Source organism: Saccostrea cucullata, unplaced genomic scaffold (genome assembly GCF_032062105.1).
Source record: "Saccostrea cucullata isolate Sc308-1 unplaced genomic scaffold, CSIRO_AGI_Scuc_v1 ctg171, whole genome shotgun sequence".
Classification (NCBI taxonomy): Eukaryota; Metazoa; Mollusca; class Bivalvia; order Ostreida; family Ostreidae; genus Saccostrea; species Saccostrea cuccullata.
The window spans coordinates 1,171-266,679 of NW_026926065.1; the positions used below are offsets into that span (position 1 = coordinate 1,171).

The window sequence follows — 265,509 nt, forward strand, 5'->3', positions numbered from 1 at the left end:
TATTGAAAGGTTAACGAGTACTTTTTCACTGTTTCACAATGCATTTTTAAGACTTTATTTTTATTATCATATGTAATTGTTTATTTGTCTGGATTATGGTTTCATAAATAGTTCTGAATCATGTTAAATGAACAAGTTTAATCGTGTATTTTTTTATTCAAAGTTGCGCAAAAATGGAATTTTAAGAGAAAAATGTTTGTATAGATTAATTAGGATGGTTGAAGAAAGGGAGAAATTTGAACACCCTAGAAAGTTTACAATTCTTTAATATTTTGGAAATTTATTAGTTGCATCATTTGCAACAAAAAAAAAACCTAAATATATACTAATCCAGGCACCCATTTTTTTTTAAATCGATCATCTATGTAATAGTGGCTGTGAAGAATTCAATATGACAAAGGTTCGATAACAATATAGAATTTTAATTTGGTTGGATTATTTTTGTATTTTGTCCCTATGTATAACCGAAGGAGACTTTCTCGCGTTTATGTTTCATCAGTTTAGTTGAAAAGAATTTAAGAATACATGCAGATATGGCGTGAAATAGTCTAAGCAGAAGACGGAAATGACCTTTGTGAAATTATATCGCAGAAAAACAACCAAGGAGAGAACTGTTTTAGAGAAAAATGATCTGAAAACGTTCAGGCAACAACAACAGAAAGCTTTTTTTAGCGTATATTAAGCTTTTGATTTTTGTTTCATATGAATACGAAAACTGTCTTTTAATAATGGGGCGCAATTGGTACCCAAGGGGATTTGAACAGATTGTTTGAAGACCTGGTCTCCAAAACCACATAGAAATTATTATTTTACAAAAAATTAAACTTCTATCATTTAGCATTATTAAAAAACTACATTGAATCTGAAGTACATTTTTTTTAAATTAAGATTATAAATCTATCGAAATGTGAAGCTTAACTTAATATTGCACAGAACGTGGATAAGCAAGACATAAGCATGATAAAATCTTGTAATTTTAACATTTCGTAAGAAGTAATGACTTTCTGCTCTTAATTTCACAAACTTTTTTTTTAACTTCCCAACATTGATTTTCATCAAGAATTGTGGCATCAACTTCAAAAGGCTGAGAAAAAACCCTGTCGGGACCTGTAACAAGAATAGAATTTTTTTAGTTTTTGGAACAATAAAAAAAATCCACATTGGGCTAACTCTGGGGAGTTTGGTGGGTGCACAGTAAGGTGTATATGTAATGTAAATAAAATTTAGTGTCATACCTATGAAGTATTGATAAGCAAATTCGTGTGCACATAAATGCTTATTTTGTTGGTTTTTTTTTTTTTGGGGGGGGGGGGGGCGGGGTCTTCGAATTATTTCTATGTATTTTCAAGATTGATTCAATAAGGTATTGGATTTAACATTGCACACGTGGATAAAAACTGGAAATAATACTTGAAACTCTAACTTTCTTCTTTTGGAGAGGCCAGATAATTCTACTTAAAATCTATTTTAACACTTCAAATGGCGTTTTTTCAATTAAGCTTTAAACTCTTTGGCAATGTGGGTCAAATATTGAAATATTTCCACGAGAAAAGTATTATTGAATCAACAACTTAATTTCTTCAATAAATAATAAAAACTGTATCCTAGCGAATAAGTTGAAATTTCGATCAGCATATACTGTTGATGCATCTTTGATACAACTTTAAAACTGTTCAAAGTACACAATTATCACATCATTTCAATTTGATCACGGAAAGAAAAAAGTATCTGTCACATTACCGACGTATGACATTTCTACAAGGATTGGTTGATTGATTGATTAATTGTATGTTGCTTAATGTTCCTCTCGAACTTTTTCACTCACATGACGCCACCACTTGGTGTTGGAGAACTGAAACTGTTATAAATATGTTTCTATAAATACGTATATATATATGCAAAAATAGGTCTCACATACCTAATATTTTACTGAGCGGGCATAAAAACATCGATGTTTGACCACTGAGTGAGATGTTGCGCCGATCGATGAGATGTTGGACCGCTAACGTCACATAATGGGTAGAGCTTAATCTCATTTGCATTCTTTGGTGTTCAACAGTGACAGACCTGATGTTACATCATAAAAAAAAGTCAAAGATACATGTATGTCAAAAAATAAAATTAAAGGTATAGGAAAACATTTTTTGACTGTGTTCGTGGACAAATGCGTTTTGTCAGACCCAAGAACCACACTGTTTGCCCTCGAGCCCATTTAATTAATGTATATTTTTGTCCTATACTCGGCTCTTACGACCAGTGAGCAGTGAGGGTTCTTTTTCGTGCCAGTATCTACTGCGACACAAAAACTCGGTTATACGGTCTCATTTGAAGGATCGATCTCCACGTCTCACAGTGGAATTCGAACGCGCGACGTAAGGATCAACTTCTTACTAATGCTACGTCCCCACTGTCGTGCGGTCAGTTACGCACGTCACGATAGATCAATCGTAGTTGATCGCAGAGTTTTTGTTGAATTTTATGCCAAGATACGAAGAGATGCGTATAGGTGCGTTTTCATACGTTTCGTTACGCTTTTATGCGCTATGGCCACGATGGATAAATTTCATGTGATGCGATCTCTGACGATCTGACTACCGTTCGGATAAGATGAATTACGTTCCAATAGGATTATCAAGATTTAGTCGAAAAAGGACCTCGATCTGTCACGAATATCATGATCCGAGTTCTCGAGTAGAAAGGATCTCCTACGTTTTAATACGTACTCTTACGATATAATACGTTCATCGCGCACTCTTGCGCTAATATACGATAAAATAACACGTTCATTGCAATGTCTTTCACGATCAGGATCAAGATAGAACATGCTTTGAGATACCATTGTACCCCGACAGACATTTAAAAATCTGACTATACTGAGTCCATTATATTTTATCCATTAAAAGTAAAGAAAACATAAGCATACAATCAATAATAATGGCAGAAGTGGAGGTTGATGACAACTTCATAAACGTGGTGTTTGTAGTGTAACTATGGTCATATGTTATTGCTGACAAAGTAGGGCAAAGGCAGCAGTACATGTATAACTGTTTTCTTATTTTACATAGCATTAGCGAGTCTAGAGCAGACTCTCTAACTACTGCGACACGTGGGCGACTATCTAGAAGGAAAAAAAAAACATTTAAATATTTTTAGTCATATTAATCTTGCATATACTTTTCAATTTTGATGCATTATTCAAAGGGAATTTGTTATATAAATTCATGTGCCTTGCAATTTTAACAACTACTTAATACAAGTAAATTGAGTATTTGACTATTTAATCTATGTCATGAATCATATATCTTGCGTGTAGCTTGTAAAATATATCGAGTTTTCATAGGTTCAGGAAATATTTTGAAAGATAACATTCTCATTTGTGTCCGTGTATAATTTCAAATATGTATCAAAACCTTATGACTAATACAAATATTAATGTTTCTAATAGATAGATATTTTCCCCGTTTAAATAAATATTTCTATATTTCCTTTTCAATATTTCCGTACACTTAATGATTAAAATTCGTATGTTAGGTAAGTTCTTACGAAACCCATGTATATAAAATAGACTTTTGTTATAGTGTTAGCTCGTACCGATCCCCTTTACATGTAGACGGAATATTCCTAAATCAAATTCAATATGTTAAAAATAAACGCATAACAATTGGAACGTATAATACGCAAATGCGAGCAAACGATAAGTAATTTATGCTTACAAGTAATCAAAACAATTATAACGAATGTAGAGATTACTAGTAGATGATTGGCACACGTTTACAGTCGCTATAAAACAGATTGTCCATCAGCAGTATCCCAATTAATTATTTATATGGAAAATAGAGACACATAATCATATTCAAGCTTAAAAGTACAATGACCTCAGAGCAAGTAATGTTTTGATTTTGGTAAAACGATGTAAAATACTGATTCTGTTCTCAATTTTGCACTTAGTCTATATTGTTTTATTAATCCTTGACGGAAATACAAATAGTTTTTTTGTTTTTTTATTTTCATTTTTGTTTTTATAATTAATTAACTTATTTAAAAGGTTTATTGGGTCAATCAGGACCTTTTCATTTGAATTGGTTACAATAAAAAAAGTATCAGCAATGTACATCGTTGTGACTGTAATCCTTCAATTCAAAAATATTTTTCTACAAATTAGAATATATAACACAGTACATGAATCTTTACTAAACGTAGGATATCTTACTGGTTCTGATATTTTACAACTAATAAAAATAATGAATTATTCTTAGAGACGGATCGTCCATTTGTGAGAAATAGAGTCTGTCTTCACTGTCAGTGGTGACGCTACACGGACTTTGAATTCCCTCATACGTCAGGAACCTTAGAAGACGGCCATCTTTGTTGATGACGTGAAATTTGTGGTTTGCATCGTCAGCAATAATCATATCACAATTAGAATTACAACAGATGTCCACTGGATGGAATAATTCATCTTTATGGGCATCGTATGAAAAGCGAAAATCGCCCTCACTATTCACCACAACCACTGATGAGGTTCCTTTTTCAAGACGTAAAAACGCCGGATTGGTCACGCAAATATCGCCATTGCCATTTATAGCAATATTGTCGGGAAATTGAAATACATGCCCACCAATACTGTTTCCTATTTCAAGAAGTTTCTCTCCCTTTATATTAAACTTGAATATTCTGGGAGGTGTGGTATTGCAGACGAATACCGTCTCTGGTTCGACAAATATTATGCCCCTGAGACTGCCTTCCAGAGGTAGTAAAAGTGTGTCTCCAACATCATTTACTTTCCTTATACCTTCTGAAGCTGTATATAAAAAGCCATCTTTAGTCGGAGTGAAAAACCTCACCATGTTTTTTGGTTTGTATATATCAAGGAGATGTCCTTCTGTGTCAAAAAGTTTCAGACGTTGGGCATCCTTTTCTGCTACATAAATGTTCTGCTTCTCACTGTATCTCACACATATCATATTATCTAGTCCACTTGGAATAATATCCGTTACTTCTGGGTCATGGATTGATTTTTCCACAATTTTGAATCTTTTGTTATACAAAACAATGACATGATCGACTTCGCTTATCTCAAAGTGTTGCAATAAGCATTCTTTACACAGTCTTTTTCCACACGGTTTGCAAAAGAACTGTACTTTCATATTACAAAACTGGCAGCTCAAAAAATCTTGCATTATATTGTCTGCCATTCTTGCACATAGCCTTACATAATTTGATCGGGTGTTCAATTCAGGAAAGACTATCTTGAACGGCTTTGAATAGAATTTAAATACCTGACTCAGATGACATAGATCGACAGGCATATGCGTGTCTTAGGTTCTTATTTGTAAACTTTTAAATGCTTCCCCTATGCAATATAATTGCATATAACTTATTTAGGTCAGGTTATTGAGTTGTTTAATATTTATTTGGGACTTCGGAAGGCAATGCAAAATATTTTTTTTGTGAATTGCAGTATTTTGCCACAATGCTATTTTGAAAAATTGCAAATATTCTTTATAGGTAAAAAAAGTATAAATGATTGTTATGTTTCGAACATATTTTATTAAATAAATAAAAAGGATTGCAATTAACTTTGAATTTATACGACTCCAATTGAATGCAAAATACCCGATAAGCCATGATATGCATGCATGAATGCAACTAATGCTCAAGAAGAGTTTAAAACATTTTAAAAAAGAGCTTAATCCATAAAACACGTTTGAGTCAAATATATGTATACAAGATTCACGAAATCTAGATCACCAAAAATGACTGACTTTCAATTTATGCAGACAATTATATGTATAGTAAAATGTTTTCTTTCTTTTTTAACCATGAACAAGCATTAGCTTTTCGGTAAAATTCTCTTCCTGCAACGTAGACACATTCTGTTGAACGCACACTCAGTTAAACTGGCTCTCAATTGTTTACTTGACTAATAAGGTTATATATGACATATTGTATAATTATACAGTCTGTATTGTTGAAATTTTCAGACTAACTAAAAAAAATTAAGGTGTTTAATCTACTTTTATTTTGTTTAATATGAAAATAGGACCAAGAAATTGTGCGATTAAAATTAATTGCATTTCAATTAAATTACTTAATTATTATTTTATTAAAACAATAAACCAGTTATTTCTCAACTCCCTATTTTAAGAGTCGAAGCATTTACATGTAAAGTCAATTTAAATAATCGAGATTTTTCTTTCAAGTTAAAAATCGTAAATGTTCATGTATATAACCTATTTTGTGTTGATCTTCACTCACTATCGTACTGTAACGTGTTTAGGGGTCGTACCTGGTTGATTCCAGGATCTCGGTAAAGATTGATATTTACAATAAATAATTTTCCTCTTAAAAATGATTAGATAAAATGATCGGCCTGCAAATATACACAAATATGGCCCTTCCCTTGCTTGGGGGAAAATCAAACTTGAATGTCAGCGTTATACATGTATTTACAAAAATCACGGGTTCACCCAATGGCACCAGACCAACACCAATATTGCCTTATTCAGGCTCGTAGTGTCAGTCACGACGCTAAGTCCAATCTCCCAGTGGTCAGCCTCTGACAACAGAAGATACTGAATTGTCCTTTTTCAGGACGCACAGTCATCCACTGCTATCAGAGACTTACACTATCTAGAGAGGTCACCAGAGACAAGCCTTTGAGGGTTGACTTCCCTCTGTGGTCGGCCTCTAGATGGTTAGTCACACAATACTAACTTCTTTATTGTGGCAAGCCTCCATCGTCAGGCAATCCACCTAGTATTGATAAAATATTGTGGTAAGCCTCAGTAGTACTAGGCCACCCACCCAACTAACCATATCGCCGAAATATGCCTCTTCTTCCGTCTGGCAATTGGACAAAAAGGAACCTCGCAGCTTAGCTGCGCTTGCTTGTATAGTGTCGTTAAAGGTCACATAATCAGCTTCAGCCAATCACAGATCATCAAAGGCCGACTTGTATAACTGGAATACATAAACCCATTAATTGTTACAGTACTATTTTTCAAATCTCAAATACACCATATATAGCATTAATTAATAAATAAATTTCATTGTGGTACATGTATACATATGGTTCATGTTTGTAATTAATTAATTTACACCACTTGATTAGCCTTTGAATCAAAAATGATTAATGAATACACATGTCACATGACCTTACCATAAAGTTCAATAAAAAATCAGCGGATGGGTGTTCCTCTAGTTTATCTTTCATTCAATATAAGAAGAAAAATGACAAAGAAGTCCCTTGCACTTTTATACATACACGTTACATATAATTATAAATACATGTATACATATATGATAAATAGTTTAACAAAATATTAATATGAATACATTATTATTATTTTCAAACAGTTAAAGCAGTAACATTTGAGTTGTTGAAGTATAAGGTTAGACTGATATAAAATTATTCAATGCTTATTTCAACAGGAAACTATGTTCTTTGAAGTCAGACTTTCCCACGATTATTAATAATGTAAAACAAGGCAATTTGAAAATGCATAACAGATGCTACAATATTACGCATTAATTTTGGTTTTAAAGCCGTGACTACAGACAATATGTTTCAAATTGGTGTATTTATATCTACCATTAGCCCGAAGTAAGATTGAATAATTCTGATGTGAAACAAAAACCTACAGCGTACAGACACTTTACTTCGTTGGAATTAAAACAGTGAAAGAGCTATCTGCATCATGAGCTTTACTTTGCTGTTGGATATTTGCCTTGTTGCCACAATTGTTTCTCTTTCAACAGGTAAAATTTCCTACTTTCTAGGAGCACTGTTTTGTTCAGATATATAATTCAGTTATAATCCGTTGTTTAAAAAATACATCTTTGAAGAGCATTTCCACATTTTCATTTTTTTTTTAATCACGATAGTTTATTTCATAGATATATAAATGCACCACAAAACATTTTTTTAAAAAGTTGCGTATAAATTCTGATAACCAAACGCTCCGAAAGTAACATCTAAAATAGTTTCTTTTTTCGTATATATAAAATAGTTTATATGAAATGTCTACCAAAATTCTGTATTTCTTTTCTTAAGAACAAGTGACTGAACATACGATCGTAGTATGCAACAACAGACCGACCACAATAAGCTGCCGGGAAAGAATTGTCGTACGTTCGGCTATCTTCGGACAACCAAAAGGGAACATATGCGGTGGAAGGAGGGTTTATGGTTGTCAGAGGAACGTCACTGATACAGTATCGGAGTTATGTAGCCATAAAGAAACCTGTCAGTTTACACCTGGGAGCATTTTGTTTGGCGATCATTGTCCAGGGACTGTGAAATATACAGAGATTGTATATCTGTGTCATTTCTGGCTATTCTAAATAAATTTACGTGCTTGGACTATGAATCCAAATATGTGAATTAAACAGTATCATGCAAGACAGTTTTTTGTAATTTATCATATATATTTCTGTTTTGTATTAAGGTCAGACGATACGTTCCTAATATACGAGGGCTGTTCAATAAATAATGTCCTCGGTGCTCAGAAAGAAGCAAAAGACGCTTTTCAATGATTTATTCTTAATGATTTTACTATAATTAATCTCTTTTAAGTAAAGTACATGTCCGTAACATTTTTTATCCATTTTCTGATCGTTTGAAGAACTCATTTTTGGGTATGACCCTTAGTAGACCGGAAAATGGCAGATCCAATGATTTCCCGGACTTGTTTCTTCCTTCTGAAAGGTGTTTTTTCTAAGTTTGGAAATAGAAACACTTTCTGTTTATCCCGAAAACCCCTTAACTCTTCAGGGCATGCGGGTTTGGACGCTGTCTTGAAGAAATTCAATGTAGTGGATTCCTGATTCTGGGTCCTTCCTCTAATAAACCTTTTGATTTTTTGGCCAAAAAAGTGCTTTCTAGACTCCTCCAGAAAGTAAACGCCTCTCCCAATACGATTTTGAACAACAATACCACTAATGTTTAAGAAAATTACATACAAATCTGTCTTTGTGCTCATGCATACCTCTGCACTTGACAGACATTCGCCGTTTTTATCAAGTACATCTTATGGTAAATTTTGTTTTTAGGGTTTTTAGCAATAGATACATGTTCAAATATCTGTTTGAAAATAAAACAAACGTGTATAACTACAAATACTGATATTTTGAAATAATTGTTAAGAATTTTGTACACGCTGTCATTTTCAGTCATTTTTCAAAATATAGGGTGACCTTTGAGTGTTAAGCTTTTTTACCGTCAAACATTTCTTAAATACAGTGTAAACTACCCCCGAAATGATGTCTAGCAAATTTGCTATGTGTCTTAATGTCAATCATACATCATCAAATATCATTTGTTGAAATTTGGCGAACAGTACATAAGTTTTTATAATTTTTGTTGGCAAGGAGGGTACCCATTTTTGATGCCCATTATATAATTTTTTATCATTGAAATCCACCTGCTCTCTTGTCTACAAAACAGGTATTGGTTGCTGTAAATGTCACATATTTCAGTAAATATTTCTTTGGGATTTTTAACAAGTTTTACGGCAGCTTTAATGAAGCTTTTATTTTCACTCTAGTTTACTGATTCTTTACCATTCATTTATAATGCAGTGTCTCAAAAAGCCCTTGTTTTCCAGCTTCTCACGATGAAACTATGTGTTGAAAAGTGGTCATATAAACTGTTATAAATTCATGAAAGATTCAATAATGAGAGAAAGTCAAGTTTAATGTCATATGATATCTGTAATGTATGTCATATAGTTCAGGACATTATTTATTGAACAGCCCTCGTATATGTTTTGTATCTCTTGGTATTATATCACAAATTATTCATATCTGTCATTCTCTTCTGATTTCTACATTGTTTTCAAAATGTTTTCAAATATAAGTGCACCAAAAATTGTGTTATAGGCCATTTAGAAGATAACCCATAAGGGATATATAAGAAATATGACCATATGGTATCTTGGCCAAATGCCTGGTAAGGTACCCTTATTTTTTGTGAGGAAACTTGTTTATGTACCTAATAGATACTTCAATGATAAATTCTTGGGAAAAATTATATATTTTTGAGGAACATGTCGTCTGATCTTAAGCATTGAAGATGAGTTTTGGAATAGTGCCACCAGTTTAAAATATATCCTTTGAAATAGATACATTTACAGAAGGAAAAAAACAAGTGTGTTATACATTCAAACCTTCATTGTCGAGATGTTTATTGTTAAAATTAGTATAAACGCAATGGCGTGATACATGGTTCTAATTAAACATTTAAACATGCCAGTAAAATGCAACCCATATTAGGTTGTTTTTACGAACTTCACAAAGATCGTGTAATTTGCAATACAACCGACAAACAATTTGAATATTTGGGTTAACGTACCTAAACTGGTTTTCTAAACTTTATTAAATATTACAAACGAAGACATGTAGCGCGTTCTAGTAAATATAATAATGTATAACATGGAGTAAAGAAAGGATATTTTAAGGGTAGTATATGAGAAAATTCACGAGTACGTATTTAGTCTTGATTCTACTTAAATTTATTTAGATAAAAAGTTAAATTAAAAACATTGTGTTGTACAACAGATAACGGATAATGTAAGAATACAATGGGATGTAACTTTTTTTCCCAAATCATTTTTTGTCTCTGGTAATTTATATTTGTGAGTAAATAAAATGTGTCACGCTCTAAAAGCAATTATAGATATAATCTTTCAATTGTAAAACTTTAAATTGTTTTACTGCATTCGATTTCATCTTTGTTACGTAGCAGGTGTTATTAATAGATATAAATTTCATTTAAATAGAAATTATAATTTTTTTTCAAGGTACTATACACTCTAGGATATAAAAGGTAAAATCTATAAGAAGAAAACGAAAATGATAAATTTGCTATTTTTCTTGTTTTATAAAATTGGTTCATCAAAATTATAACTAATTCCTTCTTTCTTATTTCACACTTTTATATAAACTGTTAACACAAGTTTGTGCTGTTGGAACTTTTTTAAAGGCAGTTTAGATCATAATGGTGATTTTTTGGATGCCACTTTGTCTGTCCTTGGCCTTCTTTTCTTGTCTTGGACACAATATTGAAGACGGTAAGTTTTGTTTTTCTAGATTGAATTTTTGTTCATTACATTGGTATATATAAGTAAAACTGGACTCTGGAATAAAAGAAAAAAAGTACTTTTCAGTAAGTGATGTAACGTGATTTTCCTTAGGCATTTCTTTTAACTTTTATTAAAGGAATAATAAGATTAAACATATAAAGCAAAACAACAATAAATCATTGAAATATATCAGCAAATTAGTCCTAGGCTTATTAAATCTTTATAGATGAATGCAAAGAAAGGCAACATGTGGTATCACAACATTATATAGTACTGATCAGATCTCGGGATCTGTAAATAAAATCATTATAGTTATTTTTTTGTTTGTTAATTTATTCATTCATTTTAATTTAATTTAGACAAATAAGGCTTTCAATATAATTTTATACGAAGGTACCATTGTAAGCAAATTATACAAAATAGACTTTTGTTCAAATTATGATATATGATAGGCAACACTATATTTAATATTATATCTAAGAAACATAAATTTTATCACCTTGATTCCAGAGGAGGCATCTCAAAATATCAAAATTAATTAAATTCCCCTATTTTCAGGACTATAACAAAAATATGACATATATAAAGGATTCATAAAAAAAATTATAAAATGATTAAAAGAATCTCAAATTACTTTTCATTTGTAAAACCTTTATAACCCCATCTTTAAGAGCTACAGGTTATCATAACGTCAAGAATACGCTTCTTTGACGTCACTGTATATATCAACCGAAAAATCATTTCAAAACGGTTTATGAAAAAGCGTAAACTGTTCCAACCCAGTTTATACCGTATAAAATGGGTAGCAATTAAATTAATTCCTTATAATTAAATTTTCATTCATTTTGTGCAAAAAAAAAGAGAATTGTTCTGATAAAATGACTTCAGTTTCTTCAAAATTTGAATGTAACGTCAGGCGGTTTGATACGTTTTTGACGCAAGTCAATGCATGGGACATAGGCATCCCATTCTATACGATATCAAGTATTTTTATCCTGTCAAATACAGTGTTACAACCAGAATTAAATCATATGAAATTCTAATTAAATTTTTCAACAACTGTTTTTTGTTTTTGTTTTGTTTTTTTTTTTTATTCAATTTTATAAATTACGTGAAAAGAAATGCATTGAAATAGAAAATATCCTCATATTTAGTATGATAAGCGTAGTACAGGGCAAAGGAAACCCCAGTTGGGCCCCTGAATCAAGAGAATTATCCCCATGATATTGCATATTTTTAAATCAGTCTAAGCATAATTCTCCAAGGAACTAACATGTGACCTTTTGACTCTCCAATTTAAGCCTGGACGCTGGTTTTCCATGCTATAAAAGGCAATGGATATGATGTCTATGCTGCATGGGACAATAGATCCCCATAACACTGCACACCAAAACGAGGCTGTATTCCCCGACAGTTTAAGCTTGAAAACTGGAGGTACAGCGGAAGGCATTTTCGAAGTCCACTTATTGATCATTGGAATTCCCTAGATATTGTTAAGGTTTATTTATATTCTTATACGTTTAAGTATTATTAGAAGCTGTTAATATTTGTTAGCGGCAAACATCATTATAGCAGTATTTCAAAAGCAATTGTTTTAGTCTGATTCTGCGTGTGGAAGTAAACTTATATTCGATATTTCAGCATGTGATACACTGTACTCAGGGTTCTCCATCGTTTGAAATTTTACTGTGTTGCAGAGTTTACGCGAAGCACTTAAAATTTCGGGGTATTTTTGCGATCAAATTCGCACCTGAATCACTTTTCATTATAATTACGAAGCAATATATGCACATATTTTTTTTTTTAAATCGCTAACTCGCTACACAAATAGTATGGTCGTACAAATTGGTGAAAGAAAAAACACATGTTCTGAAAAGCAGAGGAAAATCTGGAAACTACTAAACATTATTGAAAGTAAATTTACCGTGGTTATTTGTCAGTTTTCTTGATCAAATCACTGAATTACCAAAAAAGAACCTTTAGAATAGTAAAATACTTTTAAAAGTTCCTTGAACATATTGAAAATTTTAAGCAATTTATTTCCATCAGTTAAATTACTTCGGTACGATGTTATGTTTGACTTACAGTGCTAACATAATCCTAGAGCCGTGGCTCTATAGAGTTCGAAAAGACATACCAGTATTTAAATATATTTTTTTAAACATAATACAATTATTTTAATGCAACTACCAATTAACCGTTACATCGAAGTGTTGAAACAATCATTTGCCTTTGTTCCTTCATGCTTAAAGTCCGATGAAGGTCTAGGAGATGATTGATTGCGCAAGGTGAAGCCCTGGTAATTCAGTGCTTTTGCTTTTAGAATTGAAAGACGATAGACTTGTTTGCTTAAAGTTTCAGTTAGAGTGAATTCATATGTTTTGAGTTTCTACTTATCACAAATCCTACTGTGTCGGCAAAACTTTTACCGTGTCGCACGCATAAAATTTGAATCATTACTGTGTAGGGGAAAATTTTACTGTTTCGGGAGCAACACAGTAAAACAGCTCGTGGAGAACCCTGCTGTACTTCTTACAACCGATTCAATCCAAAATATCGGAAGGTCTAGGAGATGATTGATTGTGCAAGGTGAAGCCCTGGTAATTCAGTGCTCTTGCTTTTAGAATTGAAAGACGATAGACTTGTTTGCTTAAAGTTTCAGTTAGAGTGAATTCATATGTTTTGAGTTTCTACTTATCACAAATCCTACTGTGTCGGCAAAACTTTTACCGTGTCGCACGCATAAAATTTGAATCATTACTGTGTAGGGGAAAATTTTACTGTTTCGGGAGCAACACAGTAAAACAGCTCATGGAGAACCCTGCTGTACTTCTTACAACCGATTCAATCCAAAATAATTTTAGTAACCTCTCTTTTGATAAGCTTGTATCTGAACTCCTATATTAATTGTTAATTGCTTAAAAAATGTAAATAGGGAGAGAGAGACTGTGCTAGAGCATATAGAAGAGTTGTCAATCAGATATGTATTTTGAAAATACTAAAATTCAAATTATCTTTTTTTTCTGTACTATATACTATTTCTTGAGAATTTGAAAAAAACATGCTTTTGATAACTTCTTATTGATATCAAAGCTGTTTATAACTTGTTATTGTTAAACAATAGCATTTTCTCTAAATAATCAAACTGATTCTAAAATATGGTACCCTGAAGCAGATATTAAAGGTATGCAGGAGTTCACAGCATTTATATGGTCTTTAGAGACTTAGGCGTAGGCTATCATTTTTTAAAAACTCAATTTGACTATAAGGACTGCACATGTCTTGTCCACCTGATAATCACATGGGGGGTGGAATAATTACTCTCTCGTGCGCCCATGATACAGCATCTGGAATTTCCAGAGGTCCGTGCTTGATCCTCTTTGCATTGACTATAGATTTTATGAGATCGATCTCTCTAGGTTATCTTCATGTTGTTTCCATTTAACAAAGTAGAAAATAGTTGTTTTTTTTTTTTTACAATTCTGCCTGATATTACAAAAATGATTGTATGCATGTAGGTTAACATTATGTGCATTTATAATATTAAATCTACGATGGCCGATATCAGCCATGACAGTTTACATACAAATTTAAGGGTAGCGTGTCGGTGAATTGTTTCACATGACAGTCTAACCTTAAAGCAAAGTGGCAAAATGTACAAGCTGTCATTCCGTGATGTCAAGTTACTGTGGCATGATATACACTTTGCTTTTCGTAAAGTGTACAGCGTGTTCATACAACTTTGCTTGATGGCACTTTACCCTTAAGTGCAATTAAAATACTTTATCCAAAAAACAAATGAATGAATAAATAAAAAAAAAGATAAGATCAACCAACCAGCATGGAGGAACTATTAACATTGAGAAAGTTCGGTTTCTGAGACATTTATTTCGGTTGCGATCGGGGCCGATTTCAAACATATAATTATATTAACATATATAAACGTTAACTTTGTGTAAAACTATTAAATGATATTTTGTGAAAGTAAGGATATTTATAGTATATCACTCATGCCTCCCCCCAAAAGGTCCTTTGAAAAGCTACAAAAGTATGCGATCTGAATAATATCTTACACCTCTACCAAGTGAATGCCCCCTCACTCTAAAACAATTAAAGATTTTAAAATAAACAAAAATAACCAGTTTTCTAAACTTCTTTTAATATGGCAATGCTTTGCAGGTGTTATCTACCCTCTTAGTATTCTAAGGATTCATTTCGTCATCCATTTTTTTTTATCAAAACGTAACTTGAAATCTTTGTGAAAAAAATCTAAAAGGAATGAAATGATAATGTAAATAATTGAATGATTGATTTTATACTATCCATTCAAACATTTTTCACTCATATAATGAAGTCACAATATACCGGTGATGGGCTCCAAAAATTGACCTTTACTCGACACTCAGGACGATAGATTTGAACATATTTTATTATGTAATAAATACATAAATAGATTAGGCAGCAGGTATATAGCCACATGTTTAAGGTTAATTAAAATACATTATACTATATAGTTAAAGGTTTATACATGTATATCACCAATAAGTTTAATTTAAGTAACAAAATTGGATATACGCATATGTTAATAATCATTTTGGCCCCGATTGCGACCACAATAAAGTCTCAGAAACTGAACTTTCTCAATGTTAATAGTTCCCCCATGCTGGTTGGTTGATCTTATCTTTTTTTTATTTGTTCATTTATTTGTTTTTTGGATATGAAGTATTTTAATTGCACTTAAGGGTAAAGTGCCATCAAGCAAAGTTGTATGAACACGCTGTACACTTTACGAAAAGCAAAGTGTATATCATGCCACAGTAACTTGACATCACGGAATGACAGCTTGTACATTTTGCCACTTTGCTTTAAGGTTAGACTGTCATGTGAAACAATTCACTGACACGCTACCCTTAAATTTGTATGTAAACTGTCATGGCTGATATCGGCCATCGTATAAATCGTTCATACACTTAGCTTAAACAAACTCAATAAAGAAAGTTGTATTTGTGTTTTAAAAATAATTTCTTTTTCTTAAAATGTCCAAAAGTACTAATTTGATTTTGATTATCGGACAAAGCAGGTGTAAAAAAGTTTGTTTTTTTTTTAAAAGAGCCAAAACACACTAAAAAATGACCAGTCTCATAAATCTTGCAAAGAAATAAAACGAATGAACAGGACATAGAACAACAGACCAAAAATAGATTTTTTGTAGTTAAAGAATATTGAGAGACAACAAGATCTTGTCATGCCTGTAAAACAGTGATTAAATTTTAATGAATATGAATATTTGTATTGATAAAAAGTTCTTGAATTGATGGATAAATACAATAAATCTATAGATCAGGTGCAACAGTTAACCTTTATTTTAACAAATTGGGATAATGAACATTACATGTAGGTCCGGGTAGTGTTTGGAGAACACGGGAAAACACTTGCTTTTTTTGGAATTCGACGGGAGTGGCAGCAACAAGAACAACTGGTTCAGCAAATCCAGATTATTACACAGTAGCTGGTCCGATCTTAAGACTAGTACTCAGACTAATTTTTTCTCATTGAAAGGGTATACAAATTTTCATTACTGTGTAAGTCCATTTATACTCAACAAAAAAAGAAACGCATATTCAATTTAATATGAAAATCTAAGTTTTAAGTTTAAACCTTATTTTATTTAAGTAATTTTAGAGTTTGTTGTGATAAAATTTAAAAATGTCATATGTTGCAAATTGAATAGTCAGGTTGTTGCCATTTTCATTGCCCGAAAATTCAAGGGGCATAACAATATGTATTGTGCAACGTCTCAACGCCAAATTGATTCCAGTGTGCGGATGTCGGGTACGAATACCATCTCCTCTCAGTCCCTTGTGAACGATTTGTGCACTTTTATGCTGATGATTTCTTCAACCAGCAATTGTAGGAGCAGTTTGTGCAGCAATTATGAATTGATTGCTGAAAGGGGGGGTTGACGGTCCTTTCTGGGTACGATAACCCGTTTACGGCCAGTTTTTTGTCTGTTGTCCGTGTTCTTAGCTGGTGGAGACGTACGTTAAACTGCTGCAAAGCCGATTGGTGAACACTAAATGCAGTTGCAACCTCCTGTTGCGTAGCTCCGGTTATCGTCATAGTTAGCCCGTTTTCAGTTCATCTTTGTTAAGGCGTGAAATTGCAGCATTAGCATTGCTATCAAATCTTAAATATGTGTTTAATAGGAGCGTTTATTGTTTCTTTAAATCGAAAATATCAATGAAAATAGACCCCCGATTTACAAGAAATAATGAAAAACACTATTTTCATAAACATGATTATTCAAGGGAAATAATTCAACACTTGGGTTTTAAAATCCCCATGTTGTCCATTAAAATAGATCACAGGTATCCAATGGGAAAAGAAATTAGTCGTTCCATACACTTTTTCAAAATTTCTTTGATAAGTAAAAAATATGCGTTTCTTTTTTTGTTGAGTATATGATACACTGAATTGACGACGGATTTTCCGTTATTTTTCGATCATGACAAGGAGCACACGGCGGGTGTAAACGGTTGGCAGGGGATGTTAACGGCACCTGATCCCACATCTGATGTTTTGGAGGTCTGTGTTTGTTCTGCTCCTATTTTGTATTGTTTTATGGACTTTTGATCTTGAATACTGTTCGTTAATTTTCTCCACATGTGTCATTGTTTGAAAACATTTTGAACTTTTTATAGACATGATGCCCATATCAGAAGACATTTTATTACGGCGGATGCCCAAACGATATTTGTTGGTTAGTTGTTTTAGATAAGACAAATGAAGTGTGTCCCTGGGCGAACAAAGGGGATTTTCCACTTTTCCTGTACAGCAAGGGTTCTACGGCTTCCAACTGGAATCATAGTATGTTACTTTAAAAATTGCGCAAATACCAAATACACTTTGTTAGTTTAATTCATACATGTACCTCATTTGAGCACTATTGAAATATTATATCAACTTAGAATATTTTTATACAGATTTGTAAGTTTTTGAGGAAAAAATCTTCAAACTATTTGATAACTTGGGCGGACTTCTGTAATACAAGAATAATTACAAAAGTTAGTTAAGAAATATTGACTTGAAAGTAAAACATATATTGCATTGTTTTTCAATTTTCTTCATTCTTATATTTTGGTGACCTCAAGACAAAACAGAACAATTGTTCTTTTTCTTTTATCTCTTACGTATTTTTGTACTACTTATGTTTCACAATGAATTAATGTCTTACATTCTAGACCCAGGATTCGCTGATGTAATGAACGTCTACATCCTCAGAATCTAATTTAAAAAGTTGATGACATTAACAAAAGAGAAATATATCAAATTGTGTAAACATGAAATACAAAAGAATAAATAAAGCAACTCTAATGGAAAAATCTGTTTTGATTCTTGGTTTTTTTTTATTCAGCTTGCCTGAATATCATTCTTCATATGAGAAGAATGAAACTTAACAATGTTGTTGTGCGAAGAAATGAATACCCTAGAAGCTTTTTTAAAGAAGCTTCAAATAACATATACGAAAAATATGTTAGAATTTGCAAAGTAAAACAAACAATGGATCTGAAAAAAATACAAATAAAATATGCATGGCCACGCGATATTAAATTTATTTTTGTCTATTTATCTATGTTATCACTCTATTTATCATAATCAAATCAAATAAAGAGTGAGTTTGGAAACATTGAGGCAATACAATTAAACTCAAACTGTGTATGAAACTAAATATACAAATGTAGATACATTAGCATCTGCTAATAAACAAAAATCTATAAAGAAAGTTTTAGAACCCCAAACCATGTATTTAAATAATGAATTAGTTTCTTAATCCATGCATTACTTCCAAAATTCGCTCAAAACATTTTAGACAAATTTTGGCAAGATCAAGTGATAATAGCATGACTACATGTATAACTAAATCCTTATATAATATTTTTCTCTGCTGGCTACATCATTCCTAGAAAAGCTAAGCATGAAGCAAAAAATTAAAAGATATCCTTTTCATATCCATTCCTATATATTTTAAGAACTCATTTATATGGATATAACATATAAATAAGATAGAAAAACATAAGATAATATTTCTTTAAAGTCGGGTAAATCAAGAGAGAATGTTGAATTTTCTCGACTGCTACATATTATTATATGAAAAACTACAATCATGCAAATAAACAAGAAATTGTACTTTAAAATGTCACAATACGAAAAATCAACATAGTTAATGACATGACACTTTACTTAATCACAATAATACCAACATACATGTACCTAAATAAAATACTCCTTATATTTTTTGCGGTTTGTTTGGATTTGTTTTCATTGTTGAAGAAATGTACATAAATTGTACCTTTTATTTTGTGAAAGACATGAATTAGTGAGTTTCTTCATAGCATAAAAAAAATCAACTCCCAAGAAAATTAGTGATTTTACAGTATCCCAAAAAATTAAAGATTTGCATTCGATAAATACCCACAATTACTGAAAAACCTTGAGAGTGTTCACTTAGCTGACATGTGTTATTATTTAAAATAAGGATCATTATGTTGATTCAACTTAAATACATGAAGATGATCAAGAAGATGTCAACTTTTTTACGATTTTTCAGATATTCTCTGAAATTGTGCTACTAGAGATGACGAAATACTAAACAGCGTCTAAAAGCTTAATAATAGCAAAGTCTATAATGGTTCTTAATAATTTACTTAATGAAAATTTTGTGTCAACTGTGGAAAATGTTTTTACCTGTATGTAGGAAAACTGATAAACTTGATTGTTGATGTTCGTATCAACTCACAAAATTGAGTTAAAGAATAAATCTTGGAACACAAGTAGATGCAAGAAACCCGCCACTTCTTATAGGTGTGGTCAGATTTCAATGCAACATGTTACACTAATTGATAAAACATAGGATCAAATTCCATAAATAATGAATCTCAAAATATATGCACGATTACTCTAAATCTGAACTTGGTATCGGAATGAAATTATCCACTCTTCCCCTTTAGGTCATTTTTTTTAAATTTTACAAACGATCGAGTCAAATAAAGCGTGCAAAAAAAAACATTCAATTGATATCACATTTTTAGGACCTCGTGATATGCTGATGTTCTTGTTTGAAGACCATTTGATGATACCAGTCAGCTGTCACGTTTTCAAGGCATTGATTGAATAATCTTCCAAGTCTAATTTATTGTTCCATAGTATCAGATTATGATTTTGAATGCCATTATTTTGCATATTTAAACGTTTTTTTAATGTCAAAATTTACGGACAACTCCAGCATCCAAATACTAGTGTCTCAAAGAAATAATTTTTTGTAATTCCATAATGATAATATTATCCTTTCTGTTACATACGTAGGAGGTTAAGTGCATCTATACAGCTGTACTATACATATTTCTGTTCTGCATATAACCATACCTGAAGCATCGTCCATGCGTATAAATTGCAGACACGTTCCCTTTTAATCTATAAGATTGTTAGTACTAGTTTCAGATAAGTAGTATACTTTAATTATTTTTCTTTAAATAGTTTCCTCTAGAAATTCCAATTAGGGTTATTTGGTAGAGTGGAAAGGGTAAACTGTCATTTTCCCCTCCAATGTTCTTTTTAGTGCACTTGATGACCAGTTGACTTGGAGTTGGTTATCTTGTCCTTTTTAAGGCAGACTTTATTTTTCCAACCTCAAATGCATCGATTCCAGTCATTAACAGTGCTACACTACACCATATTGTTGTATTTTCCGAAAACTTAATACATGTATAAACTCTTTTAGATATAATTTATTAAGGCTCTGGATCATGACTTTATCTCAGCAACATATATGCATTTATTATCTGTCACATCTTATTCCACTTCTTGTTGCATGAGGCGTAAAATTTCAATTATGCATGTGTCATTATCTTCAATAATGTTATTTAGTGTGTAAATATATTTTTTCCACGAGGTGAAGAATGCCTGGCAATTCAAAGTGACTCAACGGCTCTTCAAATAATTTAATCAGTGAGTTAACTTCAAAAACAGATTTGTTTAAATTCCTTGGATGTTCATGAGTATTCAAATGCGTTCATTCCGTTCTTCGTATGCCCATCATCAACATGCAAGATATTTTCCCCACTTTTACATATTTTGGTTGTGAAATTATTAATTTCAATTATATAATTTGTATTTCTACAAAGCTTCTCAGTATTTCTACTAACTGGTCCTGTTAAAGGCTACAACTGGGGTGGAAAAGCTGGGCAGCAGCGAGGGCAACAGCCAAAGACAGAGGCAGGTAAAACCAGTGTAATAGGACCTTATGTGCCAGCAGGCACGAAGAGGATAGGTAAGGATAGGTGAGATCCTGTTGAAAGACCTCTGAACATTTACGATTCCTTTTGACTCAACTCTTCAAACCATTTTAGGCCAATTCTTGATTTCATTCGTGTCCTGGAGGGAATTTTTGATACAAGTATTCATAGCTCTTGAATGTTCCTCCGAGGGGTTTTCTTTTTTATTGAAAAAGTGTCTTTTTTGAATCAGATATGCACACATGTCAAAGCGCTCCGAAATATCCCGTCCATGTCCATATCGGTGAAAGATAACAGGTGATATCCATTATATAATAAGTATTGATACTTGTTATATGAGCTGACTGTACAGGTTTAGGGTTGTTAAGGAATTTCTCATGAGTGTGGAACAGATTATCTGATATGAATCCGATATGAATTTTTCTGTGTATTTTTGATCAGCATATATTCATTATCAATCTTTCAATTCATTTTCACTACTCATGATCAATCATTTCCATGAGGGAAAGGATGGAACTTTTATGCAAGGTTTCAAACTGAATCGCATTCATTTCTCATGTATTCATTTAAATTTCTGTCGGTGGTGGCATCTGCTATACAATAATACAAGAGGCACATAGGCCACATCGCTCACCTGAGCACTGTGGCTAGGAAAAAAAGCAGAAATAAAAGTGGTCCCAACCAATCCTTAAAGGGGAGGAGGTTATGATTTGAACAAACTTGAATCTACACTAAGGATGGTTGTATTTTTCTTTGACTAGCTCTTTAAATTTGAACTTATATTGTGCCCCTCCCCCCACCCCAACTAAAATATGACCAATCATGGCTTTGTTGTCCTTGAAATACGTTCCCTATATTTTCCTAAGTAAAATTGTCATTGTGGTCCCGCTCTATCCCCGGGGGTCATGATTTGAACAAACTTGAATCTCAACTACCTGAAAATGCTTCGAATTCCATATAAATATGACTAATCATGGCTTTGTTATTCTTCAGAAGAAAATTTTTAAAGAATTTTCCTATATACAGTGTATTTCTAAATAAACTTTAATTGGCCACTGTGACCCTGCCCTACCCCCAGGGGTCATGATTTGAACAAACTTGAATCTACACAACCTGAGGATGCTTCTATGTAAATATGACTTATCATGGCACATGGCAATGCTATTCTTCAGAAGAGGATTTTTAAATAATTTCCTATATATTTTTATGTAAATCTTTGATCGGCCATTATGGCCCCGCCCTACCTCCGGGGGTCATGATTTGAGCAAGCTTGAATCTACACTACCTGATGATATTTCCCAATAAGTTTCACTTTTCCTCTTGAGAAGAAGATTTTTAAAGTATTTCACCAAACATATACTATTTTTGAATTAGCTACTTTTGAATAAGGGCTTGGTCCTTCATTTGATTAAACTTGAATCCTTTTTACTCAAGGATGCTTTTTGGCAAGTTTAGTTGAAATTGGCCCAGTGATTCTAGAGAAAAAGTCGAAAATGTGCAAAAAATTACAGACAGACGGACAAACGGACGCCGGACAAAGTGTGATCAGAAAAGCTCATTTGAGCTTTCACCTCAGGTGAGCTAATAGAATTAGATATTTATATATAATTTAAAATTGTTTTATTCATTTTCAATTGCTGAGAAACATAAATATACCAATAAATTATTCACATAATTATCTAAAACAAATGCTTTCGTGTAATACTAGTGTTTAAATGTTTAGATTCAGGATAATCATTAAATGTGTAATCATAAGCACATGAGCAGATAAAGTAATTGTTTATAACAAGCATATTGATATCATATTCTTTCTTTTATATTTCATAAATGTTAAGCTAAATTTTTAAGCCAATTCGTAAATGATTAATACATGTATTATTTTTTATTATTTTTTTTATGAATTTTTATTTTCTCTCATTGCGGTTCAAACCTGTTAAAACATTTCTACATATTCTATGTGGTGTTTTGTTTATTTTGATAATTTACCTTCCTACCTACTAAAATTTATTCGTTGTAAATCATTAAACCATGTGAATAAAGTATATTTGCTCCTTATGGGAAACCAGATATATTTAAAAATTCGCATACCATTTAAAAAAGGATTTCTTTGGAATTGATCTCGTCCATTATCTGCATTCAGATGCATCCTTTTCTTATTTCTTAACAAAATATATGAAGAGATACCTGCATTTAGACAAACCACGACAAGAGTCAGAAATACGAAGAGCGTCAAGTTTATTCTGGAATGAAAAAACATGTATGATAATAAAGCTCTTTTGTTAGATTGTCAAAACTATATTTCTACAGATTCTATTTGGTAGATAGCACAAAAAAGCTGACACTTACATGTATACATGTAGTTAAAATAAAAATGATATAGTTAAAAAGATTTAATCATAAAGTGTTCTATCAATGTTATTTAATATTTTACTTATTAACTTTTTATTTTTGTTTTGTGACGTCAAAGTGCATGACATGTCCTAATATATTGATTGAAAAATCATAAATGGGAGTATAAGACATTAGATTGTCATCGAAATTAAACAAATTTGCATCATCGATCATTCTCAAAATTTGTTAAAATTCAAAGCAGGTATCGTTAAATTTTCATTGGCTTGTCGTCTCTCGTATAAATCCTTGAATTCCACGTAATTAAATTATAAAATGTAATTGAAAAAAGATGGTGTCTTTTTACGAAATGAAATTTAAAATTTTAATAAAATAGATACTAAGGAGACACAAACACAAAAAAATATTGATCATTATACAGAAACCTCTGACTATGTTAGCGCTATAACAGAGACGTTTTTTAAATACTGTAAAAAGCAATTTTAAAAAAAAAAATAAGAAAGCAATGGAGAAGAGATTCTATTCTTTATATTTTTTATCCCTGCAGGTATTTCTTATTTACCCTTTCACCCTAACAAGTTACTTAAGTCACGGAACCCATTGCCAGAATAACATCATTGAATCTTCTTTCGAAATGCTTCAAAAACATTGATGGATGTCACTACCCAGTGCAGATTTAATATTGAAACATACTTCATTGATAGTTTTCTTGAGACTTTTATCATGTTTTTTACAACTGTATGTTGAATTGAAGGTACAAGACCCCTTCTCCCCTAGGGAACGATATTTGGATTTTTTCACAAAAACCAAGGATTGTAGCGTACTCAATTTTTCAGTCACTCCTCACTAAAGTTTATCGGCACCCATCTGACAAAATACTTTTTTGCTCACCTAAGTCCCGATCTTTGGTGAGCTTTTCTGATCAAAGGGTACCCGGCGTCCGTCTGTTCGTCTGTAAACTTTTCACCTTTTTGACTGCTTCCCTAGGTCCACTTGGCCATTTGCAATCTAATTTGCCTAGCCACAAAGAATCCTTGGGTAACAGGAAATCAAATATGTTCAAATGAAGGGTACTAAAATCTTTCAAGGAAGATAAATAATATATATTATTAGTTAAAATTCAACAATCTCCAAAAATCTTCACGTCAAGATGTGTTGTGCCATAAAAAGGTAAAACGTATATGGAAGAAGGATATGGAGATAACGAACAGTATTCAATCTCAAAGCTTCTCCATGTCGTACTCAAATGGTAAACCCGGGGATAAGCGGCTTAAATCGACGATTAAAGATGAATCAAGATTTAATAACGCATATAAAGGGAAAATCATTAATTTTCAAATCTTCCAAAGACCAGCAAGAGCATGAATAAAGTTTTTTTTAAGGTTTAATAAGGAATATAAAGGGAAAAATCATTTAAAATCTTCGAAAGAACAGCAAAGCCATGACTAGTCATATTTATATGAAAGCTAGTTATTGTAGATGCAAATTTGTCGACATCGAGGAATTTAGGGGTTGAATGGGGTCAAATTTGGCGATCAGATTTGTCCTTTGCCATGTGCTCGGCACTATGAAGTGAAAGTAGCGGGTCCTTCGGATGAGACCGAGGCCCTGTGTCACGACAGGCGTTGGTATGATAAAATCCCCTCAGTGGCTCTGAGCTCCGAGTAAAGAACAAAATTTGAAGCTCTTCATCGGTATATGGTGACGTCTCTACGTGAGTGAAAAATTCTCGAATAGGACTTTAAAAGACATACAAACAATCAATCAAAATCATCGTTTGAATACCTACTCGTATCAGGAACTTACTTGATTTCTTCTCCAGTGTCTGTGCTTGGGATGTTGCATGCTGTAGCATTATTCTTGGTTATGTTTTTGCTCTGCTTGACAAAATTGTAACATTCTTGATCTACAAATGATGAAATAAAAATGATTACGATACAGAAAATCAGTTTAATATTACTATTAATACTAAGTGTGGTTCTCCAGCTGGTATCAATTTTGTAGATAGATATGTCCCTCGATAATTCATGTTTACCTGCTTGCTATTGTAAGAAAATGATCTATTTATCATTTCAGCATTACACATTTACAATTGTTCCAAAATGATTTCTAACTTAAAAACGTGAATTCTTTATATAATTTACTAGGCACTGTTTTTTCATGTATTGAAGAGCCACACCGTACCAATCTGTTTTTTCTAAATTTTATTTGTGAGGAAATTGTGATAATACGTATGTATTAAGCAAATAAAGAATAAATAATAAAAAAAAATGTGCATAAAACTTATTTTCTCGTATTGTATGTCATTACATTTATATGCCTCTGTTGATGGATATGCGGGAGGGCAGGGAATTCTATCCGTACCACAGCCTGCATCTAAACTCTCCTGAATTAAATTGCCACCAATGTTATACTCTGCACACATTTTGCCTGCATAAAAAAATATATACACCATGAATAATTTTTAAAAGTGTTTTTAGGGCTTAGCTAAAATTGGTGCATTCCACGTACCATATATTGGCTTTGCAGGAGCACAAACCTCGAGCAATTCGGTAAGCATTGTGTTTAAAACACAATGATAAACGAATTCATATGATTTAACACACGTTTGATTAATTGATGAACAATTGGCTTTCTCCGCTTCGATTATCCACTCCAGCTGATTTCTGGGGCATCTGTTCACCTTCTGTACTGTTATTCTTGATGTTGTGCAAGGCATAGACTCGTAATGAGGAATAAACTGCCATAAAAATGAATCATTTATACATCTAAATCGTTCATAACAAATTTTTAAAAAAAACTTTTAAAAAATATTATGAGCTACTACACTTAAATATTGATTAAAAATAAAGCAAAAACAAAGCAACAAAACACTTATATACAGCACTTTAAAGATCGCTGAATTTATTGATGACGAAATGATAACAATCTGGCTTTCAAAGTACACTGAGTAAAGATGAGCTGATAGTGATGATTCAAATCTACGCGCACTACTAGCAACACTTAAAACTTGAAAAAATCAAAGTTATGCAAAATTCTGTGTTCCGTTTACATTGAAAAGATGCTATCTACAATGTTAACCTCCCTTAACTTAATTAAAATCATTACAAGGAAAGACACAAATACATAAAATATAGTATGCTGTGAAGAAGAATTTTTAAGAGTACTGAACAGCAACATATTTGAAAAGTGGTGTAAATCACCTTTGGACCGGATACGTTAAAACTCCAAGAAACTTTGAGAATAATTGAAATTTGAAATCACCAAAATATTTCCTAAATCAGTAGCATCAAAATGTACGAGTTTTCAATATTGTATACCAGCAATATATACGATAAATTTTAGTCCAGAAATATTTTTTAGCTTCTTCTTCAATAAAAATGGAACTCAAAAATGAACTTACGTAGTCACTGGTTATTTACAACATTATAATTTGGTAACAAACACTGATTAAATACTCAAGGACCCAATTAAATCTTTATTTAAAAGATGCTTGAGTTTTTGAATGATAATATGTATGTCGTTTATGGAGACCAACAATTTGTCGGAATTTTCATTGGTATCAATTGTGTCCCATCATTAGCAGACCTATTTTTGTATTCAAATAAAGCAGAATATATTCAATTTATTTAAAATTTCATACACGACAACAAAGATAAAACATTTGCTGTAATCTTCACCACGACATTAAGATTAACTTTTTTCGTAATGGTTCTACTCCTGATTTGTATTGTTTGAATGGGTTTTTGAGCATGAATGTCGTTCTAACGTTATGTTCAAATAAACGTGGAAAAGCACCGTGTACCTGCAGACTTATTGTCCCCCGCTTTCGCGAAAGCGAGGGGACATTAAATCTCATTCGTCTGTCCGTCAGTCTGTCAGTCTGTCAGTCTGTCCGTCTGTCAGTCTGTCAGTCTGTCCGTCACAAAAACTTTAACCTTGCCCATAACTTTTGATTTAGTAGAGCTATGACTTTCATATTTCACATGTGTATTCCTTGTGACAAGACCTTTCTTTGGGTACCACCAAATTTGACCTTTTGACCTTGACCTTGGAGTTTGACCCACTTTTACACAGAAATTTCAACTTTTTACTTTGGCCATAACTTTTGAATGAAAGGTACAAGGACTTTCATATTTCACAAATGTCTTGTTTGTGACAAGACCTTTCATTGGATGCCAACAACCTTGACCTTTTGACCTTGACCTTGGAGATTTTCGTACTTATGAAAAAACGTTAACCTTGACCATAAGTTTTGAACGGTGAGGACTAAGGCTTTCGTACTTCACATATTTAATCCTTGTGAAAAGACCTTTTATTGGATACCAAGAACTTTTACCCTTTAACCTTGACATTGGAGTTTTAACTACTTTTTAAAAACTTTAACCTTGGTCACAACTTTTAAACAGTAGATACTAGGACTTTTATATTTCACATATGTATTCCTTGTTGCAAGACATTTCATTGGATACCAACAACCTTGACCTTTTGACCTTGACCTTGGAGATTTACATACTTATGAAAAAACTTTAACCTTGACCATAACTTTTGAACAGTAAGGGCTACGGCTTTCGTACTTCACATATGTAATCTTTTTGAGAAGACCTTTCATTGGATACCAACAACTTTTACCCTTTGACCTTGACATTGGAGTTTTAACTACTTTAAAAAAAAACTTTAACTTTGGTCACAACTTTTGAATGGTAGATACTAGGACTTTTATATTTCACGTATGTATTCTTTGTGGCAAGTCCTTTCATTGGATATCAACAACTTCGACCTTTTGACCTTGATGTTAAAGATTTATATACTTATGTAAAAACTTTAACCTTGACCACAACTTTTGAACGGTAAGGGCTAGGGCTTTCATACTTCACATATGTAATCCTTGTGAGAAAACCTTTCATCAACAACTTTGACCCTTTGATCTTGACCTTGGAGTTGACCTACTTTTAAAAAACGTTAACTTTGGCCATAACTTTTTAACGGTCAGGATAAGGGTTTTCATCCTTCAAAAAAATCAACTTCAATGATAATTTCTAAGAAATGACATATGATAGGATATTCATATTAGACACAATGTGTCATAAAAAATAACATCTCACCAACAAAGACACCGAAAGCGGGGGACCACAATTCTTTGAATTTGCTTGTTAACTTTTCATTCATCTCAACTATTTTGATTTCTTATAAATATATTTTTATCAATGGGCAAATATTTCTTACATGTACATAATTATTTGAAATTTATTTGATTGTGGACATAAGAGAAACTGGAACATTAAAAAAACGGGAAGTAGGTTGAAATTATTTTTGTATTCTTCTGTTATAAACGCAAAGTAATATTATAGTTACACATGAAAATAATTATCTTTTATAGGAAGAGCATTGTATTGAAAACAAATAAGTGTAGTGACCAATAGGTCAACAATCTAGATGCTCCTCTTCACTTTTGTATTTTTGTGGGTTTTTTTTCATTAACGCCGATGCTAATTATATATATACATATTCATATGTATACGTATATATTTTATACATATTGAGGTTTTGATATTACACTTTTATATTTTGCAAATTTGATTTACATGTACATGTACGTATGTATCAATTTTTCTTTCAAATATTTCATCTGCTTTATAAATCAGTTTGAATTAATTTTACATAAAAATTTTAATTTATTTTAGATGGCACTAATGGGCTTCTGTATGAAATAATGTAGTCCAAGAAAAAAAATTCTGTATGTGTTGAAATGTTCAGTTCTGAAAGACTTGTATGTGAAACAGTTTTTATAAACCTTTCAGAAATACTACATGACAAAGAAAACTGATAATAATACTGGAAAATAATTCTATTTAATGATATTCAGCATTTTGTCATTGAAATGATTTTTTCTGAGTTTACACATTTTTTAGATTGAAAGCAAGTTGATTCTGTTTCAATACTTACATTAGCATATAGTATGAGAAATTGTAACAGCGTAGCTTTATAACAGGTTGACATTTCATCTCATTGCGTTTATCATGTTTGTTACAAACATTTTAGTCTAAAAAAGAAATGAAAAATTATACATTTATTTGCATAAATATTCATAACTTAATATATGTATGTAACTTTTGTTACCATGTTCATGAAAGCATATAAATTTATAATGAGTTATAAAAATAGATTTTTTTTTTAAATCAAACGTGGCAATGCATAAAAAAGTAACTACGTAAATTCGTACCTGTCAATGTAGGCCATGTTTACAAACAAAGTACGGTCCATTTAAAACTTGGATTGGGATACAGACATGACTAGGTTTCGAAGGAACTTCCAACAGGAACAGCAGTAATGAGTTAAAGTTTTTTGCAATGTAGCGTGCGTGAGGGTGTGTGTATGAATGCGTATGTGAGCACTCATATCTAAATATACATTGTAAATACATGTATATACTCTGTTCATTGTATTGTAACCTTGACCTGTTGTATAGAGAGGGTATTTATATAGGCTCAAGCCTGTTTCCCAATCTATTCAGTTAACTGAATAAATATTGTTTAATTCAAAATGTAAAAAAAAAATAATAATTTTTCCATTGAAACTGTTTTTGATTCCTTTTTGATTTTTTGAAGTTAATATTGAAAATTTTGTATAATCTTTTATTTCTATGAGCAAATTTAGAAAATGTGAAGCTTGATATCAATATCTTATATGTTAAAAAACACAATGTCTAGCAAGTTTTTACGCTAATATGTTAAATTTGAAATCCTTTAATTGTTTTAATGATTATTAAATTCATTTCTTAATTTGCAAAATATTTGTAACAATCACTATTGCACTTGTGTATATAATTTGTATTTCCCGCGTATTGTCCCTATGCTTATTTTACCCATAAGTCCTTGCAAAATAGCTAAGCCGACCAGAACAATTGAGGTCTGGTCATTCCCAGTAGAGAAACGTAGCTGCAGACATGTTTTTAAGCAGCTAATATATGTACATAGCAGCAGTTAATGCAATATTTTGACACTGGCACGGAGACAGGTCCGTGGACAGTATTTACATATATATTATTCGCTTTGTTTATTATTTTTTAAGGAAAGTTCATTATTGAATACAATTTCGTTCTTATTATATTCTCCCTCACTTCGTTCGTCCGAATATAAATTAATTATACTCTTTATTCTGTATTGAAAGAATAATCAACTCATATGTATGGAATGCTGCTCGTCAGAACGGAATGCTGCTCGTCAGAACGTTTATTACAATTCTAACACATTTGTATTTATTTCAACACCCATTATTTTTAATCATTAAATAATATTGATAAATACATACATATATGTGTGTGTGTGCCTAATTTACTGGTTTCCATTCCTTACAACGTTCTGTACGAGCGGTAGAATAACTTTTAAAGCACGCACCTGCTATTTATATGACCATATCACGTGACATAAAAACCACACAGATCCACCACTCTGTTCACACAGGAAATACCCATAACGACAATAATAATAATTATATTCTCCCTCACTTCGTTCGTCCGAATATAAATTAATTATACTCTTTATTCTGTATTGAAAGAATAATCAACTCATATGTATGGAATGCTGCTCGTCAGAACGTAGAACAATCAAAGAGAAAATTGTAAAAAATAATAATACCTGTCTACACACACACTATATATATGCATATATATTTATTAATATATATTCATTTATATTTACACGAAAAAGACTATTAGACACTTTCAATTTGTTATCTATACAATCCTTAATATAATTGTCTCTGGAATAGTCAGATTTCCAACGTCCATATATTTTGATCAGACGCTCCGACACATTTTTCTCGGCTGCAGTTGTTGCCCCTCCACTTCGCAGACTGTGCAAACCAAAGCCTTTTGAATCTATTCCCACTTTTTCCAAAGCTTCTAACAATAACTCTCGGGCTCTTGTATATGAAATCGGCTTGTTAATACCGCACAACATATATTTTCCACATGACTTGTAAAATCTAATTGCTCTGAAAACATATTCCTCTGGTTTATCCTGAATTTCAGCTAGATTTAAATAATGCTTAATCCAAGATACAGGACACAGCTTCCCTCCTGCCTCTGCCAATGTCACTTCGTTACCACGCCTGTATACGTCAGTTTTGCTGGATTCGATGCAAACATTCATGTATAAATTCTTGAAAATTATATTTTTCACTTTAATATTAGATAATTCACTAAATCGCAAAAAACCTGCTCAACAACAACATAGCCACTGTTCTCACACTTCGTAAATCACAATTTTGCTCCCGTTCCCCATATACATTTATAATCTTCTCTAATACATCTGGCGAAATTGGTTCCTTCTTCTTTATGGGCTTTGATAAAATTCGTTTCCCCCCTCCATTAAACTATGAATAACACTGTCGTCACAAGGATTAGAAAACGCACAATGAAGATCATGATACCACTTTATACTATAGAAAAATGAACACAGAACTGCTTCAGAAACTCCTTGTTGAATTAATCCACTTAAGAAAATGGCAATCACACTAGATTTTGCGGGAAAACTTGCGACATCTTTGGAAATACACCACTGCGTAAATTTCTTGAAATACGTTTCATACTGCTTGACTGTGTTTTTACTTTTTGCACTTTTCATGATGTGGAATATTGAGGAATCTGCCGATTTAAACTGCTCTTTCGTTGACATGTCTTTAATTTCCGCCCAAGTATCATTAAAAATCTGTGAATAAACAGCAAAAATATAACAACACACACACTTACATATTTAAACTGCTATTATTATATTTTTCTGAAATCAATTCTAACAACCAAAACGTTGCTCAAAAACATATCTTGAGCAAATATACTCGACTTGTCTGATCCTGACATAAAAAATTTTCTTGGGTTCTTATATTCAACATATTCTTTTATATAAGATTTGTAAGATGTTGTACTTTTATCCCATATCATTGGCCAAAATAAAGCAGACAACCATTTAGGAATGATTAAAGTTCCATATGCATTACACAAACGCAAATGTTTTATCACTTTGCCTATAAGGAAAGGAGGAGGTACTATCCAACAATTTTCTCCTGACCAATCATAAGCGAAAGCGTCAACTCCTGTAGTGCCTGGATTCCAATATTTCGAATAAAACCTTTTAACTTTGTTATTCTTACAATTTGCAAAAAGATCAATTGTAAAAGGACCCCATATTCTATCAAAATATCGGAAAATGTGTTCAGACACACTCCAATCATCACTGTCAAACATACGACTGTAACTATCTGCATCCATGTTGAATTCTCTTGGTATCCACTGTACTTCAAGTAAAATACTGTATTGCACACAGACACCAAATATACTCAATGCCAGCTGATGCAGCTCGTCAACCATACTACCTTTACATGCGATGCGCACGACATTTTGATTATCTGTAAATATTTTCACAAACCTTCCACTCAACACATCTGCCAGACTTGTTAAAATTATTTGTACTGACTTTAATTCTCTCCAAGTTGAACTTTTACTTTTTTCACACTGATCCCACATGTAATGAACTATTTTCTTATTCCTTTCACATGTAAACCCTGCGCCTGCATGAGAACTTGCATCCGAAAAAATAATTTTCTCTGGTGTCTTATCAATACATGTAAAATATTTGCAAGGGAGCTTACTGATATTGTAATGCCAAAACTCCAACTCTTGAATATTCCCATTGTCTATATACAAAATTTCATCCCAGCCAGTTTTAGAGCAAATTGTAATACTGAGACGTCTAGTCATTAACTGACATATATTTCCCAAAGATGGTTTTAATGCGATAATTTTTCCCACAACAGAAGATAATTTTCTCGCCGAAATATTGTTTTTATTCTCTAAAAGTTCTTTTAATAAAGATTTAATATTACTAATTTTTTCCAAAGGAACTTCTAGCGTCCCGCTTTCCAAATTCCACAAAAACCCTAACCACACCATACTCTGAGTAGGCTCAAGTACTGACTTCTCTGTATTTATAACAAAACCTGATCTCTGTAACGTGTCTTGTATTATGTCTGATGCAGACTTGCACTTCTCGTACGTATCACAAACCCAACCATCGTCCAAGTATACTACCACAGGTATACCACATGATCTCCAATATTTCACTAAAACTCTCACTACTTTTGTAAAAACATGCCCTGCTGAAGATAAACCAAAAGGTAACACATTAAATTCGAAAAATCTGAATTTGTCACCATATTTCCAAGAAAAACCTAAATATTTGTGAAAATCTGGATGTATATCAATATGGTGATAACCTGATTTTAAATCAAACTTAATCATATGCATTCCCTGTTTTGCATATTGTAAAGCCTCACTCACCCCTTCAAACTTCACCTTTTGTTTTTCTACAAATTGATTTACATGTCGAAGATCTAACACCAACCTTTTCTTACCTGTGCTGTTCACTGAAACAGTAAGTGGATTAACAACATGTATTTTTTCTTCAGATATTTCGTGAATACAACCAGAATTTAAAAGATCATTGATGGCTGTACAAACAAAATCACTGTGAATATGAGCCGACTTATTATTTTTTAAAACGACCTTAGGCGGCAATTGAATAAATGGAATTACATAACCAAACTGAATAGTATTTTTAACAAATATGTTTGAAGACAATTCACTCTTCCAAAATTGTAAACAATTTTTTAACCGAAACTTTACTGAAATCTTCGAACACGTGTTTAACTCATATTCATAAGAATCACCCATACAGCCTTCATTTTCACTATACTCAACTTGTTCTCTACTACTGCTTGTTGGCGTTGTTGCTAGAGGCCGATGCGACCGTGGAAGCTGACACTGGAACTTGTTGTCCTCTGGCAAATGGGCAGTCCCTGACGTAATGTCCGACCTGTCTGCAGAAAAAGCACTTCCGTTCAAAGTTCTGTTGACCTGCGCCGTATTCGATTGGTTTGGCGAATTGCTTGTACCCCCCTGTAGCAAACGTTTGGCCGAAAGTGCGAAAAAAGTCGTTGGCAGCAAATGCATTCTGTCTACGGTTTTGCATGGGATATGTATATGGCTTCCCTCTGTAATTACGCTTACGAACAGCACGGGTAACAGCGCCCCGTAACTTAACAGCGTCGTCATTGTTGTCTGCTAATGGATCGTCTAAATATTCGTTGACAGTATCCCACCCGTGCCTGTCTGCTATTTTTAGAATCTTGTTTCGTTGTCGCAACTCGCCGATTTCTTTCTCAATTGTCAGTGCCGCATTCTCCAAATCTTTCTTCTCTATAAAGTTTTTTGTTTCAATCAACTTCTCTATTCTCTCTGTATTAAAGGTATGCTGAATGCGATGTCCCTCGTGTTTGAAATCGAATGAGTTATGTTTAGTATCCTCCCGTGCGCTATCCTCGTGCCCGGTATTCGTGGCGGGATTATTAGGTTTACTGTTAATTTGCTTCACAATAGAACTCACAATGACCTCATTCTGCTGTTGCAAAGCTTTTCTCAATGAACTATTAAATAAAGATACTGCATCCTCGTTAGACAATTGTTCACTAGTACTAGACTCGCCCAATAAAACTTCTTCAGAATAGTGCACATCTGAACTCGCTGTACTGGTTTCCATTCCTTACAACGTTCTGTACGAGCGGTAGAATAACTTTTAAAGCACGCACCTGCTATTTATATGACCATATCACGTGACATAAAAACCACACAGATCCACCACTCTGTTCACACAGGAAATACCCATAACGACAATAATAATAATTTCTGAACTTTGCCAGCTCTTACCATTTTACCTGTTGTTCACTCAGGTGTGACGGTTAGCGAGAGTGTTCGAGTGGCTGTTGTATTATATCGATAACGTTTAAAGGTACTTGGATACAGATTTGAAGTTATTATTTTCTCTATAATATTACGACTTATATATTTTAACAGCATTTCACACAAAAATTAATTAAAAATCTTATTTCGTTTAAAAGATATTGAAATTTCAAATTCTTCGGCGGGTTTGATTGACATATCCTTGCACTCTCACAAATTTAATTTTATTCTTAATCCTTAGGAAAAGTGGCAATCTCGTTTTGTATAAATGAAAAATATTAATACTATAATCCAGAAAATTTAGAGTAGACACGTTCGAAAGCAAAACAAACACACAATATATTGTCAGTCCGTGCAGTAGTGGTAAGCATACTGTGACGATTGAACGCACCCGGTGAATTCTAAATATAAACAATAACAGAACTCGAGCCCTGTTTACAAAAACTGTGTACATAACACGAGTGTGCTCGATTTGCTAAACTCATCTCTTAGTTCGGAATGACGATACTTGTGAAGGTGTTTTGCTTTCTAACATTTCTACTCTGAATAAAATTATTTTTCTTGATAAAAGTTTTAATATTTCTCATTAAAACACATCAAAATTGCCACTTTTCCTAAGGATTAAGAATAAAGTTAAAATTTGTGAAAGTGCAAGGATGTGTCAATCAAACCCGCCAAAAAATTTAAAGTTTTAATAACTTTTAAATGAAGTAAGATTTTTAATTAATTTTTGTGTGAAATGCTATTAAAATATATAATTCGTGATATTATACAAAAAAAATGAGAAAATATTAACTTCAAATCTGTGTCCAAGTACCTTTAAAGTTCGTATTGTTAAATGTTCGCTATTTTCTTGTACTCAGTTTTGTTACTTTGTGTAAAATATTTTGTCCATTTACATTTTGGTTTAAATGTCTGGGCGGACGTGAATGACCGGAAGTTGAAAGTAAGGTGCACCATATTGGCAACAATTTGTTTTGATTTATGTTAACTGGTAACCATTACACTTAATACTTTTTGATTATTTTATATTGAGAATGTATTGCCAAACATATGTAGTGAAATATGTGACTTATTGATATGCATTGTTGTAGCGTCAAGGATATTGGTAATGGATATTGGGTACATGCACTAAGCTGAAGGGATCGTCTGATCGTGGTGACACGGCGAAACATTGCAGGACTAAAGCCCGGAAGGATGCTGTGTGTGTGATTAAGACTCGCTGATGGTGGACAGACACAGATAAGTCAAACCACGTGTAACATTGTGATAGTTCGTTAGATGAACACTAGTGGGGCCAAAATGGCCGACCAAAGTTTTACATAGGAATATATAGGAAAAATCTTTAAAAATCTTCTTCTCAAGAACCACTGGGCCAGGAAAGATGAAACTCATGTGGAATCATCCTCAGGTAGTGTAGATTCAAGTTTGTTCAAATTATGACCCCCGGGGCAAGGGTGGGGCCAAAATGGCCGACCCAAGTTTTACATAGGAATATATAGGAAAAATCTTTAAAAAATATTCTTCTCCAGAACCACTAGGCCAGGAAAGATGAAACTCATGTGGAATCATCCTCAGGTAGTGTAGATTCAAGTTTGTTCAAATCATGACCCCCGGGGCAAGGGTGGGGCCAAAATGGCCGACCCAAGTTTTACATAGGAATATATAGGAAAAATCTTTTAAAAAATCTTCCTCTCAAGAACCACTGGGCCAGGAAAGATGAAACTCATGTGGAATCATCCTCAGGTAGTGTAGATTCAAGTTTGTTCAAATTATGACCCCCGGGGCAAGGGTGGGCCCAAAATGGCCGACCCAAGTTTTACATAGGAATATATAGGAAAAATCTTTTAAAAATATTCTTCTCCAGAACCACTGGGCCAGGAAAGATGAAACTCATGTGGAATCATCCTCAGGTAGTGTAGATTCAAGTTTGTTCAAATCATGACCCCCGGGGCAAGGGTGGGGCCAAAATGGCCGACCCAAGTTTTACATAGGAATATATAGGAAAAATCTTTTAAAAAATCTTCCTCTCAAGAACCACTGGGCCAGGAAAGATGAAACTCATGTGGAATCATCCTCAGGTAGTGTAGATTCAAGTTTGTTTAAATCATGACCCCCGGGGCCAGGGTGGGGCCAAAATGGCCGACCCAAGTTTTACATAGGAATATATAGGAAATATCTTTAAAAATCCTTCTCAAGAACCACTGGGCCATGAAGATGAAACTCATGTGGAATCATCCTCAGGTAGTGTAGATTCAATTTTGTTCAAATCATGATCCCCGGGGCTAGGATGGGGCCAAAATGGCCGACCCAAGTTTTACATAGGGATATATAGGGAGACCTTTTAAAATCTTCTTTTCAAGTACTTCAAAGCTATGATTAGTGATATTTATATGGAATCATCCTCAGGTAGTGTTGATTCTAGTTTGTTCAAATTATGAAAGCCTGGAAGGGGGGGGGGTTAAATTCAAGCCCGATGTGCTCAGGTGAGCGCTGTGGCCCCTGGGCCTCTTGTTCTATTTCTTACACCTTGGTTTTTATTCATTCTTGCACTGGTACCATTACGGAGATATTAAGAAGTTGAAGTACCCTACCAAAATAAAAAGTCGAAGAGGGCAACAATTTGCAGCTAGGCCTAGCCTGATGTAACTGGTGGCACAGAAAACGTTAACCTCTCATGTCAACTGATTCCACCTCTGATGCCCAAAGAAGCCCGTAGTTGCTCTGCTCTGGATTTGCATTATTCCAGCGGGTCTTTTAGTTAACATGGTTTCTGTTGAACTTTACATTTCATGCATTTATTGGGGAATTATTCGCAATTGATCATTGTAAATGAACAAAAAAGAACCTACACTTGTGTAATAAAATAAGTGTATATAACGAGCAGTGATCTATAAATTATATGAAAATCAATGCTCAGTTCAAAGGCGAGAGCTCAAGAGAATGACATAAAGAAGAATATCAGCAGTCTCGTTTAAAATCATCATTTCGTAAGTTTTATGGTCAATACAATGTCTTTGTCAGCAAATGCAATTTATCATAGATTCAAATGCTGAATGACGTTTTTCATACTAATTGTTAGACCTATTTTTACACTGAATTTACGACGGTGTTTTCCCTTTATTTCCCGCTCATGACAAGGAACATACAGCGGGTGTGACTGGTCGGTAGGAGATGCTCACTCCTCCATGGCACTTGATCCCACCTCTGATGTTTTGGAGGTCTGTGTTTGCACTGCTCCTATTTTGTATTGTTTTATGGACTTTGAGATTGAATACTGTTTGTTATCTCCATATCCTTTATGTAGATTTCATATTTTCATTTTTGATTCTCCGAAACTCGATCTAACCGAGGATGTGAATCCACTGGCAAAACCATGGTAAATATGAACTGGGGGCATTAACATATAAGCGTATATTGCACCTGCTGAATTCCGATGGAGCTTTTGTGTGACATAATAGCTAGCTCATACCTAGACTTCTAACTCATAATTTCAAAACATATATTGTAGAAATCTTTCAAATGTAGGAAACTAATGAACACAAATAATGTAGAAATACAAAAATCATTGTCAAAATTTATTTTACAGTATTTTCAAAACTGTCTGTCCCTCTTGAATCCTCTATTTCTTTTTCTTTATATCCTTGTCTTTTTTGTTTAATTTTGACTGTTATTCTTGTTTGTATATTTGTACATCTTGTACCAGTGATCTGGTTTTCAGAGAATCAAGTATTGAATAAATTGTGATTCACGTTTTGCAACATTTCTTAATTACGCAAATGGTTCTGTACAAGTAATTTAAATTTTGAAGTTTAAGGTCTGATTTCCCTTAATGTAAACTTAAATAAATTGACAAATCAATCTGTTGATGTCACTCAGTTCTCCGAATTCCTGCATTACCTGGATTTTTTTTCAGACGTTGTTGTAGGTTTTTCCACGACTTGAATGTACTATTAAATTTATGCTTGCAAAGCTCTCAATACTTCATTTTTAATTGATTTAAAAATATAAATAACCGGAAATCTATTTCCTAAATAAACAATGTATATTCTTCCTTGTTTTTTAATTGATATTTCGAATAAATACATCATTATTTGATTTGCAGAATGCATTGGCATTATGAACATGAGAATCTTTAACTTTATATGTGTTTTTCTTATTGGATCGGTCTATTCTACTATATGTACAAAGTAAGACATGAAAAATTTATTTTTAGTTCTCTTTAAGCATTAATTGTTTAAAAAAAAACTATACTTTGATTATGCTAGAGCTTAATCATTAAATTTTTTTTTCCTGGTCTTTCTGTCCGACCATCTGTCACACTTTCTTCTGCCTCTATATTTTCTTTTTCTTAAAGAAGAATCCAAGAATAAGTTATGGTTTTAACTTGTTAGTGCCCTAAAAATTCAGTGTTTTCAAAAAGTTTTGAAATTGGCTTAAATATTAGTCAAGTTAATGACTGTGATAGATCAGAAAAGAACATGGAATATAGGAATACCATATTGGAAATATGACGTCATTAATTTGATGCATTTCTCCACTTTAAACAGAAAAAGCCTGAAAATGACTCATTTCAAGGGTAATTTTCCTTCAGAACATAGTGTCCACGGCCGTCGCCCACTTCACTTTTTGGATATGTTATGCAAAATACAACGAAAAATCACATACATGTATCTCAAAATCTTTGTGGGCGATGCCTGTGTACATACTTATCTGAAAGGAAATCTATTGAAAATTGTTGTCTTCTGTCACTTTTTAAGAAAATACGGGAAAATGCACATGTTTATGACGTCACAATTAGAAAAATAATTTATAGGATTTTTCTACATTGAATTTCAATGATTCAGAAACCATTAATTTTCATCTTTTACTTAACTTTCATCTTTAATGAAATCACAGGTCAAGATTTGTATTGAAATTATACCTTGCTCTTTATCTTTTAGAATACAAAAATTGTTGTCCTATAGATATTAAGATTTTGGAATTTTTAATTTTACCCTTGTTGCAAAACGCGGGTAAATAAGACGATTTCTATTTTTAACTTTTAACCATGAACTCATCTTACATTTTACCCATAAGCCTAATCATGTTTTCAAGATACATTCTGTAGATGTCCCATACGGTTTTGCAATTTTTGGAACATCCTTAGAGTCGAATGAAGGTGAGGAAAGTGATATTTCTCAACGAAATTATCCTGGTTCTTAGAATCCTTTCGGAGTTCGATTTTGTACAATAGCCTATTCATCTTTTTTGGAGATTTGTCGGTGCTGTACATGTAGATGGTAAAAACGTTTTGGGATTTTCATTATCATTTTTGCGGGGCAAATGGGGTCAAAACATGTTTTTGTACAAAAATACCCTTGTACTTCTTACATTTTACCAAATAGGATAATCATCTCATTGAAAATGATTTTGTCCTGTAGATTTGCAATAAGGTGTCAGATTTTTTTTTTTTTAAGACTTCGGGTAAAATTGGGGGGGGGGGGGGGCTTGTCGCAGGAATGTCGTTTTTTTTTTTTTTTTTTTTTTTTTTTTTTTGTTTTTTTTTTTTTGCTACAAAAATTTGGCTAGATTACTCCTAGTACTAAAATGTCCTTTAGACTGATAATGGTTTCTTTTCGTTGAATAAAACATATGGAGATAACAAACAGTATTCAAGATCAGAAGTCAATAAAACAATACAAAATAGGAGCAGAGCAAACACGGACCCCCAAAACATCATGCAGAGGTGGGATCAGGTGCCTAGAGGAGTTAGCATCCCCTGCCCCCTTGATACCGGTCACACCCGCCGTGTGCTCCTTGCTCCTTGCTCGGGATATAATGGGAAAATCTGTCATCAATTCAGTGTATTAATAATGGCTTAACAATTAGTATGAAAAATGTCAGTCAGCACTTGACTCAATGATAATCTGTATCTGGTGACAAGGTCATTGTTTCGACCAAAGAACCTATAAAATGATGACTTTAAACGAGATTGCTGATATTCTTGTTTGTCAGTAATTTATCTCGTTTTAGAAATTGTTCAATGGGCCTTGACTTAAAATTATCGAGGAGTTAATGGCATACGAACGCCGTTTATAAAAATACAAAACAATATTTATATCCTTTTTCTGAACGATAATTTCAAAAAAAAACTTTGATTCTGATTTTTGATACTGATTACGTAAAATAAATATCGTATTGCTTAGTTTGGGATTCTTTTCTTTGGACCTTTTTATGTGTCAAAAAATATTTTTTTTTTTTTTTTTTTTTTTTATATGTTTCCATGTATTTTTTAAAATTAATTTTTTACTATATCATTTTCCCTTTTTTATATTTGAAGCATAGTTTATACACTCTTATATTCTCACTAAGCTCTATTCTTTCATTCTTTCACTGATCTGATATACAATTCATGTAAGTTAGCAAGTTAGTTTGTTTCTAGTGAGATAATAGATGATAGCATGCGATCCCATTTGTTACGTAAACGCACTCTTTTGTAGCAAAAAAGGTGAAAATTATTGCTGTTCTGGTTACATGTTGAACGTAGAATCAAACAAGTGTGAAAGTAAGTATTTCTTTTTATTACTATAATCCAATTTAAAAGATAAACTTTTGCAACCCCCGCTTATTGCTAGGAATTCTCCATGAACGGATTTCCCTCCGTGGTTAATACATTCGTTATATTGCCACCCCCGCTTATTGCCATCCGCCACTGGTTTGGGAAACAAAATGTGGAATTATATAAGGCAAAACCCTCGGTAACAATGCCAATTAACTAACGCGTGTCGGTAATTTTGACGTCACCCACCGTGCTTTGACAGTGTTTGCGGTGAAGCGTGACTGATTGAACTAAGGATTAAGATTAATTAAAGATAATCGTTTGAGAAAATTCAAAATAAGCAATCTCTTTGTTGTTGATTTTATAACATAGCAGTATTATTTCATCACAATAATAGAAAAGCAGGAAAGAGAAAAGTAATATTTAATTTAACTGATGAAAATCGCCGATTGCCTCTAAGAACGGATGATGCATCAAACCATAATTAGATGGGTTTTTAATCCCCTCTTGAAGCTATTCTACCGATCAAATGAAAACCCCATCTTTCTGTTTAGACTACTTTTTCTTCCGCATGTGAAAAATCATGAGATTTCGTACGTTACACATGATGCTGAAACAGTGCATCTAATATATTGTTGGTCACATAATGCATTGAGTGATAATTATCAAAACAAAAGAGAAAGTACTCTTGTTGTAGGAAGCATGAGAATAACGAGTTTTTGAAGATCTAGACCTGTACCCTGACAAGTGACTTTCCATTCATCAATTATGACTTAAACTACCGAACTTTTTAATTGATGCAGAAATTGGGGAATAATCTACTTTACCATTTAGCGTACATTGCCACTGTGTAACTTTAAAGTTTACAATTTTAAGATGTTAATTTTAAGTAACCTATTAACTAAAGACAACTATTCACGATGCACAGCTCTATTAAAAGAGAATCATTAGAGAATTCAAAGAAAGATATAATAAATTGGCATAAAATGAATGTTTTGATTTATAAATCAGAAATTCTTAATAAAAATTTCAATATTTTAAAGAATGTCCAAATGGATATACCGGAGCTGAATGCCTGTACAGATGTATTTATCCTGCCTTTGGAGAAGATTGTCTTCAAAAATGCAATTGTACCGAGGACATATGTGATTTTATCAATGGATGCCATTTTAAAAGTCTTCAACAAGGCAAATACATTTTTCCGATTTGATTTATCTACAATAATGAGCTACATATATTTATATCCAAATGTGAAAATTCTACCACGAATAGATGAAACTTTGAAAAATAAATATTTTATCCGTGAAAGAATATGTTTAAAATGTTACTTTATTTTTCTATACTTTCAAATTCTTAATTTAAGCTAACTATAGATTCATTATTTATATTCTGAAAATATGATTTGACTAATATTTATTATAGCTATTGTTTTTTTATAAGAAAAGTGAGTCAGTATAATATTCAACCAGTGAAGCATTATTCTAACTTGTTTTTGTTATCAATATAGAATTAACAACCAGAAGTCTAAGCACTGGCAATAAAATTTTGCGGGACATGCCCACCAGAGGAGAGAAACACATCTTTTCGAGCATTCCAAAGACAACAGCTGCTTCTATAAATACAAAGAAAATGGGTGGTAATACCATCGGTTCCTCGTCAAAATCGATTGTATTTTATACTACAATAGCGTTAATAATTACTTTTGTTATTGTTTTTCTATCCTATGGCATATTTCATTGTCGAAAGATTTCCCAGATAAGAAACAGGTTAGATGTACAATCATCATCGCCATACGAAAATTGATTCGTAGTCTTTAATTTCACCTCATGAATGAAAACGAGTTATTTCCCTTCTGCAGATCTTTATATCTACCTCAACGTCTACTTAGTTTACACAAATTGTCCGATGTTCGAATTAATGTTGCCATTGTATGATATACATGTATTTTAAAAAGTGACTGGGGGGACTGTTTGTATTAAAATAAAAAAATGTCGGGGAAAAAATTAGATCTTTAATTGATTTCTTCAAAGAGGTATTAAACATATTAATTTAGCATGCCTTATGTTAGTTAAGATGCATCATGCCATGTTCATATTAAACTGTTTAAATCTTCCGTCGAGGAGGTTCACGAGTAGATCTATAGCACAACCGGTTTGTGAAGCTCGTCGGGTCGACGTTTCATCTGTAGAAGAGTTGGAAAGTCTTCCCAGTGTATAAGGAAGAGGCGGAGTGTTTCACAACCTGTAAAATATTCTGCAGTAGTTGGGAAATTCTTTGAATCCATCGGACATGATAAAAAAAAACACACATTTTTATGGCAAAGTTTCTTAAAATCTTTCATCATTAAGTGTTTTAATTTTTGCAGTGATATTTAATGTTTGCTTTGTCAATAAACATGAAAAAACAAAACAATACTAATTGTTTTAATTCTTTTTTGTCTATTTTTTGTATTTAAATAAATTATACGAGGGTTGCTCGAAATGTTCGTGGAAGATGTCAATCTTCGTTATATTACTCGCTAGAAAATTTTAAAAAGCACAATATCATAGGCGAAAATATTTTATTTGTTGGTGTTTGAAGTTTCATTCCATTCGATTAAACAGAAATCAATTTACTTTATTTTAAAGTTCACATGTTATGTACCCGCGGAGCACACTCAGCGACAATGTAACGTCAAAACATAGCCTCAAGAATTTCTAAAAATACTATTTCCATACATTTTACACAATATAATCATATGCCTACTGTTCGTACTCCTATGGTTAATCACACTTAACCTCGGATAACGATCCAAATATTGTCGCAGCAAAAACACTTGCTAATGGGTTCACAATTTATTCAATAACAACAATATTGATGACGTAGTACACAGAATGACGTACAAGACAATATACGATATATCATAGAATTATCTTTCTTTGAATACAAATGTACATGAAATAAAGCCAATACACTACATCTACTCATTAAATCCTTTTTTCTAATACTTGGCATTTATTTTTAAGAGTTGCTCTCGTTGTATAATTTCCTTTGTTAAGCTTTTAATTCCTTTTATGACTTGACTCTGCTTTCACAGGATAAGCAACTTTGAAGCGTCTGTGTCTTTCTTTGACGTTCCAACTTTTTTTCAGATTTTTACAGTAACTGTTAAACCGTTTCTTCGGTTATAGTACTATAGTATAGTATTATAGCTTATAGTACTGAGGACAAAAGCATAGGCGAAATAATTTTTTAATCACGTTTACCACATGTTTAACTGCAAAGTGGACACCTGAATAGTCAGATTCTAGGGCAAGTGTCCGTTTATTTAACCCGCTGAAACACTTTTACTATATTTTTAGATATATTGATTAATAATTATATTTCAAACAGTTTGGCTCATTTATGTCTTTTTTCACACCTTATATTATTTAGTAAAAGTTACTTTCATGCATACGTCTAATCGAGTTATTCAATTGAACTTGAAAATAAAGGATCGTAATTCCAACTAGAATAAAATCACAGAACTACAGAAATGTTGTCAACAAAGAAACCTTTCAATATCAACGTCGGAGTACTTTTTTGTGAAAAATGTTAGATTTTCAACTATTTTGTTGATTATTAAATAACAAGATACGAAATATCTACCTTCAATTTTTATTAAAGAAGCTGTTTTTATGTCAGAAAACACTGTTTTTATAACTCGTGAAGAATGATTATATATGGTGTAGAAAATTAGCGCGTTTTTTCTTTCAGTAACTGAATGTAAGAAAATAACATTCTAAATTTTTAAACGGGTTCCATGGTTGATGAAAACCACATCTGCACAGCTTCTAAAATATTTTGTAACACATTGGTTCAAAAATTCTTTTCACAGGAGTTAACTGATAAACGTTTTAAACACTGAAATATGATTTTGAAGACTTTAATTTTTGAAAAATGAACTGAATGCACTGAAAAGATTTTTTTTTCTAAAATACATGACGTTATAATAATTATCTATTTCCCAAGCATGACAAGGAGCAAACGGCGGCAGGGGATGCTCACTCCTCCTGATCCCACCTCGGATGTTTTAGAGGTCCTTGTTTTCTCTGCTCCAATTATGTATTGTTTTATGGACTTTCGATATCGAATACTGATCGTTATCTTCATATGTTTCATCTTACAATTTTTTTTGTTTATGAATAAGTACACTTGTAGATTGACAAAACTGTGGGTAGGTGGAGGGGACACATTGTCACAATCTCAATATTTAATCACTATTTGCTATTCCTTCGGTCCCGCGGTTCAAAGGCGATAGCTCAAGGGAATTATATAAAGTATTATTTTAACTCCAAATAATGACGGATGCCAAGGCTTGATGTCTATTATCATATTTTTGTCTATGTTTCTTCTTCGAAGCTTAACTGCCAGAGGTTGTGAATCCACTGGCAAGCCAATGTAAATTTGAACAGGGGGTATTTACACGTAATATAAGCTTTAATTACTTACATAAATAGAAAGTAAAGAGGCTGAGTTAAAATATATCTCAAATTATTCCACATGCAAATATAGAGAAATTAAAAAATATTTTTCATCAACAAACTTTTCAGCATTGGAAAAAATATTTAAAAAAAATTTGTTGATTTCTAAACATATCAAAGATGGGAATAATGGACATGAATTATAATGATATTTTATACTTTTTATGATACACGAATCAAATTATTTTTCTATTTGTTTGTATTTTTCCCTACCTCTGTTATCAATGTTTGTACATCTATGAGAATTAAATCATTGTCAGTTCCAAAGAAGCTGCTGTATGACATAATAACTACATGTAGCTCATACTTGTAATTCATTTCATGCAAATTTTCTTAATTATGCAGATGGTTCTCTACATTTAATTCACAAATTCTGATTTAAAATGTGGTATTTTCTTTATTGTTAACTATTTAGAATTAACAAAGACTATCGCTATCAACCTTATGATGTCACTCTGTTCTCTGTAGTCCTGCATTGCACGAATTTATATCATACGTCAGTGGTGAAAGATTTTACCACCCTTTGAATCAATTATCAAAGTTTGCAAAGCTCTTAACACTACAAAGTTTTTTTATTGGGTTATAAACATTAATTACCGGAAATCCACTTCCTTAATCAAACATTTACATCCTTCCTTGCTTTTTAAATTTCTATTTCGATATTTTTTTCATTTAGTTAGTTTTCCTGTTTTATGAACATGAGTGTTTGCACTTTTATATGTGTATTTCTTTTTGGATCTGTGTATTCTAGTAGATGTTTAAAGTAAGATATGCAAAATTAAAATTTCTACTATTCACTTATTATTCTTTATTATGCCAAAAAATAGCAGTTATTCTATTTTTTTATTTTGATTGCAGCAGATTTTTCTAGAGAAAGGGGACATTGTTATCTTGGTCTGGTCGTCCGTCCAATACAAGTTTAAAAATTTTGGAAATTTCTATTTTACCCTGGGGCCAAAGGAAAATAAATCATTATGATGGATTTACTGTACAAAAATGTTCCCAGAATGGTTTTTTTTAACACTTTACGCAGGAGACAAATTGTCTTTTGAAAATTGATTGGTGATGTCTTGTTGGTCTAGATATGGTTTTGGAATTTTCATTTTTCATCCCGGTGGTCAACCTGGGGTCATAAAATGATGTTTTATTCAAAGAAAACTTAGTCCTTAGAATTTCTATTACATTTTTCAGTAAACGTTTTGAAAAAAATTGGAAAGAATAGATTATACGTAAAGGACAAAAGGTCAAATTTATTCGTGTGCAAAAATATGTGACATGAAATACATATAGAAACATAAAAATACAAGCTCTCTCTCCAAAAACATTTTGGCAAGCTTTTTGCGGATAAGATATACTTGTAAGCGAACACGCAGAATTCAATGCCCTGAATCTTTGAAATGAGGATATAAACCAATAAGTAATTTTTTTATTCTGATTACCTTTTTAAACTTAATAACTGTATCCCTTTTTTAACATAATTAAATGATGATGATGGTAAATTCTGTTGGAAAATTGCATTGTAAGCAGCACTTTCAAGGCTTACTATGAGAAATCAACAGAACTTAGACGTACAAAAACGTGAACTTTTTAAAACAGAATTTATTTTTTATAAAACTATTTAATTCTCAAATAACTTAAATACTTCTTAAAATAACATAATTTAACCCACTCTTTACTGAATAAAGTTCGATCCAATCGATGGACAGTCACGTGATAAATGTCAAGTTTGTGTATTATGCAGAATGTAGGTTATTAACAAATTTCAATATGGCAAGGGCGTAACCTAATTGAATTTTTAAAAAATTAAGCTTGGAATTGTTTCTGCATACTTTGTATTTTCTGGAAATTGCTGCTGCTTTAAATAGAATTCGTGTTTTATTAGTAAATATTTGAAGTAAATAGGTTAATGTTGAAACATATTTGACCGTTACCAAGTATTTTGTGTACTTGTAAAATCGCTGTTTCTATTTAAAGAAATCAGCAGCACATTTCAATTTAAGAAAAATATCCTTTATTTATTTTCAAAATTTTTTTAAGATCTACTGAGTGTATGCCCTTGCACAGGGGCGATTTAATAAGGCACCTCGATGCTAAACATGCCCAGTCTGTACTCATAAACACGGTATAATTAATTTTATCCTGTAACCACCCCTTGCATTGACCTAATAAAGGTAAACTAATAAACTAAAGCTTTATCTGGTCAGTGTCCTAATAAAGCCTCGTGTATGTATTCCGACGTTCTAAATGCATTGTGACGTCACGTATCTTACAATGTTAACGCTATGGCGTCTTAGTTTCCACTGCAGAGATGTGTCTAAATCGGGAAGAAAATAGTTCGTTTTGGAGGTCAGTTGAAAATATATTTTGCAGGATAAACAAAATATACATGGTTAAAGTCTTGAAATATAAGCGATATTGGGCTCGGGTCGAAAACGTGATGGAGATCTAGAGCTCGGCAAGCCTTGCCCTGTATCACGTTTTCTTAATACCCTCGCCCTAATATCGCTTATATTTCAAGACATAAACCATGTATTTTATATAAATATACTCTCTCACTAATTATTGAGTATTGAATAATTGTACTAAACAAACGTTTCATATTGGTATAAATAGTCTACCTAAAATCTGTAAGTAACATTCTGTTTATTAATGGAATGCATTTTTCACTTTGTCACTTTTACTTTGTCTACCTCTCACAGCACATGAAATACGTCATTTTTATGTTTTATGTTTATTCTTTGCGATCAGTGATTTGTTTATTACCTGTTATGTGGGATTTTCCCAGCTACTATTTTAAATGCATTGAAAAGTTTTAATGTTGTTAATTATGCTAATACAGTTTAAAGTTGCAAATTATTGCATTTCCCGCCAAAAAATCCCGGTATTATGAGGAAAACTATTTTGTATGATGTCGCAGTAATTTTTTCCCATATAGATTAGTCCCTTTTCCCTTTTTTCAGCCTTAACAGTGCTGCGTAATTGGTCATTTTAAAGGTAAACTAATAAACTAATAAAGGCGTAAGACGTAACTGGTAATTATGACGTTAAATTTTCAATCGTCAACTTCCCTTACTTATGCAGTAATATACCTTCATAACCTTAATACAGAGTTTATATCTCTCCGCTGATTCGATTTGCAAGAACATGCCCTACGTACGATTAATTTCTAAAACAAAATAGATTATTAACAAACAAGTTGATGAAAGATATGAAATATCAGCAGCCTCGTTTAAAGTCATCATTTCGTATGTTCTATGGTCGATACAATGACCTTATCAGCACATAAATATACTTTTTGTCACCCAAATTTTTCCCATAACTTGAAAACTTAAAATTTCATTCCATATTGTGTTTACATAAAATACCTTTTATTTGTCAACATGAGACAATCAGTTATGTTCTCCAGTGAGTCTGAGTTCATTTGCAATGAAAGACAGAACAACTTCTGTTTGTGAGAAAGGTCATTTATTCAATTTATCATAAAATATATTTGATCAAATGATGAAATTAATGTCAAACATTGATTAACCAAAATTAATTGAATAAATGACAATAAATTTGCAAAGGTGGGGTTAAAAAACCGCCAAACACAAGAAATACATGTACTAACATTATAACATAAGTAAAAAATAATGTAATACAATTATAATTTGAAACACGGGGTAAAAGATAAAATGATAAAAGTACAATTTGTAACACAGGTTTCATAGAATAACATATTCAAGTTGTGAAATGGAAAAAAAAATATAATAGTATACATGTAATCATAATAAATGTACAAGACAAAAACCCAAAAGGTATAAATTGTTTGTAATTTAGGACAACTGATTTTATATAGATAAATTTTTAGGGTGATGGTGGGTGGGTAAATTGAATTCTTGTAAAATTTTAGGTGCGTCCAGCAGCTCTTAAAACAAAAAAGTGAATAATTGAGATACCTTTGACCAAGATAAGATTTCAGTATAGGTTACTTCAATCTGATTGGATAATTAGTTAATTGTATTAATCACGATGGCTATTGCATACACAGTGTCCCTGCCATGCCAGGTTGCAAATTCCATCTGCTGACGCGTAATTATTCACCAGATGCCAATAATAAATGATACCCCCACCTACATGTCTGGTGGCTAATTTAAAGATCTTAATCATTTAGGTTATCAATGATGAGTATATAATTATAGCAACAGTATCTCATTACAAAATTTGCTGCCAAAAATGTTTTTATTTACAATAAAATAGGTTTTTTGTCACCCAAATTTTTCCCATAACTTGAAAACTTAAAATTTCATTCCATATTGTGTTTACATAAAATACCTTTTATTTGTCAACATGAGACAATCAGTTATGTTCTCCAGTGAGTCTGAGTTCATTTGCAATGAAAGACAGAACAACTTCTGTTTGTGAGAAAGGTCATTTATTCAATTTATCATAAAATATCTTTGATCAAATGATGAAATTAATGTCAAACATTGATTAACCAAAATTAATTGAATAAATGACAATAAATTTGCAAAGGTGGGGTTAAAAAACCGCCAAGACCGAAAGTGATAAACTTGAGAGACCCCACCCGAAGACTCAATGGAGATCAGGAACAAAAAGCAAAAATAAAAAAAAAAAATACAAAATAAAAATACACATGTGTAAATGACAAAAAATATACAATACACTACCTATTTAAATACAGAATTTTTTTATAAATGTGTAAGGCACGCAAAGTGATGGGCAGAATTTTTTGTAACTAACTTATTATTAAAAATAGAGCAAGCCTTGTTGACCTCTATTGTGATGACATTATACCCTAAGGAAAAGTCAGGCCACATAAAGTTATATTTTAAAATTTTGATAAAATATTAAAAGAAATCAATAGTAGTATATTTGTAGATATACAAAAGTATGTTTAGAGCAAGCTTTATTAACTTCTGTCTAGTATATAAAATTATGTACAAGTACAGTATAATGTACTGATGTATAGAGCAAGCCATGTTGACCTCTACCTAGTACATAAAAATATCTATAGAGCAAGCCTTGTTGTCCTCTATTTAGTAAAGAATAACATAAGTTTTAGAGCAAGCCATGTTGACCTCTACATCTTATAAAATATGTCAGAGCAATCCATGTTGACCTCTGACATGCCTATAACCAAACTAACTATGGATTATTTTTATTAGAAATTGTTCATTCGAATGTAGTTTTTGAATGCATTAGATTTCCATCTTCCCATTTGCTGAATGACAGGCAGGGCAGTGCCTTCAGCTGCAGCGCTTGTTGCTGCACCTATTCTGAAACTGTGACCTTTGTATAATTGTGCACTTAATCCTATGAAATTCAAAAGAGACTTGAGGGATGAAGTAAAATATGCATATGATACTGGAGTACCACATGTAAATTGGAACAAAGGTCCTGTATTGTGTTTTGCAATGTTTAAGTAATTAAGCATAGCGTTTACTGGACACATCTGATTGTTACAATTTTTGGGGATAAATATTGATTTAGTCTGAGAATTGCTGTGTTTGTAATATTGCATTTTTACTGTCATTCCTGTTGCAATTTGCATAGAATAATCAAACTGCAGATCTGACAACTGCAGAACCTTATTCCTATCAGAGCTAGATTTTAGTGCCATTTCCCCGACTCTTAAAAAACAGTAAAAAGCCAAAGACATCATTTACTTTAACAATAATTGATTGTACAGGCCATGAACGACAAACTCTGTTGCTGAGATAAGTTTGGAAAGTATTTCCTTTGTAATTGGCAATCGGCTATCACAGGATCCCCTGAGATTTTGTACTCCTTTTAAAACTTTTTTAATGAAGAATGAATCTGTTGGGTCCTGTTTGAAGTTAATTTTGTGCACGTAACTGATCGCTGACACGAAAGATGCAATTGTAGAGGGTTGATAATTTTTTATGAATAAGTAAGAGATAAAATGAGCAATCATAATGTGAGTAGAAGGCAGCACGGATGACTGTGGGAAATGTTCCTGACAGAATTGTTCATAGCAGTTGAGCATGCGTTGATAAGAAGCTCTTGTGGAGTTTGATAGTGATGCCTGCAGAAGCTTGTTTGTTACAGTGTCAAGAGATGTTGCGGAACCGTTACTGGATTTTTGTTTAACCAGGGAGCCATGCGATGTGCTTCCTGAAAGGAAAATCGAGAGAGAAGATCAGCTATAACATTTGTTTTCCCCGCAATATGCTTAGCTCTGAAATGAACATTAAATCTCATTGATGCTATGACTAATCTACGAACTAACTTCATCAATGTTTTGTCTTTGGAGGTGGTGGAATTAACGATTGCAGCTACTGCTTGATTATCAGTCATAAACAAAACTCTGTGATTTGACATAGCTGCTCCCCAAACTTCTAGTGCTAACACAATTGGGTATAATTCTTTTACAGTTATGTGTAAATCTTTCATATCAGTAGACCATTCACCAGTGAACCACCTACAACCAAACACTGCTGCATAACCCCCATGCACACCCGCTGAATCTGTGTATAATTTTATGACATCGGATGAAATCCATTTTGAATACAGAAAACAAGATTTTCCATTGTAGTTGCAGACAAACTCGTACCAGGCTTGCAAATCTGCCCTAGCTTCTGAATTTAGGGTAATCTTAAAATGAGGACAGTTGTGACCTATAGTAAGATCATACAATCTCCTTAAAAATGCCCTTCCTGGGATAATCACACTACAAGCGAAATTCAGTAAGCCTAGCAATTACTGCATTTCACGTAAAGTAACCTTTCTCCTGACCTTAAACTACTGAAGTAACTGTAATATTTTCTCTATCTTCTCATTGGGTAAGCATGCTTCCATGACATTTGAATCTATTTCAATTCCATAAATTACAATGCAAGTAGATGGTCTTTGTGTTTTTTTTCTCTTAGGGACCCCTAAAGCATCTGCTAAATTTAAGAATGTATTTAGTGCTGTTGAACATTCCACAGAATTAGCTCTCCCCACAAAGAAGAAATCATCTAACAAATGTGAAACACCTTGTATGTGAAATTTGTTATTTAAAATCCACTGAACTGCTGTTGAAAAACTCTCAAAAAGCTGACAAGATGCTGAGGCACCCATTGGTAAGGAAGCATCATAATAAAACTGATCCTCCCAACAAAAACCTAGCAAATGGTACTCTGATGGATGAATAGGAATCAGACGGAAAGCATCTTGTATGTCTGCTTTGCTCATTAAACAATTAACGCCACATTTTTGAACCAACTCTATGACTGTTTCTATATTTTGATATGAGACACTAGTGAATTCAGGAGGGGTCCAAGAATTAACTGAATCACCTTTAGGAAATGACAGATCGTGAATTAAACGAAAAGATCCAGCTTCTTTTTTAGGAATTACACCTAGAGGAGAGCATATAAAGTTTTTAAATGGTGGTTGACTAAATGGTCCCTTTATTCGGTTTTTATCAATTTCTTTTTGCAATTTTTCCCTAACAATTTCACAGTTTTCCCTAGCACTCCTATGATTTCTAGGATATTGTTGATTTTCTTTTACTATATTTGAATTGATTTTAAAGCCATATGTAAATCCTTGGATCAGTTTTGATTTTGCTAGAGTGTCATATCCTTTTAAGAATTGATCTAACTTATTTACTTTTATTGGAGTTGGGAGATTTTTGTTGCCAGTCTTTACAGTTTGCTGTTGCATGTTTTTTTCCACACTGGACACACTGATGTTTGTGTTTACATTGGGAGTTTGAGCAAGCCCCTGTTTTACAGTAGGTCCAGCAGAATCCTGAGGGGAACTGATGTTGGGGTTGCTTGACCCGTTTTTGAAAGGGATGTTTTGAGAGTTGGGATTGTTTACCTGACCTGAATGTGCTTTGTATATTGGTGCCCTGCCCTATGTTTACATGATCGTAAAAAGCCGACCTCCAAAGGTCTTCATTTACAACTGCCCAATCGAACAACATCACTTTGCGCACCTTACGGAAATTTTCGTCATAAGCCCTTGCCATAGAAAACCCAAATTGCTTAGACATGCATCTTATATTGTGGGCATATTTGATAAGACCTAATGCTGATTCAGAATGCTTTGAAATGTACACTGACATGAAAATATCAAATGCTTCAGACCATTGGTGAATTGATACTAACTGTTTGTTTTTTGCATATGTTGAGATTTTGAAACCCTTTGACTTAAACAAAATTTCGTCTTCTTGATTTTCATTAAAGCTAGGAACCAGATTTGGTAACTCAATATAATTGTCCTCCCAAATGTCTTTCTTTAGTTTTTGCTCCACATTAAACCCAAGTGGAAGTGAATTTTTTAAAACGTATGAAGCATTGTTTGAAATGTTACTCATGGTACCTAAGACTGACGAGGCTCCGTTTACCGATGAGGGTTGGGAAGAGGTTGCATCATCAACTGTCATGTGTTCGGCTTGGCCCTGTGTCACTTGTCCATCTGTGGATTGGTTCCCCCTCAATTGAGTTAGTAGGGATGACAGCGTTGTGTCCTGGCTCCTGCTCAGATTGGAAATTAATGCCGTAGCAATTTCATTAGCGGTTGGAATTTTGGGGGCCTCTACAGCTGGGCTCTCAACAGTGGGTGCTTTGGCTCTACTGGCATTCCTCGCCCTTCTTCCAGGAGCCACTGGTTCTGACACTTTGGTTGAACTTGTTTTCTTCTGTTTGGGCATCTTGAATACTTCTGAGATGATTCTAAATAATCCGTAAGAATTGAAGATAAACTGGCATCGGGTAAATTGAATTCTTGTAAAATTTTAGGTGCGTCCAGCAGCTCTTAAAACAAAAAAGTGAATAATTGAGATACCTTTGACCAAGATAAGATTTCAGTATAGGTTACTTCAATCTGATTGGATAATTAGTTAATTGTATTAATCACGATGGCTATTGCATACACAGTGTCCCTGCCATGCCAGGTTGCAAATTCCATCTGCTGACGCATAATTATTCACCAGATGCCAATAATAAATGATACCCCCCACCTACATGTCTGGTGGCTAATTTAAAGATCTTAATCATTTAGGTTATCAATGATGAGTATATAATTATAACAACAGTATCTCATTACAAAATTGGCTGCCAAAAATGTTTTTATTTACAATAAAATAGGTTATTTTATTATTGAGTCAAATGCTGACTGCATATTCATATTTAAATTGTTAGTCCATTATTTACACACTGAAATGACGAAGGAATTTTTTTCCATTATTTTAACGTTTCCAATCATGACAAGGAGCATGCTGCAGGTGTGGCCGATCGTCATGGGGTGATTACTCCTCCATGACACCTGATCCCATGTTTCGAAGGTCCGTGTTTGCTCGGCTACTAATATTTGTTTCATGGATTTTGAAATTTCATTTTCTTTAGTTTTCATGTATTTTTTATTCAATTAATTTTTTTTCAGTGTTGATTTTGTTTTCATATTTCATGCGAAATATGAATTTTATGTATTTCAATTTTATGTACTTTTAAGATCGAACATTCTTCTTCTCAAAGAATATAATGTCAGATGATAACACGCAAGCCATTCATTGTTTAGTAAATACATTCTTTTTTAGCAAACAAGGTGAGGAATATTGCTGTGCTGGTTATATATGGAATGTGAAATCAAACAAGTGTGAGAGTAAGTATTTCTATCAAATTTGTTTCGTTTTAATAATTCCAGGATTTACCGATGCCGTTTCTTCCTGTTTAATCACTATGTCATTAAAGAATTACACAGTGTTATCTTTTAATTATCAGGTGGTATTGTAGTAACTTCGTACTAACGACAATTCACTATGCACAATGTTGTTAACGAAGAATCAATAAATAAGTAAGGTAAATAAAATGAATTACATGTAGCAGCAAATTCATATTTTGATTTGTAAGTTGAATTATTTTAAAGAATGTCCAACTGGATATGTTGGAAGTAACTGCCGATACAGATGTGTTTTTCCTTACTTTGGGGAAAAATGTCTTCAGATATGCAATTGTACCGAGGACAAATGCGATTTTATAGATGGATGCCAGGTTCCAAATTACCAATCAGGCAAATATATTTTTCTAGTTTTGATTTATCCAAGATAATGTTTTTCAATTGTTTAATTTGGTTTTACAAAAAAAGAGTTTGAGGGTTTTAATTTTGAATTAATAAAAAGATCTTGAATTTAAAGACAGGTAATACAAACATTTTTTTTTCTCTGGAGGATACTTAATATCATCTCAGAGGTTTAGAAAAGTTGATAATTCTGGAATATGACATAGACTTGCATGAGAAATATTTCTTAATACTTCAAAACAAATACAAATATGAATAAATCACACTCCGTAAAGGTTTACAAGTAATAACGAATGTCAGAAAATGTTAGCTTAGTGCTATGTGGCAACGCACTTTGAAAAAATTACGCACTTTGAAAAAATTTTTCAAAGTGCGTTGAAATTGGGACAAAATTAACGCACTTTGAAAAATTTTATCAAAGTGCGTTAAATTTGGGACCAACTCAACGCACTTTGAAAAAATTTTTCAAAGTGGGTTAAGAGTCTACATCAATATATTTTACCATGGAGACAAATAACGCACTTTGAAAAAAAAAATCATATTTTAGTCATGGAAAGATTTTATTTGTTATTTATCTTTCAAAAAACTAAGCCTAACTTCCCATAAATACCATTGTCAAATTTTACTTATCAGTTCGGAGGCCCGACGCATTACTGGCCACTTCCGTCTGTATTCCCCGCTTGTATTTCTTGAATGTTAAAATTGTTGTCCATCATTTAATTACATGCACTTATTAATAAACTCGGAAACCAGGTTACTCGTTACTTTGGACCTTTATATGTGTTATCGGGAAGAGTCCTTGGAATACGGCTCTACTACTTCCGGCCAACGACGCCACTCACTTCCCCTGCCAACATTCCCTCTTGTCCGATCAACGACACATCTTTTAGACCCAAACTACGTGGTTATACTAGAATTAAAAAAAAAGAAGAAACGAATTAATGAACTTAAACAATCGTCACTCTTTTTTTCAAGACCCTTTAATTTTCCCTTAATTTATTTTATCAAAACCTTCAATATTTAAAACGTCAATATCTCAGGTCCTACAGTGACTTTATCATTAAAAAGTTATCAAACCAGGATATGTTATTTATCATACCGATTATTTGTAGGAATATTGATCAATCTTTACATTTTTTTCAAAGTGCGTTAATATGGTCGATATTAACGCACTTTGAAAAAAAAAAAAACATTTTTTTCAAAGTGCGTTAGCTTGGTCCCAAATTTTAATGAACTTTGAAAAAAATTTTCAAAGTGCGTAATTTTTCAAAGTGCGTTGTAACAGTGATAAAAGTGTAAGATAAACTTTTTAAAAATACACCAAGCCAGGTGAACTGTATAGGAGGGAACGCAAAATGGTGAAATTCATAAAAATGACATTAGGCTGATTTTAACATTTTGTGTTTCTTTATAAAATTCATGGCTTGGTATACTATTTTCACGAGTAGATCTATAGCGCAAGCGTTTTGTGAAGATCATCGGATCGATGTTACACTTGTAGAAGCGTAAGAAACATTTTTCAGTGTAAATACTCGTAGAATTAAGACGTGGAGTGTTACTTTCATTTTTTTGTTTCTGCATTTTTTGGAAATTCTATGAAGCCATCAGACATGATTAAAAACCTACACATGCATAGTGTAGTTTTTTGAATTTTTCATCATAGTAGTGATTTTTTACAGTGATGTTTTATCTAAGTTATGTCAATAAATGAAATCAATAATGATTGGGTTTTTTTCTCTAATCAATACTTTTGTTATGAAAAAAATCTTTAAAAATTTCAGCAGATAATAATTGTCGTCTTCAATCCTCATTTATATCTATCAAGAATGTATTCTCAATTAACAATAATTACTGTTATGCATATTATCGAACCGAAATATTCAAATGAACTTAAAATAAAAGATTGTAATTCCAGCAGTTTATAGACCTGGTCTACAAGGACTTCATAAATTTTGTCAACAAGGAAATCCAGCACATTTTGATTCAACGTCGAAATACTTTTTTGTAGAATGTTAGATTTATAACTATTGTAATATGCATGGGGGGTTGGACTTTAGAATATTGCATATTAATTAATCACAGGCTGATGGTGGAGTGTTTGTAAGTGAAGTAAAGTAGCATCCAGTTGTAAATCTATAAGAAATGTTTTATTGTTGATGTTATTAAGGTCTTCCGTTTCCAACGGAAGACCTTCTACTGATTCTGTTGGTAAAGATTATTATTCTTTTTTTTTTTCTTCTACTTCCTAGACGCCAACTTTGATGCCTCATATCTCACTCATTTCTCAACGGATTTCGCTCAAATTTTCAGAGGTTATAGACGTTTATAAATTCTATCAGAATAATGACTAAAATTTCAAAAAGTCACTTCCGGTTTTGAGTTATGCCCCTTTAAACGAAAAATCATAGGCTTTCGTTTCCGGATAAAGGCTCAGAGACCACAAAAGCTGGAGCAGAAGTTTTACTTGTTTTAGATAACAGAAGGATTGAAGTTGTGCACATCGGTTTTTGTTTTTCGATTTCTGCATTCAAAATGGCGCTATATAGGGGTCAAAAATTAGAACACCTAAAATAGCGAAAATTTACAGATATTTTCCTTTTTATCTTGAAAACTAAAAATATTTTGTTAAGACATGTTGAATGAAAGTTGTGCATAATTACAAGCGTTTTCATTTGAAATCAGTAAAAAGGGGCTGGCCCTTAAAACTAGGGATCTAGGGTCCTTGAAAGATTTTGTTTAATATCTCAAAAAAGTATTGAGAATTTATAATACATCAAATAAGCAAAGTTGTTCAAAATGTCAAGCTTTATCTAATGAGGTTGTCAAAATACGTCCGGGGACGTCACTTCCGGTCAAACCGGAAGTAGTCAAAAATTGCATATTTTTGTTGTTCTTGACAGGTTTTTGGATATCATATGTCACTGAAAGCTTAAATCTTAATTTTCCGTCCGTTGACGGTACTTCCGGTCAAACCGGAAGTTGCCAAAAATGGCTTGATTTTGCAAAAATGAACATAGATTGCGAGGATTAAGCCATTTTTCGACTTCATTATTTTTTTTTTCAAATGAAAGTAACTTCCGGTCAAACATGACGGAAGACCTACTCGTTGCTTTGTAACGAGCTCGGCTCTAGTTTCATTATCTTATTGTTTACTTGAATTATTGATGCAATACACATTGCACTTCGACATTGTATTAATGTAAACAAATGCTGTTTTTGTGTTACATGTACTAGACGATCTAGCGAGATATTGTTGAACAGACAGTAAGGGACAGTGATACTGAGATGTTGTATGTCAGTTTTTCATCATTATCTACCATGTTACGACTGTAATTTACTTACTTATTTCAGCATTATCACATGTGTTGTAAATTGGGCGCTTGCCATCTTTCTTACGAAGAAAATAGTCATGTGACATAAACATTGTTGTTTTACAATTGATAAGATCGAAATAACACTGTCCGTGTCCTCAAATATTCATAATTGATACTTAAATGTTATTTTATTGCAGTATTGTCATTTAATTATGCTGCATTTGACGAAATGTTTTGGAACTTGAATGTGTAGCGTAATACTTATGTGTTTGCATTATTGTTCGGTATTACTACGCCATGGATTGTGTGTGTCCGTTTTATTACAGATTGTTTGTTGAACTTGTTTTCTAATGTATATCGAATAGAATTTATAGCTCCCACTTTACATGTAGAAAGGACATTTTGAGCGATGTTATTTTCTTTGTATTACACAAAATGTATGTAAAGTAGTTCCGAGTTGCTCCAGAAAGGACAATTATTCATTGGTTGTTGTGATCACGTGACCATTTATGGAAGGTTATATATATGAGCAGCGAACGCCAGTTTCATCACGACGATCGTAACGATCAGATCATATTACGTCATCAACATCACTGACTGTAAATTACTAGTGACTTAGGTAAAAGAAAATAATGTAAACTAATACAAATTAAGTAGTGTATAATTTCTCCACCGCACGGACACCGCAGTCCACTGTGTTTTATTAGGCCAGAGATGTTAAGCTAGGACTTTATATACTCATAGATGTACTGACTGTTTTGTTATATTTCATTGAACTTTGAAGTCTTTATTAAATGAAATATTTGAAACAAAAAATGGAACTTGGTTATGATTTACAAGGATGTGAAGTAAATTATCAAGGGTGTTTAAATACATGTGACGGGCTGAGGATGCCCCCCCCTTTTTTTTTTTATATGTGGACGGATGTCATGAGTAGTCCTGATAAAGATATAATTTTATAATTTATTGAATTTACACGGGATGGAAACATTGTAAGCTGATTGGCATTTGACAGGGTGCTGAGGAAGCTTACAATTTTTGGTGTCAGAAGTGGGATGTCCTACCATATACGAGGACATCTAGGATACGAACCCGTACTTTAATACCTGTCAAGTACTGAAATAGAGTGGATTGCGGACTGTCGTGTGGTGGAGGGAAAAAAATCGATTTTTAAAATAGCGATGTACATATGTTCTTGTTACTGTTTTTATAGTTAAAAATGGAGGATGCTACTTCGCCGGATCCTGAAGTATTTATAAATGAACATAAGGAAAATGTTCAGTTAGGCCAAGGGGACGAAACAGATGTCTGTGGGAGGAACACAGATGACGAATATTTAATGGCAAATGAAAATCCTTTGGAAAGAGATGACAATGACGACGAAGGAGGGCATTTTTTCCGTCGGCGATCTGATTATCAGTTAGCTGACGACGCACAAAGTGATCACAATCGCATTTCTACACTTATGATCAAACCCGAACCCTACGATGGAAAAGAAAGTTGGGAGGAATACTTTTCTCACTTTCAAGACTGCGCTGAACTTAGCCACTGGGACGACAGGACTAAACCTCTTTTCTTAGCCGCTAGCTTACGTGGACAAGCCAGGACTTTCTACATGAGCCTAACACTTGAGGAAAGACGCACGTTTAAAATTCTTGTTCAGCGTATGGACCAGAGATTTGGTAGTTCAAAGCACAAAAATAGGTGGCTTTCAAAACTGGAAATGCGTAGGCGGATGCCTGGAGAAAATATTGCAGATGTTGGAGACGATATACGGCAATTATCACAAAAAGCTTACAGTAACTTGGACATTGACGCTCAGGAATCACTGGCCCTGAACCACCTTTACAAAATTATTCCCGTTGAAATGAAATGCCGTTGTATTGACAAGGAGTGTAGCACTGTTGCAGAAGCGGTAGACGTCATTGAGAGATACGAGTCAATAATGGGGGATGGGGATAAAAAGAAAATAAATGTTAGACATGTGGATGAAGAACAAGCAGTCAAACAGCCCACTGGAGAGCAAAAATCAAATAACTTAGAGGATACAATCAAGTCACTAATCAATAGATTAGAGAAACTGGAAAGTGCATAGAGAATGGAACCTCGGAAGGGCAATAACTCTTGGACTTGCTTCATCTGCAATTCACCAGATCATCTCATGAAGGACTGCCCAGACCGATGGACAAGAGGACAACAGATGACCCCGACCTCTAACCTGAATAAAAGACATGGCAGTGGAAACATGAGAGATAACAGATATCATTAAGTCAGGAGTCGGCACAAGAGGAATGTCTTTCTGTTGGAAATGAACATACTAGGAATGGCCACACAGGGGATATAACTCTCTTACGGGACAATGGATTTTATACAAAAGGAAACATATTTGACAAAACAATATATTTTCTAGGATAGAGGATCGACTGCATGGATTATTTAGTTAAAAATTTTACTAAACTCTCAAAGGAAACTAGCTCTAACATACGGCCTGCAACCTCTGACATTCAGGATGTAAATGGGAATTTAATAGAGAACATCAGGACCATCGTACTGGATGTATCTTTTGGGAAAGAAGCATTGCCACACGAATTTGTAATTTGCAAAATTTCACAAGATAGGATCCTTGGAAAGGACTTTCTTCTTAACTACATCACAAAGATAAATTGCCAAAGGATGGGTTTGCTGTATTAACTTCAAAATGAAAAGGACCTTGTAACAGGACAACTAGATGACTTGACTTAATTTATAGGATAGGTTGATGATATATCGAGGCATCAACTTGCAACCCTGGTTCAGGAAGTTCATACCACAAAACTAAATGATGTCGGACAGTAGTTTGATGATACCAGATTTTTTTTTGTTTTATTATATTGACACATGTCTAAGATGGATGTTGTCCTAGGTGGTGCACCACACTAGGTGAATGTGTAGATAGTGACTGGCCATAACTATTAGTGCACATTAGGACCTCAGTTGTCTAGGGCTGGGCCGGACTGTAGGTGGACCTCAGTTGTCTAGGGCTGGGCCGGACTGTAGGTGGAAAACAGTTGTCTAGGGCTGGGCCGGACTGATACTTTTGTTGGGATCAATCTACTTCTGGAATTAGAATTATAAATGGATAATTGATGTGACTTCCTGATCCTGGGAGGAATCTACAAAAACAATGAAGAATTAGACCCGACTGATTGATTGACTGCTTTCCATAGGAACCTACCTTTATCAACTACATACATTCAATTCTAACAAGAATTTCCAATCTTGTACTAGCTTATGCATAGGGAGCTGTATACTTTATACTTGGGGTGGATGGTGGATTTTCATGGTGGAGCCGAAGAGATGGAGAAAGAAGTAGCAGAGATGAGACGAAGAGATGGAGAAAGAAGTAGATGAAATGGTATCAGACGAGCAGGCAGATGTGTGAGAATTTCCGAAAGAAGCGGTTGAATGCAGGAAGAATAAAGATTTCATTGATGATGGAAGTAAGAAACTAGCAGAACCAGACGATTTTGATTAAGACTGTAAATTCAGGAGAATTTGACTTTTTAAGTGGGGGGAAGTGTAATATGCATGGGGGTTGGACTTTAGAATATTGCATATTAATTAATCACAGGCTGATGGTGGAGTGTTTGTAAGTGAAGTAAAGTAGCATCCAGTTGTAAATCTATAAGAAATGTTTTATTGTTGATGTTATTTCATTATCTTATTGTTTACTTGAATTATTGATGCAATACACATTGCACTTCGACATTGTATTAATGTAAACAAATGCTGTTTTTGTGTTACTAGACGATCTAGCGAGATATTGTTGAACAGACAGTAAGGGACAGTGATACTGAGATGTTGTATGTCAGTTTTTCATCATTATCTACCATGTTACGACTGTAATTTACTTACTTATTTCAGCATTATCACATGTGTTGTAAATTGGGCGCTTGCCATCTTTCTTACGAAGAAAATAGTCATGTGACATAAACATTGTTGTTTTACAATTGATAAGATCGAAATAACACTGTCCGTGTCCTCAAATATTCATAATTGATACTTAAATGTTATTTTATTGCAGTATTGTCATTTAATTATGCTGTATTTGACGAAATGTTTTGGAACTTGAATGTGTAGCGTAATACTTATGTGTTTGCATTATTGTTCGGTATTACTACGCCATGGATTGTGTGTGTCCGTTTTATTACAGATTGTTTGTTGAACTTGTTTTCTAATGTATATCGAATAGAATTTATAGCTCCCACTTTACATGTAGAAAGGACATTTTGAGCGATGTTATTTTCTTTGTATTACACAAAATGTATGTAAAGTAGTTCCGAGTTGCTCCAGAAAGGACAATTATTCATTGGTTGTTGTGATCACGTGACCATTTATGGAAGGTTATATATATGAGCAGCGAACGCCAGTTTCATCACGACGATCGTAACGATCAGATCATATTACGTCATCAACATCACTGACTGTAAATTACTAGTGACTTAGGTAAAAGAAAATAATGTAAACTAATACAAATTAAGTAGTGTATAATTTCTCCACCGCACGGACACCGCAATCCACTGTGTTTTATTAGGCCAGAGATGTTAAGCTAGGACTTTATATACTCATAGATGTACTGACTGTTTTGTTATATTTCATTGAACTTTGAAGTCTTTATTAAATGAAATATTTGAAACAAAAAATGGAACTTGGTTATGATTTACAAGGATGTGAAGTAAATTATCAAGGGTGTTTAAATACATGTGACGGGCTGAGGATGCCCCCCCCCTTTTTTTTTTATATGTGGACGGATGTCATGAGTAGTCCTGATAAAGATATAATTTTATAATTTATTGAATTTACACGGGATGGAAACATTGTAAGCTGATTGGCATTTGACAGGGTGCTGAGGAAGCTTACAATTTTTGGTGTCAGAAGTGGGATGTCCTACCATATACGAGGACATCTAGGATACGAACCCGTACTTTAATACCTGTCAAGTACTGAAATAGAGTGGATTGCGGACTGTCGTGTGGTGGAGGGAAAAAAATCGATTTTTAAAATAGCGATGTACATATGTTCTTGTTACTGTTTTTATAGTTAAAAATGGAGGATGCTACTTCGCCGGATCCTGAAGTATTTATAAATGAACATAAGGAAAATGTTCAGTTAGGCCAAGGGGACGAAACAGATGTCTGTGGGAGGAACACAGATGACGAATATTTAATGGCAAATGAAAATCCTTTGGAAAGAGATGACAATGACGACGAAGGAGGGCATTTTTTCCGTCGGCGATCTGATTATCAGTTAGCTGACGACGCACAAAGTGATCACAATCGCATTTCTACACTTATGATCAAACCCGAACCCTACGATGGAAAAGAAAGTTGGGAGGAATACTTTTCTCACTTTCAAGACTGCGCTGAACTTAGCCACTGGGACGACAGGACTAAACTTCTTTTCTTAGCCGCTAGCTTACGTGGACAAGCCAGGACTTTCTACATGAGCCTAACACTTGAGGAAAGACGCACGTTTAAAATTCTTGTTCAGCGTATGGACCAGAGATTTGGTAGTTCAAAGCACAAAAATAGGTGGCTTTCAAAACTGGAAATGCGTAGGCGGATGCCTGGAGAAAATATTGCAGATGTTGGAGACGATATACGGCAATTATCACAAAAAGCTTACAGTAACTTGGACATTGACGCTCAGGAATCACTGGCCCTGAACCACCTTTACAAAATTATTCCCGTTGAAATGAAATGCCGTTGTATTGACAAGGAGTGTAGCACTGTTGCAGAAGCGGTAGACGTCATTGAGAGATACGAGTCAATAATGGGGGATGGGGATAAAAAGAAAATAAATGTTAGACATGTGGATGAAGAACAAGCAGTCAAACAGCCCACTGGAGAGCAAAAATCAAATAACTTAGAGGATACAATCAAGTCACTAATCAATAGATTAGAGAAACTGGAAAGTGCATAGAGAATGGAACCTCGGAAGGGCAATAACTCTTGGACTTGCTTCATCTGCAATTCACCAGATCATCTCATGAAGGACTGCCCAGACCGATGGACAAGAGGACAACAGATGACCCCGACCTCTAACCTGAATAAAAGACATGGCAGTGGAAACATGAGAGATAACAGATATCATTAAGTCAGGAGTCGGCACAAGAGGAATGTCTTTCTGTTGGAAATGAACATACTAGGAATGGCCACACAGGGGATATAACTCTCTTACGGGACAATGGATTTTATACAAAAGGAAACATATTTGACAAAACAATATATTTTCTAGGATAGAGGATCGACTGCATGGATTATTTAGTTAAAAATTTTACTAAACTCTCAAAGGAAACTAGCTCTAACATACGGCCTGCAACCTCTGACATTCAGGATGTAAATGGGAGTTTAATAGAGAACATCAGGACCATCGTACTGGATGTATCTTTTGGGAAAGAAGCATTGCCACACGAATTTGTAATTTGCAAAATTTCACAAGATAGGATCCTTGGAAAGGACTTTCTTCTTAACTACATCACAAAGATAAATTGCCAAAGGATGGGTTTGCTGTATTAACTTCAAAATGAAAAGGACCTTGTAACAGGACAACTAGATGACTTGACTTAATTTATAGGATAGGTTGATGATATATCGAGGCATCAACTTGCAACCCTGGTTCAGGAAGTTCATACCACAAAACTAAATGATGTCGGACAGTAGTTTGATGATACCAGATTTTTTTTTGTTTTATTATATTGACACATGTCTAAGATGGATGTTGTCCTAGGTGGTGCACCACACTAGGTGAATGTGTAGATAGTGACTGGCCATAACTATTAGTGCACATTAGGACCTCAGTTGTCTAGGGCTGGGCCGGACTGTAGGTGGACCTCAGTTGTCTAGGGCTGGGCCGGACTGTAGGTGGAAAACAGTTGTCTAGGGCTGGGCCGGACTGATACTTTTGTTGGGATCAATCTACTTCTGGAATTAGAATTATAAATGGATAATTGATGTGACTTCCTGATCCTGGGAGGAATCTACAAAAACAATGAAGAATTAGACCCGACTGATTGATTGACTGCTTTCCATAGGAACCTACCTTTATCAACTACATACATTCAATTCTAACAAGAATTTCCAATCTTGTACTAGCTTATGCATAGGGAGCTGTATACTTTATACTTGGGGTGGATGGTGGATTTTAAAACAGATCTGTTTATTTGTAGCAAAGCTAAGAAAAGAAGAGATGGAGAAAGAAGTAGCAAAGAGAAGAGAGGAAGAAATGGAGAAAGAAGTAGATGAAATGGTATCAGACGCGCAGGCAGATGTGTGAGAATTTCCGAAAGAAGCGGTTGAATGCAGGAAGAATAAAGATTTCATTGATGATGGAAGTAAGAAACTAGCAGAACCAGACGATTTTGATTAAGACTGTAAATTCAGGAGAATTTGACTTTTTAAGTGGGGGGAAGTGTAATATGCATGGGGGGTTGGACTTTAGAATATTGCATATTAATTAATCACAGGCTGATGGTGGAGTGTTTGTAAGTGAAGTAAAGTAGCATCCAGTTGTAAATCTATAAGAAATGTTTTATTGTTGATGTTATTTCATTATCTTATTGTTTACTTGAATTATTGATGCAATACACATTGCACTTCGACATTGTATTAATGTAAACAAATGCTGTTTTTGTGTTACTAGACGATCTAGCGAGATATTGTTGAACAGACAGTAAGGGACAGTGATACTGAGATGTTGTATGTCAGTTTTTCATCATTATCTACCATGTTACGACTGTAATTTACTTACTTATTTCAGCATTATCACATGTGTTGTAAATTGGGCGCTTGCCATCTTTCTTACGAAGAAAATAGTCATGTGACATAAACATTGTTGTTTTACAATTGATAAGATCGAAATAACACTGTCCATGTCCTCAAATATTCATAATTGATACTTAAATGTTATTTTATTGCAGTATTGTCATTTAATTATGCTGTATTTGACGAAATGTTTTGGGACTTGAATGTGTAGCGTAATACTTATGTGTTTGCATTATTGTTCGGTATTACTACGCCATGGATTGTGTGTGTCCGTTTTATTACAGATTGTTTGTTGAACTTGTTTTCTAATGTATATCGAATAGAATTTATAGCTCCCACTTTACATGTAGAAAGGACATTTTGAGCGATGTTATTTTCTTTGTATTACACAAAATGTATGTAAAGTAGTTCCGAGTTGCTCCAGAAAGGACAATTATTCATTGGTTGTTGTGATCACGTGACCATTTATGGAAGGTTATATATATGAGCAGCGAACGCCAGTTTCATCACGACGATCGTAACGATCAGATCATATTACGTCATCAACATCACTGACTGTAAATTACTAGTGACTTAGGTAAAAGAAAATAATGTAAACTAATACAAATTAAGTAGTGTATAATTTCTCCACCGCACGGACACCGCAATCCACTGTGTTTTATTAGGCCAGAGATGTTAAGCTAGGACTTTATATACTCATAGATGTACTGACTGTTTTGTTATATTTCATTGAACTTTGAAGTCTTTATTAAATGAAATATTTGAAACAAAAAATGGAACTTGGTTATGATTTACAAGGATGTGAAGTAAATTATCAAGGGTGTTTAAATACATGTGACGGGCTGAGGATGCCCCCCCCCCCTTTTTTTTTTATATGTGGACGGATGTCATGAGTAGTCCTGATAAAGATAAAATTTTATAATTTATTGAATTTACACGGGATGGAAACATTGTAAGCTGATTGGCATTTGACAGGGTGCTGAGGAAGCTTACACTATTTTGTTGATGACTTATCACAAGAAACAAAATTTCTGACTTTTTAATTAAAGAAGCTGTTCTTAAAAACATATGTAGAGAAAATCGAAGGATGGATTATTTGTGCAATAAATCATCATGTTCCTGGGTGCAAGCCACTGAATTGATAACATCCTTTTTTTCCAGATCAGTAGGCCACAAAGATATTATATATGTGGTCTTTTTAATGGGAGAGAATTTAAAATTAGATGCAACTGGTTTATGAAATGAAAGATTTTAAGGATGACCTGAAAACATCATGGGTGGTTATTTCCTCTACCACAAAAATATTGTTTTGCTATCTTGTTGACAGATCTCATAATACAATTCATTTGTTATAGAATCAATTTAGAAAGAAATTCCTGGTATCATTAACTCAATTTATTTTATATGCGTTTTTAAGCTGGTTTATCAAACTTTTAAAAAATGACGAATGTCCAGCTCTTCCAAACAAGGAACCCGTTGATCGGCTGATTAGGTCTGTATTAAACACTGTCAACCCTCGAATAGTTCAAAACTATTGATGTAGATTTTACTGCATGTACAAGAGAAATCTTTTGTATGGATATTCAACTAGATTTTAATCACATTTTTCTGCAGAAATATACCCAGTATCTCCTCTGTCTTTATCTAAATAATCGTAAATTAAAAAAAGATAATCGAGACTCGAAGCGGTAGAATTTGTCTAATCAAATACATTGTATTTCATTAGAAATCCATTTTTATTATATGTGCAGCATACCTCACTCCTTTAAAAAAATCAATACTCAAAACGGTGGAATTTGTCTGATCAAAAACTTATTAGAAATCCAAATGTATCTGTGCAGCATACCTCAATTCCTTACACAATATATACTACTTCACATTTAGTTTCATGACAAGATGAGCTCTAGAATATCCCTTAAAAAAACACTACTCAAAAGAGAACAAATAAAATCACACATTAGTATGGAACGCCGGGACTGTCTTATATGAGGATTAAATATTATATGCAGTGCTTCCTTTATTATATGCGGTACTATTTTTATTATATGAAGTAGTTTTTACTTTATATAGTGTACAACCTCCATTATATACAGTACTTCTCTCATTATATGATGTAGATATGTCATTATATTATGTACATCTATCATTATATGAAGTGGTTTTAACATTATATGCGGTAGTTCTATCATTATATGCGGTAGTTCTATCATTATATGCGGTAGTTCAAACATTATATGCGGTAGTTCTAACATTATATTCAGTAAACACAACAATATATTATGTACTTCTCACATTATATACAGTACATTCATCATTATGAGTAGTATTTCTGTTATTATGATGATGCTGATCATTAAATATTATGTCCGGTCCAGTTAGCATTCCGTGCGGTAGATTTTGCATTTCGTTATGATGTAGACACAGTATTATATGCGGTGCTTTCTTCTTTATGATGATGATCTTTCGGAAGCTACCCTTCGGACCCCTCTCTGTTATATTTAGAAAGGTTTACTTTTTGCGTTCTTAGATATGGACATTCTTCATGGTTTTAGGTTATATTTTTTTTTATTTACAACTGTATTTAGTTTGACAAAAACCACATGTGGCGCAAGTAAACAAAAATAATAATTAATATAGTCACATGGATTTTCTTATATTAATTAAATGCAACACGTATGAAGTAACAAATATTTCTTGTATATTTAACATCTGCTGAATTAAGAATTTCATAAGTTATACATGTATTTTTGAAAAGTGTACAAAATTCACTTTTTAGTTCAGGCGCGGATCCAGAATTTTTTTTTGGGGGGGGGGGGGTGTCACCCCAGTCCCAAAAAATAAAATCCACCCCCCCCCCCAAAAAAAAAAACGTACAATCGCCTAAATTTCAAATACCTATTACATGGGGGGGGGGGTTCAATGACTTCTAGTTTTTCAAACCTCTGACTTTTCATACCAATTTAACACAAATTCGCGGTTACCAGGGGGCGGGGGTCTGCGATTTCCGAGGGTGGTCCAAGGTTACCTTTTTCTTGCTTTAGTATTTGCAAAGTCCAGGGGGGGGGGTTTGACCCTACCCCCTCTAGATCTGCGCATGATTAGTTGTTTATAAAAAGGGCACAAACAAATAAAAAATTATGTTCATCTTCAACAACAGTTGATACAATATCTTTCATCTCTTGGGTAACATAATCTGCCAACCCCTATCTTTATTTTGTGGACATTTATTTTCAATCCAGTTAAAAAAGAACAAAGATTTTTGGAATTAGAAAAAATTAAGTATGGTTGAATTTCACGCTTGTTAAGATTTCGTTGACTTATTAACTAGATTTATCCCTACATTAATTAAAGGAATTTCGAAGTCATGTCAATACTTCAGTAGTTTAATTACAATGAGAGAGAGAGAGAGAGATGCGCCTATCATTGAAATATTTTTACCATTCCATTGTATTAATTGTTAAACTATGGCATATAAAAAATGTATGATATTCACTGTCTTTAACTGTACTATATAAATGATATGTATCAGGAAAAGACATGCGATTTTCAGAGCAGACATTATACACGCGCGTAGTAACACCCTCCCCCTTTTCCTACACATAACTTTTACTATTGAAAATTCTCAATGTTTTTTGACTTGTCCACTTTCTTCAGGTAACTTGAGTTTTTTTTTTCTCCGGCTGACCCCCCCCCTCCCCCTTCCCCCACTTTCAAAAACAACGTCTACGTCACTGTATTGAGTCGTCGTGGATTGTACTTCAAGAATTTACTTTTAAAAAGATATGTGGTAGAAACCCTTGTGCCTTTTAAATTGAGAGATAAAGGGTAATTTTACATTATGAAAAATTAGCACACCCCACCCCTAAATACAAGTAAATAAATAATGTAATGTTTTCTATAACGCGCTGTTAAAGACCTGCGTACTCGAAGACATCAGGTTTTTTTTTTTCATTACCCATTTTGAAATTGATTGTCCTACATATGAAATGAATCTTTTTGAATGCCATATTGTTCACAAGAAAGAAAAAAAATCTCTCATTTTTTTCCCACTCCCCTTCTCTCTCTCTCTCTCTCTCTTTTTACTTCATACCATAAAATAGATGGAATTTTATTTTACTCTATTACCCTACTTCTTATCTTTTAAAAACAATTTAATCAGTTCATGTAGCATTTATTATTCACTGCTTTAATCAGAGACATAAATAATATGCGCATGCATTTATTGTACTGAATTCAACAGTTGATAGAAAGATCGAAGAACCTTGAACAGAGAGTTCCGAAGGGTAGCTTCCGAAAGATCATCATCATACATATATTTGTGTGTGAATTATTATTTTTGTATGCATGGATATGTGTAACAATAAGTGTATGTTTATAATACATACTATACATACATATATTTGTATATAAATTATTATTTTTGTATGCATGGATTTGTGTAACAGTAAGTGTGTGTTTGTGTATGTGGGTATGCATATGTCAAATATCTATTGAACTAACTCCAAGAGATTAGTTTGCATTAAGTTTCTAATTATATGCTAAGTACTTATTAATTGAAATTACTATTTCTGTTAATACTTAAATGATTTTTTTTTTGAATGACCATCTATAATACTTAGGGTACAGGTTTGCCAGACTGGCTGTGTAGAGGTATCATCCCCTGGTGCCCTTTTTATTCAAGATGCGCTAGTTTTATATTAGAGTACTGCCATTACTACAAGATTTTTTTTTAATTTACCTTATATCTATCATTTTTATTTAAATGTGTTTTCTTTTATCATTCTATGGTTTCTATGCTTTTGATCCAGTGTGGTGATGCACTTCTCAATGTCAAACTTAACCACTAGTCATGTTACATTATCCTTAATATAGAATTGTAATCAATGTTATAATTTTGTAATAATTGTTCATGCCCCCCGTGGGCCCTTGATTGGTGAATAAACATAATATATAATATAAAGAAGAAAGCACCGCATATAACAGGTATAATACTGTGTCTACATCATAAAGAAATGCAAAATCTACCGCACGGAATGCTAACTGGACCGGACATAATATTTAATGATCAGCATCATCATAATAACAGAAATACTACACATAATGATGAATGTACTGTATATAATGTGAGAAGTACATAATATATTGTTGTGTTTACTCCATATAATGTTAGAACTACCGCATATAATGTTTGAACTACCGCATATAATGATAGAACTACCGCATATAATGTTAAAACCACTTCATATAATGATAGATGTACATAATATAATGACATATCTACATCATATAATGAGAGAAGTACTGTATATAATGGAGGTTGTACATAATATAAAGTAAAAACTACTTCATATAATAAAAATAGTACCGCATATAATAAAGGAAGCACTGCATATAATATCTAATCTTCATATAAGACAGTCCCGGCGTTCATTAGGGCCTATTTTACTGTGCTCTTATTCAAAGAGGCCGCTTACGTATATGATGAACATGCATGCTTTTGAAAACTTCGTCGCTTATGATAACTGAGGGTTTCACTTTTAAGAAATCCGAAACAGCAATCCCAAAACGACTATTTTTTTCCATTGGATCTGATTAAAATTTTAAATAAATCATATTTTGTGCTAACTTATTTATATCTATATCAGTTATTAAAAGATATTTAAAAGTAGTCTAAGCAGTTCGGCATCTAAAGATTAGTCTAGTTCACCTACACGTTTGTCGCATCGATGGTTTCACATAAAAAACAAATGACTTGCATGACCTTGGCTATGTTTTTAAGATCGGCATTTAATCAGAAAGTAATCAATTTATTGTTTTTGAGCAGGGTTCATTGATCACGATCTGGTGTTGCTAAAATTGCTGTTGAAAAATGTCAATAAAATTAAATAATTTACCCTTTAAAGTACAAATTACTTCAATTTGATTTTGGCATAATGTATAACATTGATGGGGTTTTAAAGAAGTCTAACTCGCTGACCTCCTCATTCTCTATCTAGAGTTATCTTTCCACTACGATCCAAACATCTATGTAAAGCTCGATTCAATGGTAAAAATATTTAGTTAAATTAATAAAATCTTGTAATTATATAACTACTTACTAAAAGTATTTAAATCACATTAATACTGTAAACCATTTATTTTTCACGACGACTTTATTTCGCGATTTAAACTATTTAAACTAGATCGCGACGATTAATTTTCGCGATCAAGCTTTTTGACTTTTTTTTAATAGACACAGAGACTTTCAGGACCGGTTCGCGGCGAGAAATATTCGCGATGACGAGGCTCTTGCAAACCTCGCGAAAATTTCTCGCACGCGAATAAAAGTTGGTTTACAGTATACCTTAATATACCTAGGCTCTCTATAATTGTATAATCGCAAATTCTATGAATTGGAAACCAAACATTCTGTAGGTCAGAACAAAAGCTAAGGAGGCACACTTGTAAGCACTAAGTATGAGTACGTGAAAAAATATAATTTCATTTAAAATTCCGTGGTACAAAAGTAGCTACAGTTTTAAGATGGATATAACCCCAATAATTCATGTATTAATACAAATGGCAGTGTCCAGATTTTCTATGGAAAAGTTGTACTATTGTCATACGTAATAAAGAATCAATAAATTTTCTTCAGTGCTAGAAGTAAAGAATGAATTGCTAATAAGAGATCGGTATACCTCTAAGTGTTATAGTCGTACATATAATATCACTGCGAAAGTTGAAATTTTATTTCTTTTTGTTTTCTTTTTATTTTAAAACTACCTTCCCGCAAAAACGATTCATTAGTTACTGTAGTACCTGGAAGTTATTGAAAACAATTTTGCTGAAAAAATAAAAATAAAATAAAAATACCCATAAAAGAAGAAGGATTGAAATGATTTTTTACTGGCAAATAAGTGAATCAAAAAGGTTTCAAAAATACATTTTTGCCATTTGCATATCTCTTTAAAATCTTACATAAAATAAGCCTTCACAGAAAGGTATGTCATAGCATAGTAAAAACAACCGCCCTGGATAGAGAAGTATATATATTCTCTCTGTAAATGATATGATAATATGTGGTTTGGTCGAATTTTGATTGATGTTTGACATATCCACTGTGAAGCCATTTTCTTCCACTTGACTCCGCTTGCTCTGTAAAGTTGTCACAGCCGCCGTGAGTGCTCATTTTTTTTATCGGGGGAAGTTTATTCTTTATCCTTTCTTTGATTTTTAGATGTCCATGTTTATTCTGCTATCAATATATACATGTATTATTCTAATTAACTTTAGAGAATGAAACTGTTGGTTTTATATATTCATCTTCATTAAAGCGAAATAGATACTGGAAAAAGAGTATGAACATATCACTTGCTTTATGTATATCTCATGTGACTTTCTGATATGATTTATACGGAGATTGATAAAAAAAATTAGTGGACGTTTCTTCAACAAAATTCAGTTACTAGTGTTTATATTTTCAACTGTAATTTTCAGTCACTTCCACCAATAAATTAATAGAACTTTGCGAACAACCCTCGTTATAATTATCATAAACGTAAATTCAATATCTGTAGAAGTAACTACATGATTTTATATGTACTTTATAAAGAGATTACATTGTAATTATTGCTATTAACTATTAGAAATGCAAAATACGTATCGAGGCCTTTTACATTTTATTTGTCTGCTCGAGATTTCTTCTACTTAGATTCCTATAATGAGCTCAAAAGTCAGTCAAGCATTACAAAATAGGAGCGAAGCAAACACGGACCTCCAAATCATCAGAGTTGGGATCAGATGCCATGGAGGAGTATGCATCTACTGGCAACCGGTCACGTTCGGGAAAAATGGAAAGATCCATGGACAGCTCATTATTTGTAATAATGGCCTAACAGTCAGTTTGAAAAACGTTAATTAGCATCTGACTTAATGATAAATTGCATTTTCTGACAATGCAGTTGTATCGACGACAGAACTTACAATTTGATGACTTAAAACGAGACTTCAGTTTGATATACTTGCTTCATCAACTTGTTTGTCAATAACTTACCTCGTTTCAGAAATTTTCCATACATGTACGTTGAACATGCTCTTTATATGTATCGAGTATCGATTCAACTGAGAAATATAAACATTGTTTGCAGGTGATGGTATATTGCTGCACAAGTAAGGGAAGTTGATGATTGAAAAGTTAGAGTTATCATGTCTATTATAAAGCGTTAATGCCAGTTAGATAATCATTAATGTCTTTCTCTAGTAAAAGATCCAAATATGAAACAGATGGTATCTTTTATTTCAAGCTCACTGGGATATATCGTGTCAACATAAGAATGGGGGAATAGCTATTATTAATTGAAGATGCGTTGTTGATATGCTAGTACTTAAATGTCGAGTTGAAGATTACAGATTCACGTAAAAGAATTACAATAGATTGTTGGAAGACCTGGTTTCCAAAAACCATATAGATATTATCAATTAGAAACTCGGACATCTTTTAATATCAACTCCAGAGAACTTGTTTGTACAATCAGAATGTTTTATAACAAAGTAATTTTGCAATTAAATGACCAGTGTCATGGTAAGTAAATTCACAAGTTCCATTTTTATAGAAAAAAAAGCCGTCAATATTGTCAGAAAGCCTTGATTTTAATCTGTTTTCGAAGGTCCTTCTGCCATTTATGCGATGTATGACGAGATCATGAAAGATCTCAAGCTTAGGCCAAAAACTTTGTCTGGTATTGAAATGTTGTTAAAGTCAGATAAACCAAAATTTAAATATATCTCATTATTGTACAAGTGTAGCACCAAACTGCTGCATGTTATCTTAAATTCTACTACGATTATTGCCGAGATCAAAGAAATGCCGCGGACATTATTCTCCAATAAATCACGAACGTCATCAAAACATTATCAGATCAGAAACACGTATCAAACCTGTGCAGTTGAAAAGTACATTTGACTTAAGAATAAAACACTTATATAGACCTCATCGATGTATCGTATTTTGCGATTCAAACATTGCAGAAAGTAGCTGATGAATGTAGGTTTCTTAAGCTAAGCGGGGCTGTTTTACAGACCTCCCTACGCCATACTTAAACTTCGTGATTTAAAAAAGTGATAAAGTGGTAAAATGGGAAACTGATTTTGTTATTGTATATTCAAAACGATTAATCTATATAAGCTACGAACAGATTTATAATTAATAAAAGGCTATTTCTAATTGGGCGAAAGCACAAATCGTCTGCATTCTATTCACAGGTAAACAAACAAATTTACACTCTGGTGTTAAATGGAACAGCGTTATTGCAACATGGTGACCTAATTCTTTTCTATATAGAGAAAAGATCAATCGTATTATATTTTGAGCTGCTAGTACATGTAGTAGCATAAAAATAAAGTCCTTATTGTCGTGAATGATGCAGAATAACCTCCTGGGTCTCAAAATGTGAATGGAAATATAAAAGCCTCGGCTAACGCCTTGGCTTTTATCTTTCAAAAAACATTTCTCGACCTCGGAGGTTATTCTGCAACATTCACAAAAACGCGGACTTTATTTCTTAAATAAAGAGATTTCCTTAACTATAATAAATTCCTTAAGGGAGAGTGAAAATTTGACTTAAGTCTTAACTAAATCTGCGTCATTATACCAGGGCCGGGTCACTTTTACAAGGCTTAAAAATCTTGCAACGGTTACCATGTCGGCTTTTAGCTTTTAAAATTACTTTAAACATATTTTATTGAATAATACAACTAGGACTGGGCAACAAGCAAGGCCTATATGTATATCCTCTCCAAGTATAATAGGCCAAGATACAATAGTAAGTAATAATACATGTACATGATAATCAATAATATTATAATGAAAAATAAAAATTCACAATCAAGTTTTATTCAATATTATATTAGAACAAGATGTGTTTGTGAAACACTTTGCGCCTGGTGGCAACAAAGTTCGAAAAAGCTATTTTTAGCATATATGTCACAATCAAGGTTAAAAGGTCACTGGCCTTGGTGCCATTTGAAACAACATTATTAGTGGAGTGTGCATTCCAAATATGAAGTCTCTAACTGTTTCGGTTTAAAAGTTATATCGAAAATTCGAAAAAGCTGTTTTAAGCATATAGGTCACAGTCAAGGTCACAAGGTCATTGACCTTGGTGTCATTTGAAAGAGTTTAATTAGTGGAGTATGCATACTAAATATGAAGTCTCTATCTCTCACGTTTCAAAAGTTATGGCGAAGGTTAAAGTTGACAACAGACATAGAGACGAACAGATAAACAGAAAGACAGGACAAAAACAAAATACGCCTCGATCTATCGATCCGGGTGCATAAAAAAGTTGACAGCCCCCTAACTGTATACATATTATTTACACACTGTTCCAGCTTAAAATAGTACAAAATAATTAATATTTAGAAAAAAAAATGTGTTTGTTAAACATTATGCGCCTGACGGCAACAATGTTCAAAAAAGTGTTTTCAGAAGATAAGTCAAGGTCACAAGGTCATTGACCTTGGTGTCATTTGAAGAACTTCATTAGTGGAGTATGTACACCAAATATGAAGTCTCTATTGGAGAAAGTTTGTAAAATCTATTTTTAGCATAAAGGTCACAGTCAAGGTCACAAGGTCATTAACTTTGATGTCATTTGCAAGAGCTTCATTGGTGGAGTATGCATATCAAATATAAAGTCTCCATCTCTCATGGTTCAAAAGTTATGGCGAAAATTCGAAAAGGCTATTTTTAGCAAATAGGTCCCAGTCAAGGTCACAGGATCATTGACCTTGGTGTCATTTGAAAGAACTTCATTGGTGGAGTATGCATACCAAATATGAAGTCTCTATCTTTCATGGTTCAAAAGTTATGGCGAAGGTTTAAGTTGACAACAGACAGACAGACAAACAGACAAACAGACAAATAGACAGGACAAAAACAATATATGCCTCGGATCTATCGATCCGCGTGCATAAAAATATGCATTTAGTGATAAGATAGAGTATTAAATATAACAGTATCTAGTAATGCATGTTCATAACTTAGTCTCTTAGAAGATTTAATAAATGCTTGTACATATGAAAATATTTTACAATTTGTTTGATAAGAGTATTGACATTTTCCTCTTAGCAGAGTGTTGAGTTAAAAAACAACATCAATATCATTTAAATTTTTTGTACCCCGCTTTCGCGAAAGCGAGGGGACATTAAATCTCATTCGTCTGTCCGTCTGTCCGTCAATCTGTATAGCTGTCCGTCCGTCACGAAAACTTTAACCTTGCCCATAACTTTTGAGCTATGACTTTCATGATTCACATGAGTATTCCTTGTGACAAGACCTTTCTTAGGGTATCACCAACTTTGACCTTTTGACCTTAATTTGAAGTTTGACCCACTTTAACACAAAAATTCCAAACTTTTAATTTGGCCATAACTTTTGAAAGGTAAGTACTAAGACTTTCATTTTTCACATATGTATTCTTTGTAGCAAGACCTTTCATTAGATACCAACAACCTTGAACTTTTGACCTTGACCTTGGAGATTTCCGTACTTATGAAAAAAACTTTAACGTTGACCATAACTTTCGAGTGGTAAAGGATAGGGCTTTCATTCTTCACATATGTAATCCATGTGGATTTCATTGGATACCAAGAATTTTGACCTTTGACCTTGACCTTGGGGTTTAAACAACTTTTTATAAACTTTAACCTTTGGCACAACTTTTGAACAGTAGATACTAGGACTTGCATATTTCACTTATGTATTTTTTGTGGCAAGTCCTTTAAATGGATACCAACAACTTTGACCTTTTGACCTTTGAGATTTCTGTACTTATGAAAATACTTTAACCTTGACCATAACTTTTGAACAGTAAGGGCTAAGGCTTTCGTACTTCACGTTTGTAATCCTTGTGAGAAGACCTTTTATTGGATACCAAGAACTTTGATCCTTTGACCTTGGAGTTTTAACTACTTTTTAAAAATTTTAACCTTCGTCACAACTTTTGAACAGTATATACTAGGACTTTCATATTTCACATATGAATTCTTTGTGGCAAGACCTTTCATTGGATACCAATAACTTTGACCTGACAAACCTTATTCATTGGATACCAAGAACTTTAACCCTTTGACCCTGACCTTGGAGTTTGTCCTTCTTTTCAAAATATTTGACATTGGCCACAACTTTTTAATAGTAGATACAAGGACTTTCATATTTCACATATGTATTCTTTGTAGCAAGATCTTTCATTGGATACTATCAACTTTAACCTTTTGACCTTGGAGATTTACGTACTTATGAAAAAACTTTAACCTTGGCCATAACTTTTGTACGGTAAGGGTTAGGGCTGTTACACTTCACATACGTAATTCTTGTTAAAAGACCTTTCATTAAATACCAAGAATTTTAACCCTTTGACTTTGGCTTTGGAGTTGACCTACTTTTAAGAACTTTACCCTTGGCCATAACTTATGAACGGTTAGGGTTAGGGTTTTCATCTTTCACATATGTATTAGTTGTGACAAGACCTTTCTTAAGAAACAACAACTCAGACCCTTTCACCTTGGAATTTGATCTACCTTTCATGAATTTATCCTCGACTATAACTTTGGAACAGGTGGTCTAGGGATTTTGTATTTCACAATCGTATTTCTTGTGAGAAAAAACCTACTTTGGGTAATATTATATTTAATTTGCATTTAAGAAAAGTTTAATCTTCGTTATGTTACCATACGAGGACATCAGTGTTTCACAAACACATCTTGTTTCAAATATATTGAGAAGAGATACGGCTTTCATATTTGACATTTGCATTACGTCTGACAAGATAATTCCGATCATGCTATGATTTCTTACCCCCTGACCTTGACCTTCACGATTGACCTTATTTTTTTTTTTTAAATCAACTTCAATGACAATTTCTAAATAAATGACATATGATAGGGTTTTCATATTAGACACAATATGTCATAAAAAATAATATCTCTCCCACAAAGACACCGAAAGAGGGGGACCACAATTCTTTGAATTTGCTTGTTTACCAACAAGTTTCATTTAACATTATATGATGGGCAGTTGATACGATAGTATTCAGCATTTAAGTTTTTACGAGTGATGCAGTAGTGACTAATGAAAATGGTTAATAAAGAACTAAACATTAGAGATAGATCATCAAACAGTTTGCTGGAGATCTCATACAGGTCTTTCAATAAATGCAAAATGTTTTGAATTCCTAATGATAGAAATAAATGAAAAATATTTGTGAAATCAACAGAACAGTTGTGCTTACAAGTGCAAGGGATTTACTAGAGATTTATGGAAGTTCTATGTCTGCATGTCAGATTGTACGATATATCACAGAATATTGTGAATTCATGTGAATACATCCATATTTTTTCCATTGCACTGGAACGTTTTCAATCATTCTGAGGCTTCCATAGATCGCTTGGATCTCTGACAAAGTTCAAATAGCTAGATAATTAGGATCTATTGAAAAAACGTACTTCCTTTGTACACTATCTATTTCCTTTTAAAGGAAATGTAACTTCGCTCAGTTAATATCTGCAGTCAGAGTTATTGAACTTTTATCAGTCTGGAAATTCCCCTATCTACCGTGTAAATGAAATCAGTTTTGTTAATTGCCAAATTTTAGGTATCGATATACCGAAATTAAAAGCTCCTGCAATATTAAGAGATATTTCCCTATTGAAGAAGTAGATAAAATAAGGAGATATACAAGGAGGTTTTTTTTCCCTTATTGAAGAAGTTGATATAATGATTGCATACGTTTTTTATGCCTTCACGTTTTATTTGATTCTCATGAGAATGCTCTAATTATCAAGATTTTTTTTAAATAACACAGGGTATTAATAACAAATATGCTGATGCATTCTTCGCATTTGGTACTCTAACTTTGAATTGAAATATATAAAGATAACAAATAATACTAAAGCTCAGAAGTCCATTAAATAATACCAAATTGGAGCAGAGCATGCACGGACCTCCAAACATCAGAGGTGTGATCAGGTGCCATGGCGGAGTGAGCATCCCCTGCCGACCATTTCAACCCGACGTGTGCTCCTTGTCATGATCTGGAAACAACAGGAAAATCTGTCGACAATTCGGTGTTTAAATAATGACCAAACAATTAGGATGAAAAACTTCAATCAGCACTTAAATTTAATAATAAATCATATCTTTGAATTTAAATGAGACTATTTATACGTAGAGCATACTCTTGCGTATCAAAACGTATCAAATCAATTGAGAAATATAAACCCTGTATGCGTGTGATGAAGGTACATGTATTTTGCTGTATAAGAAAGGGAAGTTGACGATTGAGAACGTTCACGTTTATCATAAATCTTGGTTCATTGATTACATTAACGTCTTAAGTAAAATATCTAAATATGAAACAGATGTGTCAGACTCTGTAATATCTTCATGTAACACTTTTTTTCACTTCAAACTCACTGCCATATATCGTATCGATATATCGTATCAACATAAGCATTGAAATTACCATTGTTAAAGGTACTTGGACACAGATTTGAAGTTATTATTTTCTCTATAATATTACGACTTATATATTTTTATAGCATTTCACACAAAAATTAATTAAAAATCTTATTTCATATAAAAGATATTAAAGTTTCAAATTTTTGGCGGGTTTGATTGACACATCTTTGCACTTTCACAAATTAATTTTATTCCTAATCATTAGTAAAAGTGGCAAATTTGTATATAATGAAAAATATTAATACTTTAATCCAGAAAATTCAGAGTAGACATGTTCGAAGCAAAACAAACACACAATATATTGTCAGTCCGTGCAGTTGTGGTAAAGACTGTGACGACTGAACGCAAAACATGAATAACAGAACTCGTGCCCTGTTTACAAAAACTGTGTACATAACACGAGTGTGCTCGATTTGCTAAACTCTGTACGCAACTCTTAGTTCGGAATGACGATACTTGTGAAGGAGTTTTGCTTTCTTACATTTCTACTCTGAATAAAATTATTTCTCTGGATAAAAGTTTTAATTTCTCATTAATACACAACAAAATTGCCACTGGCTATGGATATATAAAATTTGTGAAAGTGTGTATTCAAACCCGCCAAAAAATTTGAAGTTTTAATAACTTTTAAATGAAATAAGATTTTAAATTAATTTTTGTGTTAAACTATTAAAATATATAATGTAATATTATAGAAAATATTGATAGTACCTTTAATTGACAATATGTAATCGATATATCTGAATGCCGAGTTGAACGCCACAGCAAGTGTTTTCTTCTTTTTGGACAAATTCTGTTTTATATGAATACAAAACTAGGTCTGCTAATAAAGGGGCACAGTTTGTATCCACGGGAATTCCAAAAGATTGTTCGAAGACCTGATCTCCAAAAGCCACAAAGATATTGTCAATCAGAAACCCAATCATATTTTAATATCAATTTCAGAGTAACTGTGTGTACGATCAGAATTTTTTTAACAAAATAATTTTGCAAATGACCAGTAACAATGTTAGTAAATTCACGAGTTCCATTTTTATTTTTTATTTTTTAAAGCAGCTGTCAATATCTAAAAGTCTGGACTTAAATATATCTTAGGGAATGGTTGTATATAGAGTTTATGCTCTTTATATTGGTAAAAAAAATTTGTGATTTCAAAATTTTCCAAAAGTTCCTTGGATATTTTGAGTATTCACATCTGATTTACACCAATTTTCGAATATATATTATTACACAATGAAGGATAAAAGGAAAGAGGCTTGGTGGAACATTTACTGGAACTCGATATGTATTTTTGTTTGTAAGGATTTTTTATGAAGAATTGGAATCAAATATAGATAATGTAATTCAAATTCAGGTTGGTTGGTTGGATTATTAAAAATACTCAAAACTGACACAAGATTTTGAAGAATTTCCTCCTTAGAAAGGGAGCAATGGGTACAAGTTGAATAACCAGCAGTAGTATTACGTTCCAGTTCCTAACAGCCTTACAAAGACAATGTCGTTACCTGCTTTGTCAGCAGGGACCAATACAAATTAAACTGACCGTGTAAGCTCCCTTTTATGGGGAAAAGCAAAATGGTAAAAATCAGCCTATGTGATTTTTCTGGTTATTTGGCATTTTGTTTTTCTTTAAAAAAAATTAGTATTTCTGTATCATCTGAAACACTTAATCCATTCTATCCATATAAATTATTTGACCTGCCATCTTCTCAAATTGTTATAAAAAGCTCGGCATCTAGACTGTGATTTTTTTTTCTCCCTAAATTGAAAGGTGTAAAATATCATTCTTTATTAAATTTTCAACACTGAAAAACTTTTACTACGATATGATAATAGAATTGTTGCAAAACTTTCGATTAAAAATACGTCTTGTTATAAGACAGGGTAATTAAAAATAATCTTGTCAAGAGATTAAAACTGTCAAATATTATTGAACTCCATAAGAATATCACATCTTCAATCACACAGTTTCTTAGCTGTGACATCTCAACGGCTTAACTATAAATTCACAGTCTATGACAAAGGTGACCAAAAACAGAGGCAAAGAGACGATTTAAAAAAATTCAATATCTTGTAGCTTAATATTATAAGCATTTTTTTTTAAATGAAGGAGATAGAATTTTCTGATATTTTCATTCGAGATTTGTACTGTTCCATTAATGAAAATAACTTTAAAATCAATTTACAAGATACAGGCTACATTTTCACTCTCTAAGAATTCACATACTCTAGCTGTTCCTCTCCAGGAGAAAGAAAATCTGGGTTCTTCCTTGAATGACCTCGCAAAACGAGTTTCCCATAAAGCATTTTTAAAGAAAAAATCTTAATTTCTAACTCTGAAAGAGGAAGACGTTGGGAAAATATTTTGGCTATTTGCCCTATAGTTCAAAGTCCTAAACGCTTCTGAATATAAGAAGGAAACTTCACCTTTTTTGGAATAGTACTAACTTTGTTGTATTAATTCAACTTCTTGAAAGGCATAAATAAATAGTAACTTCACTTGAGAATCCATGTTAGAAAATTGTTAATACATACCTTACGAATATTTTTCATTGTACTTTTTGTACACAGTTTTGATTTATTTTTAACAGGTTATTTTCTCTCTTATCGTTAAATGTGTTATACAAAATTAATATATACCATAAAGGACCTTTTATTATCAAATGTTTCGAAATTGCTTCAAATTAAAAGAATTATAATATCTATGCATTTGATGCTTTTACATGATTATATTAAAAAACGAGAAGTTTATAAATGATGTGTAATTTCTGGAAAAAAATACAAATAGGTAACTTATTTTTAGAAAGAGGAACAACTTTTCATTCTACTAACATTTACTTATTTGATTAAATTTTCATTTTAATTTAATGCTTTACCAATGGATTTACAGGAATTAAGCATCTAAATACATATAATACATATACTTCATGGTCCTTATTTTTGTCAACTTCCTGATCGGCAAAATAATTCCTCCTATTATTGGAGCTTTGTCCACCATTGATAATGTAAAGTACTATCTAGGAAGTTTAAATGTTTAGTACATATGTGCCAAATATACAGCTTAACCAAACTTTAAGGTTTAATACAATAAAATCAACTGACCTGTATTTTTTTTTCTTTCGTTTGAAATTTACAGATAAAGAGAAGTATCCTGAGTTGATTTTTACAATTAACACTTAATCTTTTCATTAAAAAAAATTTCTGAAACTTTAATACTAATTTTTAATCATTTCATAACATTCACATTAATATAATTTTCATTTTTAACATAAAAAGAAAAAAAATGAAATATTACACAATAATATTACACAATAAACCAATAATTTCACTGACATAAATTTTAATGTCATTTCAGATAAGGGAAACTTAACAATCAAAAATTAATAATACAAATACTGGTGAAAGAAAATACATGCATGTAAATACTCATGAAATAATTTATCAACTTTATGGAAGGGGGGAAGGGGAGTCTATGTATTTAAATAAATATATGAAATAGTATGAAAAAATCTTCTGCTCATCTTGATTAAAAAATAATTAAATTACATCAAAAGTATGTAAATGACAAGGAAAAACAAATTCAAAAACATTTTTAGATAGTTTACAACTATATTCAATTAAATGCACATCATTTTTATTAATGTACACACTAATAAAAAATTAAAATTGGCTGTTTTTCCCAAATAACGAAAAATACCTAGTAAATATAATAAAATTCCAATGATTGTCCTAGTATTTAAATAAATATTAACATTAAATACACATCCACAACACATTCATAAATTATACAATATTCAATCATTTTTAGTTACATGTATGATCAATTTGTAAAACACTAAATAATTATATCTAGCTATCTCCCTGGTTTTCTTGATAGATGACCGATGTATACAGTGTCATGTACTCTTGAAGTACGCAAGCAGTAGTATTAATATTTTGAGAAGCAGGATGGAATTTCAATTTCTAACAAATATTTTCCTTAAATGTACATTTATCAGTCCTTTTATAAACCTGAAATTCCAGAATTACTTCCATATTTCATAATTTTATGACAGAGTTTAAAATATGACAATTGCAACATACATACTAAAACTTTATGGAAATCATTTATTTTAATTTCAGATGTTTAGAATTCAGTCTCATATAACCCCTAAATGACTGAAAAAAATTATGAAAATTATTCTACAGAGTATCATTAAAACAAACAATTAAGCTAAATGAACGATAACTTTTTTATCAGTTCAGTAGTTGTAATTTACATTTTTTCACAGATTTTTATTCTTAACAACAAGTATATTCCCCCTGGTCACTATGGCGGCCTGAGCCCATGTTAGTCCTTTCTCTATAGCATGCATTACAATACCCTTGCTTACTCGAGTTGCCGTAATTGTTACATGAGAGTGTTTTACATTTTTGCCCTTTTCTAGACCCCTCCACTTTTTCCATGGTTTGAATATATTGAGAATTCTCCATTCTTGTTGCCCCACTAGAAGTCACAGGAATGTTATATTGCTGGGGGCTAAAGGGTTGGGGCAACTGAGTGTGGATGGGGGGACCTCTGTCTTTTTCTGCAACATTGTACTGTTCTACCTCTGCTGGGAGGGGGTAAGGGGAGGTACGTGGGGGTGGGGCTCTAAAAATAGCTTGTCTGTAGTGTTCGGTGCAGCGGTAACTCATGGAGGGGTCACCAAATTTGTCACATCCTGGTTCCACACAGTTGACTCCTGGGCGAAGATGTGGGGCAGTGTTGCTCTGTCTTGGGGTTACCACTGGTAGATTGATTCTCAACGGGGAGGAAAAGGTTGCAACTAAAAATAGAAAACAACACATTTTTTATTGATCCATCCAAATGGTCTACTATTCCAATGATGTATTGGTAACAGGCATCATCTTCCTTGTACAAAATTAGAAGTTTATTTATTTTTGCATTCTATAAATATTTGATATTTAATACTCAAATGTCAAATCAAGGTGCATACAATGTGATCAAGTTTTTTTTTTTTTAAATGAGGAAGCAGGGTGCATAATTGATAGAGCAGTGCTTATTTTATACATTCTAATACCACATCATCCACAAAGACCAACTGATGTCATCTCTCAACAAAAATCAATAAAGATAAATCTGTAACAATAGGCGTACTAAAGCCTCATTATTCAGAACAAACAGTGCCATAGATCCAAATTAAAGCTCCAGTAATCAGGAAGTTATAAGAATGACAGGTGAAACCTTGCCTAATGACAAACCTGACAATTCACTGACACAAAACTGACACCTTTAACCACACTGCATTAACATGATTTAACACACAACCGGGTTTGTCACTCTACGGATCAAATACTTCACTATTTTACATAAATTCCTTCTATAGTCTTATACAGAATTAATTCTCAGGCCATTTTTATACACGATTAATTCATTTCTTTTATTTCATTCATGACTTCCAAGTTGGGCGTTAAACTATATATATGAGATTATAAATGTAGGAAGTGATTAATCAAAACTCCTGTGCAGTATTTCAGTAGCTTATAAATAAACCCTGAAAAGGGGATATTTTTCCTCAACAGGGAAGGAGTTTTTTTTTTGCTTTTTTTTTATTATCAAGTATTCAAAATAAATTCTAATTATGAAACGAACAAGACAAACTAATGAGTGAGTATGAGATATGACGTAACTAAAGCTGCATTAAACCTGAGAAGATCTTGTTTTCACCTATTAATTAGTTACCTTGGTAACAGTTAGAGCAGTAACCGTGGAATTTTTTGTCTCCATAGAATTCACAGTTTTCAGTCAGACATTTTTGGCGGGAGGGAGAATACGCGTTTCCTTGCCTAGCTACAATCAAGACCAGAGACACAAAAATTGAGAGAAAGTTAGTAAATGTTAGAAGATTACTGGAAAATTAAATTATATGTTATAAAATATATTTTTTTGTGCATTATGTATAATATTAAATATTAAATATTTATGTGCTGTAAATGTTTTCCTCTTAGCCATGTTAACATGATTACACCTGTAGACAATTTAAATTCTATATAAATTTAATCTTAATCATAATGGAAGTTTTAAACACTGATTGAATGACATTGTAACAAAAGCGTCAGGAAAATAAACACCAAATTTGTCAAAAATTTATCTAAAAACATAAAAGAAATGCAAAATATGGGCACACAAAAGATAGCGAATAACAGAAAATGTCATCTGTCACATTTTGTCATGCAATCGATTTCACATTATCTAAAACCAGGAAGTTACAAATATCCAGCCAGAAAATAAACGCAGCCATTTAGGTTAAATTAACAAGAGCATACTTGCAAAACATTCTTAACAAGATGATAATTAAGGCATAAAAACAGCTGATTTGCTAAGGAGAAACCAATCAAAGCTTAACATCAGGGTGTTGTTGATTTATTATATAAAATGTTAAATGTGAACAAGATTTCTCTCCAGAAAAAAAACACGTGTAATGAAACCTGTTATTTCAGTTACTAGAAATAAATACATATTAAAAACAATACACTACCTGGTTTATGTCGTCTGACCTCCAGTGACCTTGACCTAGTGCTTTCTGCATGTTCTCTTTGAAGGATGCCCATACATCTGTCACACAGTTGCTTGGGAGGATAAATAAGGGCATCACAGAGGGGTGAGGCACATTTAACCTTGTCCCTGGAACTGGTCACAATGCGAGGCTGAGGAATTTCACTGGTCTCCAGCGGGGTTTTGGATTCTAATGTGCTGCTGTCTGGGGGAGGTACTGGCTCTTTGCTAACCTCCGCTGGTCGTTTATTTTTAATGAAACACTGCAGACACAATCCATATTCATTTCTAATTCTTTCTTTTTCACATCCTGGTGCTGAGCACAAAACTTTGTCACTGAGAGAACTGCACGATGTTGAGCATGATCCAGAAGTCATTAAAGATTCAGAGGGCTTTTTTAAATTGAAACAAGTGTCACAAAATCCAAGCAAGTGTGCATGTCCATAATTTTTACATCCTTGAGTTTTGCATTTCCCTAACATCTTAATTTCTTCCAGACTAAGCATATTTCCTCCACTTTGAAAGAGCTGAATGCTGGAGTCCCCTGGGGAGGGGGTTCCAGTAGAAGGACCTCCGCCTGAGGCATTCATCAAGTAGGTCTGTGAAGACGGACCCTCCTGGCCACTTGTGGACATGGGAGTGGGAGTGTGGTGTTTGGAAAAACACTCTTTACATAAATAACTGTAGTTCTGATGGCCAAGATTTTCACAGCTTGGTGACAAGCACTTAGCATTTCGAGGAGATTTTGGGCCAGTTCTATTTGCTTCCATCACTTTTAGATTTAATGATCTAAATTCTCCTTCTCCAAAGAGTCTGCTGTCATCCACAGGTTCATTTTTCACGGCCCGCGGAGGAGAGGAGCTCATTTCCTGACTGATCGGGTGGCCAGTGGGTGTGACATCAGGCTTGCACTCATGACAGAATGGATACTTATGCACAGACATTTTATTCCCACATTTACCAAAGTTTTTGCAATTTTCATTCATTATCGAAATTTCACAAAAATTCCCACTTGGAAGAAATGGCATTGAAGCCAGTGGGGCTGAAGGCTCCACAATGAAGTGTTTTTGATTCTCTGTCTCTTTTCTATTAAATTCTATTGTATATTTATTGAAGCAGTCTGAGCACATTCCACCATAATCAGGGGAACCATAAAGGTCACATCCTGGAGTGTGGCATTTGGGGGTTGGGTTAGGTTGACCAATAGCCCTCTGTGGAGCAGAATTTTGACTAGAAACTCTGATAGGCTCATTGTTCAATTGAAAGTTCATCTGAGGCTGACTAACAGAAACCTGTGTTCCCCTAATCCACATTTGATAGATTTGTTGACATTCTTCAAAATGACTCTTCACAATGTCATACTCTGGCTTGCTGATTATATGATAGTTGGACTTTGCCACAGGAATTTGAAGAATGGAATCTGCAGTGGTCATGGGAATGTTTTTAGTGTCTAAATATCCATTGAGCAAATCATATCCCAACTTTTCTTCAGTATAAAGTAAAAATCTTAGCACAATAGGTTCAAAGTCATGATACACTAATGGAATAACATATTCTGAGTCTGTGGCTCTCCCATCATGCACTGTTCTTTGAGGAAGGAGAGGTGAGAAGTGAGTCATGCTGTAAGATATCGTTATTGGAGACTTGCAGGTGTCTGATGGCTGCCACTCTAAAGGTAGGTAAATCCCTCCAATATTATCTCTCTGCATGCTCTGACCATAAACTGAACGAGCACTCCTGTCTGCTAAAACTATTATTGGTCTCTTTAAAATGTTGGCTAGTACATACAAGTGAATTCCTTCCAAGGACTGGAAATTCAATGCAGTAGATGTATCTAAAGGAATGTCTTCTGCTGCTTTTATAATATTTTCCCACTCTGCTTTCATATCCTGTAAAACACAATTCAAAAAAATTCAAACTTTCTTGTCATCCTTGTACTTGAGTGTTCAATTTTACTTGAAGCTTGAAAAAATGTACAGAAATTCAGTACAGCTCAAACATTTATAATTACCATTGAGTTCATATTGGGGTTAAACTCATTGGGTCGATCGAAGGCCACATTTCTCTGATGTATCAGCCACCTCTTGTAGAACTTTTCTGTTGTGTCGTTGGCAAGAGAGAGATATACAAGTCTGCGTAACATCAAATCCCTGTCCTCCACCCCCCAAAGGAAAAGAGACACTGCATGCAGGAGACAGTTTCCATCAGCTACAAATTAAACAAAGGATTTGAAATTTTATTATCTTATACCAATACTATTTGGATGCTATGCAATGAATTCCAATGTATATTTCACTTGTCAATTATGAAATTCATTAATTATTATCATACATAAAGTATGCATCATTAATTATTATAATTTCTAACTAAGTAAAATGTTGCAGGTCCAAAATAATATGATAAATGGTAATTTTAATGAATGTCATTTGCATTTTAACATTTAACATCTGTATCAAATACAAATGCACTTTAATAAAATTGATATTGTTTCCATATTTACATCATCATGATCATTTATCAATCTATACATAAAACTCGACAGAGTTAGCTAAATATTTACCTCTTGCTTTCACAGGATATAAAACTTTTGCTGTTCTGCACCAATTGATGACCTTCGACCTCTGAAGATCATCCTTTACATCGAGGTCAAGGACGCTCACATTGTAGAAATGTTTGAACTCTTCATTTACTTGTTTGAGGCATGGCAACAGGGCAGTGAAGAAATGAAATGTCTTGAAACAGAATGGTTTCCCCTGTTCTTGATTTGATCCAGCTACATCTTTTTTCACCTGTTCCAGTAGCTGTTGTACCTTATATGGAGAACTGTCAGAAAATTTACGCTTGAATGGTGGAGTGTTCATGATCTGAAAAAGCAATAACATGCAAGAATTAAACTTAATCGGAATCAGAAAAAATAAATACTTAATCTGGCTATCACTGCCTTTGGAATCAGAAGATAGTCTCTTTTAATTAGTAAAAATATCATGACAATTCATGCCCCTATGAAAAATTTATAGGTAATTTGAAAATATAAAAATAATCATATGGTAGAGTGTACTTAATTTCTATTTCTTTTTTTACATTAATTTTTCAAAGACACAAACTTTTTTAAAGATTTTTTTTTTTTTTTTTGCCCTTTTCTGAAAACTTTCTGTTACTGATTGACCGAAGAAATCCAACTTATGAACATTTGTGAACTGATCTAGACCACATACTGTTTGTGATTTATATTCTGCTTGTAATTCAGAAAAAGAAAAAATACATATGCTCATGTTGAAGACTGTCTGACAATATTCCCTGGATTAATTATTCAATCCTTTAAAAATAGTATATACTTGACAGGACGGAAAGAAATTTAAAGTAAAGATTAACAAAAATTCAATTGTGAAATTTGAAATAGCTGATGTCATTAAAACACTTGAAATAACCAAAAGTATACAAAACTAAGCTAACTATATATACACACAAGTCATACCACTACAGTGAGTTTGTGCAATATTATAATTCCTGTCTATACTGAGGAATTATGTGAGCAATAACCAGGATTTTCGTTCCCTGACTACACCTTATGACTAACCTTTACTACAGTCTAAATAAAGTCAATCAGAGTAACAAAGAATCTTACTGTTTCTTCGATAGACCTTTAAAATGGACCTTTAAACTATTCGAAATCAATATAAGAACGTTTCCTCGATAAATACACTATCTTACGTGTTTCTATTTTAAAATGCCCGTGTATCCAAATAAATGTTCTTTCCTGGATAAGTTTTATCCGAAAAGAGCTTGGACACTAATTTCTAATCTTATTTTAAAGTCATTATTCAACTGGAAATAAAATTTTACGAACATTTTTACCTCTTACGGAAATTACGCCTGCTCCATTATTGACAAAATCAAGGAACGTTGAGGGAATATCCAAAGGGGGAATTCCCTAAGAGAGAGCGTTTGATTGGTCAAAGCTTATCACGTGATTAACAATTCTACTTTCAGTTTGTTCGGGGCGTGTGCATAGACAAATAGCAGGTAAGACTACGAGAAAAACAAATTGTATGGGTATTCTTTATATTCTTGTTTTTTACTCAAGTTTTTTTTTTTACTTTTGACATGACAGAGAAGTTGTGTTGTCTATGTTTCTCGCAATATGATTCACGGACTGAGAGTTAAACATGAGACCTACTTCAAACAGAACTTGAAGGCAAAGGTCAAACTCAAAAGTACCTGTGAGCATGGTAAGCCCCATAGTGACAAGTCACATGAAAATTTACTGCATGGACACAGTTGTAAGAAGAAAATTGAATATGATGAAGTACACATAACATTTCTATTGTGCATAAATCAGTCAATAAATTAATTTATGATGAATTAATCATGTTGCTATAGGTTACACATGTACATCTTACAATATATATAGGCCTATAACAATGCAATTTAAATATGTATAATGAACCAAGGCTATGATATAAATGAAACTTGTTGAATGATTAAAAAAAAATATTTACAACATCAAGTACGAATGACATATTAATCTGTATATATATGGGTCACGGGGTGTATATATTTAATGTCACAAATTCATTTACGAAATTTACAAATGACACATTTATTGTGTAAGGTTTATAAAATTGTTAAAAAAGCTTAATTAAGCCTATGAAAAATGAAAAAATGAAAATTTTCATGTTGAATGATTCAAAAATTCATATTTTCTATATTAGTTCAAAGACTCATTGTCGCCTTCAGGGCGCAGTACTGTGTTTAGAGGGTCTGCTCTGGAGTTGAGAGGTAAGTACATCGCAGGGTTGAATCCCACTGTGAAATGTGGAGAGCGATCCTTTGGATGAGACCGTATAAATCAAGGTCCCGCGTCACAGTAGGTGTTGGCATGAAAAAGATTCCTCACTGCTCAATGGCCCTGCATGAGTGCCAATCATAGGTCAAAATTTGCAGCTTCATTTCCACCAGCAATTGATGGCATCTCCAGATGAGTGAAAAATTCTCAAAGGGATGTTTAAAACAACATACAAACAAACACAAACAAATACTCGATCATCATTCAATGTGTTCAAAAGTTGTGTACTTGTATTATCATATAAATGATATTAATTAGGTATGGTAAATCATTACAATGATATACTTTTAGATGATAATCTCTTTAGTACCACATTTTAACATTTTTTCCCCCAAATTTAATTGTCAACACTTTTAAATTACTATCTATTGTTTCATACAAGAAGCCCGGGTTCCAATGAATAATTTAAAAAAGTATATCTGAATATATGCTGTCAGCTTATGAGTGACTGTTTTTAATGAGAATTGTAAGAGATAAGAGTTATATGTATATGATGTATATATTCCCTACCTTTTGTTTATCTATACCAAGTATAGTCTTACCTAAGTAAAATATGAAATTTACATCCTGAATTTTGATCTAAATAGTAAATTTCATTCACATTTAACACAGATACATTATGTTATTTATAACATCCTAGGGCTTGGAATTTGGAAATTATATTTTAGTTCACATATGTCCTTAATTTCCATTTATGTCATTTTATTTGAAAATTCTAAATATATTTCAATTTTTATAATGAATTTACGGTTTTTAAGAAACAATTGGCTTTTGTAAAACTCGACTTCCTTCCTTAATTATAAAGAAGTCATAGTAATATTGATTGGTTTTATCCTGTACGTACATGCTTGACCTCTAGTTTTTATCAGCAAATTAGGGAAAATAACTGTAAGTTGCAATATTTTTCTCTTTTGTTTGTTTTTTTTTGGGGGGGAGGGGGATGCTTTTTTTGTATTTATGATAGTAGATTTTTAGAATAAACACATTGTTTCTAATTGTTAATGCCATTTGAATATAGTTACTCATCAGATTAGTAATAATTGATATAATTTTTATTTGTACTTGAATTTTAAACCTTAGAGCTTTACACAGGAATTTTAATGCAGTTCATGGGGATATACATGTAGGTTTAAAGTCCATTATGTTTAATTTGTACATGAAATTTGTAAGTGCATAATCTCAACAAATTGCAAAATACATGTGATGTGAAACCAGCTAACCCATCTGAGTGTTGGAAAAACTAAAAACTTTTGACACACTTACATGTATATATATGCATATTCAAGTTACACCAACTCATTGACAAGATTGTGGCATCATTGACTAGGTTTATAGTTTTTTTTATTAATATGTAAAATTGAGTATGTTTATAGTGAGCTACACAGGCAACTTAGCCACATATGATTCTCATATGACTGTATTTACATATGATTCACATATGATCCACATATGATCCTCATATGAAAGGCAATGCATATGTGGATCATATGTGGCTAAATTGCCTATGTAGCTTATATTAATTGATTTGAGCATTAGTTGGCCTTAATGCTGTAGTCGGGTGAGTTCCTTTAATTTGTAAAGCATAGTTAAAGTTAAACACTGTATTGGATGTACTATTGTATGGGTTGGGATCATGAAACATATTTGTGATATTTAGCATTGATTCATGATCCCCTGGTACCATTTCGGATATCAATTAAAAAACAGGTCAGTTTGAAAGAAACTACCTATTTTACCTGACTCTTATCAAAATTATTAGAAGAAATATCAATTATATCAATAAAATCTCTGATTTTTGCTGTTTATAGATGAAGGTTTCCCACCTGCTTCATTCTGTGCAGTACGCCACGCTGACTTTAGAGGGGTGGATCGTTTGTCCCATTATTAGACTGATATTTAGCCTGATCTACAAGTCCAAATCAAAATGTGTGGACCCCATAGAGAACCCACTATGTCTAATGACAGCTGTAGATTTAGCAGCCAAGATCAGGTCAAGGGAGGTAATTATTGCATGAACTTTCGAAACGTTGATCTTTGATGTCGATAATAAAATAAGAGATATCTCCTAGATGACTCACATCTTACCCTAGAAGTACCCAGCATTGGCTAACAATGAGCAGTCTAGGACTGTATGTGGGTGTCAGTGTTATATTTGTGCTAAATTTTAGAGTACTGTTGAATCATTATTTAAATACATATGAACTTTTAGTCGTAAAGAATGACTGCTAGCAGCAAGAGATAATTAAAAGAATTGAAATCTAATCATGCTACATGCAATATGAAGCATATACACGAAGGTTATTGTATCAGGAAACAGTGGTTATGTAGCATGCTAAATATCATGATGATAATAATTACATAATGATTTTACAGTTGAACCCTCTGTTTCTTTCAGATAAGTTACTGTAAATCACTTTATATTCGCAAGAACTTTATTTTCGTGTAATTACGCGAGGCGGTGTGCTCGCGAAAAATTTCATTCTCGCGTATAATAGAATTCCTTAAGATTATATATGACGACAATTCGTGAAAATTTTGTCTCAGTCGCTAATAAAGAGTCAATGACTATCTCGCGAAAATAAGGTGTCGCGAAAATTAAGTGATCTACAGTATCTAAATATGTATCAGGGGAACATCTTAGTTACCTGTTGTCATCTATATGTCATTTGGGTTTTTACTAATTAGCTATCAGACAGTCAATGAACAAATTTTAAGAATGCGCGAAGAAGAGCTCCGATTAATATCACATGTATACTGCAAAAAGAAACACATGGGTGCAATGCATAATCTAAGATTTAAAATTTGAATTAATTATTTGTTGGACAGTTAACTTATAATTAAAAGATTTCTGGTATTTCAGTATACTGGGGTTTCAACATCCCATGGTTAAACTGTATTTAAGTGACACGTAAATTGATACATTAGCTGCATCAATTTACATATATACATTTAACAAGCCTTTGAGCAATCCATCTAAAAAAATTTAAGTAGAGTAAAACATACTTATAGCAAGTGTCAGGACTGAACTATGTATTATAAACATAAATATTTAATTTGTCATTATTATTAATTAATATGTTTTTGAACTTCACTGTAAGGAAGAATTCAATATGAGACTATTCACTACATCCATATTCTACTGTATTCTGATATTTGATTTTAGGTCACTGCAGAGGAAGTCATGCAGGCTTATATAGAGAGAGCTAAACTAGTGAATAAAGACTGTAACTTCATTGTGGCAGACAGATTTCAAGAAGCATTGCAGGAAGCTAAAAGTGTGGACAGGATACTTGACAGTAAAATAAGGTCTGAAAAATACTCTACACAAAATGCTCCATTCCTAGGAGTCCCAACGTCTATCAAGGAGGCTTTTGCTCTCAAAGGTATCATAGGCAAAAGATACAAAATACCATATAACTGATATAAGTGTAACATTTAAGCGAGACACAAATTTAGTGATTTGTCCTTAAAAATGGCTTCTAGTATTTTATTTTTAGGGAGAAGTAATTTCAGCAATATTAAAAAGCTCACTAAAAAGCAATTACGTGTACAACTAAAACACAATTAATTTCTAATACATGGATATTCAATTTTAGCGATCTCAGCACCCTCGCTGATAATGCCAAAATTAACTCCTTACTAAAAATTCTGCTTGTATGATATTCTATAGATGAATCAGTTTGAAGTTTTGATTTATATAATTTTTGTTTTAAATTAAATGAAGTAAGTTGTATAATGATTATGTATATAAGGAATGACTCTAATTCTTGGCCAAATTTTTCATGTATAACCTGGTTTGGATCAGTTTATGCTGTTTAATATTAGGTTTTGTGGATTAAATAGCATAGACTTACCCAAACCAGGTTTAATGTACTGGAATAATTTAATTGGCACAGAGTCATTCCTAAAATAATAATGAATGCATGTCACTGTGCACCTTGCTTAAAAAAATGATATTCTACATACAGTCAGACACAAGGTAAATGTTATAACGGGTTACTAAAAACATCCAGTTTTATGATATTTATACATACCAGTATAAAAGGGATTCCCTTTGATTCAGAATTGATAACATATTAGAGGGATACCCAGATAGTGTTATTTATACTGTATTGCAGGAATGCCCCAAACATCAGGGTTAATGATCATGAAGGACTATAAAGCTTCAGAAGATGCCCCTGTTGTCAAGCGCTTGAGGCAGGCTGGGATGATTCCTTATATGGTAACCAATGTCAGCGAACTGTGTATGTGGTACGAGTCAGCCAACAGACTGAATGGCCGGACGTGTAACCCATACAACACAGCAAGGATAGTGGGGGGAAGCTCAGGTGCTTATATATGGAATAATTAATAAAACCCTTTTCTTTAAAAAACTCTGTATCGGTCTTATACACCAAGATCAGCAATATTAGTATTGTTGCATTTATTTAAATAGCATATATTTTTTTTCTTATTAAAGTTATAGAAAAGTGCCCTTTTCAGTTTTTAGTTAAGGACTTTTTCATATGAAGTGTTTAACATTTGCATGACAACTGAAATTCTGATTTCATGATATTGTTTTTCTCCCTTTGCTAGTTATTGTGGAGAAAGTAAATAATGATTTAAAATTTAAATAAATGATATTTTTTCTTGTTATAGTTGGGATAGAGTGTGCTATTTTATTTGCATTAGTTATGTTTTTCCTTGTTATAGATGGGTAGGGGTGTGCTGTTATATTGTAAATTAGTGAAATTTTTCCTTGTTTTAGGTGGGGAGGGGTGTGCTGTTGCCTCGGGGGCTGCTGTAACTGGCCTGGGGTCTGATATTGGAGGAAGTATCAGAATGCCCAGCTTCTTCAATGGAATATTTGGCCATAAACCATCAGTTGGTAACAAAGTTAGAGTAATTCCAAAATCTTTCTTCAAATTTTTGCATGTCATCAGCATTTAAATTTTTCTGACCTGACATTTTTTAACTTTTAAGCTGTATAAATCAGTAGAAATATGGTGTTTTAATTTGATAGGGTTAGTTCCCAATGAGGACCAATTTCCACTGCCAACTGGGCGAGATATGGAGCTATTGACTACAGGACCAATGTGTAGATATGCCACTGACCTTTTACCTCTCCTCAAGGTCATGTCTGGACCAGAGGCACAGCTAGCCAAATTAGATGAAAAGGTCATGATTGCCGTTTTATGATGTCCTTTAAAAATATCAATTAATTGACAAATTAATTATGTCAGACATTGATGAAGAAACTGTGTTTTTGCTGACATTTAAAGTTTATAGAAACTAAATAAAGTCGGTGAAGAAAAACAAATTGCTGTTTATGCTAAAGGACAGAATTTTGGGACAAATTTAATTAATTTGTTGTGATGAAATGACTTTGATATTGCAGGTTGATGTTAAGAAATTAAGGTTTTATACAATGTATGATGATGGAGGAAGCCTCTTAGTGAGTCATGTAGAACCGGAAATCAAGCAAGCCCAACACAGGGTGAGTGATATTTTGATTATTAACAGGCTTTTTTTATGCTAGCATTACATTTTCCAACAACCATCTCATGTGTTGATCTAGACATACCCCCACTTTAATTATATGTGATCAACAGGATCTCATAGATCAATAATGGATTGAATCCTAATAAAATTTTCATACCAATTTTTGCATTTGTAATGTTAGTAAAAAATAATGTTGAATCTTGGACTAGATGTACCTCCCAAAAATATCTTGGATTGAATTTACTCAATGGGGAAAATTGTTGAATTTTTCCATCAGAAAGGATTGTAGTTGGAACATGATTATTTAAAAATTAGAAAGAAAAATGTATGCAAAGCAAGAGGCCCATGGGCCACATCGCTCACCTGAGCACTGTGGCTAGGAAAAAATCAATTCTGCACAGTAAATGCCTAAGTGGTCCCAATCAAAAACAAGAGGCCCATGGGCCACATCGCTCACCTGAGTAACTTTGGTGATGCAGTTCTTTACCAGATTTCCCCTCTTGGTATAGTCCTATCATGCCCCACTACCCCCTTCCCTTTTATGATTTGAAAACTTTAGAATCTACACTACCCCAGGATGCTTCCACATAAGTTTCAGCTTTCCTGACCCAGTGGTTCTTGAGAAGAAGATTTTTAAAGATTTGTTCTATATATTTCTATGTAAAACTTGGAATCCCTATTGTGGTCCCGCCCTACCCCTGGGGGTCATGATTTTAACAATTTAATATCTACACTACCCAAGGATGCTTCTACATAAGTTTCAGCTTTCCTGGCCCAGTGGTTCTTGAGAAGAAGATTTTTAAAGATTTGTTCTATATATTTCTAAGTAAAACTTGGATTCCCTATTGTGGCCCCGCCCTACCCCCGGGGTCATGATTGTAACAATTTAATATCTACACTACCCAAGGATGCTTCCACATAAGTTTCAGCTTTCCTGGCCCAGTGGTTCTTCAGAAGAAGATTTTTAAAGATTTGTTCTATATATATTTCTATGTAAAACTTGGAATCCCTATTGTGGCCCCACCCTACCCCCAGGGGTCATGATTTTAACAATTTAATATCTACACTACCCAAGGATGCTTCCACATATGTTTCAGCTTTCCTGGCCCAGTGGTTCTTGAGAAGAAGATTTTTAAAGATTTGTTCTATATATTTCTATGTAAAACTTGGATTCCCGATTGTGGCCCCGCCCTACCCCCGGGGGTCATGATGTTAATAATTTAATATCTACATTACCCAAGGATGCTTCCACATAAGTTTCAGCTTTCCTGGCCCAGTGGTTCTTGAGAAGAAGATTTTTAAAGATTTGTTCTATATATTTCTATGTAAAACTTGGATTCCCTATTGTGGCCCCGCCCTACCCCCGGGGGTCATGATTTTAACAATTTAATATCTACACTACCCAAGGATGCTTCCACATAAGTTTCAGCTTTCCTGGCCCAGTCCAGGTTCTTGAGAAGAAGATTTTTAAAGATTTGTTCTATATATTTCTAAGTAAAACTTGGATTCCCTATTGTGGCCCCGCCCTACCCCCGGGGGTCAGGATTTTAACAATTTAATATCTACACTACGTAAGGATGCTTCCACATAAGTTTCAGCTTTCCTGACCCAGTGGTTCTTGAGAAGAAGATTTTTAAAGATTTGTTCTATTATATTTCTATGTAAAACTTGGATTCCCTATTGTGGCCCCGCCCTACCCCCGGGGGTCATGATTGTAACAATTTAATATCTACACTACCCAAGGATGCTTCCACATTAGTTTCAGCTTTCCTGGCCCAGTGGTTCTTGAGAAGAAGTTTTTAAAGATTTGTTCTATATATTTCTATGTAAAACTTGGATTCCCTATTGTGGCCCCGCCCTACCCCCCGGAGTCATGATTTTAATAATTTAATATCTACACTACCCAAGGATGCTCGTTTATAAGTTTCAGCTTTCCTGGTCCAGTGGTTCTTCAGAAGAAGATTTTTAAAGATTTGTTCTATATATATTTCTATGTAAAACTTGGAATCCCTATTGTGGCCCCGCCCTACCCCCAGGGGTCATGATTTTAACAATTTAATATCTACACTACCCAAGGATGCTTCCACATATGTTTCAGCTTTCCTGGCCCAGTGGTTCTTGAGAAGATTTTTTAGTGACCCCACCCTATTTTTGTCTTTTCTTGATTATCTCCCCTTGTGAGGGGACTTGGCCCTTTATTTTAACAATTTAAACTCCCCTTCACCCAAGGATGCTTTGTACCAAGTTTGGTTAAAATTGGCCCATTGGTTTTTGAGAAGAAGTCGAAAATGTGAAAAGTTTACAGACGGACAGACAGACAGACGGACGGACGGACGACGGACAAAATGTGATCAGAAAAGCTCACTTGAGCCTTTGGCTCAGGTGAGCTAAAAAAAGGAGGGTATGATTTGAACAAACAAGTATCTGTGCAAACTTGAATCTACACTAACTAAGGATGCTTACATATTTTTTTGACTAAGTGTGGCTTTCTTCCCTATAAGTTAAACTTTTATTGTGGTCCCACCCAACCCTGGGGGTCATGATTTTAACAAATCTGTATCTAAACTACCTGAGGATGCTTCAATATAAACAAGACCATTCATGACTTTGCTGTTCTTGAGAAGATTTTTCCTATATACTCCTATGCAAACTTTGGTCCTCCATTGTGGCCCAGCCGTACCCCTGGGGGTCATGATTTGAACAATCTTGAATCTACACTACCTGAGGATGCTTCCATATAAATATGACCAATTATGGCTTTGCTGTTCTCAAAAAGAAGGTTTTTAAAGATTTTTCCTATATATTCCTATGTAAAACTTTGATCCTCTATTGTGGCCCCGCCCTACCCCCCGAGGGTCATGATTTAAACAATCTTGAATCTACACTACCTATGCAAACTTTGGTCCTCCATTGTGGCCCAGCCGTACCCCTGGGGTTGAACAATCTTGAATCTACACTACCTGAGGATGCTTCCATATAAATATGACCAATCATGGCTTTGCTGTTCTCAAAAAGAAGGTTTTTAAAGATTTTTCCTACATATTCCTATGTAAAACTTTGATCGTTCATTGTGGCCCCGCCCTACCCCTGGAGGTCATGATTTGAACAATCTTGAATCTACACTGCCTGAGGATGTTTTCATATAAATATGACCGATCATGGCTTTGCTGTTCTCAAGAAGAAGATTTTTAAAGATTTTTCCTATATATATATTCCTATGTAAAACTTTGATCGTGCATTGTTGCCCCGCCCTACCCCCAGGGGTCATTATTTGAACAATCTTGAATCTACACTACCTGAGGATATTTTCAAATAAATATGACCGATCATGGCTTTGCCGTTCTCAACAGGAAGAATTTTAAAGATTTTTCCTATATATTCCTATATAAAACTTTGATCCTCTATTGTGGCCCCGCTCTACCCCTTGGGGTCATGATTTGCACAAACTTGAATCTACACTACCTGAGGATGTTTCCACATAAGTTTCATCTTTCCTGGCCAAGTGGTTCTTGAGAAGATGATTTTTGAAAGATGCCATTAATTTTTCTTTAATTTTTAATTGTCTCCCCTTGGAATGAGGTGTGGCCCTTCATTGGAACAAACTTGAATCCCCTTTACCCAAGAATACTTTGTGGCAAGTTTGGTTGAAATTGGTCCAGTGGTTCTTGGAAGAAGTCGAAAATGTGAAAAGTTTACAGACGGACAGACAGACAGACAGCTAGACAGACGACAGACAAATGTGTCTGATCATAAAAGCTCACTGGAGCCTTTGGCTCAGTGAGCTAATAAAAGACAAGAAAAAATAAGAAGAGCTTGGCTGGGATACTCTTGAAATAAGAAGAAAAATACATAAACTAGTGTTATTTTATAAAATAGTGTATGGATTAGCACCCCAGTATTTGCAAGATCTATTACAACAATGCATTCTTCCAGATAATTCTTATCCCTTAAGGAATCAGGACAATCTTACATTTCATATTCCACAAGCCAAAACAACTTCATTTATGAAAAGTTTCCTCCCTTCAACTATAAGACTTTGGAATGATTTACCATTTAATATCCGAAACCTTTCTTCACTTACATCATTCAAGACTGCCATAAAGAATATATACTGCATAAAACCTAAGAAATATTACAATTATGGAAGTCGTAAAATGAATATATTGCATTGTCAGTTGCGAAATAATGCTAGTAATTTAAATGCTGACTTATTTAATCATTTTTTAAAGGAAGATAAAAGTTGTGACATGTGCGGGTCTAGTTCAGAAACATCATACCACTTTTTTATGAATTGTCCAAAATACTGTATGCAAAGACAGAACCTAATACAAAACTTTAATACTTTGCAATTACCAATGCCTTTATTAAGGTCTTCCGTTTCCAACGGAAGACCTTCTACTGATTCTGTTGGTAAAGATTATTAAGGTCTTCCGTCTTCACGGAAGACCTTATAGTGATTCTATTGTTTCTTATTATTATTATTATTATTTTTCCGTACACCGAATTTTGTGCACGCGATTTCTCGAAGACTACTGGGTGGATTTTCATGAAATTTACAGAAATTATGTGTTATCATCTGAAGTTATTTTTTCCGAGAGATTTTTTGAAAATTCGCTTCTGGTGCCAAGTTACGGGACATTTTCTGATTTTAAAATGACATTTTGTCTACGGTTAATCTCAAGAACGGTAGAAGATATAAATGTGAAACTTTCAGGGATTATAGATCGTGATATATACTATCCAGGACGCGACCTTTCGTTCGTCGTCGTTACTTCCTGTCGTTAGGAGAAACGAATTTAAAAAATTGTATTTTCTAACTTTTTTGATTTTCAATATTTTTTATTTATTTTTGGAATACTAATAGAGACCTTTCTATTGATGCTTACTATATAAGTTGTTTGAATATTGGTTAATCTGAACTCTAGATATTAATATTTGAAAATCTGAAGCGGGCCCAAGATGGCGTCTGCCTCTGTCAACTCCGCCATTTCGCGAGTAGGGGTTTATGGAGGCAGCTGGGCGTTTGATTAAACCATTCAAACATAAGGATACATGAAATATAAAAAACTACTTGGACTTTCACGTAGTAGTACGTTGTAATTACGTGTCAATCTTAAAACTTAATTTCCGTTTCACTGCCCCAGTTTAACTGGGCTACATACGATATGTAATGTGTACAATGTGTTAAATATACTTTCTTAACGTCGAAATAAAATAAAGGCCATAAGAACGTTTTATTTATTTAATTTCATTGAAGCTATCACACCTATTTAATAGATCAATCCAAAGAAAAGACGCGAATATTTACTCGTGGCGTTTGGCGCGTAATTATCAATAGTGGCCCGCCTTTTATAATTCTTAAACAGGTGTACTGTTGCAAATGTATACACAAGTATATTTAGAGCAGTGCTCCCAATAGCTTAATGGTTTGCGCGTTAATAGATCACGTAGTAATTACGTTACAATTCTGTGTCAAACTAAAGATTTATTCCAGGGTCTTCTCAAACGTCTTCTGTAACTGGTTTTGGTTGGTTCTCAAAGTAGAAAAAGAAAAGACTAAAGGTGCAAATGAGAGATACCTATATTATCATTTGTTTTGCAAGACGGAAAAACAGATCTTAAATCATAGTTATAAGTTATAGTTTTTCAAGAAACAATAACGATGCATGTAGAGTAAGTATAAAACGTATAACCACTGTTTTTCCCATGCACACTTGTGTGATATTAAACGAATAGAAAATACAGAAATAAGAAAACCATTTTAATAAAATCATCTAATGGAGTTTATATTAACATTCTTTTCTCAAAGATCTGAATCAAGTTATTGAACATAAATGATATCTGATTCCTTGACTGTCGTAGAGCGAGGCATGTTTTTCGGCGAAACATTTCAACCTTTTTATGAAAGTATAACTAATCGGCATAGTACATTTCTGAGACGGGAAATAAAAAAAAATTAAAATTATAGTCATTTCACTGCTTTTGTGTTACTTTTCTATAGAATGTGTACAATGTGTTAAAAATATTTTCTAAACCTCGAAATGTAGGCAATGAGAACATTCTTTTTTCTTAATTTCATTGAAGCTATCATACCTATTTAATAGATCAGTCCAATGAAAAGGCGCGAAGATTTAACGTGGCGTTTGGCGCGAAATTATGAATAATGGCCCGCTTTTATAATTCTTAGACAGGTGTACTGTAGCAAAAGTATACACAAGTACATTTAGAGCAGTACTCCCAATAGGGTAATGGTTAGCGCTTTGGGGATAAAAGGGGAAAAAGCGGATTGGATTTTCACGCTGGCGACCTGGATTCAATTTGTGACCAAAATTTTTAATCACTTCTCAGCTCGACTTCACGAGTTTTTTCTTCCAAAATTGGACGGAAGACCTCTCGTTGCTCGCAACGAGATCGTTTCTAGTTATTCTTTTTTTTCTTTTCTTCTACTTCCTAGACGCCAACTTTGAAGCCTCATATCTCACTCATTTCTCAATTGATTTCGCTCAATTTTTCAGAGGTACTAGAAGTTACTAAACTCTATCAGAATGCTGACAAAAATTTCAAAAAGTCACTTCCGGTTTTGAGTTATTTCACTTTAAACGAAAATTTATAGGCTTTCGTTTCCAGACAAAGGCTCAGAGACGGCTAAAGCTGGAGCAGAAAATTTACTCATTTTAGATAATAGAAGGATTGAAGATGTGCACATCGGTTTTTGTTTTCGATTTCTCTATTCAAAATGGCGCTATATAGGGGTCAAAAATTAGAACGCTTAAAAGAGCCAAAAATTACTCATATTTTGCTTTTTATCTTCTAAACTAAAAATATTTTGTTGAAATATATAGAACATAATTTGTGCAGAATTATAATATCTTTCAAATGATTTCTTGGAAAAAGGGCTGGCCCCTAAAATTAAGGGCCAGGAGGGGCTAAAAGTTTTTCCTTTATATCTCAAAAAGCATTGAGAATTTTTAATACGTCAGAGAAGCAAAGTTGTTCAAAATGTCAAGCTCAATCTATTGAGGTCATCAAAGTACGTCCAGCGACGTCACTTCCCGCCAAACCGGAAGTAGTCGGAAAACGCATATTTTGCCATTCTTGACAAGTTTTTGGGTAACATCTGTCACTGGGAGCATAAAAATTAATTTTCCGTCCGTCGTCGTCACTTCCGGTCAAACCGAAAGTAGCAAAAAATGGCTGATTTTTGAATTAAATAACATAGATTTAGAGGATTTAAACAATTTTAGGACGCTATTACTCATTTTTGTAAAAATGAAAGTTACTTCCGGTCAAACAGGACGGAAGACCTTCTCGTTGCTTTGCAACGAGCTTTGCTCTAGTGTTTACAACTTATTCTAAATGGAGACAATAATCTTACATACAACCAAAATATTGCAATATTTAAACTTGTTCAAGAATTTATTACAACTACAAAGCGATTTGCATGATATTCTATCTGCTTTTGTTTTTTCAATTGTCAAATCACAGAACCAAAACCTATTTATGTTTTCTTATTCATTTTTTTAAATTTATACAATTATTAATATAATTGTCAGTCACATATGTTAAAATATAAATTTAAATTATATTATCAGCTCATATATTTCTCTTTTTTTGTTCTCCTTAATTTGCCTTGTCATATTATACATTTCTACTGAATATATGCATGTATATATTTATATTTTTCAATGTTATATTAATAATGTTTACTTGTACATGTATGATTTTGACCTTGTATTGTGGAAAGGACTTATATAGGCAGTGCCTGCTGTCCAATCAAATTATGTTTATTCATAATAATATATTGTTTAAATTAAATAAAAGACAGTGTACATATGCAATATGTGTAATAGGGCTGGGTATTGAGGAGTAAGCATCCCCTATCACAACTGATTTGTGCTCCTTATCATGTTCATGAAAACTGATCTAGGAAACATTCCATAGACAATGGAGTGTGTAAATAATGTCTTGACAATTTATATGAAAAATGTCAGTAAGATTCATCATTAATGATTGATTGTATTTGCTGACAAGATCATCCTATTAACCACAGGCCTGGGGGCCATTAAACTTAGACGAGCTCACTTTTGATCTAAGTCTCACTTTTACCATATTCCTTTGGTATAAGTGAGACTGAGATCAAAAGTGAGCTCGTGTAAGCTTTATGGCCCCCCAGGCCAGAACTTTCAAATTGATGCTCTTGTTTTATCAGCTTGTTTGTCAATAGCTTGCACCTTCTTATAAATTGTTTGAAGGTACTGCATGCCTTGTGTATCAAATGAATGTGAAGAAGATAACACCATATGCAGGTGATAAGGGTACAATATTGCTATTATAAGTAAGGGAAGTTGCCAATAGAAAATTTGAAAGCACAATGTTTATCATGTTTTACAAGTAACATAAACATTTTTTCTAGTAAAATATTTAGATATGAAACAGAAGTCTCAGATTTTCATACAGTTTGTAATTAATTAAAATGGCTTTATTTGTGACTGTTTTTTTTTTCATGCATAAAAAATTTTTTTAAAGTTGACAAATACCTGTAAAATTCTTGCATTGCATATTGTTTTGGGACCAAGCTTCAAAAATTCTTTGTTTGCAATTGCTGACCTATGATTTTTAGACAGGGTAGGTAGGTAGGCATTTTTCTTTTAAAAAAAAGATGTTTTTAGATTTTGTGTTAGATAATCTAACACAAAATAAAAAAAAAAAATTTTCATGATAACAAATACAGGTAGTAGATCTTTTCGTAGGTCTTCTTTACATAAATAGGGTCCGTTCTTGTTATTAAAAAAAAACACTGATTGATAAAAACAAAAATTCAAAATCGAAAAATTGCAATATCCTGAAAAATTGAAAAAAAAAAATACAAAATGATTCTTAAAAAGTTTGGGTTGGGTGCATTTCAGTTGGTCAGTAGGCAACTGCAAACAAACAATTTTTTAATTTAGGCCCGGTCTGAATCATAAATTTTGATATGCCTCCCTATACATGTATGTACTTAAGTTTAAAAATTAAGTGTTATATTTCTACTACTGTTAACACAAAAACAATTTCTCTTCCTTTCTCCTTCCTGCCCACACTTATGACATCAAAAGATAAAGTTACACCCCTGTCATCTGACAAATAATAGTACTTTTATCATGAGAGTTTATGTATACCATATGTACAGTGGGCCTATTTTTTATATATTTTTTTTCAATCTTTTCTCTTTTTTTCTTTCATCTGTTCATGATTTTATTATAAACATAACAAATGATAAATATATGTCATGAATCTTAGCATATGAGGATATCATATGACATACCAGGGTATGAGATATAATTATCTATATCTAAGACATTTGATGTAAACAGAATGTGTGAGTCAACTGATCAGATAAAGTTATCATACTTTATTTATGTACAGGTAATTTTAGTGTTCTAAAGATAAATTTTAAAAGTCTCAGGGTATAGAGTTTAAGGTGTGTGGTTACTTTGTCGTAGTGACTTTACTGTACAAAATGTGACAACAACTTTGCTGGGTCCTTTTTTGTCAAAAGCTTAAACTTTCTAATGTTGCTGATAAGTTACATATGTTTATATGTGCTACAAAAATGCTGAGCACAAATATTTCTGAAGTTTTATCGGTTTGTCAGTGTCTGGAAAAAATAAGCAAATTTTAAGCACAAAAAAAAAAAAAACAGCACAAACACAAAGGTCCAAATATAAAGTTATTTGCCTGTGTAATTTGGATTAAGTATAGTTTTTTTTAAAAAAATATCAAAGATATGATGCCCATGCATATAATTATATAAATATAGTTATCTTATTATTCTAATTACATGTATTGAAAATATTTTTTAAAATCACAAGAAGGTTAACATCATTCTGTGGGGATTAAATAAATGTATTCAAAAACTTACTTAGATGTTCCAATTTTATATCTGAAAAGCATTTGATGAACTTTTGTATAATACATGTATAAAACAGTATCGACTTTGTTACATTTCAAAATTGCCTCTTTTAATTTATTGGCTGTTGGACATGATTCATATGAACAAAATTAAAGAATGATAAATATATGTCATGAATCTTAAGCATATGGCATATAAGTTATAATTATCTATATCTAAGACGTTGTTGTAAACAGAATATGTGAGTCATTTGATCTGTTAAACATTTAGAACACAGGTAATTTTGGTGTTCTAAAGATAGTTTTAAAAGTCCTGGGGTATACTCTTTTAAGGTGTGTGGTTATTTTGTCACAGAGGCTTTGCTGTACAAAATGTGACGGCAACCCACACTTAAGCATTGTCCTACTCTCTGTTCAAATTTTTTTTATCGTGCTTTCTAGAATATTGTAAATGGGTCATTTAATTACATTTACTTTTTGTTATTTAAACTTAAATATACGTACCCTTAGGCCTCTATTAGGTCATAGATCGTAAAGAAGTTAGGCCATGCAACTTTGTCGTTCTAGGGAAAACAATGCAAAAAAAGAACACATTGAAAATAAAGAAAAATAAATGAGAAAATTTGCAAAATATTTCATCAAGTTCAAATGTTAACAAAATTGAAAGAAAAATATAATTTCGATCGAGAGCTGCTCAAAAGTTGTGTTTTTAGTGTATTTAAATTCAAATAGATATTGTTTCATATGTTGTGAATATATATTTTGCTATCTCGATGAGAAATACATGTAATCATATTTCGATCTATACCAATACAAGGTGGTGTACTTTAGCAAGATTGGCTTTAAAAAAAGTTAATATATTCATACACTGTGTAAGTCTTTCAAATTCCAATTTTTTTTTAATTTTGGGCGTTTTATGAATGATAATATGCAGTCTTATATTCTTTTGAATTGTCTGTAAATTGCTCTTATTTGTCTGCATTTTGAAATTGTCAATCCTTGATAAACATGGATTATCAATACATGTCTAATGCCAAAACAAAATGTGTAGACAATTTTAAAACCATACATCTTTGAATCATACATACCGTCTGAGTTATCCTGATTAATGAATAAATACCGTGTTTAAAAATGTTTCTTATTTTGAATAGGATAAACATTATATGTTTGTTCATTTTTTAAGAGAAATTAAAATTGAACAAATTTGAAGAATTAACTAGTACCAAAGGACATTTTTATCTATTTTGGCCAAAAATAAACCAATACACGAAGGAATAATATTGCTCAAAGTAATTATCAATGGTATATATTATGTCTTGCTAAAATCGGATCAAAGAGGTTTTTGTATAATAAATCCCATAATCACTACGAAGAAATTTATTTGAAGGCTGATTTACAAGTTAGGGGAAGATGGAAAGAAATGATAATTTAAACACAAAAGTTATTACTTGCTATTAGACACTTTTATATATTTCGATTAGTCTAGCATATCTTTTAGTCTGAAAGTTGAGGGGGAAATAAAAATTGAAGACAATAAAAGGTTTAAATATGCCTAAATTAGATATGCTTTTAAAAATCATTTTTGGACTCAATGTTTACCAAAACATGTGTAAAACTTACAGTGGAAAAGTCGCTTTTTCAATGATGATATTGTTAACAAGAAACTATACATATATAATACTTTTATCTGCGAACATACAGTTATAATAAACAAAGGGGAATCCCACACGTTATCTTTAGAAGGTGTGCCTCCCTAAAATCACGTGCAGTGTACTAGTATTTGTGCACTTATTTAAATGCCATTGCACATACTTTTATTTACGTCTTTAGAAATTAGGTCACCATATTGTACCAAGTAATCACGTGGTGATTTTTATCGTCACATCTATGATTAATCCTCATTATGTGCATAAAAATTAATTTAGAATCTTGATGCATCAATCGCAATTGACGCTGACTTTAAAAATCCATTGATTTTGTCATTCCTATTATCAATACACTTGACCAATAAAGATTTAATAACTACTCCTTGTTTAATATTATAAATTGTCTCCTCGTGGTAAATATACGCTTTATTTAACTGAGAGACTAAATTTATACTTGAATTTCGAAATTCTAATTGCCAAGCATATTTAAAAAAAAACATGGGATATTCCAATCGTAAAGAAATAATTCAATTAAAATCACAAGACTACAAGTATTTATCAAATAAAAATTAACTTCATTTTGTTGAAGAGTGTCCCAATTATTGACACATGCTGTCTTTTTCCTAGTAAATAAGTATACAAATAAGTATTCTTAAGTTACTTCCTGCATATTCAGCTTGTTTGATCTTTTAATCATTTTAAAAATATTTAAAAAAACAAAAGTTCAATAGTATTTTAAACCACATAAATTTGTTGTTGTATACTATATTTTTCAAAAACAGAAAATTGTTTATGTACCAGTATTGAAAATGACGTAGTCATATTTTTCATTGGAAAAAATCCTTTTTTATGCAAAAAGGACAAAACAAAACAAAAAAACTCCAAAAATATTTCAAATAATTATTAAAGCATTGAATTCCCATTTCCCCCTTCAGCGCTCCCTCCTATTAATTCAGGCTTGTTCTGACGTAATTAATTTCCATCCCATTCCAAAAAAAAAAATAATAAAATGTTACGCAAGTGCATCTAACCATCCAAGCAACAATAACAAAAAAAAAGTAGTGTTACGTAAGCGTTTCTTAAAATACAAAGAAGCATGTATTGTGCATATGCTCATTTCATAACCTTCATATGTCACATCTGATGTTTTTATCTCTTGCAAAGAAGGACAAAGGACATTTTTTTTTTACAGACAGTGCACTTTGTATTTTATCAGTTAAATTAAGGACAACTTGTACATGTTACTAACCTCCGTAACGTCTTTTACAGGTGGTGACGTATCTGAGGGATACTTTAGGAGTTGCAGTAGAAGAAATCAATTTAAGTAAAATGAAATATTCTTTTGAAATGTGGGCAGCCAAGATGGCGCTGTCCGGCGGAACTGACTTTGCTACTTATATGGCGAATTTCAACGGACGTGTTAATTGTTTTGTGGAGTTACTGAAGTGGTTAGTGGGACGTTCAAACCACACCCTACCAGCCATTGGATTGGGGATGTCTCAAGGACTAGCTGATCTAACACCACAGACCAATAGAAAAAACTTAGAAATTCTCAAAAAATTAGATGAAGAACTTAAGGAAATTTTAGGAGACAACGGGGTCTTGCTTTATCCAACTCACCCAAAAGTAGCTTTATATCATAACGAACCTCTATTTTATCCCTTTAATTTTGCATATACTGGCTTATTTAATGCCTTAGCATATCCTGTCACCCAATGCCCGCTGGGATTGAACTCAGAAGGTCTACCTCTTGGCATACAGATCGTAGCAACGCCATACAATGATAGATTGTCCATTGCTGTAGCAGTGTTTCTAGAGAGAGTGTTTGGAGGGTGGGTTCCACCAGGAACTACTTGAAGGCATTACTAGTTTTTAAAAAAATCAAAATTCACATAGTAGAATGCATTATGACGGTGAGTGTACACATTTAATTTATTGTGAAGACGCTTTCTTTAAATTTTCCCTCCAAGAATTTCAACCATTCTTTCATTACTAGTACTCCACAGAAATGGAATCAAAAGAGTTTTGCAGCTTTTCAGAGTTATAGACATGGCTAAAATATTTCTCAGAATGACTGAATATATATGACATGAATTCTTCACAAAATTTAATTTGAAACTTGCAAAACTCAGAACTTGTCAATCTATAGTTTAAACTTTAATATTTGTATACATGTATTTGGTTACCAATTGTAAAAGTTAATCAGAAGAAGGACAGTTCTTTAGATTTAACGTCTAAATTGTTTAAGATATTCTATAGGCTTAACCGGTAAATTTGAGACAGCTGAACATATTGTCAACACTTGGATATAAATATAAATGTATTAAGAAAAAACTTTGTTTGAGAAGATAAGTTAAAATACATCAGTAAGAATTAATAAAACTCCACCTCAATAGTCAATTTGGAAGCAGTACAGAGTTTTTAGTTAAAATCTCGATCACTTGTTTATATCAAGGCGATTACATTTGAAATTATCCAAAAAGAAAAGGTGTGTATAAAATTTTTTTAATGTTATATAAGCTTGCTTATGAGTTCATTTGTTGTTATTACATATTTACAATAACAAATCTGCGCGTAATTCTCTAAAACATTTACGACTATGATCAAGATATATCTAAATAAAATTTATAATTGAAAAGAAGAAAGATGCATGAATATAGTTCCACTAGTGCTGTTTGAATAAGAAATGCATCATCAAAACTTGAGAAGTCCCATTAATTTATTTCTGTATGTACGTTACGTGTATTTGTATGTTACTTGTATTTAAAGAATAAATTGAATACGAATTACAAAGCAGTTGATTAATTTTTCAATGTGATTTTCAGTATTTCTGTCAACACAATGCGTGTCTCTGGAAGGTTTCCCTAATATTTTTGACTAATATTAGCAATACCATCATTTTTATCTATAAAGAAATATTTTCGACACTTTTGCTGATATTAATTTAATACATTTACTAAATAATCTATTTAATACCAGTATCTCAATTTCATCATAGTCCTATGATCATGAATTCTTTGTAAAATTAATAAAATTTAAATTTTAGAGAATTTTTTTCATTTCTATGTTGATAATGATTTGAATCTTAAAAGAATTTAAGATTAGATTTTTCTCTTAGAAATAATCAAAGTTAAAAAAGTTTATGGAGACTATTTCAAGTTGTGGAATGATATTTAGATCAACATTCTTCAATTGTACATTTTTTAATTTGGTATCTGAATGTTAGTCCCACATATTTTTATCCATATATTTCCATTACTAAACATCTATATATATTTAAATAAAGATATTAAAGAATAATTAATTATTCATATAATAATAATTTTAGGGGGATTTGCGCGTTTTGTGAGAAATATATCTGCTCAAAACGTTTTCTTCCAAAATGTTCAACTACACGGTACTCTCAACGATTAGTACTAATTTCATAATGATTTGTTTTGTTTAAAAAAAACTGACACGAGAAAATATTTATCGCTTGTTTTGATTTTTATACCTCAAAAATTTTATTTCTAGTGCAAATAGGTCACAAAATTACGGAAGCCCTGGAGGGACATTGACTTACTTGTTATGACTTATTTGTTATAACTTTTTTGTTTTGACTTATTTGTTGTGAATGTTTCGTAGCTAGTTATAACTAAGTGTAAGAAAGCTATTGAAAACCTGTTGCTTGGCTTACTTTTATAATAAAAATGATATTTAGTCCTATTTTAACTGTGGTTTTTGAGTCCAGTACAGTTGTGATTTCTAAAGTAAATATTCTTTTTGTTGTTATAACTTAATTCTTATTTTCTAAAAGTTATTACGTAATTCTTATATGTAACTTCCACTTTGCATGATGATTGACAAACTGACAATCACTACTATTTTATTTTGTCGTTAGTAATAAATTCGAGGACTTTTTTTCTGAAACTATACGTTGCCTTCATCTTTCACGCCACTTTTTGTAAACTAAACTTGTCATAACAAATTCAAAATAACAAGAATTCAAAGTTCATTCATAAGAACTAAGTCAAAACACATAAGAAATAAGTCAATATCTCTCAAGGGCGTCCGTAATTAACAGATAAAAATTTAGTAATCACATCAGTTTTGTACGTTTAACTACAAAACTACAATAAATCGTTCTCAATAGCTTACCTACACTTAGTTAGAACTAGCAAAAAAATCTCAAAACAAATAACTCAAACCAAAAAAGTTATAACAAATAAGTCATAACAAGTAAGTCAATGTCCCTCCAGGGCTTCCGTACAAAATAGATTTGCAGTATTTTGTATATATTTAATATTATCCATTCTATTCTGAATAATTTTTTTTACTGTTTTAGGCCTATTGCACTTATATTCTTTTATATTTAAGTGTTTTAATGAAGTTTTAAAAGTCCGAAAATCCTCGATATGAAGCATGAAAGAAGTAACATACCTTCAGGCGAATTAAGTGACACAAAAATGCCCAGTATAAGGCAATTTTTGTTATATGTTATCTTTCTGACATCAAATCTTATATCTATTATTTAAATAAAATAATTCGGACACTTACATTTTGACAAAGTCGATGTTGCATTCTGAATGGTGATTTCTTTGAAAAATTTATACGTATTGGGACATATCTTAGAAATAAAACTAACAAGGGGGATCCCAGAAGATATCTTACGAACTTTGGAGGTGTGGTCCCTAGAAATCACGCATTGTGCTTTGATTTAAATACCAATGCACATGCTACTTATTTACCTCAAGGAAATGAGGTCATTTGATATCATTTTCATCTAGTGTGCTAATGATCACGTCTTGTTTTTTCATAATATAGAAATTTAGCTTTTTATGTAAACGTGTACAATTTCTCGGTACATTTGTTGCAATTAACACATTTTTTTGAAATCCATTCGTAATATCTACAATACACAACATCAATAGTACTACTACTTCTTTGTGACGAATATAAAGTCTTCCTGTATTAATAAACATGGTTTATCAAACCAAAGAGCTAATTTACAATTGAGTTTCGAAATTTTGGATTAATATTGATATTTTTTTTCAAATACCATGTTTCCAGATAGAAGTTCTATGAGTACCGAGCTTACGAAAAGATACCCCGTTCTCCCATATGATAATAATAGCAAAGTTATGTTTTGCTCTTGACGATCGGAAATAGGTGTTGGATTATAAAGTAGAATATGAGGTTCACATTGGCATTATGCAACAGAGAATATATGAAAGTCTCATTAAAATTTATTCTGTGATATAGTATGAGTTGCGTATAAGAGATGGATACCCTTCAGTATTATAGAAAGAATGACAGTGTCCATGTTTTACTATTGGAATCCCAAAATACGAGTCAGATGAAAAAGTAAAATAAGAGGTCACAAAGACACTATGTGACAAAGATTATTTTAAAGTCTCCTTAAATTTCATTCAGTGGTATAAGAGAAGTTGCGGATAAGAGATGGATACCCAAAAGCGTAACAGATGGAGGCGCGGAAGGACGAACGGACGGACGGATGTCCAAAAAGGGATCCATTCAATGTTCCATGGCTTTGAGACCCAAGAAATGACAGTACTGTTTCTAAACACAGTAACAATTAAATCAGGATTCTTGCATTTTTAATCACATGTTACTTCAAGTTCACACCCCTCCACCGGAAAGTGGTAACGTTAATCTTGATTTGAGTAAAACATTTTCTCAAAAGAGACGTTACACAAACTAACAAAATATCCACTAGTATTATGATATACAAATCCACCTAAGTATAGGCCTCTGTGGCAACCACTATTGAAATAATTATTTCAATAGTGGTTTCAACAGGTCTCTATCAATGTTGACATTTTTATTGTAAAATCCGCAATACATGTGTACTTAAAAGGAATATACTTAATGTTTCGTAAGTATGGATTCACGATTTTTCCCCTTCAACGTTATTTCTGTAAAGGTTAGGTATGTGCTTACGTATATTATAATCAAATTAAAATGTGCTATGTAGGCACTACATCATTCTTCTTAAAAAACAAACTTACACAGAGCAAATGTTCATTTTATAAGCCCTAAGTGCAACTTTTAACGCACTTCTTTTCTTTTTAAATGATTGCGACAAATAAGAAAGATATATCTTTCGCCCTAGGATACGTAGTGATATCTCCTATAGTTATAAAGCAGGCATTTGTTACCTACTCCACATTATCTAGTGGTTTTGATTTGGTTCTTATCTCATAGATACTGTAGAATTGCAAAGCTGGCAAATTTCAATGGCCGTATCAAATCGTGGAGATGTTGAATTAATTATAAGGATAATCAAATCATAACATTTCCTGCCGTTGAGTTGGGATTGGGAATGTCAATTAAAATCCTTACAAACTAAGATACATATATAGTACATCCGAGTGAATGGTCCACCATGCCCCTCCCTTTTACCTTACTAGAATATTCACAACAGTGGAGAAATGCTTAAAAACTCACGGGTCGAAGGAACTCTAAGGAAATTTGAAGTCACACAATTTTACCAAAATCAATAGCATCAACTGAATTTAAACACTTCGTACAACATATCAAAATTCAGGATTTTTGCCATCGAGGAAAGCTGCTTTTTTCAAAAAAAAGTTTTTCTTATCATTCGTCATTTGCAATATTTTTAATAATCTGATTATTAAAACAAGTACTCTGAAGTTGATATTAAATATACTTCAGTTTCTGATTGACAACATCTTTGCAGTCAGATCTTCAACAAATCTGTTGAAATTTCCATGGGTACCGCGATGTGAGCAAACTTACCTGGTTTATATATATATATATATATATATATATATAATTCAAAACTTCTACATACTTCCATTCATATGTTGACCCAATAAACCCAAATGAGCTTGAAATAAACTATTATCAGATTCTGACGTCTGGATGTTGTATTCGAAAAAAAAAACATCAATGGTAACCTTAACACCAATCTTAATAATAAAGACTGTTGATACCTTTGTTTCATCAACATATCCATCAATAACTAGTTTCTTTTTAGAAATTGTTCGGACGCAAAACATGCTCTTACGCATCGAATAATCTGAGAGACATAAACTTAGTTTGTATTTGAGTTAATGGTATACCGGTATATCGAAATGAAAAAGAGGTCTACGTTGACGAAAGAAAAATTTAATTCATTACTTTAATTGCCTAAAAAATCATTGTAAGATTAAAATTTCCGCCCTTTAAAGTAAAATTTCTTAATATGAAACAGCAATGCCAGATCGTGCAATATTGTTTTAGCTTAAAAAGAATATATCTAATCAACATACTAATACATATAAATGCTTAGTCCATATATCTAAATTGTTAATTGAAGACCGATGTAAGATGCTTCCTTTTTTATTGAAAACAATGAAAGGCAAGCGACTAATTGGGTAAATGTAGTGCATGATTGTATCCATTGAAATTTCAGCATCCTATTGGAGGATTTGATATTAAAAGAAAACTACGAAGATAATGTCAGTTAGAAACTCAAGCAATTTTAATATTAACTTCGAGCTACTCCTGTGTACATTCGGAATGTTTCAAGCAGAACGAGTTTGCAAATGGTCATTGAAAGGTAAATTTAAATGTAAAAGTTTTATTTTTATTGAGAAAGCAGCTGTCTGTCATATAAAAACGGGACTAAAAACCGCGATACAATGCCACTGTGTAAATATATTGTATCAAATGCGATAACATGTATGTCTCAAGCAATAAAATAATAATAATACTAAAGAATAAGAATAATTTAAAGTGGGAATTGTATCTAATAATTAAAATGCAATTTTTTATGTATTTGAGTAAAATTGTAGAATTTCAAATTTTCTGAATGTTATATCTCGCAGTTTTTAAGTATCCACATCGGATATACAAAATCCTTTTTATTATACATATGATATTATTTTACGTTATGTGAATTCTCAATTAAAACATTAAGCCAATTTAAAAAAAATTACTAATATGGGCTCTAAATCTGTCTTTGATCCACTCCCACTCACCTTTGATCCTCCACTGGGCTCCCCAAGTCCCCATTGATCCTCCACTGGTAATTATACAGTAAGCTAGATATGGAGAGAAATAATCTCCAAATGCACTCATTAAACTTAAACAGAAGATATATGTATATTGTAGTTGTGCCATGCTTGTCAGCGTAAGGACATTGAAAAGTAAGTTAATTTTTGAAATATTTCATTTAAACATATATATAACGTAGTGTCAGTGATATACTTCTCTTTCCTTTTTGGAATAATCTACTCGATAAGTCGGATCTTATATTTTCTGGGTGAATGTAAATTCAAATAATTATCTCAAATATAGGTTTTATGTCCTATTTTTGTATTTTAACTTACCGAAACAAATTCTAAATATATAAGAATTAGAGGTGCATATAACAAGCGAGGTAACCTATCTATTATACATGTATGATTAGATTTTTATTGATATATATATAAGAGATTAGTTTGATTTTTTTTTTTTTTTTTTTTGGTTTCTAAAAATACAGAGCAGAGAAAACATGGACCTCCGTAAACATCAGAGTTGGGATAAGGTTTAGCACGTAGGTTCAACCAAGCCTCTTTCTTTACTCCACACTAATATACACTCTGTGCAACAATATATCCAAGAATGAGTTATCAAAAAGATTTTTATAGGTGTATAAAACAGATTTGGATACTTAAAAAGTCCAAGGAAGTTTTGGACAATTTAAAAACACAAGATTTTACCAAAATCATCAGCTTAAAAACTTACGACTTTCAACTTTATGCATAACCATTCCCCACGATAAAATAAGGTCCAGGCTTTTCGATATCATTCAAAGCTGCCTTTTCAATAAAAATAGAACTCGTGAATTTACTTACCTTGTCATTGTTCATTTGCAAAATTATTTTGTTAAAAACATTCGATTGTACATACAAGTACTCTGAGGTCGACATCAAAAAGATGCTAGAGTTTCTGACTGATAATATCTATGTTTTTTATAGCCCAGGTCCTCCAACAATCTATTTGAATTCCCATGAGTACCAATTGCGCTCCGTTATTAGCAGAGCTATTTTTGTATTCATATGAAGCAGAATTTTTGCCAAATCTTATGCGTGAACAGAAGAAAACACTTGTGGCCTTCAACTCAACATTTAGATATATCGACGACGTACTGTCAATTAACAATGGTGATTTCCATTCTCATGTCGATACGATATATCCTGTTGAGTTTGAGATAAAAGATACCACAGAGTCTGACACATCTGTTTCATATTTGGATATCTTACCTAAGGAGGAATACCACACCAACCTTTTGTTTTATAGATCTCTGAGACAACCTCTTTAAACGATGGTTTCAGCATTGAAAGGCCGACATTAGCTCTTAATTATTTTATATGAATTTTTTGTATTTTTTCGAAGAAAATGAAAAAAAAAAATTATATTAAAGTAAGATGCTTTTTTGTAAAATAAAAAAAAAAGAATTGCTGTAAATAAATGCATCATATGAAAACATAATAAAATATGTATAGAAAAGCCATATAGATATTAAAATTGTTTTAATAAAAAAAAATATTAATGAAAATAAAACATAATTTGTGAATATTTTTTAAACTTGTGGTTAAAATTTTCCTAAAACCAGACACAACTGGGGATAACATGTTCGTTAACCATATTTTTATTAGAAATTGAAACGAAATAGCCTTTTAGAGAAATTATTTTTTTTTCATTGTGGCCAATCCCGATCAAAATTAAACCGATCCCAACCATATTTTACAATTCTTGGAAATAAATAACATTTCCTCAAGAACAATAGTCTGATCAGGTGTAATAAGGGTAAAAACATTATTAAACTTGACAATAAAATGGATTTTTTCATTGTAAATACATGAAGAGGCAAAAACATTAGTACTTATTATACTATATATGGATATAAATAATGTTTTTTTCATTTTCTTTGGAAAAATACAAAAATATTCATATATAATAATTAAGAGATGATATCGGCCTTTCAATGCTGAAACCATCGTTTAAAAAGGATTGCTCACAGATCTATAAAATAAAAAGTTGGTGTGGTATTCCACCTTAAAAAGACATTAATGGTAATCTAACAACAACGCTCTATGATAAACGTGATGACTTTAACTTTTCTATCGTCAACTTCCCATACTTATGTAGCAATATACCTTCATCACCTGCATACGGAGTTTATGTATTTCAGTTGATTCGATTCACAAGAGCATGCTCTACGTATGAACAATTTGTAAAACGAGGAATATTAGAAGTCTCGTTTAATGTCATCATTGACCCTGACTTGATACAATGACTTTGTTAGCAAATACAATTTATCATTGAGTCATATGCTGACTGACGTTTTTCATGCTAATGTTAGTCCATTACAATGTATTTATACACTAAATTGACAACAGATTTTTTCCGTTATTCCCCGATCATGACAAGGAGCACACGGCGGGTGTGACCGGTCGGCAGGGAATGCTCACTCCTCCATGGTACTTGATCTCACGTCTAATGTTTTGGAGGTCTGTGTTTGCTCTGCTCCAATTTTATGTTTTTAAGGTCCATGTTTGCTCTGCTCCTATTTTGTATTGTTTTATGGACATTTGATCTTGAATACTGTTCGTTATCTCCATATGTTTCGTTTGCTATATTTGTCATATAAGAATCCGTATGATTGTTTTCTTAATATAAAATATAGGACCAGCATTGAATAGTTCACGGCACAAAATAACTGTTTGTGCAGGATGTATAGAAAAATTGGAAACAAAATACCCTTGAAAAAGAAAAAAAATCATTTCTTTCTAAAGAAATTTTGTCACAAAATATACTGTAGTTCTTATTTAATGCTTTTGGCATGGCATTTTTTCATGATGTTTTTTCTTAAAGTAGTATAATTGGCTTTGTAGAATCCAAAGACATTGAAAGAAGTAAAACATAAGTCAGAGTTTCTTAAATAAAGATGAAGATGCTCATCAAAAGCTCAGGAGCGAATATCTTCTATGGTCAATTAAAATAATTAAGTATAGACTATTATAGCTCTCAATCCACCGTGCCCATTTCTTCATTCTACGATGGTCGTTCAATAATTAATATGAAATGTGATCTAAAAATAAGGAAGCACATTCATTTCAAAGACACTGAAAGAACTCAGCATACTTAAAATTCAAAAATATCTTTCTTTTTTTTTTAATAAATATACAAAGAAATGTAAAAATTACTTCGTTTTTGAATTGTAAAGCATGAATGTGCTTTGAATCAACTGGGAGACATAAACTCCGTATGCAGATGAAAGAGGTACATTTATATTGCTGCATTAGTAAGGGAAGTTGACGATTGAAAAGTCAAAGTCATCATGTTTATCACAAAGTTTGGTTGTCAGATTACCATAAATGTCTTTTTTTCTAGTAAAATATCCAAGTACGAAACAAATTATTCACATTCTATAGTATCTTGAATTTCAAGCTCACTGGAACATATCGTGTCGACAAATGATTGTAATAACTACTGTTTATTTACACTATGCTCGTGTTATATTTAAATTTCAAGTTAAAGCTACAGTGTGCGTTTTCTTTTTCTCATCGTGTTATACATTTTGAATCCCTTTTAGTTTAAAAAAAGACAAAAACAAGTCTGCTAACAATGGGGTACTATTGGTACTCATGGGGATTCCAACAGAACCACATTGGTATTGTCAATCAGAAACCCAAGCATACTTTAATATCAACCTCAGAATACCTTTGTGGACAATCAGAATGTTTTTAACAAAATAGTTTTGCAAATGAGCAATGACAATACCTCCTTACTTTGACTGAGATTTACTCGTTTTACATTTCTTTCTTCAAAATTCCATCAGCATTCCAAGATTGTTTCATTTGGCATTAGCATTATTAAACCAAATTGAATTTGAAGATCGGTTGCGCTTTTTACTCTTATGCAATTTTAACTACCACTAATGGATGTATACTCATACACTACTGGACCTAAGACTAAATATAAAACCTGTAAAAAAAATATGCCCTGGCTTTTCTTTGTAATAATGAAAAACAGCTTTCCAAAGATTCAGTTTTTAAGCTTTGTTTTTCCTATAACAGATAGATCTTTCTGTGCAAAATTTCTTTGCTGTTCTGATCGCAAATGCGTTAAAATTAACTCCTAGGTAACATTTTGTAGATAGGTAAACGTTCTCCTTTAAAGCATTTTTTCTTTTAATGCTAGATAATGCATACATTTTTATGTATTTAACCTTTTAAGCCATCAAAAACATAACATTTGGCAATTTGCCGTGAAAATGAAATACTATCAAACTTTATATTTTCTTTGTGCAATGATATTAAAGAACACATATATTCGCCTTTCTTCTCGGTTTACCGCTATCTACTGATCGATAGGTACGAAGAAGACTGCATCTTAATATTAGAGCGTCTCTCCTTTTTTTTCCTTCACAATCTGTCCCCAGTATTTTATTAACATTTTTTTAAAAATAAAGTTTCAAAGAAGAGCGCAACATTATTCCTGGGAAAATACCGTAAATCCCTAATTTTATGGTTAAACTCCTGGCTTGAAGGTTGGGGGAGGTGGGTATTTATAGAACATTCTGTTACATTTATTAATAGCTTTTGTCTGGCTTTTTTTCACAACCTTGAAAAAGTTGATAACATTGCGCATGCTCTGAAGAGTACAGAACCTTACCTTGATACCCTCCCTGTAATTTTACCATAAAGTGCCACATGGATAAGAAAATTGAACGATTTTGATGTTTACCATATTAAGCTTCGAGATTCCTTCGAAGGGTCTCAGAATAAGAAATATATGAGAGATATTTTTATAACTTTACTTTTTACAATCTTTATTAAAAAAATTAAACGGAAGGTTTACCTCTGAAATAATTATAGCAGATTTTTATGTAATCACTATTGAAAAGGATAGCTTGGGGTTCTGAAAGCACATAATTATCTTATTTTTAATCTTTGGGTGCTGACAATACATGTAAAATATCTTATTTTCAGTCTGTGTAATTGTAAATTGCTGAGTGCAATTTATCAAATTTCTGAGCTACGAACTTGACATTACGGTTAAAATTTGTATCTGCACTTAAGTAGCGATATTGCATGTACCTATCTCGAAATGTATATTTATCTACTTTAGCCATTGACCATACATATTTTATTGACATTCATAGATTTCCTACAACGACCATGTAATTGCAACATTATGAATACTTTTCTTTGTCTTTGAATTAGCCGTTACACACCTCAGAAAGTAAGATTATAGTACCTGTCTCTGAAGTATAATGATGAAATTTTTGTGCACATCCGTATATATCTTAAGTAATATTTTCATAGACTATGGTTCTTAAATGGTTAGTTTCAAACATTTGTTCTATTACCTTGCTAATATAACTTTGCAATTGATGAAATCATTATCGTGCTTCAAAAAAAATCTTTGGGAACACGTGTTAAACATACATCAACCACAAAAATGGAAAGACGAACTTACAAAGCCTACGTACGCAGATAATGCAAAATTCAACAATTTGCGAACTTTCAACCCCTTTGCATAACCAAATTTATTGCAAATTTATTGCATATGGCAATTTGTGAGTAGTTTTTGTGCATAACATTTTTTTGAGTGCGTTGATTTTGCAAATCACATAGAAAGAATTAATACTAAAAAGCATACCTCTATTTTCTTCCCTTTTAATATCCAGTCCTGTAAACAGTATAAACAAATTCTTAATGTTTGACCTCCGTGAATTTGAGGGGGTTTCCCGAATTTAAACCGAATATATACTATCTAACTCAAGCCTTTTAAGTTCCCGGAAGAATAATGGGAAATATACATGATAGTCTCGCGACGTCCAATGTTTCAGTTACATCTTACAATTTTACATATCTCTCTTATATTAGATTGGTACAAGTACACATTTGCCAAATAAGACTTTTTGTTGTTTTATGAGTCTGAATTTGTTCTCATCATGCTTAAAAAGTTGCATTAAGCTTTTAAATATGATACAAATTTAATTACTAGACTAGTATCAGTTTTGCCAATTTATTTGACAGTCATAAATTTCACTTATCATTTTTAATTATTTTGCTTTCATTTAGGATATTATTCTGAAAATAGTACTAATGAATTTGCAAATAAAAAGAATTCATACTTCCAAAGATGGACCTGGTCCTTATTATTAGAAATATCATTGTTAATTTATTTATGTTCTTTAATTAATATTATTTTTTATTTTCAATTTTTTCACTTTTCTTCTTTTTTTTTCTTTAACTCTGATTCTTTTAACAGAGACTTCCAGTCTGTTATTATAAATAAATTTACAGTTAATTTTTTTCTAAAATGCAATCTTTCTGTGGGGAGGGGGGAGGAAGAGAAATTTACAAGCACTTCTCTAAACAAAAATCTCAATTTTAATATAAAAAAATTGTAAAATCTTGAAAAAAAAAGGCTTAATTTATTCTGGAAATATGATGGTAACCTTTCTTTCAAGAAATTTTTAAAGGCATTTTCATAGAAAATGATATTATATTTGATATTATAATTAACTGTGAAAGGTGAGCTACGATCAAATTAAAAAAAGTTGAAAATAAAAGGTTGTTTTCTATTAATCGCTTTTTCAACAAATGTTTGAAGTTTTGTTTAATAGTTTATTGTTATTTGAAAGAAATATTCATCTTGAAGATTGTTAAACTTTTAAAATTAAGTTCAAGATATAGTAAATGAAATATGTCTACAGTTTTATCAAAGGACTAAATGCGGTATATTGCATATTTTTGCCTCCATAAAAGTCATATTTTGAAAATTTCTGTAAATGTGTTACATTGTATCTATTAAATGAGAAATCTAAATTAACAAAACATATTCAAATTTCAGAGTAATTCATTTGACATTTTTTTTATATTTATGACGTCACAAACTATTCGGATTTTGTATTATTTTTCAGAAAAAAAATATGAACAAAATTTGTTCAATTATACATGTATTTCTATAAAGGTTATAGAGCGCAGGCATGCTCCAGAACAATATTTAAATATTTCATTGATATTATCATTCTACACGTTATATCAAATTATTGGACTGGAGCAGACCTGCGCTCAATATCGACGAAATATACACCTTTTCTGTAGAAATAATGGAAATTTTAAATGACACATATGACATTATGGCTTAAATGAAAATATCCAGTGATTTGACGTCTGTAGATACCCCTTTTTAGAACATGATTTTATATATTTCTCGGTCAAAATTTGATTTGGGGCAAATATTGGTCATTACCAAATATAGTCCTTTGTGAAATAAATTTCTTTAATGATGCTTTATAATTTAATTAAAATTGATCAAATAAGGTGTTTCGGACAATAATTTGGAATGAAACACGAGGAAATCCCTGTTACACCTAGTCTTTCAGTAAACGGTACAGTACTTTATATTTTCCAGACTTCTTCCTTAAAATAAAATTAGATTGATAACAGGTATCGTGATTACTTTTCATATGATTTCAAACTGAATTCCATGAAGATACTTTATTTCTGTATAATTCTATTATAATCTTAAATTGCGCTTCATTATTAGAAGACCTTTTTTTGTATTCATATGAAGCAGGTTTTGTGCAAAATCATATGCGTGAAAAGAAGAAAACACTTGCTGTGGCCTTCAACTCAACAGTTAGATATATCGACGACGTATTGTCAATTAGCAGTGGTAATTTCCATTCCTATGTTGATAAATCCTGGTGAGCTTGAGATAAAAGATACCAAAGAGTCTGACACATCTGTTTCATATTTGGATATTATACTTGAAAAACATGTTAATAGTAATCAAACAACCAAGTTCTATGATAAACGTGATGACTCTAACTTTTCTAACGTCAACTTTCCTTCTTTTTTTTTTTTTTTTTGCAGCAATATATCTTCATCACCTATATACGGTGTTTATATATCTCATTTGAATCGATACGCAAGAGCATGCTCTACGTACATGTATGAACAATTTCTGAAACGAGGTAAATTATTGACAAACAAGTTGATGAATTAAGAATATCAGCAGTCTCGTTTAAAGTCATCTGTTTGTAAGTTATTTGGGCAATACAATGACTTTGTCAGCAAATACACTTTACTTGATCATTGATTCAAATGCTGACTGATTTTTTCATACTAATTGTTAATGTATAATTGTTTCGACACTGAATTGACGACGTATTTTTCCGTTATTTCCCGATCATGACAAGGAGCACACGGCAGGTGTGACCGGTCAGCAGGGGATGTTCACTCCTCCATGGCACCTGATCCCACCTCTGATGGTCCGTGTTTGCTCTGCTTCTATTTTGTATTGTTTTATGGACTTTGGTATGGAATATCTGCTTCTATTTTGTATTGTTTTATGGACTTTGGTATGGAATACTGTTTGTTATCCCCATATCCTTCATTAAAGTACATTAAAGTGATTAAGCAGTTAACACAGTGTAAGTTAACCAATGCGTTAAAATGCTTTTGAATTACAGAATTTAACCACTGCGTTAGCTAATCAGATAATTAAGATTTAACACATAGTTATCCTTAACCACTGTGTTAAATTTAACCTCTTTTGAACAACGAGCCCTGGAGGATATAGATTGATTATGACGTCCTAGGTTTGCACCAAGAAAACAGTCTAAAGACGTTTACTAGATCTTGACCTTAAAAAGATTTTTTCATCTTTAATATCATTATGTCATCCAGGATAAAATATGGGTTCATGAAATGTCTAAAACTCAAAATAAATGATAGACAAAAATCTTTTTTTCCCAATATCATTTATTTATCTTTTATTTTCTATAAATCTACAAACATATGAATGTATTCATGAATTAGAACTTATACCTTATAATAATGGTATGTGTTAGCTATAGGAAACTCTTTTCAATCTAAAACTTATCTTTCAGATTGTATAAATATTAAAATTTGTAATTTAATGTCATATATACCAATGTGAATGTTCCAATTTCAATATTAACAGAAACATAGGGAAAATGTCAGCTTGTAATATGCTTTAATTTATTTTTTCTGTCGTTGCATATTTTCTTTTTGGTATTTGGTATAAATCTTATATCTAATTTAAATATAAAAATTGCAATATACATCATTTACAATATACGTAACTATTTATCATGTACAAGATTTTTACAGATGTTTGTGTTTTTGTTTTGAACATAGTTTATTGATATCAATCAAAAGACTGGAAACAAGTTCTAAATAACTTAGTGAATCCCTCTCCTTATATAATACAATATGTCATGCAAAAAGAAAAAAATAATACAATTGATACATGAATAAATAGATACAATATAATGTAATACATCATTTAGAGAATCTACATGTTTCGTCAATAAATTTATGAACAGCAGTGAAAATTCTGTTATTTATCTGCAAAGGCAAATTAATATCACCACATTATAATATATTAATATCAATAGAAACCAAATCAAGTATGAACAAATGATTAAAAAGAGTACTTCTAGCATCAGAATAATTTGTGCATGCAAAAAAGAAATGATTGTGTCTCTGCTTATTATGTATAACATTTTTACAGTTTAGAATAAAATCTTTGTAAACGATGCCAAATTTACAAGATATACATGTGTAGCAAAAATTATTGAACCTTGTATTTAATGTATAGTCTGATACGCATATTAAAAAATGGAAAAAAAATATATAATTGTGTTTATGAACATTAAAAAAATTATACGTTTTATGAAGTATATAAATTGATCACACTTTATTGATAATAAAGAGGTTTAGCTAATATTCCCCAAAACCTGTACGGGAATTCCACTTTTAATTCAGTCTAAAGTTTCCAAATTATTTATAGATGAACTTTTGATCCTCGTGTATAAGAATCCCCTGAAGTGGTTTGTGCGCGTCCTCCCTGTGTTTGGGTTTTCGTCACACTTTGCAATTTAAAAAAAACTGAGGAAAAGGAGGAAAAGAGAGTGATAAAGAGAGAGATACATGTGTATAAATCACATATACCTACACAATGCTCTCAAGTAAAGACACGCTAAAAAAAAACCCTGTAACTACATTTATATCTTATGCAAGTACCTTCAATAAAAAGTCTTCACGCAGTTGGGATTAATGTCTTTTTACGGTGACAACATGTTGATGCATTTTTTGTAAGATTTAAACACTTTGCTTTAATTCATTTACTTTTTTCGAACCTAAAAACCAAAGAAATAAAAAATAGGCTCTTTTACACTGTTTTTGAATTGATCTTAATAAAGGATGAGAAAACATGATAGAATTTATAGGTATTTCTACATATATTTTTGGAACTTATTTTGGTCGTATATGATGCCCGTACTAGTATTTGCTCTGTTCCTATTTTGTATTGTTTTGTGGACTTTTGAGATTGAATACTATTTGTTATCTCCATATATTCCATGCATATTTCAAATCTCTAAGAGATTGTCGACATATTCTATTTCTATGACGTTTCTTTTATTCTTCGCCCTCGAAAATCTATTCTATTGTGTAATCGCTCCGTAAGACACAGTTTAGACCATTTCAAGGATACATAAAAGAACATCACTGAACTTATAAAAATATTAATTGATGGTTTTTTCATGATTTGTGAAAAAAAATTAATCATCTGTTCTTAAGCTAATCCTCAGTAACGAAAGGTTATTGACCGGTCGTTAGCACAGTTCTCAACGTTTAGTCATGTTTTGTGTTTTAAAGTTCCCGTAAGTTTGTAAATAGAACGTCCGTATTCTTGTGAGTAGTGAAAATTTTCAGTGAATAAGAATAAATTTCTAGAAATCTGTGAAAAGTAGTATATTTTATGAAAATTTCGATCACGGTTTTTTTTCTGTAAGTTTTGTGCCAAGAAAAAACCCAGCTTGTTTATTTTACAGAACTTTTTTGACAAGAAAAAGAGGGAAAATGTAAATATCGGGGTTTTTTAAATGTTATATAGCGTACATACTTTTCTTTATGAACAACAAGGGCATCTTATTTTCATACATAACATAAATAATTTCCAGTAGACTTTATTGTGTGTCTTGTGCGTAATGCATTAAAAATTTTTTACTTCTGTCATTTTTCGAAGTGCTTTTGGGCACTAAGTCTAAATTTTTATAGTGAACATTCTTAATAGTCATATTACTAGATTTACCTGATAATTCAAAATGTTTATTCACTGGATTTACTAACTAAAAAAAGCATGAAATTTATTTCAAATAGGAGGCAAATAGTGTGCCTATTATTTTTCACACATTTTTATACACAGCAGATTTTCCGTATCCTATAACTAGGAGCTTACGGTGGGTGTGTCCAGTCGTCAGGTGGAGAATTATTCCTCCGTGTCAACCGATCCAACCTGTGATGGTTTAAGAATTTATTTTTTTTTTTTATCAATTTGTATTGTTCCAATGGATTTCTGTGCTTGGTTACTTCTTCATATTTCATACGAGGAAACGGAAAAGAAATTGCAAAGCAATTTAGTGATATTTCAACGCCTTTCTGTAAATGAACTTTATTTCAGCTATTGCATTGCATAGTTTTTTAATTTCAAATTTCACGGCTTGTCAATTGTAGCATATTTTCTATTAGAGCATCTTTAAGAATTTTGAATATTTAGGTAGAAAATTGGATGAAACATATGGAGATAACGAATTGTATTCAAGATATGGTGCCTTTTAATAATTAAGCAATTGATAATGGTAAAAAATAGCATGGAAGATCTCCGAAATATAAACTTAAGATTTTATTGATTTATTCCTGAAAAACGTCTGCATACAGGACTTTAAAAACAGACAACTTCACTTCAGATTTTAGTCACACTTTTACCAATGGAATTTATAATAAAAAAGGTGAAAATGAAATCAAAAAGTAGGCTAATGTAAGTTAGTTTTATAGTCCCACTGTCTGGTGTTGTGTTGGTTTTTCCCGAAAAAATTGGTAAATCTTAAGCCAAAAAAAAAACGCCTTTTTTCTAGGAAATCATTCTTTAGGGGGGTTGGTTCCCTATATTAAAGAAAAAAAGCGGTCAACTGAGTGATAATGTCAATGACTCTACCTTTTCATTTATATCAAATCATTAACATTTATCTCTTCGAGGATGACCTATTCCGATCATGATGTTATCGTCTAACGTACAAGTACATTGTGAGCAAAACAGGATCCTGGTCTTTCTTCGAAAACCACCATATTTGAACTGATAATTATTTTTGGAGTGTAAATAAAGAACCTCACATAAGGTTTATCTTAATAACTTTTTTATTGTTTATACATATATTTTATTATCAAAAGTCTATTTCAACAATAGAATTGGAGACAGACTGAAGAGAACCTCTAAACATTTTAGGTAAGAATCAGGTGCCACGGAGGGGAGAAAGCATAGATCTCCATTAGAAGAAGAATAAGGGGCCATTGAGGAGAATAATTTCCTGTCTACCGGTCACATCAGCTAATTGCCATTTGTCATGATCGAGCTAACGGAATATCTGTAGACGTTTATAAACGCTAACAGTTTGCAAATTGTATAAAAAGGTTGGTCAGCATTTGACTTAATGATAGATTATACGCAAAGAGTCAAAATTATATGTTTCTTTTAAGATATTTTGATCATAAAGCGAACGATTTATGTAAATTATGAGTTTAGCAAAAAATATAACTAACTAAACTGCATTGCAAAGCAAGAAAAAACTGCATAATACAAGTGCCGGAAAAACAATTAAAGATTATACCTACCGATCCTGTGTTACCGTGCATCTCATGGTCACGTGACTTTTTTAGCGTAAACATGTAAACAACAGCATGCAAAGGTTAGAAATATATTTTTAAAATTCTTGGTTTTCCAACATTCATTTTTTGGTACTTTAGAGATCATGATAACTTCTCCAACTTTTCTGCGCATGATGGCAAGAAGGAAGAAGAAGTGAAGCTAATATTTCCTTCTTTCCAGGTTCAAAAACCTGTTATTTTTGAAAACTAATACTTTCTGAAATAAAACAAAATTTGCACGGTCCATGCAGACATTCTATATTTGTTAATTTTTCTATTTGTGCGTCAGAATACCGGTATACTTTTACTTTGCACAGATTCACCAAAAGCAGGACGAAATGTTTTGATTGCACATTTATGGGTAAACCACATCCGGATTCACATTAGTTGTTATATTCAATAAACACAAACAACAGCTTTTAAGGTTATCCCATCATTTTTAATTAAACTAAAGTTTTTTTACTTTTCCCGAGTTAACCAAAGCCTTGACTTTTCAAATCACACTGGAAAATAATGAGTTTAACCTCTGTGGTATACATTATGCAATATTGATAAATTGACTTTTTTTCTAAGTCTTTTAAGTTTTTTTAATTAATTTTCAAGCTTATACTTTTCATCTGATGCACAGGAAACATAACTGATGACATCCATCAAATCAATTTTGAAGCCACATCCCATTCTAAGATTTTAGTTTGGGAATCTGGTGACAATCCATATCTAGAGAACCATCCCTTTTGATGGTCTTAAATCCAACTTCCAATACTTGAATTAACTACGTTGCTTTATCTAAATGTCTGTATATGGTTTTGTACACCTCTTCTAAAACACGTTTTGATAAAAGAAACATCTAGAATATATGCTTTGTAATTTTTTATATATTTTTCTTTGAATTATCCAGGAATCTTAATCAATTGATATCTCTCATAAACCCCTGGTAATTCATGCTGATTTTTTGTCTATGAACATATGATGAAGCTTTAATTTGAAATAATGAATATCTTGAAAAATTATCAGTATTTAAGGTACGCTGCGTATGACCTTAAGTAATTGTAAAGTGTAAATCAAATTAGTTGTTTTATAATCACTTTACATGTAGTATTTTAAACTACTATTTTTTTAAACCATTGATTTAAAAAGTAAAATATTGAAGAGTTCTTAGAAATAAGATTACGGTATAGAATTATTTAAAAAGTACAATGCCACAGAATCACAGGACTATACATTCAGAGACTCAAGAACTTAGAAAAGTAGAAACATTCAAAACTTTTAAATTTTATGAAGTGAAGTATATTTCATTGGATATGAAAATATTCGCCAGAGAGACACAATAATGTACCATCATCAGTTTTGAATTGTTCGCAATGAACTTGGTTCAATTTTCATAAGGGGAAGAAAAATAATTGTATGACTGTTCAAGATATTTGATGAAAATCCCCATTTTCAACGCCACAAGTTTCCCTTGTTTCTCTTCTTCTTTTCCATCTAAATCTGTTTCTTACATGCTGTCATGCGATTTCTTAACATGACAAGAAAACGCAGAGTGTAACACAATTACATGTATCTGATTGTAGAGGAGATTTTATAGACTAAAGTTAGAATGCACTAATCATTTTTTTTAAATGAAACTAAGTATTATACAAAGATATTCAACATAAATTATCAATGTCTGGCCGAGAAAAAAAATTCCCAATTTCTTATGTGCATTGTTATAAGTATTTGTATTAATTATTGTTCTCTACAACTTTATAAGTTTTATGAGAATAAAGTCATTGTCATTGTCATATTATTTTTTGTAACATTTTTATAACTTTATTAATTAAAGACCGCTTAATTAGCGAAAGTAGTAGTCAAATTGCGCGTCTTAGATATAATTTTTGCCTTATATTTATGGTCTTTATGAAATCATTTATCTTGAAAGGGAGAATATTTTCAACTATTAGTTCTAAATTTTAATAAAGAAAGGGAAATTAGATGTTTCAACAGCAATGTTGATACGAACTTTACCTTTTCTTATTATTTTGGATTTTTGTGAAACATTTTTATCTCTCCGTTGCAAATGGCTTTACTTGATTATCTAACTTCATAAAATAAGTAATGTAAACTGTGATGTTCTTAACTTTGAATTAAAAACAAAATTAAGAATATGCCAACAATAATCGCGGAATACATATAGGTGCATTGGCAAGTAAAATATATGTCTTGCTTATTGTGGTTTTGAAAATGACGGTTAAAATCCGTAGCTGTAAAACCCCATGTGAACAAATGCATAACATAAAATAATCAATGATTCATAAATATCTTTAAAAAAGTTGAAAAGGTTTTTTCCTTAAATATTTACCTTGCAACGAAATCCTAACCTATAGCTAGTATTTATAGTGCACATTTTCCTGGTTTTTAGGGTAACATTTTATGGGACATTTTTAAAACAAAACTTGCCAAAAGTATATTTTTGGTATACATGTGTGTGCATTTCAAATAAATAAATAAAATTATGTCATGATTTTTACGTTGTAAGTACAATTAATAAAACCTATTAAAATATTATAATGAACTTCCAATTTTAATATACTACCGTAGTAACTGTTTGTGCATGTGGGATATTTCTTTTTTATTTTCATACAATTATTTCAATCATTTGTACAACTGAGATTTAAAAAATGTTAGTGTTTTAGTAAAGTCTGGTTGAATGCATGGTCATAGTCATGTATAATTTTGTAACCTGATTTAATTATAATTTCTCAAAATAAGAAAAAATATATTAACACTTTAAGACTTAGCCGTTAGATGTTCTTCAAAGATGGCGATTCAACTTTTACAGTCGAGTCGCCGTGTCAAGACTTTCTCGGAGGTTATCCTTCATTTACATCGTCTGTTTTTTCAGAACACATGCAAAAAATGACTTTTTTTTCGGGAAACACTATAGAAAATATTTTATGATGAAACATGTTTTTACAAGATATTATTAAAGCATATAAATGAAACATCTGTACTCGATGACTTCTTTAAGGAAAACACTGTTAACATGGCATATGAACCAAACAATGTTTCATTTGATATTAAAGAAGATAAAATACTTTGCTTTGTCCAGCATTAAATGACATGCATGAACTCTGCAGTCTACAGTAACCTTCACACCGTGTCATGACGTCGCATTAGTTAATTGCGCACCTGCTGTGCGCTCCTTCCGTTTCTGAATACATCGAAGATGATATCAATGACATAATGGACACGGCTAATTACCGTGTTAGACTGCCTTATCACAGAACAATGTGTTACCGGAACTTGGGGACAAGGCTTTTCACAGATTCGTCATTTGTATTTATGGTCTTGGTTTGACATTGATCTCATTAGGTGATATCTTTTAAAAGATTAACTGTCATCTTTGGATTTGATAATGACAAAAAAAGGGGTAGAGAAAGACAGAGTGATTCTTTCTATTCAGAAAAGGAAAGAGGGAAACATATTCAAACATGCTTGTATATTTACTTACTGCATTTTTAAAATAACATACCGAGTTCTTCATATCTTTCGTCGAGTTTCTTCACATTGGTGAAGTTTAAAACTGAATTATTAATATCAATAACTTTTTTGAAATAATTATATCATTTTAAAAGAATTTTTTTTATTCAAGTATGAAATTCTTTAAAGTATTATAATATAATATAATATAATATAATATAATATAATATAATATAATGTTATATAATTAAATATATGTAATGTAATAATTTATAAGTAATGAAAAACATGTATTCGGTTTTTAGTAAGACAAGGGCATTTGACAAACGGAAACATACGGTAACAAGTTAAATACCATTTATATGGAAAAGTTAGTATTGGATGCAATCTAATTTCCATTAACATAATAATGAAGGCGTATCCGTGATATTCGAGTCGTTTCCGACTCATGATTTTAGACAATACCTTTCACATCAGTGATGCTGTTAGCGTGCAATTAGGGGGAGGATTTGGTTTGGAGACCGTCAGATCAACAGTGACATCATTAAATTACCGGGCGCTACCAGATGGCACAAAGAACTTTAAAAGACTGCAGTTTGAAATGAAAATATTAGCATTCCAATCCAAGCGTGAGATTATGTGGTCTCTGGTTTGTATTGCCCGCTAGGTGTCACTGGAGGGCGGGTAATGATAGCCTTGATGTGACATAACGAGAGCCGTGATAGTGTCCCCAGTAATGTAACGAGTTAGAATTATATATATTTCTTATGGACATTAAATTTAATTAAAAATCATGAACACATATAAACATCCAATCTAAGAATTAAATGAATTCAATATATCTGTGAATCAAAAAAAAGCATTTGAACATTGTACAGGAAGAAAAACTGAAACTGAAGAAAATGACATTATACCTGACTTCAATAAATCACAGTATGGGATACGTGTTACTTGTAAAGGATTTCCACACCTCAAAATTAGGAAATAATGTATCATTAATAATGAATATACATAGCACTATAACATTCATAGGCGTCGAAACTGGGGGTAGGGTTTGGACATTTATGACCTCTTAACTTTTTTTACTATACAGTAAAACATGTTCGAAACACTTTCTTCCTCCGAAAAGATTTTGAATAAAAACCTTGTTATTTTAATATATATAGAAATGGATTTGCATTTCTTCTTTACTTTCGGTTTTCTCTCCATTTTTTCTGGTGATAGAATTTCTATTACGGTTTACCTGGTAGTTTGCATTAATGTACCACTGACTCTACACGTGTACTTTTTAAGCTGTGTACTCAAATGTATTTTAACGATTAATTTTCTTTTTAAGTGTACAGAGATCTCGGCAATGTTAAATTCGTATCATATTGATGAAATTCGATGAAAAGCATGATAAAATGAAGAAAAAAAAATGAAGATTTTACAAAGATTCCACAAGTTCAAGTTGTGCGTTTTGTACAAAATGGGTTATCTCTCTTCTTATATCAAAGACTAAATATATATATCCTATTCTTTGCAATGCTAGTGAACTTTGGCTGAGTTTATATTAAAGTGATTTAGCGCCAGTCATTCCCACCAATTTCTGCTTAAAATAAAATTTAAAAAATAAAAAAAAGTGCGAGTGAAGATTTTATATTTGCATATAGTACTTATAAATATGCTATCATATAGAAATAATATATTGATATAATAATTAAATATATGTCTATCTACAATATCACATTAACACTGTCTTTTCTTTTTCACATAAATGTTAATCCACTTTGTTGATAGGGATTCGACAACGGGTGCACGTGATGACGATGATGGTGAGGGCTGGGTTGAACGTGAGGAAGCGCCCCAAACACCCCCGCACTCCAAAGTCCCGAGGGATGGTCTCGTGCGTCTTGATGTGGAATCGGGCGGTTGTCCTCTTTCTTTGTCGGTTTCTCCAAGAGCGACTCCACGGAAAAACTAAGTTTTGGTTTCTCCGCCGTTTTCTGCAAATTTTGAACATCGGGAATTTCTGCAAGAGGCACAGGGTATTCTGGGATTCCTGAGTGGTTGATATTCGAATGCGATGCTGGAAGTATGTCGTATATTTGTCGGCGGGGGGATTTTGTCTGATAAGGCGAATATCTTAACTTTGGAAACATTTCAGTCCGGGAGTAGGGTTTTCGAATTCTATGCTGATCCTCCATCTCCATTCTCGATAGTCTTGAAATATCGTTTAATGTCGCATTCTGTTGTCCTTTACTTGACAGATCGTTCACCATTTTCTTCAGTTCCTCTAGTGATTTGGTAAGAGCCATGACATAATTTCTTGCCAAAAGAAGTGTTGACAGTTTTGATAATTTCTTCACCGTTGGACCATTAGAATAAGGTAGCACTTGTCTCAAACTGTCCAGTGCCGCGTTCAAGTTGTGCATTCTCTCTCGTTCCCGACTGTTTACTCTAAGACGAATATCTTCAGGGACCCGAGATTTTGACGGCGGTGTCTGAAAACTGGAATTAATAGAAGAGTCCGCAGATAAGTCCAAATCACAAATCCCGCTGTCATCAGCCTCAACATCTTCAATCTGGTCCACATTGACTTCGAAATCTTCTATGCTCTCCATGTTTTTTTCTCTCTCTCTCTGTATTGTCACTTGTAGAAAGCTTTAGGATTGATGGTGGTCACGGCATCCACACCCCCTTTTATTTGCTCTTTGATACCCAGGGATTTCAGTGACCACTCATGTGTGTTGGTCAGGTTCTTTCCACCCGATTGAGTCTTGGTTTGGTATGAAATCAGACCGGTCATCTTTCCTCACGCGGTGATAATTGCGCCGCCTCGCGGCAAATCTTGCAGCTTCCATGTTGACATGTTAAAATACATGTGCAATCTAAAACCAGATAATGTTTCTTTTTTTGTTGGCTTTTAGAAAGACTGCTTTTTTAACGCTCAGTTAAGTTGACACGGACACAATCTGTTACTATTTAACGGAAATATGATTTGACTTTTTTAAAATAAAAAAAGTGCAATATGCCTATGAGAAAAAGTGTGAATTTTAGAAAATAAAAAGTCAAGAAAAATATATGATAAATTGGAGGATTAATTTACAACAATATTTGAGAAACTGGTTTTACACCCCATGTTAATGTAGAACACAAATTCATGATAATAAACAAGGCATTAATATCAAAGACATGTATATGTTGTATATAAATTGAGTGCATGCGCACCTCATCTATATTTACGACAATTTGTGGTTAGTGGGTCCCTCATTATAATCAATATGATGGATTTATTTACATTTTTCTGTTTGTTTTCTTTGTTAAGAATAGAATTCCTTTTAATTTCATGAAATTGTCATATAAATTAGTCTAGAATTGAACGAATCTGAATATATTCAACAATTTCAAAGTTTTCAATATTTATGTGACATAAAAAATCCATCACTTGAAATTTCGACTTGTATCTTTTTTTATGTAAGTTATTGTCATTTTAATTCAGATGAGAGTTTGTCAAGATTTCTGAAGGAAATGTCAGTCAATTAATATATGTGGTATTTTTATAGCATGAAATAAGTTCAGTTCGCTGATTTCAAAGAAATGATAGAATAAATGGTAAAACAAAGTGGAATATATATATTTTTAATTGCCTGTAACTTTCAATATAATAATCAAAGGAAACTTTTTTTTCCGAAATTTCAAAACACTTTTTTAAAAAATGTTTGACCCCCCCCCCCGCCCTCTTTCAGGGAAGGGGGTTTAGATCAACCTCCTATCCAAGTAGGAAAGGGGTTATTTTTTTTTTTATTTCTAATTGAAGTCAAAGAAAAAAATTAATTTAAAAAATATTGCAATAAAAAGTCAACATATTAATTGTTGATTTTTTAAAAAGATCTCAAGTTAGTCAAGGAAGCTTGTTTTTGCCTAGAACCGACACTTTCTAGTTTTTTTTTTTTTTTTTCTGTACCTGTGATTATAAACCAGGTACTATGGAATGCCATATACGACAGCCAACTACTGACTGCTTACTGCCAACTGTCAGCTGCTTATTGCCAACTGCCACACATGTTTGAATAAATTTTATTTTTATATTGATATATATGTAAATTTAAAAAAAGAGGCGCGGATCTATAGGAATTTTTTTCCAAGAGGGTCACTCTGAAAAAAAAAAAATCCAAACCAGAAATTTCTTGACAAGAAAAAAATACGTAAAGTCCTTTCCTAAATGTGAAAATTTAAGGGAATGCGTCATACCTTCATGTGTATGACATTTTTCATACCAACTTAACGCGAATCCACATTTTCGGTTGGGGATGGGGAGGGGGGTTCTAAGGTCCCTTTTAGTTGATTTATTTTATACATTAAATATATTTTAGTTGGTTTAGTTTGTGCATTAAATAACTTTACAAATTTTAGAGGGGTGTTCCGGACCCCTCTCTCTAGATCTATGCATGTAAAACATATTCTATTTGTACAAACAAAGAGATAAAAATGTTTTATCGGCGTTTTCTAAGTGGAGGGTCCAAGGTCAGTTATACCGGTAGTTCGTTTAGTTTATTTAACGTATGACTGTACAAATTTTAAATGCCCCCCTATATGCACGTGAAACATTACAGGGACGTAGCAACAGCTAGCCCCCCTTTTTTTCCCAACATTACCTTTACTGTTGAAAATGCATATTGAAAGTATGGTTGCCCCCCTCCCCACTTCTTACCATAGTATAATGATATCAAAGATATGTAGTATTGTGTGGAAAAAATGTAAGTGAAAGGTAGTTGGCCTTAAAAAAAAGTTAGAAGTTAGCCACCTAACCCCCCCCCCCCCCCCACGAAATAGGATTTTCGAGTTTGGGGTATTTCCTTTTTTTCCTTTTTTTTTTTTTTTTTGGCTTGTCAACTTTTTCAGGTAAGTAAAAAAAATTTTCTCTGGTTGCCCCCCCCCCCCCTCACTTTCAAAAACGATGCTACATGCCTGCATTATAACACACAGAGAGATATACATCTTTAATTTGAGGAAATTTTTAACTATAGAATATAATGGAAAACGGAAATTTATTTTCAAAACATATTTCTCTACGAAACGGCAAATCTTTTTTATTATTATTCGCTCTTCAAAGGTTTTGTTGTCTCCGGTGGAAGGGGGGGGGGGTCTTCTTTAAAGATTAAAAGCAGAAAATAGTCATTTTATTACCTATTTCAAATAGGAAAACAAATAAAAAAAATAAACAATGTACTTTATCAACCGCATATATTGAATATTACATAAGATAAAACATATTGGTCATTTTATTCAATTCAATTTTACCAGGGTGACCCCCTTGGAAAAAATTTCCTGGATCCGTGCCTTTTTTTCCCTTTTTTGTGAAAATTCATATAAATATCAATACAAATATAAAATTTATTCAAATATGTGTGGCAGTTGGCAGTAAGCAGCTGACAGTTGGCAGTAAGCAGTCAGCAGTTGGCAGTAAGCAGTTGGCTGTCGTATATGGCATTCCATAAGGTACTGATTAATTTTTCTGTTCAAAAAATTGTCTTACATTTAGTCATTTTCTGTAGGATGTCGTTATTATAATGAGGCGTACGCGTGAGACATTCTGAAACTTACACAAAAATTAATTGTACATACATGTATGTATGCCAGAGAATATCATTAGATCAACAAGATAAAATATTAGGATATTTTTATTCAGTTGAATAGGCTGATGAATTTATTATGCCACTATTTTAATTAAAAACCCCGTGGTTGGTTCTGATAAAATTGTTTTTTCTTCGTCATTGTACATCTATGTCTTAATTCAACAGTAAACTGCAGACACAACACCGGTAGGCGACACAAATCTAAACATATTGTTAACTAAGAGTTTATTTTTATTTATTTATTTTGTGTTGTATTGAAAATATCTAACAAATTTGTTTTATAATTAATTCATTATTTTCAATATCATTTATTTGACTAACACATTTTTTTCATTCATTTACATTTAGCTAGGTTGAAGAAAGATAACCTATGGGTACATCTTGCAATGTGTTAAAGACTATGAATTCTGCAATTGTCCTATTGGCATTATATATTTTGGACGATTGACTGAAGCAAAAGGCCGCGGGTTGTCCCGTTATTTAGGTGTCACTGGAAAAGTGTTCCGTGATGGATTTCTTGTAAAACATGTTTTTATTCCGTAATTTCTCACATTTGAACATACTGGCACTTTCCATGCAGGTATCAATTTAAAGGGTGGGGATGCATGGGGTCTGTTTATCTCATTTGAATTAATTATTTGAACAAATTAATGCCATATTTACACATTTAATCGAAATTAATCATGATTTTAAGGATTGGAATTATATTTTGCATTTTTTTTTTGATAAGGCTGCAAATTTGTTTTATTTGTATATAAGATATTGAAAAATTAAAACAAAGGTCTTGTATATTTGAATAAAAAAAAATTCTTCGAGAAAAGGGATATATTTTTACAACAAATTCAATGCAAACGGTATGCTTTAGAACGCTAAAAAATATTAATTTAATACACAGGTATTAATCTCAAAATGACTTTTTATCGAGAGAACTTGATTGCGTTTTTTTTCTGGTTCTCATTGTTTATTCACATTTTTAATAGTCTTCAAGAAGAGAGGTTTACTTACGCATGTTTACTTTTTATGGAATATTTGTGTCAAGGTTTTGTTTTCAGAAGTTGGTCTTGGTTATCACATTGAATGTATACATGTATTTATTGTATACAATTTATTTTCTGTGGATCGGAATTCAGTGAATTCAGATGGTGCACAAACAATTAAAAATCAGGTAGATTTCCTTTCTCAAAGATAATAAAAATGTATTTATTTTGGAGAGAAAAAATTCTCCCCAGATCATTAATTATCATATTATGAATTTTATATACTACTTTATTGGGGACAATGACACATTTTATGCATAAATTAAAATGATCATCTTATAATATTTCGGTGGACTTATATGAGTTTAATAACCTACATACCCCAACCAGTATACAATTAAGTATATTTAATATTTAAGACATTCATCATCTATAAGTACAAAATACACTATCTCGCTTAAACTAGGCAATCCAATCCTCGGAAAGGGATCGAGGAGCCAACTTTTTCTGTAATTAGCTTTTGATGAAGTCTTTCTGTGTAATTTTTCAGTTGGAGGGAGCCTGCTTCACCTCAATTTCTTATGCTGTACGATCGAAAACTGGCAAATTCGAGTTTTTTGAAACAGAAATTGTGAAAGCCCCCCCCCCTTTTCGACATCATATGATTGTAATTTGGCGTTTTACTTTTTTTTTTCTTCTATATTTTTTAAGTAAGATTATCTTCCTTTTTAAAAAATGATGATGCAGACACCTGTAATATGTGCTTTCAACGCCATGTAATAAGTAAATGTATTTACAACCATACAACGCCAACAAAATTGTCCGTAAGCATTTGAAGTACAAGAAAAAAAAGATAGCGAGGAAATCGTTTTTAAGGTCCAAAATTTAAAAATTTGAAAGCATAACAGATGACTTCAATGTACACTTTTAGAAACTCTGTATTTCCATGAAGTCTTTATGCGTACTAGTATGAAAAAAATATTTTCTTCTAGACTTGTTTTTGTGACCCACTTATTTTTCTTAAACACAATATTTATACATGCAAATTTTTGTATGTGGTACATGTAAACTACTTCTTCAAACCAATCCAAACGTTAAATTCGTGACTGTTACTTGAAATTTCATTATTGTGGTTTTGCCTCACATATTAGCATTTTTTATTTGTAATCTTTTTGATATTTAGTTCGGATCCTAATTTTTTTTTAGTATATCTTTTTAACAATTTGGTTTTGGGGAAAATGTGCCAATTTCTAATGAACTGAAACATACATGTGCAGTATGTTTCTATTGCTAGTACCGTATAAATTGTAAATACGTACCATTGTGCAATGTTTTTTGTAAACAGTGCATTCTTTTGTCTATACTTATGCGCAGATGACGGATGTATAATTTACAAAAACAAATATATCCTAATTTATTCATGTTATTCAAAAAATAAATTGATCTACGAATTTAAATAAAACATTTAAAATTGTTTTGTGGATATTTATATTCATATATGCAGTAAAAAAGCCTTGGGCTGTAAGGAAATTATTCAAAGTATATTTCCTGCAGACAGAATCAGTAAAAAGTATTATAAAGCATCCGATGCAATATAGATTGATTATAGGGTATTTATAAGTCAAAACTATTTCGCCTCAAATTATTTACGACACCATTAAAAAAATTTAAGGTTCGGTAGACCTTCTGACAGGAGAGATAACTCTTACATGAATAAATGACTATGAAATTGTCGAGTTTAAGACTACTCATGTCGAATTTGCTTTAGTTCATTATATTTGTAGCTTTTTGTGGGTTTTAGTTATCAATTTCTGAATTAGATTTCTTCTAGAAAAATCAACAGCAATGTAGCAATTTTTTGACGAATTTAAAGAGGAAAGATGACCCCCAACGTCTATTGGAAAGAGAAAAAAATGTCGAAAGAAAGGAGCCTCGATTTTACTCTTCCATGCACATATAGACTCGTCTTATAAAAATTGCTTCGATGAACATATCATACTTTATTCAAATGTTTCAAATTTTCTCTCATTAGAAGCCCTAGGCAGTTCCCAGACTGTGATCTATATCTGTGTAAACTTGGAAACCAAATAAATGATTATAAATCACTTTTCTTGGGTCAGAATGCAAACATGATTGAGCGATGCACGTGGAAATAAAACATGTTCTTTGTCTTTACTAAATGACAAACATCTGATAAGAATCGTTTACAATTAAAGACTCTTTACAGTTCAGTTACTAGTATCAAAATGTAGTTTGATCGATCATTGAGTGAAAGAGTATGCATGAAGGTTTCAATTTTCTAGCTACAATGGAACTTAACTAAAGCTTTTCCATTATTCTCTTAACATTTTCTTCCTTTGTTGATTGTAAATCTGCAGTTACAAGAAACACCTCTTAATTTCAAATTATCAGTAAAATTGACGCAAGGTTGATAACATATGTATGACGTCATACGTGTATCAAGTGCTAATGCAACTAGGCTTTCTTTTTCTATGCATCCATAGCTCAAGTTTTTCTCTTTCTCAAGAAATATTTATGGTGACCTCCAAATAATGTTTGCTGTCAAGGAAGAAAAATATACAATGCATTTCTTTAAGTTTGTTAATTTATTTACAATTATTCATTCATAAATGTATACTTATAGAATGAAAAAAAGCACTGATTTTTACATAAACATGTCGTTCTCAGCATTAAAACACTGGTATAAGCACTATAAATCACTTTCTTTATCGTTCATAACAGAATTATCACAAAAGTTTTCACTTTTGTTTGATGACAGTCCGAGTAATGACTCGACAGAAAACTTGAGAACAGGCTTTGCTGGTGATGAGTTCTGGTTCTTGGTCGGAGTGAAGAAACCGGAAGCTGCATGGACGACTTCCGGGACATCTCTTCTGATCGGATCTAAAGGTGCCGTCATGTATTGAGATAAAGATGAATTTGTCCTGTCGCCCAGCGGCAAGCTCAAGAAATCTAGCCTTCCAAAACTAAACGAGTCATTTACGTTTTCTTTGAGTTTATAAGGGTCCGTGTTTTCTTTTCTTTTAATTGTGGATTCCTGAAGCTTTAAGAGTAGTGGTAAGGTATTTGCTCCCTGAGTTGGTGGTGTTTGGAAATCTCCCAGTCCGGATTTAATTGGTGTCGATGTATACGGCGAGTACCTTGGTCCTGCGGGAACGAAAGCACTGGAATGGTTTAAATACTTTGATCCTCTCCTTTCTTCGTGATCGTAGAATTCACCATGTAGATCTATCTTTGACAAGGAATTAACCATGGTTTTCATTTCTTCTATGGAGCGAGACAGCGATATGATGTGACTCCTTGCATGTACAAGTGTAGACAGCTTAGACAATTTCTTCCTGGATGGTCCATTAGAGTGGGGTAACACTCGCCTCAATTCATCTAGAGCATCATTGAGTTCATGCATCCGTTGTCGTTCTCTGTTATTGATGCGCAGGCGCACTTCGTCGGGCACTCGGGGTCGAGACTCTGAAGAGTTGAATGAAGCAGTCAAATCAAAAGAGGAGTTTACGTCATAAACACCACTATCTTCAGTTTCCTCAATCTTGATGGCTTTCATCTCGGTTTCGTTGAGAGCCATTTTAGAAGTTTTAGGATATGCGATCGTTTTACTGAATTATGGTGAAATCAGTGAAATCCTGAAGGGTAGATACAGATAGATGCACCGAGTACCATTTTTATACCCAGGACATGCATTTTCACACCTTCCCTTTCCACCCAGGTATTGGTCAGACTATGTTATGGTTACCTGCGCTCTGTCAAAATTTTCATTGACCGGAATAATTGCAGGAAATGCCCCAGGACTACATGAAAATCAAACAAACGATTTTTTTTTAAATAAAACGAATTTTTTAAAGATTTATTTCTAAGCAAAGCCTGTGTTATGCTTTAAATGAAACCTCTTATACTAAATTAAATGAATTAAATTCATAGAATATTCAATTTTATACATGTAGTCTTGATTCATTTCAACACAAACGTGCCATGAAATAAACAAAAAAGCATAAATACTAATCCGAAGTACATTGTCCCTGTGTGTATGTTTTGAATTAGTTTACATGTAATAAAATATATGATATAAAAATTAAAAAAAAAAACACTGCATATAAATTTCATAAAGTTATATAGAATCTAGAACACCATTTGTCGCGTTGAATGCTTAGATGTATGAGCTTTTTATTTTTCAAGATTTTTACCGACTAAAATGTAAATGAATTCACGCGTGATGATTTATGAATTGCGTTTGTTGAAAGAAATGCATAATTATTCAGTAAACCTCTTCCAATCTTACGTAATTTGGAAGAGATGTTTTTACTCCAACAGCCAAAAAAACAAGTGACTGAATATTAATCAAATATCAAAACATAAGATCATGCGTTATAAGCACATGTATCAAATAATTAGTTAACTGCGCAATGTACCTTGAGAAAATGATTTAGCATCATAATAAATCAAGGCTTCAGATAATACATGATTTATATTTTTTCCTTCTTTGTTTTGTGTGTGAATCTCTGATATAATGAACACGGATTAAATGTATATATTTTACTTGAAATTGTGTTCAGAATACATTCTTCCTAATTTGTTAATAATATGTAGTTAAATTAATCTATTTCCTTCAATACTTGAGAATAAAATGTTTCTTATTACCAAAAAAGGCCTATCAAATTGTGCTTATCTATATAAAAAAAAGTAAAGTTATGCACTACAAATGTCTCAATAAATAAATACATGTAAATGAATAAATCAATGTGTTTTCAAGCATGCTTATGTCTGTTGCTTTTAACTTTTTATTCTCTCTCTCTCTCTCTCTCTCTCTCTCTCTCTCTCTCTCTCTCTCTCTCTCTAAGAGAGTTTTAATGTCATAATAGAGAGGTTTTTAAAACAATAAACAAATTATAGTCATATTTGCAAACAGATTATAGTTTACAAGTGTTTACAAGACATCGGGTTTTACAAGATACAAGCTTTTTTATGGATGTTAAACTGAATTTCTGGAAAAGTGTTGACAGTATATTTAATTACATGTATCAAGCAGTTATACACTGGTTAACGTGTTTTACAAGATGTTAAGTTTGCTATTCAGAGAAATTGCATGTCCGTAATATTTTTCCCGAGGCCGTAGGTCGAGGAAAATGGATGCTGAATTACTTCAAATAATTGTTAGCACACATATGACAGGACAGGTTGTGTGAGTGTGATTATTCAAATCAAAAAGCCTTTAGCTTGAAATTATCGGTACCCAATATTCGCCGTTTGAATATTATTTCAATTAATCTGGAAAGTTCAACGGCCTTTTCAGGATTGTTTGTTGACATAAATGTACATGTACATTCAAATATTTATAAAGAGTTTACATAGCTGTCATGTATATTTGAAACGACATTTATTAGAATTAAAATTGAATTCGAATTTGAAGATTTTTTTGTCTTAAACATATATTTATAAACCTTTTATGAATTTTAAAAACTTTTTTTTAACATATTTAATTTATAAACTTTTCATAATCTTTTTTTTTTTCTACTTTATATGTTTAGATACAGATTAGATATATGTATTCACGTGTAAATGGTCATTCAACAAGGTTTTGCATCTACATGTAACATGTTATCAAATTGATTTCATGTCCAGGGGTTAACTCTTTTTTCCTTGAAAAGTTCAAAATTTTGCACATACACCGTTTACACGAACGGGCGCCAGGTAATGATAAATGTATATACTGTACACATGAAAGCATTGATTATGCGCAAGGTCTGTTCTCTCGATAAGTGTATTCACCTGTATTCAGAACTTGTATTTATTTATTTTGGGGAAAAATGTATTCTTGAAAAAAAAGCAAACATCTCTTAATAGTAAACACTTGTGTAAATGATTAACTCAAAACAAACTCTGTATTTTATGATAAAAATATTGGATAAAAGAAAAATGCTTATATTGGTTTTTTTTTTTTAATCAGATTTTATTAGGCCACTTTGATTTTAGGGAAAAAAAATGTAAAATAAATTTTTGACGATTTACCGGATGCAGTAATTATCATGATTATGAAGGCGACAAAAACTGCCCCTGGTTCCGGATACCGCGTTGATAAATATCTATAATGATTGTCAATTAGTGTTTTGCCCGAGTAATTAAGAATTCCTATCGTCTATATTTCAAATCCCGACACACCGCTGCAGAAGTCGACAGTTCTGAAAAAGCTTTAAGTTCTTTAAAAATACATTTCAAATATGTTGAAACCAAAGTTTTTAGACTACGTACATGTATCTCTGACATAATTGACATTAAAACACAATCCTCCTGATTTTACAAGAATTTCTACATATGTCTCAGTGCTCCAATAATGTCATTTCACATAATTGACATCCAAATATTTATAGGAAAATATACAAAATGGTATAGATGAAGTAGAGTTTTTTAGATACTGCGCATAAGGAACACTTTTTCAAAAATGCACAACTTTGGATTTTTTCCTGATTAATCATTGTGTGACACTTGTTTAAACCACGTCGATCAAGAAGAAGAAGAAGAATATTTTGCATTTATTCTTGTCATTGCTAGCAAGGGACTGTAATGACTTTCGTGTATCTGATGAGAATGCAAAAGACAGTTGTGTAGTTTAACCTTTACTGATAATTAACTTTTTTCATAAAAAAAATCATAAATAGACAGTGCAAAGAAAGACGGAGAAAGGTTATTTCCTTGACAAATTCTGAAGGTGAAACCAAACCAACTTGAACCTTCCCTTAGGTAGCACTGAGCTCACAATATGCTCAAAATATGTGTCCAATCCAAACATCAGTAAGAAAAAGGGCACTATGTGATGAAGCAGTCTCCTTAATTTTTATTGAGTGCTATAGAAAGAATAAAGTAAGTATCCTTGATGTTAAAAGCAAACGACAACGTCAACGTTTTACTGGTGGAAACCCAGCGTATTAGCATGATTAATACGTAAAATAGGAGGTGCAACATGGAACTATGTACCAATCTCGCTTGAACACTGTTTTCAAGAAAGATTGAAAAATCAATATCAAATGGAAAGTGCATAAGCAATGAAATCAAATGTAATTACCCCAATAAAATTTCAAATGCATAGTTTACGTGAACAACCGCATGTATGATCACCTCATGAATGACCAACTACTAGTATTCTACTGTGTTAAAAAAATTGGAACTGAAAAAAAAAGAAATTGATACATTTACACGATCAGTATATACTGATCTCTGCTGTCAAAACAGGGCTTTAAAAATATTGTCTTTATAAGCTCAATATTTTAAATTGTACCCGGTATTTTAGAGGAAATGGATTAATCTAATTCCACAAGTGGGTAACCTAACTTATACACATGAACCCATAGCTCCTGTTCTAAGAAGGAAATTCTTCAAAATCACCCATCAGTTTTAAATATTTTTAATATTCCCAACAACCAAAATGGATTTGAATTACCTTATCTATATTTGATTCCGAAACATCGTAAAAATCCTTATAAGGATACAAATTTAACCGGTTCCAGTAAATGTTCTACCAAGTCTACTTCTTTACTCCAAACTAAAATATTTAAAGTAGTGAAGGGTAATCTATGCAAGATACATTTATATTCTAAAAGTGGTGTCAATCAGATGTGGATACTTAAAATTCCAAGGAACTCTTGGAAAATTTAAAATCTCAAAATTTTACCAAATCAGCAACACAAAAAAAACTTACGACTTTTCAACTTTATATACAACCAATCCCCACGATAAATTGAAGACCAGGGTTTTTGTGCGGAAATTGTGCAAACTCTTACGCGTGAAAAGAAGAAAACACTTACTGTGGCCTTCAACTCGACAATTAGATATATCGAGGACGTACTGTCAATCAACAATAGCAATTTCCAATTTTCTTTCATATTTGGATATTTTACTTGAAAAAGACGTTAATGGTGATATAACAACCAAGCTCTATGATAAATGTAATGACTTTAACTTTTCTATCGTCAAATTCCCTCACTTATGCAGCAATATACCTTCGTCACCTGCATTTTGAGTTTATATATCTCAGTTAGTTCGATACGCATTATATAAAAAAAGTAAAAAGTAAAAAAATTATAACACATAATTAAACTGTTGTCATTTAACTTATTAATATCTATTTATGAACAATTTCTAAAACGAGGTAAATTGCTGACAAACAAGTTGATGAAACAAGAATATCAGTCGTCTCGTTTAAAGTCAATATTTCGTAAGTTCTATCGTCGATACAATGACCTTGTCAGCAAGGACAATTTGTCATTGAGTCAAAGCTGACTGACGTTTTTCATATTCATTGTTACTCCATTATTCAAACACTGAATTGACGACGAATTTTCCCGTTATTTCCCGCGATCATGATAACGAGCACACGGCGGGTGTGACCGGTCTGCAGGGGATGCTCCTCCATGGCACCTGATTCCACTCCTTATGTTTTGGAGGTCCGTGTTTGTTCTGCTCCTGCTTTGTATCATTTTATGGACTTTATATATATCTTGAATACTGTTCGTCACCTCCATACTTTTCATCACTTACATCTGCTTTGTTAATAAAAATAGAACTCGTTAATTTACATAATTTTTCATTGGTCATTTGCAAAATTATTACGTTTAAAACATACTGGTTGTTCACACATGTATTCTGGGGTTAATATAATTTCTAACTGACAAAATCAATGTGGCATTTGGAAAACAGTCTTCCAACAATCTATTGAAATTCTTGGTACCAATTGAGACCCGTTACAATTATTAGCAGACACGATTTGTATTTACATGGAGAAGAATTTGTTCAAAATCGTATACGTAAAAATAAGAAAACACTTGCTGTCGCCCTTAACTCGACGTTTAGAAACATCGACGACGTTTTGTCGATTAAAAGTGGTCATTTATATTCTTATTTCCATACGATATATCTTGGTGGGCTGGAAATAAAAGATAGCACAGACTCTGACACATCTGTTTTATATTTGAATACTTTACTAGAAAAAGGAAGTTAGTTGAAATCTAACAACCAAACTTTATTAAAAACGTGATGACGTTTAACTTTTCAATTAAAATAAACTCTCCTTTTGCAGCAGTATACCTTTCTCCCCTGCATACGGAGTATATATATCTCTCAAATACGGTTCGATACGCAAGGGTATGTTTACCTATGAACAATTTCTGCAACGGATTTTTCCATTGAATCGTTAAATTCCAATCATGACAAGGAGCACTCCGTGGATGTGACCGACAGGGGAAGTTCTGAAACCCATTGCTATTTTTTTTTAACATTATTTGCGTATCGGAATACATGTAAAGTATACGAGTATATCATTGAGTCTTTGAAACAAACATTTTGATATAGTGAGCATGAGAAGATTATAAACAGAATGCCATAAATTTCTACTTTTTTTTAAATTCATGTCAAATTTATTGTCCCCGAAGAATGACAATGTACCTTTCGTAGTTGTTGTTTGCTCTTTGCTCAGCTGAAGGTACAGTGATGTCTGTCTGGAATTAAAAAAAAAGTTTTGCATGTATATTTAACTGTAATTTTTTTTTATTTCCTTTGATACGACTTAATTATTTTGGTCTGCAATGTTAACATTGGATTTAACCGTTCAGAGGTACAGTGTATATCAAAATGACAGAGAATATTCCGTAAGTACTTGAAACAATATTTTTTCAGTAAACAGAGTTAATAAATTTGGCAGCAAAAGTGTTTGCATTTTTATGCATTGTATCTGTCATTTTTGATAAATGCAAAGTTGACAACAAATCGTTATGAGGACAGGAACTCCAGAGCAGATTTTGTCATCTTGCAATGATGCAAGATGGGAATAAGACCGAGTAGTGAGAGCGCTATTGGACACTCTAGAGAAAGGACGATGAAGAAAGAATTGGGTACAACGAGAGAACTGAGATAAAAAAAATATCATCTACATGTAATTTGTTAAAGAAGGTGAAACACCAGGAGACCCCAAAAATGAGCATTTATCCTCGACTTAACAGCTTCCTGAGGGATGCAGACGGAACTTGACTGGTTTTTCCAAACATTATACAAACTTTTGCACCAACATCTTTCTATGGCCACTGGTTGAGTTTAACTGTACCATAAGAAGGAGGGATTGAGAACACGCATCAGAGAAAGAAAACAGAATACTAATATCTAACAGAGAGGTTCACAGTTAAGGATAAAGCGTACGGAAGTATTTCCAGTAAAAATTTGCTCTTCAGATGATTTTCTGTACAATTATTTTGACAGCTACATTTAGCTCTTGGAATCAAAAGGAAAGACAGAACAAAAGATCAAGAATACAAAGACTTCTTAACACAGCGGAATAGTCATCTTGCTGATTATGGTTGAGAAGAACTTGAAGCTGTCGACGGGGAAGTGATCTGGCAAACCCCTGCTGACTTCCTATCTTCCGACTTTGAGAACGGTCCGGGTTAGTTGTCGGAACGAACGACCATGTTTGGACTTGGCTGATGACGTATATGGATCCAACTGATGTACAGCATGTTGATTATTTTACATGTAGGTATCTTATTATTCCATAGTCAAATTTTGTGAGTTCTGAGGAAAAAGAATGTTAATGCAAAAGAGCCGGATAATGAAAAAATGTAAAAATAAAATATACTGTACCTCATTTGTCTATGAATGTCAATTATTTCGTCATCCTCTGATTGCAACTGTATATATTCTACGTTCACATTTAGTTCCGGTAATTATTTAAAAAAATTGAATAACTATGAAAAAAATTATACCTGCCAAACTTACAGAAAATGTAAGTTCAAAAAATTTTGGGCTAAAATTACCAGCATTAACATGGAATGACATTTTTAATTTAAATATCAAAATCAAATCCCCTGTCTTCGCTAGAATAATATCTTACAGTCGTTTGAAAAGTATATTTAGGAAATATGGCTAAAATCCTATAACCGCCATGTTTGAGGGCATCTGTGTAACACAACGAAAATAATGTGAATATTAAGATAGAGCAGGTATTGTCCTAATTAGTTTCAATGGTAATTTGCATAAAATTTCACGGTCAAATTAGACAGAGACAATGTTTCCTCTATCTATCAGAAACCCATTATAATCACATGAAAGTCATTAACCTAAAAGAAGTCGGCCTCATTTCTCTATGCAATTCTTGTTGTTTTACGTATGACAATGCGTCATCGTTAACCACGTGTTTCTGATCTTTTCTTCTCCGCCAATTACTACTTGATATACCAGTAAATAAATTTTAATGTAATCAAAAAAATATTTTGTAAGAATACCATTACGATATGACATGAAAGGGTTATTTCTCAGGGTCATTATAAACTTGATATTTTCCCTTTTTGAGGCTTCATTTAGCTTGATTTCTTCAAAATGTTATGCGGAGATGCGAACAAATTGCATTGCAATTTTTCTTCTGTTTTAGCCTACACCCGCGTGGCACAGTGGTTTGAGCGTCTGCTCTAGAGTAGCGAAGTAAGGACTTGATCCTTACGTCGGATGAGACTATATAAACCGAGGTCCCGTGTCGCAGTAGGTGTAGCCACGAAAAAATCCCTCCCTGCTTAAAGGCCCTAAGTGCCGAGTATAGGATAAATTTTGTACCTCTCCATCGGCAAGTGGTAGCGTCTCCATATGAATGAAAAATTCTGGAGAGGGACGTTAAACAACATACAAACAAACAAATCTGTTTTCGCCTTCCAACTGATTTTGATCTATCTTTTACTTCATTTTGAAGTTAACAAATTTCAAAAATTCCCAGTTATACATGTAAAGATATTTATCGTTTTGTATTTTGATTTGAACTCATGAGAGCGATACACATCTTGGTATAATTGTCTGACTTTGACATAAGCTATAACCTTGAATTTACTTTTTCATCAGTTGGCTCTCCGACCATCACAACAGTCTGTTTCCAAAAAGATATCTCTACTTAAGTTGTCATTTGTAACAATAATGTCGTATTTCATAACAATGATTACCGTATATGAAAAACAAACTATTGAACATAAACATGATACAAACAATATATTTTTTAAATTTCTTATAAACAGATAACGTAAGCAAATAAAGCCATTTGATTCGGTATTTATGTGCTTTAAATCATAAAACCTTAGTCCAAAATTGTTATTTTAGTTGCAGTTCTGAATAAAATTTCATAAAGATAGTACTTTTTACTAATTCTAATAAATCCCTTGAAAACAGTGAACCCTTCCTCTATTTAATTAACTCCCAGCTTTACATTATAAAAAGATGGATAAGTACAATTTTGATAAAAACTGGTTCAGGAGAAAACTAAATTGTGGGGTGAAAATTACAGATTATCTGTATAATGGGAAATGTTTTGGCTCAGCTAATTTCAAAAATAAGATACATACAAAGATTTATTGCTATTTCGAATCTAATTTGCATAAACGTCACGACTAATTTGTTGAAAACGCAAATAAAATTACAGCACAATAAGTCAGGACATCGCGACATATCGTCATTCGCCAGTTAAACATGTTGAAGTTAACAGTTCTTTGTGTTTGTGTTGCAACAATTTATGGATATCCTAGCTTCCTATCCTATATTCCAAATGGGCACATGGTACCAAACCCTTGTCCGGGCTATGAAGGCACGTATTGGACTCTAGTGGGACACCGATTCCCAGTTCGTAGGCAATTCTTTCAAGAACAATCAGACATAAGAAAGAAACTTGTTGCCCAGGGATTGAACGCTATGGACATGAGTGTTTCGCTTCTGAACCTCTTCGGAGAGGTAAAGTATAATTTTCATCTTTTTATCTTATTTTTGTATTCACTCTGTGATCGGAAGGAGGCGGTTTTAAACCCTGGGTGCTACTGGCCTATATTGATAATAAAGGGTAGCAACTGTTCCTTCCTTAAGGTTTGGAACTTTATAGTGAAGTTGTTGGTTTTCTCGGATGAGACCTTAAAAACCGAGGCCTTGTATCAAGATAGGTATTGTAAGAAAAAGATTCCTCGTTGCTAAATTGTTTTGGGTGCCAAGTTAAGATTTACATTTGAAGCCCTTCATCGGTATGTAGTACAAAAGTGAAAACGTCTCTAATAGGATTTGAAACAATACACAATCAATCGTATATAGATATATCGAATTCAACGAGTAATTTTGACCCTGTTCTTTTCACTAAATTTCCCTCATTGTGACCCCACCCTACCCTGAGGGCCATTATTTCAACAATTCATAATTTACATAACTCCAGTATGCTTACACGAAATTTTCATCTTTTCTGGTCCAGTGGTTCTTTAGAAGAATATTTTTCTATATTTCAATGTAAAACTAAGTCCCTATCCGACGTGCCCCACTCTATCTTCGTGGGCCTTGATTCAAGAATTTAAAATCTTCACTAACTCAGGATGGTTCCACATAAGTCGCATATTTTCTGTCCCAGTGGTTCTTAAGAAAAGGTTTTTTTCTAGATATACTTCAATGTACATTGTAAAATGTTGATTCTCTGTTTTGGTCCAATTTAACCCCAGGGCAATGATTTCAATAATTTAGATTTTACAGAATACTTGCACAAACGTTTAATCTTTGTTTGTATCTGTTTTTTGCCATTTCCACACCAAGTGATCACGATTTGAAGAATTTTAAATTTTGTTCACTACCCTAGAATGATTCCACATAAATTTTCATCTTTTCTTGACCAGTGGTTCTAGAGAAAAAAGATTTTTAAAGGTTTTTCCTTTAAATTTCTATGTTAGACTTTCATTCCTTATTGTAACCTCATCCTAGCCCTGGAACCCTGATTAGAACAAATTTGAATTGTTAAATTACACCATTAAGCTTTCATATAAGTTCTTTTTTTCATTTCCAGTGGTTCTCGAGAAGGTTTTTAAATAACCCCACCATATTCTTGCGTTCTTTAAAAAATTCTCTCCCCTTGGAGGGAGGCTTGACCCTTTAATTGATTTATAATTTAGAATATCCTTCACCCTGGAAGGATTTATAGCAATTTTGGATGAAATTGGACCAGTGGTTTTTGAGAAGAAAAAGTAATAGATTTACAGAAAGATTGACAGTTAGAGAGACAGACAGACGGACGAAGGTCGGACACCAGGTAATCAAACTCATATGCTTACCACAAAGCTACACAGGTCTTGGTGAAAAGTGGCATTTAAAATCTTTCTGTGATATGACCGTTGACTAAATGAACTTTAATTGTATTTTCAAGAAATATGTGAATGTTGTGTCATAAAATTGTACATGTATTAAGACCCACTTTACCTTTAAAATATATTTTATTTAGTGTAGCGTCAAATCATAAGTTTTAAATGCCAAAATTCATCCAGACTGCTGAAGCTTTGTAGTTAGTAGCGTGTTAGTTTCAATGGAAAATGATATTTTATTTCTGGGGTTCGAGCCTCACAAAAACCATCTTATTTTTTAAGTAACCGTATTATTTTTGTTAAGTGCTAAGAAATTTTCCATTGAAAAGTTTTGGTTATCATATAATTTCATAAACTTCAATAAAGAGAAATTTACTCTATATATGAGCTAAACAAATTGAATAGGGTTTTATAAATCAAAAGCAGTGGGCCATGTTCATCCATCCCCTCAATTTCCCTGTGTGCTGATTGATATTACAACTACATTGACTAGTGGCCCCAACGTTCTTCTAGATTTAAAATGTATTGATCTGTTTGACAAATGAATATCTTTTTATGTTTACGTAAAAAATTACTGTCGATTCAAACAAAGCCATAGATTAAATAAACAGTATATTTACTACATTTAAAGTGACACATTTTTGCGGAAGTCTATCTGTAAAAGCATAATATATTACAAACCTTACTTAGCCCTTGGGGCAGCACTTGGATTTTTCTTCTTAAAAAAGGTATTCTTTATACATATAGTTAATTAAAGATTAATAAAAATAATGAAAACAAAATCTCATGGTAATCTCTCATCAAATTCTTATCTTTATCGTTGGCAAAAAACGGAGTATGGACATGATTAAAAAAAATAATCCATTCAAAATCATTACACACACAATACACTCTCTCTTACTGCTCCACACTCCATCTCTCACACCCATACCACAGCTTCTGTATAAAATGGTTGTGTTGAGATTCTTCTATCAAGGGAACGAAGCATACAGTGACGTCCATATCAATAATAATAATATAGAGAATATTTCTGGGGCAGACATATTTAAATATACAAGTTTGATTTTCTATAGATTATATCGACAAATAACAGGAAGAGTCAACATGCAACATAGATGTGTTGACATGCAAAATAATTGTAATCAGCTAAGAATTTTTTTTCTCTTATAATGATTAAAAATAACCAGCTAAGAATTTAGATTTTTTTCTCTTATAATGATTAAAAATTGGCCATATTTGACTTTCAACATGTTAGATGCAACTTTTGAATGTCAACAAGCTAGAATCCTATGTTGATATGCAAATTATATGTGTCAAGATGAAACTTATTTATGTTGACATGGGCTTTATTTATGCTGACTTACAATGATAAACATGTCAGCAAACAACTTAATTATATGTCTACTTTGATAAATATCATAGGTTAAATATGATCAAGTACCATATAAAATATTTATTTTTGCGGAAATTACTAAATCTTTTGCAAAAGAAGTTAATTTTTTTTAAGATTTAGATTCCCTTCCGCAATTTAGTGAGCTCAGCCCGGGTAGTTTATACTTTTTTGTGTTGGAAATACTCGAACAACAACCTAAGTCCATAAGAGAAATCTAACAGAACCATCAACTTTACAAAAAAGTAACAGTTGAATTTGAATTTCTCTGAACAGAATCTATAAATATATGAAAAAGATGTTTCCTGAATTGATTTTTTTAGCATTGTCAGGTACAATTTTGTTGACTATACAGACTTAGATGCTCTGGCACCAAAATTATATTCAAGGACGACTCTATTAGTAATTTATTTGCAAACATTCATGTATACAATTATACATTACATGCAGTAGTATGTACCATGGTTTTGTGCTATTATCTTATATGTTAATTAAATAAATAAGTTGGCACCAAGACATAAATAAGTTGCATGTTGACATTTTGATAACGTATCTTAGCATAAATGATCATGAAAAGGAGCACATTGTGCGTGTGATCGATTGGCAGGGGATGCTCATTCCTTCATGGCACCTGGTCCCACCTCTGATGTTTTGAGGTCCGTGTTTGCTCTGCTACTATTTTGTAGTGTTATATGTACTTTTGAACATGAATATTATTCGTTTTCTCCATATATTTTGTGCAAATGGAAGCTGCATGTAAACATAGATAAACTGCATATTGACATTAATATGTTGCATGTCAACATATTTATCTATGTATATTGCATGTTACATTGATAAGTTGCATATCAACATATTTAAGTTGCAGGTACCAACATATATGGGCGATTTTTGATAATTTTGAAAAATTTTCCAAATTCTTGAATGATTGCATTTATTTTGCAAGTCATCTAGTTTCTAGTATGTTGCATGTTGGCAAAATTATACTAGATGTCGACATACTCTATTTAAAATAACTTGCATAGAGGGGGCACAAATATGCTACCTTAATATTATAAAACAATACAGATTGTAAATACATCATGTATAAACAAAACGTCTTTGTTACCATGGGGACACTTTTTGTGCCATAGCTGCAAAATTCATTCTCATATTCACTACGAAAAAGAGCATTTCAATGTTCAATGAGAGTGGATTTGACAAATCTAAACTAACTACACAGCAGCAATACTAGCATGTTTACTAATTTGGCAAAATGTAGCAATGCTGTTTATCAAAACATTTTTTAACAATTAAGCATTGAATTTGGGGGGAGGGGCGTCGATCCTATACTACACCAGGCCGTGCCCTCAAATTGAACAACTCGCGTTAAAGCGCTATGATAATTTGTCGGAACGGACAGTTGTTATCATAGAACCAACGACATCCAAAATCAGGAATTCAGTACTTAACTAAGTTAAACAAACAAACAGACAATATATAAAACTGCAGAACGATTGCTATTCAATACTTTGTACCCTTTATATCAATCATAAATCATTTTCTGTTTTATAGGCTTTTAAGAACGCCACTTTTAGCTGGCTTAAGATATGCCAGGAAGACTCTGATGGCGACGGTCTGACAAACGGACAAGAACTGGGCGACCCAAATTGTGAGTTCCCAGCACCAACAGCAAGGCTAGTCAACCCAATGGGACACCCAGGTATCTCTCTCTTGATCTCTCTCTTTCTATGCGCATGTGTGTTTCTGCATCATGATAAGACTATAAGGATAATTCTAATTGTTAATACATTTTTTTGATTTTGTAGGAATATGTGACAATACTCAAGCTGATATGCCAAATTGCTTAGCTCCAAAAGCTGACATTTGCCCCAAGGCACCAGTTCGAAATTCTTTACCAGTCGTGTGAAGTTGATCACACATAGAGGGGGAATGAGGCGAATGGAAAAGCAGTGTTTTATATGTATAAAGACTCTTTGAATTCTTGTCAATGTTGGGTAATTGAGTTCAATGAATATTCTGGATTATACAGAATTGATAATACATACATTTTTTATTAATAAGAATACATATTGAAACATTATTTTAACGTTGAAGTTTACAGTTAAAGGTTAATTGTAATAGAAGTTGTGTTTGTGAATAAATGCCATTATAAAAACGTACAGTGATTATTTTGTAAAGCGTTTTGGCACCTTAAAATGAGAGGGCAATATGCTTCCTCGGACTACCTTATGTAGACGTTGCTGATATTAATACATGTAGTTACAAATAGTTATAAAGTTCATGAATTGAATTCATTTCTGATAAAGTATGGACAAGTTGAAAGTGGAAGAAAAAAAGACTTGATATTTTAAGGAAAGGGTAAATGACTCTTGCATTGCGTTTTCATATTATTGAAAGTTTAAAATTTTATATGAAAAATGTGATGCATTTAAAATAAAAGAAACACTTGTGGTCGAGTTTAAATTCCTAATAACAAGCTTAGACTTTTGACGATTTTATTACAAACATCAACATAACTAGACTACATATGTAGGTGATTTTAGTGGAACGGATGATTCAGTAATCTATTTTTAAAAATAAATCTCATAGAAGGCATTGTTGTACGGGATTTAGTCTTGAATACTGTTCGTTATCTCCATATTTTGCATTTAGCAGTAAGTAAAAATATGAAAATATCCAAAGTACCCAGTAAATGTTGGATGAAAGATTTTGTGTGCAGTAATGTTTTGTGTAAGTCCAGCTTATTCTCATCTAGGTGCAAAACCACATGGAATTGTCTTTGATCCCCAAAGCATTGAGCTCCAAGGTTTTTTGGAGGAAATAAAGTGTATTTGAAAAAATGACTCCCAGCATAATGAATGTGAATTGTAAATATCATTCTCTTTGTTAAAGGCAATGGTTTTCATATGTTGTTTGGACAGCTACTGAAACAGCCTTTATCAACTAAAAGAGTTTTGACTGACAAAGAGACTTGTAGATAAAACTCACACGACACGACATTGATACATATACGTTAAATTGAACTGCAATTTCCTCGAATAAAAACCCTGACCACTGCTTAGAAGAATTCGTCAGTAAGCCCCAATTCATTGTTGGGATGATACAATTGATCGGGTTATATGACTTGCAGTCCACCTTTTATTTCATCAAACAATGTTTTAGGATGAGACACACCGATGAACAACATAATCTTCTAATGTAACACTGTGATGAATAACCTTCATACGCAAAAACTGGGCATATTTTCTGCATTCCTATTTCTACCTTGTTTACAATTGATATGGGAATAATGAATCGAAAGACGAACCAATACATTTCTCTGTTGATTAACTGCATCAGTCGCAGTCTAACCTGTACAGATAAAAGATATCTGCACTAACTGATGCTCATTCTCTTCAGTACCTGGAAATCAGATAAGTGTTAAATGTTACAATGAAGAAATCAGTCTTGAAAATCCATCTTATTAACTTCCTCTTCAAAATCTGTGTTGTCCATCGGAGTTATGATTGTTTCCACATTTGTATCAACAGAATTCATTACCTGGCCAAAAGAAAAAGTGAATATTTTGAAAAAAAAAAAGTTATTAACTTAAACAAAAAAGGTAGTTAGAGTAATTGTAGTGTAAACAGTGTCAAAATTCAGTGATTTGTCCAATAAAGTATTCAGTCTTATCAATGCATTCTGCACAATGTTAAATGAGGACTCTCACACCAACCTCTGTACTAGGGAAAACGTAATTGTAATTTGAAAAATAAGTGACAATTTTCAGAAAACTGGAGACAAGATTTCCTTTGATAATTACTGTAAATAAAGCAATATTTCCCAGACTTCCCGTAAATATTCCCTAAAAGGAATGTTACTTCTTGGATTTAGTTTCATTACCGATCAGTAAGGGATGCTCACTCCTCCATGGCACCTGATCCCACCTCTGATGTTTTAGAGTTCCGTGTTTGCTTTGCTTCTAAATCGTATTGCTTAATGAACTTTTGAGCTTGAATACTGCTTGATATCTCCATATACGTCATTCAAACCCTTCAGAGAACTTTTTATTTTAAAAGATTTGTACATGTATGTCCTATCTCTTAGAGCTTGTGATGAATGTATGTCCTATCTCTTAGAGCTTGTGATGCATGTTGAAACCTAATGATATTGACATCAACATTAGGCTGTGGAAAATGTTATGCATCAAGTGTTAAAAAGTTAAAGTGAGTGATTGTCAAAACTTTTCTTTCGTCATCTCTGTACAACAAACAGGAAGATTCAATGCAAAAAATAAAAAAATAAAAATTGCTTAATTTTGACAAATCCAGCTGCACTAAATAGATCATTTAAGCTCTTTGGCTTTGAAAAAAAGGAAATGTATATTTTCATTTCTAATGTATTAATGCATAATATAAAAAGCTAATTTTAAGAAAATGCAAATTAGATTGCGCATAATAAGTCAAGACGCAGTGACAAATCGTCAATCTGCAGAAAAGCATGTTGAAGTTAACAGTTCTGTGCATTTGTGTTGGAATTATTTACGGATACCCTTCCTTCCTTAGCAATATTCCGAATGCGAACAAAGTGAAAAACCCATGTCCGGGTTATGAAAATACCCCCTGGAAACTCCTGGGACACCGATTTCCAAACCGTGTTTTATTCCATCGAGGCCAGGCAGCGGAGAAGCAGGCGCTTATTGATCAGGGAGAGAGCATCGCGGGCAGGAGTTTTCCACTTCTGAACGTCTTTGGAGAGGTAAATATGCAAAACTTAACTGCTACATGTATGTACCTCATTACTTTATATTTCATCTGAAATAAGATAGTTGCTTTTCGATACTAATAAATCTTATATATTTCATTGCATACTATACAGTATATTTTTTCAAAGGCTTTGTGTCAACGCGACATGTTAAATTACAATATTTTTTTGTAACAAACTTAATTTTTGAAACCTTATTTTATTTATTGATCTAATTGTAATTTTCACTTTGAACAAGCAACATTTCTTTTTTTTTTTATTATTTTCTTCACAGAAAGACTCCGCAATCATCAAATCATCTTCTTTATCACTCTTTTTATTTCTATCATGTCACAATTTATGAAATTTATTAAAAATTCACAAATAATGCACAAATAAAAAGTACTACATGTATTGCAAAATTAATAATAATGAATAAAAAATGAAGGTTCAATCCCTAATGCCATTTTGTGCCACGATTACGCTTCAGTTAAAATAAAATCAATTTACCAATTGAGGTAAATAAAAGTCCTACAAATGAAAATATATTTATTTGTAATCAAAATTTGAAATCGTTAAAATTTTAAAATCTCTTAAGATAGTTTTGTCGGTTTTGTATACGTTTATTTTGACACAAATGATGAAATGAACTTTACTTCAGACAACCACAATTAAAAAAAATAATTGGAGTGAAACTGCAGTGCATTCGTGCACATCAACATATGACATATTATGGAATTTAAAAAAGCTCATAAAATTTATTAATGTAATAATAATTATAATATTTCAATGTTTTTGAAATTTTAAGTGTTTTTCATAAATGAATCCTAAACATGATACCTGTCTGAATGAACAAGTACATGTAACTTCACTGCTGTACTGATAGCAGCATTAAGTGCAAAATTTGGCGACTGTCAGATTTTATTTTTGTAACTTGACAGTCCGTAAATCATGCCCGAAACGTCATTCTCATTTCAGAATAACATTTGATATAATTTTGCATAAGTTTTTATATGCAGAAAAATACAGCATATCTTCAACCACCTAATGTTTCTGCCGAACAAATAAAGAATATTAAATGAACAAAAAAAATTTTATGTTCTCAAAGGTTCTTATCAAAATCAAAATTTGAACTACATGTATCAGCGGCAATTGCAAACTGACAAGAATACCTAATTGAACTGTGTTTGTTATTAATTACCTGAAGCATTCTTAAGCAAATGATATTAATAATGTTCTCAAAGGTTCTTATCAAAATCAATTTTTGAACTACCTGTATCAGCGGACAATTGCAAACTGACTTAGAAAATTTCAAATCAGAAAGTCGTTAATCTTCATCCACATCTTATGAGAGCTCCATGCTAACTTTGCTCACAATTTTTCTTGCAATAAGGGACGTTTAAGCGTGATAACTGTTGGTTTTGTTTACATTTCATTAGCCTTGAATCCCAGGATACGAGGTTTATGTACAGTTGAATAATAATGAAAAAGGATTAGACAAAAAAAAACCTAGGCCCTTTATGACAAGATTGCAGTGAATATTTGATTACAAAAATCCATGAAAATTAAGGAAGATTTTTTAAAAAATTGTTCAATCTGTAAAATAATATCGTATGGATAAAATACCTTTAAAATATGTTATTTACCAGTCAAATACCACGTTCTACATTATACGTATAATATTTGACTTTACCCTCCGACGTAAAAAGATGTCTTTAAGCTTCATTGACTTATCTTCAAGTACATTTAAGATAATTTTCTGTTTAAGCTGTATACGGATTTGCCAAAAAAAAAAATTAATAATAAATTGACTGATTACATGTATTCTTTAATTTTAATAATATTCTTATGGGAATTGAAATTCTCTGGAATCTTCTTGTCTTCATTAATCTTAGATTTAAAAAAAAATAAGTACATTGTTTTTCTAGCCTTTTATCTCACATAACTACTGTTACTGTTAATTCTTTAATATACAATGTAGTTCCTTGAAAAGATTTTTTCCACAGCTTTAAAGCATAAAACCAGTGACATTTAAAATCTATTATATAACATTATTAATATTTAATAAAGGACTAGAAAAAGGTAGGTCCCTATGTCATTTCAACTAAGTTTATATGATTCATTACTTTTCTTGAAAATCAGACAAATAATGGTAAGATTTTGAGATTTTTTAAAACGTTTATTAAAATATTGTGTTCCGTTCGTGCAGTGACATACATCATGCAACTTCTATCATGTCCACAGTAATACGTAATAAAAGACATTAACGAGTCCCTACCATCTATTTCATACTGACTTAAGACAATAAAGAACTAAATTTTATGTTAAGCATATACTAGCTAGTACTTTCAGTTTTTCCTTCGTCAACTTTCCTTATTTATGAAATGATATTCTGCTGTCAGCTGCATATGATGTTTACATTTCCAAACTTATTCGATACTCGAGAGCAAGCTTAATTTTTTTAACGTAGGCTTCTGTATGATAAGTTGATGTTACAAAGATTTTAATAACCTCGTTTTACGGCAGTAATTACTGAGTAGTAAATTCTTTGATCTTCATAATTGGTAATAAACAATACAATAATGACCTTATTAGTATACCGTACAAGTTGAAATTTTAGCGAGATGCAAATTAAGCGATTTATGCTTATCAATTGATTATTCATTTTTAGCCAAATAAAATTTTACTGATTTTAAAATGCTCGCTAAAGAAGCTTTTTTTTTTAGCGATACTCAATTTAAGCGACCACAGCACCCTCGCTAATAATGCTTAAATTAAATCCTCGCCAATAATTCTGCTATGGTGTACTTTATAATAAGGTTGTATTTTGATGGTGTCATTTATACGCCTTTGTTTTCATAGTAAATTTGACTAAGCATGTTTTCGTGTACTTGATCAATGCACAGGGATCACGTTGCGTATAAAGGTTGGCGCTTACTCATAATAGGTTCCTGATGCCATCTCTAAAATTTCGGATGGGGGCGTGTTTTATTTGACTAAAAGCTTGTAATTTTCTTGTTCGTTGTAACCTTCTTAACTATATAGTAAATGCTTTTCTTTTTAGGCTTATAAAAGTGCCAACTTTCAGTGGGCTTTGATTTGCAATCTAGATTCCGATGGAGATGGTTTGTCAAATGGTGCTGAACTAGGGGACCCTAACTGTGTGTTTGCGAGTGGAACTCCAATAGGACATCCAGGTCTCTCTCTCTCTCTCTCTCTCTCTGAGGTTCTGACTATGTATGAAGTGTATAAGCATGAGGGTAAGTGTGTGTGAATCAAATGACTTAATGAAGCATGTTATTTGTATTTTTTAGGAATATGTGACAATAAGCAGTCTGCAATGCCAAACTGTGTATCCCCAATGAATGAGGTTTGTCCTCCACCTCCTTCACAGTCAATCCCTTGAGCCGTGGGATAGATATCGAACAAAGAGGGCAGAATACGACAAAGAAACTTCATCCACTTTGTCTTTATAAAGAGACTTTTACATTTTCAGTAATGTAATTTAGCTCAATAAACTTTTCTTTGTATATTGACTTTACCAGAATAAAGTACATGTATATTTTCTTCCTATTTATTTATGAAAGTTGAAATAAATCAAGCTTTTATTATGAATGAGTCTGTATTTATGAATTAAAACCATGAAAACAATTTTTGTCCCCCGCTTTCGCGAAAGCGAGGGGACATTAAATCTCATTCGTCTGTCAGTCTGTCAGTCAGTCAGTCTGTCTGTCCGTCACAAAAACTTTAACCTTGCTCATAACTTTTGATTTATTGGAGCTATGACTTTCATATTTCAAATGTGTATTTCTAGTGACAAGACCTTTCTTTGGGTACCCCCAAATTTGATCTTGACCTTGGAGTTTGACCTACTTTTACACAAAAATTCCAAACTTTTACTTTGGCGATAACTTTTGAACAGTAGATACTAGGGCTTTCATATTTCACATAAGTATTCTTTGTTGCAAGACCTCTCATTGGATACCAACAACTGTGACCTTTTGACCTTGACCTTGGAGATTTTCGTACTTATGAAAAAACTTTAACCTTGGCCATAACTTTTGAATGGTAAGGGTTAGGGCTTTCATACTTCACATATGTAATCATTGTGAGGAGACCTTTCATTGGATACCAAGAACTTTGACCCTTTGACCTTGACCTTAGAGTTTGACCTACTTTTTAAAAAAACTTTAACCTTGGCCATAACTTTTGAACGGTTCGGGCAAGGGCTTTCATATTTCACGTATGTAATACTTGTGGCAAGACTTTTCTTAAGAAACTACCAATACATATAATCTATTTTGTCATACGGGGTCATCAGGTTCACTTCCTTATAACCTTTGATTGAGAAGAGATGGGACTTTCATATCTGACATGTGCATTACCTTTGACAAGATTTGACACAATATGTCATAAAAAATGACATCCGACCCACAAAGACACCGAAAGCGGGGGACCACAATTCTTTGAATTTGCTTGTTTTTTCTCAAATCTACATATATGCTAAAGAGCTTTCTTAGCGTATTTTTGATTTGGTCATTCATTGCTTGCAGTGTAGATTTTGTGTCTAAATAAATGGAAGTCTCTGAAAGATGGTTAATAAGAATAATTTTCAACATGAATATGTTGATAGGAGGAAAAAATTGCTTTGTGTATAAAAAGAACTTGTGGTTTATTCGGTGATTATATTAAAAAAGTGTAAAGTAGATACGTTGATATTTTACACTGAGCATCCTGCAATTTCCACAAAACAAGGCGTTCCATCGGGGGTTATTTTTGCGGAAGTAAGCAAATTAACATCATTTCTTGGTTTAGTTTACTATGGTACTCTTTTAACCCATTCTTTTAGTGATAAATCTTGTGACTTTTTATTCATTGCAATTTCTTCCACAACGCATTAAATCCACTCTAACAGTATTCAAGATTGAAAATCCACAATTTTCTTATCAATATGATTAAAAATTGGCTGTTTTGCAGTACATTTAATTCGAGAAATAGAATTATAAGACCCTTTTGTGATTAAATACATTAAAGTCAGGGTCGCGATTCAACTTTATTCTTCTTTTTTTTTGGGGGGGGGGGGGTATTTTAATGATACCAGAAAAAAGTAATTGCAGGTTTTTCATGTACCTTTTTTATGAACATAATATCATAATTTACTATATATTGAGGACAATCTTTTGTCTTTTTTTACTTTTAGCACAATATGTACACTTCCCAGTACTGATATCTCTTAGAAACTCAGAAGTAGTGCTAGGGCATAAAAGAGTTTAAAAGCTAAGTGTAGCCGAAAAAAATATCTTAACAGCCACTTTAGTTTATGAAAAGTTCTGCAATCCTATATAAATTTTATCTTCTTTTGTTAAAATCATATTATTTAGCTGCTGGTTGCTTTTTTGTTAGCCGTGTGCTAAAGTTGAAAAAAAAAATCAATTTCTTTCACACGATTTTACCATGATCCGAGCATTTTTCCGATTACTTAATATTTCTAGAGTTCATGTGTCAAAGCTGATCAGTAAATGTCCTTGAACTAAGTAATTGCAGCCCGGAGGACCGGGCTGCTCTATACATATAAGTTTCAGTGTTTGTGGCTGCTCTATACATATAATTTAAGTGTTTGTGTATGGGGATTGAGGTGGGAAAGTTATTCAGAATTAGAGGTTTTCTGAACATTAAAAAGATTGTTAATCAGAATGTTCTTTCCCTTTATAAATTACGAGATACATTATATATTTACTTCCATAAAGTGAATCTGTAAAAATATATATGTTTTTCATATTTAATATATAATGTTGCTTATCATTTACTATCGAAAAAACAACAGGTCGCTTTTTTTAGAAGATCAACTTTTACTTATCGCATAAAAACTTACTTGACACCAGTTCATATTTTATATTGTTAAAGTGAAATACATTTTTGAAAATAGGTGATGCATGAGTCTGGTTTAAGTTTATATTTTATACAGCTAACATTTACTTGAGGAATTGATAAAGTTTAAAAGGGTATCGTTCTTGTTCGATTTTCATCCGACTATAAGTTTTCAAAATATTCTCGACTATCGTCTCCATCATTTAGACACATGCCTTTTTCGCATATATTGATGCGATTTGATGATCATGACTCATTTCCATTGTTTACTTTATTTATATTTCACGGGCGACATCAATGTTTTCTTATTCGAATTAGATACAATGTAGATTACAAGGTCAGTATGCAATGGTCCCTACAGACAAAGTAGGTAACAATATTGTCTCTGTTTGTTAGGCTCATTATTTAAACCCTTTTACGGTAACTGTGGTACTGCTCGTTTCTAGGGCAAAATGAAATACTTTCGTGAAATATACGTAAGAGCAACTGTTTAGAAAACGTCATTTGATTATCTATCAACAAAAACTCCGCCAAACGTTGTTAACTTGCCCTGCAGAAGAGTAGTACCGCAGTTACCGTAAAGGGGCTAATTGATGTGCTGGAATTTAATTCTACTAGTGGTAATCCATCTTATACTCAAAACGCCCCCTCTCTGAGGAGAAAATTCTTCAAATTCATTTATAAGTTTTGAATACTTTTGATATTCCAAACAATCAACATGAATTCGAATTACGATGTCTATATTGGATATTAAAATCTCACAAAAATCCTTACAAACAAAGATACATAGTGGGTTCCCGTAATGTTTTACAAATTTCCTTCTTTACTCTTTACTAAATTATTAAAAATATTGAAGGAGAAACATCAGGAATACTGTACAACAATACGAGGGCTGTTCAATAAATAATGTCTTGTGCTCTATGACATACAACATAAAAATCATATAACACTAAGCTTGAGTTTCTCTCATGATTAAACCTTTAATGAATTGATTACAGTTTATGTGACCACTTTCATCACATAGTTTCATTGTGAGAAGCTGGAAAAAAAGGGCTATTCGAGACACTGCATTATAAAAATGAATGGTAAATAATCAGTTAACTAGAGTGAAATTAAACGCTTCATTAACATGATTAAAGCTGCTGTAAACTTGTTATTAATCTCAAAGAAAAATTCAATGAAATGTGTGAAATATAAAGCAACCAATGTCTGATTTATAGACATATGAGCAGGTGGATTACAATGGCCAAAAATGATATAATGAGCATCAAAAATGGGTACCGTTCTTGGCGACCAGGATTTTCAACAACCAATGTACTGTTTGCCAAAATTCAACAAATTATCACTGACGATGTTTGATTGACTTTAAGAAACATAGAAAAATTGATAGGCAACATTTTGGGGGTAGTTTACACTGTTTTAAAGAAATGTTTGACAATAAAAAAGCTTAACACTCAATTGTCACCCTAAATTTTGAAAAATAAGTGAAAAGAGCATCGAGTGAAAATATCTCAACAATTAAACAGATAATGAAACTTGAATTCATTGCTTTAAACCCTCGAAACAATTTTACAATAAGATGCACTTGACAAAAACAGACAAGGTCTGCGAGGAGAAAAGAATTATTGCAAAAGCACAAAAACAGTTTGATATGCAATTTTCTTAGATATTAGTGGTCTTAATGTTTATATTCTTATTCGAGAAGGCAGTTCAATTTCTGGAGAAGTTTAGAAAGCAATTTTTTGCAAAAAATCAAAAAATGCGTGTCGCACGCATAAAATTTCAATCGTTACTGTGTCGGGGAAAATTTACTGTGTCGAGAGCAACACAGAAAAACAGCTCATGGAGAGCCCTGCATTTCACACAGTATAATTCAATGCCTACTCATTTTATTACTTAAATCTGCTTTCACAGGATAAGCAACTCTGAAGCGCCTATGTCTTTCCTTGAAGTTCGAACTTATTAAATTTTTTCTTCAGATTTTTACAGTTAAACCGTTTCTTCACAGATTGTCCTCATCCGTTACAGAGTCTCTGTCACTCAAATATTGACTGTACCATTTGCACACTAATGCACACTCGCTTGTGACATCTTATTATTCCTCCAACATTTTTAGAGTTTATTCAGGATTTTTGAACATTTTTCCTGAGTCAAACACAAAATTGCATCGTTATCTGCTGCTTCGTGACGTTCTTTAACGTCATCGTTTTTGTCGTTTTGAATGAGGGCTACCTATCTTCTTAAGTTGATTTCTTTTCAACAAAGCAAAATATTAAGCCATAATTTGGAATATGAATCGATGTAACAATTCATAATTTGAATTTCTAGGTTGTTTTTCGTCTTTGCTCCATTTTACAGAGAATATGACTACAGATATTATTTAGTGTATTGTGTGAAACTTACTAAATTTTGACCTGCTAACGCGATCCGATTTCTGCACTTTTAAAATCTGGATAAGTTCCGAATAAATCGGAATATTTTGGAAACAATTTAATACAAATCATTTGGATTTATTTTTAAAATATTTCTACCAAATTTGGATAACATACATAATGACATCAAATAAAAAAATAAAAAAGATATGACAGTAGTCCACGAACTTTTCGAACAACCCTCGTATATTTTATTAAAACAAAACTATAATCCTCATCCCTTACGATTAGTTATTGCTCATCATTTGCTTTTAAGAAGAAAAATTTGTAACGTAAATGCTTGTGGCTGAATTTTGTCATTTAGTAAATAACAAGTTCAAAAATTTTTTGAATTAAATTTTAGCATTTAAAAAATCTATCGTATCTCGTTGAGAAGGAGATAAGCGGCCTAGATATAAAATCAGACATCTTAACAGTAAAACGATGTTTGGGCTAGATAACAATGTAGATAAATTGGACCCTAGATTTAAGGATAATACATAGGATAACACCCCCGGAAACAATGGGGAAAAACATCAGAATTTCATTATTATGGTTCCTTCTGGTCATAGACATAGTGTCAGTGCTAACAGGTATGAAATATATTTATATATAGCCCCTTATGTACTTGTACTGAATATATGGAGACATAACTATGAAAGGGATAGCGCTATTTTGTTTACAATTTTAAATCTCGTTTCTTAATCAAGAAATGACTTCAGTTTCATGATTTGAACTAATGCAAACATTCTTAAAATTAATTAACAACAACACTCTTCCATGTTTAACTTCAAATATTAGTGTTTGTAAACAAAGGCTTCGTTATTTACATATTACCGGCTGTACTTCACTGAACACGAGCTGGTGTGCTAGCTTTCTATTTTGAATTAAGAATGTATGGTCAACATAAGCGCCCAAAAACCTGTTTTTTCATAATTTTTAGGTACAAATCAAAACTCGATTTCGCGTTCTATTGGACTGAAAAACTCGAATTAACAACAAAATTTACTATCTATGCAGAACTGAAAAAAATATAAGATAGATTACTCTATCAATACAGTGGCTGGAACGTTATTGTTGACAAACCAATCGTGTAGAATCGTTCGTGTATCGTGAGTGATCGTTCGTGTAACGTGCAAGATCGTTCGTGTATCAGACTCAATCGTGTGCGTTTTTAATCGTGCGAGATCGTGCGTTTAGAATCGTGTAAATTTCGTTTTGTAAGTTTTTATCGGAATGTTATTTGTAAAATAAGCATTTCCCTTGTTTGTTTTTCTTAATTTTTATTAATTAAAATGCAAATAAAATGAAAAAGCGCAATTTACATAATAGAATGCAGAACGAACTAATTATCGCCCGTAAACAAGCAATATAGTAAGTCGTACAATATTAAGTTCTCGTCAAATAGCGCGATCGATATTGTGAGAAACCGTACTTAGATCTTTAACGCCTTTTTGAAAAATCTGATTTTAATTATTATTTACTTCTTATTGTGGTCAAGATAATCTTGAAATCAATTAATTGAAAATAGATTTATTTATTTTTTTACAAAGAAATAAACATTTCTCAATGCTTAAATAACTAGTTTCATGTAGTCGACAAATATACATGGACACGGCATGATTTTCGGGAGTTTTGATTATCTGTGTTTATCTCTTGAGCCTATTTGTAATTAATTAATTTTAAATTTCTGCAAATAAAAAAGTTGAATAATTGGCAAGTTTATCAGACATTGAATCATTGGAAACATAAGGATAAAATTTGTAATTATGATTTAAGTCATTCCATGCTGCCATTTTTGTTCAATCCCCCTTTCTGCATATCATGATATCCAATTCAATAAAATTATACGACCCACAAACATGTACATCGTCTAATAGAACGAACAAAATCCGTTTTTTTTATCGGAGAATTACCTTAGAAATAATTATTTTTAATCTAAAATATTAAGTCTTGCATATATTTAATTACAGAAATATCATTTTCCGTTTTTTCTTCAAAGTCTATGAAATAATATTGATATTTCTTTGAAATCTTAAATAAGTATTAAGCCGTATTTCGTTTCGAAAATATTGATTCCCAAATATTTTGAACTATTTTGAGTGAAGAATCGTGCGTTTGCGTTAACAATCGTGTAAGATCGTGTAACGTGTAGAATCGTGAACGTGAAAGATCGTTCGTGTAACAGGTTTTATCGTGCGTTAATCGTGCGGAATCGTTCGTGTAACGTGATCGTTCGTTTAAGTTGTCAACAATAACGTTCCACCCACTGTAGTGGCCCAGTTGTGCAAATTTCAATTTTGCAAGGTCAAGGTATATCTGGGCGATATCACAAGTTATGAAGCGAAAATAATTAAAAAGTTCACAATAAGAAAAGATAAGGGTAGGTTTATTGTTACACAAGTAAGGGAAGTTGACGAATAAGAAGTTGAAGTAATCAACAGTACGTTTATTATGATTTTTTTTTAGATTACTATTGAAGTCTATTTCTCGTAATTCATATAAAACGCATATACATATCCGCTGTTGTAATCAACTACAAAAACTCTTGCTTTGTATGAATTATTTTTATTCCTTAAGATAAAATGATTAGCGTTGTTTATTTGCACACAGTATACACTGTATGCCATAGCTTTTAGGACTATGTTCTACATCCTTGATTGCACCGTGTAAAATCGGTACTACAATTTGAAAGACAAAGTATGAGGAATCTAGCTGTAGCGCAATTCTTGTCACAGGTTTCTTTTTTTGAAGAGCAATTGTTCAAACACATGACGTACTTCATCGGAAAACTCCCAGAGATGACAACAGCAAGGCAAGCGAAAACCATAAGAAAAGTAACATCTCTCATCCTGGGAAGGCAACTGGAAACTGTAATAAATGTTTACGTAAGACGAAAAGCATATAAATGAAACAATCCATTTTTACAATATACAAAGTGTAAACGATGGGAAAATGTTCTTATGCTAATTTATTTGGCATCACGTCACGAACACAACTTAACAAAAGTGGCAACTGAGATTAATAAAATAACTGTAATGTATTTTAATATTATAATGAATATGCCACATACAACAATCTTTTAATTTAGTTTAATATTTCCATTGCTTAGATATATCATTACAAAATTTCAATTAAAAGAGAAAGATAGGAGAACGAAACAAAAACCCAGAAAACGTTAAAAGAAAGCAGTTTATAATAAAAAGAAACTAACAATACAGAAATAATGATGATAAAAATAAATTAATAAATACAAATATCAAAAAGTTATCACTCACCTTATTCGCCGACTTGGACAAGAATGAAACTATTAGATGCTGAGGTAGGATATTTATGCTACTAAACAAGCTGATTCTAGGTCATTTTTATTGCAAACACGTGGTTGAAAACTACGCATTAGTTAATTTTTTTTTATTTGCACCAAATCAAAAATGATAATAGCATTTCGCTGGATTTTCGATCTCATTCTGCGTGAGTAAAAAAAAAATAGTGATCTATAATTACAATGAACGAATAAGTTAATCGCACGATTAATGGTCAGCCATAAGAAAAAAAAATTAGTATTTAAAGTGTTTAGAGTGTTTAAAGACAACGCATCAAATTAAAAAGAGAGTAAAAAAAAATAAGAATCAAAAAGTGTCAATGTTTTTCTTTATTTGAATGTCCACGAGAATAGATGCAAAATACATAACTAAAAAATGAAAAGAAAAATGTATTTTCAATTATCACGAGTGTGGACGCAACAAATAGTTAAAAGAATGCTCAACAAATTACACCGTCAAGACAGATTCCCAGAATTTGTAGATTTACAGTTAATTCAAATTTCAGATTATACGATATCACTTAACCTTATTCTTTGAAAATTAACCCATTCAAGTTCAAGTTCTTTTATTCACTCAAGCCCTTTTAACAGGTCTGGACGATTTCCAAATATGGAAGTCAAGAACGATAAGTTGCTATAAATGTACATCTGGTACACGTAATTATTTTTCTGTCCAATCAGACAACAGCATTTTTACACACCCCAAAACATATTTTAAAAGAACAAAAAGAAAACACGTGCTTTTGTTTTTTTCCTCAAAAAGATTTTTTTTTAAACAAAAAATCTGTAAAAGTAAGATGAAAACTTGAGAAGAATAAGGTATTCCCCACATATTTACCGTGAACAACCGAAACATTTTTATCTCGGTAAAGAAAAAAATAATGCATGATAGAATGTACTCGCTTAGTACTGAGGTATAGATCGCACCAGCAAGTTCCTAGCAAGTTCAATTTTAACATTTACCAGAATGAATATATTATATGTTGGTAAATATAATTTTGTTTAGCCGTCCGCTTTTCATCGACATTGCTTAAATTCCACGTGTATAGATCAACTCACGAAAGTGTTCATCATATGGACTATACACAAATAGTTTTAATCATCACGGGATGAGCGCGAATACTAAGCTATGCATACTTTAAATGGGCATAAGGAAAGGAGTATAACATGGAAAAAAGAGAATACTGTAATTAAATGTATACATGAATGCGTTTTATCCCAATATCTTACCTCGCATATCAGAAACTGCATTGACTATTTTGTAAAAAAAAAACTCAAAAGATAATAAAGACTGATATCTATTCGATAAGATTTTTATGTCAGGCTCTAAAAACTGAAAATTTACCGTATTTATATCACATTTTTAACGATAGTTAAACTTTTGGGATTGCTACCTCTTATTGACAGATTTTTAATCCCAGATAAAACGTATTCTAAGCTTTCAATTCGTGTTTGTTCACGGTAGAATTGTCATAAATATTATATTATTCCTAAATGCGCATAAAGTTTATAAAAAGTTTGTTTTAAAAAAAATCTTTTAAGCAAAAAACTTAAAAACCACGTGTTTTATTTATTTTTTCATGGGTTTGTCTAAATGCTGTTATCTTATTGGTCAGAAGGGCTAGCGCCTTGTTTATTCTGTGTATTAATAGCGATTCACGGTTATCGTTCTTGACTTCCTTATTCGGAAATCGTCCAGACCTGTTTAAAATATGTGGCACATGAGGATAATAAAAAGTATTTACAGCACATAAATTCAGGTCAGATGTACAAGTACATGATATACATAATCAGAAAATGCAATGAGAGAGGAAAAAAGGGGGAAATACATTTAATGCATGTAATGATGTACTAAATGAGGAAAAATCAGGGAGAACCGACGAAATCATATCACTTAAAATCACAGCCCCCAAAAATAACCGGTACATATATAATATATATTTCCTTATACCGTATAAACAGAAATTTTAGAGAGGATTAAATTTTGGCATTATCAGCGAAGTTGCTGAGATAGCTAAAATTGAATATCGCTAAAAATTGATTGCGTATTATTTGTAATAGGTTTATAAGTGAACATTTTTAAATCGCTAAAATTTCATCTCGATGAAATTAAAATAACAATTTTTCAGGATAAATTGCTAAATTTGAGTCTCGCTAAAATTTCCATTTATACGGTATTTTAAAAGATAGACGTCTACCAAAATCTCATACATAAACACTTTTATGCTGAGTTCAATTTTTTGTGTCGACAAATTGGGATAGTTTAATACTTTTTGCTATCTAAATCTTTAAAATTAATTTGAAAAAGGTATTAAAATTTCACAAACAGATGGTTAAAGATTAAAAGAAGGAACAATCCGTGTGAGATATAACTTCTCTGTAACAATGATATGAATAAAAATGCAATTTGAACTCTTTTTGATTGTGTAACAATTTCGAATTCATATAGATCCCTCCCCTCAAGAAACGCAAAGGTACGCAGAGCCAAAGGATATATCACAAAATATTAAGGTAAGTTTCAAAAACAAAACTTTGTTTTAGTCAGAAGATGCAAAATAGTCACTTCTGGTCTTTTTTCAGATACTGTAATTTATTTCAATTTGTTTTTTACCTTATGTGGGTATTTTGATGCGAGTATTTTCCAGACCAAAAAAAAAACGTTCTGAATTATGCTTTTGTCTTAATATTTTTATTTTTTTCACTCTTGATTAATATAGAAAAAACAACGTGATTAGAAATCTATTCATTCAAAATTTTTGGACTTTTTAATTTCCCATGGAATTGCTATGTTTAGTTTAACACTGAAGTTATTTACATGTGTATTAACACGGTGCTGTGTTAGTAATTTTGTCTAGTATATTATTTTTGGATGATCAGTTGATAAATATTACATAATATGTTTTTTTCTGATCTTTAAATTGATAAATTTCACTTGCATAATATTTTCCAGCAGGGAAAAGGATATGTGATCTTTCAAAATGTAACATCTGTCGACAGTTTTGGAGATCATTTGTTTGGTGAAACAGCATGGATAGGTGTAAAACACGAAACGAGCAGCAAAAATAAATGGAATATCAGATTTAGAATAAAACACCTTAAGAAGTCAACAAAGTTGGACAGCTTTTACTTTTGTATAACAGATGGAGATATGAAAACTGGCACAACTTTCTCACACACACACACAAAACTATCAAGGTTCGTAGCAATGGTCTTTCAACTTTTCAAAAATGCAAATATTATACTTAATTTGAGAGGATTTATTTTTTTAAAAAGTTAGTAACTTATGTATACGATAATACGTCATGAAGAAATAGAAAAAAACATCCTGTCATTTAAATTTCGTCTTTATTCTATTTGAAAAAAGAAATATTTTTTAGGAAACGTTCATAAATATAAAGAACTGTATTCAAATTGTTTTCACGCTTTGAATTAAGCTTGCATATGATAGTCGTAGTTTGTATTTTTGTCGACGAGAACTGTTTTTCTATGTTTAAGGAGAGGCAAACGCTGGCAAACCAGACAAATACAAATGTTATTTTCCTACGATGATTGACGACTGGAGAAAGAAATTTAATGTCGCTTCAGGAACACCCGCAAATTTTCCGTTCGGTTTTGTACAGGTTAGTGTCCACATCTGAAAAATTTGCAACTTATTTATTTCCACCGGTAAGTAGTGGTGATAAAGTCTCTGTAAACTAAATATGATTATTCTTTTGATTTAATTTAATTTCTTGATTTTCATTCCTCGCATATTAAAATTCATTTTATAGACTAAAGGAGCATTTTGTAGAGAAGCACGATTTCAACAAGCACCAGTGTTTTCTTCTATTACTTGAATTTATAAAATTTTATATACAAGACAAAGTAAAGGTTCCTGATATATCAAAATTAATGTTTAACTGCAGGATAATAACACTAATTTCTGTAATTTTAAATTCTATACATTTTGATAATTATTATTGTAAAAAAAAATCTGCCAGACGCTGACTTTTCATTAATAAAAATCTAGTTAAAAAACTTTTTTAAAAAAATATTTAAATATTTGGAACCAGTCAATGCTTGAGAGATGCAACTTTCCGTATTATGATTTAAAGGAACTATTTATTATAGAAATTTCTTTGACTTTTGTGCGTCCCTAATTTGTGTGCAATATCTAACCAATGTTAACTTGTTAACTTTTCAGCTCGCTCCCAATCGTAATGATCCCTCTGTGATAACTGGATTCCCGGATATTCGCTGGCACCAAACAGCAGACTATGGATACGTCCCTAACTACAGAATGCAGAATGTGTTCATGTCTGTAGCTATGGATCTACCTGACTACAAGTCACCATACGGAAGGTAGTGAGTCATTATCGTTTTAAACTTTTAATTTTTTAAAACAGGGAATAATACACTTGCATAGAGAAAACTAAAGACAACGATTATATATATATATATATATATATATATATATATATATATATATATATATATATATATATATATATATATATATATATATATATATATATATATATATATATATATATCCAAATTTGAAAATTTCACAGTGTCCGGTTTTTATATAGGTAAAATTAAAATTAAAAAGGCAACACAGATTAAAACGTTAGCGCTTTCATTACATCTTCAGACGTTTTACAAATGCATTCTTTATCCTGACTGCAATGTCTTACAAAACTATTAATACTTTAAAAATCATTATCTATAATTGAATCTGACAGCAAGCAATTAAATGCTTGCAGTTTGCTCACACCTTTGAAACCAAATCCGATATGTGTTTATAGTCTTAGCCGGAGAACATCGAAAGGTTACACTCTATGTGAAAGTTTTATCAGAAATCAAATTAAATCAAACTGTTAAGACTGGGATTAAATTTTTGAATGAAATATTTCTCTTTTTCTCTTCTTTCTGTTATATTGTCTTGAAAAAGTTTATAAAAAGGGAACACTTTAAATTGTCCTTGTCCGCATCTATCAATGTGTTCGCTGAGTTTGATCTTACGGTACTCAGGAACTTGAATATGCTGTTTATGCACGCGAATTCTGGCTCTCAATGTGGTCCCCGTTTCACCGATGTAGAATTGGTTGCATCCTCCGCAAGTAATAACATATATTAAATTTTTGGACTCACATGTCATGTCTGAATTAATAAAGAAATCTTTTCCTTTGAAATTAAATGATGTTCCTTCTCTTAAAACAGAACATGTGCCACATCGCGGATCCTTACACTTTGTCACGGATTTTGTAGATTTCGTTATTTTGGAAGGACAAAGTATTCTTCTGAGGTTTTTGGGCTGCCTTTTGCTGTTTATAAACTTGAATTTTGAAAGAACATTTGACATTTCTTCATCCTTTTTGAGAATTTCGTTCAGATTTTGAACGATAGGTGTAATATTTGGGTTTTTAGGATTGTAAGTTGTGACTAGTGGTAATATTTTAATATTTTCCTCATCATTAGGAGTTGGATTTATTAATTCTTCTCTGTCTAATTCCTTTGCTTTTCTGATGCCGTCGTTGATTAAGCATAAAGGATAATGTTGGTCTGTGAGATATATTTTCAATTCATCCAGGCGTTGATTTCTGGTTTCCTCCTTACTTACTATTGTGCATATTCGTCGGGCTAGGTTGTAAGGTATTGCTCTTTTAATGTGTCGCGGGTGGGAAGATCCAAAATGCAAATATTGATGAGTGTCAGTACTCTTATAAAATATATCTGTTGCAATTTTGTTGTTTTCCTTACAGATTAAGACATCTAAAAATGGTAATTGAGTAAAACTTTTTTCCATTGTAAATTTAATATCTGGGTTTAATTCATTTAAGATATCATTTAAAATGTTCAAATCTGAATCATCTTTTTTCCATATAATAAAACAATCATCCAGATATCTTTTCCAGTTTCTCTTAAGATATTCGCAAAATTCTGCATCAAACTGTTCATTAGCTTTTTCATATAGTGCTTCTTCTAGGTATCCAAGGGTAAGTGTTGCATATGTAGGGGCCATTTTGGTACCCATGGCTGTACCTTTCACTTGATGAAAATATTTGTCATTGAAAGTAAACACATTGTTCTTTAAAACTAATTCGGTGGCTTCCAGCTTTTTCATATAGTGCTTCTTCTAGGTATCCAAGGGTAAGTGTTGCATATGTAGGGGCCATTTTGGTACCCATGGCTGTACCTTTCACTTGATGAAAATATTTGTCATTGAAAGTAAACACATTGTTCTTTAAAACTAATTCGGTGGCTTCCAGTAAAAATTCTTTTGTAAACCGGTTGTCAATTTCATTTCTGTAATTTTCAATCCAAAAATTTAAAGCCTTGATTCCTAAGGTACTGGTTATATTGGTGTACAGATTTACTACATCTAAAGTTACAAGTTGTGTATTAAAATCGACCTGTTTAGGTAGATGTCGTAAAAAATCTAAATCGTCCCGAACAAAACTTTTAACGTGTTGGCAGAGAGGTTTCAGCACTATATCTAGTAGATTGCTGAGACGTTGGGTAGGTGCTTCGGGTCCTCCAACAATCGGTCGGAATGAGTCCAAAAGTGAGTCCAAAAATTTAATATATGTTATTACTTGCGGAGGATGCAACCAATTCTACATCGGTGAAACGGGGACCACATTGAGAGCCAGAATTCGCGTGCATAAACAGCATATTCAAGTTCCTGAGTACCGTAAGATCAAACTCAGCGAACACATTGATAGATGCGGACAAGGACAATTTAAAGTGTTCCCTTTTTATAAACTTTTTCAAGACAATATAACAGAAAGAAGAGAAAAAGAGAAATATTTCATTCAAAAATTTAATCCCAGTCTTAACAGTTTGATTTAATTTGATTTCTGATAAAACTTTCACATAGAGTGTAACCTTTCGATGTTCTCCGGCTAAGACTATAAACACATATCGGATTTGGTTTCAAAGGTGTGAGCAAACTGCAAGCATTTAATTGCTTGCTGTCAGATTCAATTATAGATAATGATTTTTAAAGTATTAATAGTTTTGTAAAACATTGCAGTCAGGATAAAGAATGCATTTGTAAAACGTCTGAAGATGTAATGAAAGTTTTAATCTGTGTTGCCTTTTTTATTTTAATTTTACCTATATATATATATATATATATATATATATATATATATATATATATATATATATATATATATATATATATATAAAGCACTAAAAAACCAACAACACTGTATATCCTAAATGTCGGATCTACCAAGTAGATACAAGGTCACGGATGGAAATTTATATAAAGCACTAAAAATGACCAACGACACGAACAATAAAAATTGTCAAATTTTCGGGACGCCCTGTCCCTTCCTCAGGACAAAGAAAAAAGTTAAAAAGTCATAAGAACAAAGGAAAAAGAGAAACAAAAACAACTAGCACTACTACTAAACTACTAAACACTAGATATTTACATACTTAATTACATGTTGAGTTGGAAATTTTTAAGAACACTAATAAAGAAAGAAATCCGGAGCGCTATGAAATGCGTCCGGTCTCTTGCGTATACTTGGGTGAAGTGCGATTTACATAATTGAACGAATTAATTATGCTAACTGATTACAACAATCAGTAAATCGTACATTGTTTCATTCTCTCAAAATGGCGTAACTTTACTTAATAAAGAATAATCAAAGAAAAATAATATAACAGGGATATTTAAACATATGAATTATGATCAATTATTAATTTTGAAATATTTAAGGACTTATTACCGGGAAAAAATAATTAACAAAGGCGTAAGCAATACATAGTTATGTGGGTTGTTCGAGAGTTGGTGATGCAAATTAACTGTAGAGTTTACACTGGATTGAGAGAATAATCTTGTTTAGTATTATCAGGAATTGGGTCTAGTTTACGTTCATTCTGGTGAAGTCATTCAGTTTGTTAATACCATTAGGCGGAATGACTTCAATCTGTGCATCCAGAACTTTTCTTTGCTTTTTCTCTGAGCATCTGTCCATCTTGGGTTATGGTCAATCACCACTACTGTCATGTCCTCCCATTTGTGACCCTCAAAGTTGAAATGTTCCCCAACGGGTTCATTGAGTTTTTTGGTCCTAATGGTTGAACGGTGGTTATTGACTCTCCTGCGGAGATCTCCTGTTTCACCAATATACTGTTTGGAGCAAACTTTGCAACTGATGAGATAAATGCAGTTGTCAGTATGACAGGACAAATTCCCTATATTTTGTAGCTGCGGCCTGTACAGGGCTGTTAAAACTGTCTGTGTCAGTGCTGTGCTTACAAAGAAGACATCTTCTGTCAGAGCAAGTTTTAAAGCCCCCGTTAGGTAATGGGTTGTCAAGTCTGGTTCTTACTACCATGTCCTTCAGGTTCCTTGGGCGTCTGTATGCAGCCAATGGGGGTCCTTAAAGACCTCTGCCATTCGTTTTGTTTGAATGGAGAATTGGTAGGTTCTTTTGAAGGATACCGCTAAGGTTCTTAAGGACGGGATGGTATGTGGTTACCAGAGGGACCCTGCCGCTATTGTCTTTCTCCTTGTAGCGTAATAGGTTTTGCCTGTCATGTCCCGCCATCTCATCAATAGCTGTTTGTATGGTGCGGGCATTGTAGCATCTTTTGCATAAGTGGGACTTAAGAAGACCACTTTGCTCCTGATATAAGGCAGGGGACGAACAGATGCGTCGAATTCTGGTGGCTAGACCCTTAGGCACTCCCTTAAAAGTGTGTGGGGGATGACAACTAGAGGGCATAAGATATAGGTGGGAGTCGGTGGGTTTGGTGTGGAGACTGAATTCGATTTCACCATCAATCAGGGTAGATGTTGTATCTAAGAATACGTTTTTCGAATTAGATACGTCTACTGTAAATTTGATCGACTGATGAAAGGAGTTGGCAAACGTAATGAATGCCTCGAGGCTCTCGCGACATTCCACCCACTTCATCTCTATATCGTCAATGAAACGCAACCAGCTATGGGGCCTAAATGGTGCTTGAAGTAACAAGTTGTGTTCCAGTCTGCCCATGAAGACATTGGCATAAGACGGTGCCATTTTTGTACCCATAGCAGTGCCATTAACCTGCAGGTAATGTTCTCCATTAAACATGAAGTTATTGAACTTGAGAACATGTTCAAGGAGCTTAGCAAGGGACTCTGTAGAAGGAACATGTTCTCAAGTTCAATAACTTCATGTTTAATGGAGAACATTACCTGCAGGTTAATGGCACTGCTATGGGTACAAAAATGGCACCGTCTTATGCCAATGTCTTCATGGGCAGACTGGAACACAACTTGTTACTTCAAGCACCATTTAGGCCCCATAGCTGGTTGCGTTTCATTGACGATATAGAGATGAAGTGGGTGGAATGTCGCGAGAGCCTCGAGGCATTCATTACGTTTGCCAACTCCTTTCATCAGTCGATCAAATTTACAGTAGACGTATCTAATTCGAAAAACGTATTCTTAGATACAACATCTACCCTGATTGATGGTGAAATCGACTTCAGTCTCCACACCAAACCCACCGACTCCCACCTATATCTTATGCCCTCTAGTTGTCATCCCCCACACACTTTTAAGGGAGTGCCTAAGGGTCTAGCCACCAGAATTCGACGCATCTGTTCGTCCCCTGCCTTATATCAGGAGCAAAGCGGTCTTCTTAAGTCCCACTTATGCAAAAGAGGCTACAATGCCCGCACCGTACAAACAGCTATTGATGAGATGGCGGGACATGACAGGCAAAACCTATTACGCTACAAGGAGAAAGACAATAGCGGCAGGGTCCCTCTGGTAACCACATACCATCCCGTCCTTAAGAACCTTAGCGGTATCCTTCAAAAGAACCTACCAATTCTCCATTCAAACAAACGAATGGCAGAGGTCTTTAAGGACCCCCCATTGGCTGCATACAGACGCCCAAGGAACCTGAAGGACATGGTAGTAAGAACCAGACTTGACAACCCATTACCTAACGGGGGCTTTAAAACTTGCTCTGACAGAAGATGTCTTCTTTGTAAGCACAGCACTGACACAGACAGTTTTAACAGCCCTGTTACAGGCCGCAGCTACAAAATACTAGGGAATTTGTCCTGTCATACTGACAACTGCATTTATCTCATCAGTTGCAAAGTTTGCTCCAAACAGTATATTGGTGAAACAGGAGATCTCCGCAGGAGAGTCAATAACCACCGTTCAACCATTAGGACCAAAAAACTCAATGAACCCGTTGGGGAACATTTCAACTTTGAGGGTCACAAATGGGAGGACATGACAGTAGTGGTGATTGACCATAACCCAAGATGGACAGATGCTCAGAGAAAAAGCAAAGAAAAGTTCTGGATGCACAGATTGAAGTCATTCCGCCCTAATGGTATTAACAAACTGAATGACTTCACCAGAATGAACGTAAACTAGACCCAATTCCTGATAATACTAAACAAGATTATTCTCTCAATCCAGTGTAAACTCTACAGTTAATTTGCATCACCAACTCTCGAACAACCCACATAACTATGTATTGCTTACGCCTTTGTTAATTATTTTTTCCCGGTAATAAGTCCTTAAATATTTCAAAATTAATAATTGATCATAATTCATATGTTTAAATATCCCTGTTATATTATTTTTCTTTGATTATTCTTTATTAAGTAAAGTTACGCCATTTTGAGAGAATGAAACAATGTACGATTTACTGATTGTTGTAATCAGTTAGCATAATTAATTCGTTCAATTATGTAAATCGCACTTCACCCGAGTATACGCAAGAGACCGGACGCATTTCATAGCGCTCCGGATTTCTTTCTTTATTAGTGTTCTTAAAAATTTCCAACTCAACATGTAATTAAGTATGTAAATATCTAGTGTTTAGTAGTTTAGTAGTAGTGCTAGTTGTTTTTGTTTCTCTTTTTCCTTTGTTCTTATGACTTTTTAACTTTTTTCTTTGTCCTGAGGAAGGGACAGGGCGTCCCGAAAATTTGACAATTTTTATTGTTCGTGTCGTTGGTCATTTTTAGTGCTTATATATATATATATATATATATATATATATATATATATATATATATATATATATATATATATATATATATATATATATATATATATATATATATATATATATATATATATATATATATATATATATATATATATATATATATATATATATATATATATATAATTAGATTATTTAAATGCAATATACAAATGATGATAATATAAGTTACACTAAGAAAAGTTTTTTCTTACCTGCTTAAAGGATCCCCTCAAAGAAAACTTCGAAAGTGCAAATGTGGATTTCTTTCTAAGATAGAAAACGTATCATCAAATCTTAAATACATGTAAAACAAAAAGGGGAACATTGTTTGACACATCTGTTTTATATTTGGATATGCTTGAAAAAGATGTTAATGGTTATCTAACAACCGAGCTCTATGATAAACGTGATGACTTTAACTTTTCTATCGTCAACTTAATTCCCCAACTTATGCAGCAGTATACCTTCATCACCTGGATACCGAGGTTATATTATCTCAGTTGATTCGATAAGCAAGAACATGCTCTACGTATGAACAGTTTCTAAAACGAGTCAATTATTTACAAACAAGTTGATGAAATAAGAATTTCAGCAGTTTCGTTTAAAGTCATCATTTCGTAAGTTCTATGGTCGATACAATGACCTTGTCAACAAATACAATTTATCATTGAGTCAAATGCTGATTGAGGTTTTTCATACTAATTGTTAGTTTATTATTTACACTGAATTGACGACGGATTTTTCCATTATTTCCCAATCATGACAAGGAGCACACGGCGGGTATGACAAGTTGGCAGGGGATGCCCAATCCTCCATGGCAACTTATCCCACTTCCGATGTTTTGGAGGTCCGTGTTTGCTCTGCTCCTATTTTGTATTGTTTTAGGGACTTTTTATCTTGAATACTGTTAATCTCCGTATGCTTCATTCTTATAATAAAATATGGAGATAATGAAAAGTAATCAAGATAGGTCAATTTAAACATTACATTTCGGGAGCAGAGCAAACAAGAACCCCAACAAACATCGATATCAGTGGTTGGAACAGGTTCCATGGAAAAGTAATCACTCCCTTTCTAGCAGTGACATCCATTTATGATCAAAATTTCCTTGTATTCAGACAAACAGAAAAATCCGTTGATTTTCATAATATTTAAGTCAAACAACTGGTATGAAAAAACACCAGTCAGCATTCGAAGTAATGATGTATTGCATTTGCTGTATTTCCGTGTTTACTCTGCTCCTATTTAGTATTGTTTAATAGACTATTGATCTTGAATACTGTCCGTTATCTCCATATGTTTCGCTGACAAGGTCATTGTATCCACCAAAGAACTAACGAAATGATGACATTAAACAATGTTATTAATAAAAATGGACCAAAATTCTTCCTCTTATTTCGTTCAAATATCTTTTTTAAACAAAGGTTGTTACTATTTTTCGGAACATTTGTTTTTCTTTTACAATTTTGATTTGTTGTATTTCCAATATTTTTCGTTCATAAAAATTTAATTTAATTATGAGTTATCAATTCCTATGATTTTGTTAATTGTTTTGGTTTAGTGTTCATCCGCGAGACAAAGAGGACGTGTGTCATCGCCTTGCTTTGGCTGGTCTGTCTGTTGCTTATAACATGCAAGTAGGTCCATTCCAGGGACCTAACATTACGGCCTTTTACGCAGAGATTGGATTTTTTACTATCGGTTTTGAGTTTGATAATGCAGTGGAAATAGAAGTCAGGTCAAAGGCTGGATTTGAGGTAGGCTTAAAAATGGGAAAGTTCTTTTACAAAGGTTGCTTTAGAGTAATTTCTTTTTTCATCGGTGCAAGATATCTGTCGATAATTTTATTTTAATTTTTCTTACATATTTGTCATTTACTTAATACCTTAATAAGCCAATGTTCTTGTTACAAAAAATGAGGCCTTCAAGACATAAAGGGTGTTAAGAAAGTTCGTTCCACATTTTAATTTTATTTTCAAAAAGAAATACGATGAGAAGATGTTTACAATTTGTGATATTTCATGTTTACAGAGTCCATTCTTGCTACTGATAAGGTTTTAACTATCTTTTGTTGAATCAATAAAGGGAGGGCAGGTATTAAAACAGATGATGTTTGTTCAGAAAAATCAGGGATGACGCACATTTGTGAGATATGGTAGGCATACAGGTCAAAACATCCTTTCAAATACTATTCAAAAATTGTCAAATCTGTGAAATATTTCAAAATGACAAACCTATTCTTTTGAAAAGTGATATTTCGTTCTTATACCTACGCTCCTCAGCTTGTCTGATACAAATAAGCTATGAAGAAAAAAAAAGTAAATTATCCTTTATTTTCACTCAAAATGACTTGCATTTCTATCATTCGGGTGCTTTAAAGATATTATATATTTTTTCATATGGAAGAAAAATTCTATAATTTTCTGCTAGAAATGAATTGCTATAAATCTAAAGCACACTCTTGTGATTTTGTCAGACTTGAAAATTCATCTCTTTAGTAAAGCACTACTTTGAAATTTTTGAAAATATTTCATCCCGGAACGATCTTTCTTAACACCCCTTACATGACATTTGTATATATATAATAAAAGTAAAACGAGAGTTTACTTTTGCATTATATTACTAATAGAAAAGGTTCAAAGCAATAACCCGTAGATTCAAATTTAAGCTTTGTCTCGCAAGATACAAAATTTATCATATTTTGTAGCTTTGTTGTTCTACCAATAACCAGTCAAAATGTGATGGAACAGATTCAGTGTGGATGGAAACTCCCATCATAAAGGAGGAACCTCACAAAATAACCGTCTCCTATAACGGCACATGCTCCAACAAATACGTCATGGGGTACCGTTACGCATGGCGGGAATCCCCCTGCCCTTTTAAAATGTGTGCCCTGTATGTAAAGGGCACTGATATCCCCTTTGCTCCGATGTTCGGCAAGGGATTAATAAACTCTAAACATGTGAAATTTTATTGGAATAAAATTCCAATTTTTGTGAAATAAAAAACTATGTAACTACGCTTATTCTGGACACACTAATTTTATTAATAGATTCACTTTTCTGTATTTTTGACGCTACTGAAAAGTGTTCATGAAAATGAATGATATTGTTTTTCGTAATACAGGTATAAAGTTATTTTGCTTTGGATAAAATAATTTAATTATAATGTAGTATTTCTCTGAATTACATGTAAAAACAAAAAACAGGACAATGATAGTTTTCTCTGACATTTAGTTGTTTTTTTTTTTTATTATTTAGCTTTACTGGTCAGAGACCAAGAAAGATTATGCATCCAATATTTCTACATGTAAATACGCCATGAAAAAATGTATATCGAACTTCTTTTTCGAGTATTTTACCATCAATGTTTCAAATATATCAAACAACACCTATTGCGGTTTTCTTGGTTAAAAGGTTTGGGTTCAGGTTAGGGTCGAATGATGGGTGCAAGTTATAGTCAAAAATTAATACTAGTAAACAATACGCTTTTTAACCCGTGGACGTCCAGCAGGCAAACAGTAGGGTGATATTAAGCAGCTATAGTTATTTACCCAAATCCATGCCCCTGGATTCGGGCCATTTGATCGGGATACAATGGCCATATATGAAGAATGATTTTAAAAATATTCAAATTCTTCTTACCAAAGCGTCTAGAAGAAAAGTATTATGGAATTTGATAATGGATAAAGAGTCTTCATTTCTTTACATTTATGTAACATAAACCTAGAGTTCCTGTTTGTGTTTGGGAGGGCTGCAAATTCAGGCCAGTACTTGTCTCTTCCGGCCAAAAAGTAGGAATGTTTTAGCATGCATGTGCTACACAAAACCTTGATTTATCAGTCTCCATGAGTTGCAGTAGGATTCGAATCCGCGGCGTAAGGATGACCCCAAGGGCCCTTCCTTAATGCCATTCTCAAGAGTAAACACTCTACCACTGTACCATGCGGGTAACCAAATGTTTTCGTCACTGACGTCTAAAAAACACATATCGCCGTCAAAAGATCACCATAAAGAGTATACTGCCCATTTTGCAATACGAAGGGAAAGAAGCAGAGAAACTACATACCCGGTATCTAATACAGAAAAGAAGATGAGAAACTACATTCCCGGTATTAACTACCTGAAAGAAGCTGGGAAACTACAAAATCGGAATAAAATTAACAGGAAAGAAGCAAAGAAACTACATACCCGGTTTTAGCTACAGAAAAGAAGCAGGGAAATTACATACAATACATAAATCACATAAATTACATACATCCAGTATTAACTACTGGAAAGAAGCAGACCTTGGGAAACTACATTTAACTACAGGAAAGAAGCAGGGAAAACTACATACCCGGTATTAACTACAGAAAAGAAGCAGGGAACCTACATACCCGGTATTAACTACAGAAAAAAGCAGGAAACTACAAACATGGTATTAACTACAGAAAAGAAGCAGGGAAAACTACATACGCGGTATTAACTACAGGAAAGAAGCAGTGAAACTACATACCCGGTATTAACTACAGAAAAGAAGCAGGGAAAACACATACCCAATATTTACTACATAAAAGAAGAAGGGAACTTACAGACCCGGTATTAACTACAGAAAAAAGCAAGGAAACTACATACATGGTATTAACTACAGAAAAGAGCCAGGGAACATACATTCCCGGTATTAACTACAGCAAAGAAGGAGGAAACTAAATACCCGGTATTTACTACATAAAGAAGCAAGGAAACTACATACGAGGTATTAACTACAGCAAAGAAGAAGGAAAATAAATACCTGGTATAACTACAGGAATGAGACAGGGAATTTACATAGCCGGTTTTAACTACAGAAAAGAAGCAGGGAAACTACATACGAGGTATTAACTATGGAAAAAAGCATGGGAAACAACATACCAATTATTAACTACAGCAAAGAAGAAGGAAACTAAATACCCGGTATAACTACAGAAAAGAAGCAGGGAAACTATATGACATTGCCGAGTATTAACTGCAGCAAAGAAGCATGGAAACTACATACCCGGTATTAACTACAGCAATGAAGAAGGAAACTAAAACCCAGTATAACTACAGGAATGAGGCAGGGAAACTACAAACCCAGTATTAATTACCGAAAAGAAGCAGGGAAACTACATACCTAGTTTTAATTACAGAAAAGAAGCAGGGAAACTACATACCCAGTATTAACAACAGAAATGAGGCAGGGAGACTAAACACACGGTATTAAATACAGGAAAGAAGCAGAGGAAAGTACAAAATAGGAATAAACTATACAGGAAAAAAGCAGGGGAAATTACATACCAAGTATAAACAACTATCAACATATTTCAAACGTTTTTCCTTTTTTTTTCCTTTGGCATATTAATTAAAGAACAATAAAGATAGGCAGGTCAGTAAGAATAAGATTTAAGTTTTATTTTGACTTTAATGACATATAAAAATGGCGGAAGTATTAACTCTACAGTTTAAAAAAGTTTCCAGCCTGCAAAAGACGTTCTTCCATAAGAACTGCTCCGGATGTAGTCCGACGTACCTAAGGGAAGTGTAGCATGTGTTCTAACGTAAACGTCGTCTCCAGCGTTAACGTGGACAACAACAATACCCGTCTCCTGTGCGTCTAGACCATCAACTGACCTACGAAACAAGGTACCGAATACGTCTTTATTTATCAGTAACTGAATTGAATGATCATAGGCGCCACTTGTTCGAAATGTCCATGTAAAGACGTAAACACCCGATTCAGGAACTATAAAAAGCCCAGTCGATGGATGATAAGCGTTTCCAAAATTAGTTTTGACATCATCAAAGACAAGCACCTGGTGTGTATTTGGTGACGGTATCATAGATGACATGTATGCATAAAATGCAATGGAGCTATGAGAAGTTGTTGGAGGGATGAGAAGTCTTTCTGTAGGATAAATTGATGAGGTAAATTTTGTTATAATACGTACATGTATATATATTATATAAATATAAATTTATAGTTTAGAGAGAAATGCTCTCGATATATATGCGAGGGTTGATGATAAGTTCGTGGAATTTCTCTCTAAAATTTTATTGTGATTAGATGAAAGCAAACAATAGGCATATTTTTATATAGAGTCATAATGCAACAATATAGGAACATTCCACAACTTTCCAATCACCAATAAGGTCACACAAGCTTTCTGAAATGGATTGTTGTAAAACCCGGGAAAGCCTTCGAGGTTACGTCAATTTTGATATGTTAAGTCACGTTATAGAAGAATCTCATCCTTATGTCCAATTCGAATACGTAATTCTACAAAATGTTTCCCTTTTCTCCTTTTTATGCCCCCGTAAACGAAGTTCGGGGGTATATAGTTTTTGTCGTGTCCGTCTGTCTGTCTGTCTGTCTAGCTGTCTATCTCTCTGTCTGTCTCTCTGTCTCTCTGTTTGTCTGTTTGTCCTCAAAAAATTTAACCTGCCCATAACTTTTGATTTAGTGGAGCTATGACTTTCATATTTCACAGGTGTATTTCTTGTGACAAGACCTTTCTTTGAGTACCACCAAATTTGACCTTTTGACCTTGACCTTGGAGTTTGACCCACTTTTACATGAAAATTTTAAACTTTTACTTTGGCCATATCTTTTGAACAGTAGATACCAGGACATTTATTTTTGACATATGTTATATTTGTTGAAAGACCTTTCATTGGATACCAACAACCTTGACCCTTTGACATTGACCTTTTAGATTTCCGTACTTGTGAAAAAACTTTAACCTTGGCCATAACTTTTGAACGGTAAGGGATAGGGCTTTCATACTTCATATATGTAATTCTTGTGAGAAGACCCTTCATTGGATACCAAGAATTTTGACCCTTTGACCTTGACCTTTGAAATTGACCTACTTTAAATAAGCAAACCTTGATCATAACTTTTAAAGGGTTAGAGCTAGTGCTTTCATACTTTAGATATTTAATCCTTGTGACAAGACCTTTCATTTCATAACAAGAACTTTGACCCTTTGACCTTGACCTTGGAGCTTGACCTACTTTTGAAAAAATTGAACCTTAACCATAACTTTTGAACTTTAAGGGCTAGGGCTTTCATGCTCTACATAAGTATTTTATGTGGCAAGACCTTTCATTTGATACCAAATTATATTGACCTTTTGAAATTGACCTTGGAGATTTTTGTACTTATTGAAAAAAAAACTTTAAAATTGGCTTACTTTCAAAACTCACAATTGTTTTCTAGTGAGAAAACCCTACATTTGGTACCAATTAATTAAATTTGCATTTAAGAAAAGTTTAATCTTCGATATGTTGCCATATACGGGGGCATCAGTGTTTCACAAACACATCTTGTTTTTCTCTCAACAAACGCCTGGGTATCCTCTCGCACCAACTTATCTTCATTTTTCACTCATATTTCAAAATACTCCCCATCTTTCCATATGATGTTCCAATTTCAGTAGCAATGTCAAGAACAGTACGTCAGCCGACAACGTCCATTAACGCTTTTAATTTGTCTAGGGGGATAAACACTTAAAACAGAGCATCCAAAAGGCGGCCACACCTTTAATCAACGTCTATGGAAGCTCTATATTTCTTAAATTTCTTATGCTACTGGAAAACCAGTTACTAAATGCATTTTATCCCAACCTATGTCAGTAATATACGCGTTTAAGATACATGTAGAGTGATCCCGGGATTTTCAAAAAAAAAAAAAAGCATCCGACTTGAGTGAAATTTGACGTTGTCTAACAAGTTAAAGATGAACAATAAATCACCAACTAATAAACGAAATAACCAGTAAACTCAGTAAAACTCTCACACAAAGGTTTATAAAAGATCATACAATCGAAATAATGACAAAATTTTCGTTTTTTTTACCACATAGGGCAGTTTTCTCATTTCACGTATTAAGAATTAAAATGATAATAAACGCATTCACGTCTCCCCCACGTTTCTATGGCAACTGCCATAGAGTTTCTATCATTAATATTTAAAATGTTTATTTTTATTAAAAATATTCAACAAGTATCTAGCTATATTGTCATTTGTAATTTTCAACCAATTTCACTTAAAAATAGATAAAATATGAAGAATTTCCACGGACTTTAGGATCAACCCTCGTATATTCATTGCTTTTGTAAAGAAATAAAGCAAGCATGCATTATTTTTTAACTTTACGAAATAGTGATTGTTTATTAAATGATTATCTTAATACATGTACTAGGAAAACGCCGAGTCGATAATATTTCGACGGATAAATTAACAGAATAGATTACGGTTACGAGTATCTTCTTTCTTACTCTGAATTCTCTTGACGTTCTTTAAGTTAGTTGATCTGATGTCTTCTATAGCCTTCTTCTCACAGGAAGAATTCCTTTCTTCATCACTTTTTTCAAATTTAAATTCCAACTGAGTAAGGCGCTTTTCTAATCGATTGATATACTCTCTGTCTTCCTCCCTTTCCTGTTTTAGTCTATTAATTTCATGATTTTGGTCCACTATTACACCCTCAAAAGTAAGTAAGCGAGCGTCTAGACTGCTTATTGCTTTATAAAGTTCGCTTTTAATCCGCTCAAAATCTTCTTTGTCCTCGGCACGTTTGAGTTCTAGATCTTTATTTTGTTGTTTTATGATGTACATCATGTCCGTCTTCTCATCTTTCAAGTTTTTTGGAGGAACATTAATATTTTCTAAAATATGTTCTTCCCCGTTGCTATTTTCGATACAATTCCTTTCTGGTAAAAGAGCACATAGGAGAAAAAATATTAGCAATGTTTGCATGCTTGTTTTGTTTTCAGTGTTTGAAACCGTTGTTACTTAACAAGCCAATGCAAAATAAAGTTCTGAATATTTTGCGAAATTATCAACACTTATCTCAGTTCCACATTCATCATATGTTACATATATAGCTGTCAATGAAAACTGGCACAGTCGGTCAAATGTTCTTATCTCATTTCATGTTGAAAAAAAGAAGTGCGTTATTTATTATGCATTTTATTTCGTTTCAGAATTACATTGTATTACGCAGAATATTTTTTTCAGGTATACAAAGTAACTCAGGAGACCTGATGGCTGAGTTTTTCCCGATATTTGTTGTTATTTTTTTTATTCCGTTTTATTTTGTTTTATCTATTTTTTTTCTCTGGAAGTATACTGGAATACGACGGCGTATTAGTGCCATTTTAACAATGTAGAATTTTTTTTTAAATCGTTTGTACGATTTAATAAATCGTTTGTACAATTTAATAAATCGTTTGTACGATTTAATGAATCGTTTGTACGATTTATTAGATTGTACAAACGATTTAATAAATCGTACAAACGATTTATTAAATCGTACAAACGATTTAATAAATCGTACAAACGATTAAACAAACAAATTGTACAAACGATTTATTAAATTGTACAAACGATTTATGAAATCGTACAAACGATTTTCTAAATTGTAAAACGATTTATTAAATCGTACAAACGATTTACTAAATCGTACAAACGATTTACTAAATCGTACAAACGAGTTACTAAATCGTACAAACGATTCAATAAATCGTACAAACGATTTAATAAATTGTACAAACGATTTAACAAACAAATTGTACAAACGATTTATTAAATTGTACAAACGATTTAAAAAAAAAATTCTACATTGTTAAAATGGCACTAATACGCCGTCGTACTGGAAACAATGTACCAAACCTTTGGTAATAAAATCTATTTTCATTTTACATTTTAAAACTTTACATTCCTCGTTAAGGCGAACTATCAAATTATCCCCAAAAGTACTATACCACAATTTTATATTTGTTGTCTAAAAAAAATTCATCCATATGGAAACGCCATCACATGCTTGTACAAAGGTGCAAAATTTTATCTATAGTCGGCACTTAGGGCCATTTAGCGGTGAGGAGTCTTTTCGCACTCACACCTACTGGACACGGGAACTCCATCTATATGATCTCATCCGAAGGACCAGTCTCCATGTCCCATATTGGAATTCGAACCCGCGACGTAAGGATTATCTCCTTAATACTACATGACTCTAAAGCAACAGCTCTTATCACTGCAAGGGCGACTTCAATCACTTAACTGTTGATTTTTAGAACCTAAGGATTGAACTACCTAAAATAGCTGCAATAATGCAGCACTCTGCGATTTTTTTAAACTGATATTTCCTGGGGAGAAAAAAAGGAGAGGGCTACATTATTACAGCTTTCTGAAAAAGAAAGCCACTTAAGCTTGCTTAAGTTTTATGAGCAATGGCTGATCCATCAATAAGCAATAAATTATGTTCTTGTAAATAATATTTAAGCACTTAAAATGAAAAAAATACAAGAGCGGGATAATTGTGCATTTCGGCTTTACAAAATTCTGGATGTGCAGTGACATCAATAAATTTCCATACTACATGTAACGACCAACGAAAGTATTTTTGTGTAAAATTTCCTTGCAATTCGAAAAAGAGAGTAGCTTTAGAATTTAAAAATTTAACAATATACAATCAATCAATTATTCACTGATCCAGGCATACATCTACTTTACAGCTTCCATCCTGCAAAAGATGTTCTCCCATCCGAATCACTTTGGATATAGTGTGCTTCCCCTAAACGATATATGGATTTTATCCTCACATAAACATCATCTCCAGTTGTTACCTGGGCAACAACTATTCCTGTTTCTTCTGCTTCTACGGCTCTTAGTGTGCGATGATAAACAGAACCATATTCTACTGCATTTATCATTAGTTGAACTGAGTGGCCATCACCATTCCCTGAGCGAAATGTCCAGGTAAACACATAGACTCCTGATTCGGGAACAATAAAGACCCCAGTTGAAGCATGGTATGCATTTCCAATGTTGGTTCGGACTACATCAAAGACCAATACTAGGCGTGTACTAGGGTTCCCAACCATCGAAGACATGTATGCATAGAATGCAATAATACCAGTTTCATTTGATCTTTGTGTGACAGATCGCCCTATAAAACAAAGTGAACAAATATTTTTAAAATTAAAAATAAATTTGATTTTACCGATAAGTTCAGTCATATCATTTGACAATGCAATCATCATATCAAGTGAAGAAAATTTTAATGAATTATTTTTTCCACTCACTTCTAAGATGTCTCTTACTCAGAATTCTCTCAGGGTTGATATTACCCATCGATAATGCTTTTACACTGGCAACATTTACATGGGAACTATTTTCGGGGTCACATGGATTTTCAAACTGTGGTACATGGACTTTTTCCACATTTGTAATTCGGTGTTTTAAATGGGCAATAAACCTCTTTTCTCCTACTGTATTTTTTCTCCGTATCGTAAGATCACGATCTTGAGTCTTTGTTATATCTTCAATTTTACATATACGAGTTTCCAAAGTTTTTATTGTTCCACTATACCGGTCCTTCATTTGCTCGATTTCTTTTTGGTTCTGTAGAATCCGGGATTCTAAATCTTCATTACGTTTTTTCTGAATGTAGACAAAATCCATTAGATCGTTTAAAGTGTGTTCAAGAACATTTGATTTTGCATTTACATCCTCACGACTGTTAATTTGTTCTCCAAAAGTCAGAAATGGTAACAGAAAACTTGTGACGAACAATTTCTTCATGGCTAGCTAGGAATATGATATCAGCTGATTTCTGAAAATCAAACTTCCATTTACTTAACTATTTTTCCAAAGCTATTAAAATATGCCAGTTTTATCTCCAGCAAATATTTGTAATGCGTGCGTGCTACAATGCATGATTTAGTGTATAACAGATACTGTAAGTGCTCACTATTTTTATCTCCTCACAAAGTGTTTTAAGGTTCATAAACCCTCTGCTCACTCATGTGAAATTTTTCTTTAATTTTTATGATTTTCCAAAGCAAATGTATATGCTGAATAAAATACAAACAATTATAGCATGGTTTGCAGGGCAAATTTTGACAAAAAAGGCAATTAAACTTGAAAAATTTATAAAGGAATAATAGACATTTAAATCATTAAGAGTTATCTTTCTTATCAGAGTATCAATGTACCTTAATAATAAAGACGTTATTTAGGACAGATGATGTAAACAAAAAATGGATGTCTGGATTTGTATATTATATTTTTTGGCCTATTTCTTTTATAAATGATGCAAATAATAAATTTCTAAAATATAAAAAAAATTGTAAACCTTTTTAAATTTATGTAAAATGTAAATTTATGTCTGTTCAAATCCAGTTTTTGTAAAACTTAGAATGAAAAATTTAAATATATACGGTTAAACTTGTTCATTTTACTTACATAAACATGACGCAAGTTGTTGTTTTTTCAAATTTGAAGTTTATATTTATATCATCTGTCTTTAAAAACATGTGTTCTACATATAATGCATAAGATATTACAGTTACAGTGTACTATCAACTGCATTGTTTTCTACAGGGGATTACTAAACTGTTTTAGTTCGTGAAGTTTTGTCAAATGGTAATTTACAACTGAATGGCAAAAGAACTATATTTAGCCTTATCTGTTATAAAGAGTTACTCGGGGCATTATCATAATAACATATTTTGAATTTCTCAACAGCAAAATACACTTCTCGTCACAGGCAAGGTAGCTCTGTCGTTAGACTACTCGCTCCGTGATCGAAAGGTCGTGGGCTCGTACCCTGGCCGCGAGTGGCTGAAAGCTAATAGGCATACGCTACATTCGATATTTTTATCTACGATATCAACGGTAGGATATTCTCTTTACATTCGTTACACCTGACTGTGGTACTGTTACGGGTATCGGCGTAGAATGGCAACCAGTGTTCGGGCTGGTTTTCTTGCATTACTTTTGTTTACAATTGACTTGCATATCACATCGTGTGGCCTATTTTGATTTAATGTGCCATCTTTTTGCTAACTTTTTCATATGATATTTTTGATTTTCTTGTCTTACAGATACTTTTTTTCTAGTCATTTTTGGGGGATCAAACATTATCATATTTTACGTAATTGATAATCAAATCTTGTGAATCTGATCTCCTTCTTGTTTGTTAAATTGTTCACATTTATACTGTAATTTTAATAAATGACATTATTCATCTCTATGAAAGTGTTTTATTTGACTTGAACAAAATTAGCAAAAAAAAAAAAAAAGCTTCGGAGATCTTGCATATAAGCATTAAGACATAAATGCGGTTACGTGTATCTATGTTTGTTTGTATACTGCACTTACCTGCATGTACAACTATAGTAAGTTTCTTTGATATCTTACTTTCCTGTACTAAAAGAAGTATTACAATTATTTTTGTCGCTACCGAGTGCTGTATAGCGTCCGTCTCATTACACTTTAAAAGTGACTAAGTCGGGCCCTTTATATAGATGACCTCAGATATAGTGAGAGTTCGATCGAAAATGGCAGACACATTCTATTGACTAGTCTCGATCGTTCAGCTCTTAGTCGACAAAAGTAGTTTTCAGTTTGAGTTCGTGAAAGCTAATAAATCGAACACACTCGGTAAAAGAAAAGAGCCTGCTCCAATGTTTACAAACATAGATGTTTGATAATTTACGAAGAATTTCCCTGAATCTTAAGAATATTAATTCATTAAACTGATGCAACGGCATGATATTTTAAAGACTGGTTATATACTTACTTACTTTACTTATCCTCTAATTCGTCCCCGATGGGACATATATAAGGCTTCAACAAGCTGTCTCCATCTTCCTCTATCCTTTGCCACATACTGTGCCTGCCCCCACGAGTTGCCCATTTCCTCTAACTCTGATGTTATAGTTCTTCTCCATGTTGTTTGTGGTCTACCTCGTTTCCTCTTTCCAGATGATGTCCAATGTAATGCTGTTTTGGGTATATCCTGCTCTTGGGCATTCTCATCACGTGTCCTAGGCATCTCATTCTTCTTTGCTTGATTTCTGTTGTTATACTCCTGCTTTTGCCTTTCTTGTGCAGGTCTCTATTGGAGATCTTGTTTGGCCAGAAGTTACAGTGGGTTTTTCAAACACAGTTGTTGTGGAATGCCTCTACTTTTCTCATGTCGCTGTCAACAACACGCCAGCATTCAGACTCATACAGGAGAACTGAGTTTGGTTCTCAGACTGTAGTTGTTTGATTTCAAAATTGGCTGGAGTTGGGCAAATGCTGTACGTGATTTACTGAGTCGTGATTTTATATCTTTACCAGTGCCCTCGTCCTTACTTAGGATACTGCCAAGGTAGATGAAGTACTCAACTTCCAGTTTGTTTGGCAAATGAGTTTAATCTATCAGGCTTTTCTTGTAGGTGGGTGATGTTCCCTGATACTTCTGCCAGATCGTCTGCAATCTGGCAAAGACTTGTTATATACATGTATCAATATCATCATTACTTATGCAATTCTTGTATAAACAGGTATATACAGCTGTAGTGTAATGTTATAGTCTAGATCTCTGTCAGATTTCAATGAGAACGAAAACATATGACGTAAGATAAGATAGCGTTGCAACTATAGGACTGTGTCTTTGACTTCACTTAACAATTTACACTAGAACTGAACATCAAATTAAATGTAAGAACCATGGGAAGATTCCTCAGATTATTTCTTATGATTTCTTTTTCACCATCATGGACATGTGCTAAAGGGCATGATGGACTTCATCCTGTTGAGGAAAAACTAAAAGCCCTTCAAAAGACCGTGGATGAGTTGATGGACTTTAAACATACTCAACAACAACGGTATGATAATCTTAAACTTGAGCTTTTGGAAAATAAAGCAGATTTTGACCGGATGAAGAAACAGTATGCAAGAAGAATATACGCCTTGGAAACTCGTACACGTGAACTTAAGGATATTTCAAAGACCCAAGAACGAGATATTTCAATGCTTAAAAAAAGTAATGTGAAAAACAAGAATCACATCTATCATTTAGAAAACCTCCTTACAAATATGAAGAATGAATGTTTGCCAAAAAATACTAAACCAAATGATGGACGAAATTGTGCCGCTGAAAATAGGGCAAAACATAATTCAAAATCAACAAAGAACCACATAACTGGGAGAATTCAGAGTAAGAAAAATAATTTTAGCTAACATTGTAACTGTTAATCGTACCGGTATATATCATACCTTATTGTGAATCAAGTTACAAAACACAATATCAAACCAGATATCATGTCAAAAAATGCTATAAATTTTTATATATCTGAGTTGATTCAATACGCAAGAGTATGCTCTACGTATGAACAATTTTTAAAACGAGGTTGATGAAACAAGTCTCGTTTAAAGTCATCATTTTGTAAGTTCTTTGGTCGATTCAATGACCTTGTCAGCAAATACAATTTATCATTGAGTAAAATGCTGACTGACGTTTTTCATACTAATTGTTAGTCCATTATTCATAAACTGAATTGACGACGGATTTTTTCCCTTATTTCCCGGTCATGACAAGGAGCACACGGCGGGTTTGACCGGTCAGCAGGGGATACTCACTCCTTCATGGCACCTGATCCCACTTCTGATGTGTCGGAGGTCTGTGTTTGCTCTGCTCTTATTTTGTATTGTTTTATGGACTTTGATACTGAATACTGTTTGTTATCTTCATATCCTTCATCTAAACTTTTTTCTATTACAGAAAGTCTTCTTTTGACCTCAAACACTGTCCATAGTAACGCTGCCATTGCATTTTATGCCTACATGTCAGCCATATTACTTTCTCCAAGTGATCACTATGTTTTGGTCTTTGACACTGTAAAAACCAACATTGGAAACGCTTATCATCCTACAACAGGGGTATTTATGGTTCCCGAGTCGGGTGTCTACGTTTTTACATGGACAATTCGATCAGGTACGGACGATGCCCATTCAGTTGAACTAATGATAAATACCGAAGGATTTGGCTCTATTTACCTCCAGACATTAGGTTTCGAAACAGAAGTGACGGGAATAGTCGTGGCACATGTTAACGCAGGCGATGACGTTTACCTAAGAACACGCATTTCACATCAAACAGGGACGTCACATTACATACAAAGTGATGCCGAGGGAAGATCGTCCTTTGCAGGATGGAAACTTTCTTGAAATGAAATATATCATATTCAAAGATTATTTAAATAAAACTAATTACATTTTTAATATTTTCAACTAGAACTGTCCAGTTGGGACAAATACCCTCTGCTGGGGTTTTCAGAGAAGGTGCCAATTCAAAAATACTTTATGGATCTAGAGGTATTCACAATTTTCTAACAAAAATTTGCAGTGAAAATATAACTGCCCATTATATTTCTTAATGAATGAAACAAAGGTGCAACCAAATAAAACATCAATACTAATACATTGTAATAACATTGTAACATATTTTTAATATTTCTGTATTTATTTAAAACAAGAAGCCCATGGGCCACATCGCTCACCTGAGTAACTTGGGTGATGCAGTTCTTTACCAGATTCCCCCTCTTGCTATACCTATCATGCCCCACTACCCCCTTCCCTTTTATGATTTTAAAACTTTAGAATCTACGCTACCACGGATGCTCCCATATAAGTCTCAGCTTTCCTGGCCCAGTGGTTCTTGAGAAGATTTTAGAAGATCTGTTCTATATATTTCTATGTAAAATTTGGATTCCCTATTGTGGCCCCGCCCTACCCCTGGGGGTCATGATTTTAACAGTTTAATATCTGCACTACCCAAGGATGCTTCCACATAAGTTTCAGCTTTCCTGGCCCAGTACTAGTGATTCTAGAGAAGAAGATTTTAGATTTGTTCTATATATTTCTATGTAAAATTTGGGTTCCCTATTGTGGCCCTGTCCTACCCCTGGGGGTCATGATTTTAACAATTTAATATTTACACTACCCAAAGATGCTTCCACATAAGTTTCAGCTTTCCTGGCCCAGCGGTTCTTGAGAAAATTTTTTTTAAAGATTTGTTCTATATATTTCAATGTAAAACTTGGATTCCCTATTGTGGCCCTGCCTTACCCCTGGGGGTCATGATTTTAACAATTTAATATCTGCACTACCAAAGGATGCTTCCACATAAGTTTCAGCTTTCCTGGCCCAGTACTAGTGATTCTTGAGAAGAAGCTTTTTAAAGATTTGTTCTATATATTTCTATGTAAAACTTGGATTCCCTATTGTGGCCCTGTCCAAACCCTGGGGGTCATGATTTTAACAATTTAATATCTACACTATCCAAGGATGCTTCCACATAAGTTTCAGCTTTCCTGGCCCAGTGGTTCTTGAGAAGAGGATTTTTAAAGATTTGTTCTAGATATTTCTATGTAAAATTTGGAATCCATATTAACATTACCTAAATATGCTTCCACATATGTTTCAGCTTTCCTGGCCCAGCGGTTCTTGAGAAGATTTTTTTAAAAGATTTGTTCTATATATTTCTATGTAAAACTTGGATTCCCTATTGTGGCCCCGCCCTACCCCCGGGGGTCATGATTTTAATAATTTCATATCTACACTACACAAGGATGCTTCCACATAAGTTTCAGCTTTCCTGGCCCAGTACTAGTGATTCTAGAGAAGAAGATTTTAGATTTGTTCTATATATTTCTATGTAAAATTTGGATTCCCTATTGTGGCCCTGTCCAAACCCTGGGGGTCATGATTTTAACAATTTAATATCTACACTACCCAAAGATGCTTCCACATAAGTTTCAGCTATCCTGGCCCAGTGGTTTCTTAGAAGAAGATTTTTTAAGATTTGTTCTATATATTTCAATGTAAAACTTGGATTCCCTATTGTGGCCCCGCCCTACCCCTGGGGGTCATGATTTTAACAATTTAATATCTGCACTACCAAAGGATGCTTCCACATAAGTTTCAGCTTTCCTGGCCCAGTACTAGTGATTCTTGAGAAGAAGCTTTTTAAAGATTTGTTCTATATATTTCTGTGTAAAACTTTGGTTCCCTATTGTGGCCCTGCCCTACCTCTGGGGGTCATGATTTTAACAATTTAATATCTACACTATCCAATAATGCTTCCACATATGTTTCAGCTTTCCTGGCCCAGTGGTTCTTGAGAAGAGGATTTTTAAAAGATTTGTTCTATATATTTCTATGTAAAACTTGGATTCCCTATTGTGGCCCCGCCCTACCCCCGGGGGTCATGGCCCAGTACTAGTGATTCTTGAGAAGAAGCTTTTTAAAGATTTGTTCTAGATATTTCTATGTAAAATTTGGAATCCATATTAACATTACCTAAATATGCTTCCACATATGTTTCAGCTTTCCTGGCCCAGCGGTTCTTGAGAAGATTTTTTTAAAAGATTTGTTCTATATATTTCTATGTAAAACTTGGATTCCCTATTGTGGCCCCGCCCTACCCCCGGGGGTCATGATTTTAATAATTTCATATCTACACTACACAAGGATGCTTCCACATAAGTTTCAGCTTTCCTGGCCCAGCAGTTCTTGAGAGGAGGATTTTTAAAGATTTGTTCTATATATTTCTATGTAAAACTTGGATTCCCTATTGTGGACCCGCCCTACCCCCGGGGGTCGTGATTTTAAGAATTTAATATCTACACTACCCAAGGATGCTTCCACATAAGTTTCAGCTTTCTTGGCCCAGTGGTTCTTGAGAAGAGGATTTTTAAAGATTTGTTCTATATATTTATATGCAAAATTTGGATTCCCTATTGTGGCCCCACCCTACCCCTGGGGGTCGTGATTTTTATAATTTAATATCTACACTACCCAAGGATGCTTCCACATAAGTTTCAGCTTTCCTGGCCCAGTGGTTCTTGAGAAGATTTTTTTTTAAAGTTTTGTTCCATATATTTCTATGTACAACTTGGATTCCCTATTGTGGCCCCGCCCTACCCCCGGGGGTCATGATTTTAACAATTTAATATCTACACTACATAAGGATGCTTACACATAAGTTTCAGCTTTCCTGGCCCAGTGGTTCTTGAGAAGAAGATTTTTAAAGATTTGTTCTATGTATTTCTATGTAAAACTTGGATTCCCTATTGTGGCCCTGCCCTTCTCCAGGGGTCATGATTTTAACAATTTTATATCTACACTACCCAAGGATGCTTCCACATAAGTTTCAGCATTTCTGGCCCAGTGGTACTTGAGAAGAAGTTTTTTAAAGATTTGTTCAATGTATTTCTATGTAAAACTTGGATTCCCTATAGTGGCCCCGCCCTACCCCCGGGGGTCATCGTTTTAACAATTTAATATCTACACTACCCAATGATGCTTCTACATAAGTTTCAGTTTTCCTAGCCGAGTGGTTCTTGAGAAGATTTTTTAGTGACCCCACCCTATTTTTGGCTTTTCTTGATTATCTCCCCTTGTAAAGAAACTTGGCCCTTCATTTTAACAATTTAAATTCCCATTCACCCAAGGATGCTTTGTAATAAGTTTGGTAAAAATTGGCCCAGGGCTTCTAAAATAGAAGTCGAAAATGTGAAAAAGTTTACAGACTTACGGATGGGCAAAATGTGATCAGAAAAGCTCAATTGAGCCTTCGGGTCAGGTGAGCTAAAAATATATTGCAATTATATGTCCTGACACTCTGCAAACTGATTGTGGAAAGAAAAAAAATCATATTATACAAAATCAAATTGATCTTGATAACTTTATATCAAATTCATTTTGAAAATAAAGAGCTTGTCATCCAGTAATGAAGTGCTTTGACAGACAATAAATTATAATTAAGAGAATTAGAGAAGAGAGATCTTTAATTCTTGTGCCAGCAGCCGAATTCCCAGGAGATATAGATAACATGCTTGATACGTTGTAAGAGATGCCTAAACAACTTCCTACACCAAACTCATTAATTTATCTTTAACTGGATGCATGTCCAGTCATTATTCCCAAGAGACAAATGAAATTACATTATCTTCTGTGCAATGTAAAAACTGTTTTTAACACTTGATGATGTGTCTTTTTTTAGCTTTAATGAGTAGTTTAAGCTGTAGTTCACATTTTTGTACAGATATTTTAGATTCTATGTCTCAAACCTTATACATGAGCCCAAAATGAACATGTCAATTAAATAAAAAATAAAACCTGTAAAATGCAGAAAAATGAATAAAGTTGAAAATTGGTGCACACCTTCATATGGTCAATAATAAGTGTACAAATTTAAAAAAAATCCTTTTAATCGTTTCTGAGAAACAATCTGCACAAAACCACAAAATAAAAATGAAAAAACACCTGTAAAATTCAAAATAATCATCCAATCAAGATGAAAATATCAGGTGCACACCTTCATATGGTGAATAATATGTGTACAAATTTTCAGACAAATCCTTCCAATAGTTTCTGAGTAATGGTCTGGACAAAATCTCGTCTACAGACAGACGGACATGGTGATTCTAATATATCCCCCCTAAACTTCGTTTGCGGGGGGTATAATAAAGAAGACAACTATTGATGTGATGGTTAATTTTATAAATAAGCATGTGTTCAGGATAACAAAACGTTTCAAGATAAAAAAAAATTTTTGCATGTAAAAGTGTCCAACGTTTTAAAATGGTTGTGGAAAAGTCTCTACCAAGGTGTTGTTATGAAACGTCGTAACAAGAAACAAAACTAGAAAGTCTGCTATTGCAAGCAATAGCATATGTCGCCCCGTACTGGACAAGATTTTCATTTTTATCATCACTAAAACAATGGTCCATTAGCTAAGCTTGGACAACCATCGAGTCGTATCAGTCCTTTCTGTTGGAAACGGAAGACCTTAATTGGGTACATCCCACTAATTATTTTTAGAATTGGTAGGAGAAGAAAGTAGTGCAGGAAAAAATTACAAGTTCCTAAATTTGCAGACTTGCATAAAAGAAATTGGGCATATGTACTGAATGAGCCTCATACTTGTTAATTGGCAGTATCTTTCCTACCAAAAAAGCTTGGCAAATGTAATTTATTAAGAAGATCAGCCGAATTATTTTGTGTATTATAACAACTAGTGAGAACTCTGAAATTTCCCTACTTTCACTTTCATTTTTAGAGGTTCTGCTGGAAAACGAATCTGACATGCCACCTTCAATTCGAGCATTTCTGCATTGTACAGGGCTGATGTTTCTTATGAGATGATAAATCATGTGAAAACTTTCTCAGTTTAGCGGAATCATGAACATTTTCGGCGAGATGAATGTTTTGTTTACAGTAGTGATCAAGGCTTAGCGCACCTGTAGGAGCGGATCCAAGGATTTATGAATGAATAAAAACTATGGAAATAACGTACCAATTTTCTAATTTATACTTGCACTATCTAATGAAAATAATAATATACAAGTAATAGATATACAAAAAACGCGAAATGCTAATAAATGCTGTTGACAATCGTTATTTTTTTATATAGATAAAATAAAATAATTATAAAATCTAGAGACAAGACAGAAGAAGAATGAATGTTGGCAAACTATCAAATCACATCAGGAGAACTGAATTTTATGAATGAAACTTTTAAAACGTTACTTGTAAGTTGTATATGTTATATCTGTGTATTCTACCTGGCAGTGCGCTTCAAAAGGGGGGGGGTCGTCTTGAACATAGTACCTTACGTTTGAACGGTAAGGGTTAGGGCTTTCGTATTTCAAATATGTAATCCTTGTGAAAAGAACTTTTATTGGACACGAAGAACTTTGACCCTTTGACCTAGACCTTGGAGAACACATGTGTACATCTTAACCTTTTTTTCTGTTTCGTTTCTATGACAACTGTGAGCGACACATTACAATTATTTTAAAAGTAGAAATCACTTTGACACATTGCAAGGAATTAACATTGAAAGTTTCAAAACGATTGCTTGAGTAGTTATTGAGGAATCGAAATTAAAGAATTTTAACATTCCCCTGGTTTCCATGGCAATAATCGATTATTTGAAAATTTTAAATGCAAATCACACAACTACAGATACTAATCATTAAAATAAAAAGAGTTTCATGACGAACGTTTAAGGGACCAGAGAGAACACTCGTGGACAAAATTCGTCGCTTTTTACAGGTTTCCATGGCAACGGTAGACATATTGGAACTGAACGACCTCACTGCACAACTACAACCAGTGATCGTCCTTTGAGGAAAGTTTCAGGAAGATTGCCCCAGCCATCTCCGAGAAACAGCCTGGATAAAAAAAACATGCGTACAATATCAATATGTCGTCCCCGACTTCATTCGGGGCGACATAAATATAGACATATATGTCTAAAATTCAATATCATATATATATGAGAATATATAAATGTCTACAATCTAAATGTCATAACTACTACTCAAGAATTCTAAAATCATTTCAATGTCATTAAAGGTCAATGTCTGGTGTGCGTCCCACAGACACCAATGTTCACCTTAAACGGCATTTAATGAAACCTAGGTTTATTAAAAACTGTTTAGGAATGCTATCCCACCTAAATGTAGAGCTTTCATCATCTGTTGCGTAGTCTGGAGATGCAATTGTCTGACAAATCATGCTAACCATTTTGTCCAAAGCATCCTCAATTGGTTTACATGTAACTATGGCAATTTACCGTAGAAGGCAAAGGAACAGGTTGCTGTGGCTTGCAAGAATGCTATTGTCAAAGAAGCCATATGCGGCTGTGTATTGTCAAACTGAAATATGGCTCCAGGATGCTGCAATATTGGTAAGGCATGTGTAGATAGAGCATTGTTAGAGACTTTTTTTCCATTAAAGTCCTTTGAATAAGAAACAGATCAGTCTCTCTTGTATGTAATATCATTTTCTGTATCATTATACACTTCTTAGATTCCAGAGGTAGATTTTTGTAAATTGTTAACTTTTAACAAATACTACACCAGCTAACATGAAAGTCAATCTGTCTCAAAAGCACAGCTCATCATTAAATTAGAAAACTTGTGTAAATAGCAAAATTTCTTTTATTTAATATTTTCATCAAGATTTCTCTAAATAACTTAGATCTAACTGTTTAAAGTTTGTTTGTTGTTCAAACCACTTGGCCACAGTCAACACTTGTCTGTCATGAAAGTTGGGTCCAACAAACTGAAGACCAATGGGAAGTCCTGAATGTGAAAGTGAGGCTGGCACAGTAATAGCTGGAACACCTGTACACAAAGGGAGTGAATACTTAATAAATTTACCTATAATTAGTCACGGTGAGTATATAAAGTGCATCACTTTAAAAGCTTATAAATAAATTGTAGGAAATTATGGCCAAAGATGTAAAATTATTGAAATTCAACTTCAAATAGTGTATATTTTACCTATAAATCTATAATTACAGGAAAGAAGAAAATAAAAGATGGACAGTTACTTTTCAAAGCAAGATATACAAAAGTCATAAATAAAAATTCCTCAGCTGTTAAAAGCTGTAAAATATATAACTTGTCATAATAATGAACTAAAGCCCTGCTTCTTCCTGTACAGACCTGCCATGTTGATAGGTTGAGTGAAGACATCCTGCTCCTCTGCCCTGGTGCGATTGTCCTCCTCCGTAAACCAGGTATATGTCGGGGCCTCGGTCAGGGTGGTGGGGGTCAGGAGTATATCCACCCCTCCCTTAAACACATTTCTAAAGTCCTCAGCAATCAGTCTTCTTACTTTCTGGGCTTTTATGAAGAAGTTGTCATAGTTTCTACAGATAAAGATTGTTTACATAAAACTCAAGTCTTCAACCATGAAATATGTATAGCCATTAACTTGTCATAAAAAAAGAGTCTAAAGGTGATATTAAAGTATTCTGAATTCTCAAATTATATGAATTATAACATGAACTCAAGCATGCATAAAGTTTAGTATGACTGATCAATTTGTACAAATTTTAAATTTGAAAAAAATGACTGCACTTTTATGACCTTGGACATAACATAATCACAATTTTATTTAAGAAATATCTGTGCATTCTGACAACTTCTTTTACTTGTGAATGTTTTTACCATAAACATCTATTAAATTGTGTATTTATATGTAGAATGTATAAAACTGACAATTCTTGAATAAGTATTGTTTGAATAATATTGGTTTCCATGTAACTGATGTCTTTTTTTACCTCCTGAGTAAGAAGAAGTTTCCTGCAAATATCCTTCCTCTGACGACATCGTTGAATCCCTCATGCCTGGTGGCTGCATACAGTTCTTCTGTGGAATCTTCAATCTTTGCTCTGTGACCTAAACAATGTTCATTACTTCTCTGAAAATCTTTATGTCAATTACAGTATCTATATAGAATTATTTTTATTGATTAACTTATGCATGAAATTATGTTATGAAATATTATACATTTTCAAAAAAAAAAAAAAATTTTAAATCTCTGTGAAATTTTTAAATCTACATGTACAACTATACAGTATATTATATGTGTTTCCGTGAATTTTAGTTAAAATAAAGACCAAAGTTTCTTTCAGACTTATGTCCTTTCTTCTGAAGATAAAAAAAGCATTTTTTTTTCATATTACAGTGCAATGTGAAACTAATGGTCTTACCATATTCTATTCCATCGTATCGTGACATGTTAGAGGCCACCTCAGCACAGCAGAGGACTCCGTAACAGATAATGGAGTACTGAGTGTGGGGGAGAGACACCTGGGAGACTCGGGCCCCAGCATTCTCAAACATGTCCGCTGCTCTGTGCCAGGCATCTAGTACGCACGGGGACAGTCCAGGGGCATGGTACTCCTGGATGAATTTTTAAATATGGAAATGCATGTAAACAACAAAACATGCAAATCATAATATTTTTAAATTTTGTTATTAATTTCAAGAACATGGCCAATAAAGTGCTGAAAATCTTCAGAAGTATTTAAAGAAATATTTAATTCCCCCCAAATGCAAGGTGCAAGTAGATTTCACATACTTATTACATCATTGAATAAATAATTTTCTCATTAAGAAATAAAAACATTTCTTCCAAAAGAATCAATTGTCAAATTGTAAAAATGCATTGTGGACTTAACTAAATTTTATAAGCAATCAACTGTCTATGTATAGTACCTTTGGAATACCTATATGCAGGTCTTTTACACTAATATCATCAGGTAGTGTAAATTTCTCAAAAGGATCAGTCACTGTAGTGGAATCTCTGGTGTCATGGCCAGCTACAGCATCTGTTAAAATAAACAATGCATTGTACTAAAAGATTGAATTGATATCTTAAGAGGTGAGAGAGCAAGGCTCATTGGAAAAAAACTCTGTATTTTCTTATTTTGAATTTTTAAATGGTCTGTAGGAAATCCATGTACTATTGTCTATTGACAATATACATGTATGTTTTACAAGGAAGAGCATTTAATAGCAATATGCTGATTATCAATGAAATTTTATCTTCAAAATACATTAAAATACATGCAGATACTTGTATATTTAGTGCAATTGTAGTAAAATATTTCATCAATAAATGTTGAAAGAGTTGTCTTTCCTGCATGTCAATAATAAATTATTTTCATATTTGTAGATATTTTAAAACTACTATATTATGAAAATATACAAAACACTAACTAAATATCAGGTTAGCATCATCGACACTCTTGGCGAGTATTCCTGGCACATCAAGAGAATTAACCAATGGAATGAGACCATGCCTAGACAGGCGCCCATATGTTGCCTTAAAACCAACCACTCCACAATATGCAGCAGGATTTCTGGTGGACCCTCCTGTATCTGACCCAAAGGCCCTGAAAAGGATCACAAATATTGAAAAGTCTACAGGTATACTCATAAGAAAAAATAATTTCCATTCATTGTCAGACCAATTGATTCGAAATGTAGTGAGAACTGTGTAATCTGATACCTGTTCAATCTCTTTCACTGTATAAACATGTCAGATTAGGCAGGTTTCACTGTATCTCCATAATGTGAATTTGTACTTTTAAAATGTAACCATATATGGAGATTTCATTTGTCAGAAATATTTTCTTTTCTGTTATTAAACATAAATAAACAATTTTTGTTCCTCAAAATAAGCTTTATGTAATATTTTGGACAAAACATAGAAAAACGTAAATTAAAATATGGGATGACTTATACCCTAAACAGGTCCCTGAGGCCACAGCTACCGCACTGCCACCAGAGCTCCCCCCTGCTATGTGCCAGTCACCCCCCTCCTTCTGTCCCTCACCATTGGCCGTACCCTGCTGTGTCTGAGAGAACTTGTACTTCCAAGGGTTTCTAACAGGCCCAAATATACTGTCTGTGCTTCCTGACCTGGAAAAACAAATTGATTTACCTTCATATCTGTTCATCAACTTCATGGTTATAAACAAACAGAAACTGCACTGACCAAGATAAAGAAAGAGTCACATATGTTAAGTATTTTCAACTGCATATTTGGGTGCTGAGACATTTAATAATACTCACCCCATAGCAAACTCGTCCATGTTAGTTTTACCAATAATAACACCTCCTTCATCTTGTAACCTCTGAACCACTGTGGCTGTATATGGAGGGACATAATTGTTTAGAACGTTAGAAGCACAAGTTGTCCTGATGTCTTTTGTGCAGAAGTTATCCTTGATTGCGAATGGAATCCCGCCAAACTTTCTCCACTCATTGTGACGCCCTGAAACTACAATTCATAATGTGACAATCATTACATAATCTTGGCTGAGCTAGGTTATACTAAATTGTATCTGGACATTTGGACTGATGCCCTCCCCCTTTATGACTTGAGTAATAACTACTTCATTACATGTTAATATTACTTAATAAAATATTTCAATTAATAAATTATTCACATTTAGAAAGATGCTTGTATTAATACTACTGAAGTTTATGCTTATTCAAACACTCTTCTGTATAATTTATTTTACATTTGACAGAGAGAGGACAGGGATTAATCTAGGTTTTGAGGGGAAACAATCCTTTCTGGAGAAATTGGGAAAATCAGCCGGGGTCTGGGAACCATTCAAGCGAGTGCAGGGCTAGCCCTGCTTGGGGGTCAATTGAATTGCAGCATTTTTTATAACCATTTAAAGCACATAAAATAGCAAATTAAAACCATATTTCTCATAAACTGAAAATTTTTACTTTAAATTTTCAGTCTTTATGACAGAAAAAAAGTTTTTTTGAGGTTCTCATTATTGTAAGGGGAATATTTTACTCATCAAAAGGGAAAATTAGGTCTTCTGGGGAAATTTTCTCTAGGGGAAAAACACCGATAATCGGTAATAATTCAATATGCCCTAGAATAATCACTGGAGGAATAAAAATTGATAATAAACACATGATAAAGTTAATTGCCATTATCCTTACCATATTCAGACCACAATCTTGATGACTGCACAGACTCTCTCTCGGCCTGGTCAAAATTATTTTTCACTATAAAGTTTAACTCCTGAATTCTTCTCGCTCTGGTGATGCACTTCTCACATAATTCAGCAGCTGATATTGAGCCATCTTTCAGCTTGTTTATGGTCTTGAAATTTAGTAAACTTTATGATATTTCAGTTCAAAATCTGTTTCAGTAATGAGATTACTGTTTCAGTTGATTTTTTTTTTTAATTTCAATGTTGAATAATTACATTTTCAATAAATGGAAAACATTACATTTAACACTAAGCGATTATTCACTTAAGCAATTGTATATGAGAAAATTCTGGCAAGATCAGAGATCATTCGGATTATCTCGGTAAACAGAATCATTGCCAAGTATAGATGCTAGATAAATGTTTTGAGGAGAAAAACTTTTGGTGCTATAGATATAAAAATCTTAACTTTAGAATAAAAGGGGGAAAATAAATGTTGTCACTTTGCTTACCTCTCGTAAAGTCAGGGAAAGCATGACATCCGGAAATACCTGCGCAAGTGCAAAGGGAGTGTTCATTATTTTGCGAAGACGATTCAGCTAATCCACCCCGAACAAAAATATTTAAAAACACGTTTTGCAATGGAAACAAGTAGGCTTATTTTTTTTATTTTATAACTTATGATAAGACTTTCTTACAAAATTTAAAATTCTAGCTGCAATAATGTAGCCCTCTCCAATTTTTTTATCTGTTATCCCCCCCCCCAAAAAAAAAAGAAAAGGGAGAGGGCTACATTATTGCAGCTACGCTTTTTTCAAAAAAAAAATACTCTTTGTGAATATACTGTATTATGATACATATATATATATAGTCATATTTTTTTCAACATATCTTTTATTTGTTCTTAAATGGCTTGATAAAATAGGTAAACAATATTTTTCTGAATCCAATAAATTGGTTTGTTTTGAACATTTTTCATTGATTCAATCAAAATGAATCCAATATTGAGAAATATCGAGCCGAAACAATTTTTCACCAACTTTTTAAATTTATTTTTTTAAAATACAAGGATTTCATCATTTGATATCTGATCATGAACATGTATTAATTTTTCTATACAGTTTGTATAAAAAAAAATTATATACAGATGTCACTACATGTTTAAATAAATTTCTAGACTTACATTTACTTAATGTATGTTGGTGCTGATTCTTGTCTAAGAACATACATGTATATATGGTATTAAAATTTTAAGGAGAAGTATACATTATACATGTACAAGCAAAGTTAAAATTTTGATGTATGGATTAATACACATTTTTGACCGAATTTGATTAAGAATTAATGAATCCCTCATATATAAATAAATCGTAAGTTTTCTTTTGCGCTTAGATATGCAACTTTGCGTCGTTTTCTATGTAATTCTTTATAGGTCTAAAAAAAAAATGAACACATTTTTAATATTGTAACAAAGTCTAACAAGTCTTTCAAGTACTTTGCGTTAGCTGCAATAATGTAGCCATCGACGACTTTTTTATGTGTCCCCCCCCATTCAAACAAGGAGAGGGCTATATATTGTTCCAGCTACCGTTGCGTAAGTCTGAAGAAAAAGTAAAGATCGATGCATTTACATCCCCTTACCCCTGATCTTATGAATTTACAACAGATGGGTGATTAAAAAACTTCTAACATGTTATTTTTTTTTTAATTTCCTGATTAAGTCACCTCGAGCTCCTTCACAGTTTCCTGAGTTCCGGGTGAAATATGTTATCCCTACATGTAGCTGTTGACATATCACAAATGAAGGATGCGGAGTTTATCTCTTTTTCTTATGTTAATCAGAAAAGATTAAATCACATGTCCTTGATGTGTTTGGCTAACTTTTTTTTATTTAAAAAAACAAATAAAAATCAATTATAAATGAAACATATTCATTTTCATTAAAATATTGTTATATATACTAATTCAAGAAATTTTGCTTTTGAATAGTGCATGCAGATTCCGTTTATAAGAAAATTTAGAAAAGTAATGTAGTTTCCTGAATGTCGACTTGCGCATGCATTTACTGAATTTTGCTGATCTAAATAAAAAGTAAATTTTATTTAGAAATATCAATTTTCTCTGCCCACTGGCAACAGCACATTCACCCTATCTTAATCCTTATTTTTTTAATGAAATTTACACCTTAATTAACAAGGCCATAGGTTTAATAGGTTTAGATATTATAAGTTTCAAATGACATGTAGAAAAGTGTTTTACTACAAAAGATATATAGCTCTAACCTTTTATGTAGATTTATATTGTCTATGTTTGTGTGTATGCGTGTACACTGACTTCCCACCACTTAATTTATGTTCAGTGATTCACAGGAACTGTTAAGATATCCTCTATCTCCCCTTACATCGTGTGTATCAGCAAAGGACGGATTTAATTTCTAACTTCTGCACCCCTGTTGTTGTCAACAGTATCCAAATAATTTTCTTTAATTGTTCCTTTGCATGCTGTTCAGCGAATTACGTTTACCAGCTGTCCGTAGAACGAGCCAGACATCGAATGTGTATTGATTGAAATACTGCATTTGCCAAGAATTTGCTAGAGACAAACAGAGTAATTCACAAAATATCATCATGGCGACTTCTCTAGACCAGCTACGAAAACTCACTACAGTGGTAGCTGACACAGGGGATTTTGAAGGTATTTAATTCAATGGCGTGGATCAAAATCCGAAAAGGGGGGGGGGGGTGAGTGGATCTGCTTCCTTGTTGGACAATATAAGAAATGACAGTCGATAATTGTACTGTCTTTTCTGACATAATTTCTTTCTTCAATAAAATTCTGCAACACGCGACGACTTTATAAAATAAGAATATGTAAGAAAGACACTACATGCAGTAGATGATTTTTTAAATTACTCTATTATTCCTACCAAAAAAGGGGGTGTATGGTCGTAGGAATGGGGGGGGGGGGTTATTGTATGTTTTTCTTTCTACTTGCATTGGTAAACAAAAAATCATAATGCAATGTCATATAAATGTGCTACATTTTCTGGGTTAAATTGAATTTACCTTGTACATTCCCACCAACGGGGATGGGATGGGGTATAGAGTAGAAACTTAAATAAAAAAAATTACAAAAGCGTACGCCTAGCTACTAGTACTCCACCCTCCTCCCCGACTCGACGCATGTATACGGTCCCAAAGGGAGCTTAGACTGAGAAACAATTAAAATACAATTTGCGTTGAGTTTTAAATTGTTCAATTTGTGATGGATCCGCCCTTATCTTGTGTTTTTCTATGCGAACTAATAAGTCATGATATAAAATGCATGACACATGCAGCTGTGGGAGTCACGATCGAATCTCATCCCACCCTCCCTGCCTCGTTATACACTAGCTGCCCACTTTTTTCCCCAACATATTACTTATACATGTACTATAGGATATGTCCCTTGAAAGCTTAAGGCTGGGTTTTTTTTTTTTTTTTTGGCGCCAAAATACAAATTTATGCCCCCCCCCCCCGATGATATTGTTTCCTATGGGCCTGATCATTACAATTTTACTTTATCATAAATACGGTTATAATTATATTATATCAAAAAGTAGTCTCAGTATTGAAAAAGAACATTTGTGTATTTATAAACTTCAAGTATTTAATATAAATATCAACTGAAAATCTCAGGGAAACAAGGAAAGTGTGGACATTGATTGATTGTCTTCCATGTTCCACCGAAAAAAAAATTCCCAAAGCACCCTGTATTTAAAATCATTAGAATAATTAAGTCAAAAGTACGAAATATCGATACGATTATATTAATGCAATAAAAAGGATGAATGAGAAGGGGGGGGGGGGTAAGAATGGTATGGGAAAACGTTAGGCATCTTTAATAACATGAAATTCAAACGGTTTACATGATTTATAAAATAAAATATTGAACACAGACTTCGATTTACACCTGTGGATCAGGCTAATATAATTCAGATTTATTTTTTTTTCGTTTTGATATTTAAAAATGAAATAAATGAATTCTCCCCGCTGTCTAAACAACTGACGTCACTTTACTTTGGAAGATTTGAGCGAGAAGACGTGAAAAGGCATTGCTCTTTTTCCCGGATTAACTTAGTAAAAGCATCATGTCGGAGAGTAGTCCCAAGAAACCTGCAATTTCCTCCCTCGACCAGCTTAAAAACATGACTGTCGTGGTCGCTGACACTGGAGATTTTGCCGGTAAATACTAAAAATAAACTCCAAAATGTTTTCAGGTCAACATAGCCTAGGTAAATGTGCAGTTATTTCATGGCCAGCTGACTCGACGGCTTTTATTGTTTACATCTTCCTTGTTGTTCCGATGATAAACTTGGCTTTTAAGTTAAGTGATAAAGGGGCCTACAGAGTTGTCGACATGCACGCCGGAAATGTAAGTGCTCGTGTGTATACACAGTCATCCGCATGTTAAGGCGCGGATCCAAGTTCTGACTTGATAATATTTATAAAATATAATTATGGGGAATTATTTTTATACTACACCCTTTGTTTCAATATTGACCACCCTCTTTAAAACAGTTTTGACTATTTTTTCTTTCCAAAGATATAATGTCACCTACCTTTATGCAAGTGTATTCAGGGACCTATAGAATATACTATAAGTTAGTTAGTATATATAGGTCCCTGGTGTATTTAATTATTATAATTCTGGTAGAACCATCGATAATAGAATTCTTTGTTTTTCAGCTATGGCAAAATTCAAACCAACAGATGCCACTACTAACCCCTCTTTGATTTTGGCTGCTGCCAACATGGAGTCCTACCAGGGACTGATTACAGAGGCCATTGAATATGCTAAAGGTGTAGGAGGGTATGTGTAAAACTACTGATTTGCAATAATGGTGGGGGGGGGGGTGTTAATAGTATTTATTCGACTTTTTATGTCAAGATAGTATTATAGCGAACTGAATAATGGATTTTTAAAAAAAAATTAGATGCATGCTACTTGTACAAAAAACAATTATGTACATGTGCAGCAGAAATAATGCTGTAAACAACTAACAGGGCATGTAATGATGTGTCATATTTACTTAATTATATGCTTTTATATACATGTCATGTAGATCAATTGAAGAACAAATTACAAATGCCATGGATAAGGTCTATGTGAACTTTGGATGTGAAATCCTAAAAATTATCCCTGGTCGGGTTTCAACTGAAGTTGATGCAAGGTAAAAAAAAAAAAATCATTAATATTTTTGGAAAGATGTTAAAAGGATTAAAAAAAATCATAAGTGAAGATGCAAATCTGTTATCAGGTGATTTTTTTTTATATTAAAAAATTTACAAATTGAGTCAATTGCTAAATCATTTTCTAACAGAAATTTGAGAAAAAAATGTTAAACTTTGGTAATAATTTTCAAATATTTTACCAATATATTTTGAGATGTGCATGATGAAGAGCAAGATGGTTTCAACAAAAATTGCACATTTTAAAGCTTAATTATTAGTACATACACTGCATGTATGTTTATGCAATTTTATTCCATCCCTATGTAGGTTATCCTTTGATAAAGAGGCCTCCATAGCACGAGCCAAAAAGCTGATAGATCTATACAAAAAGGCTGGAATCTCCAAAGAAAGGATTCTTATTAAACTGTCATCAACCTGGGAAGGGGTAGAAGCAGCAAGGTACTGAAAAATAATGGATATTTCTGTTTTTCAAATGCATTTGTTATTGTGATAAGTACCATATTATAAGTTAACAATGCACTGTTTAACATTTGAATGTTGCTTTATTCCCCATTTTCAAAAGTGAGTTATCTCCCCTCAAAATCGGAACTCTTCAACACTAGCATAACTTCCGCGGACTACATGTTACGATAATCCAACAAAATAGTGATCAACTTACACGCTGTATTTAAAATTTTAAAAGAAGGAAACGGTTTGCATTTTTTTAGATAATAAATTATTTTATAAAGGGTCTGTTAGCCCCCCCTTTCTAGAAAGCTATACGAATTAGCCAGGCACGTAGCATCATCTTTAAAAGGGGGGGGGGGGTAGCCAAAGAAATATTTTTTTCTTACCTGGAAAAGTTGGCAAGCAAAGAAAAACCTTGCCCAAAGTTGAAAAAGCTAATACTTATTTCAGTACCAGTTCCTTGGCATACAATACTACATTTCCCTTATATAACTTTACCGTAGTATAAACTGAGTGTGTGTGGGGGGGTGGGGGGTGGGGGGTTGACAACCTGTCTATCAATGAACATTTTCAATAGAAAAAGTAAAATTGGGAAAAAAGTGGGGGTTGGGCTAAACCCCTTGACCCTTCACTCCCCCCCCCCTTCCGTGCGTACAGGTACAGAGAATATGTAAATGGGTTGAACAGTTGAAAATGAACCAAAGTTGTGAAAATTAATATTATTATTAGAATTTTTAATTGTGAATTCAATAAAATTACGGTACATATATTTTTTCACAGATGTACATGTATGTCAGTTACAGTCTCTCTCTCTCTCTCTCTCGGAGTCTCTCTCTCTCTCTCTCTCTCTCTCTCTCTCTCTCTCTCTCTCTCTCTCTCTCTCTCTCTCTCTGATATTGTTTATTTACACACTTTGCAAAAAAAGAATAACTTATAAAAATAAATACATGTACTTACACTGAAAGGATTTAAAAAAAATAAATAACACTTGAGAAAAGATTGTTTTCAGTTAATTAACGAGAAATACGCTAGGAAATTATTGTATCAATTTCGTGTTTCTGCTCTCAATTCTCTGATCTAAAACAAAATGTGTATTTTACTCGGGAATATACATGTACATATGCTTAGATCCTACACTAAAACTTTGATTAAATGCAGCTCAGACTTTATACGACATATGTAACACGAATTCAGGTCGATGCTATTTTAATTAGTCTTTCTTCGTTACATGAGCACATGAGATTAAATTATTCATTTAGAATTCCATTCAAAGTTTTAATACTAAATTGTGAATCAATTATTTTACAAATAGAAAATTCTAGAAACACGGTTAATTCAAATGAAATAGGCCTTTAATTGTCACCAAATGTGTTCTTGTAAGTAAAAGTTCTATGTTATGACATACAATCGAGCAAAAACGCAGTTTCTTGGTATCGATAGCGGAAGACGAACTACTGCTGTATATGCAGCAATTTCAGAGGTAAAACTGTAGATGGACATGTCATCAGTCTTCAAAAAATTCCTAGAGATACAATAAAAATATGGCTGCAGCAGGCTAGATTAATTCGTAAAAACTTTATAACTAAAAATTTGTTCCGCACATTTTGTAAATAATGATGATCCGTCTGCAGAACATCCACTACCGAAAATTAGCTTTTTTGTTTGTGTTTTTTTTTAATAGGCCTATTCGAATATGTATCAGCATTTTAATAGTAATTTGTTTCTTTTTTTTGTAAGGGGGGGGGGGGGGGGTCACACAGCACCTTATTATAGTACTACACAGATTAATACAAATCCAGAAAGAGACTATGAGTGGGCAATTTAAAAAAAATACGAATCAGTTAAGATTTCTTTTTATTCACAAACACAATAACATTTTTCCATATGACAGAGGCATACACCATGAACATGTTTACATCAAGAACGTCCGCGGAAGTGACTTTATTTATAGCGCATGCATATTAAACACAGTAAAAGAGTTCCCTTCAGGGGAAATAACTCACCTTTTGAAAATGGGGAATATAGTCACTGGTATATTTACATGTAACTGTATGTTTCATTTCTCTTGGGTTTCAGAGTTTTGGAGAGTGAATATGGAATTCATTGTAATATGACTTTACTTTTCAATTTTTATCAGGTGATTATTTTTTACTTTTTCAATTTTTTTTTCAAATTTTCTCAAGGAAGATAACTCTTCTAACCTTATTGAATGCTTCCAAAAATTCTTTTTCAGGCAGTGGCTTGTGCCGAAGCTAAGGTGACACTTATTTCTCCATTTGTGGGTAGAATTTTTGATTGGTTTGTCAAGAACACAGATCAAAAGTCCTACAGTATGTTAGAAGATCCAGGTGGGTTTTCAAATGGCTGACATTGTTTGTCAATCAGTCCACATCTGTCCAAATTTCAATGGATAAGGTTAAAGACCGTTACAGTAATACAGTTTTAAGATAATAAAAATTGTTGGTGTTTTGTTCAGTATCCTGATAGTGCAAGAAACTTTAACTATTTAACTATTTACAACTACAAACTGAACTTTTAAAGGTAGCAGTGGTTGAAACATTAAAGTTACTTGCACTATCAGGATCACTATCAACTAAAATAGGTTTAATTAAATAATATGCTACATGTAGGTTTATATCTAGACATTTCTATCCTCTTTCTTATGTAAATATTCAGTATTTCTGCCAAAACATAATAACACAAATAGGAATGCAGACCATGATGAATTTTTTGAGCTTATCGGTTTACATAACCTATAGATATGGTACATAATTTTCTTTTAAATACTAGTATGTAATAAATTGTTGGAGTTGATGTTTTCAGAGATGCGGATTTTACATGATTGTATTTATTTAGGTGTTAAAAGCGTGACAAAGATATACAATTACTATAAGAAGTATGGCTACAACACAGTAGTAATGGGTGCTTCCTTCAGAAATACAGACCAGATTCTGGGACTGGCAGGATGTGATCTTCTCACCATATCGTAGGTCAACTTATCCATGTAACTAGTCTGACAAACTATTCATATTTAGATAAATAATAGTCAATATCTTTATTTGTGGATGGGTTTTAGGAGGGAGGCAAATATTTCATTTATGGAATTTATTTATTATGGTTTTCAATTAAAAAAAAACAGTCCTTGGTAATACCCTAAGACATTTTTGCATACATGTAATTAGCTTGAAAATGACACTAATACGATATTATTAAAGTTCATCTCCCTTACAGCATTCCATTTTTACATTGAATATTTCTGAAAACAGTAAATTTGATTTTCTTGATACACATTTAAGGAATCAAAATGTGCTTAAAAGTTACACATTTTATGAGAGTATAGCTGTATAGCATGGGTTAGAGCATTTTATCTTTTACATGTATATTGCTCTCACCTGAGTAAATATTGGATAACTTTTAATTAAATTCACTTTTCATGCACGTCTAGATGTAATTCAGTTTTCTAGAATTAAGGGAAGAAAATATTATGACATTGTTTTCCTCAAAAATAGCATTAAAGTGAACAAAATAATTTTAATATCAAAATCTTCATGCATGTTGCATTGTGACATAGGCAACTACTGTAACAAAAATTATACTATTCAAACTAATTTTCTACAGTCTAATTCTGTCAAAAACCAATTACAAGCAGAATAAAATTATGACATATTTGTATACACTTTATGCCATGTAGATTCATTGATTTAAAGTTTTAAAAGTTCAGTATCTTCTTTCCTTACTAGGCCTTCATTGCTGGATAAATTACAACAGTCAACAGAAGAAGTCAAGCCATATCTGTCAAAGAAACAAGGTTAGTTATTTATAGTTTATTGTCTGATGGAGTTATCACCCCTTTTATACTGATAAATGATTTGAAATTCAAAAGTTTAAGCATAGTGGCCCAAGAAGTTTTCTCCTTAAAAAAGGCTGTCAGGTCAAATTAAAAATGTCTCATTCCTTGGAAGTTTTTCTTACACATTAATTTTATGTCCCTGTATCTCAAATGCATTCATCGTACTATGTATAATTATCTCAATAAATTACAAAAACTACAAAACTAATATTCTGATAGAGTTTTGAAATGAATATTTAACATTTTGCTATGATTATGAACACATTTTTTTCCAATTTTAGCTCAGAACTTGGACATTGAGGAGGTCACCGTGGACGAAAACAAATTCAGGTGGGAAATGAACGAGGATGCCATGGCAACAGAGAAGCTTGCCGAGGGAATCAGGAAGTTTGGTGCTGATGCCATTAAACTGGAAAACATGCTGAAGGAAAAATTACTTCAGTAGTATGTATAAAAATACATATTATCTGATACCCTATTGAGAATCTATTTTGCTATATAATTGTCGTTAAGGAACCCATATAAGATATGCTGTCAGATCATGATTTACACATAGACTATAACATACATTGTTTTATGATTTTACATTTATCTTTTTTGTCATATTTTGATTATGAAATGAACAGAATGTAAATTGTTATGTGATTTCAGAAGACTTAGTTATATGATTATGAAATGTTAAGTGAATTTATTGCTTTATATGCATGTACTGAAAATACATTTTTTCCACAGTGTCAAAATTCTATGAAATTACAAATTCTTTGTAATCTGCGGGAAAAAATATTTGAACTTTTTACATTGCCATTATATGCCTTACATGAACTGTTTCTATGGAAAATTAGTGATTCTGTACAAACTACATAGCATACCTTGTGAAAAAAAATCTGGTGCAGTACTTTAGTCTAGAAGCAATATTCAGTTAAACATTCATTTTGACCTAACTTTTTATAGACTCTGATGCAAGCTAGGTAATAAAAAAGATAAATACAGAGTATTTTCATGAATATTTGTTGGGGAAGTGATTTTGAGTGATCATCTTAATACCAAGATGTTTTGTAGAAAATGCAAGTAAACTACATAAATATTATAAGAAAGTTCTAGTATTCTTTTTTTATATCTATATTGAGCATTTAGGGATACTGTGAAATGTATGTACAACAACAAAGGGGAGAAATCAAATCCAGAAGTCAAAAATTTAAATCTCTTTTTCCATTGCCTAGCTTTTTGCACTAAAAATGTCCTTCTCTTTACCATCCTCCTCTTATAGTTTTGTGTGAATTTCTCAGAGTGCACTGCAGGATAGGAAAAAATACATGTAATAGATGTACTTGTACATAAATTAAGGCATTCAAGTTTTCGCACAATCACTGGAAATGGAGTAGTTGGCACAATCATTGAACCTTGTATTTATAAATAATTTAGTATTCATGAATTGGCACATTCTCGTCAGCGCCAAAGCTGTTAAAATTTTAAAGTACACATTCAGCATTCCTTTTACTTGCTTGTGTTGTAAACACTTCTAGCCTAATGGATTAATTGTATATTGTTATACCCCCCGCAAGTGGGGTATCCGGTCCATATCTTTCTTACAGAGGGACATTAGAATCTACTACTCCACACAAAGATTGCCCATGACCTAAGGGTGTGTCATGACCTTGACTCAAGGTCATTTGGGGAACTTCAAGGTCACTGGAAAAAAAATTTCATAATTTGTGTCCGGTCCATATCTTTCTTATGGATAAACTTGGTAGGTTCTCATTTCACACAAAGATTGCCCATGACCCAAGGGTGTGTCATGACCTTGAGCCAAGGTCATTTGGGGAAGTTCAAGGTCACTGGAAAAAAAATTTCATAATTTGTGTCTGGTCCATATCTTTCTTATGGATAAACTTGGTAGGTTCTCATTTCACACAAAGATTGCTCATGACCCAAGGGTGTGTCATGACCTTAAGCCAAGGTCATTTGGGGAAGTTCAAGGTCACTGGAAGTAAAATTCATAATTTGTGTCCGGTCCATATCTTTCTTAAGGATAAACTTGGTAGGTTCTCATTTCACACAAAGATTGCCCATGACCCAAGGGTTAGTCATGACCTTGAGCCAAGGTCATTTGGAGAAGGTCAAGGTCACTGGAAGAAAAATTTTATAATTCATCTCAGGTCCATATCTTTCTTATGAGTAAACTTGGTAGGTTCTCATTTCACAGAAAGATTGCCCATGACCCAAGGGTGTGTCATGACCTTGACCCAAGGTCATTTGGGGAAGTTCAAGATCGCTGGACAAAAAAAATTTCATAATTCATGTTTGATATATATCTTTATTTAAGGAAAAACTTACTTCTGAAAAACCCAGCGGGGGTATTTTGTCCCATTTGGACAGTTCTAGTTTTTTTTACATCCAAGTTTAGAATGAGTTCTCTTTATACCAGTTGAGACATATACTCGGCACTCAGGGCCATTGAACAGCAGTGAGGGATTTTTATCTTGCAAATGCCTGCCATGAAACGGGGATTCTATTTTTTCTCACCTGAGCTGAAAGCTCAAGTGAAGTTTTCTGATCACCTGTTGTCCATCTTCCATCTGTCTGCTTAGTTGTCTCTCCGTCTGTAAACTTTTTACATTTTTAACTTCTCAAGAACCAAGGGCCATTTTTAACCAAATTGCTACAAAGCATCATTGGATGAAGGACATAAGTTTGTTCAAAAGAAAGATCACACCCTCTTCCAAGAGGAAATAATCAAGAAAAGATAAAAATAGGTTGTGGTCATTAAAAATCTTTTCAAGAACCACTTGGGCAGAAAAGCTGAAACTTGTATGGAAGCCTCCAGGGGTAGTGTGAATTCTAAACTATGTCAAATAAAAATAAAGACAAAAATATCTCCTTGGGTATCGATCTATGCAGCATTCGATATCGATCCCAATGCAAATTACGTCACTCAAGGTAAACTAACACACACAAAAGCACATTACTACATCCCCCCAACTCCCTTGCGATATGCTATTGATATAATGCAAGGAGAGAAAAAAAATAATTATAAAAATATTCCGCTGAAGACGAAAGACCTTCGTCATAGTGGGAAAAACTAAGAATAACAAGAGGGTCTTTTGTAGGACACGGGGATTCTTATTAATAAAAAGAAAAGAAACAACAGAATTATACGAAGTTTTCCGTTGAGACTATTTGAAGACCTTAATAAATATGGAAAACATTATATTGTTAGTAACTTCAATCTATGACAGGAGCATATTAATTTTGGTTGAATCGTTTCATGCCAATTGTTATGCTCTGTTTATATGCTATATTAGACTTTAAAATGTTCCAATGCAAATAATTAATCATATTCAATATGAAAGATTGCATATTATTAAAACATCAGTCAGAAATTGTAGGTGTAATACTAATGTATGGGGATAACGAACAGAACTTACGCTCAAAATTCTTTTTCAAATTAGGAGCAGAGTAAACATGGACCTTTAAAACATCAGAGGTGGGATCAGGTGCCATTGAGGAGTAAGCATTCCCTGCCAACCTATCACAACCGCAGTGTGCTGCTTTTCATGATCAAATCCGTCGACAATTCGGCATGTAAATTATGGCCTTACAATAAGTATGAAAAACGTTGGTAAGCATTACACCTAATGATCGCTGACAAGGTCATTGTATCGACCACAGAACTTACGAAATGATTACTATATATGAGAATTGTATTCCTTCATCAACTTGTTTGACAATGACTTTCCTTGTTTTAGAAATTTTTATACGAAGTAAAACATTATCTCAGTTATTGTATAATTATTCCCTCGTAATGAGTTTGAGGGGACATAGAACATGTGTAAGGCTTTTGTGTGTGTTGAGGGGGGTAGTTGGCATTAAATTGGGTTGTCGAATGCTGCATTGATTTATATGTTTACTCTTTGATAGGGAATGGTCAGCTTTTGCTGTTTTTGTGTTTCAAACTGCTAAATGGAATGTAATGCGTTTGGATTTTCCAATCTACATAAAAATAAACCACACGCAACCAGATATTGACCAGTTTTGTAGGTTGATAGACTATTTAAATTAATGAGATGTTTGATAAGGTTTTAAGTAACAATGCATCTAAAGTTAACAATATTTTAAATTGACCTGTAATTTATGAATGAATCAGTTCCAACAAGGGAATCATAAACAAAATACGAAGCAGTGAAAAACGAAAAAGAAATTTTAAAGACAATTTGGTGATTCTTTTAATTCTTTTCTGATTTGAATTTTTTTAATCTTCACTGCAGTTCATATTTAAGTGAGGAGTAAAGAAAGATGCTTGGTAGAACATGTCGTGGGGAGAGTGGCTGGGGCACAGGCACTTGTTTCGGAAATAATTTTTTAACCCATAGTATAACAATAGCACAAGGTGTTATTATTATACTATGGGTTAAAAAAAAAATCCGAAACAAGTGCCTGTGGGTTGGGGAGACAAAAAAACTTGGCCCTGTTATACCTGGATATTATATGGCAATAAATCGAAATATATGTACATGTAGTTGAAAGCGGGTTTTTATCACAGACCATTAAATTTTTAAATTAAAAGTACTAAACCATTTTTTAGTATCAACGTTCGATAATAACATGGAGGTGTTCAGATCCCTATATATAAGAATATTAATTTCTTATTGCAATTTACCATGAGATCAAAATGGCAGTCAACTGGTAATTTGAATTGTTCAATATTTCTGTTTCCATTCATGCCCCTTTGTGCTTGTTAAGTGATAAGATATCAGGCGATACCAGATAATAAAACCTGTGCGAGAAATTAAAACATGCACCAATCAATCATTTTTCTTTAATATTTACATTTACAAACATATACACTTTAATGCCCAATTTAAAAAAATGTAAATGTTATAATATTGGCTAAGTGTATTATTGTTCCATTTCAGATTAAATGCGTCAAAATTTTTTTTTTAATTAATCTTTATTGTATCAAAAATCTTGAATTATTCACCCGTTATCAAATTTTTAAATACTAGAAGAATGTATAACTGAAGAGGTTCTAAATTCACATCGTTTCTGTTGCTGTTCATGGAAGTCAAGTTACCTTATCAATGTTTTATCAAAGACCTATATTTAATAAACAAATGCTAAGTATTTAAGTTTAATGTTTTATTCGAGTTGGCAGGTATTGTCCACAGTGGTCTACACAACAGTGGGGCAGCCGGCAAACTGGCATACCCCCAACATCAACATAGGTTGTCCCCTCCCTGACGGGAAAAGTAGCACGCTGGGTTGACCTCAATCGTGCTACGGACACGTTTCAACACAAATTGTCTTTTAATTATATTATTTTGCTTTAGATTTACATTATATAAGATATAATTTTCACAGCCAACATGTAATAGTTACATGATGACACGAGATGATGCATACAAAATATCGTTGAGTTATTGCACGCGAGGAGGCGTTAGCCTCCGAGTTTGCAATAACGAAACGATATTTTGTATGCATCATCGAGCTGTCAATCATGTAACTGATTTATCCCATGACCCTTCATTTGACCTCTTCCTATATTAGGTATTTTCTTTGCATCAACTAATAAAGACTCTGAATCAGAACCACGTGATAGTCTTAACGCGAAGGGTTTTTGGTATCCAAGGAACGGATTTACAAATTTGGTAAATTTTCTTAGTACTGTACCACGTGATCATTTTCTTGAGATAATCAATTCATTTGTATTCTATGATTTGGAGAAAGTAGTAGAAGTGGTCTATAGCGTAAAGAATCGCCGTTTTTGCAGCAAGCCTACGACGAGGATAATTTTCAATCGAGTCAAGCAGTTCAGATTGTATGAACTCAGGCGATCGGATTTAAAAATGGCCCATGTGGCCAGGACTTTTATGAATTTCGATTTACAGTGTTGGTGTTTGGGATCATTTCCGGAACTGAAACGGGAAAATTTTACGGAATGGACTGAAAATACTAGCAATACAGATTCGGAAAACATGTGTCGGCCAGTGAAATAAGTGCGCTTAAAAAATCAAGAAAGTAAAACCCATCAGTTCATGGGCAGTCAACATGGTTCAAGTGTTCAACGACTGGAAATCTCAGCGAAACAACAACTTGGTGAGTTTAAAATAATTCCCGAAATACTCACTTTTATATACCAAGAACATTCGAACACTATATCATGTTTTGTACACTGTAATTGAAGCCAGGGGCGCATACGGATTCCCCTACCCCCGAGGACTTTATATCAAATCTGATCCGATATTCTACTGTACATGAGAGCAAGGTGTTCATGAAATGAACTTTTCAGAGGATGCCGGGAAGGAAACTACCATTGAATGTGCGAATTCCTATGGGAGATGAAGCTATCCGCTTCGAGAATTGCTCCGCCAGACCGTGTCAGTGTCTTTTTTGTAAAGATTTGTGCATTTTGATTTAAACTGTGTTAGCTATCTGTATTGTGTGTTTTTTCTTGTTTCTGTTAGTTCATTAAAATCTAGAAAAGAGTTTTTGTCTCATTTGCATAGCTCCTCCTACATCCAGGGTATAACAGTTGGATATCACTAGCTTTATATCACATATGTGATATTTAATATATCACCACACTTTTGTTGATATGAGAAATACACCCTTGTGAAGATCAAAGAAAAATTTGTCGGTCATGGGATAACACATACTATCAACATCAACCATCACATATATCAACATCAACTACAAAAAGTCAACAGTTCAATGGTTAAATTGAAGGTGACGATTTCGCCAATACGACCACTGTGAAGTATAGTCTACTGTCTTTCCCCGAACTCCTCGAACGAAATCATGGATAATTCGCCAAGTTGACCCTTGTCACGGCCAGAGATTATTCCAAAGGTCCTAGAATACGGAAATAGCAGGCAATTCTGATCAGCATCGTTAGTCTCCTTCAACGAAATCTTTTATACCTGAAAAGACGAAAACAAAAACCCACAGCAGAAAAAGATTCTCAATAACATTTCCATAACTTTAATAAATTGGGTATAGCTAACCCATGTAAAACAATGTAAACGTAATTTAAACAAACAAAAGGAGAAAGGGTATATACTTGACACCTAGCTCAAGGGTTGAGGTGGGAGGGTATTTCATAATACAGAAAAATAAATCGGATACTTTCATCACCCGCCTTTCAGTTTCATTGATGCATAAAAAAGGGGAGATAACTCGTAAACCTGGTGACTTAGTACCGACACTGTATGGATGGATAAATGAATTCCGGCTTATCTCATTTATTAGTTTTTTCACAAAAAGGAGGTGAATGATGACATATAATAAAAGGATAGAGCTTTGATAACGACGCATATTGTGAAATGAACTCAAATATGCGGTAGTATATTTAAATAGAGACCGTCCACAGTGTCAAAAAGATTTCGAAGAGTTATTATATGAGTAACGATTGATTTTATATGCAAGGCATGGACTGAAACCTACCAAAAAAGGACCAATCAGACCGCTGGTATTTTAGCCAATAGACAAATGGAACCCTAGAAATTTAAACCAGCGAATCAGCATCGTTTTGGCAGTACTATAATGCTTATATATATATTTATATACTGTAATTGCGTTTGAAAAGTATCAAAGTCAAAGCGGTAACGTTTGATGGTAAGTATGTTTATTTTTTAATTAAATGAACGATCTTACTGGAACATGCATACTATACATTTATTGACTGAGTTCGAGGGCAACATGCGTTTTGTCGGACCCAAGAATCAAACTGTCTGCCTGAGGCCGTTAGGCAATAAATAGATAAATAAATAGGCGTTGCAATAAATGTTTTGTTATACCTTTCATTTTTAATTTTTATTTTACATTTTTTGACATACATGTATTTTGTAAGATATTCCGTAATGTAACATTAGATCTGTAATTGTTTAACACCAAAGAATGAAAATGAGATTAAACTCCACTCATTTTGTGACGTAAGCGGTCCAACATCTCGCTCAGCGGTCCAACATCGATTTGTTTATGCCCGCTCAGCAAAACATTAAAAATGTTAGACTTTTTTCTGTATAGATTTGTATAGAAACAAAATAATTTTAAAGGTATAACAATCATTAATATACTCTTTTTCATAAAGTATGAACGCTTGTTTTCTTTCTGAAACCTCTTTTGAAAAAAGAATTTTCTTTCTTTCATATTTTTTTAAAAATCTTAAACATTAAATAAATTGAATACTATACCATCAACTTCCCTTACTTAAAGTAATATACCCATTTTACCTGTATATTCCACTGGGATGAAGTCGTAAAATTCCTTTTCGTTAAAAAAAAGTTAACAAGATATGGGTGTACCTCAGTGAATTTCAACTGGATACCATGGGCTTTGAAAGCTTCTGTTTGTTCTTCAGTACCGGTATGAATGCAGATATAATCCGAAATCACCGCATGTGGTGTTTATGTCTCATAACTTATTTGCTATCCAAGAGCATGTTCTGAGTACGATCTATTTTATACCGCGGCAGACTACTCTACAGAAGTGAGACTTACAAGGATTTAAAAAATCTTAATTAAAATTAACATTGTGTAAAATCTATATTATACATTTGACTACGGAATGGTTTGTTTACCTGATCAATACATATGGTTCAAGACTCTTGCAACCGGTCAACAGGGATGCTTATTTCTCCTAGATACCTAATAAAACCTCTGGAATCGGGGGGGGGGGGTTTCGTGTTTATGCCCTGTTTACAAATTAATTGTTTATAGTTATTTAAGATGGCTGTTTGTTATCTTAAGTTTTTTTTTTAATTAAACTTTTTATAAAAACCTGCTTTGCCTAAACTAAAAATATAAAAAACTACAAAATAGATTAATCCAATTCTTTATGTAGTACAGAAACTTTTTTTCTTTGCAGATGGTGTCCAGGAAGAGATTGCAATCGAAATCTTCCAATAAGAAAAGACAAAAGGCACCAGCAAAAAAGAAAATGAAACAATCCTATAAAGGATACTTGATGGTACGTATACGTTGGACACTTGCTATTTCGTGTTAAGGAATAATATGTATTTGATATGAATTTTTCTTTTCAAAGATAACAAAAATTCCTTAAATAAAGATTCAATAAATCGAAAGTAATATATAAATCGGATTTATGTTTGAATTCATTTATTTTGTTTAAATACCGAAAATATATCGTAAAATATTGGTTTCTCTTTTTTATAGGCATGTGTGGGAGAAATTGGTATATCTATGCAAGAAGTGAAGAGAAGTGGATACAATTGTACCAGCAGATATCAATTGCAAGCATATTCACAACAAAGATATTCTTTTTTTTACTTTTAACACCAAGGGAGTGTCAACAATGACATGTTACAATTGGAATTGGAAATACATGTACAAGCAAAGGAATATTCAGTCTGTTTGCTTAAGAACTGATTTGTCAGTTAATTGACTACTTTTTTCCCAGAATCAACATTTTTTTAGTTCTCCTTGTGTTATTTCAAATTAAAGATGAGGATCAGCATTCTCTTTCGATTGATTGATCGATTATTATTATTGGTTAATGCCGAATTTGCAATATTTCAGCCATTTTTCGGCGATATGCACGTTCACATTTCTTTATTTGGGCTTAATTATATGATCAACAATGACAATTTAAGTTAAAAAGTTCTTAATAAATTTGGAAGAAAGCCAGGATTTGATTGTACATGTAATTATGGCTAATTTATTAGTTACTTTGATGAATATTTTTGTTAGTTATTTAGAATACTTTGATACGTTTCTAAGAAGTCAATTTCATAATAGGCCCAATTCATTCTTCAGGATACTAATATCGTTAACTTTTAAGGAAGTTCTAAACACTACACTTTAGAGAGCTCTACTAATAGGGTTATGTTATTTACAGTTAATTACATGATTATAATATATTAAGATATTTTAGCACTATTCAAGACCAAGAATAAGTTATTGAAATCATTGTTTTCATTGATTTTCGCCATGCGCTCGGCACTTTGAAGTGAAAGTTGCGGGTCCTTCGGATGAGACCTTTATAAAAAAAAAAAAACGACGCCCCGTGTCAGCGGCAGGCGTTGGCACGATAAAGACCCCTCACTACTCAATGGTCTTGAGTGCCGAATAAAGGTCAAAATTTGAAGCCCTTCACCGGCATACGGTGACGTCTCCATGTGAGTGAAAAATTCTGGAGAGGGATGTTAAACAATATACAATCAATCAATCAATCACAATGTAAGTAAACAGCAGTGATTTCTGATCACAAATATTACATTTTCTTTCATTAATAACATTTTTAAAGCAGAAATAAGGCAAATACCATATATTATAAATGAATGAAAAAGCCTTAATATGCACTGTATCTTTATGTATGATATATTTTTTTCCGGGCTGGAAACAAAAAGAATATTTTTTTAAAAATAACTTTTTTTAAAATGCCGATTAAAGACAAATGATACAAACAAAAATTATGGATGCCTGGATTGGTACATATTTTTTGACCTATTTTGGTTGTAAATGATGTAGCTAATAAATTTCTGAAATATTACGAATTTATAAACTTTCTAGATGTTCAAAATCCAACTTCTCTGCAACCATCCTTATTAATCTATACAATATTTTGTCACTTAACATCCTTCTATTGTGAAAATTTGAATAAAATATCAAAATCTGTGCGGTTAAACTTATTCATTTTCACTCATATAAATATAACTGTTGTTGTTATTTCCAGAAATTTTGACAAATTTTAGTTTGTTTGTTTCATTTGTGCTTAATAGAAATGTAATCTGATATTTACTCCCCCATCAAAATACACATGATGTTTAATATTTGTTTAACATTTTGTTCATAAAATTGTTGGTACATGTGATTAAATCTATCATAATTAGTTAAAGGGTTTTGACCTTATTTTACTTTATTTTTGAATTACATACTTTATAGATTTTTTTTAATTTATTATTCTTAAAATGAATCTAAAAATTATATTATTTTGGATGATTGTCAATAGAATAATAAACTTGGCTGAAATTTGATTTTATTTCTTTTGTTATTTTTATTTTATTTCTTATTAATTTTTCGTAAACAAAGAATATTTCTATAAAGAATTTTAAAAAATAAAAAAAAAACACACGACTTTGAAGCAGAAAAAGAAATAAATACTTCTTTCAGAAAAACTATTCATGCTTCATGTCCGCATTGTTAACTTAACCCAACAAACAAGGATTTTTTTGACAATGCATATGCTTTCAATGTGGCGTTTAGAGACCAGGTCTTTCAACAATCTATTGGAATCCCATGGGTACTAATTGCGCTCCGTTATTGAGAGACCTATTTTTGTATTCATATGAAGCAGAATGTGTACAGAATCTGATGTGTAAAAAGAAAGAAAACTTGCTGTGGCCTTCAACTCAACATTTAGATATGACGACGACGTATTGTCAAATAACCATGGTAATTTCCGTTCCTATGTCGATATGATATATCCTGGTGAGCTTGAGATAAAAGATACCACATAATCTGACACATCTGTTTCATACTTGGATATTTTACTTGAAAAAGACGTTAATAGTAATCTAATATCCAAGCCACAGACACTTGTTTCGGTAATATTAAATTTTTGACCCATAGTACGTATAATAATATCACAAAATATCTAACTCCGAATTACACGGAGCACCCCATGCCGCAGAAACGCACTCATTTACACTTTCAGACGAAATGCACTGGAAAATGGTTATTACCATTGTCTTCTACGGTAATTTATCTACACAATCAACATTCAACATATATGTTGAAATGTACAAATGTACCTTGTGTTATTATTATACTATGGGTAAAAATTTATTACCGAAACAAGTGCTTGTGATCCACGCTCTTTGTTAAATGTGATGACTTTAACTTTTCTATCGTCAACTTTTCTTAATTATGCAGCAATATACCTTTATCACCTACATACGGAGTTTATATATCTCAATTGTTTCGATAGGCAAGAATATGCTCTACGTATAAACAATTTCTAAAACGAGGTAAATTATTGACAAACAAGTTGTTGAAACAAGAATATCAACAGTCGCGTTTAAAGTCATCATTTCGTAAGTTCTGTGGTCGATACAATGACCTTGTCAGCATATACAATTTATCATTGATTCAAATGCTGACTGACGTTTTTCATACTATTTGTTAGTCCATTATTTATACACTGAATTGAGGACAGATTTCCCCGTTATTTCCCAATCAAAACAAGGAGCACACGGCGGGTGTGACCGGTCGGTAGGGGGTGCTCACTCCTCCATGGCACCTGATCCCACCTCTGATGTTTTAGAGGTCCGTGTTTGCTCTGCTCCTGCTTTGTATTGTTTTATTGTTTTATGGACTTCCGTGTTTGCTCTGCTCCTGCTTTGTATTGTTTTATTGTTTTATGGACTTCCGTGTTTGCTCTGCTCCTGCTTTGTATTGTTTTATTGTTTTATGGACTTCCGTGTTTGCTCTGCTCCTGCTTTGTATTGTTTTATGGACTTCGATGTTCGTTATCTCCATATCCTTCTTCTTAAATATTTCCCTTTTTTATAAAGATTTTTTTTATATCTTGAAAATTTATATCAAGGTCATATGTCGGTGACCTGGTCCCTTGTAGCAGTCAAGCTATTATATGTAGTGAGGTTTAAGTGAACTTTATCCCAATATCCTGGGGGTAGATTTTAAGTATCTTAAACTTTTTCTCGGTTATATATTCTCGCGCCACTCTCTCAGATATCTGATAACTCAAAAGATAGTATATTTGGAATAAGGCCATCACATTAAAATCGTCACTTATGCTATCGATTTATTTGGCTTGTCAAACTTTTCAATATTCTATTTTTTCCATTTGTATTCGATAATTTTCAGTTGTATTCTATAATTTTCCATTTGTATGTATAATTTTTATTTTTCTATTTGTATTGTATAATTTTTCAGTTGCATTCTATATTTTTCATTTGCTTTGTATACTTCCTTATTTGTATTGCAATATTTCTTATTTGTATTCGATAATTTTTCATTTGTATTAAATCTGTGGGATGTATATTTTCGTTACGCATGATTTCATTGGTCGACTCAAGTTTTAGTCTGTTTTGTTGATGTTGTATAATGACAAAAAAAAAACAAATAAGAAATTTTACAATACAAATTTAAAAAAAAAATGGAAAAATGGAAAATCATACAATACGAATGAAAACTTACAGAATATAAATACACATTACACAATATCGATGGGAAATTTTACAATGCAAATAGAAAATTATAGAATACAATGAAAAGTTACACAATACAATTTAAAATTATACAATATCAATGGGAAAGATCAAATATTGCGACGTTTGAAATGCCATAGAACTGTATTTCAAGTAATGCATGGGATTGGCAATTAATAAGGTGATCATTGTATATTACTGCATAAGTGAGGGATGTTGACAATTGAAAAGTTAAAATCATTACATTTATCATAAAACTTTGTAGTAGAATTACCATGAACATCTGTTTCTATATCTAAATGTAAAACAGATGTGTCCAACTCGGTGGTATCTTTTGTTTCAAGCTCACTGGGATATATAATGTCGACATAAGAATGGAAATAACCATTGTAAATTGACAATAGTCAAAATGTCGAGTTAAAGGCCACAGCAAGTGGTTTTTTTTTTTCTTTTTACTTAAATTTTGAAAAAATTCTGTTTCATGTGAATACAAAAATATGTCCTTTAAAATAAGGACCCAATTGGTACCCATGGGTACTTTCCTATAATCCCATAGATTGTAGGAAATCTTGGTCTCCAAAAACAACATAGATACTGTCAATCAGAATCTCAATCATCTTTTTATTATCAACTTCAGAGTACTTGTTTGTACAGTCAGATTGCTTTTAACAAAGTGATTTTACTAATGACAAATGAAAAGGTAAGAAAGTAAATTTACGAGTTTCATCGTTTAGAAGAAAAACCGAGTTCATTGTTGTCAAAAAGCCTCGACTTCATTTTTTTCGTGGCTAATGGTTGTATATAAAGTTGAAAAAAGTAAGGTTTTATGTTAATTGTTGATTATGGTAAAATCTTGTGATTTCAAATTTTCCAAAAAGTTCCTTGGAATTTTCAAATACATGTATCCACATCTGATTTATACTCGTACATGTACTACTTCTCAAATATAGTGTTACACTGTACTCTTGGAGTTTCTCCTCTACTTTTAATATTTTAGTGAGGTGTGAAGAAAGAGGCTTGGTAGAACATTTACTAGGACCCGCTATGTATCTTTGTTTGTAAGGATTTTTATGAAGTTTCGGAATCCAATATACATGTCGATATGGTCATTCAAATTCGTTTTTATAGTTGAGAATATATTGAAAATATTAAAAACTGACACATGATTTTGAAGCATGTCCTCCTTTGAAGGAACTATGGGTAGAAGTTGGAATTAAACCTCTGAATGTTTTAAAGGACTGTGTTGCTTCTGATTCTCTTTTGTATTGTTTAAATGGACGTTTGAGATTGAATGATTCCTTATCTCCATATACTTTAATATCAACATTTTACATTGTTTTAAATTTTGACTATTGTTGTAATCTGTTTCATGATCCGTGAGTGTAACATTCATCATTTATGTTTCTGTAGCACTAAAATTTTCCTTTTTATATCAGAAGAGTATCATTTTACAATATAAAACAGATATCTGACATCATTGAACAGTTGAGGTCAGTGTATCAAACATAGATTTTCAAAATGTTGACTTACAACATTGGTGATACCTGTGTATCATTCGTGTATCAAGTCTTATCTTTTGAAATACTTGAAAGAAAGAAATAAAGTTATAGAATGTTTGTCTTGAGTTGTTCGACATAGAGATTCATTCACCAAATGAATTGTCCTCAATGAAAATGCCATATACTGAATATTATAAGGTGTATTTTAAAAACAAAGATTTTTAAAACATCGTTTGATGATTGTTTAAAGAGAAAAATTATGTCAAAATAAATGTGTGTTATTTTTTACTCAATAATTTAAAAACATTCAATGCTGCACTAATACTGATATTTGGACTCTCAGCCTGGGAAAAAAGTTTTCACCAATGAAAGTACCAGTCATTCTAAAAATGATGTCATAAGCAATAAAAACGCATCATTGAAATTTTAGCAGTCCTACTGTCTTTGCCACTTGCCTATTTTTCATATGATCCTTAGACCGTGATAAGATAATGTATTTTTGAATGGGATATTTAATTCTGGTGTTTTTTGTTCGTAGTGCTTTAAATCCTTTAAAGTATATAAAAACTCAGACTGACAAAATGGTATTCATAACATAATTAACATCAATCCACCGTTACAACACATTTCCTAATTTTTTTTAAAAGTAGGTCGTCTTGGGGAAATTCCATTAGCATTAAAATTAGAAACTTATGTAACAAAATCTTTTAACATTAAACTTTTTTTTTGACTTTCCATACGAAAGATGTATATTTAGACATTTGGTATATCTGAAAAAGCATAATACTTAGAAATTGTAAATGAATATAACTATGTTTGTTCAAAAAGAAAAATATGGAAAACAAAATCGACTCACTAATTTTATTTTCTCAAGTTTCCAAAATTAAAATGAAATCTTAAATCTTCAGTCTTAGTGTTGCAATATCAATTATGACAAAATATTAATACATTAAATTTCTTTCAGTTTTCCTCTATAGTCATGGACTCATGTTTACAAAGGACTGCATTCTTATTATATCATAGATCAAATTCTTTTAAGAACAGACAATACACACTTTTATCAAATATCTTCCCGTCCATGACAAGGGGCACACAACGTTTTATTATATTTCATTCAAAGTAAAAAAAAAGTTTATAGATTAATAATGATGGTGCAGAAAGATAGAACTCTGAACATCATAGAAAGCTTTTAATTTTGTTATACTTAGAAATGTATAACTTACATCATTTACAATCGAAATAGGCCCAAATATATATCCACAGCTAGACATTCATTTTTTTGTATTATCGGTCCTTGAGGAATGGACGGTTTCCGATTAAATGTTAAAATGTTTTGTTAAATTAATATAGTGAAATATTCGACCAATCATTTTAATTCCAAACCAAGGCAAATGCATAGTTTACAAAAGCGAATGTTCAAAAAATGGGAAAAACTTGTTGACTTTTCTCCATTGAACAATTATTTTCACAATGTCTGATCTTCATTGAAACTATGCATACCTTATTTTTTAAAATTCTAATATGTAGTTTATTCCGTCGATATGATTTTGATAGCAATCTGAATTAAATATCAAAAACTTTGTTAGTGTGGGGAAAACGATATTTATATGGACTGCACGGATTTATTATAAATAACTGAAAACCAATCGGAGCGTCAGTTGCTTGTCCAATAAAAACCGGTTTCGACATAAAAAGAAGCCAATCAAACTTTTTGTTTTGAATTACGTGTCACATGACAGAACATTTATAATCAGAAGGCGCTTTAATTGAATTTCATTCCATCGACATTCTGAGTAAAAAGACGATATCAGGAAAGGTAAGTGCAGTGTTTACCCATGTACCTTTGTTATTTAGTCATTTTATAATCCACATATAAGTGTTTTTTTTGTATACGGAATAGAATACTAGTGCTCAATTCTTAACTGCGCACATACTAACTATTGATCTAAAAATGATAGAACTGAAATTTATTTAGGATTTTTTTTAAACATGTTAAAATAATCATTCACCTTTGATTTTTTGTACTTCTGTTGTGTCCGTGCCACATGCCCTTTTTAAATATGTATTATTAATAGATATCTGAGATCGATCACTCTTCTCTATTTTCACTTTTTATTCTTTGAACACCTATAAATATAAATCTATAGGAAAGACTGTAGTTAAATATGTATATATTCTTCAAACAGGCAATTGTGTTTCTTAGCGTAGATCCAAAGAATGAACAAAAGTTTAATTCATAAAATATATTGGTGAAATTTTGTCTTTTGTTACGTTATATGTATGCTCAGTTTGCTAGAAACACAGGATTCTGACATCATTTTCGGTGTTATTACTTCATTAAAATTACAGAATATCCTCTTAATATGTCTATATTTTCATGATCTTTTCAATGAGTAGAAACACTTATCAACATCTATTAATCGGTTAACGTTTTATCAAATACTTTTCTGAACCCCTGTATATATATAAAATAGTCATGAACAGTTCATAAAAAAAATACCGGATTCCAGCAGATTACCTCAATTTAACAAAAAATTTCCCCGCCTATTTCCAGTTTAAATAGTAATCGTTGATTGATTATATAGATTAAAATGGCTACAGGAAGTGTCAGGACGAGGTCAAGGAGATCACAGACTGTCAGAAGACAACGCAGAGTACAACGCCAAAGGGAGGTGAAGTTAATTTTATTGTACCTGCATTGCCAAAGAAATGTTGATTTGTGTAATCTTAGTTTTGAAAAATCCGGAGTAAACAGTGAAGTCTAATGATAGGAAAATAAACCACAATTCAGTAGTTTTTTAATTTGTTTAAATTGTTCATTAATATTTTTTGCTACTTGCAGACTGTTAGGGGTGTGATAATCACTATACAGAGAACTTTACGCATTGCAGCTAGAGCTCGACGTTCCCGGAGGTTGTTGCATTTGTGACTTTTATTTTTAGAATAAATATATAATTGTTTTAATTTTTAAAAAAAATTATAGGATTTCTTCATTGTTCAAATATATGACTTTCTTTGTTCGAAAAAAAAATTCTGTATGAATTTTTAAACGTATGTATTTTTCCACTTATTAGCCAAAGGATCAAGTAAACTTTTTAGTTCAAAAGTTTTACAAGCGAATACATTGTAAAATGAAGATTTCTAAATGATTACTTAGGGGAAAAAATCTCGAAATAGCGAACCAATCATCAGTGATATTTATATTGAAGCAGCGCCAGGAAGTATAGATTCAAGTAGCAATAGAATGTAAAACTTATAGCATAAATTCATCAAAAGCCATTAAAATCAAAGAAATATCGAAGCATCCCCAGTAAGTGTATATTTAAGTTTGTTCAATTCATACCCCCCCCCCCCCTTCATACGTTAGGACGACTTATATATTATATATACTAACCAATACTGAAATGTTTTTGCTTCACCGAGCCAACGTGCTAATTAAGGTGAGCGAAATGGCTAATGGACCTCATGTTAATTTTTAGCACTCATTCTGAATAACGTTTTACAAGTAAAAAATTAATATATATTGCTGATTCACGATACCGTTGTGTGTAAAAAAGGGAAAAAAAAATCTATGCTCAAGCTAATTAAAAAATACAATTTTTGCAACAAGCTGACTATTTACATTTTTTTTCCTTGTAGGTCTGTACTTCGCAGATGATAATCCTTCCTATACATTTTTGTATATCAGCACAAAAAGATGTCAAAATTTAAAGTGAAATAAAGGAAAACTTTTCGCTAAATGTTACCTTGTTTCTTGCATTATATGTAAAAGCAGAAAAACACCAAAGCAATATGTACAACGTTAGTGCTTTCATTTTAAATTCTTCAGACGTTTTACTTTAAATATTTGACGTTAAAAAGTTACGTTGTCGTTTTTTCTCTTTTTTAAATATATTTCCAACCAGTGCTATAAATATATAATTTGTTATACATTTTGGATATAAATATATATGCAAGGGGCAAACAGCGAGTGTGATGGGGCATTTTGGCACGATAACAGGAATTGTTCTTTACTGTCATTCTTTATAAAAGATACCACATAGTCTGACACATCTGTTTCATGTTTGATATTTTATTGAAAAACATATAAATGGTAATCTAACAATCAAGCTCTATGACAAACGTGATGACTTTAACTTTACAATCGTAAACTTACCTTACTTATGCCACAATATACATTCATCACCTGCATATAGGCCTTTCAACTAATTTTTCAAGTTGCACATAATTATGTTAAAAAACATTTCAGAGATCGATTTATAGGTACATGAAATTATCAAAAAAGATAACAAGAAAAGATTGATATAACCATCAATTGTCGCCCGGGAAATAAAGTAAACAATGGAAATGAGTCTTGACCATCAAACCGCTTCAATATGTGTGAAAAAGACATGCGTCTAAATGATGGAGACGATAGTCGAGAATATTTTGAAAACTTGTAGTCGGATGAAAATCGAACAAAAACGGTACCATTTAAAACTTAATCAATTCCTTAAGTAAATGTTGGCTGCATGAAATAAAAATTGAAACTAGACTCATGCATCATCTATTTTCAAAAATGTATTTCACTTTAAGAATATAAAGCACTGTGTACAGTACGTTTTTATGCGATTAGTAAAATTCGATGTTCTAAAAAAAGGGACCTGTCATTTTTTCGATATTAAATGAGAAGCAACTTTATACATTGAGGATGACGTTTACTCAGGTTTCAGAAATCAGAGAGGAAATTTTATAAAGTATAATATATTGAATCAAAAATTGTTCTAAATGGATGAAATAACTAAGTTTTATCTCAATATCAATTAAAAAATTTAATATGTAAGAACTTGAAGAAAATATACAGGAACAAAACTCAATGTATTGCTATGCAGAAAAAATTCGGACTAAATTTGTAATTTTTCATTTTTTTTCAAAAATTTTTATTTCTTGCAATATTAATCACAAAGTAAAGGTTACATGTATTTTAAGACATCATTTTTCAAATTTTATTTGTGTTTAAGCTCATAAATTATTTCAAATAAAAGAATGCTATGAAATAAAGAAATTCAAAAACATGTACAAAAACCACTGTAGTCAACATATCTCAATAATTTGATCTTTGACCCAATATTACGGAAGCCCGATAGTGCAAACCAAAAATAAATAAAGAAAAACGAAATTATTAAATAAAGAGAAACGAAATTAATATATATAAAGAAAAACGAAATTAATATATAAAGAAAAACGAAATTATTAAAAAAAGAAAATCGAAATTATTTATTCAATAACTTCGTTTTTCTTCATTTAATAATTTTCTTTTCCTTTATATATTAATTTCGTTTTTCTTTTTTTAATAATTTCGTTTCCGTTTATTTAATAATTTCGTTTTCTTTCTATATTAATTTTGTTTCTCTTTATATATTAATTTCGTTTTTCTTTATTTATTTTTGGTTTGCACTATTGGGCTTCCGTACAATATAATATTAATACCATGAGAATGAGGGTAACAAAAGTAGCCAGAGACTATAAATAATTAAGAGTTCTTATCAGTCAGATGTTTGCAATATATGATTAAAAATAGGGAAAAAATATAAATATGACAGAGGAAATTCGGACTGTAATAATTATCACATTTATGGCCCAAACTCTACTCATTTCTTTATATAGAGCAACTCTTTACCATTGCTATAATATTTTATTATTTAAAGAGTTTTGTTGCTTGTAATATTTTGTTAGTGAAGAAAAAAATGGTCATAGTGTGAAAAATTGAGGTATTTCCCGAGAAATATTCAGGGGCCCCTAGCATAAAAACGAGGTCATTGACCTAGTTATTTGAAATTGAAATTTAACACAAGAATCATAGGTGTACAATGTGCAATAGGTGGTTTTTCGTTCTTATCAGTGGAATTTTTAGTCATCTGAGTAAAGGTATACCTTAAATATCAAAAACATTTATATTTTTACAAATTCACTTTATGAAAGTAAATATATAATGTATCTCGTAATTTACAACGAGAAAGAACATTCTGATTGACAATCTTTTTAATGTTTAGAAAACCTTTAATTTTGAATAACCTCTCCCACCTCAATCCCCATACACCAACACTTAAACTTATATGTATAGAGCAGCCCGGTCCTCCGGGCTGCAATAACTTATGCACGCCTTTAATTAAATCATTATAAATTTTAATTATTTGTAAGTGACTACTTCGATGTCGTGTTTTAAGGACAGGAAACTCAGGTGTGAAAACTGACCTACTAAGTGCCGATTTATGAGTTATCGTTTATAGGAAGGACATATAGGCTGCTTCAGCATTGGTATTGATATGTACACAAAAGGGTAACCGTTTCTTTACATTGTTTTGTACACAAAAGAAGGAGAATGTCTTCACTCTACCTGAAATAACTGGGTCAAATGAATGGGGTCAGACTATATTCAACATTTTTAACTCTCTTTGACGATTGTTATGAAGAAGAAAATATAATGTCATGTTTTTTTGTTTTCGCGCTTTTGCGCTTCCTATATGAACATATATATTTTTACGAGTAAATGCAGTAATTAATTATCTTACTTGTGTTACTAGGCACGAAGAAGAAAGACTGAGCACAAAAATTGAATTAGGTTAAAACTACGAAAGAGGGTAGACTTCACTTTTTATTTTAATTAAAAAATTTACTTATATGTAATTTAACGGTGTCTGCAACTATACAGTAAATAAGTTTAACATTAGTGCTAAATTTTAAAACCACTGGATTCTACTGACAGCAGAGAAACACTCAAGGGAAATGCTAGAAACTGACCTGTCTATAAACAGTTCGATACATAGGACCTGCTCTAAATAAGATTCAGCAACGAGTTATCGTTCATAACAGCGAACCCTAGCGGCAGTTGCATACGGAGTTTATATATCTGGCAGTCCAATATCATCTCAAGCAGTCTGAATCATCCTTAAAGAGGTACACTTATGTGCGAAACACCCAAGGATGAAGTCCAAAAGGCATCATGTGATGCCAAATTCCCGAATCTGAATACCATTGAACACATTTGACATTTTAAAAGGAATGAAAAAGTTCTCCTCCCCCTCTCCACACAATGTCAACGGTTTAGAAAGATCCATACAGTAGGTGTGATAACAGAAAGTTCAACCTCCTATTCAGGAGTACATGGTATCCACGAGAAAAGGATTTCTTGCAGTAATTAGAGTGAGTGATGGTCTTACATGTACTCCACAGAGATTTCTTTATGTGAATTTTCATTTTGAGGGTACATGTCCTTGACACTTTGCTTCAAAATCTGACGAGATACATGAAATTTACACACCATCGAACTGAAATATGCATCATTAACCATGAATTAAAGAAATAATTTATTGTATGCATTTGTTCTTTATAAGTTAAAAAAATGATAGGTGAACACTTAGAAGTTTGGTTCACTGTATTGTGAAAGTACTTGGAAAATTGCCCAATTTTAGTTTCATAAAAACACTACATGTATTTCAGTAATATCTTATAAGTAACATCAAATACTCTAAAAAAATTTTTTCGGATTGATTGTATGAAGCTTTGCGTCCCGAGCGAAAATTTTCCTTTACTCGGCACAAGGAGCCATTGAGCAGTAGGACATTTTTTTTATCGTGCAAATGCTTACTGCAACACATGTACCTCGGTTTGAAAGGTCTCATCCGAAAGTCCTGCAACTTTCTCTTCAAAGTGCACTTGACGAAGGAACAGTTGCTACCTACTTTTATCGACTTAGGTCTCTCTCAGCCGTGATTCGATTACATAATCTTCCGATCACACAGCCACTGCTCTACTGACTGAGCTACCATGAAGTTTTTACTGATTAATATATAAGACATATTTCAAACATTCTGCTGAAATTCAGTAAAATGTCATAACCTTCAAATAATTTTCTTGATTGCTAAATTTTGAATGCCAGAAAAATGACATTTTTGAGTGCGGATGGGTAAAAAAAATGATTATGCGAATTAAATTAAAACGTTTTTATAGTCATAAATTTTAAATAAATATGGCTATTCAAGATGAAAGGGAAAAAAAATTGTTCCCATAATTATTTGGATAAAAAATATTACAGGAAAAAATCTTTCATTGATTTTTGTATTTAACTTAATTACGACGTACAAAAAGGTCATGTTAAATGCACCGTAACACCAAAAGAAGCAAATTGTCATCAATTTTTTTAATTTGATTTTTAATTGAGATTTGTATGTAGGTTCTAAAATTATATTTTATAAAAAAAAAATCATTCCTTTTTTAACCGGATCAAACCTCCTTAAAAATAAATTAAAATATATACTGTATGCGAAATGTAAAAAAAACAATATACATTCAAATTTGTATTAATCACTATCTTTAAATAAAACCATTTTAATTATTAATATACAATAGGTGACATTTTGCTTCAGATATTTATCAGAATAATATTATTTAGGTCCCTTTAAACAGTGTTAATTTGCAATTTTAAGAACATGAACATTATTCCTCATATTCGAGCCAGAAAAGATGCTGAATTTATAGGCATGTAGCATACATGCTATATATCTACTACATATTGATTCAAGTAACCTAAAAGTTCAATTTATTATCATCAAGGTATTGCTAGACAATTTTTTTTTTTCAAAAGAGGGTATAGACATATCGTTCAGAATCTTCTACACACAATACGAGGCATATTGAATTGTGTTAAAAAATGAATTGTGTCAACTAAGGTCTGGTCGTATTTAGGTTGCCAAAAAACTTTCTAATTCTTGTTCTGATGAAATTGATAAAAATAAATAACATTTTTCGCAAACAAGACTTAAAATAGTTGGGTATTCTGTGGGGAAAACCATATTTAAATTTAGATATTTATAGTACACAAAACATTATCGGGTATAAATTATTTTTTAAAATGTTTTAAGATATATATGAGGTTGATTACTGTTCGATTTATTCATATTTCATTGTTTCTGTGTGTCAAAAGGGAATTCAAATTTCGATTTTGGCAATTAATAAAAACAATCGAATGTTTCTTCTCTTTTTAATACAGTAGAGGAAAAACATCATGGCAGTGCATGGCCTTTTTATATGACGGGTCGAGGACAAAAGGGACGCCATCTTATCCTATATTTGATGACTCAAGGCATCTCATTTTGTGTCAATTTTTCGGTTCATAATTTTTTATTACTCTTAATTTTTCATTTTAACACAAGCTGAAAGTAATTATATACACAAATTGCAATGAAGACCAATGCAATGTCATATTGCATTTATTCCATATTTATGATAAAAGTATATTTATTTCATGTTGTAAATTTTGAATTTTCTAGGGGTGAAAAATGCTTAATTTACATGTTATAACTTACCATATAGTTAATTTTGCATTATCTCCCATTAGAACATTCAAAACTTATAACATGATACTTATTTTGAATAATAGATGTTCCAGCGGTATAAAATCACTCAATATTAAAGAATGCACTTTCTTTGACATGTTTAAAGAAGTAGGACGTTTATCCTGGATGAAATTCATTTCGGGCATCTTTCAAAGTTAAAATATAAAGCTTAAATGTTTGTATCGTCATCATATTGGCCATACCGAATTTAAAGGTCAAATGTAGGCACATATTTTTAAAACCATTTAAACAGCAAAATTCTTAGAGTTACACTGCTAAAAATGCAGTTACCGGGTCATTTAAGAAAGATGCATGACCTTTTTTTTTTTCAAAATGTTTTTTTTTTTTTTTTTGTTAAAAATAGCAACAAGTCATTGAAAAAACTTTTCATTGCGTGGATCTAAAGATAGTATCGTCATTTTTTTTCTGTTTCTTTAAAATATCATTACGTTGTGCTTCAGAAGAACAGAGGGCTCTGAAATTAACCAGAATATAACTAGCAGACGTGAAAGTGTAAGTTTTTGAACAATTTTTTTAAAATTTGATATCATATTTAAATGTAAAAACTTTAAAGACTGCAATGTAGCCCAAATATTTAAAGCGAATTTTCCAAAACAAAATGATTTTTTTATTTATTTAATTCTTCCGTAAATCTTTTAAAAATTACTTTTTTCTGAAGGAATGAATTTACGTTTTTTAAACCTAGAGGTTTTTTTTTTGTTTTTTGTTTTTTTTTCTAGGGGGAGGAAAATGCTTAAATTATTATAACATATCACTTATGTATACTTTTGTGTTATTTAAAAAATAATTTTACAAATGACCAATAACAAGGTAATCATATTTACGTGTTCCATTTTTAATGAAAAAGTAGCTGTCAATGATATCAAAAAGCTCAACGATATCAAAAGCCTGAACTTTTACCTATCATGGGGAATGTTTATTTTTATCAAGTTGAAAAGTCATAAGTTTTTAAGCTGTTGATTTTGGGAAAATCTTAAATGATTTCAAATTGTCAAATTTTTAAGTTAATTAAATGATTTACACCACTTTTTGAATATATTGTTGCACAGTATTCAACGATGTAAATTTGATATTTTCATAAAAATGCGATGAAAATTTTATTTCATTGTGTCAATTGCGGAAAAATTATCCATATGACATAAAGATATCGTGACAGAAATGCAGTTTTAGACGTACAACTGCTTGGTTAGATAACATCGTTACAAACATACAGTTTAGCCACATTTCAAATTTTAATATAGAAACTGATCATTTCAAAAAACGTGTGTGTAAGCTTTATAAAAAGAAACAAGGAATTGCCTTTTAATACAACTTTCTCAGTCCATATATTATCATTATAAAATTATGAGCTTATAGCAGTACTAAAAATAGCATTCATATATTACGTTAAAGTAAAACTTTGTTTAAACAATGGGATTTTTAAAAGAGGTATCACATCAATGTTTTACTTGAATGAAATCTTCTATATACATTGTATTGGCCTTGTTTAAGCGAAGGGTCTAACAAAAAGAAATAAATGGCATCAATATTATTTATATAAATCTTACTATACTGTCCTTGATTGATATATATATATTATTACTTCAAATATGCTTGATTTTAGGAAAGTTTCAGGAAGTTAAAACTTATCCAAATTTGTTATTTTTAATTTTGTTATAAATAAAGGTACATGTGTCTATTTTAAGAGAGAAAATGGGTAAAGCCAAAAAGAGAGTATCACGTGCACAAAATCGCACAAGAAAGGTCAAGGTAAGACGTAAATTAAAGAATAAGCCATACTATGTAAAAAGAAGTATGAAATCAATTTATTATAAAATATTAGGAAAGAATTGCAAAGTTTAACATTATTGGTATTTAGTGTTTTTTCATGCAAACTATAAGAGTAAGGATTAAACGAAATAAAAGCAATAAATATTGTATACAACATGCATAGATTGAATATATATTTTAATAAAAATGTCAGGGAAAATACACAGTACGTGTTTTCATATTTTAGACATATGCATATGCCAACCTTGCTGTGGTTGGATTCTACACGTACATTGCATGTACTAGAAGTCGTCAACGGGCCATATTAGCTGCAGGGTATCTTGCACGTTCATCTCGGCGCTATAAGATTTAGTTCAGCTTTTCTGTTCGGTGTAAGCATAAAAAACATTATATAAATGCATTTAGTTAAATATACCACCTTTAATTTTCAATTGCTGCATATAATCGACGAGCGAAAACGCCATATATTATTTGGCGATTAAAATTTTAATTTTGCACCGTACTTGATTTTTCAGATACTCAGTAGCAAATAAACTAAAGTAAAAAAACTCTTTGGTGATAGTAAGAAATATAATATATTCTTTGCAATTTTTTTCTTGTTACGAAATGACTCAGTAAAAAGAATTCATATTCTCTAGCCAATTTTTTTTATTGCCCCGCTGACATATAGCTTATCCTCTATGGTTTTCCGTCTCTTAAAAGCAAGGCATTTTAAAATGAAAAAAAATATTGTGTTCATTTATGAAAGGTACAGTGATTGAATGATACAAACTAATTTAAAATATTTTCGTTTTATTTTCAGATATTCGATCTGTAGCTGTTGCTTTGGGGAAAAACATTTTACATCAATATATGACTTTTTTAGAATTTAGAACAATTGTTTAAGCAGCTATTTAGATTTCAATGAAATTATGTGTGTAAAACCATATTTGATAAATAAATTCATATGATATTATATTTATATTATCGTGTACCCTTCTTCAAGATAAAAAAGGTCATTCATAGGAAAAATATTTAGAATAAATATTGTTTTACGAGTTAATTAAGTCCTCTTGAATGTACAACACAATTAAAGGTTGATCATTAATGCACTTTCGATTGAAAGGATTTGTAATGGTGTAGTTTTTTTTCCTTTCATTTGAAATGTAATGTGGATAAACAATGTTTTTTATGTATAGTTGTTTATTTAATTATATGCAGAGTTTCAGCTAAAAACAATTCGAATTGCATATACCCCGGTGGTATAAACATGACTTAATTTAAATGCAAGATGCTAGTGTTTGAAAAAAATTGAATCTTTTCAAAGATGGGTTGGTTGGTTCAGGTAAATTACATAATTAACATTTTTGAAGTCGTCATTTTAAAAGCTAATGTAAAAGGTTTTTCCCTATAAATGGAAAATAAATGTAAAACGTGATGATTTCATAAAAGTTCGTTCGGCTTGCAAATTAGTAAAGTTGACAGAGAAAAAAAGTTAGAAAATCAAATTAGTATCCTTCTCTACGATACCAGATATTAACAGAGCAAATTAGATCCTTTAGAAAATTTCTTTTAATTGTAAAAAGTAAAATGAATTATATGGAGATTACGAACAGTATTCAAGCTCCAAAGTCCATAAAATAATACAAAAAAGGAGCAGAACAGTTAAACACGGACCCCCCAAAACATCAGAAGTGGGATCAAATACCCTGGAGGAGTGAGCCCCCTGAGCCGACGGGTCACATCCGCTCCTTTTCATGATTGGGAAATAACGGGAAAATGCGTCGACAATTCAGTGTGCAAGTAATGGACTAACAACTAGTATGAAAAATGTCAGTCAGCATTAAATCAATGATAAATTATATTTGCTGTCAAAGTTATTATATCGACCCTAGAAATGATGACTTTAAACAAGACTGTTGATATAATTGTTTCATCAACTTGTTTGTCAATTATTTACCTCGTTTTAGAAATTAAAGATCATTTTGGAGACCCTTTTTGTATGTTGTCATTTTTACTATAAAACTTTTCTTTAAAAAAGATTTTTACACCTGGTCGTCGATGGGCTTATTTCTGTTTAGTTCAACTTTGCTGCTACATGTACATTAGGAATTTGTCTAACAATTCACAATTTTTGATTTTTTTGATTCTTTTAGTTGATTTCCATTCTCTTGAGGTTTTCTAATATTACATCTGCAAAAACTTATAGACTTCTTATTTGAAAAATAAAAATATGCTACCTTGATTTTTTACTTTAATTTTTAACTCCCGATCATTTGGGATCTCAATGACATAAAGTAAGTAATGGTATAAATTCCATTGCAGCAAGACGGTCTTTAAGAAATCAAATTTACATACCATACATGTACATGCATTTGAATTTGTATTATTGATACTGAACGTTTAACTTTAATAGCGAAAAGTTTTTGCAGCCATGTGGTGTTTCGATTAAAAATTTCAAGGTAAAAGCTGTAAGACTTTTACATCTATTATCCATAAACAGGGTGTTACTAACAGACAGACAGACAGCTATGCAATCCGACAGAGATAAAGATATAAACTGTTAGACCGACATTTACACAGGCATGCGTGAAAAATGCCTAATTGATATTGCCAATCTTTAGCGACGGCAGGGTGCAATGACAAAGAACATTTTAAAAGAATCTTACCACCAAGAATGACTTTTCCAAAATGACCATATGAAATAAAATAAAATTCATTTTGTTTTCTAAATTTTATTACAACAGATAAATGTACAAATAAAAGATGAAATAAAATGAAAATAAACATTGAAAAATATAAAAAAAAAAACACATATCTAGTGTCGTAATAATATGTTAAATATTACCAGGGCATTGCACTTTGATATAATTTTGATCCACTCTGACGATAAATTTGAAATCAATGCATTCCTAATTATTGCATACAATTAAAAAGATTAACAAAGAACGTCTATGTTATTAAACTGAGATATAAAACAAAGAATTTTATTCAATGTCTATAGTAGCCGCCAGCGGCTTCGTGAACTTGCAAATTACAAAATACTATTCTTATCCTGCATCATCATTTCTTATTCATCAATAAAAATGTATATTACCATGAATTAATACAGAGAAATAAAAGTAGTATTTATTCTAAAAGATTGGGCCATCTTTAAAAAAATGGTTCGGTTTTTCTCTCCCAAGCGACTGACTAAAAATGGCCACACTCAAAACTTTTTTACAATCCACCCAGGACACAATATTTTTCTTTATATTCCTCTTCTCCAGTCCTCAAATATGTTGAAATTTTCTGGTAAAAAGATTTTCTCACCTACCCACCGACCCAATAATTTTACCCTGAGCGGGCAAGCAAACATTATATTAAAGATGGCCTTTACTAACCTTTTTTTAAAGTATGAGTTGAAAATTTCTTTTAATGAATTAAACACATTAAACCAAGCCATAGATTAATTAACATTCAAGATTGTCTTCAGCAGCACAATAAATAATTTAGAAATATGTATCTCATTGCTTATTGCATTAATGAGTTGTTCCAGAAAGATTCCTCATTTATCAACATTCGCACAGAAGCATCTCCACAACACACAACACAGGATGAGGGTACCGCCCACCGCCCCCACCCCGATAGCCAGTCCAATAAAGGCATCACTCTGTAGAAAAGGCTTGTCTTCCTGTGAACAGAATCAAACAGTCGGGTTTTTAATTTGGTAATAATTCTTTTCTTCACATTGAATTTCAAACTTCAAGAAACTTTCGTCAAATGTAATTTGAAATACTAACAGACTACGATATCTAAACTTGTCGAAAATTCATATCAAATATTCCTACAATAAAAGAAGATGGGTAAATAAGGCGGGCAGAATGCCTATAGTGCGACAGCTAAGAAGTGAAATTTTTAATCTTAATTAAATCCAAATTTTACTTGATATTTTATCTAATATTAAAGTATACTTTATGTAAGATATCTACAATTTACAAAAATCTCAAAAAGACTGAAAATATTTGTCTATGAAAAAGCTTACACACACTGAAAAGAACAAAGACGATCATTTTTTCATACTTAAACAAAATTTTTCAATATGGGTGGGTCTTCTCTCCATTTTTTGAAAGATGATCTTAAAAGTGTGCAATAAAATACACATTTTTTGGTTTTCAAAAACATGGAGCGAAGACCCACTATAACTTAAAAGTACACTTTTATGACACAATATTAGCATCTTTCCGAGAAATACTTCAAGTCCATTAAGTCGTGGGTCATATCACAAACATGAATTAAATGCCTAAGATCACCATGAGTGGTGTAGCATAGTGGTTAACGCATTAGTCTCAAAGCAGTATGCTATTGATACGTCGGATTTTTATTGCTAGGGTTCGAATCCTACGAATACCATCTAATAATTTTATGAAAGAATATTTTTTACGAGATTTTTTTCTCTCTCAGAAAAGTTTTTTTTCTCATAATTTCAAAAATTTCAATAATTAGAAGTTAATTGTTTATTAATAATCAATTCACATGAATTTGAACACACGGCGGGTGTATGATTTCTACATGGCACCTGATATCTGACTGCTCTTATTTTGTATTGTTTTATGGACTTTAAGATTGAATACTGTTCGTTATCTCCATATATTTCTTAATATCTGACGCTATAGGCATTCTGCCCGCCTTGTTCGCCCATCTTCTTTGAACAAGAATTACCTAGTACTCCACTGAACCTGTCCACATTGATCTGAACTCTGAATTATTTTGATATTTATTATCGATTGGAAATATAGTCATATTTTATTGATACCTAATTTATTTTTTCCATGTTCATTATTTAATTAACCATCACATTTTTTTTTCATATTGCATCCTCTTTATTAAATTGATATGTAATCAAAGTATTCGCAAATTAATTTTCTGTTTCATCACGAAATGTGGAATAAGTGACGTGCATCCTTCTTTTCCAGTCATAGGATTCATTGAGTCTTGATCATTTGGTAATCTTAGAGGATCAATACTTATATTTATTGATGTTATCTATTCTCTGATATTTTTATTGGTAAATATATATCTTAATGTATGTGTTGATTAAAGTTGAAATGAAGAGTCATTGAACCAAAGCATTCTGATAAAAATGTCTTACCGGTGGAGCTGCAGTGTTATTTGTAGCCTCCGCTGCAAAAAAGAAGTAAAATGAACATAAGATAATTGAATAAGACAAATTCAACATAGCGTAACAACTAAAACACCGGGAATATGTAATTGGAATATCAGGAGTTTTTTTTAGGTTATGACTACTTTAGTCGCATTTGAACAGAAACTAGTCTTAATAGTTTGGCTTATAATAAAGTGCCCCGGTCATGCAGCATATTTCCTAAGATGCAGAAGCTATAGGTAGGTATGTTATACCACATGATTTATCATTAATTTTACAGTGACTATAAGAGCATTTGGGTCGCCCGGGTGGCGCATTGGTTAGAGCGTCTGCTCTACGGTAAGGAGATTATGGGATGTGGAGACCGGTCCTTTGGATGATTTGAACATATTTTATTGATTATACTATACAAATGGGATTGGGCAAAAGTTCTAAAAACTTATTACGCCCTTTCCCTACATCCTTTGGATGATACAGTATAAGCTGAGGTATTTGACTCAGCGATAAAGTGTAAGGTCATTGCTTCGACCATAGAACTTAGGAAATGATAACTTTAAAAGAGACTGCTGATATTCTTGTTTCATCAACTTGTTTGTCAATAATTTACCTCGTTTTAGAAATTGTATATACGTAGAGCAATGTTCTAATTAACTGAGAGAAATAAACTCAGTAAGCAGGTGTTGAAGGTATATTTTTGCATAGTTAATGAAAGTGGACGATAGAAAAGTTAAAGTCATCCCATTTATCATAGGGCTTGGTTGTTAGATTACCATTAACGTCTTTTTCAATTAAAATATCCAAATATGAAACACATGTGTCAGAATCTGCGGTTTCTTTTTTCTCAGACTCACAAAAATATATCATTTCGACGTAAGAATGGAAATAACTATTGTTAATTGACAAAAAGTCGTCGATATATCTAAAGTCCAAAAGTGTTTTCTTCTTTTTCACGCATAAGATTTTGGAAAAATTATGCTTTGTAGGAATACTAAAATAGGTCTGCTTATAAAGAGACACAATTGATAGCCATGGGAATTCCAACAGATTGTTGGAAGGCCTAGTCTCCAAAAACCACATAGATATTGTCCATCAAAAACTCAAGCATCTTTTTGATGTCAACTTCAAATTGCTTTTGATTAAAATCATTCTGTACATTATTTAACAAAAGAAGTTCACAAATGACCAATGACAAGGTAAGGAAAATTACGAGTTCCATTTTTATTGATTGATTGTATACTGTTTAACGTCCCTTTCCAGAATATTTCACTGATATGGAGACGTCACCATTGCCGGTGAAGGGCTGCAAATTTAGGCCTATGCGCGGCACGTACGGCCTTTGAGCAGGGAGGGATCTTTATCGTGCCACACCTGCTGTGAGACGGGGCCTCGGTTTATATGGTCTTATCCGAAGGACCGCCCCATTTAGTCGCCTTTTACGACAAGCAAGGGGGTACCGAGGACCTATTCCCACTTTTACTGAAAAAAGCAGCTGTCAATGATATTTAAAGGGTTGGACTTTAATTTTTAAATTATTTAGCCTATAATCGTACACGATAGCAAATACATGGTACATAAACAGCTTCCCAAGTAAAGTGAAGATTCATTAGAATTCCCGCCCCCACCAAGTGAATTCAAAATTCAAAAACACCGTTTTCTGACTTCTTCTCGAAAATATTCATATATCTATATCGATATAACTACATATTGATTTCTTCATATCGACAATACTATATTGACATGATTAGATATCTTGTTTCGATCGATATTTAAAAAATAATGTAATATTGTAGTCGATAAAACTTAAAGCAATAAAATCTACTGAATAGAAGAAATTGCCTTCAATTATATAAATACATCTCACTACAATTCAAACTGTGTGCATAAATAAGGAGGTAAAACACCTTAAATGTTGATAAGTTGATATAATATAAGACAATATACAAAAATATAACACAACAAGTGTAGAGCCATTTACGCTTCCGTACATATGTACGGAAGCGTAAATGGCTCTACATTTGTTGTGTTTTAACTTTGTATATTGTCTTATATTTTATCGACTTATCAACATATAAAGTGTTATACCTCCTTATTTATGTACATTTTTTGAATTGTATTGAGATGTATTTACATTATTGAAGGCAACTTCTTTTGTTCAATAGATTATATTGCTTAAAGTTTTATCGACTGAGAAATTATATTAATTTTCAAATATCGACTGAAAGAAGATATTTAATCATGTCAATGTAGTATTGTCGATATGAAGAAATAGATATGTAGTTATATCGATAAAAATATATGAATATTTTCGAGAAGTAGTCAGAAAAAAGTGTTTTTGAATTAACTTGGCGGGGGCGGGAAATCTAATGAATCTTCACCTCACTTGGGAAGCTTATGGACCATGTATTTGCTATCGTGTACGATTATAGGCTGAAACAAAATCAAAAAATATTTTAAAAATGGAGATGGAGAGACATCAACAGTTAATCTATATGCTTTGTCATAGGGGGTTATTGTACCCATCATTTTGAAGAGGGAATCTGATATATTCTATCAAGGTTCACTGCTTATATCTCTTGGGTTCAATGTGGGATTGTAAATCGTCAATGAAACGAAAATAGAAAGTAACACTATTATAAAAGTAACGCTGATTATGTACTTTGTAAATAAAATTTGATGTTGTTCCACTCTGTGGTATACATATGATCTGATTCATGAACGCGAACCTCCACAGTCTTGACCCCCCCCCCCCCCTGCCCTGCATAAAAATATTAACACCAGATCTTACTTCTATTGCTTAAAATGATATAAAATAATTTGTGACTTCAGTCAATCTGAATATTTAGCTTAGTCACAAAGTTTAAAGGAGGAAAGTATGGTTTCAGCCAAATTAAATATATATAACAAGAAAAACACACATGGATTTAATAATCCAACTGCGAGAATTTTCTTCATTTTGGTGATATATTTGTGGATCTCTGCTGTATTCAGTTTTTGTTTTTTTAAAGCTGGATGAGGAGCACAAAGATACTCTTGCCCCCCCCCCTTTCAAAAGATGTGAAAGGGACAATAGACCCCTATGAATCTAACTTTTAATGTGCCTCCATCTCCCTTTTTCAATATACTTTTTAATTTGATTCAGCCTTCAGTCGTACATGCTGGCAAATACATGATACATAAGCTTTCACTGAATCCCGAGTAAAGTAAAGGTTCATTAGAATTCCCGCCCCCGTCAAGTTAATTTAGAAACACTTCATTCTTACTTCTTTATCGCAAATATTCATAAATTAAAATTGATATAACTATATCTTTATTTTATCATATCAACAATACTATATCAATATGATTAAATATCTTGTTTCGATCAATATCTGAAAATCAATATATTATTTCAGTCGATAAAACTTAAAGCAATAAAATCTATTGAACAAAAGAAGCTGCCTTCAATTATGTTAGAAAATCTTAATACAATTCAAAATATGTATATAAATAAGGAGGTATAACACTTTATATGTTGATAAGTCTGTAAAATATAAAACAATATACAAAGTTATAACACAACAAGTGTAGAGCCATTTACGCTTCCGTACATATGGGAGTGTCAGCTCAGACATTATAATTCTATAATTTTTTTTAAAAGGGTTTGTTGCTTATCTTTAGTTAATAATTCAATTCGTTACAATTCGTTTTATTTACCTAGGAATAAGGAAAAGGTTTGAAGAAGGACAGAGATAGTTTTTATTGTGGAAACATTAACATCTGTCACCTCATAAGAAAATAGTGCAAGGAAACCCCGAGTCCATGTTTATTTTACTGTGTACGATTATAATGGGTTGGCGTGTTTCCTAAAACATAGCTTGAGACAATGGGGTTGCTAACATTCAATATCTCCCTGAACAATAATCCAGGTTTCAATTAAAATTGATACACTAGAACAGTAAACCATTATTGAGTTTATTAAACCAATAGCAGGTAGAGAAAACAGTCGGATAAACCTAGGTCCTGTATAGATTTTTCTTACTACTGTTTTGAAGACAATTTATCAACATGAATGAACCGTAGCTAAGTATCGATTCCAGAAGGATAGTTTATGAATTACTAGATAAACAATACCGAACTAAATTGTGTTTTGACTATATAAAAATTTTGACGAGTCGTTAATTCCCCTGAGAGGATTCCTTAAATTAAAAATGAATTTTATATCGATTTGCAAATAATTTTCAATTGACATGGATACAAAGCAAGTTAAGATGACAAATCAATCTAATATTTCCATCTAATCATCTAGAGTTACTTTTCAATAATCCTAATATTTTAAAGTAAGGAAAATTATTTGCATCTCATTGCAACTTCTTCTCTTATAGATAAATACGTTTGTAAGATTTAAAGTTAGACCATTTTCCGAACGTTAGGGATTTTTTACCATATGCATATTTTTACTAACAAATTAATTTTGGCAAAATGATGAGTCCACAAAAATTTCATTTAACTTGAATTTTTTTTTCTTCAATATTGTACGAGGGACGTTCAATAAATAATGTCAGTAGCTCGATTACATACAACATAGAAGTCATCTAACATCAAGCTAGACTTTCTCTCATTATTTGATCTTAAATGAGTTGATAACAGTTGATGTGACCACTTTTCACCGCATTATTTCATTGTGTGAAGCTGGAAAACAAGGGCTATTCGAGAGAGTGCATTATAAATGAAAGGTCAAGAATCAGCGAACTAGAGTAAAATTAAACGCAGCTGTAAAACTTGTTAATATCCCAAAAATATATACACTGAAATATGTGAAATTTACAACAACCAATGTCTGTTTATAGACACGTGAACAACATGAACAAGTAGATTTCAATAAACAAAAATTATATAATGGGCATCAAAAATGGGTACCGTCCTTGGCAATAATGACTTACAACAACCAATGAAAATTTGCGAAAATTCAATAAATTATCACTGATTATGTTTTATTGACTTTAAAACACATAGCAAAATCGATAAAATTCATTTTGGGGGTAGTTCACTCTGTTTTAAAGAAACATTTGCTAGTAAAAAGTTTAATACTTAAAGGTCACCCTATATTTTGAAAAAATGAGTGAAAACGACAGCGTGTAGGAATATCTAAACAATTATTTTTAAAAAATCACAAAATGTACTTATCCACGTTTGTCTGAAATTCAAACAGATAATGAAACTTGAATCCATTTTGCTTTAAACCCTCAAAACAAATTTACAATAAGATGCACTGGACAAAACAGCAAAGGTCTGAGAAGTGCAAAGAATTGCAAGAGCACAAAACAGTTTTATATGCTATTTTCTTAAATATTAGCGGTCTTGTTGTTCAAATTCATATTCAGGGAGGAAGTTCAATTTCTAGAGGAGTCTAGAAAACAAATTTTTTTTTGCAAAAAAATTGAAAGGTTTATGAGAGGAAGGAAACAGAATGAGGAATTCACTACATTAAATTTTTTCATGAGATGTCCAAACCCACAGGCCATGAAGATTAAAGGAGTTCTGGGGATAAACAGAAAGTTAATGTTTTGTCACACCAACGAAATTTGCCAGATTTTTCAACCTTTGACTTGTTTCATTTCTCAAACTTAGAAAAACATCTATCAGAAAGAAAAAAAACAAGTACAGCAAATCATAGGATCTGCCATATCTGTACACGAAAGGTCATACTCAAAAATGTGTTCTAAAACAATTAGAAATTGAATGAAAATGTTACGGACATCTGTTTTAATTAAAAGAGAATATTTTAGTTAAATCCTAAAGACTAAATCATTAAAAAGCGTTTGTTTTTTGTTTTGTTTTTTTTTTTTGTTTTTGTTTTTGTTTCTTTCCGAGCCCCAGTGACATTATTTATTGAACGCCCCTCGTATATGTATTGGTTTTTAAAACTGAAATTAATTTGTTGTTTTAAAACGGTAAAAAAAATTGAATAGTGATCAGCTTAAAGATAGAAAACCTTAACACGACAAAAACACAGACCCCTTGACTTTGAATAAGATACTTATTGGAGAATATGACCTTTTACTTGACATATACTTAATTAATAATGATGATTGTTCTGTAAAAAGTAAAATAAAAAGATAAAACTATTTCAAACGAAATGTTCCTTATCTTATGAGCATCACAACTATATCAACATTACACATTTTTTTCACTCATGTGTAGGTGATGGGATGAAAATTTAGACCTATTCTCGGCACTCGAGGTCATTAGACAAGGAAGGATTATTTTCGTGCTAGTACCTACTGCGACACATAAGCTCGGTTTATGCCGTCTCATATGAAATCTAGGTATCTATGTCCCACTGTAAGATTCTTTCCTTGACTTAATGATCAGTTCCTTACTCTGCGACTCCAGAACAAAAAATCTAATCACTGCGCCACTCAGGTGAAACAAAATCCTTTAAAATGTTCACATCTATGGAATATAGTTCTATAGAGGAGCAACTTATTTATTTTCAATGTGCAAATCATCTGATTTTAAGATAATTCTACAATAGTGAAATGTTTATAAGTTATATGGTTTCATTTAGATAATACATGTATTTAGAAAGATAACATTTAAAAAATTAGAAAAAGTTTTGTGACCATTACTTAAATTTTGGACAAAAAATGACAGAGTTTGTCATAATACTAGAATTTCCTAATTCTTGTGAAATTCGTTATTTGTTGAATTGTAGTGATAAATTAAATCATAATTTAACGTTAAAATATGCAGTCGCAAATGATTAATTTTAATGTTATGTTTAACTTTATTTATCAACTGTAAAAGTAAGCTTTGAATTTTGCAGACCTAGCATTCAAGAATTATATCATAATTTTTATACATTCTTTGGCATTTTATAAATGTGAATAAGCATTGGTAATTTAGATTAGATTCAAGGAAATTTGATTTCTCAAAAATAGTATTTTTTTTTGTACTTTTATAAAGTAAAAATGTCAACATTCAATAAAACATTTTCTAAGATTAAAAAATATTTTAAAATTTATAAATCATATTTAAATTAATGAAAAATAACTGAATTAGATTTAAATGAACGAAGACGTATAAATAGCATGTGATTTCCTTTTAGCAAATGAAAATTGTGGAATTCATCTTCAAGTATATAATACAGCTGTATATTTAAAATTGCGTGTTTTCATAAATAACCACTTATACTAATTTAGCTACAACAGTGCTAGTTTTAACATAATGAATGTTAAACGTTGTCAGAATGAGCGCAACTCGTCATTTTAAAAGGACGCATATTATACAGTGTTGTGGTGCAGTTAAACATAATTATAATCTACTGCTGATATAAACTGGTTACCTATTGACATAATTGTAATGCATGTCAACATAATCTGTAGAAAATTAACTTGCATATAGTGGGCAGAAATATATCGTGCACTATAGAGAACGCTAAATACAATGAATATTTGATTTTAAACATTATTACATTTTACAATTTTTTAAACTGACAAATCTCGTAATATTATATAATCAGTTGTTTGACTGATCATTGTGCATTGGTGCAAAATTTTCATCATGTTATCCCGTGGACTTAATTTGATATCGAACGAGAATTCTACTAATTGTTGCAAGTTACAGCATAATGATTTATTAAAGGAAGTTAATAAAGTCGGGCCTTACCATTAGCTATGATATATTATATATTGACTTGAAAATCTACCTTACAGAATCATTTCCCTGGTGAGAGTGCATTCAATATTTTAGGTATGGTTGCCTGATTTAAATGACAGATTATTCACATCAGATATTCATTACAACCTTTGAAAATACAATATCACGTACAGTATTGACTGGCATGTTTCAAGGAAATAAGGGATCAAATTTGAAGCTTTAATTCATAATTAATTTTATCTTGTGTCCCTTTTATCCGTCGTTTTGAAGCATTTGCCAAGTATTGAAAAAAATAGAAAGTCTGTACAAAGTAGTTTTCCCCTGGGAATATGTATAAACATAAGATACTCATACGTGCATATTTTACAATTTTTTTCTGCATGTAATAAGGTTTATTAAAAATCAGTTATAAAGAAGGATATGGAGATAACAATCAGTATTCAACATCAAAGACCATAAAGCAATACGAAATAGGAGCAGAGCAAACATGAACCTCCGAAACATCAGAGGTGGGATCAGGTGCCATGGAGGAGTGAACATCAATTCGAATGTTTTATAATCTTCAAGGAAACCATAGATTATATTTATTGCCATCAGAAATGAACAACACATTTTAATGCAATATATCTGAAATGACAGTGAGTATTTTGCAATTCATGGATTTCATTATCCTCTAAGTGGATTATTGATTCTCATTTGATAATGATTTTTTTAGTTTTTGCAAATGTACCTATACAAAAAGGAGCCTTTGAAGTGAAAATTATTCTCAGTAGTGATAAAAAGCAGCTTTGCAGGCTTTAAATACAAAAAAAACTTAATTATTCTTCGAAACTGATTTTTCCTATGTCCATGATTTCCATTACTGTAAACTGAATCTCCGACTAGATTTTCATAAAACAATTAAAAATTCATGTACACGACTATTACTCTTTAATACATTTTCAGAAGCTTTCTCTCTTCAAAAGATGACTGTTAGTAAAATACTGAATTGTAATCTGTAGATATGTTTGCTTACGGTTTAAACACAACCAGTCGTATGCATGGAAATGTTGCTTATTTCACACTATATTTTATTAAAAACTAAACGAATTCACTTTTTCTTGTATAAATACGTTCAAATAATACCTTTTTAAATGTTACACATATTGTAAAGATATCAGTGCCTTTAAAGTTTTCATATGTTTATGACTTTTAAATTTCAAAAATTCAATAATACCCCAAGGGCCAATGTCGACTGTTGATATAAAGTATCTTTCATTTTTCTCGATCTACATTTACTTTAATATTAATGAAAACTGATGAAGAAATCCAGATAGAATTGGTTTATACTTGTATACGATTAATTATGACAAATTGGGAACTGACTATGGTTTTGTGCCATTAAAATTGGGTTGCTTTTCTTTTTGTTAGCAGTAATGCAACAACAATAATAATACACATTATATATACATGTAATTATCAAAATTATCATAAAAATATCCTCATATAGAATATAACAAAAAATATACTCGTATTTTCAAATTTATCGAGACAAGGGAAAATAATATATATCAGATAAAAAATACTTTATGATTATTTGTCGGACATTGGTGATTTCTTTGTTGACTGGGACTGTACTCCAAGGATAAATTATTACTAACAGCCACTTTATCGGTTACACAAAATACATTCACTGATTCCTACATTTCCGAAACCTTTTAAAACATCGTAACAACGAGATCGCTTTCAGCAATTAACTTTCCCTCATACAGAACACAATTACTACAACATATGCTTTATAACTAACAGTACCATTTACAAAATACAGCTTTATTGTTTGACTTCTAATATTAAGTAACTTTCCCTGGTAGAAAGCACTGTAATCTAATTACTAGTATTGCTTAAAACTTATTGGAAATACGAACGACATGGAAATAGCTTTCCAACTGTTGCTGATTATAATTTTTTCAGTGTGATTAGGTTACTTTTGTCAAACCTCGAATGATTTCCTATCTTGTTACGAAGATCTTTTTATGTGATTCCTGGGAAGAAACATGGTCGGGAGATTTTGCTGTATATTAGATCGATAGGGTAAATGACGATGAAAGAAGGGTGCCTGTGTTTTATGAGAACATGATTGGTAAAAAGCTGTGCCTTTTCTGAATATTCACGCTCTTGAGAAATTCACGGTTGGATAGGTTATTCTGGTACTTCTATGCCCTCAGTTTTCATTTTTTTTTAAAGTTCAGAATTGCCTAAGTGCTTAGAAAAAGTAAAGCATCTCCAATTTCAGGCCTTAGGGAAGACTTAGTACCAGCCCAAATTATTGCCCAAAAAATCAGGTAATTTATCTAGCTATTAGGAAATCCTTTTAAAGTATTGATGTTTGTGCTTATTCCTGTGATTTTTTTTTTTTTTTTTTTTTTTTTTTTTTTGCTTGTGCAATCATTTGTAATTTAGTACACGGAATTCCATAAAGTCTGGAACATATTATGAAAAGGAGCTCATTTATTTTACCTGCTGGAAACTCTGAGATATATAATAGAATTCTATATTTAAGAAAACTTAGCTGAGATAATAAGACCAAAGATTAAAAACATAATATTTTTTCTTTAATGAATGAGAATAAAAATCATAACTTCTTACCTATTAAAATGTGAAAAGATGACAACACTGCCCACACAAAACTAAGTCGGAGATACGTTTTAGTATCCATTCCTGATTATCAAGGCATAATTATAAAGGTAGTGCTACTCTCGACGGTTGGTAATTGTCGTGTGTGTTCTACCTGTTCGTTGACTAATTAATTCAGGGAAATGCAGAACAAATACTGAGCATGTCCCGTGATGTGAAGGCGATCGATTGTTTCTAAAGGATATAACAATACAAACGTCCAATACACACTGGGATAGGGGATTTATGGTGTATTGTATCGCAATAGTTTCGCCACCTCACTGCTAATTCAGCCTTAAGATCAGGAGAATTTGATAATTTCATTAGATGGATACCATGTAACTCCTTTTATCATCCAATCAGGAAAGAGTATGTAGGTTGAAAACAATTATAGCCTCCATATTCCATGTCCTGTCTTTGTGATTCATAATTATTGCGGGAGAATCAAATATTATGCATATTTTAAAATAGCCATTTGTTATTTGTGTGCCATGTTGAACCATATGTCAAGGTATATGGATACTGCTTAAAAAATGAAAAAATGAAAATATGAACAAAGATCTATCTAAATAAACATCTAGAATGCACAATTAATTTGAGAAGAGGGCATAAACACGAACCTCTGAAAATCTCATAACAATAATTAAACCCGCCCTGGGGCCTTTGTATTGGGCTGGGAGACGGGAAATCCAATCGTCAAATTCAGTTAAAAACCAGCAAAGACTTGCTAGGTAAATGGTATGTAAAAAGTTGGACATCACCCCCTATCTCTATATCCGCTTACAAGGTCATAATAACTAGAACGGCTTTTACAAAATACCTACTTTAAACTAGGTTGTTGAAATTCAAGTTACATCAACTAATATGTCTATAGCCTGTCTCGCTCTTTAAAAAATGACTTTTTAGCTAAACTCTAGAGTCATCAAAAAAAATTCTTTTTATCTTTACTTGCATTCTGAAATATATGGAGATAACAAACAGTATTCAAGCTCAAAATTCCATTAAACAATACAAAATAAGAGCTTAGCAAACAAGGAGCTCCGAAACATCAGAAGTTGGAACTTCCCTTACAAATGCAGCAATATACCCTCATCACCTGCATACGGAGTGTACATCTCTCAGTTGATTCGATGCGCAATAGCATGCTCTGCGTATGTACAATTTCCAAAACGATAAACGTATTGAAAAACAAGTTGAGGAATCTTGAATATAAGTTGTCTCGTTTAAAGTCATTTCTTAAATTCTATGGTCGATACAATGACCTTGTTAGCAAACACAATTTATCATTAAGTCAAATGCTGACAGACGTTTCATACTAAGTTAGTTACACACTGAACTGACAATGGATTTTCCCGATCATTACAAGGACCACACAGCGGGCGTGACCGGTCGGCAGGGGATTCTCACTTCTCCATGGCACCTTATCCACCTCTGATATGTTGGAGGTCCGTGTTTGCTCTACTCCTATTTTTTATTGGTTAATGGACTTTTGAGCTTGAATACTGTTCCTTATCTCCATATATTTCATTTAGACAAAGTAATTTCGTTTCAAGTATTTTTGATACATTAATTTTATGGCGTAGCACAAATTCATGTGATACTTGATTTTTTGCTGCCAAATGAAACTGGCCATCATTTCAGTGTATATTTAACCAAGTAAACAATAAAAGTGCATATTTTTATGTGAGAAGATGAAACCCTATTTGCTTAATCAAATTCAATATAAAAGAAACGTGTTGTACATTTTAAAACAATGAATATTGTCAGATAGTAAGTACCAAGCATGCATGTCTTAATAGATTAAATAGAAGTCCACATATACATCAATCTTTTAATTGCAAAATTGTACTTACAAAGAAAGCCAGGAAATGTGTATAAAAGTACAAAAAATCAAGCACAATTTAGAATAAAACAGCCTTGTTCAGAAAAAGCTATTTTAAATTTCTTTCCTGTATCTTTTAGATTGATAACAGTTAAAATATGTCAGTGGTATATGTTTTTAAAAAGCAGCATAAAAATTAAAGTAGTTTAGAAATATACATTTTAACAACTCTTCGTTTTGAAAAAAAAAATGCATGACACTGGCAGATTTGATCATCAAATGACATCGTGTCTGTCTAGTTATCGACTTTTAATCTGAATCTGTTATATCTAAAGAGTTCATTTGTCATTAATTGTCGAGGTCTAGATTTATTGGGCTTCTTTGATGAGAAACAATGGGATATTTAAGCTGTTTCATTTGTTCTTCATTGTTTATTGTTCTAAGTGATATTTCAAAATAAGTTAGTGCAATAAAAATTCAATCTATTGATTTTCTTCAATCCAAAGCGGCTTAAAAGTACAATGGAACAAGGTTACTTATCCTTTTATTGACATTTTTCATTAAGCTCGCAATTTGCTTACTTCGGTAAATATAAATGTTTAATACATTTCAGATGAGGATAATTAAAAGTACAGTTAAACTTCTAGCTATGATATATAAGTTAAAGTTTGGGGGAAAACTCCTACATGTAAAAAACATCAGCAGTAAGTACTAGTATATGCAGTGTTGGAATAAGTTTGAAATGGAATCTTTTGTAGTAATATACAGTATGTATAGGTGTAATGAAGTGAAGATAACAGTACTCAAGCTCATAAATTGTAAAATCAATGCTAATCCGTGAACAGGGCATAAAACAAGGACTTCCGGAAATCCCAGAGGTCCAATCAGATGCTCAGGAGGAATAGGCATTTTCCAGATCTGTTGATCGGTCACCTCTTCTTCAGTGCTCTATATTGACGGACCATTCTTTAAATAACTAAAGGCCTGTCAACTTTGAACCATTTTAGCAAAAAATACGACCCGATGAAATGGTTTATTTGTTAACAAAAATCATTATAATGACCAGAGAATTTAGAAATGTTGACAAGATTTTTGAAACCCTGTAATATCAACTTATCTGTCAGTACCTTGATGTAACCAACAAATGTAGACACCATAAGATTCCGAATACAAATTTCTCCCTTCTTCTCTAATAGCAAAGAAAACATAAAGGTCTTATGTAAATTTGAAAAAAAAATGATATATATGGGTGTTAATACACCCTCATGTAGCTTATTAAATGTTTTAAAAATATATAGACATATTTATTTAGAAATCAAAGAGAATAATATTTTTAGTAACTATATAGTTTTAAAGTTTTTTTATGAAAATATGGAGCAATATCTAGAAAATTAAATGTTTATGCCAATGTTTACGTCAGTGGGTAAAGTCCTATTTGTGGAGGAGTTTTATTTAGAGAGAGAAAAAATAGAGGAGAATAAATGTCGAGATATTT

The 265,509-nt window shown here is 32.4% G+C and overlaps 15 protein-coding genes and 5 long non-coding RNA genes across 27 annotated transcripts; 11 read left to right on the forward strand and 9 right to left on the reverse strand.

Moving 5' to 3' along the window:
* Positions 1–4,229: 4,229 nt before the first annotated feature.
* LOC134270602 (uncharacterized) lies at positions 4,230–5,195 on the reverse strand. The gene has a single exon (XM_062752831.1). It carries the CDS (start codon positions 5,193–5,195, stop codon positions 4,230–4,232), a length of 966 nt encoding a protein of 321 aa, XP_062608815.1.
* A 2,369-nt stretch (positions 5,196–7,564) lies between these two features.
* LOC134270580 (uncharacterized) lies at positions 7,565–10,656 on the forward strand. Its single transcript, XR_009992850.1, has 3 exons — positions 7,565–7,761; positions 8,057–8,450; positions 10,068–10,656. It is a non-coding gene; the product is annotated as an uncharacterized LOC134270580 (long non-coding RNA).
* A 324-nt stretch (positions 10,657–10,980) lies between these two features.
* LOC134270581 (uncharacterized) lies at positions 10,981–16,531 on the forward strand. Its single transcript, XR_009992851.1, has 3 exons — positions 10,981–11,072; positions 12,386–12,582; positions 16,483–16,531. It is a non-coding gene; the product is annotated as an uncharacterized LOC134270581 (long non-coding RNA).
* A 2,129-nt stretch (positions 16,532–18,660) lies between these two features.
* LOC134270612 (uncharacterized) lies at positions 18,661–29,767 on the reverse strand. 2 transcript variants are annotated; one of them, XM_062752842.1, is made up of 6 exons: positions 29,672–29,767; positions 26,237–26,465; positions 26,036–26,155; positions 25,532–25,631; positions 23,465–23,616; positions 18,661–21,969 (listed from the first exon to the last, which is right to left on the reverse strand). In XM_062752842.1, exons 1-6 carry the CDS (start codon positions 29,723–29,725, stop codon positions 21,908–21,910), a joined length of 717 nt encoding a protein of 238 aa, XP_062608826.1. In that variant the 5' UTR covers positions 29,726–29,767; the 3' UTR covers positions 18,661–21,907. The 2 variants fall into 2 exon arrangements, with proteins under 2 accessions (XP_062608826.1, XP_062608824.1); XM_062752840.1 differs by lacking the exon at positions 18,661–21,969 and having other exon boundaries at positions 23,269–23,616.
* Positions 29,768–32,055: 2,288 nt separating this feature from the next.
* LOC134270603 (uncharacterized) lies at positions 32,056–35,319 on the reverse strand. The gene is made up of 2 exons (XM_062752832.1): positions 34,482–35,319; positions 32,056–32,436 (listed from the first exon to the last, which is right to left on the reverse strand). The coding sequence occupies exon 1, from the start codon at positions 35,317–35,319 to the stop codon at positions 34,492–34,494; it is 828 nt and encodes a 275-aa protein (XP_062608816.1). The 3' UTR covers positions 32,056–32,436; positions 34,482–34,491.
* Positions 33,168–222,026, forward strand: LOC134270617 (transaldolase-like). Of its 3 annotated transcripts, XM_062752854.1 has the most exons (10): positions 33,168–33,177; positions 213,954–214,093; positions 216,127–216,250; positions 216,504–216,611; positions 216,940–217,071; positions 219,157–219,217; positions 219,314–219,428; positions 219,937–220,066; positions 220,821–220,888; positions 221,212–222,026. In XM_062752854.1, the coding sequence occupies exons 2-10, from the start codon at positions 214,027–214,029 to the stop codon at positions 221,373–221,375; spliced, it is 969 nt and encodes a 322-aa protein (XP_062608838.1). In that variant the 5' UTR covers positions 33,168–33,177; positions 213,954–214,026; the 3' UTR covers positions 221,376–222,026. The 3 variants fall into 3 exon arrangements, with proteins under 3 accessions (XP_062608838.1, XP_062608837.1, XP_062608836.1); XM_062752853.1 differs by lacking the exon at positions 33,168–33,177 and having other exon boundaries at positions 213,808–214,093; XM_062752852.1 differs by lacking the exons at positions 33,168–33,177; positions 213,954–214,093 and adding an exon at positions 215,462–215,622.
* Positions 39,630–43,241, forward strand: LOC134270582 (uncharacterized). The gene is made up of 3 exons (XR_009992852.1): positions 39,630–39,709; positions 42,002–42,066; positions 43,104–43,241. It is a non-coding gene; the product is annotated as an uncharacterized LOC134270582 (long non-coding RNA).
* LOC134270615 (uncharacterized) lies at positions 52,017–55,478 on the reverse strand. Its single transcript, XM_062752849.1, has 2 exons — positions 54,900–55,478; positions 52,017–52,700 (listed from the first exon to the last, which is right to left on the reverse strand). The coding sequence occupies exons 1-2, from the start codon at positions 55,228–55,230 to the stop codon at positions 52,228–52,230; spliced, it is 804 nt and encodes a 267-aa protein (XP_062608833.1). The 5' UTR covers positions 55,231–55,478; the 3' UTR covers positions 52,017–52,227.
* LOC134270613 (tumor necrosis factor alpha-induced protein 3-like) lies at positions 86,446–93,077 on the reverse strand. 3 transcript variants are annotated; one of them, XM_062752843.1, is made up of 6 exons: positions 92,967–93,077; positions 91,309–91,612; positions 90,760–90,956; positions 88,732–90,637; positions 87,936–88,043; positions 86,446–87,018 (listed from the first exon to the last, which is right to left on the reverse strand). In XM_062752843.1, exons 1-6 carry the CDS (start codon positions 93,060–93,062, stop codon positions 86,492–86,494), a joined length of 3,138 nt encoding a protein of 1,045 aa, XP_062608827.1. In that variant the 5' UTR covers positions 93,063–93,077; the 3' UTR covers positions 86,446–86,491. The 3 variants fall into 3 exon arrangements, with proteins under 3 accessions (XP_062608827.1, XP_062608828.1, XP_062608829.1); XM_062752845.1 differs by lacking the exon at positions 92,967–93,077 and adding an exon at positions 92,374–92,399 and having other exon boundaries at positions 86,447–87,018; XM_062752844.1 differs by lacking the exon at positions 87,936–88,043.
* LOC134270614 (fatty-acid amide hydrolase 2-like) lies at positions 92,693–113,356 on the forward strand. 3 transcript variants are annotated; one of them, XM_062752847.1, is made up of 8 exons: positions 92,693–92,771; positions 95,403–95,594; positions 96,758–96,977; positions 97,713–97,922; positions 98,342–98,461; positions 98,597–98,751; positions 98,972–99,070; positions 111,882–113,356. In XM_062752847.1, exons 2-8 carry the CDS (start codon positions 95,403–95,405, stop codon positions 112,467–112,469), a joined length of 1,584 nt encoding a protein of 527 aa, XP_062608831.1. In that variant the 5' UTR covers positions 92,693–92,771; the 3' UTR covers positions 112,470–113,356. The 3 variants fall into 3 exon arrangements, with proteins under 3 accessions (XP_062608831.1, XP_062608830.1, XP_062608832.1); XM_062752846.1 differs by lacking the exon at positions 92,693–92,771 and adding an exon at positions 92,866–92,977; XM_062752848.1 differs by lacking the exon at positions 92,693–92,771 and adding an exon at positions 94,405–94,482.
* On the reverse strand, positions 136,557–137,421 carry LOC134270583 (neurogenic differentiation factor 1-like). Its single transcript, XM_062752813.1, has one exon. The coding sequence runs from the start codon at positions 137,419–137,421 to the stop codon at positions 136,567–136,569; it is 855 nt and encodes a 284-aa protein (XP_062608797.1). The 3' UTR covers positions 136,557–136,566.
* Positions 144,078–145,182, reverse strand: LOC134270584 (uncharacterized). The gene has a single exon (XM_062752814.1). The coding sequence runs from the start codon at positions 145,012–145,014 to the stop codon at positions 144,124–144,126; it is 891 nt and encodes a 296-aa protein (XP_062608798.1). The 5' UTR covers positions 145,015–145,182; the 3' UTR covers positions 144,078–144,123.
* LOC134270616 (temptin-like) lies at positions 153,888–159,112 on the forward strand. Its single transcript, XM_062752851.1, has 3 exons — positions 153,888–154,187; positions 158,505–158,652; positions 158,759–159,112. Exons 1-3 carry the CDS (start codon positions 153,930–153,932, stop codon positions 158,857–158,859), a joined length of 507 nt encoding a protein of 168 aa, XP_062608835.1. The 5' UTR covers positions 153,888–153,929; the 3' UTR covers positions 158,860–159,112.
* Positions 161,394–165,290, forward strand: LOC134270585 (temptin-like). The gene is made up of 3 exons (XM_062752815.1): positions 161,394–161,690; positions 164,740–164,872; positions 164,990–165,290. Exons 1-3 carry the CDS (start codon positions 161,433–161,435, stop codon positions 165,079–165,081), a joined length of 483 nt encoding a protein of 160 aa, XP_062608799.1. The 5' UTR covers positions 161,394–161,432; the 3' UTR covers positions 165,082–165,290.
* LOC134270586 (sialate O-acetylesterase-like) lies at positions 176,771–187,317 on the forward strand (the record flags this gene model as incomplete). The annotated part of the gene is made up of 4 exons (XM_062752816.1): positions 176,771–176,896; positions 177,460–177,617; positions 185,850–186,045; positions 186,996–187,317. Coding segments are annotated over 4 exons (777 nt in total), but the record flags the coding sequence as incomplete, so codon positions are not given.
* On the reverse strand, positions 194,274–195,993 carry LOC134270587 (uncharacterized). Its single transcript, XM_062752817.1, has 2 exons — positions 195,378–195,993; positions 194,274–195,241 (listed from the first exon to the last, which is right to left on the reverse strand). Exons 1-2 carry the CDS (start codon positions 195,874–195,876, stop codon positions 194,802–194,804), a joined length of 939 nt encoding a protein of 312 aa, XP_062608801.1. The 5' UTR covers positions 195,877–195,993; the 3' UTR covers positions 194,274–194,801.
* On the forward strand, positions 198,796–200,295 carry LOC134270604 (multimerin-1-like). The gene is made up of 2 exons (XM_062752833.1): positions 198,796–199,285; positions 199,850–200,295. The coding sequence occupies exons 1-2, from the start codon at positions 198,796–198,798 to the stop codon at positions 200,293–200,295; spliced, it is 936 nt and encodes a 311-aa protein (XP_062608817.1).
* Positions 207,072–211,981, reverse strand: LOC134270589 (glutamyl-tRNA(Gln) amidotransferase subunit A, mitochondrial-like). The gene is made up of 10 exons (XM_062752818.1): positions 211,912–211,981; positions 211,407–211,569; positions 210,513–210,720; positions 210,183–210,359; positions 209,655–209,830; positions 209,151–209,263; positions 208,643–208,835; positions 208,211–208,328; positions 207,591–207,796; positions 207,072–207,266 (listed from the first exon to the last, which is right to left on the reverse strand). Exons 1-10 carry the CDS (start codon positions 211,975–211,977, stop codon positions 207,097–207,099), a joined length of 1,590 nt encoding a protein of 529 aa, XP_062608802.1. The 5' UTR covers positions 211,978–211,981; the 3' UTR covers positions 207,072–207,096.
* A 15,347-nt stretch (positions 222,027–237,373) lies between the features above and the next one.
* LOC134270590 (uncharacterized) lies at positions 237,374–239,360 on the forward strand. Its single transcript, XR_009992853.1, has 4 exons — positions 237,374–237,431; positions 238,201–238,287; positions 238,458–238,528; positions 239,255–239,360. It is a non-coding gene; the product is annotated as an uncharacterized LOC134270590 (long non-coding RNA).
* A 7,315-nt stretch (positions 239,361–246,675) lies between these two features.
* Positions 246,676–247,741, forward strand: LOC134270591 (uncharacterized). Its single transcript, XR_009992854.1, has 3 exons — positions 246,676–246,759; positions 247,007–247,151; positions 247,583–247,741. It is a non-coding gene; the product is annotated as an uncharacterized LOC134270591 (long non-coding RNA).
* Positions 247,742–265,509: the final 17,768 nt, after the last annotated feature.

Bases quoted from the DNA above. Each gene is read 5' to 3' on its own strand.
- LOC134270602 (XM_062752831.1), bottom strand. From the start codon at position 5,195: ATGGCAGACAATATAATGCAAGATTTTTTGAGCTGCCAGTTTTGTAAT.
- LOC134270612 (XM_062752840.1), bottom strand. From the start codon at position 29,725: ATGTCAACCTGTTATAAAGCTACGCTGTTACAATTTCTCATACTATAT. The intron at 25,632-26,035 runs GTAATGACATAC...CATCATTTGTAG, and splicing joins ATCAACAGAGGCATATAAAT to ATCAAGAATGTTACAATTTT. The intron at 23,617-25,531 runs GTAAGTTCCTGA...TTTTCATTCCAG, and splicing joins GACACTGGAGAAGAAATCAA to AATAAACTTGACGCTCTTCG.
- LOC134270603 (XM_062752832.1), bottom strand. From the start codon at position 35,319: ATGGAAACCAGTACAGCGAGTTCAGATGTGCACTATTCTGAAGAAGTT.
- LOC134270615 (XM_062752849.1), bottom strand. From the start codon at position 55,230: ATGCCCAAACAGAAGAAAACAAGTTCAACCAAAGTGTCAGAACCAGTG. The intron at 52,701-54,899 runs GTACCATGAGTA...TTTTCCTTTCAG, and splicing joins CGGAGCCTCGTCAGTCTTAG to GAAGCACATCGCATGGCTCC.
- LOC134270614 (XM_062752846.1), top strand. The intron at 97,923-98,341 runs GTGCTTATATAT...TCCTTGTTTTAG, and splicing joins GATAGTGGGGGGAAGCTCAG to GTGGGGAGGGGTGTGCTGTT. The intron at 98,462-98,596 runs GTAACAAAGTTA...TTAATTTGATAG, and splicing joins TGGCCATAAACCATCAGTTG to GGTTAGTTCCCAATGAGGAC.
- LOC134270613 (XM_062752843.1), bottom strand. From the start codon at position 93,062: ATGTGTACTTCATCATATTCAATTTTCTTCTTACAACTGTGTCCATGC. The intron at 90,638-90,759 runs GTAATTATAAAT...TGTGTTTTACAG, and splicing joins ACCCCAATATGAACTCAATG to GATATGAAAGCAGAGTGGGA. The intron at 87,019-87,935 runs GTAACTAATTAA...TTCTATTTTTAG, and splicing joins CTGCTCTAACTGTTACCAAG to TTGCAACCTTTTCCTCCCCG.
- LOC134270583 (XM_062752813.1), bottom strand. From the start codon at position 137,421: ATGGAGAGCATAGAAGATTTCGAAGTCAATGTGGACCAGATTGAAGAT.
- LOC134270584 (XM_062752814.1), bottom strand. From the start codon at position 145,014: ATGGCTCTCAACGAAACCGAGATGAAAGCCATCAAGATTGAGGAAACT.
- LOC134270616 (XM_062752851.1), top strand. From the start codon at position 153,930: ATGTTGAAGTTAACAGTTCTTTGTGTTTGTGTTGCAACAATTTATGGA. The intron at 154,188-158,504 runs GTAAAGTATAAT...TCTGTTTTATAG, and splicing joins TTCTGAACCTCTTCGGAGAG to GCTTTTAAGAACGCCACTTT. The intron at 158,653-158,758 runs GTATCTCTCTCT...TTGATTTTGTAG, and splicing joins CAACCCAATGGGACACCCAG to GAATATGTGACAATACTCAA.
- LOC134270585 (XM_062752815.1), top strand. From the start codon at position 161,433: ATGTTGAAGTTAACAGTTCTGTGCATTTGTGTTGGAATTATTTACGGA. The intron at 161,691-164,739 runs GTAAATATGCAA...TTTTCTTTTTAG, and splicing joins TTCTGAACGTCTTTGGAGAG to GCTTATAAAAGTGCCAACTT. The intron at 164,873-164,989 runs GTCTCTCTCTCT...TGTATTTTTTAG, and splicing joins AACTCCAATAGGACATCCAG to GAATATGTGACAATAAGCAG.
- LOC134270587 (XM_062752817.1), bottom strand. From the start codon at position 195,876: ATGAAGAAATTGTTCGTCACAAGTTTTCTGTTACCATTTCTGACTTTT. The intron at 195,242-195,377 runs GTGAGTGGAAAA...TTTGTTTTATAG, and splicing joins GAGTAAGAGACATCTTAGAA to GGCGATCTGTCACACAAAGA.
- LOC134270604 (XM_062752833.1), top strand. From the start codon at position 198,796: ATGGGAAGATTCCTCAGATTATTTCTTATGATTTCTTTTTCACCATCA. The intron at 199,286-199,849 runs GTAAGAAAAATA...TTTCTATTACAG, and splicing joins CATAACTGGGAGAATTCAGA to AAAGTCTTCTTTTGACCTCA.
- LOC134270589 (XM_062752818.1), bottom strand. From the start codon at position 211,977: ATGAACACTCCCTTTGCACTTGCGCAGGTATTTCCGGATGTCATGCTT. The intron at 209,264-209,654 runs GTTAGTGTTTTG...TTATTTTAACAG, and splicing joins TGATGCTAACCTGATATTTA to ATGCTGTAGCTGGCCATGAC. The intron at 207,267-207,590 runs GTCTGTACAGGA...CTTTGTGTACAG, and splicing joins TCAACCTATCAACATGGCAG to GTGTTCCAGCTATTACTGTG.
- LOC134270617 (XM_062752852.1), top strand. From the start codon at position 215,529: ATGTCGGAGAGTAGTCCCAAGAAACCTGCAATTTCCTCCCTCGACCAG. The intron at 219,218-219,313 runs GTGATTATTTTT...ATTCTTTTTCAG, and splicing joins TACTTTTCAATTTTTATCAG to GCAGTGGCTTGTGCCGAAGC. The intron at 219,429-219,936 runs GTGGGTTTTCAA...GTATTTATTTAG, and splicing joins CAGTATGTTAGAAGATCCAG to GTGTTAAAAGCGTGACAAAG.